We start from the raw sequence: 288,358 nt of genomic DNA, 5'->3' as shown, positions 1-288,358 counted from the left end.
GGAGCTACAAATTGGGTGCCACAATCATTAGCAGGATTAATCCTGCTTAATCCAGTTTAATCCTAAACTCTGACAATATTTTTCCACTTTAAAGCAAAAGTAGCTGTTTTCATATGGAAGTCAAAAAGCACCTACTTTAAAGCAACTGCAAAACTTGCAGAACCCACTGCTTTTAATCAATTTTCTGTCCCTCACTTAAAATCCTTAGAAATTTCTGGCTCTTTCAGAAAACTTTTTCCAGCCTTGAAAAAGATATTCTCCTTCCTTTCCATGACATATTTTGAAAGACCTCCTTGCCTGTTTCTGGCATATCCTACAGCAGTAACATCACAGAATTCCTCCTCCTGTCCTGTGTGGGTATTAAGATGCTACTGCACTCTACAATTCACTTATCCTAGAAAATATAACAAATGAGAATATTTATTGCTTTACTCTCTCACTCTTTGTCACATCCATACTATTTTATTATATGGAGATAGAAGGAGTAGCATAATAAATAAATTTATATTTTATATAAATTGCAATAAAGAGAATTGTAAGTTTCAGTGACAAGTAATATGAAAATATATCACTTAGGCCTCCTTGATTTTTGGACTTTATTAGTAGATGATCAATGATCAAAAGCCAGTTGTGTTGCTTTATATTAAGAGAGTGGTGAGATTAGGATGGCCTAAATACATTACTTTTTATGCATTCATTGCCCAAGAGCTCAATCAGCTCCACCCACAAATTAAGCCTACCTACCAGAACTTGTAAGCAACAATAAACCTGAACTTGGGATGGAGATCAAAGTCTTGTACTGCTTTCACTGCTAAAAATCTATCCTCATGTAGTATAAAACCACACAGACCTCAATTAAAAAGAAAGCAGATATCAGTTCTGCAGTAGTACCATTTGACTGGGTATATTTGTAGCTGGAAATTTAATCAGCCAGAGTCTCTGTCATCTCCATATTAAGAAGTGATGTCCTGTTAGTCATTCTGGTTAAGAAGAAACTGACAATAAAAGTACTTTACAAACAGAGAAGTATAAACATCTTATTAGACATTGTAGCAATGATACTCTTTTAGAAGAGCTGCATGAATCTCTCGTTAGTAAATAAGAGGAGTAAGAAAAACTGAGTAGGGAAAAGGATGCAAGTAACAAGACTTGTGATTATGAAGAAACTTGGGAATGAAGAAAGGAAGCCTTAAACAGCCAAATGCTGAGAAGAGTGTATGAAACCCAGTGGGGCACAGCATAGCAATTCTACCATATTTAAGAGTGTCAGCTTAATACCTGAAAATTAAGTATAAACTGAGCATGACTCAGTTCAGTACATCTGCTTCATCCAAGTACTGCACCTCAGTCCTCCGAGAAAGACTAAGTGGGAAATTGCTCATTTAAAGAGCCATTAAACAAACATGTAGGGAGGAAAGCAGGGTTCAAAAAGTCCAGGTTTGTATGTTAGCTCTTATCTTGAATTCTAGGGTGGAAACTCACTCCAGCTTTGCACAGTTTAGTCCTGCCATCATACCAAGCAGTATGTGTAAACAAAAGTGCCATGTGTGCAGCTGCTGGCAGCCACATCACAGACACACACAGCGCATGCTGGGTGTGTGATGCCAACTGACAGCCTATTCTGTTCTATAAAGGAATTGAGCCTCATCAGGCATTTTAATTTGCTTTATCTTCATAACTGCACTACACACTTTATCAAACATTTGCATGGTGAATATTTATTGGCTGATACAGTATTAAAGTTCATTGGCTGATACACTATTAACGTTATAACTGGAATTTAGAAGACCGTTCTATGAAAGGCTGTGGATTTGCAAGAATTCAGTGGTCACTTAAAAAGCATGCATAGTATACCTTTTAATTATTCTTTCCATTTCTCATAGGCAATGGCATTTTATCACCACTAGTTTCATCCCTTACAGTGCCTCTAGTTCTTAAGAGTTCTTTTTTAGTAATTTTATTGGGTGCTGGTGCCAATTTTTTTAACTGTGGAGCTGCAGTGGTTGCAACAGTAAAAAGAGTCCAGAACCTTTCCCATGTCAGATCAGAGCCAGTTCTAACTGGCTCCAAAAGGGATCTGCCCTCGGCCAGAGCTGAGACGGAGTCATGATGGTTGCACCTCTGCGAGAGGAGATTTAAGAAAGAATAAAAAAGCTGTGACAGAGAAAAGCAAGAAAATGTGAGAGAAGCAGCCCTGCAGCCACCAAGGTGAGTGCAGCAGGAGGGCAGGGTCGCTCCAGGCAGGCAGCAGCAGTTCCCCTGCGGGCTGTGCAGGGAGAGGCCCCTGGTGGAGCAGGCTGTCCCCCTGCAGACCATGGGTCCCCCATGGAGCAGATCTCCATGATGCAACCCCCCTGTGGGTGGAGGAGCCCCTGGTGGAGCAGGTGGATGTGGCCTGGAGGAGGCTGCGGTCCATGGAGAGGCCCCGCAGGAGCAGGCCCCGGGCCAGAGCTGCAGCCCGTGGAGAGGAACCCCCGCAGGAGCAGGGGGTCTGGGGGGAGCTGCCGCCCAGCCGTGGGGGACCCATGCTGGAGCAGTTTGCTCCTGGGGGATGGATGGATTTTCCCCGTGGGACGGAGCCGTGTGGGAGCAGTTCATGAAGAGCTGCTGCCTGTGGGCAGTCCCCGCAGACTCAGTTTGGGAAGGATGGCATCACAGAATCACAGAATGTGAAGGATTGGAAGGGGCCTTGAAAGACAATCTAGTCCAATCTCCCTACCAGAGCAGGAACACCTAAAATCATGTCACACAGGAACACATCCAGGTAGGTTTTGAATGTCTCCAGAGAAGGAGACTCCACAGCTGCCCTGGGCAGCCTGTTCCAGTGCTCTGTCACCCTCACCATAAAAAAGTTTTGTGTCATGGTTAAGCAGAACCTCCTATGTTCCAGCTTGCACTCATTGCCCCTTGTCCTGTCACTGGATGTCACCAAGAAGAGCCTGGCTTCATCCTCCTGACACTCAGCCTTTACATATTTATAAACATTAATAAGGTCACCCCTCAGTCTCCTCTTCTCCAAGCTAGAGACCCAGATCCCTCAGCCTTTCCTCGTAAGGGAGATGCTCCACTCCCTTAATCAGCCTCGTGGCTCTGCACTGGACTCTCTCAAGCAGTTCCCTGTCTTCTTGAACTGAGGGGCCCAGAACTGGACGCAATATTCTAGATGTGGTCTCACCAGGGCAGAGCAGAGGGGGAGGAGAACCTCTCTCAGCCTACTAAGCACACCCCTTCTGATACACCCCAGGATGCCATTGGCCTTCTTGGCCACAAAGGCACCCTGCTGGCTCACAGATAGCCGACTGTCCACCAGGACCCCCAGGTCCCTCTCTCCTTCCCTGCTCTTCAGCAGGACAGTCCCCAACTTTTACTGGTGTCTGGGGTTGTTCTTGCCTAGATGCAGTACTCTACTCTTGCCCTTGTTATATTTCATTAAGTTTCTCCCTGCCCAATTCTCCAACCTGTCGAGGTCCCGCTGGATGGCAGCACAGCCTTCGGGCATGTCAGCCACTCCTCCCAGCTGAGTGTCATCAGCAAACTTGCTGATGGTGCACTCCATTCCCTCATCCAAGTTATCTATGAATATAGTGAACAACACTGGTCCCAGTACCGACCCTTGAGGGACTCCACTAGATAAAGGACTCCAACTCCACTCCGTCCCATTGACCACAACCCTCTGGCTTCTTCCCTTCAGACAGCTAACAGTCCATCTCACTACCCGATTGTCCAGACCACACTGCCCCAGTTTAGCTGTGAGGATGCTGTGGGCGATGGTGTCAAAGGCTTTACTGAAATCAAGATACACCACGTCCACTGCCTTTGCATCATCTCTCCACCTGGTTACATGCTCATAAAAGGCTATCAGGTTGGTGTCAAGCACGACTTTCCCTTGGTGAAGCCATGCTGACTGCCCCTAATGACCCTCTCATCCTTGATATGACTAGAGACAACACCAAGGAGAAGTTGTTCCATCACCTTACCAGGGATGGAGGTGAGGCTAACCAGTATATAGTTAACCGGGTCCTCCTTCTTGCCCTCTTTGAAGACCAGAATGACATTTGCTTTCCTCCAGTCCTCAGGCACCTCTCCCATTCCCCACGACTTACCAAAGATGATGGAGAGTGGCCTAGCAATGACTTCTGCCAGCTCCCTCAGCACCCGTGGATGCATCCCATCAGGACCCATGGACTTACGGATGTCCAGCTTGCTTTATCAGTCCTTAACCCAGCCCTCATCAACCAAGGCAAACTCCTTTATTCTGACTTCCTCTGGGGCCACAGGGGCACAAGTCTCTTCAGGACAGCCTCTGGCATTACAGACAGGGACAAAGAAGGCATTCAGTAACTCTGCCTTCTCTTTATCTTCTGTCACCAGGGCACCCACCTTATTCATTAGTGGGCCTACATTGCCTCTACTGTTAGTTTTATCTGCAGTGTATTTGAAGAAGCCCTTCCTGTTGTCCTTGACCCTTCTAAGGAGGCCTTAGTTTTCCTAGTTGCCTCCCTACATCCTCTGACAACAGCCTTATATGATGTGTAGCCTCTCCTCTTCCACTTGAGTTTGCCCAGTAGTTCCCTGTTTAACCACCCAGGTCTCCTGGCTCTCTTTCCTGACTTCCTACCTGTTGGGATGCTCTGTTCTTAGGCTCAGAAGAAGCAGTCCTTGAACGCTAACCAGCTATCTTGGGCCCCTTTTCCTTCCTTTGTCCCATTGGATTTCCCATAGCAAATAGCTTGAAAAGGCCAAAGTCAGCCCTACTGAAGTCCAGGGTTGCAGATCTGCTTGGTACTCTGTTCCTGCCACATGAGAGCCTAAAGTCCACCATCCTGTGGGCGCTGCAACCAAGGCTGCCCTCAACCTTCACCGCTTCAGCCAGCCCCTCCTTGTTAGTGAGGACAAGATCCAGCAGCACTCCTCTCCTAGTTGGCACATCCACCAGTTGCATCAGGAAGTTATCATGAATACACTGAAGGAACCTCCTGGACTGCGAATGGCTGGCTGAGTAGGCCTTCCAGAAAATGTCAGGGTAGTTGAAATCCCCACAACAACCAGGGCCTGTGATCGCGAGGCTGCTGTCAGCTGCCTGTAGAAGGCCTCGTCAACTTCCTCATCCTGTTCTGGCGGCCTGTAATAGACACCCACAACAGTATTCCCCATGCCAGCCTGCTCCTTAATCCTCACCCACAGACTCTCAACTCGCTCCTCATCCACCCCAGACAGTACTCAATACAAAGTAGTCGCTCTTTCATGTAAAGAGCAACTCTGCCACCTCGCCCTGCTGGCCTCTCTTTCCTGAGAAGGACATACCCATCCACGACCACATTCCAGTCGTGAGGTGTCCCACCATGTCTCTGTAATTGCCACTGGATCGTAGTCTCCCGACTGAACATGGATTTCTAACTCCTCCTGCTTATTCCCCATGCTCCCTGCATTGGTGTACAGGCACTTCAGGGAGCAAGCTGATGTCACCCTAGGGGGTGGGAGGTCTCCCAGTCTTCATCACTGCTAGGGCAGTGATGCAGTGATGTAGTGGTGCAAGCCCAGCTACAATCATGTCCCCCTTTGGATCTAGTTGAAAGCTTTCTTAATGAGCCCTGCTAGTTCCTGTCCCAGAATCTTTTTGCTCCTGTGAGATAAACCTCTCCTGTATCTTACTGTCAGGCCTGGTGTCTTATAAAATCAGCCATTTCCCAAGAACCCAAAGCCCTGCCTGTAGCACCAGTCACAGAGCCATTTATGGACTGGATCCTTCTATTCCGTCTCACGTCATCACCCCATAATGGAAAGAGCGAAGAGAAAATGATTTGTGCCCCAGACTCTTTCTCCAACTGTCCCAAGGCCTTGAAATCTTTCTTCATTCCCCTCAGACTACAGGATGCAGCGTCCTCCCCATCTATCTGGAAGATCAGTAGAGAGCATCCTGTGGGAGGGACCTCACGTGGAGCAGGGGCAGGTTTCTGAGCACTAGAAAGAGGCAAGCATTGGGACCATCTTCTGGAAAGGCAAATCAGAGGGTCCAAGAAGCAACAAGCTGACCAGCCTCCTCTCCTTATCTGGGAAGCCTAGGGACTACATCTGCCTGAAGATCCCTGAGTGGCACACCAAGGGCAAGATGACCTCTGGGAACATCCAACCTTGTTCATTCAAGTTCAGGTGTCCTCCAGGACAGAGACTGTGCTGCCTATCTGGACACCTCTTCTACCTGAGCACCCTTGTGGGGACAATCTTTTCCTTTTGTCCATGGGGATGTCTCCATCGGCAAGCGTGGCCATGGGGGTGTTTGCCTTTCCACTGAGAAGTCTCAGGCTTCATCTTCTCTACACTCTCCCAGTAGGCAGCTGTAGGCAGCAGTCGGGTCCACCCCTGAGCCTTCTCTCCTTAATGCTGACCCAAGGAGCTCCCTCAGCCTGCCCTTGTACGCTGTGTGCCCCGGGCCCACGCTGTCTTGAATGCCCTGGGCTGGGCACACTACACTACACACACTGCACGCACATCAGTATCTTTCCTCTACTGGGAACACCAGAAGGGGATGTGGGAGTCCAGACACAGTCACTAAATTGTCCCCAAAGAAGAGAGGAAACTGGTTTTCTGTTATTTTTATTACTATATATTTATCTTTTATTGCTATTTATTGCCCGGTCTTGGAAGAGCTCCTAATGAAGCTCTTATTCATTCTTCTCTGAATGAACAATGACGCTGCGCTCCAGCACTTCTTCCCGGCAGACGTGAAGTCTTCTGCTTCTTCAGAGGAGCAGCTGTCTCCCTAACAGCTTTGATCTGCAGCTCTTCTTTGTGTTCTGCCATGGAAGGTGTGGCTTTGTCTTCAAGCAGCCATGGGGCAGCCTTCTTGTCCTCAGACAGAGACATCGCCGGGCTCCTGGTCCCAAGGTCCACCGTGGCTCTCTGAGGGGTTCCTTCTGCCGCCCTGGTGCAGCATCCCAGAGGAAGCCAAGTCCCCTCTCGTCCACTCCTTGAGACTCCGTGCAGAAGAGATGACACCTCTGGACGAGGTGGGGGTGGGGGATGGAGGATGGGGGACAGGAAAGGGAAGGGAAGGGAAGGATGGCCGTGCTATGAGGCACGGCGGCCGGGCCGTGCATATGGAGCTGGTTGGCTGCTCCTGCGGTGCCGCCGATGGATCTTGGCGGCAGGGAGCCCAGGCACGTCGATCTCCATTGCTTCATCTGGAGGTGGATCTACCTCCATCAGGTCTTCATCCGGAGGCAGATCCACCTCCATGGGCTCCACAGCGCAGGGCACCGCTCCTATGCCACGGGCGCCGGACCTCTTCCACTTCCTCAGAACAGGCAGTGGCCTTCTTCTCTTTGACTTGAGGACTGAGTCCTCTTCGGACCCACGCAAGCGTGGGCAGCTTTCGCTCCAGGTCCTCTTCCTTCCATCCATGATGGCTGTCGTCAGAGGGCCTGGAAGCTCAGCGAGTGGCGGGCCCTGCGCAGGGGCCTTTTATAGGGCCCGGAACAATCCGGGGGGCAGATGCCACTGTGACATCAGGAAGCCTCTGTGACGGTGGCCAACGCATGGCCAGACATGGCTGTGTTGGGAGAGGTGTCGGTGGCCTGAAAGACGCCCTCACGAGGCAGGAGGAGGAGGGTCGGGGGGCAGAGGGCCCCTCTCCTGGGGATGGCTCTCCCTGGCCATTTTGCCTGCCAGAGAGACAGGCTGCCCCTCGGGCACAGGGCCTGCCCTCCAGCCCCCTCCTCATCCTGTGCCTGGGCTCTCTGTGCCACAAGATGGTGGCAGCAGTGTTTCTGGAGGGGCAGGGCCTGCACTACCCCCCTGCCACCGACTGGGCTCCCTGCAAGTGGTGCAGCCCCCCATGCTGACAGCATCTGAGAGGGGGCAAAGCACCCAGACATCCTGCAGATGGGCAAGGGAAACATGGCCAGGTGGTGCCAGGTCAATAAAAGCTCTGCTGATGCTCAAGTCCTGCGGGAGCCCTTCTCAGGGGCCATCTCCCACACCTACCCCTGCCCCCAGAGCATGAAGAGGTGCCATCGCTTGTGCCCCGAGGCATGGAGGAGGAGAGCGCCTGGTCTCTGCGCTGCTGTGCCGCCACAACACGGGCAGTCTGTGGGAGGGCTGCCGAGGTCCTCGGGGCCTGGAGGTGGAGGGGTGGGGGGGTCAGTCTGAGGTTCACCCTTGCTCTCTTCTCTAGTGTTCAGGAGAAACCTTCTCAAAGTTTTTGTGGCTTCTCTGCTTTCTTGTTCAGAGGAAGAGCTCTCCTGTCTGGTTGGAAGAATCACAAGTAGCTCCTGACTGGGAGCCTTCAGGGGCATTTCCAGGGGGAAGCTCCTGCCTGCCTAAGACACCCAGTGCACCCCTTCCTGCTCAAGCAGGGTCACCTACTGCACCTAGCCCAGGACCATGTCCAGGTAGGTTTTGAGTATCTCCAGGGAAGGAGGCTCCACAGCCTTTCTGGTCAACTTATTCCAGGGCTCTGTCCCCCTCACAGTAAAGCTTTTCCTCATGTTCAGATGGAACTTCCCTTGTTTCACTTTGTGCCTGCTGCTTCTCATCCTGTATCTGGGCTCTACTGAAAAGAGTGTGGACCCCATGCTCTGGACACCTTCTCCTAACATATCTATATACACTGATAAAATCCCCTCTCAGCCTTCTCCAGGTTCTACAGACCTAGCCTGTTATGCCTAGGCACCTTTGCAAAACTCTACTGAGAAATTAATTAAATTATTTGTAAATCCCTGAAGGATGTTTGCTAAGGGTATCATTCGCTATAGTTTTTGTTATTGTGTTTGTTATAAATGGCTCAGGATTCAAATTAGGATTAAATAAAAAAATAGGATTTATTGAAAGAATATAAAGGAATAGAGGTAAGCAAACAGCGCTGGGTGCACCGGGAGTCTCCGCTCCACCAGGACGCACACCAGTTACATCAAGCAGCTGATTTTTATGCTCCTAGACTAATACATATTCATTACTACTTCTAAAAAAATAGATTATTAAAATTAGCTTCCGGGGTGCAGTCCCTCCTACTGGAGCATGCGCGGTCTCCTCTGGGGTCTCTTCTGGGGGTCTCTAGGGGTCTTCCATGCTGAAGGCTCGCAGTCTTCCTCTTCCCCTTTGTACTTACTGGGCACCATCCCAAGTTTACAGAACACCTTCTTCAAAACACCTTCTTCAAATCTTGTCTCCCAGCCGCTTTTCAGCTTCTTTCTCGGCCCCCCCCTAACCAGATACCAAAGATCCACATAGTATCCCATAACAGTCACTAGTTGTTATCAGTTGTTCTGAAACTCCCAGACACACGAGTAATTAAAACATTCTTCCCCAGCCATTCACAGACACATCTATAGCAGTGTTAGAAATAGAAGTCCGGAATAACAAAAGCAAACAGGTTCATAAATTTAAGAAGTGATAAATTGGCTAGAATGAGGAATGAGGGGGAGACTGGGACACACTGCAGCTGTGGTTCAAGCATTGAATTGCCAGTGCAGGGCCCAGAGGCAGACAGGATTCAAACATTTCAAACAGAATTGTTCTTTATGGACACGAATTGTTAAAACATTCCTCACAATCCCTTATCTTCTTTTCAATATCCCCAATTCGTGTCTCTTCTGTTATTAATAATTGGATTTCATCAGTTTGTTCTTGGAGGGTCCAATTCTTAAACATCATAATTGACATATCCCCTTCCCTTTTTAATGAAGTTATTACAAATGTACTATTTATCACCCGGTGTATTAATAATGTAAGACAAGGTATCATACAAGGTATATACAATAACATAATTACACCACATGACAATAAAAATAACACTCTTTTAACCCGTGGTCCACCAGGCAGCCATGAAAATAAATCCCATTCCATATCCTTCCAGGTTTGTGTTTGCTCGCTCACCTCCCCCCCTTCCTTCTCTGGGATGGGAGAGAGAAATGGGAAAGTGAAGCCTGTGAGTTGAGATAAAAACAAGAAAATAATAACAATAATAATAATAACAATAATGATGATAATAGTACTACTAGTAATAATGTGTACAAAACAAGTGATGCACAATGCAATTGCTCACACCTGCTGTCCGATGCCCAACCTAACCCCGAGCAGTACGGCCCTCCTCCCAGCCTGCCTGCTGACAGGACAGTGAGAAGCTGAATTTGGCTTGGTCCTTGGCTTGGTGTAAGCACTGCTCTGTAACAATTAAAAACAATTAAAACACCAGCATATTATTAACATTCTTCTCATCCTAAACCAGAACATAACATTCTATCAGTTACTAGGAAGAAACACCCTTTTTATCAATCTTTAAACAGCAATTACTAAAGCTAAATTTTCCACAGACTTCTCCTTCTTGTGCTAGTAAATAATCCAAAGCTAGGCAATTTTGATACAAAGCAGTTCTCATCTTTATAACTCATTTAAATCAGTTCTCATCATTTATAACTATTTCTATTACAGCTAATAATTCTATTAAGTATATATACTGGGGTCCTATAGTCCCAGGATCTGTCTTCTGCCCACGTAGCTGGATCATAATAGGCAAACGCCTTCAGTCAAGGAGTTAGGCCCGCTTTCAGGGTCACTTCAGGCTTGTGTTACCGTTCGGCCTGTCAGGGTGATCCAGCTCCTGTAAAATGAATCACAATTTTATATAGGTTTTAAAAAAAGTTTTTTTTTATGTTATTTTCTCGGGACAACCTGATCTTAGTGTGGGAGAAGTCCGGTCGAGGCCCTCTCACTCGGCAGTCAATACCCATAGGGGTTGCCTCCCTCGGTAGACCATACACACCGCAGTGGAGGGTCCTGCCCCGGTCTTGCCTTCTCCGTTTTCTCCCTTTAGGCTTGTCCCCTTTATTTAGCATCCTTCATTCATGCAGAGCCTCATTGCCAGAATATTAGTTCTCCCTTAGCTTGAGTTTCAGTTTCCCAGGAGCGGACTCAACCCTCCAAGTTTCAGTAGTTACTGGTCCTTTTATTCTGGATGCGTGGGTCCCTTTCTGCAGTTCTCACAGCTGTTTCAGTAGTCAGTAAAACAAGGTACAGTCCCTCACATCGGGGGTTCAGTGATTCTTCCCTCCCATGGCTGCTTGTTGAAACACTTTCTTTTTTATCTTCTGACAAGTTAAATAACAGTTATCTAATTTGCTTTGCCGTATGGCCCTTTCCAGGTTCCTGTAGCAGGATTCATCTGATAGCCACGGCTACATTCACATTTGTAGCCACATTTCAGGTTGATACAGATTTGACTACAGATACCAGGGTTTTGGCATTCATCAATACCTCCACAGTTTCTCTTGTTTACAAACTCAAACTCAGCTGGACAGTCACATTCATTTATGTTGCATTCCTTCAGGGGCTCATCACCCCAGTCCTTGCAGTCTCTCTGCTGGTTACACACTTTATTGATATCTATGCATTCTCCACTTCTGCACTTGAATTTGCCAGGTCCAGAGCACTGAATAACATTGTTTCATCAGTGCCATCCAGACAGTCTCTCAGACCACTGCACTGCCTACTCCTATGGACACAGTTCCCATCTTCACATCTGAACTGGTCTGGCCTGCAGGTCCAGGAAGGGCAGTTAATTTCATCACTTCCATCCTTACAATAAGGATCTCTGTCACATCGCCACTTCTTGTAGATACATTCTTGTAGATACAAGTCACATTGTCGGGCGAAGGTGAGCAGCAGGCAGAGCGCTCCGCACCGTCACCTGTGTCACTTATACTACTCCTATTACCCATGCTGTTAGTGTCAGTGGCATCCTCCTTTTCTTTTTGCCACTGACCATTCACCACAAATGGATGAGACACATGATTACTAGTTAGGAAAGAGAGTGTAACGTCTGCTATACGGCTGCAGGCAGTGCCAGCTGCAACCTTAGGTTTGTGAAAGAGCCTGCCGGTGGTCATTTGGCAGTGTAATCTGCGTCTCTGCACTCCTGCCCTGCAATAGAGCTAAGTCGTCATTAGTAATGGTTATAACATCAATCTGGGGACTAATAGTCCTTTTTGCATTGCAAGATAAACCTTTTATAAAAAGAATGCTAGAGTGAAGCAGCACAGCCGCTGCTGCCGCTGCCTCCATGGTTACGTCAGACAGGCTGCGGGGTCCTGATGTCCGCCCCTCTGCTCTGCGCCGACTCGCCTCACGGTGAGAGTCGACTGCCGGTGTCCACTGACGCCTCTGATCTCCCGTAGCAACTCGATCTCGGATGTTCCGCAATTACTTCAATTTCCCCGCGTTTTGCAGCTTCTGTCAGGTCTATCCTTTGTCTCTCAGAGCCGTCCGTGGCTCTGCAGCGTCCCAGGGCTCTCTCCGTCCAGCGGTAGTCCCTCCGTAGTTTCTCTGGTCTCCCAGCGCCGCTCCAGTCTCTCGGCGCCGCTCCGGTCTCTCGGCCTGTTCAGGTCTCAGCGAGTCCAGGTCTCGGCCTGTGCGGGCCTCATATGTTGCAGGAAGCACAGCCGAAAGCACCAGTAGAGTCAGATCATGCTCCTGCCTTTTTCTTGTCACAGTCAAAACATTTAAGAGCAAAAATAGGATACACGAGATACACAAGATACACCAGGCCCATATATTAGGCACCACCACTCAAACTTGGATAAAACAGCACTTCTTTTCAGTCTGTCAAGCACTTCGTTCATCTCTGCCCACTCCCCTTGCAGAGAGTACAGAACCACGGATCGGAACTCTGCACTCACTTTGCAGCAACGCTGCGTCTCACTCACACAGCACAATCGCACACGGAGGCCTCCAGCACATCTCATTCATACCACAGGAATATAACTTAGAATGATAACCAACCAAATAAGTATTGTCTCTGACTGTGTTCTTCGTGAAGTGACTTGTAACACTTTGTTTCAAACCCTTACACTTACACAAATACTTTCAACACAAAATACGTACAATATGCAAATATTACAATATACAAAATTTCAACACAAAATACAACACAAAATACATACATAAAAACACATACAATTATTAACACTCCAGTTAGTATCCCTCCAGCAGCCGAAAACATACCGTTTGTCTGCAGTTTCAGGAGATCTTTGCTCCTGCGGTGAGCAGCTGAGTGGAGTCCCCTCCGAGCAAAATGCTCAGGGTGCACCTAGGGGTGTCCACGCTGCAGCCGATCCCACAGCCGAGCAGAGTGTCTCCTGCCTGGCTCACCAAAATGACTCACAGAAAGCTGACTCCACAATCCGTAAGATTGTAAAGTAGGTATGTTTACTCAGTTCCATGCAGCACGGGGCGGGTAGTCCCACCAAAGTCGTACACGCCTAACATGGCAAATTGCTTTAGTAAAGAGTTACATATACATAAATATTCCTATACATATACATATTCCAAACCTGTCCCTTTGTGAACAGTCCTCCTTATCTCAGACCCCTTGATTAAAATCTGAACCATGAGGTTGTTTTTGATCTGGTTCTCGGGGTCCGAGAAGCTCCTGTTATCTGGTGGTATAAGTGCAGCACAGGCACAAATGCAGCACATATTCATTCTTAATCAATTGCTCTCTAATTTCTAATTCCATTGTTTCAGCTTGCTCTTTTCCGGATCCACAGCTATTCTACTATTAATGTTTAAAGCCTGACAGACCCCGTCCTCCGTGGATCAAAATACATGGGGTCTTAAGGGTTCTTTTGGTCATTCTATCATATAATACTGGATCATTTTCAATTTACTCTTTAATTTTCTGGGGCCCCTATTGTTCCAATTTCTAATCATTATTCATAATGGACTTTTTGGTCATATATCTGGTAATTTGCTCCCTTTCTGGTCCTTGGTCTTCGATTTTATCTGACCCATACGGGAATTTTACTAGTGGCAATTCCCACAGCCCTTGGTTGCCCCCAGTGAGAGTGTCTTGCAGGGGGTTTAGGACCTATCACCCACCCACGTATCACTCCATTCACCAGCCCAGCCCCCCCCGACAGGAGATTAGAACTGGTGAGAAAACAAAAAGACCTCCACGCTGACTTTAGAAGTCTGTTACACTCTCACACACAAACACGGGCAACCGTACCTTTACCCAACCGGACGGTATCTTACGAATCAGTCGTCTTCGTCCAGAGTCCAACCGGACGGTATCCACAAGCGTCTTCGTCTGGGATCGAACCAGATGGTATCCAAACGACTGTCGTCTTCATCCGGTTCGATTCCGGACACCGGAATCCAACCGAACGGTATCCAAACGACCCTGTCGTCTTCGTCCGGATCTTCGCGCGCAGAATTACGGGCACAAAAACACAGCCGGCAAGGGAGCTCAAAAAAAAATCAAATTCTTTGCTTACCTTTATTCAGGTTCAGGATGGCATTAGTCCCGATCTGAGTCAAACAGGAGCCACCAAATGGTGGGACGCCCCTCCTAGATTAAATCAGAATTCAGGAACTATAGCCATCCCGGACGAGCCCCCAAATTGTTATAAATGGCTCAGGATTCAAATTAGGATTAAATAAAAAAATAGGATTTATTGAAAGAATATAAAGGAATAGAGGTAAGCAAACAGCGCTGGGTGCACCGGGAGTCTCCGCTCCACCAGGACGCACACCAGTTACATCAAGCAGCTGATTTTTATGCTCCTAGACTAATACATATTCATTACTACTTCTAAAAAAATAGATTATTAAAATTAGCTTCCGGGGTGCAGTCCCTCCTACTGGAGCATGCGCGGTCTCCTCTGGGGTCTCTTCTGGGGGTCTCTAGGGGTCTTCCATGCTGAAGGCTCGCAGTCTTCCTCTTCCCCTTTGTACTTACTGGGCACCATCCCAAGTTTACAGAACACCTTCTTCAAAACACCTTCTTCAAATCTTGTCTCCCAGCCGCTTTTCAGCTTCTTTCTCGGCCCCCCCCTAACCAGATACCAAAGATCCACATAGTATCCCATAACAGTCACTAGTTGTTATCAGTTGTTCTGAAACTCCCAGACACACGAGTAATTAAAACATTCTTCCCCAGCCATTCACAGACACATCTATAGCAGTGTTAGAAATAGAAGTCCGGAATAACAAAAGCAAACAGGTTCATAAATTTAAGAAGTGATAAATTGGCTAGAATGAGGAATGAGGGGGAGACTGGGACACACTGCAGCTGTGGTTCAAGCATTGAATTGCCAGTGCAGGGCCCAGAGGCAGACAGGATTCAAACATTTCAAACAGAATTGTTCTTTATGGACACGAATTGTTAAAACATTCCTCACATGTTGAAGCGTCACCCATTAAAAGGACAGCTATGTTGTGACCCAAAATGTTGTTTTCATGTAATTGCAAGGATCTGCAGGGTGTTCAGAGGCAAGGTCCTTGGCATGTACCTGAATTAGGTTTATGTGGCAAAGGCTTGGTAGCGGGGGGCTGCAGGGGTGGCCTCTGGGAGCAGAGCCCAGCAGCTGCCCCATGTCAGATCAGAGCCAGCTCCCGCCGGCTCCAAAAGGGACCTGATGTTGGCTGGAGCTGAGACAGGGAGGGGGCTGGAGGCCAGGGCACAGGAGGGGAGCTGTTGGGCCTCTGGAAGAGCAGATTTAAGAGATGGGGAAAAAAACTGTTGTGTGACAACAGCTGGGAGAGAGAAGAGTGAGAAGCAGCCCTGCAGCCCCCAAGGTCACTGCAGCAGGAGGGCAGGAGGCAGCAGCAATTCCCCCACGGCCTGTGCAGGGAGAGGTCCCCGGTGGAGCAGGCTATCCCCCTGCAGCCCATGGGTCCCATACGGAGCAGATCTCCACGCTGCAGCCCCCCCGTGGGTGGAGGAGCCCCCAGTGGAGCAGGTGGATGTGGCATGGAGGAGGCTGCAGCCCCTGGAGAGGAGCCCCCGCAGGAGCAGGGGGTCTGGGGGGAGCTGCCGCCCAGCCGTGGGGGACCCATGCTGGAGCAGTTTGCTCCTGGGGGATGGATGGATGGACCCCGTGGGATGGAGCCATGTGGGAGCAGTGCTTGAGGAGCTGCTGCCTGTGGGCAGCCCGTGTGGGATCAGCTGGGGAAGGACGGCATCCCGTGGGAGGGACCCCATGGGGAGCAGGGGCAGGGAGGGACCGAGAAGGAGCGGCGGGGACAAAGCATCAGGGACTGACCGCAGCCCTCAGTCCCCTGTTTCCCTGCGCTGCTCAGGAGGAGGAGGTGGAAGAGGGCAGATGGGGAGAAGACGTTTTTGGTTTCTTTCCTTTGTTTCTCACGTGTCTAGCTTGTTGGTAGTAGGCAATAACTCTTACTATCTCCCTATGCTGAGTCTGCTTTGTCCGTCACGATAATTGTTGAGCGATCTCCTCGTCCTTATCTCAGCCCTCGAGCCCTTTGCATCGTATTTTCTCCCCCTTTCCCTTTGAGGAGGGGGAGTGAGAGAGCGGCCGTGGTGGAACTCGGCTGCCCACCCGATTCAGACCACCGCAGTTGCAAAGGACTGGAAAAGTTTTCCGAAGAAACAAGATGGATAGTTTTCCAAAGAAACAAGAAATGCATCGTTTCCTTATTAAAGCTTCCTGGATAATTGGGGTTATTTCATATTCCGAGCTCAGAGGAAGAGAATTGTTGATTTCACCTTCTTTTTTCTTACATGGAAATAAAAGGTGAACTGCTCTACAAGTATGAGCAACGTATCAGAATCAAGCTCTTTTTGTCTGTAATCCTTTCGCAAGAAAAGATTTATCACACACCTTCTACAGATGTAGGGGAGCAGGGAATAATTTTTGAACTACTCTAATTAAAGTCAGTTTGGGCATAGTGGTACTTCTCTAGCTGTTTCTGAGACATACGCATTAGCAACAGAGAGTGTTGCGCTGTCATTGCGAGGCGCCTGTGGTGACGACTTCAGAAACAGAACTGAATTATGTCACCATAGCACTTTGGGAACAGCTGCCTCTGTGCACGTTTAGCTGGGAGGGACAGAGAAGGGTGCTGGATGTGATGAAACCACATGAGGATTTGTGGATCTCACCTTGAGGGGCACAGAGAGGGCCCATGCCCTTCTGTAAGTGTTTTGATGCTTGGCTGGGGAAAGCAATGTGGTTTTGTTGTGAATGCTTCATTTTAGTATTCTGTAGTTTGTGTCAAGTCCTTACAGAAGCATCAAGTTTGGTACTTTGCTCAATGATGTAGCTGCACAGAGTGAGAACAGACCCAATGTACGGGTGAGGGCCTCTGCACGTTCTCTTCTCCCTACAGACAATCAACAAATAAGGGTAGACAGAGAAGAGTGTGCTGTGGTCCTCCCATAGACCGCAAGTACTAAAGCATAAACAAGAGGCTTAAGAGTCCCCCTGTCACGTTAAAATTCAGGACAGCAATGGACTTCATCACAGGGGCTGGCCTGTCGACTAGTGTCTCAGGCTGTGGTGTATGAAGATGCACTCCATCTGCTTTCAGGGTAGCAATTGCAGTGGGCAAGCTGCCTGACCTTAACATTTTTCATTCCACTTTTCACCTGAGTTTTGCTGGTTTCCCACGATTCACTCTTGGTCTAGAAAAAAAGAAGAAAAAAAAAGAAATTAAAAAAAAAAAAGGGGAATTGGGATCAAAATAAAAGGATTTCCTTTCCATTAATTACATGTTTTTAACTTGACAGATTTGATTATCGACTTAGAAGGCAAATATCTGGCCAGACTGCAGGACTTATGCTCGCAGCGTGGGACAGCTCTCGTAAGGGTGATTCAGGGTAGCTTCTGGAAAACAAGACGTCAGATCTCCAAAACAGCTTTCTTTGTGCTAATGTAGGAAGGGCGAGTAAGAGTAAAGGTAAGAGTCCAGATACCCTAAGAAGCGGAAAGTGTGAAGGAAACTTCCTTCTGGCTGATACGGCTCCATATCTAGTTGTCAACTCTGAAGAGAGCAGTTCTAAGTTTCTTGGGGAGAGGAAAACAAAGAGACTGGGAGATTGTACAAAGAAAAAAAATGGGATTAGCTATTTCAGGAAATCATAGTAACTGGAAATAGAGATTGGAAGAGTGCTTTAAGCCAAGACAGAAACTTTTTAAAACTAAAACCTAGGAGTTGGATGAACCAAGAAATGAATACATTTTGATTATGCAGTTGTGTCCAGTGTTATCTTGGGAAATATGGTTTCCACATAAAATGTATCTGGGGCTTGAAGTTTTCCTAACGCCCTTCTCTGTGTATTCCCTACTGTTTGGTAAGCGCTGAGGTCACACTGCAGACAGCAGCACGTCCTCTCCCCGCTACTTAGCTGTCTGGTTTCACAACATGTCTAGCAACAGAATGGCTTGGACACAACTGCGCCTATGACCGAGTTCATTCAAGCTGGTGGACAAGGTAAAAGCTCTGGACAAGCGAAGGGGAGGGAGGGATGGACATACAATATGATCACTTTAATCTCATTTCTCTAAGAACCCTTGCTGAGAAAACAAAACAAAACAGAACGGAACAGAACAAATGAAGCAAGCAGCCAGCTTGCTGGAGACATTGTCTGGGAAACAGTGAAAACACTTGCAGACAAAAACATACCAAAAGACTAACTAACTCTTTGAGCTTAATTCTACTCCAACAGCATAACCTCAAACTCCTGTTTCTGTTCATAACAGGCTGGTACAGTAACATGGTGCATTTGATGACTTTGCAGCATAGATGTCAGGAATGCAGCTTGGGATCACCTCCTTCGACTTAGAGTTCAGTTTGAAGGGATGAGCAAGTAATTTTCCCTGGGTTGATGGAAATCTAAAGTCTGTTTTCTAACACTCTTACAGACACTTCTCTGTCCATCGGCCTGTCCTGCCAGCTCTGGTGTGAGTGTGAAGTTGTGGCAAGAGGGGTTTCCCATTCCTATTTCACCTGGTGGACACCAGCTTTCCTAGGAAATTGCTGATGTTGCTGAGCAGGCAGCAGTATCAAAGCCCTAGATTCTGAAAGAAGCAAAGCAAGCTAGAGGAAAGCTGCATGTCCTGGTAATTTTCTTTCTTTTTATTTTTTCATTCTTCACTTGTAAGAAAATCTAAGTCTTTAAACCACTTGTTTGAAAACACAGCTTTATGGAAATGCTTATGGGTGTGCTCCTTCACCTTGTTTGGAACCTGCTTAACCTCGCTTCAGCTATAGGACGCCTATGCTTAAATTTATGCTTCCCATGATAAAGCGGCGTTCTTTCGGTATTCTTTTCTGTGATGGTTGCAGGTGAGGTTGAAAAGAGTTGTCAGTACGATTCTTCGTTTCCTTTGCAGTATCCAAAACTCCGTATTACAGTGGATCTTCTCCTCTGATCTGAAAAGCTTCACAGGCCAAAAGAGAATTGAGATGAAGAAGGAAATAGAGAATGCTGACCAGTATTTCCAATTACTACCCGTAAGTTTTGTGAAAGAATCCGGTGCATTTCTGTAGTGGTAGAAAGTTAATAAAGTCATGATCGTGCACTTGAAGGCAAGCAATGCCATAAAAACGAAGAATGCAAGGCCCTGGTTAAGGACAATCTTCAGGCTGCTTCTCGATCAACAGCTCATTTGGTTCTTCCACAACCTCCTCTCTGCTTGCTTAGAAGTTGTGAAGGTCGGAAGCACACTCCGTGTTTTTCATCCCCTCTGTGTATCTTTTCCCTGACAGCAACTTCTGTCTTGGCTCTTCACATCAAGCCAGAGCAGTTTCTTTGCCTCCGCAACCTGCAGGCTGTCCTCTCGTGTGTACCTGTGGTGGACTGAGGGTAATGCTTGTAACGCACACAGATGCTGTATTCACTAGGACTTTTAGAAAAGAGAGCAAGAAGCTAACCTGCGCAGCAGTTTCTTAGGTTTCTGTATATCTATCTATCTATCTCTCTGCATATAGATTTCATTACTTACTTACTTATTTAAAGATCCTTTAAATATAGTAGATACTTTAAGAAAGCTTACTTGTCCTTCTCCTGTACTTGTTTTCAACGTTTACTTTCCTAACCAATCCTTAATGTTACAACATTGGATTTATTTAGTTCTCAGTTCTTAGAAGTTCTCAAAGCACATCAGTGATTTCTATATTTCTCAATCTTCCCATCTGCATTGAGACCTCTTATCTGAATTTAGGTATTAGGTGAAGAAGAACACTGAAACCAGCTGAAGCCGTATCAGCATAGATGCTTCTATGCTAGGAAGTAATTCAGAGTGCTTCCATGGTGTACTTTAGACAGATTTACTCTGGTCCTCTGGACTCAGCATCCCCAAGGGATATTTCAAAGCTCTCTGAAGGACCCGTCATTATCTCTGACACTGCAGTCTCCATTAGGAAGGGGTAAATATTCCTTGCCCTTGTGGAAAGGAACTACTCAGTTAGCTGTTTCTAACCAAAATCTCTTTGTTGTCTTCTATTGACAGACACCACCCGGCTAGCCAAGCTAAACCATTCAAAATGGAAGCAGTGGGACTACTTCAAAACCCTGCTGCTGCTTCTAAGCAGAACTGCGATGTAGGTGGGGACACAGCAAGAAGACACGTCCAGGCCACGGTGGAACTGAAAGGCACCTGTCTGAGCCACAGAACGAAGTCAGCGATTCCCAGTTGGAGACTGTTGCTCAACCAGTGACACAGCAGCTGGAGCGCTTCTGGTTGCTGCTGATGGGTTCCCGTGAATCAGCCAGGGATAGGAGCTATGAGAACGACTGAAGCGATTTGAAGTTACCTCAAAGAAAGAATAGAGGAGAGAAGAAGACAAGAGGGGAGGGAAGGGGAGGGAATAAAGGAAGGGAGGGGACTGGAGGGGAGGGGATTGGAGGGGATTGGAGGGGAGGGCATTGGAGGGGTTTGGAGGGGAGGGGAGGGCAGGGGAGGGGAGGGGAGGGGAGGGGAAGATAGTGTAGGGGAGGTTAGGGGAGGCTAGGATAGGGTAGTGTAGCATAGCATAGCATAGCATAGTGTAGGGTAGCATAGCGTAGTGTTGCGTAGTGTAGCGTGGTAGAGGGGAGGGGAGCGTTGGAGAGTATAGGGTAGTGTAGGGGAGCGGAGTTTAGGGGAGTGTAGGGTAGGATAGCGGAGGGGAGTGTAGGGGAGCGTAGGGGAGGGGAGCATACGGTAATGTAGGGTAGTGGAGCGAAGGGGAGTGTAGGGTAGTATAGGGGAGGGGAGTGTAGCAGAGTGTAGGGACAGGGAGCATAGGGGAGGGGAGGGGAGGGGAGGGGAGGGGAGGGGAGGGGAGGGGAGGGGAGGGGAGGGAAAAGAGGGGATGGGAGGGGTGGGGAGTGCTACCATAAATAAAATTGCCAAATACATGACATTTTGGATCTGGAGCTAAATATTTGTGTTGCTGAAGGGATGCAAGACACAGACTCCTGATGGCTCTTGAACAGGAGGCGTTTATTGCCCTTTTTCACTACTACATGTCCTCTCCCCGTAGCCCCACGTGCTGTCCACGCACCCAAATCTATCATACAGTTGGTCAGAGACCCTCAGACACGTGCCTGGAGCCAGCCAGCAATTGCCCACTGCCCAAAGGTCCTCTTTAACACTGTGGCCAATTCTTGATCTCAGCCTTGCTCAAGGTTTTGTTTCTACCGCTTCTTTGCTCATTACCTCTAATTCAGGGACCTGTGAAACAGCGCGAAGCCACCTGCAAATGCCTTCCCCACACGTTGCCATTCATTCCACAACCTGATTTATCGCTGCCATCCGCGCATTGCACAGTGCCATGAAAGGTTTGGCATGCACAGAGGTGGCTGAGGATTTTCAGAAATAACTTTAAGAACTGCATCAAGACTTTTGCTGGAAGGCAAAAGATCGGGTGATTGATTAACGTAGGGATGGCAGCTGAGCAAGGGAAGCATCTTCAAAACTTCCACATATTTCCTGTATACAGAACTACAACTCCTCTGCTCTCCGGTTAGGAGTTTCTGTCACCTGCTTAGGAAGCAGAAGCAGTAAAATGGGATTTAGAGGATCCAGCTGAAGCGTCAGTGCCTGTTAGAGGAAACCATCAATTTACGGGCTCTGAAGAGAGTTTGACCGGTTTTCCAAGGAACATGTACTAGTGCTGCATATATATGTATATAAATATCGATACACCTGGCTTGTATCAGACATAGAGTGGCCATCAGGACTAGGGAAGCGGTTGTCCCTCTGTGCTCGGCTCTGGTGAGGCCGCACCTCGAGCACTGTGTTCAGCGAAGACCTCGAGGTGCTGGAGCGTGTCCGGAGAAGGGCTCTGAAGCTTGTTAAGGGTTTAGAGAACAAGTCTTGTGAGGAGCGGCTGAGGAAGCTGGGGTTGTTCAGCCTGGAGAAAAGGAGGCTCAGGGGAGACCTTCCTGTGCTCTACAGTAAGCTTAAAGGAGGCTCCAGAGAGGTGGGGATCATTCTCTTCTCCCAAGCCCCAAGTGACAAGACAAGAACAAAAAACCTTAAGTTGTACCAGGGGAGGTTTCGGTTGGTTATTGCGAAAAATTTCTTCACCGAAAGAGTTGCTCTGGTGGGTTTACGTGGCAAGGTTTTGGTAGCAGGAGGCCATAGGGATGGCTTCTGTGAGAAGAATCTAGAAGCTGCCCCATGTTAGATAAGGGCTCCACTGCTGGCCAGAGCCAAGCCAAGAAACTATGTCGTTTGTTCCTCTGTGAGAGCATATTTAAGAAAGGAGAAAAAAAAAATAACAAAAAAAAAAAAAAGCTGCTTCACAGGGAGAAAGAGAGGAGAAGCAGCCCTGCAGCCCCCCCAGGTGAGTCCAGCAGGAGGGCAGGAGGCAGCAGCAGTTCCCCTGCAGGCTGTGCAGGGAGAGGCCTCCGGTGGAGCAGGCTGTCCCCCTGCAGACCATGGGTCCCACACGGAGCAGATCTCCATGCTGCAGCCCCCCCGTGGGTGGAGGAGCCCCCGGTGGAGCAGGTGGATGTGGCCTGGAGGAGGCTGCGGCCCATGGAGAGCCCCCGCAGGAGCAGGCCCCGGGCCGGAGCTGCAGTTCGTGGAGAGCCCCCACAGTAGCAGGGGGTCTGCGGGGAGCTGCCGCCCACCCACGGGGGACCCGTGCTGGAGCAGTTTGCTCCTGGGGGATGGATGGATGGACCCCGTGGGACGGAGCCGTGTGGGAGCAGTGCTTGAGGAGCTGCTGCCTGTGGGCAGCCCGTGTGGGATCAGCTGGGGAAGGACGGCATCCCGTGGGAGGGACCCCATGGGGAGCAGGGGCAGGGAGGGACCGAGAAGGAGCAGTGGAGACGAAGTGTCAGGGACTGACTCCAGCCCCCATTCCTGTTCCCCTGCGCCACTTGGGGGGAGGAGAAAGTAAAAGAGTTGGGAATGAAGTAGAGAAGTGAGCCTGGGTAGAAGTTAGGATAGGAGGGTGGTGTTAAAGATTTCTTTTTGTTTCTCACCATCCTACTCCATTTTTAATTGGCAATAAACAAAATTAATTTTCCACAAGTCAAGTTTGTTTTGTCCATGACAGCAACTGGTAAGAGTTCTCCCACTCTTTATCTCAAAGCATGAGCTTTTCCATCTTATTTTCTCCCCTTATCCTCTTGAAGAGGAGGAAAGAGAGTGGCTGGGTGGGGGCCTGGCAGCCAGCCAAGGACAACCCACCACAGTAATAATAAATTAAATCCATGTTTAGTGTCGATGCTTGTATCACAGCTATCTCAGTTGAGTATAACTCAGATTTTTTTTCAAGAGAAGTCTGAGAAGCTTATTCTTCACTGAACTCAGTTATTGCTGCTCTGTCATCTGTGAGATCTATAACAGCAACTTTTACCTATGGCAAGTTAAGCAAAAGAAATCCTGCACCATATTTCTTTTCCAGCACTTAAAAAAAAAAATACAGCAAGTGCTCAGTATAACAACATTTAGGAGCCTGTGTGCTAAAAAGTTCACTTCAATAGCAAAAGCTGCTTTGATCATAGTAGACAGAATTGTTTAACCTCAGTATAGCATATAACATAGGAAGTTACTGAATGGATATTTTACAGATGTTGCACTACCTGTCAGAAGTTTCTAGGCAGAAGCATTACAATACTTAGAGTTCTTCAGCCACACTTCTAGTTTCTTTGTGTTTAAGGTTGTTTATGGCAATATAAAGTTAGCTCACCCTTACCTGCAATCAGAACAGGAAACAGTTTCCTGAGTAAACATATATTTAAATAAACTGTTCATGTTTTCCTTTGCTGGCACAGTCTGGTTGCTCACTCACCAGCTGAATGAGTCATGAAAACCAGTTAAAATCAAGAGTTAATGTTAAAAAGCTTTGCCATTTCCACTTGCACCTCTCATACATTTGCAAAGGAAATGACATTGCCCATTGCTGGTCAAGTTACTTACAAATCTACTTTAACTTTACTGTACGGGGTCAGGTTGCTTATGGGTACTGATCTAGCATACAAGAAAGCAGGCTGCTGGTTGATATAGAGGAGATAAATTTCAGGGAGTAGCTTGCCTGGATTATTTATTTATTTATTGGGTTTAATTTGCCAGAGATGACTGAGAAATTATTACTGCTCAGGAAATGATCAGATAATGAGGAAAGGCCGGATGCTTTTAAACACAGCACCTCTACTTCCCTCAGTAGGGTTGGTGGTAATGGCCAGAAACTTTCTGGCAAGTTGCCTGTTGTGGGAATGCCATTTATTTGCTTTAGAAGGGAATATTTCTGAGTCTGGAGGTGATTTTTTTTTTTTTTTAAGTCAGTTCTAACCTATGAATATAGAACCAACACTTGTATGGGCAGCAAGTTCTGCTTCAAGCACTAATTGCTGCTAAAGACAAAGAATATACATTTTCAAAACTACAATATCAGCAACATCTTACCTACTGGCAAGACAAGGAGGGCTTTTGGTGAAAGTATTAGAGTGTTTTTGCAAGACAGGCTGCAAGCAATTCTGTTTGCTCTGCATGTTATTGAAAAGCACTCTATGTTGATACAGATCTAGGCTGGAGCAGTGAAAGAAGTCATGTCCTAAATCAAGCACAGTCATTGCATAGTATTAGTACATTATAGCATCCAGACCTAGGCTGTTGCACATCTGGCCTGCTTAAAGAAAAGATGTAGGTATATTAGGACTTGCTCATAAAGACTATCTTCAAGTGTCTTTCTAAGGTACCAGGAAAAATGTACCTAAAAGCTTTCCTGAAATTCAGGAAAAAGAAAAAAAAAAAAAAGTCATGCTGGAAAATGAAATCTGCACTTGAAAGAGGCATTGTGAAGGGAACCTATGTCATTGAACGAAAGACATTAGTTTTACTGTGTGGAGAGAAATGCACGCTAAGCCATAAACCTGTCATTTCAGCACCTCTAGGAAGTACCTTGTTTTTCAAAAGTTAAGGAGAAGACAATGCATGCTGTAAACAACTGAGAATTTTGATAGTTTTCCAGAAGCATGTAAATTGGATTTGAACTATCTATATATCCAATGGTTAGATTTGGGATTTAACAACAATGCATTTCTTAATGTTTATGACAATCTACAAATATGTCCTTGAGTAAACCTGTACAATCTGTCACATAACTGTTTCTAAATTTGCATGCTCAGAGTTAAGTGTCTTTAGAAGGGACCAGATTTTTAGAACTGCTAAACATCTGCAGGTCCCAGCTGTCTCAGTGTAAATGATTCTGATTGCCCTTTAGATGTTTACAAATATTTTCAAATATTTGTACATTGTCATCTACAATTGTTGTTGTAGATGTTTACAGATATTTACTATCTGTTTTAAATACAGTTATAGTCAAGTGAAGAGCAACTTCAAGAATTAATGATGCAGGACAAGCTTGTTGGAAAAACTGAAGTATTTAACTCTTTGCTGTATTTGATTGTCCTCTATTTGCAGATCCCTGCACCATATCACCAAAGCTATCTTCCTTTAATATATTTCTTTTTGACAAGTTTATTCACTATCATGTAGCATTATTTCTCTGAATATCATCTACACAAAGTCAATTAGGAAACATGAAGAAGAGTATTTCTGCATTATGTCTGTTTCAAACATGAAATGTCTGTTATTTATGCATACCAAAAAAATATTTTTCCACTGGACTTCTGCATCAGGCCAATTTGTCAAGACAATAAAAGCCAAATTATACATGTTGACATTAAACCAAGCATAAAGGTCCACGTTAAATTTCTATAGGGTAATTATTTAAGACTTTTTCATCAAATATTCAAAAATGTAGAAATGCTCTACAAGAGCTCTAAAAATGAAAGAAAAAGACACAGGTTTGTTTCCTTTGGGAAGCAGGATTATTTTGTTGTAAAGCTTAAATGTAATGTGTGTCAGATATGGAAACAGACCTGATACACTAAAAACTTCATATAATTTAAACTGTTCCACATTGCTGTCATATTAGGGAGCAAGAACACAAATTATGGCAAATACATTTGTTTGTTTTGTTTAAAAAGTAATGTTGAGATATGTTACCTGCTAAAACACATTTTGCCAAGTTTCTCTTTGCAGTGAAGGAACTTCCGTCCACTAATACAATGTCTGGTATACTCCTAAATAATGTGCCAACTTGCAATTTCAGTCTGTTTTGGCTTCCAGTACTTGCTGTCATGGAAAGAAGAGCTGTTTCAAATAAAAGACATGAGATGAAAAGAGAGTCTGGAGTAAGCTTCCTTAGACAAATGACCTTTCAACTTAGGACAAACATGATTATTACTTAATTGGTAAAAAAAGGATGGATTATGAATATTTAATTAATAAGATTCCAGCACAAACCAGAGGCTAAAACAGATACAGACAAATCTTAGTTTGTGATTGTACTGCTCCTTCTCCTATTAATTAGAACTCTACTCCATGCTCTTTTGATGTGTTTGTACTGTCTTGTATGCTAATAGCATAGTTTTAGGCTTCCTTATGGAATTGTAATTTACATTTTATAACATTGTATGCTTTAGCCATTCATCTTCTTGTAGCTCCCAGCCCATATGCTTTGAGTTAGATTCTGTTGCAGCTGGATATATTAAGTCTGTTGGAGTGTTGGAGTATTATATGCCTGTATGCTTGATTATGTCTTTAAATCTCTCTCCAAAAAATTAGTAATTATGTGCAAGTTTAAATAATGTGTGTGAAAAAGGAGAATGATTTGGAAGACAGAGAACCCTTACAAGGGAAACAGACTTTCTTATCTATTCCTATTTTAGTAAGCTGGTTTCTGACCCAGCATTCAGCTCTGAACAGCATTTCATGGTATTCCACTGTCAACAACAGCAACATTTTTTCTGGAGTTATCTCACAAACCAATGGCAAAACAACTGGTATTTTGTAGATAGGCCATCTTTAAAGGTAGTGGGCTATTTCTGCTCTTTTCTGCAATGTGAAAATACAAATTTGTCTTGTTTCAACAGGTAATGAAGCCTTCCAGTTTTTCCTAGGATGCTTGTAAGAAGGTCAGTACTTAGCACTGTACTGCTACAGAAGTCTCACATGAAGGATAGAATAACAGTACAGCAACACAGGCTTGGGCATCAACTGGCTAGAAAGCAGCTTTGCAAAACAAGAGCAGGGAATACTGGCATACAACAGGGACTTAAAGTAAACATGGGTAAGTTGAGAACCCTGACATGGTGGCCAACAAGTCACCTAGCTGTGGTAATGAGAGTGTTGTCGGGAAGTCAAGGGAGGTGGTTTCTCCTCTCCACTGAGCACTGGGAAGTTGTTGGAGTGTTGTGCCCTACTGTGGGCTTCCCAGTATAAGAAATACATGGCTGTCCTGCTGTGAGTCCACTGGAGGGTCATCAAAACGCTTAGGGGACTGCATATGACGAGAGATTTCTTGCTCTTCCTGAAAATGTGTGTGACACCTGTCTTTTATCAGGAAGCATCTTATCTTCCCCTCCTCTCTGATTTCCATGAACTTTTAATGATGATGGAGCTTCTCTTCTTGCAGTAATACCAAGTTCCCTCAGTGATCACAAAATCACAGAATCACAGAATTTCTAGGTTGTAAGAGACCTCAAGATCATCGAGTCCAACCTCTGACCTAACGCTAGCAGTCCCCACTAAACCATTTCCCTAAGCTCTACATCTAAATGTTTTTTGAAGACTTCCAGGGATGGTGACTCCACCACTTCCCTGGGCAGCCTGTTCCAATGCCTCACAACCCTTTCAGTGAAGAAGTTCTTCCTAACATCTAACCTAAAACTCCCCTGGCTCAACTTAAGCCCATTCCCCCTCGTCCTGTCACCAGGCACGTGGGAGAACAGACCAACCCCCACCTCGCTACAGCCTCCCTTGAGGTACCTATAAAGAGCGATAAGGTCACCCCTGAGCCTCCTCTTCTCCAGGCTGAACAAGCCCAGCTCCCTCAGCCGCTCCTCGTAGGACTTGTTCTCCAGGCCCCTCACCAGCTTCACCGCCCTTCTCTCCCGACTATCAACCATCACTCCCAGGTCCTTCTCTGCTAGGCAGCTTTCCAACCACTCATCTCCCAGGCTGTAGCTCTGCTTGGGGTTATTGCACCCCAGGTGCAGGACCCGGCACTTGGCCTTGTTGAACTTCATGCAGTTGACCTCAGCCCATCAGTGCAGCCTATCCAGATCCTCCTGCAGAGCCTTCCTACCCTCGAGCAGATTGACACACGCACCTAACTTGGTATCATCTGTGAACTTACTGAGGGTGCACTCAATGCCCTCATCGAGATCATCGATGAATATATTAAAGAGGACCGGCCCCAGCACCAAGCCCTGGGGAACGCCATTAGTGACTGGCCTCCAACTGGACTTGACTCCATTCATCACGACTCTTTGGGCCCGGCTATCCAGGCAGTTTCTAACCCAACGTGATCCTGAACAGATGTGTCTTTATAACATTTTTCTTTCTTCCCAAAGAAAAAAAATCTTCATTTGTTGTGAAAAATCAAGAAAACTTCCAATATGAGGTATGGAAACTGTTTTGGTTCTATTTGCTCAGCAAAATCAAATGGATAGTTGCTTGAGTTTTGATTGATTCACAGGTAGTAATTTAATGCCTCCCCAGATGGAACAATGTAGTAATTCAATGTAACAGAGTGGGCAGGGTAGTGTATCAAACCCAAATAGCAGTCTGTGATGAAAAGCAGCATGTTCAAAGGAGATGAAGTCTCACTGCTTCTTAAGAGGTGTTGAATGCTCTTGAAATGTTACCTTTCATCTTCAGCATGGTAAGAGCTTTATTTTGCAGCACCTAAGAACAATTATCCAAACTGAAGCTGCCAATGATCTTTCATTGCTATTTTCTGTAAATTTAAAATATAAGCAAGGTATTTCAACAAAGTTGGCTGTGGTTATAGGTTATGAATAAGCCCTGCCCGTGAAAATATATAGAACCTAGAGCTTCCTGGGTCTTTAGTTATGTAAAGGTAGAGGTCTACTTTGAGAAAACACAGGGTGAGGAATATGAGAACACTACTGTATGGACAGCCTGGTAAAATGTTGAGATAGACTGCTGTGGAGTTGATAGAATTACAGATTAGTTTATTATAATTTTTAAACACTTTAATAGTTACATAATCATAGAATCATAGAATCATTTATATTGGGAAAGACCTGTAAGATCCACAAAGTCCAACCAACACCTAACACTACCAAGCTCACACTAAACCATGTTCCTATGTGCCACATACACACATCTCTTAAATACCTCCAAGGATGGCAACCACTCCCTGGCAGCCTGTTACTTCGGAGGGACTTGAACCATGGAGTTTCCCTGCATTTCTGAGGAGCCTTCTGAGCTTGAATGGTGCCTGATTTCATAAGTGTACATAGTCCTAGGCGATAAATTAGTCTTTAACAGAGAGGCATAGCTTGTAAACTGGAAAAAAAAAAAAAGTTGAAAATGTCATATTAACCATCTCATTCAGGAGCATTTCTACACCCTCATGAAGGCAATTCTGGAATTACACATCAGTCACCTAGGGTGGAAGGTAAAATTCGTATAATGCTATCACACTGGTTATAGGCAGTTATTGTCAGTCATAGCATTTGAAAAAAAAGATTGGCCTATCACTGAGGCAAAGAAGGATGACATCTGCAGGAGGGAGGAGTCAAAATACTTTTTCTTCATGGCTGCAGCAGCTTTAATAGAACATACTAAGCTCTGAAGTCTGGAATCAAGTAATACCTAGTAAAGAATTATTACCACAGCAAAGCCAGGAAATATTAGAATTCATACTGCTATCATAAGCATTAATTCATTCTACTTATATCATTAATTGGTTGCTTATACAATTGATATTACCTCTACTATTACCATTAACACTATTTTATTAGTTATAAGTTTATTTTAAAGGCCATTTATAATTATAACTTAACAGCTCTAATTTTCTTATAGTTCAAAGTAATAATATTATTATCATAAGATTATTTCTATCAATGTCAAGAACATTTCCTATGCAGTTATTCTTTCAAATATTTTTATTAAAGAACTGAAATGTCACACTGTGACAACTGTGAGAGCTGGGATGAAGAATGAATGGCCAATGGCAGAAGATGACTTGGAGCAGCCTGAGCCAGAGTGGCATGGCAAACACTTGGAGCACATTTAAAAGAAACTGAAGTCAAATTACAAGGTACAAAATGTAGCTCACTACAGTTATTTTATATCTTCCCTGCAAAGTGGATACTGAGGCAAAATTAGTGAATGATTTGACAATGAAGCATTTTTGAAGTTCTCTGGAAAAGTAAAAGAGGTAGACAATGGCAACTTACTGCAAACTTTTTTGTTCATTTCCACAGAAGTTTGACAATTTCAGACTGAGAGCCAAACTGAAAAGATGAATGTGAAGCACGGGCTGCTTTTGCATGAACGAAGGGGCACCAGAGCTCAGAAGACAGTAAAACATAAGGAAAGGCAGTTTAAAATGTGGGAAGATTTGATTGTATCTCAGAACAAGAGGAACAAAAGCTAGATATGTTTCTCTCAGAGCAGTTGTTCGAGCAGCTGAAACATATAATAGAAAAATCAAGTCAGTAATGATCTTGTATGCACTTTATCAGCTGCTGTTCCATGTTTCAAGAAGAAAATGTGTCTCCAACGGGAGAGGTAAGTCTTAGGTTGTGACGACAGTATTTTTTTATTTGCTAGCACTTGGTCAGTTCATCATTTATCTTTAAAAAGAGACTTCAAAGCCTTTAAAATCTTTAAAAACAGGATGAAGAGAGCCTGTCAAAGGTTGTCCTGAACCAAGATCAACTCCATCTGTTCCAAAGGCATCCTCAGGTGGCAGGGCTGTGTCATAGGCAGTAAGGAGTTGCAAGTAAGTGTGCAAATCACACAGGCTACATATTGCCACAGGTCTATAGCTGTGGAAGATCTATTCAGGGCTTGTATGCTTTTTTCATAAGCCTGTACTACTTTCCATTCCTTTTCCTGTTTCATCCTTACTTCACAGCTTTCCTTTAAGACAATCAGCTGAAACAAACATCAGTTTTGCAGCTGCCCATATATCACATAAACTGCCTGTTGGAGTTGGTGTCAGCAGCCACAGTTTCCCATGGTTTCAGCATTTTTCTGCAAAATGTTAGTAATATTTGGGAAATGGACAGCATATGTTCCCAGAGTTCTTTGTGAAAACAATGGGAGTCTGCTCTGCTTAGGAGTATGAGATTATCCAAGCCCATTTGGCTATTGAGTTTCTTCAGTCTTGAATACATCTGTTGAAAGTTTAGGAAAGAGTGTGAGTCTGTCCAAACCATCAGAAGAAAATGTATGAAAATGGTCAAGGGAGTTAAATGCCAGACTAGCACCACTTCAGTCACGTCCTTTCTCATGGATTCCAGACAATGTGCTTGTATTGTTCTGGTTCATCCAATATGTGGCATTTCACTTCTGTTATTTTGCAGTCCAGTGGTAGGAAAGGGAGCATGTTCACTTCTTCATATGATATTTGAGTTGTGTTCATTGCGAGTTAGTACTAAAGGAGGCAGAAAGCAGTGCAAGAACCAAACCTTTCAGAAAGAGGGAATGGCAAGACTATATCATTTCCTCTTTGGATTTGTACAAATGGTTTGCTAACTACGTAATGAGGTCTGTTAAGAATTAGGCCGTGTTATTGATATACAGAAGTCTTTAGACTATGTGAAGCTCACATGATACATGTGATACATGTGAAGTTAAATGTTTTTATTTAGAAATAGCAGAAGTTAAAAAACAAAAACATTTAAATAACAGTCTGATAACTCATCTATCATCCGTAAATGGCAGCTACATCCCTGAAATGTGAGTAAGGAAAATCAGAATAATTAATCAGTATGCCTTACTCACAGACTGCAGGCTTCTCCAGATTTGACTTATGACTGCTTGCTTAACTTGCATTAAGGTCTTTCAGCAACATGCATTCATAACTGCAGCACACATATTCACACTCCAAGTAAGCTGTTTTTCTTTTTCATGCTATGAAGTTAATTTACAAAGAAAAGGGAAAGGGTACAAAATACTTTTTTGGAATCCTTAATATTCTGATCAAAATATTACATTGTGTTCTGCAGATTATCAGAAGCAGTGGTGCTCAATTAAATTTGACAGCTATTATAGTGTATGTGATGAAGAAACAAGTTTTTCTTCCTGATTAGGGGAGAAAAACGCAGAAGAGAAATTTGCAAATTTTTCAGTCATCTGAATAGTCCTTGAGAAATTTCAGGATAACATTCTTAAATCTTTTACAAAATAAATTCCTTTTAAATATTATCACTTATGAAACATGAAACTCGCAGACTGTATATAAAAATCAATATTCTACCTTCATGTTGTTTCCCGGTGGAGTGAAATTCATTGGAAGAACACCTTAACTTCTGTTTGATGGTGTTCTAATCTTAGTTCAGCCTTTAAGTAAGGAAGAAAATAATGTATCATAGAAATAAACTTCTGAAAAATTTACAGAAAGTGAAATATGACTTTTTCCCCATACCTAGGCACACTCCCAGGAGAAACCAGGGGGATGGGATTGAAAATAATATTGCACAGTGAGCATTGCTGTTTTTGCATGTGTGACTTGTTTAGATACTTGGAGAGGGAAAAAAATGGGAGGGGAGAAAGGCAATAGGAAAATTTGTTTTTCTGAAGTTAAAATTCTGCTATAATGAGAGAAGAAACAACCTGTATTTTTGTCTCCTTTCTCTTCCAAGCCCTTCTGAAATCATGACCTCTAGCTTCTACCTTTTTGTCTTTGTATGCACACTCCTCTATAATTTTGTTTACCATACCTAAAAATACAGAACTTCACAGCTGATGAGTGGCAAACCATCTGTCCTTTTAGAAACTCTTAAGGGAAATGAAAGACGGTTTTGGTTTGAGTCTTATTCAGAACACCTATACAACCTTTCACTACTCTAAAGGAATTTATCGGTGGCCGAAACAGAAGCTGATGGTTTGTAGTACGTATAAATATTTCTCTTTTATGGCAATACTTAAAGAGAAACAAGTGAAAAAAATGATGTTGTGCCATGATGCTATAATGCTTGGAATATCTCTGTGCAGGGTGAGGTTATTTTAATAAGAGTACATGATACACCACTCCACAGAAGTTACCAGACTATGCCCAGGAAGAACAAAGGCCTTTGGCTTTTTATGCTGAATAAGAAGAACATCTCTTTTAAATATTTTTCCGCTGTATTTTCCTTATGTATTTTCTTTGACATTTGAGAGAAGATACAGAACAGCTCTATGGAGTATTTTGGTATTTAATATTTGTAGCATTTCTGCAACTTTTAATTGACTTCAGTTAATGCATTTGTTGCGACTTTGTACATTTTTAAGAGGTATGTATTTTCCCAATTCTTTATTTTTTGCTTAATAGAAAAAACAAACAAACAAACAAACAAAAAAAACCAACACAATAGCTTATGAGAAAAATATATGCTCTGTGTTATACAGTCTCTTCACTGTAGGGTGGTTACAGCTCATCTGTACTTTTTTCGTCCCCAGCTACATGGACATAGCAGTAAATGCATCTTCACAGCTCAAATACATCTTCATCACTCACTGCTCTAAACAAAACCTCTTCCAAAATCCATTAAAATAACTCCTTCATGCTGCTGCATACAATTAATTTATTAGGCATCCTCTGTTTATTCAGAATTATCTCATCTGTTTGTCCTGTGGGGTCTCATATTATTTAACTATAGCCAAACCAGTACATTTATTTTAGCTCTTGAATTTAAAGGCTTAAGAAAATTTCTTTCAACAGTGGAAGAAAACTTTGCTGCTTCCAGTATTTGATGCCTGTTTCATCTAAGGCAGATGCTTGTAGGCCTGTGAGTAATACTTCCTTTTACTTGAATTCATTTAATTTAGCAGTCTTTCACAGTTACTTAATTCTCCCCAGCTAGTTAATGAACATTCATACTACCAGTAAAAATCTCATATCCATAGTTCCTGAACAATGATATTTGCAGTATTTTTCCCAGCAATACATCACAGTTCAATTAAAGTTTGAATTGACTGAAGTATGGGTTACTCAAACAGCTGTTTGGAAAATATGGGTTTTGAGTAGGGATGGGGATCCTTGGGATCTCAGGGATTGATATTCTCCTTCAGGGTCACCTGTGACATCACCTTCCCACCTGGAAAGCACATTTTCTGTTGGAAAACACTTGCTGAATTTCAGGAAAAAAAAAAAGCTTTCTGCAGTGTCCAGATTTGTGGAATCACTATACCCTTCTGTCAGGATTGCCCTACTATGACACAGCTAAAATCATTCTTTAGCCTAAGTACAGTAAGATAAAAAGTAGTTATTCATATCCTCCAGAGTACTGTGATCACTGTGATCCACATTCATCAAAGTAAACATTGTTAACTGTAAACATCTTAAGTTTTTGGAGAAGAAAAGAGAGAAAAACAAAAGGAAGCTTCTTGTAGTGAGGTTAGATCATAGAATCAGAGTGGCTTGGCTTGGAAGGACCTTAAAGATCACTCATTCCACCTCCCTGCCATGGGCAGGGACACCTCCCACCAGACCAGGTTGCTCAAAGCCCCATCCAGCCTGATCTTGAACATCTCCAGGGATGGGGAGGGCTTCCACAGCTTCTCTGGGCAACCTGCTCCTGTGTCTCACCACCCTCTGAGTAAAGAATTTACTCCCTGTATCTAATCTAAACCTACTCTCTTTTAGCTTAAATCCATTAACCCTTGTAATATCACTCCGCTCCCTGACACAGAGTCCCTCTCCACCTTTCCTGTAGGCCTCCTTTAGGTAATGGAAGGTCTCCCTGGAGCCTTCTCTTCTCCAGGCTGAACATCCCAACTTTCTCAGCTTGTCTTCTCAGGAGAGATACTCCAGCCCTCTGATCATCTTTGTGGCCCTCCTGTGGTCCCGCTCTAACAGGTCCATCCTGTGCAGTTAGCTATCTGCTGGCTTTTCAACTTTCCACATGTTGTTCCACATTTCCAATCTGCCTTGTGCTATGCTATGAAAAGATTTGCTCTAATGGGCAAAATGTATCAGCTTTTAATAGCCAGTGCTTGTTCTGCTATGGCAACCAGACACATTTAGTCTTTCATTATGAAAATGGTTGTTCTCGTCTATGAGATGGCTTAACTATCCTAAGTCATTTTTTTTCTATGACTTCTGTATTTTCTACAAGTGCTCTGAGGCAGGAACAGGCAATGGAAAGAAGAAGGATGACTTTGCAGCAAGATGTGGTTACACGCAAACCTATTCAGTATCTATTTCCAGGTTAAAAACCAGTCTTTGTAGAAGCATCTAACCAAGCTAATTCTGTGTAGTTCACTACCTGCAGCTAGCTGCAATTAAGGTCATCAGAAATTGTCTGTCTTGCAGTGACGATGTGATTTCTGGTGGCTGGCTCAGTATGCCTTTTGTAGGCATCCTTCTTTAGAATCACGGGTCTGGTGAGCCTGGGCTTATGCTCAAGAATTCAATGCCAGCGATTTTTCAATTTGGCAGCAAGAACAAGTTGATGAGTTATTCAGGTTCTTTCACCTTTAAGTTCTTAAGAGCAAACTGTGTTTCCTAATATGTGTTTTACCTATTACATTATTTCTTATATCTGTCTTACTGCATTTCTTGTACCTCCCAACCCTCTTTCACTCAGCAGGCACTCTTCTTCAAAGTAGTTTTGTTCACTTAGGTCTCCTTGATCATGTGTAATATGTCATTTATTGTACACCATTGGTCTTTTGACAGATCTCCTTATGGTAGCTTTTATCTTCTTGTTTTTAAGTTAACCTCTCACATGCAAGAGAGCAGCTGAGCTGAGACACTATGAGGCTGTCTTGAGCCTGCAGCTCTTTCATAAGCAGAATATTGCTGGGGCAGCAGGATGGGAAGAGGAGCAGTATATACTGTTGTTGTTGATACCACATATAGCCATTTGTTCAGTCCAGCTTGCCAGTGACTTCCAACAAGACTTCCAAGACTTTCCACAGCATATTGTGTGTGTGGCGGCACTTCCTCCTTTAGATCAGGAAGAGGAGCTTGTAGAGCACAATTTACAAATCCTAGCTGCAACTGGAAAAAAAAACAGCATTTGTACTTGTTTAGAATTTAGCTTCAGAAGTAAAACAACCATTCTTGGTTTGTATATTAAACTGCTCATATAAATGGACATTAGTTGTCATGTAAATTATATAATAACATTACACTCCTCTTAGGAAAATGGCCTGAGGATTTAAATACAGCTTGGGCAGTTGCACTATCTCCAATAACCTGAAGAGAACCTAATTTCAAAACTTAGATTTATTGTAGAGTCTTGCTTTCCTCTGCGTGTTAATCTATTTCCAGTGTAGTTCTACAGTATGCAGTTTGGCTCTTCTGCAACAAAATTGCATGCAATTCTTCTGGCTGATCTTAATCATATGTTTGGGAATCAATTATTTTAAAGTAAAAGAAAACAATCTTTTGATAGAATTTGTAAGATGAATAAGTTCCCATTTTGTACCTATTATTTTGGAGTTCAGTATTGTACTTCACTTACATTAGTAGCTATTAAAAGCTGTAGTTTTAACAAAGCATGTTTCCTCAGAACTTTATGAATTTGCATCCAAGATTCCTTTGGCCTTTGGTATGTCTTCCTTGCTCCACAGTTTACGGGGAAGAATCTCTGCATGTGAAATCCCAGGAAAAAGGACCAAAGAATGCAGTTATTTATTTATTTTATTTTTTTCCCTGCATAGATATTTACAATAATTTCACTATTATTTTAGCTGTTATTATATCATGTCCAAATTGGCTAAAACGTTGTTAACATTTTGTTACATACTGCCAGGCTTATGCTGTTTCTTGCTTGCATTTGCACATTTCACACTGTTGCAAGAACTAACCATATAAAAAGATCCCTTTTGCTAGAGTGAAATGAGGACTGCAGAGGAGAAATGAGTGGTTGCAAAATGGACATTGAATTCTGGACCCCTTGGGTAACTTTGCTTAAATTAGGTTTGCAGGTTCTGAAGTATTGTTTTCAAAAGCTCAAAGCTATTTTCCGGAAATCAGAGAATAATAATGAAGTGCAGAACTTGAAGAGTTACCAATTGTAGATGACAAACAGCTGTCACTTTCTACATACCCTGCTGAATTTGACCCACATCTTAGTTTCTGCATGGTAGTTACCATATGAAGTGTTAAGTTTATTTTACTCTTACTCCCTAGGGAATATCACAATGAAAACTGGTGACTTGAAGCTTTCTGCCACTTTTGAAGTGCAGCTAAGACTCTAAGACAAAGTTTGAGAGGGGATACACACAGAGAGGTATATATTGCATTTCTCCAGAAGTGGGAGGAAACTTCTGAACCTCATTTAAGTGGTTTTAACTATGTATATATATAACTTAATAGCATCTCATGTGAAAAAAGAAAAATCACCCTTTATGGAAGATCATTTCTGATGCTTGCCTTTTTATAGAAGTCATGGTTCAAAGTGATTCAGTGAATAGCTTCTGTCTATGTATATGTACATTTCCAAACACTTGATGCCTCAGATTCCTGAGGAGTCCCTAGGAGCTAGTTTTGACGGACCCATACAGACAAATATGATGAAAATGTAGCTTTTGTTCTTTAATTGAGACTTCTTTCACATGCTCCGTGGGAGAATTGTTCTGCAGCCTCATGTGGTTAGAGAGAATTGTAGTTTTCCTCTGTGCAGAGAATCATTGTAAGGAACCTCAGCTATTCCATTACTGGAATAAAGTACTTTTGTACTTGTACTTATGTCATTCCTGACAGACGCCTGTCGATCCTGATCTGAAAGACCTTTAGCGATTAAAATTTCACACCCACACTATCCCACTCTTCTGCTGTTCTTAGCAGTTGAGATATTTTCTGAATATCTAATTAGAATCTCCTTTGCAGAAGTCCACTACTTATTTCTCTATTTGGACAGAGGAAATGATACAGAATTTGCATACTTTGACTTCAGTTAAGATTTTGAAAGGAAAAAAAATAAAAAATGACTTTGAGAAAGGTATGAAAAAATGAAATTCAGCAGAAACAAGTGAGAAGAAATCCCATGCAGGAATAATCAACAACATAAGGACGGTATCAGTGGAAGTGGGTCTCTAGCATTTATGCAGAAAAACATATAGGAGGTTATAGAGGATGATGAAACACTGTGAAACAGCAGTGTCAGGATACTGTGAAGAGAGATAAACATCAAGCTGGGAAGTATAAACAGACATTAACTAACTGCTATGTAGTACATAGTAAGGGAAAACTGGTGCACTGTGTTCTGTTAGAAAAGGTATGTTTTCAAAAAAACATGTAAAGTAATTAATGGAAGCTCAGATGATAAAAATGGAAAGAAGCTAATGTGTGGTATATGTAATCTGAAAAGGTTAAGCAAATTGGGAAATCCTAGCTTAAAGAAGAAGATGCTCAAGAGGAAGATGACGGCCTTCATGAAATAGGTTAAGCAGCATTGCAAAGGGAGAATCTATAAAATCATTTGAAGAGCTTGTAGTTATCTTCTTATCATTTTCTAGCAGATTTTGCATCAGGAATCAGTCATATATCAAGAGTGTCAGGACACAGTCTGAGGTCTACTCGCCATTCTTAACATATGCATGGATGTGCTTTAAGGGTGCCCTCAGAGTAGGCAATACTTAGGCAAGTCCATCTTCATTTGGGCATCTATAAACTTAGTCCCCATGTGTCCTCAGACATTTCCTATGATCTTCCCTAAGTTCTGAAACTTAAGTTCTCCCCTAAGTTCTTAAGTAGATTGCTATCAAGGGCATTAGGTTGTTGATTGGATCATACTGACACGAATTTGATTATTGATTACTGATTGTTGATTATTGATTATTTTTCTGTGTGAATAGTTTCTTGCTCCCAGAAAATGTGACCATGGCCTTACTATAATGAACAGCTTTTAATAGCACTTGACCAGATAGAGCCACTGAGGCAAAAGCTCATCACCTTTAATACAAACTAGCAAGTGCACATGCATTATTATCCCACTATAATGATAAACAAAGTGTCCGTAATACACACGTTCACATGCTCAAAGTCAAACTGTGATGAGGTTTGTATCTTCTGTATCCTATGCTGTCAGCACAATAGGGTATATGTGGGACATGGGACATGATATTCTTTGATCCTTTGTCTGTGGATGGCATGCCATAGGAGAAAAAAGGCCCTTCATCTTAGATAAAAACATAATTTTTCAGTTAGGACCTCAGTATACTTGTTCTCTATACTATTTCACTGTTTCTAGAACAGCTGCAAATGAAATAAGGAAAAAAAAAAACACTGTCATTTTGTAGAAGAAAGACTGAAGAATGTATTAGGGATTAATTTCAGCAATTAATTTTTATACTTAAGAGTTAATGATAGCTAACTGAACATTTTGTTGATTGAAGATAAACATTGTAATAACTAAATGTCTGTTGACCCTTTTTCATTTTAAAGCAATGACATAACTCTACTTCCAGATGCAGCTCCTCAACAAGTAAAATTTGTTTCCTTTAGATATTTCCCAGATGGTCAAGCTACTGAGGAGATACTAAAGATATTAAAGATATTAAAAATCAGATATTTGAATTAAACCTTAGAAATCAGAACTGGAAGGAGTCTAGAAAGACTATACTATTCATTCCCATGCGCATGCTTCATGTCAATGCTGTGAATAATTCTGATAAATTGAGTGAAATTTCTCATATGAGTAAATAAAAGGATACATGTCTGCAGGTCTGTGACCTCATTTAAAAAAATTTAAATTGTAATTTTTGATTTTGCTTAACTTCTGTAAGGGGTTGATTTGGGGACCTCTGAATTGGTCAATGGTTTAAAAGCCCAAAATTGCACATATTTACCAGACAAAAAGGGTTCTCACCCAGAAAAAAACAAACAAACAAACAAACAAACAAAAAATTCAAATAGTAGTGTTATGGATTTTAATAATAAGTATTAGTATTAGTACAACTACATATGCAAGGCAGGAGTATGGGATGATGACACCGGTTGTTGTTGTTATTGCATAGACTTACAGTGGTATTTGTTTGATACTAATTTGTTATTATCTTTTTTTTTTTTTTTCTTAAAGTAACAAATAATATTACTTCTGAAACAGTAGCTGAAGTTATTTTAAAAGCATTATTTTTAGTCATTGACAAAGCAATACTTGAGCAAATATACTTGAGCAATACAAAGCAAAACGGATGATTTGTAAGCTAAGCAGATACTGCATAATTACAAACCTCAGAAGAAATGCTGTCTCAAGCATGGAAATTCTCTCTTCCTCTTTTAAAAATAATTGCACTTGGGAGAGGTATTGTAGCCAACAGAATTAATTTTTATTGCAGTCTCCCCTCCCCAGGAAAGTGCCAGATTCACACTGAACCAACCTGAAAGTGGAAATGAGCAGTGTGATGACTTGAACCTGGAAGCTGCAGTCATAGCTTGGAAAAAGAGAAGTCAAGGAAGGGCAAGGCAGAGGTCAGAATTTGAAACTACTGTCTTTCGTGGGCAGTGTCATAACAAAAGTGCTACAACACATTAAGAGCAGTGTGTTTTTTAGGGCAAGATTTATCTGCTTGGAAGCTTGCAAATATTTCCCAATTATTCAGGTGGATAATTATTTCCATATGTTTATTGCTTTTATGGCAAAGTCAGCTCTAAACCAAGTGGGAATTGCCATCATGAACTCCTTTGATGTTATGCTTTCATCTAACAGCTCTAGATTTAAGCTACTATAAACACCAGTCTCTGTGTAAAGAGCTATATATTTTTAGAATGCATTCACCTTCCTCAAATCTTTGAAGCAGAGTTAATAGTTAGTATCTACTGTTTCTGTTCTATGACATGCTTAATCTCAGGTGTAGATTGCAAGTCTATCAAAAGCAGTAACATGTTTTGTGAAACTTTCTTAGAGGTCTTATAAACCATATGTCAATCTGTCAACTCTCTAGGTTGTCTTAATATTTGTCAAAAGATCAGACAAATAATGTCAAAATAAACAAATACCCTCAAAACAAAAAACATGAATACAAAGAAAACAAAAACAAACAAATAAAAAACAACTCCCCCCCAAAACAAAACAAAACAAAACAAAACAAAACACAGATCTAGGCTATTCTGGTGACATTGACCATCATAGGAAATTAATTCCTATTTTGCATAATGTGAGACTGTCCAGAAACAGCAGGTGCATTTCAGTGAGGTTTTCCAGGATTTGAATGATGTACAAATTTCTTCTGCCTTCTAATTTGCATAAAACCATTGTTAGGCTGTCTCCATTCCAACCTCAGCAGAGTGCTTCATGTTGCCTCTGAAATGCAGGATCTTTTTTGCCTGTAAGGACATATTCTCCCTCTTCTCTCCATCATCTGGTCCTTAACACATTCAACCTATTGAATTCTTGAAACCTCTTTGACAGCTTGCACTACCTCAATGGCTGTTCTTCCAGCCTGAATTGTTGCGTATCCTCAAATATTTATTTATATATGCATATTTAGAGATAAAAATACAAGAGTTCAAATAAGAGACCGATCATAACATAAAATGATATTATGATATTATCAAAACAGTGCAACAATTCACAGAACTAAACAATTATAAAAAACCTCCAAATGTGGGAAAAGAGTTCCACTCCTTTCTAGTGTTACCAAAATGCCTGGAGACAGTTCAGAAGTCCTTAGTCATACAGCTCACATAAATTAACAAATCTGTGGAATTGGGCTAAAATATGGGACAAAAATCTGTGTTATTAATATACAACTAAAGCAATATTAAGAACAAATATTTTTAAACCACTTTGATTCATTGCAATCGTAAACTAAAATCATGGACATTTGAGTATGATGTATATTATTCTGCTTTCTCTGTATCCAATGGAATAAGATAACATTTTGATAAGGTGATAAAATACAATATCAGAAAGTTATAATGCCACCATGTATATTAGTTCAGCTGTATTTAGATAACTTAAGGAAAAAAAAAAGGGGGGGGAGGAGACAAATGAAAAATCACATATGCATGTACAAAACCATATTAAATTTATCCCATGGCCAAATTGTAAAGTGTTGGAATTGCTAAAGCTATTCAGAAATTAACAAATATGTAAGGTAATAGTGGGACATGGTTACTTCTGAGTAGGTGTTTTCTTTATGTTGAGGTAATAACTCTAATAGCATTAATGTCTTTAATGGTCTACCTTGTATCATCAAGAAATTAAGAAGTCCATCTACACAGTTTAAATTGGTAGCAGAAACTGGCTTATTTTTCTCTATATCTTCCTATTAGACAGTTGAAAACAAGAAAATCTCTCCCTTGCTATCTCTTCTCTTAAGAGAATCCAGTTCTCTCAGTCTCTTAGTCTCTCACAGTTCTCTCTGTCTCTTCTCACATGCCACATGGCATGCCCCTCCATTATACTTATACAGGATTGTTAAGTGCCCAAAGCACCCAAACAAGTTGCCCAGAGAGGTTGTTAAATCTCCACCTGGTAATGGCCCCGAACAACCTGATCTTGAACCTGCTTGGAGCATGAACCTGCTTGCATTAGATGAACTTCTGAAGTCCCTTCTAGCCTAGAACATTATTCTGCGATTTATTTTTTCATAGTTTTAATGAAAATTTGTATACTTGTTATATTTTTAATTTCATCTAAAAAGATTGGCTGTATTGATATATTTTAATTTTTCTCATTTTAGCAATAGAGAAAGTTTAGAAGAAAATATAAACACTTTACAAATATAGCATGTAAAATTATACAGTCTCCAAAAGTTTGTTTGGTTTAACGTAAATCTAAAACTTAACTTTACTATCCATGAACTACAGAAGGCCTGTTTTATTATGGTGTATGGAAAAATAGTCCCTAAATGAATTCATACTAATTGTGTTTTTCATAATAAATATGTTAACAGAGAGCACGTGTTTATGTATTACAGCTGAATATATACCTGTCATAGACAATGGAGTTCTGCTCTGAGGCTGAGTTGCCCATCTGCTGAGCCACATCCAGAACACTGAAAGAAGGAGAAATCAGTAAAGCAGGTATATTTATGAAATACATACAAACACATACACATGAACATATACATACATGTCATCTATTCAACCTGGAATTGAGTCTACCAACCAGCCTTCTACCCAATTTCTCTTTCCAGAATCCTTACTGCTATACCAAAGGCTGATTGTTAAAACCAATTCTGCCTCTACAGACATCTTTGCATAACCCACAGATGTTTTCCTAAGACTACCACATGCTCAGGTAGTGGGGCAAGACTTGGAAGGTTATGTGTAACAGCACCACCTGGTGAAATGTGTTTAAAATCTACATAAGACAGTACTAGCAGACAGGCAGTATCTATATTTCTGATTATAAAATCCATCTGGGCACATAGCTTCTTGAGAGAAAGTATTATGATTCCTGTTCTGTGACAACGACTTTTAGAACTTGTCTTTACCAAAGCAGCTATTTTTGTTTTCTGTGTGAAGTTGATTACTCCCACCTATACATAGCACCATGTAATTCTCCGTTCCTATCAGAATCCTACTTTTTCATATCATGTCTCTAATTTCTTAAGTTTTATTTTCCATTCAAATATACCTGAGTCCTCTTCCAACTTGATCTCACTTGCAGATCTGATAAACCTATTCTCTTACCTCATCCCCAGGCTATGCATGAAAATATACAGAAACAGATTTAGGACAGACTTGTACAACATCTTCCTAGATCACTCCACTCATTTAAACATTGGTCTCGTGGTACAGAATTTATAATCTGTACCAATTCTGCACTCATTCAATAATAATTTAATCTCTCTTCCCCCACCCCCCTTCCCCCACCTCCCCCCGGTTTGCATATGAGAATATCATGTGAGATGGCGTTAACAATCTTACTCAACCTTCTTCTTTCTTGAAAGTCTGTTACCCTGACATGGACAGAAAATCGGTATCATCAATATCCAGTGCCAAGGATGAAACTAAATCAGGCCTAGCTGATCTGAAAACATCTGTTCTGTCCAGATATTCCCTCTGTATTAGAGGGGTGGACTCATTTTTTTTTAAATTATTTTTGTAGCCATCTGATTGCAACTGATCTTGAAAAAAATAATACATAACCATTAAGCCTCTCCACAGGACATGCCATAGCATCCCTTCATATTCAGTAGATCTTTAGTTTTGATTTTACAACTCAAGTAATCAAAAACTCATTTCTTATTACAGATCCTACTGTGTGTTTCTTATACTTCATTCGCTCTTCTTCTGCTTTTTCTTTAGAGACAGGTGTGGAAAGAGAGCACAATGGATGTTCTGCAATACAAATCTAGTGTTAAAGCAAAATTGAAGAATGAACAGAAATTTTCTAACTCAAGAATGAGAAACCAGGTCCATCCTTCCAAGAATAGTTGACTGGGACTGACACTTGGCAACTTGATGCCACTGCTGAATGTCTGTTCTTGTGCTTACTCTGATCTCTACACATATCATTAGGTCTTGCTTGTTATGTATTTCTTCTAGACCAAGAAGCGGCATATAACTTTTCTTAGGGCCATTTAAACATTATAAAAGTATTGCTTTCTACACTGTTCTTAGCAATAGAGCCATCAGTACATGAAATGTACTCCAATATTAAATTAATCTATAAATTTTCATGACAATTTTTGGAAGCTAAGCAGTTACTTCCCGGAAATGATACAATTTTACAAATCTATAGCAAATCTAGAATTGCACCACTTCATTTTGGGCTCCAACTAAAGCTGTAAGCCACAAACATGGGAATGTTCTTCTGAAAATGATGTGTTTTTTTTTGTTGTTGTTGTTTTGTTTTTTTTTTTTTTTTTCCCCTGAGATGAGCTGTACTGGTCCAAAGAATGTTCAAGCTTACTGCCTTTTCCTAGAAGTGGCAGCCATATCAAAACACCGGGAAGACAGAACCTTTACATCATCTATCCACCTATGATCTATGTAATATACAACTCTCAACACTTGTCTATCTGACTTCATGGCAAAATTCTGTTTCTGTCAACATGTTAATGACATGTTGACATGCATTAAGTTGCATGTGTTACTCTTTTACAGTCCAGCTGACTGGATGACTCTTGGTCTATAATTCACACTGCTGTGCATTTTGACTTTTTTTTTCTTTTCCCTGATACTTTGCACATTTTTTCTGCATGCCTTCTTATGTGGTTATTTGGCACTAGTCTACAACTTAATTTTTCTCTGTTCCAAGTTAGCAAACCATTCACACAATACATCTGTCTCACTTTTTTGGATAGAATAAATGCTCCAAGCATAATAAGGCTTTCTTCTGAAATTCTGGCTTAACTGTTCCTTTGCTATTATGCTAATCTCCAACTTTTCTTAAACATGACATGCTTTGTAGATCACAAGTCTGTAAAGCCAACACACTGATGGAGAACATATGCCCCATATATTGGTTTGTTATGTTATGTAAGATACTCCAAATTGCTTTATATGTTACTGTTTCTTGTGAATACAGATAAATACCTGAGGCACAGCTAAAGCTTTCAGCCTTTGCTCTGGCATTTTCATCACTTGATTTTTCATCTTTGTGATTGTATTAATGCTATTGTCTTGCTTATAATAACAGTAACAATGTTATGATAATCATATCCCCTGTATAAGCAAAGTGAAGCAATATTTTCAGTAATAAAACAAAGTAAAGCAATTATTTATAGATGAGGGAAGAGGAAAAGGCTACCTCTGGCAAAAATGGCAGTGAATATTTTAAATTAGGAATGACTGTCTTATAAGGAGAATATATTTACCCAGATGGGATTTCAGTCAGGATAAATATTAAGACTGAGCTAAACTCTCTGGTTTCAATCCTCATGTATCCTGGAAAACTGAAATAACAAGTTTTATTCTCAGGCTGAAGACATCACATACTTTATTTTTAATTTTCTTTCATGCAAAGCCAGGAATCAGTGACAACATTCAAAGCGTCTGAAGACCTTCAAACTTGGTCATACTTATTGTGGTTCCTTCCTTCCCATGCATAATTTCCTCTGGCAGTAAAGAGGTCCTCTGTGTTATAGGAAGCCTTGTCTTTTTTATCCACTGGCACCATATTATATATTACTTATACTTTTACTCACCCTTACAATTTATCTGCTACTAATCCTTCACCTTGGTTTTCAATGTCGGACAGCATACAGTGATAATCAGAATAAATTCTTTGGCATTTTCATAAATTCCAGGCTCACTTAGCAGCTCCTTAAACTATTAGGTATTTAGCAAATCTTCTATTACAACATTAGCTAAATGATAATGTAATAAATACTTTCAGTGTGTTAGAGAGGGAAGGATCATGAGTTAATGCAAATCCTCTATGATCTGCATTGTTAATGTGCTTTAAGTCAGAGATGAGAGGAAGGGAGAGCGAAGAGTGTGAGAGTGTTATCAAGGAACTAACACAGATGATTCCTTTAACAGAGATTATATTGCTTACACTGTGTTTCTGCTTTTATATCTATAAAATGGTGATGTCTTTTTCCCCATTTTTTTCTGCATTTTTAACTAATCTATTTAAAGAATTTGACATAAGCAGAAGAATGGATTCAGTTACTTCTTCCAATTTAATTTCCGTGTTCCTCTAATTTGCATGGCATTTGCATCTCACAAATGTTCTTTTTCTACAATTCTCTTTTGCACTATCATCCCACCTGTTGGAAAGTTCTCAGAGTGTGCCTTTACCATTGGAAATTCCACATTTTCAATCTGTAATGAATGGCAGTGATCACCAAGAGCATATTCTCAGACAGTAACCAGAATAGCCTTATGCATCATCCATGCATGTAAAATGCTCCAGTATTTCATAGGAATCCAAATGAATGAAGCTGTTTGCCAAGGAATGTTCTGATGGTTTATAAATTGAGTGATACTTAATATAGAAGTTACTTAAGTCCATTTGTAGCATTCATACAGATGGCTTTTTACTTTTTTTTCTGAAATCCATATGGCTGAAAGAAAGCACAAAGACAAAGTAGAGTCACTTTTCTTTTGATCTGATTAGTCCTATAGACCACATCCCTAGGAATGCTGAGCATCCCTGCGGGAACAGCCTGCATAAAGGTGATGTTCTTCAGCAGCTTTGACAACTGTGGGACTTATTTCAGTTGGAGCTATCAGTATTTAGACAGCCTCAGGAGCTGACCCAACAATAATAAAAGAATGACCTTATTTCTAAATCATAGTTTCTAGTAGTAATTACGTAATTTAAGTTGTTTTGCCTTTAACTGTTTTTTCACACTTACAAGTTGCTGGCATAATGGTAAGGCTAATATTTTTTGTGCTTTTTTTTTTTTCATCATTATCAATGTCTTCCTTTTTTATAGAAGAAAGACTGTTCTTATTGTGTTGTAACTGTGCTTATGTCATTTCCATATAGAAATCTGATGAAAGGAATATCTGATACAATATTTTCTTGGATGACACAGTCTCTTCTTAACTGTCAGGAAGTCATCTGGTCAGCTTCAAAGTCAGATCATTTTCAGCTTCTAGATGGGTTTGCAGTTGTTAAATAAGAACTGTTCTTTTGTTCTGATTCACCAGTTAATTAATTGATAATTCTCTAGCAAAAGTGCAAGAAAGAAAGAGACTGGTTTTGTAGCTCAATTTCAAATGATGCATATGTACTACTACTGTATTTAGCTACCGCTTTTACACAGCGGAAGCAATCAAACTGGGCCTTTGAATCAGAGTACTGGGTGGCTGAGAACTTAAATTGAATCCCTTGATCTGTTTGTTTAAAAGATATCTGTTTTCTATTACCAGTCCTAATGACTATTTCCTCCAGGATTTCTGAAACACTTTAGAAACTAAATTATAATAGCAGGAGTGTTGCAATGTATGCAGATTCCTGCTGTCCAAGATGAGAAAGCTCTGAAATGGGTTTAGGGAAAGAGCTAGGGCATGATGTTGTGATAATTCCCTCCAAGCCTCTTAATAAAAATCCTGCTGAGTAGGATAAGAGGTCCATCTGATCCTGGTTACCTGTCTCCAACAGTGTCCAATAGTGAATGCTTAGCATTATCCACAGAAGTTCATGATGGAGAACCAAGACCACATACACATGAGGATCCAAGGCAAGAACTTACTGGTAGTCTAATGATGTGACAGTCTAATGAAATATAACAACCAGTTATTGTTATTGTTATTGTTATTGTTATTGTTATTGTTATTGTTATTGTTATTGTTATTGTTTGTTGTTGTTGTTGTTGTTATTGTTATTGTTATTTAGACCAGTTACAACAATGCTACCATTTAATCCGATTCTCTTAATTCTCTTAAAGGTCATTAGTAATACAATAAAGTCTACAAACCAGTATCTGCCCTTTAATCTCTCACCCTTCCAATGAATTGTTACATTACATTTTCAGCAGCCTGCATTTTTGGAAAGAGGACTACGATGCTGAAGGTTCATTAGCAGACTTGGGTTTGCCCAGAGTTATTTTTTCAGTGCCATGTTTCCTGATTCACCAGGCTTAGTTATGCTATAGTTACTTAGGTTTGCTTTGCCATGATTTCTTGCCATGATTTCTTCATAAACAGAAGAACTACACAGTTGCATAAAACTACACAAAACTTAAGCTAAAACAAGTTAGTTAACATCATAGATAAAACAAGCTTAAAACTACAGGACAGGCAACACACACCTGGCAGCAGAGAAATTTTGTTGTTACAGCTGAGACAACCTAGATAGTAGTGACCTGACCTCAGAACAAAAACTTTTCACATAATTTTTTGCACCTATACTTAAAAACAACTTAAAATACCAGAGGCAGGGCCATAAGTTTACAGTAGCAAGGTGGATAGAAATTTGACAAATGTGTTGATGCCTCCTCTCACTCCCCAGTCAGCCTTCAGTAGATTCCACCAGCAGATTTCCTCCATCATCCCACAACCTTGTGAAGTTACTGTCTGAACCCTTGGAAAGATCTAGCATTCATGGCCTCCTTCAATAAAGAGTTCCACACCTTGCTTATGCACAATATAAAGAAATAACTCATTTAAACTCAGGACAATTTCTGCAGGCTGCATGTAACATTCAGGTACCTTAAAGGAGGCTGTAGTGAGGTGGGGGTTGGTCTGTTCTCCCACGTGCCTGATGACAGGACGAGGGGGAATGGGCTTAAGTTGCGCCAGGGGAGTTTTAGGTTAGATGTTAGGAAGAACTTCTTCACTGAAAGGGTTGTGAGGCACTGGAACAGGCTGCCCAGGGAAGTGGTGGAGTCACCATCCCTGAAAGTCTTTAAAAGGCGTTTAGATGTAGAGCTTAGGGATATGGTTTAGTGGGGACTGTTAGTGTTAGGTCAGAGGTTGGACCCAATGATCTTGAGGTCTCTTCCAACCTAGAAATTCTGTGATTCTGTGATTCTGTGATAAATTCTGCAGCTTTTGATTCAGACTGGAGAACTGCTGTAAATGAAGCATGTGTGCCTAAAAAGGTTTTCTAGTTCTCCCTACTGAATCCTATTAGTCTAATAAAGTCAACAGGGTTAAGATCAAATAGGGTCTGTGAAAGTATAATACGTTTAAGCCCTGGTTTTCTTTAAACATCAGGTTGTACCATACCCTCTGTGTTTCTACAGCACCAAAAATCATTAGTCTTTGGAAAAAAATGATGCAAATCATTATTTCCTACCAACCCTGTGAATTTCATAATTAAAGGGACACTTGCATAGCTACTTCAGGGGCAGTGGCAGAAAAACAGTTTCCTAGCTTAATTAGGTATTGATAGCAGGCAAAACAAGTACTGATCTCCCTACAACCTCATAATGTATTGCCATGACCTTTCATAATCAAAATACTTGTGCAGCTTTTATGGATTTTATTTTTTTTTTTTTTCCCCAAGCAGTCAGTGAGTGGAACATGTTTAATTTAAAATGGATCAACTTTTCACAGATTCAGACAACTACTGTTTATCTCTTCTGTTTAAGATTTACAACTATAGTCCAACAATAGAAACAGGATTTCATAGCCTGTGTCAGGAATCATTGCAATAGTTCTTTTTTTTTTTTCTTTTTCCCACCCCTCCACCCCCTACTTTTCCTTCCCCCCTCCCCCCCCCCTTTTTTTTTCTTTTCTTTTCTTTTCTTTTCTTTTCTTTTCTTTTCTTTTCTTTTCTTTTCTTTTCTTTTCTTTTCTTTTCTTTTCTTTTCTTTTCTTTTCTTTTCTTTTCTTTTCTTTTCTTTTCTTTTCTTTTCTTTTCTTTTCTTTTCTTTTCTTTTCTTTTAAATTAGGCATGTTATCATTCTCCATTCCTTTGGATGTTTTCCGATTTACAAGCCAACATAATCATTTTATGAAGTATTTGCATTACATTTGTTCCTCTTGCTTTTAGTACTTCAGACTGACAATTATGAACACTTCATGCTTTGCTCCTGGGAATTATGATTACATTTTGAAATTTGTACTTGTACTTAAACTTAGACATAAAAATGTTATCCTTCCTGAAATATCTCAGCTGCCTAGAAAATGGCCAGTTTTTGTTTTGTTTTGTTTTATCTGCTTCACTGTGAAGGAGCTCTCTAAAGTACTTGCTTAATTGTTTTATAATTGAATATCATTTGTAACACAAAGATTTCTAATTTCGTTCTTTATTAGATTACCTTATAATTCTTACATTTTCCTCCATAAATTGATAATTTTCCAAAATAGTCCTACACCACTGCCTCAGTTGTCTCTGGGTATTCTCTGCTGAGTCATGAAAGAATTTTCTTGTATTTCTTTATCAGTGTATTGCCTTTTTTTTGAGTTTGCTGCTTAACACAAGACTGATGCTGGGTCTTCATATTTCTACATTCTGTGGCTCTTTTTACCCTATTTTTAAAAGTAAATGTAGTGACTTCCTCTGTAATTTCTATTTCCTTTCCAAAGATGCAAATTTGTTTTCAGCTAGTACTTGATATAGGCCTATCTGTATTTTGTATCCTTAAAATATTTCCATATTACATTGGTTTAGTTACTTTTGTTGCCTTTAGCTGCATATGAAGTTTAGATGATGTATTGTCTTGAAACCATAAGTACATGACCAGCCTGACTATATTCAACTCTTGAATAATCACACACTTGTGATAATAAATGTGCCATAATAATAAAATGTATTGCTAGTTGAAATCATGTGAATGGTTAGATTGATATCACTGTTTCATGATCAAGCTTTGTTTTTGTTGTCGTTGTCGTTGTTGTTGTTGTTTTGTTTTGTTTTGTTTTGTTTTTCCTTTTTTCTTTTTCTTCAGACCAAGAAAACCTTAATGGAAATTCATTTAACTCTGCATAACCGGTAGGAGCTTATAAAAAGTTGGGAGTTTATAATGAAACAAGTTGTTATAGTAAAACACAGGAAGAACACAATAGTGATGAAACGTGCTGATAAGATAAATTCTTATCTCTTTTCCCATAAGTATAAAAATCATAAGACAGTCTGTACTGTCTTGCACATGGTCCTGCTTATGATGGGTCAGTAGGGAAGACTAGAGAAGGCATGTAAGCACAGAGCATGTATAGAATTATACTCCTTCTGGTGTAACTACTTAGTTTCCACAGATCAATTTGTTTAGAGTGCCTTCCTGAGCAGTCTCTTATATCCTGTTTAATATCTTATGATTAATAATTCCTTGATTTATTTGTTTTATTTATTTATTTTTTGTAGTCCATTTGTAATGAATTTATACTTAGTTTCCATAACAGTGACTGGCAGTGAATACCACAATTTAATTATGTTGTGGATTTTTTTGTTCTAAAAAAGAAGTACTTATTTTCTTTAAGCTTGCTATATAGTTTATCAGGTGTCTGCTGGTTTTGCAATGCAGAAAATAGTGAACGGCCATTTTCTATCCACTGTCTGTATAACTTTCATACTACATCAGTCTCAACCAGAATTGAAGGATGTGTCCTCTTGTGAACAGAATCCTATTCCATTACCATCAGCAGCCTTTTCCATACCATTTTATCTGTACTTATTATTATTATTTTTTGAGGTGGAAAATACACAAAGTAATCAAGATGTGGGGCATGGATACATGAACATACACAATAACACGCTATGTGGTGCTTAGTGAGAATGAGATAGTGCAGACTAATGTTATGATAGCTACTACTATATATAATATATATATAATTTAATATAGTAGACAACAATGTGATCACAACCTTCACCACCTAAACAGCATAACTCCTAGAGTAGTTCATTAAGTGGTTGTTTCAAGCAAGCATGAGTGGTTTCACAGTAATGATGTAAATAACTTATATGACCAAAAAACATGCATCTGAGAAACATGAGACTGACAGTATTGGCATAAAGTTTATGTTCAAGGTTACTCTGTATTTAAACTAGAAGATTTATTTACTGAATGCTTTCTTATGGCTGAGAGAACTAACACTGCATTTTAACATGCCATAAAAATGTTTAATATGGCCATGTAAGTTATAAATGTCTATTAAACCAAAAATCATTGATATTTATAATTGAAGGCTATATTGAAGCAAAATGTGCACAACAAATTAAATTACCAGTTGTTCAGTACTATTTAAAGATGTGTTTAAATACTTTTTAAAACAAACAAGCAAACAAACAACAATTTAATGCAGATCCGAGGTACCTTGTGCCATTTATGTACTAGACACTGACAAGGAACAGAAAAGTGCTGTTTTGATAAGTGCTTGTTGAAAAAACAAACAAACAAACAAACAAAAAAAACCAACATGGAAAATGTTTCAATTTCATGCATATCGCAAAGATTTTATTAGTGTGCTATGTTTCTTTCCTAGGGATCCCAAAGTACTTTAGAAACTTGGGATTTTTTTTCATACCTAGATGAATGTAAGTGATATTCAGTAAACATACCTATGTAAAGCTCAGAAACAAAAAGAAAACAAATTAAAACCACATAGGAAATGTTTGGATTAGCAAACCAATTCTTTCTAGCACAATCATAATGCTAATAATAAGTTAGGATGCGTATCCATATGCCCAGCTGGATTTAACAACATGGGAGTCATTACCTGATACCTGCTGCTAAGAAATTCTACTCTTAGTTTAAGTATGATGTACAACTAGATGTGATAGACCGTAGGAAGGATGTTTGATCAAATTTACAGTGCTGTCAAAAATATCAAGTCAAATAGGCAAAGAAACACTGATATTGATTTCGCTTCTACCTTTAACTCCTTACTGATATCTGATCATCAGATGTTCTTTTATTTTGTACTCAATGATATCCAGTTGAGGCCACATTTTATAATCTTTGAAAGATCATGGGGATTGAAAAAGGTTCCTGAGGACTGGTGGAAAGCAAACATCATTCCTACCTTCAAGAATAGCAAGAAGAATGATCTGGGGAACAACAGGTCAGTCCATCTCACCTCTATCCATGGGAAGGAGACGAAGCAAATCTACTTGGAATCCATTTCCAAACATATGGAGGACAAGAATGTGACTGGAATTATTCAGCATGGATTTATGAAGGTGAAGTCATGCTTGACCAACCTGACAGCCTTCTACTATGAAACATGAGGCTTGGTGGATGAACAGAAAGCAGTGGATGCTGTTTACCTTGACATTAGTGAGGCTTTTGATGCTGTTTCACAAAGCATCCTCCTAGGAAAGTTGATGAAGTACAGGCTACATAAAGCAGACAGTAAGGTCTTTTGAAAGCTTACTGACTTGCCAGGCTCAAAAGGTTGTGATCAATAGCACAAAACCAAGCTGGCAGTCAAACACTAATGATGAACCCCAGTGGCATACACTGGGTACAGTACCATTTAGTATCTTCATTAATGACAAAGATGATGGGACAGAGTGTGCTTTTGGAGGATGTGTGGGTGATACAAAGCTGGGAAGAGTGGCTGATATGCCAAAAGGTTGTGGTGCAATTCAGACAGACTTCACTTGGCCCATGAATCTCGTTAAGTTTAATAAAAGGAAACACTGGGTGCTGGCTCTGGGAAGAATTAATCCCATGCACCAGTATATGCTGGTGGCTGATTGTTTGGAAAGCAAATGGGAAGAAAAGGACCAAGCAGGTCCTAGTGGACACGTTGAACATGACATCAATGTGCCTTGTGGCAAAGGCAGCAAGCAGGCTCTTGGGCTGCATTAGGAAGAGCGTTGCCAGCAGGCTGGGGGAGATGATTCCTGCCCTCTACTTGACACTGGTGAGGCCCCATCTGAGTGATGACTCCAGTTCTGGGCTTCTCAGCACAATAGAGACATGGACATACTGGCACAAGTCCAACATAAGGCCATGAAGTTGATTGCAGGACTGCAGGACCTGTTTGAAGAAAGGCTGAGAAAGCTGGGATAGTTTAGCCTAAAGAAAATACGATTCAAGGGAGGTCTTAACAATGTGTATAAATACCTGGGAGTGGCGAAGATGGAGACAGACTCTTACCAGTGCTGCAAAACGTAAGACTACAGATTATTGTTAGAAAGATCTTTTTCCCTGTAAAGGTGATTTGACCACTGGTACAGGCTGCCTGGAATAGTTATGGAATCTTCTTCCTTGGAGAATTAAACTGGACGTTGTCTTCAGCAATCTGCTCTAGATGACCCTGATCTCAAAAAATTGAAATATTCACATGAAGACTCGATGATGAGATGGCTCTCAAATATCTATCTGAAAGCTTGATTTAGAAGCCGTTTGTAAGCTTCTGTTCTAAATACACATCAGCAGTGCTCCAATCTATATCAGTTGGCTGGTTTGAAGAAAATTTCTGCAGTTGGAATATTTTGTCGATTAATGTCATTGCCTTTTCTCTAAAAAAAATAATAAATAAATAAATTTTAAAAATGCTCAATCCTCACATTCTCTAGAGGAGCATTTCCCAATGTGAAGTAGGCCTCACTAACAAGGCAAAGGGCTGGGCTGGGTTTGACAGCTACATTTATTCTTTCCGTAGCTGTAGCTGCAGTAGGCTTAAGCAATGCTTTCAACCCACAATCACTATGTTTAAAGTGTGACGCAGTGCCAGGACCTGACTCAGTCCACACACCCAAAGCCTCCCTTCACAAAACCAATCCAGCCTCCTGAGCTCCAGTACCCGTGTCTATCACTCATTTAACACCACTGGATTTCATAGTGAAGAGAGGCCTCTTGTCCTCAAGTAGCAGCTCAGTCCCTCCTGCTTTGCTCCAGAAGCAATGCTTGCTCCAAAATCTTGGGAACATCTCTCTGCTCTTGGCAGAATTCCCCAAACTTGGATCCTGGATCATTACCAAATCTTACAACTTTCTGCTGTCAGCTGTGCACTCTTATCAAGTACGTAACGGAAACCATTACTTCTTACTGCTTAACATGATTCAGGAAACCATCTGTGGTTAACACATTTTTACTAAGGTCACTGAGTAGTAGTTCAGCAGAGGTCTGAGAGGAAGCAATGCCAACTCCATCTCTAAAGAGAACACACAGAGTTTGTCTGTCAAAATGTGCTGAATATTTACCTTGGGAGAATGAGAGGAAAAAATGCAGGACCACTGCAGGAGCAGCAGAGACAGTATAGATCTGGCAAATAGGTATTTTCAGAACTGGGATCATATCTTGAATTTTGAAGAGTTGTACCATTAATCTGCACAGTCATTTGCAGTCCCTGTCAGGAGGGAGTTTCCTTTAAAATAACTGTGATAGCTACTGAGTGCAAAAACAAAACCATGTAAAAAAAAATCTAAAACCATCTTTTTAGATAAATACGAATATGGTTTTCTTAGATATGAATGTAGTTACACATATTTATTTACTTTAACCAATCATTTTATCTTTAGATTTATATGTTTCTGTCCTGTAGTAAGGTTAACCTGATTAAACTATATAGGTTAGTTAATTCTATGTATCAGACAGATTGGATTATTGTACTAAATTTTGAAGGATTACATTGCTAGTTTTCTTTCAATGTGCTTTACTTTCCTTTCAGTGGTTTCTGCAGATGGAGTACCGATCATAATAAAATGCCCACTAACACAATAATTTTACCAGATAGGTACCTTCCTTTTTGCAGGGTGAGTATGTAGATTGTACTGTATGAGTCAGTAGTCTTTGATCCAACGGTCTTGCACTGTATTCAAATAGGAAATCGGTATGTGTGTATATATATATATATTTCAGAATTAAAATGTTAGGGACACCATTTGCCACAGCTGAATGAGATTAAAGAATCATCTAGTCCAATATTGTACCTCTTAAAAATGGACCCTCCCCCAAAAGCACCCCATTATGTTTCCATGGAAGATGCAAAAAAACATTATGATATAATACGACGTTCATATTTTTGTCTCATCTCTGTATTTACTGCCTTGCGTTGACATTAGTCATGAAACAATAGGATCAATATTTCTCACAACGTATGTTGTTATTGGTGATTATCAGACACATTTTGACAACCATATAAAAACAAATCCATTTCATCACCCTGTTAAAATCTTGTTCTTAAAAGCCTCCTGTGACAGTGTTCACAGATTAGCTAGAGGCTGTGTGAAATAACATACTCCACTTACTAATTTTGAATTTCATTCCTTTAATTGCAATTAAAAGATAAACAGAAGATTCTAAGCAGTCTTTCTAAAACATCAATGTTTTGTGCATTTACTGTGTTCTCTCTTATCTGCTTAATTTCTGTAGACAACAGCCCTACATATTTTCTAAATTGGGGAAACTCTTCTTTGTCTTGGATTACTTGTGGTCTGAATAATCTGTCTCTAGTTCTGCAATATTCTTTATGAGATAGGGTACGCAGGGTAACATAATTCAATGTGAAGATGTATGATTGATCAATAAAAAGGCATTATTGTGTTTTCTGAATTATTCATCACCCTATTCTTTATGCATTCTAATGCTGTAAAAGTGTTGTGACTGCCATCATTTAGATATATTGAACAGGTCTTTCTTGAGATGCTTACAGTACTGGTCATGAATTTATTCAACTGGAAATTTATAAGCTGCCGGAGAAGTTTTAAATTTCTGAAGAGTTTTATTCCTTTCCTCCCTCCTTCCTTGGATCTCGTACCTGAAAGCAGAAGATTATCTGTGAGAAAAGATGTTTCCTAAGGAATACTACTAAATTTGCACTAGTGTAGAAGTACAAACTGTCCCAATATGAAAGAAAGATTAGGAAGTATACAGTGGGACGTAAATGTCTTGAAAATGGAAAAAGATGATATGCCACAGAATTTAGAAACTAAGTCACATTATAACAGTGAGTATAAAGAACAGCATGATCAAAATTAGAAAGAAAGGCACAAGAAGAAATAAAACTATAATGCACTTATGTACTTCTCAATAATTTTATTTTCACCCCCTGCTTCTTGAAAGAGACTGTGGGAATAGTTGACCCACTATTCAGCTAATAAGAGCTAATAACAAAACACCTAAAATACTGATCTATGCTTTGCTCCAATCTTTTATAAAACGTTTATTTCGGGTCAGATGACCAATGTATTTACCACCCGTGATGAAATCCTCTGTGATGATGGGAGACTACTGAGGTATTTTCAGATCACCTGGATATCAAGCAGTTCCTTCAGTAACCTCAGACCTTATTAGTCATTACCCTTAAGAGTTTATGGAGGATGAGAGAGGACCAAAGTCAGATACTGGATTTAAGGAGGAGAAGGAGAAAAAATAAAAGAACACAAGGAACTACAGATCAGTCAGACTGTAATTCAGCACATTAGAGAACAATGTTGAACACCTCAAACCAGTCTGTATCTATATCAAAAGTGAATTTCACACCAGCTTCCAGATGTGTGAAATCAAATATATTTTTGTAGCAAATTCTGTCATCATTTTTTTGAAGAGTAGCAGTAACACACAGCTGTTGTTATAAGGCTAATGCGAGCAAATCCTGATAACCAAACTCATAAAAATTAATCCAGGGAAAAATCCAGTAAAAAATATCAGTCTTCAGTGTTAAACAGCAGGAAAAATGTGTGCACCCTTGATGGAGAAGCTCATATTTTTAAGCAATTTCCCACGCAGATTTACTATTCCTCAGCCTGTGGATTTCAATGTCATAGGGAGAGACAAACTCCCTGCACAAAAATTAAACTCTTTTCCCTCAGCTGTAGACAAGTCAGATGCATTGAGGCTCAATTTACTTTGCTGTTATGGCAGGGATGGCTCAAGGGTTGGTGTCCCCCAGTAGTACCACTGAGCAAGACTTATTGACCTGTCTTTGGCTGTGCCACCACAGATGAGCTCTGGAAGCACAGTTTGGCCAGGAGCTGTGTGTCATCTTCCTGGCAGGGCAACTTGCCCTGCATTTGCAGTTCATCATAAGGTAACTGGTGGGCTTGTGCAGTGGTAGTACTGTTCAAGGCTCTAGCAATGGGTTTGCTTTTCTGGGCAACTTTGGTGGCAAACTGCTGAGGAGGGGAATCTGGTGATCAGTGGGCAGCGTATTTTGCTCAGGACAGTTGCGATGGCTCTTCTGAGCGCTTGCTGTGTTGCAGGACTGTGGGATTCAGGGTGCCTTCCTTGCAGCTTGCTTCCGGTGGCTAGAAATGTCATAGAGCTGCACAGAGCAATGAAGAGCAAAAGATCTGTTCTCCCTCTGTTGAGAGTCTGTATCCCTGACCACAACACCCATGTAGCAGAAGGAAGGAAGGAATGAAGGAAGGGGGCAATGGAGGCTTATGAAAGTTTGATCAAGCTTGAGTGGCAAAGGGAGATATGCAGGGAACAGGAGCTTCTGCTGCATCTCATATTCCTGTTTAGCTCTCTCCCTAAGACCTATCACAGATCCCTTGACAACAGTAATAATCTGCAATATTGCAGTCACAGTGGAAGAGACCCCTGGAGGTGGTCTGGATAGAAGTTCTCTAAACTAATCTGCTGCTGCAAAGTGTAATGCCTCTGGCACATTGTTGCTTAAACAAGCAGCTGTGGACCTCAACCTTTTGTCCTGTGTTGTTTTGCTTCTCCAGAGGGGTACAGCAGATGTTTAGACACAGGATGCTCAAAGAGCAAATTCTTCAATGCTGTTGAAGTCACAAGAGTACACAGGGGATAGTTTTTGACAATGCTAAGTACTAGTTTTGCTTTAATATCCTTTTGGAGAACTAAGGGGGAATACATAGGGAGCTGTTTTCTGAAAAATGTTTGCTTTTCAACACTGGACTGTAAAATTCACTGTACCTTCCTTTTCCCTGAGGCACATCAACTTTCAGGTTCAGCTGAGTAAGAAAGAAGATTTTAGGCTACCTAGGGAAATTGGTCTCTAAAAACATATGGCATTTCAATTTCAGCAATGTCATAATTATCATTTGACTGTAATAATGTTCATTTAATTAAATGCAACCTGGGAAAAAAAAGGGGGGGGGGGGAGTGGGGGAGTGTTTAATATATAGTTTAAGAAGCAGAGCATTCAAATGAATAGGTCAAATTTTGTGTGGGTTTAGGTACTTTGCCATTTTAATTACCATTTAATTACAGAATGGTGCAGTCACTAATTACATGACACTACGATATTTGTTCACTAGACCCCCTTTTCTATTTATAAATGTGCTCTAAGGATTAATGGGGGTTCTAGACATTAAGGTGTGTGATGCTCCTAGCTGGAGTTTGAAGAATGAACTGAAAGATGCAGTTTTCTAGCTTGGAGAGGGAAAGTAGGTGGGTGAGTCCATCAGGTGGAACAGAAGGCAGAGTCAAACGGAAATGTAACTTGGTACTTCTTCTTATTCAGCTGTTGAAACACCTCATGTCTAGTATTTCGAAAGAGATTTATGCTGAACTTACTGTTCTGGAAAGGCACAAGATACCACTGGGCAACCTTTGGGTTAATTAAGTTTTTGCTGTGGAATTATAATTTTATTTCCTGAGAAATTGCATGAGACTAATATAATGAGGAATTAGTTGTTACAGGCATGAGATCTTGATGAAAACAAAAACAACAACAACAAAAAGCACCAAACACAAAAACAACAAAACACACACACACAAAATCAACAGCCCACCCACAAATTACAGAATCATGGTAGTAAACTCTTTGGAAGGGCCTTTTCTGTTCAAACCCAGAGAGGTAGAAAGTAGCGGAAAGCTATTAAAGCAGAATCAGCTTGAGGAAGAAAGACAACCAGTACTGTCATCTGTATGAACATATTGTGTAAGCTTCAAATACTTTTGAGGGGATGGTTCTTGTACACATGGAAGAGAAAATGTGTTTTATTTTGCCTATTCTGATTTTCTACACTTTTGTGAGTCTGTACAAAATCATGTAATTATTCCTGCATTTTAAAAAAGTACATGTGTGGTATTGGACTTCCCACCCTTGAGAGATCAACACTTGGATGCCTTCAAATCCCAAATATTGTGATCTGCTTTTAAGAGAAGTTTTATGTTGTGATTTTGGTTTCTCTCTTGATTTTTTTAAACTCCCCTTGCTTATCCCACTGTATGTGTGTATGTGACAGTGAGGGTGGCCAACTCCACAATTTCTGAAGTGACTGCAAGTAAAGCCTTTTCATTTTGCAAAAATTCTCACACCCACCTCTACTAACTCCTTCCCGGCAATTAATTCTGCCAGAATGTTCTCCCCACATAAATTTGTGTTCATCCTTCAATCTTATCACTGCTGCTTTTTGAGAGTTGTTCACCCTCTCTCTCCCAGAGCGGTGGGCGCACTTGTAACTTTCCACTTCTTCCTCATCTGTTCCTTCTGCCCAGCCATGCATCTCAGGGGAAGGGAGAGTGCAAGCCAAGGAGCTCTTCTTCTTTACGGCCAGCTGAGAGGGATGGGGGACTGGGAAGGGCAGACTGCATCCCTGTTTCACACCTGAGGAATGTAAGAAGTGTCCGGACGGAGTTTCAGAGCTATGTGTAGTATAGGTTTCTCTGTTTGGTTATGATGGTGCTGGATGTACCACTTCTTCCACGTAAAAACACCAACAGTGGCAGATAAAGAAGGCAGCAGCAGGTCTTGATGGGTCAGTTTCAGTTTGTATCATCCTAGCTACCCACCTTCTCTTCTACCTGGCTCATGGTTAGTGCTCTGCTCTGAATCCCTTGCTTATGTCCATGCATAGGAGACCCAACTTTTCTCCTTTAGTTGTACCGTAGTACTCCAAGTCCCTCTTGCTGTTGGCATCACTCCAGCCACCAGGACCCACCCTTGTGACATGTAGGCCTGGCGGCACCCACATTGCCTTGGTCTCTTCCTCTCCCTAGAGAGTTTAGGGGATCCGGCAGCCTGTGGGAGGTGAAGGCTGTGGCAAAGCGACAGCGGGGACTGGAGGGAGAGGGCAGAGAGGGACTCGTCCAGCGGGGAGGGACGGTCGGTGAGGCAGCAGCCGGGCTTAGAAGGGGAGCCCTGTGCATGTGCATACAGAACTTAAATTGGCAAATGCTGCGTGTGGTGGGTATGAAACTGCGGGTTACTTCGAGTGCCTGTTTTGTGGGGAATAACCAAGCCCTTCGGAGCAAGGAGAAGGGATACACGGACAAGCCGCGAGAAAACGCGTGCCTGCTAACTCGAGCGCCAGTTTGGGGCAGCAATCGAGGCACGGCTCTAGAAGCGGCGCCTCAGCCGTCGGGAAAGGGACGCAGTGCGAGTGCCACGGCGAGAGCAGCCGTGCGGGGGACACCTCCGAGGCGTCCCCTCGGGGGGGCGGCCGGCGGGCTCCCCGCACCTCGGCGACCCGGGGGGGGCCGCCACCGCCTCAGCCCCGCGGGTGCTGCGGGCGAAGGGGGCCCGGCGGCGGCGGCGGGGGCCGTGCCATGGGGATGGGGATGGGGGGGGCCCCTCCGTGCCGCCCGCTGCTCCTCCTCGGAGCGCTCCTCCCGCCCCCAGCGCCGAGGAGCGGGGCCAGAGGCGTGTGCGTGCGGCGGGGCGGCGCTGCCCGGAGGCGCAGCGAGCCCCGGGGCTGGCACGGCGGCGGCCGCGGCCGCACCATGCGGCCACCGCCGCCACCGCCGCGGCTCCTCCTCTCGGCCGCCCGCGCGGGAGCGCGCCCCGCTCCACTCCCCGGCTGCCTGCGGCAGCGGCGGCGCTGAGGGAGGGAGAGAGGGAGGCAAGGACGGAGAGAGGGAGGGAGGGAGGGAGCCGCGGCGGCTCTGCCCGGCGCCCCCGATGTGGCGAGAGGCGATGATGAGGAGGAGGAGACGCCGCTACCTGCTGGAGCGGGCAGAGCAGGCGGGCGGCGGCGGCGGCTGCGGGGCGAGCGGCGAGCAGTCCCGCTGCCGGGACTGGCTGTACGAGTCGTACTACTGCATGAGCCAGCAGCACCCGCTCCTCGTCTTCCTGCTCCTCATCGTCATGGGCGCCTGCCTGGCCCTGCTCGCCGTCTTCTTCGCCACCGGGCTGGTAAGGGGCGCCCCGGGACGGGACGGGACGGGGCGGGACGGGGGCACCGCGGCCGGGGGCACCGCGGCGGAGTTGCCGGGGGAGGCGGCGGCCGCGGGGCTCCCCCACGGGCAAACTTTGCCGCCCGCGGCTGCCGGAGGGACGCACCGAGTTTAATTCCCTAAATTCGCTGCCTCTGCTTCTGCCGTGACCGCTCCGCGCCGGGATGGGTGTCCTGGGTGGCGGGGCTTGGCCGCTGCCCCCCAAACCCAGCCCGCGTCCCGGCTCGCAGCCCCGGCCCCTCGGTGCGCTCTGCCCCGGCCGCCCCGTTTCGGGGCGCCTGACCCATTTTCCTCCGGAGAGCCTCGGTCTTGCAGGCTCGGGGGAGCTGAAGCACGGCACGGCAGGGCGGAGGATGACAGCCGGCATCAGGCTGGCTCGCCCAGAAATCCCCGTCTGCTTTTGCCCTTGCGTTGAAGGCGAGGGAGAAGCTGCAGAGGGCAGTAAAATTCTTGCTCCTCGCAGAGGTGTCCTGCTGGTAGTGGTTAGAGGCGGGCTGCTGGCGCTGCCGGGGGCTGGTGAAGTGGAGAAGGGGGTTTGAAGGGCTTCAGGCTTTCTTTTCTTCATCTTTTTTCCCCCCCAATATTTCCGTCTTCTGGAAAGCTGTGTGTTTACTGAATGTAGCTGAGGTCTGTAAGAGCGAGGAGGAGGGGTGGGTTGGTGTCACCTCATGTGTCACCTCTCTTCCAGAGGCACTGCACATAGCGCTGTTGGCTTCAGGAGGCAGAAAAACCTGCCTTCTTGTGTGTTACGACCAAACTTTTATCTTAAAAACTGGTGCAAACGGCTGCAGGACGAGCTAAACTTAGAGTTAACTGGTGCCTTATTTCCTTTTGATATCTATAGTAATATTTTTAGTGCTTTTTGTTAAACGTGCTAGTCCTACTAAATGCAGGACAGGTGTAAAAGAGCTAATGTGAAGCCAGTAATAACGGTGGTGGCTCGTAATTCAGTTGCTTAATGCCCAGATGTTCCTGCTTTGGAGCACTGTGCACCAAAATGCAAAATCAACAGCTTCTCTGATTCTGGTGTGTTGACTTGGGTGCTTATCCATCGGGGCTGAAGGGGCCAGTGGTGGAAATGGAAGTACCTATCTAGGCTGAGGCATGGCTAGGGGTGGAGATGTGCATGACACTAGCCTGCAGTCAAGGCAGCAGAACTTGGGCTTGACAGTTCATTGCACTCAATTTCATACCTTTCAGTCATGGTACGATCTGCATCTTGCTGGTACAAGCCGAGCTTGCTTGTTTTCGTAATTCCTTTTCTCGAGGTAAATCATTCGCGGTAACAACGCTGGCACAACGCAGGGTCCCAGTCAAAGGGCTACTGAAAGTTATGGAAAGAAAACAATGAGCTGGCGGAGTCTTGCCATGAGCAACACTTCAGAAAGAGTGAATTTTATAGTTCAGTCTGCATTTGGAATTCCAGACATACCGGAAAAGGAAAAAAAAAAATGCTTTTAGAACCTTTTTCCTGAGCCTTTATCTTCCTGTGGCTAACAACTGGACGGGTGAGTGGAGAGAGAGGTGGGGTTCACCCTTAAAGTTTCCAGTCAACGGATGAAAGTAACTTCAGGCGGAGAGAAAGCTTGCCTATGCAGACTTTCAGCCACAGGATGTTGGGCAAAATCCCTTGGAGCCCAGCCCAGATGCTCACCTAAAAGCATTTTATTATAGCCCAGCTCTGGTTGCATCTGGGATTAAAATATTCCTAAAGGTTTAGATCTGTTTCTCCCACGTCTGACTAACGAACCCTCTTTTTATACAGCTGTGGAACCTCAGTCAAATTTGTGTGACTGATAATGTAAAAGTGGCAAGCAGCTACGAGCGTCTGAGCTGCAAGAGCTGATATTAATATCCTTGTCTTTATTTTGCACATCTAGTATATATGTGATTGTTTTGACAGAATATTTACTTTTGTGAGGGAGGTACAATAGAAGCGAGGTGGAATAGTTCTGTGTAGGTCTGCACTGTGCATTTGAAGTTAAAGGAAATCTTTCTTAGCAGTTGTTTCCTTTAGATTTCATACAAAGCAGTTGAGATTTTACTGAGAATTATTTAAGCCTGTTTTGGAAACAAAATTCCAAAATGACTCACCGTAACACTTGATTCATATTTCTCACTTTTATTTCAAAGCACAGCTTAGAACGTGAGATGTGGGATCGGACACTGCTAGGAAGAAATGGATGTACATCGAATATGAACCATTTTTATGTTCTAGACTTTCTTAAAAAAAGCTGAAAGCAACGGAAGTGAGAGATTTTCCTTCCATTTACATTTTTTACTCAGTTGTTAAAATAGATGGCTGTGATGTCTGAGCTGATGTTTTGGGGGGCAGTGTCTGTTTACCTGCTCCCAAACACAGTGCCAGCCACGCAAGGGTGTATCCCACATCCTCAGCCATTTCAACCTGTCAGAATACCAGCTGTAGCCTTCCCAATTTCAGATGAAAAATTTGTAAAAGCTGTTGCAAAATTAGAGTAAACAAGATTACTTACAAAGTGTGTCTGGAAATCTGATTACTCTCCGTTCAGCCAGTGTACTGCTGTCGTTACTGAGATAGGTTTCTTGGGAGATTTTGTTTCTGTTTGTTTCAGGAAAATATTGTGATTTCGACCTCTGGGATTAAGCACTTTATCTCCTCAAACACTCGATACAAGTCTCCCAGAGTATCCTTGAAAGATGACCATTCAAAGCTTGGAGCTTTAAATAATATAATGATAGTATCAGCCTTTGAATTTCCTGTGTCAAAGTATCCTCTGTATTCTCTGTACCTGGCGTGAATGGAAAACTGGCAAAATGAGATCAAGCTTCCATGTTTAGCTGCTTTAATCGATAGAGAGTAAATTATTTTCCCAAATCTGTGAAAGCCTTCCAGTGCTTAGAAATGCCAGATGTCAGGTTGATTTTCTGTCTGGTTATTGTCTTGTTCTTTTAATAATATAATGTGTAAGATAAACTCATTATCTTCTTCCCTCTCCTGTTTTTAGTACTAAAAACTTCTGACCATTTTTCGTGGTGTCTAGAACAGGTTTTTCTCTAGCCTGGACATGATAACTGCAATTTATAGGAAAAAAGATTAAATTGACTTTTTAAAATTTCCTAATGCAAACTGTGAGTGTATCTGAAATATCTGCTGTTGTGATGTTTTGTTTCTGATGCAGTTAAACAAAAAACTCTGACTTAAAAACAGGGATGATGCCCAAATGGTACAATTTATTGGAAGGCTGTAAGTTTCCAATAACCCAATCCATGCATTTTCTAGACATAAAGAGAGCCCTGTCCATAGATGCAGGGTTCAGTAAAAACAGTTTGCAGTACCAGAATCTCTTAGCACAGGTGAGGACCTTGTGGTGTAAATGGAACAAGACGCATATCTGTCAAGGTCTTTCCCTTTTCCCCAAATTCAAGGTCCACCAATCTGCTGCGAGATATAGATAGATAGACAGACAGATATAGATATATAGATATAGATATAGAGAGACAGACAGACAGATAGATAGATAGATATAGATGATTTCTTTTAGGCTGGCCAGTGACCTTTGCTCAAAGACTGCAAGCCTGCTTTGCAGGGTTATATTTAACAGTAGTTTGTGGCCCTCATCTGCCTCCAGAATCCGTGCTGCTGCATGTGACCGTGTAAGATGTGTTTGTCGATGTGTTGGTGTTTGTTGAAGCGGAGCTGCATGCTTCTGAATGACATCAGTGGCCAAGTGGCACACGTGTTGAGTGAAGAGCTCTTATACAATGTGGCGTTCTGTTGCATTTCCTCATCTAAAACACCATGAAGTAGTTTTGTGTGTGCGTTTGCAGCCTGATGACAGTCTCTGAAGCAGAGTCATTACCTATCTTCAAATCCACTGCTTTCAAGTTCCCAAAAAGTTTGTGATCATGCAGGTAGGCTCAGTTGTGATTCCTCAACCTTTTTACTGAATCATAAACCCAAGAAACTGAAGGTTGTCTGCGCATCTATGTCACTGACTTGCCCAAATACCTTCTGCAATAAAGATGGAAGTAGGCAATCAGTCTTAATGGGAGAGTACAATAATCTACGGAGGTATTCTTGCAACAAGGAGGATGTGTGGTCTGCTAGGATCTGGTCTTCTGGCATCAGACCAGACCATAACCAAATTTACTTTTGGCTGATGCTGCAGTGTAGACAGAAGTAGCTGCCTCATTCTGAAGCAGTACATTAACATTTTTATCAGCCAACCAGGGAACTGTCTGTGCACAAAAAGAAGTGCATCAAGAAGAGTCCTGCAAGCATCTTGTGCAAGTGCCATTTCTTTGGGCCTGTGGTCAGAATGACAACAAATCTTCTCTCCCTTTAATGGGTCTTACTCTGTCTGAAATAAATCCTTCCTACTTTTGGTAAAAACTGAACATCTGCCAAACCTAGAACTCTTCAAGATTTCCACCACCAGAATCTCATGCTGAAAGGGAGAGGAAAAAGTCTTGAGGTCCATGTGGAAAATGCAGCTTAAAATTTCAGATGGGGAAGACATGTTCCATCATTCTCATTGCAGCTTTTCAGATGATGAGGTGTCTGCAGATGGGCATTTGCTGCGTGCTTCTGGTAATGTTCACATCAGTACTGTCAATCTGCAAAATTCACCCAGCCGCACCAAAAGGTCACCAGACTGATGCTGTGGTGATGTTAGATCCCTATTCATGAGACGCTCTGTTGTAACGAAATTGTATAAAATAATACAGCTGTACTGTAAGTTCACTTGTACTCTTAATTTCAGGAAATCTCTTGAGATCAGTCTTGCATAATTTAAAGCACTTTCGGTTCAAGAGCAACAACTGTCTTCCCAAAATCCAAGAATACCCAAGCCTTTGAAAGTGTTCCTTGGAATCCTTGCAGACTGAAAGTAAGCCAAAGCATCTGCTATACTGTTTTCAAACTCCAGAATATTCATTCTTCCAGAAAGAAAACTAAGGCAGAGCAAAGGTAGTGAATGAAGTAGGAAAATCCTCACTGGTTGAAGAACAAGCTGAGAAGGGGCTGTTTGCATGCTTGATGCTGTGGTTGTTGTGCTCACGAGGTGTGCTACTTTTTATTAAGCTCATTCTGCCAGATTATTGCCAAGATGAGGAAGAATTCAAAGCAAAAACTACTTTATTTATAACTCCTTTTCTTTACATAATTCTGGCTATAATTGAGCAGGCAGTTCTGCTTTAAAGTCTGTTGTATATTAAACCATTCCGTGAGGGAATCCTATGCTTCTTTTTTTTTTTTTTTTTTTCTTGTCTCTAGGCACCGTAATATCACAATATGTTTTCTCAGCTATAGCTGTCAGCTGTTTGGTACAGTCATAGGATATTGCCATTCCTGCCAGTTGTTTTTTCCAGTAGTACCTTTAGTTGTCTGAGCATGACTTTTGTAGCCAGTACTACCTCTTGAATCAGACCCATAAAGATCGCTGTTTCTTCCTGTCTGAGTCAGGATTTGCCTAGCTTTGCGTCTGGTTTCATTCCTTCCTGCTACATCAGTCTCGGCTTTTTCTTGTTTCATTTGCTAATGACACTTCCAGTACGTCTGTGGTTGCTTTTAATGCTGCTAAGAGCTTGTCTCATTTGCCAGTCCCTAACCAGCCTGCTAACAGAGAGCCATCAAGATAATGAGGTGCCTGTGGCAACCTCTCTTCACATACCTGTTCCATCCTTCGTATTGAACAGCCTGAATGCTGAATAAGAACTGGGTAAAACTATGGGTATGGCTGTGTTGGCACAATACTGAGACTTGAACTGTAATCTTAGTAGATGCAGGCTTTGTGGATACTCTGGCAGTAGAAGGCTGGCTTAATGTCACAAATTGTGACTCAAGCCATGGATCCACAACTCCTAATCACTACTGCAACTGACACAAGTGACGAATGATCTACCAGCTACAGCTGTTTACTGAGGTGCACTGGGAATAAGACGGGTGATGGACTGGGCTGCGATTGTCTGCTCTCTTTATCAGCATCAAGCCAGGTATGTGGATTCACAAATCATGTATGGCAATTTTGTAGTAGATTTGCCATAAACCACTGACTACCTCTCTGGTTATCTTGCTTAAAATTATAGAAATCGACTGCAAGTTCCTTGTCACAGATGAAGATATCTGACTCATTTTTGTGTGTCTTAAAACTCTCATCAAAATAGTGAATAGTTTTCTTCAGTTGAGCCTTCAAGAGGTCTGCTAGATTAAAAAAAAATATAATTTATTATAATGATAGCAATGACTGGAATCTTTCATATTGCACAGGACATCACTCCAAGCTGATGGCAGCAAAGACTTTTAATACAGATAGAAGTGGTCTGCAAATTTCTTGAGTGGCTGGGCATGCCAGCATCGTGGGAACAAACTGCAGCTGAATACCTTCAGCCTTTCATCCTGTGCCTAAATTCCCAGCAATAGCCAAGCTGTGATCCCAAACAAGCCAAGTGCTGCCACAGTGGCATCGGCATGTTTTAGAAAGAACTGAGTCAGCTCAAGCCTTATTGATATGCTAATATGATAATCAGCCAAGGGATTAAACTTCTGCTTTTAGGGTTCTGGACCCTGAAATAAGTGAATTAGCAGACTTCTGCTCTCTTTTTCCCACTGTATTTTTCTTCGAGTATTCCTTCCTGATCCTGCTGAAAAGAACAGCTGTACACATTTTCTGCTCCAGATCTTTATATCTTAAATAAGCAATGTCCAGACACTAAACCTTGTTCAGACTTTGCTGAAGATTCAAAGGACTATTGAACCATCTGTGCAGAGTTTAAGGCAGTCTCTACACTTATTTTCCCGGTTGTCTTTCTCCAACCTGTATGAAAACATTTTCATCTCCTATCTTTAAACAAAACTCTCTTGTTCTTAGTGGTATGTACATGATATAAAAGTCCCTTGCTGTTCCTGGTTGAGAGCATGTTCCAGGCTTGCATTTGGGAGAATCAGTGTAAGCAGCAGCCATCACCACTAGCCTTTTAGCCTTTCAGGTCTTCTGTCTGAATGTCTGCTCCTTCCACCATCCGTGGGTCTACTTTCAAAGTTTATCTAACCTGGAAGATGTGCTCCAGCATGCAGGAGCAACGGTTCCTGGTTGCATGCTCAGTGTGCTCCAGAAGGCAGCAGGGCAATGTGTATTTTGGCACAGGCACGTTTCCCATATGACTTCAGATGCAGCCAAAATGGTGTTTGATCAGTGGATAGTGCCGTGAGATCTGGTGTAGCTAATGGCTATTCAGAGAGCCCCTTTTACTCACTTGGGTTTGAAAAACTAGCTGGAGCTTGGTTTTTCCACCTGCCTCCTCAGGCACCTGAATTGTGTGCTGTGGGACCTCTTAAAGACCCCAGATGCTATGGCACGCACAGTGACTGGGTAAGTACTGTCCTCCCATTCTAGGTAAGCTTTGCCCATCCATGTCTCCTGTTTGGTAGTAGCTGGATCAGCCCTGCGGGCAAATCCCAGGAAGAATGGATTCTCCTACCTAGCTCCTTTCTCAGCAGGACTGAACTGAGGCTGAAAGCTGACACCTTATTTCTCCTGGGACCAATGTTAGGAAAACAGATTTTCCTGGAATTTGGCTCAGCACACGCTTGGTAGTGCTTCTGCTCTTACCTTGTGTACCCCAGCAGACAGATGGATTCCCAGTCTGAAGCAGCCTGTGGTGGTGGTCGTTTCTAGTGGTACAGCCTACTCTGGCCAGGACCCGGCAGGTGGTAGGTTGTCCAGACCAGCAGCTGGTCCTCTAAATGTTGCTGGCACCCCACCTACCTTTTACCAGAAGGTAGCCATCAACTTGAGCTGGTTTTCTGTCCCAATGAGCCCAAGCAATTTCCAAACCTAATTGGTAGGTAGTGGTGTTTTAGACACTTCTTTAAATGATACAATGTCCTCTTTAGACTAAAACAATTTACCACAATGTTTTTGGTCTCTGATTTTTAGTATTTTTTAGCCTGCCCTTTAATGAGATGGGGTAACAATACTGGATAAATAAACCCTAAACTAATACCAAGTAGAAATGTCGGATTTTCCAGTATGGCTGGTGCCCCGTTTCCTATGTTTGTGTCTGAATTTTTGCTCCTTTACAGAGGAGTGATTTGGCTGGGCTACATTTCAAATGTCAGTTAACATTTTGGTCTTTATTTGAAGCTTTATCATCCTAGAAGCAATACCCATCAAGGAATTTGAGCCTGATCCTGAAGTTTGAAATGAAGTAAGTCTCTTTGCACTGAAGTTGATGAACTGACAGGCATATGAGAGAGTGGAGCGTGTCCTTAGGGGCGTAAACTTTAAGAACTTTTTCTGTCATAAAAATAGCTGTGTTTAGTAAGTAATTGCCAAACCTTTGGAAAAACCTGAAAAGTAATTACACAATGACAGTTGTGACTTTTCAATATTAAAACTATTTTTCATGTTACCTTATTATGCTGATATGTAAGATCTGTGGAATATTCTTGCAAAATGTATTTTTAAAAGACCCAGCAGAGAAATAAGCCTAAGCTTGCCCTCATCTTTATTAAACAGACCTTTAAAATGCACACTGTTTTCTCCTGTGCTGAAGCTCACACGCTCCCTGGTTCAAATTTTGTGATCTTATTTTAAGCAAGTCCCATCTTGACTGTAGTTCTTGATTATGGCCAGATTCTCAAGTTACCGTGTTGGAAGTGAAGTGGTTTTGGAAGGCTACCATCTAGGTTCAGTTTAACAATGACAGTCAAAATACATAACTGGCATCACTGAATGGCTCAAAGGACTGAACCGGTACGTCAGTTTTTATGACTTCCATGGGTCTACGTGGGTATGAGGAAGGGCATAATTTCACTTTTAGTACAGAATCACAGAATTGTTCAGGTTGGAAGAGACCTCAAGATCATCGAGTCCAACCTCTGACCTAACACTAACAAGTCCTCAATACATGCTATAGTGCAGTTAAACTTGAAAATATGTTCCTGAGTCCTGTGAAGTAGTGTACTACCCAAAAAGTTCAGCTGTTTTGAAGTTTTAGGAATTCAGAATCAATACATCTGAAAGAAAGCAAGCAAGGAGGATATGTTGATCACTACACTTACTTTAAAAATAATCTAAATGATGTGAGTGGGCACTAATTAGCCTTGTAGCCTGGAATAATTGGTTTAATCAAAATACAAACTTCCACCCACTTTGCTGCTTATTGTCTCAACCTTCTTCTGAGGGGTACACTTGAGGGAGTAAAGCATAATTAGCTGTCATTGCTCTCTGGGACATGGTTACACACTTTATCTTCTGTGACTGCCAGAGTCATAGGGTAGGATAATTTTACAAGTGCTGTAGCCACTAGTAATTGGATTGGACCATCTTGTTTTTCATAGGCTGTTAAATGTCTTAAGGTGGAAAACAACTTTTGGTAATTGCCAGCGTGAGAGAAGATTCAGATGGGGCTAGATGGCTGAAAGGCATGACGGTCCCATTCGTGCTCCCTGACAACCTGTGGGCCCTCTGAACCCCAGCTCATTAAATAAATGATTGTAAATACTGACAGATTGTATATGGTGTGGTTAACAAGGTGAGAGGTTACAGCTCAATGGAATGTGAATCAAGAGAGAGAAGTGCCAATGTGGTAAAATGGGAAAAGCCATTTTAAAAAAGCCACCATCATGCAGATTGGGTGCATAGTACTTACACAGGACATATTTATATATATGAAATATATGGGCACACAGCCCCTGATTCTGATAATTATGTTTCTGGTAGTGATCAGTGTCTGTCCTGTACCCCAAACCAGATGATACTGTAGATGTATCACATTTGCTCTTGATTATACATTTGCATGCAAGGTGCTCAAGTGGCAGTCATTCGCTGTTGTTCTGGGATGGTCACTACCCTTAAAAATCAAAAGAGGTGTTTCAATGGACAGTTGCGTTTGTTCCTTGCAGAGAAAAGATAACTTAAAAACAAACATTAATTAGATATTGATCTAGCTGCTCTGCTGCAGCTTTGACCCTTGCAAACCTCTCTTTTCTAGTTCTTTTGTACTAGTTTTGAAGTGGTGGTGGTGGGAGGACCAAAATTGTTGATGGCATTCATAGTGCACCGAGGTGGCATTATGTTCTCTCTTGTTTACTCTTCTACTAATGTTCTGGAGTTTGGGTTGCTTTTTAACTGCTGGTGAGCACCACCGTGATGTTTCCTCAGGCCTGCCTATTACAAATGCCAAATATCTCTATTTCTAAGTGTTAATAGTCAACCAAGAGCCTGTTATACTGTGTACAGAAGTATACTTGGCACTTTTGGGTGGAGGAAACATGTTTTTACAGTTTCAGCTCTTTCTTCCCTAAGTCTAGTTGACCCTTTCTTTTGAACCATGCCTGGTTGTGCTGTTTTTATTTATTTTTTTTTTACATTCTATGTTCTTGCTTTTTTCTGTTAGGACTTCACACTGATACTTTAATTTGAGATGGATCCTCTGATGTGTTCCCCTTGTACAGAATAGTCTGGAATGAGAGCTACCCCATGCTGAACACAGATACAAATAAAACAGAATCTGCTACAGCCTGATCTCTCTGTTCTTTTTAATACCTGGATCACCTGTTTGCTTATAATAGTCTTTTCAGCAGGCTTCCAACTTTTAATTAAGTTTCAAAAAAAATTTACTACTTATTTTATACTCTTAAAAATAACTTCTCAAACTCTTTTCTTGGAGTACAATGTTAAATCTTTATATTAATCCTGCTAAATTTTACGATCCCTCTTTTTTAAAAAAAAACACAAAACAACAAAAAAACATAATTTTTAGAAGCTTCTCTGCTTGGCTGTTGAGGCATTCTGGTTTTGTTTTGGTCTTTGTAAGTTACTTGGGGGAAGTGATTAGGTTTTGGTCTGATCCTCTGATTTTTTATAGCCATCTATGAAGATTTTAATATAAAATTCTAGCTCCTGCTTTTAGTTTCAGTGTCTGGGCTCTGTTTTTTTTTTTGTTTGTTTCCTTAACAAGCCTCTTCATTGTTACAAAGCAGCCCCTCAACAGTAATATTTTATGACCCAGGTTCTTTCCGCCTCTTGAGATCAGACTGAGTGTTTTCTCTTTCTTTATGTGGGTGGTGTTCTTGGTGATTTTTTTTTTGTTTTGTTTGCTTGTTTGATTGCTTTTTCCAGCTCTTCCATGGGAGACCTAGACAATAGTCTCAGCTTCTGTCTGCTGATGTGATCCTTAGCCAGTCTAGCTGGGAGTCACTGACGTCTCCCTTTGCCTGTTGCGTTTTTTTCCTTGGCAGCCTTTTTTTATCTCTGCATTTCATAGGACCTCATATAGTTTCCATCCTGATTTGGTTATCAGTCCCCTAGGTCATTTATTTTGATAAGCCTTTGCTGTTCAGCTTAGTATTTTGGTTCGTAGGGACTTTATGCTGTTGGTTGATTCTCCTAGATTATTGTGTTTTAGCTCCTTCAGTCCCTACTGAATTATGGCTTTCTGTCTTTCCTGTATAGTGTCTACCTGGAACAGCAATATTCTGCTGATGGTCTTTTTTCTACCAAGTTTTCAGTAAGTCTATTGTGTAAATAATGTCATTTTAACAACAGACATTTTATTTCTTCCATCTTCTTTCTCAGGGTTTTAGTGTTTGTAAAGAAATGCGTGGACCTTCATGTGGCTGTTTGATTTCTCTGCAAACTTTTTAAAAAGCGAGTCTGCATGTTACAGCTCTTTTGCCATTTCCCTCCAGCGTAAGTTTAATCAACTTTTGTCCTTTCCTGTAGTTGAGAATTACGGGTCTTTGTGACATTACTGCTTCTCTTAAACCATGTACTATGTTCCTGTAACCTCTTCAGTTTGAATGTTTTCCTATGACCTTTGAAGTGCAAGCAAAATCACTTTTTTTCTGGTTTAGATTAAGTTCAGCTACCTTCTAGAGGCTCCTTCCCTATGCCTAAAGTTCCCCTGGTTTCATCAAATTGCCTCTTTAATACAATTTCAGCTGCTTATTGTACCCATGCTTGTGAGCCTATCTTGTTCTGGGAACATTAATGAGTGCCACCACAGTTCTCTGCTTCTCCGCTAGCAACCAGTATTTTGCCTTCAGGACTTTTCTCCAAACCTTGCTTATGTTACTGTTATTTGCACAGCACATGGACTGTGACTGTTCCTCAGCACCTCCAAGGATCACACTCAAACCCTCTGTGAGGTCTGATGTTTGCATTAAGCAGTGAAGTCTGTATGTCCGCGATTCTGTATTTCCTGACAATCATTGCTACAACATTGAAGCAGGCGAGCTTCCTTTGTAACTATTGGGCAAACCTGGCAAAATTTGGATGCAATTGCTTTGTACTGAGTAAGAGAGGAGATGATCAACAACTGTATGTGGTTGAACTCATGAGGAATCCACTGGCAAAAAGTTGGTGGTGGTGCAGTCAAGCACGTACATGTAGGTGGCCCCGAGGATGTTCACGATACCTATGTGGTTGGTCACTGTGTTATCACCATTAGTGCCTCTCTGCTAACTAGGACAGGCAGTGTAAAGTCAAAGAGTCGTTCCCGTTGATTTCAGCAGCATTACTGCACTGGTGCAAAATGCCAAGCTTCTCTTATGGGGGGATTTTGTAGTACCCATTGTTCATGATTTTGAAGTTGGAAGAAATGTTCAAGGTGATCAAAGTGTCACCTGGATTATCTGAATGAAGTCTTGCTGCACCAGTAACGTCCCAGTGTATTAACAAACAGAAATGGATCCAGAAACTGGCCACAAATCCAGAACTACTTGTTGCTGGCTCTATATGCAATCATGCAGCAGCTTGCTGCATGCGTGAGGCCAGTCAGCATTACATGATCCATCTGTGGATTGCTGGTGCGATTGCTGAAAAGCGAGCAGTCAAATATCCCCGTGTGCTAAAAGCAAGTGCAGGCTGCACATCAGACTCATTAATAGAGAAGTGAGTTTCTCAAGACAACAGACTCCATGCAACAACTGGATGTTCGGTCTGATGCTGTTACCATTGATCTAGCAAGCCGAACAGGGAATGCTGAATCAGAGGGAAAAGTCTCAGGCATGCAGTTACATAGGGCTATAGTGAAAATCAAGAGCTTTGCCAACATGAGCTTCAGGACGGTTTGATTAAAAAGTGCAGTTCAATTAATTTGCTGCTAGTGTTCATGAACATGCTGCACAGAGCTCAATAAGAGATTAATAAAATAATAATAATAAAAAAAAAGCACATGAGAAAGCTTCTAACCAGGCAGCTAAGCAAGAAGCACAAGCAAAGCTCTGTGTTATGAAAGATAAAACAGTAGGCACGAAAGGCAGAGGAGTTTTAATGAGCTGTGGATCCAGAAAATACCGTGTGGTTGTGGAAACAGCATCTGGCCTTGAAGACACTGCCATTTCTGAAGTGAAGATGGTGACGAAATTGATGGCAAAAAAAAGTCTGAGGTGGCCAGCCAAGCCTTTTCAGTTGCCCTAAATGATGAAGTTATAAATGAGGTAGTACAGCTCTTTGGCCAGGAGCAACACCTAGAAAAAAAGGAGATTTTTCCAGCTCTCTAGCAGACGCCATCCAGTGCAGTCAGCCATAAGCAAGTTCACTAACATATAAAAACATGGGATAAGAGTCACAAGCAGCCAGAAGACTTCTGCAGCTTTTTGGCTTTGTAGGGAATTATTTCTTGAGACCTAATATGCTGTCTACTTCTGTGAAGAGAAGGGTGATGACATGTCCTCTGAAAATTGTGGTAGCTCTCCTTCTCTCAAGTCCTGGAAAAGGCTTTACAGGAAAAATGGCCAATTTTTGCTACAGAGGTAACTAAACAGATTCTATCAGTCACTCTGCTTAAAGGGAGATGTTCTATTTTGGTAAAGAGGTCAGTGAGATAATCTTTGAGGCCTACTTTTTTTTTTTTTTTAAATCAGCACTTTTGACAATATGTATGAAATCTTAGATAGTTTTAGTGTTTGAAGAACAGTGCTCTTTTTTTTTTTTTTTGCATTTTGAAAATGTTTCACTGATCTCAGCAAAAAAGTGATTTTAGTAATGATTTAATACAGTAAATGGTTTGAGTTAATTCCAACCAAGTGTGTGGTATTTCAGATCCCAGCAGGTGCCTGCTGTATGTAGACTGCTGTCAAATTTCATTAGATGAAAAGAATAAAGGAGAAAGTATCAAAAGAATGAAAGAGACCATGGGAGAAGATTTTATGCTGAAACTGGTGTTTTAAATGCTTGTTTGTTCATTTTTACGGAGTACTTTATCAAGTAGTGTGGCTTATGTAAAACAGTGAATTGCTCTACAGCAGCTCTGCTGTCTGAAATTGAACAGAAGGCATACCATTATCTGGAAACAGAAGGAAAAGGATGGAGGATGAGAGAAGGTGGCGTTTTTTGGAAAGATGAATGAAAAGGATTCTTCAGATTTTAGTGGGGATAACAAGATTTTTATGTGCTTCTCATGAATTTATGGGGGTTGGAAAAATTTCTGAGGGTAGACTTTTTAATTTCTTCAGTAATTAAAAGACAGCAAGATAGCAAACACCGAGGAAGATAGAGCTGTCAGGCAAGATCCATGTATCGTAGGCTTAGCCATTATGTTCATAAGTGTCATGCTGATACTTTAATTCCATTACCTCTGGTGTATTTTAATTTCTGAGACTAGAAATAAAAAGAAAAAAAAAAAGGAAAGTGGTTTTTTTTTTTTTCTTTTTTTTCTTTTCTTTTTCCTGTCCTTGGGAAATGGTTAGGCAAATGAAACATTTAACCTTCAGGATTTGTCTTTGCACCTGACTTCATCTTGTAACATGCTAAACACAGTGACGATTGCAAATATTGATCTGGAAGTTACAAGCTTTAAATGTCCTGCTCTTGAAGTTACAATTTCATGAATAGTTAGCTTCTCTGGAGTAATAAAAAAATATTATTATAAGTTATTTCCAAAATAAAATCCTGCATTGCACAGTCTGCTTCTGTTGACCTAAACCTAATTTATACCAAAGCTTTCTGGAAAGGATTAAGGTTGTAATAACAATTGTTTTTTCATACATGTTTTCTTTACCTAAAATATACTCTATCCTGTCTATAAATTTATCTTTTACTTTATATACACAGTGTATGGTAAGATGTAAGCACCTTGGGCCACCAGAATCTGGTGGTTCTGTAGTCAGCTTAGCTAGGTGAAGTCCCATTGAAGTCATGGTGATCTCTTTCATTTACATGTGATGAGGAACTTAAACAGTATGATCTATTATTTTTTTGTCAGCATATTTTTAAACCAAAAAAAAAAAAAGCAAAATTTTGCAGTAGGCAACATGAGATGGGGAGAAACTAGAAATAAGGTTTTCATTTAGTGATCAAGATGTCTGGCTCAGCTAAATGTTGAGGTCACTGTACACAAAAAAAAATCTTTTTTTTTTGACTGATTGGCTGTTAATTTGGAGCAAACATTTTGATAGAATGATCTAATGTTAGCATATATATATATATAAATATTTAACTACATGTGTGTACATATGCTCTAAACTGAAATCTAAATATTGTTTGCCTGTTACAAAGCAACAGCATCGTAGAAAGCAATGTATATACACATATTACTGAAATAGAAAAGAATATTAAGTGCATATGGCTAGTCATGCCATATATATTTGTAGCATGATTTTTATCAATGAAATATCAAATTGTCTTCATAAAAATGATTTTTTTTTCTGAATCTTGGCTTCCTTCAGGAGCTTGTGGATTGGATTTCTCTTCAGGGCTGCAACCCTGACTGTCTGACAGACAACACAAGGAATGCAGTGCTGAACAGGTGAAGGGTCAGATTTCTCTGACTGTGTCACAGGAGTTTTGCAATCCCACCTGGAAGTTCAGAAGTCGAAGGTTTAAGTTAAATGCTTTTGACGTAATCTGGGCTGACACTGGTTGTGACATTGCCATGACAATTACCGAAACAAACTTCAGAGATGGGGATGAACAAAACCCACAGACTTTAGCAACATAAATCAGCAGCTCTTGTTATTACTAGTTAGGTTGGATATTTTGTTTGTTACTGTGCAGGATGACATCCACCTTACTTCATACAGCCCTGTGCTCATGCAGACACTTAGCTCTGTGCCTAGCATGAAGCTCATAAGTTTGTTTTCAGTGAGGCTGAGTGCTTAATATGTACATGTAATATCTGGAAGATTTTAGTGCTTGAATTTCAGAGTTAGCATCATGACTTACAGTTTCTTGATTCTTTTGCTTATACCCTGATCATCAGTTGCAGCGATACTTGGTTAAATGTGTGACTTTGTAAATTTAAAAGGGAAGAAAGAATAAAGACAGCTGAAGGATGAGCTGCCTTCTGTCAGCTCTCTGAAATGACTGCAAGGGCTGGTTTCAGAGCATGGAAAGCAGAAGGAAAATGTGGTTTATGGAAAACTGCTGCTGCAGCTTAGTTCTTGCAGTCAAAAACAGAAAAAGGAAAGGTAGCTTACACACGTTGTTTGAAAGGTGAGAAAGCATTAGCTCTAAGAAGTGCTGCTGGGCTTTCTCTTCGACTTTTTGGCGATACGTGAGGCATGGTACAGGAGAGATAACCCGCAGCCTGCCCGATCAGGCGTAGGCTTCGATAGCAGCATTTCCCTGGGTTTCCAGCAGCCAGGGTGCTGGTTGCCCTGGTCTCGGAGCCATATGGCCGATGGCTAATGGTGCAAGCTGCATGGCGTAGCAGCTAATGAGCTTGGCAGAAAGTCAATCAGCGCCTCTGCTGGCCTACCAAAGTCCAGAGTCTGGGGGTTGAGGTTCAGTTATGTGCTTGCCTGGGTCCGTGGCTTCTGAAGCTCTGCTAGCCGAAGGTGTGGGCACACTCATTTGGACAGCGCACGTGCACTCACGGGCACAAACCCTGGAGTTTAAGGAGAGGGAGGTGAAAGATTCCTGCAGCACGTGTGCTTTCCTATAGACAGCAGGCTGTGTAACTTGTCTTTTATTGAGGTATGAAAGAAAAAATAAATAAATGCTGAAACACTATTTTGTTTGTTTGTTTGTTTTGCTCTATCTGCAGCAAGTTGTACACAAATAGGAAAGAAAAAAAATCAAAAAGATTTAAAGTAAAACTTTAAGCAAGCCACCAGTAAGTAAAATTTATCAGGCACTAAAAAAGCAACTACAAAACTAGGGGAAAGGAAATGCCACTTCTTTGTGTTTTTGTCTTAAAAAACATCAAACGGGTATTTCAGATCATCCCGAAGATCTCACCAGCATGAGAAGTGGGTACGAAGCCTTTCTGCATCTGGTGTGAATTCATGGAGGGTTTTTATGCTGTTGCTATAGTGTCATTTGGGGTCTGCTTTTGCAATCTTTTTTTTTTTTTTTTTTTCCTACAAGTTGCTGTTAGAATTCCTACCAGCTGCCTCAACCAGTGAAGATTGTACAACCAAACTTTGATGCAGTGCTGTACTACTTCAGCCAGGGATACCTTTGAACAAATATAGTAATATAAAAATAAATTTGTATTCTTTGTTAATGCATCTATCGCTAGATGATTTAAAAATATTAGTGTAGTAACTATGTGGGTTCTGTAAATAAATTCAGTTCTTGTTTATTCTGAATCTCATTTCCAGTTAGGTTCCAGTCCTTGCTTCGTGTGTTGCTTACACATTTCAAAGTAAGCAGTTGCTAGGAAAAATGTGCATATGTAGTCTAGAGCACAGCCTTACAGACGAATGCTTCAAACAGAAGCAAGATGTATAGTGCCTGGTAGATATCACTGTCAGAAAAATAAGGCTGTTATGGATTTAGGGACACAGTGTTGATTTGGGAAGTATTTTGACAGCTGCATTCTTCAATGGTGATGCTTGAATTTCACCTGCAAACCACAGTGACCACAGAAATCTTTTGAAATCTGGAGCAGAGAACCTGTGCTGCTTCTGCAGATGGGGTTTGCCTTTTAATTCTCTTAGTCCTTCAGGCCTAGCACATTACTGTTGTGTGAGTTAGTTTTCTTAATCTGCTTCAACTACTGTATTTCTTAATTCAGCAGAAGTAGTTGGGTGGTTAATAGTTGTTTATGAAGTTAGTACTTCAAATTAGAGCTTCTTACAGTGAAATAAATCCTATTTTGATTCATATCACTTGATACTTGATTCATATTATCATGTCTTTCTGAGATCTCAGTGTGCAGTCAGTTAAGAGTATCTTGTCCTTGGCTGACCTTTAAGTACATCAGTTTTTAACTTCCTTTTATTTTCCTTTGTTTCCAGGAAATTGAAGACCATGTGGCATTTTTAATAACTGTTCCAACAGCCCTAGCAATTTTTTTTGCTATATTTATCCTTGTCTGCGTAGAACCTGTCTTCAAGAAGCTGCTCCGTATATTTTCGCTGGTGGTCTGGGTATGTCTGGTTGCCATGGGATATCTCTTTATGTGTTTTGGAGGAATCATCTGTCCCTGGGACCAGGTAAGACTGTTGTTATTATTACTTTTACTTCCGCTGGCCAGATTTCCAAGAGCCATTCTATGCAAAAGTATCAACGTTAATTTTTTGTGGGATGTCTAATAAAATGTTTGTGTGATCGAGTGTTTGCATGCTAAGACTTCCAGCATCTGTTTTATAAATGATAAAAAGATGTGTATACTGAAGGTATGGAGGATTTTACATTTATAATTTAAGCTTCTTGGGATAACGAACATTTGATTTCAGACACCACCTTCCTTGTATAATGAACGTTTGATGCTAGTGACCAATTAACATGTCGAAGTGCTAGTTTTATTCAAGACTATCTTCAGCTTAAGGTGTTACTGCTCTCAATTTAATAGTCTTTAAAATGTTCTCTTACAACGCATGAGGAAAAAGGATTGGGAGTTTCCTATCTAGAGAAATACACGAGTACAGAAACAATGTATTACCTTTAACGTTTAAAAAATAATTAAAGAAGAAAAAGCAAAGGTATAGTTGCCTCTTAATAGCACCAGTTTTGAAATATTAATAAGTGGTGTGTATTATCCAAAGCTGTTCCTGATAGATTCGTCTGTGTTCTGCTATATCCTTTTCCTTTCCCCTCTACATGGAAATGCTCCTGAAATACTCATTGTAAAACTCTTTACAGGGTGGAAGAAAACTTTTAAGTATATAAATGTGTCCTCTGAAAATTCTGTGTTGAGCATCATTTTGGTATAACCTTTAAATTGCAGTATACTATCTGTGATGCTTTCTATGTCTTTAAGATAAACCTGAAACAATTTCTCTTACTTGTTATTTGGATCTTGCAGAGACTTATGCAAATACTGAACTTTAAGTATGCAACTAGTTCCTATGAAGTCCTTGATTCAAATGATTTAAATTGCTGATGTATGTTGTTAATATTAGTTCAGGAGCCCTTACCTCTGTGAGTGATTCTATATTTTCTTTTTCTTGGAAGTTTCAGGGATTAATTATCTGTTTTTCTGTTTTTCTGTTTTTTGTTGTTGTTGTTGTTGTTGTTGTTGTTGTTGTTGTTGTTGTTTTGTTTTGTTTTGTTTTGTTTTTTGTTTTTTTAAGTATTTGGAACTACCAAACCAGGCCACACTTGAATGTGATAAAAAGAAAATTAGAACATGCAATATTTTTACCTAGATAGAGATTTCAGCATGGGTGTGCCCGTATCTTTGTGATATCAAGTCTAGGTACTTCACATGGTCTTACTTTGTTGTTTTATTTATTTTCATCTCCAGATGTGGGATGTCATGGTAGGATTCTGCTATTGCAGTCTTGGTGTTGTGTTTAGGCAGTCAAGGTGGTTTGTCCTGCTCTATTTCTTTCCTAGGGAAATAGAGGCATTCCCATAGCACCAGAGAGACCTGGCTGGCCATCTGCAGCAGGAAGGGCTGCAGAGCTCTTGGGAGAGGCATCGTCTTTGAGCAGGTTGCCAGGACACAAGTAGTCGGATGTTTCAGTCTGTTCCTTGGTTGGCATGCAAGAGCTGCTTGGAAAGAGGACATCTGGGAGCGAGCAGCGTTGGTTGATCTGCCTGCAGCAGCCCCTGTCTTTGCCTAGTGCTGCTCTGGGAGCGGGCAGGGCTCTTCCAGACAGCACTGTCTGTACTTCCAGACCCCGCTGTCTGTACGTGGCTTAGCTGGGCTGTGCTGTGTGCTCATCCTCTGCCAGGAGAGGTGCTGGGGCAGGGTGGCCCTTTACCACTTCTGGAAGTCGAGTATCTCAGGGCTCCCTGCACTGGGACAGTTTGCTGCCCCAGAATAATTTTTCACCCTTTGAATAGCAGCGCTGCCTTGGTGTTTGCTTCTGTAGGCATACTTTTACCTACTGTCAGTTAAGAGTTACCTACAGAAATATGGAAATCTTTCTGGGAGTTTGACATCTTACACAACAGGCTAATACCCAGTTTGATCAAAAAAAACAAACAGCCAGTAGTACAGTACTGCTGTGTATTCCTGTAATGTTGGTGTTTTGATTGCTCTGAATCAGGACTATGTAGGTCAGTAATCAATGTTCTCCCCTATAATTATATATTAAAGCAAATATGAAAAATCCTTCCTTAGGGGTTACTGACAGATTCTTTCCTAGTTTTACATTTTGTGAATTTAAAACACATTTTGCTTGGTTTATTAGGGTCTTTTTTCTTGTTCCTTTATGCTTTTATGAAAGAAAAGAAATATGAACTAAAATTTAAATTAGTTCTGTTTCAAACATATCCTTGTCAAAATAACTAATTGGAAAATGATCAAAATAATAATAAAAAAGAACCAGTTCAAGTACAATTATTTACTAAACAGGTGCTTTACTTTCATTTTCTTCAAACTAAAACCTAACTTTTGTTCTGGCCAAGCAGAGTTTAAAAATGCTCTTTTCATCGTATCTTTCATGTCTTCTGAATCCTGCGCTTGTTAAAAATATGGAATTTCTTAATAGCACTAGTAACTGCTGAAAGATAAATTTCCTGCATACCATAGTTTATAGAAAGAATGTGTTGTTTTCTCATTTGTGCACTAACCTCCTCCCCTAACTCAAAAGGCAACCCTGCATCCTTTGTTTTTTGGCTTGATTGTCTTAATGTTCTTTTGGGCTGTTTTTAAGTGGTAAATGCCAATTTTCTCTGTTGTTGAAGGTACCTCAGGTGTGAACTTTTGCTGCTTTTGTTTATAATGAAAATACAACTTTGGAGAGACTATTTTAGTTATGAACTCAATATATATTTAATGCAGAGCAGTTCCCCCTGTGCCTGCAGGCACATAGCTCAAATAACTTTCACGAACAATGGAGGACTGAAAATGAAGCGGCCAGTCAGCGCCATTGTTTTGCGTTAAGAGTCCTGTGGGCTGGTATGAAGTAAGTGCAAATCATAATTGGTTTCAGCTTGCTTTTGTTGTCCCTGCAGACCGCTTTTATCTGTCTGCATTTCCTTGTCTCTTGTTCAGCTGCAGCTACAGCTTTGGAGAGAAAGCCATTATCAGGTGTGGATCTGGCCACGTTTTGAAGGGGGTAGCGGGCGGCTGCAGACTCTTGCTGCGTCCCTGGGGCCTGTCTGCAAGCCCTGTACTGGCTCCTTAATTGCCTGCTGAGCCTGATCCAAAGGCTGTAGCTGGCACTCAGCTGCATGGGAGTAATCATGAACCCATCCACGAGTGGAGACAATTTGCAGGATGTTTGCATTATCAACCTTACCAACTAACTTAACTCCTCACTTAGCCCAAGCTCTCTCACTCCTCTTTATGGATGGTGAAGAGAAGCAAGTGCAGTGAGAGAAAGATGGAGAGAGTAGCACCTAGGCAGTGGGTGACTTTACATGGAAAAATTAGGGCGATGGTGGCAAATACTCTTGGTATCTGACAAACTATCATTATCATGTGGCAGCCCTCTCTCACTGCTGTCAGTCTGTGAGTACTAGACTTGGCAGTGAAGCCTCCTGTTTTTCCTGGTCGCCCAGGAAACTTCGGTGTTTTGATAGAACCTACAAACACAAGACTGAATTACAGCCCAACGGAGGGAGGCCGGGCTGTCTCCAGGAGGTCTGGCAGGAGTCACAGGGCACCTAGCTGGGGTTGGTAGGAAAGAAGCAGAGCAAAGGAGGTCACGTAACAGCTGAGAGAGAGTTACTGCCTGCTAGCAGGTCTTTCCAAATCTAAGATGTGAGTGATAATATGTGGAGATGGTTTCAGTGAGGAAAGACCCCAGGAAGATGTTTAGAAAAGTCTATGCCATGATCAGTAGATGGTGTGTTTGGTGGAAAGCCACTATTGCACAGCGGGCAAGCTGAGGAAGCAGTGCTGGTGGAGAAGGGTGATCTTGTTGTATTAGGACTTAAAAGAAAGGTTCTGCTTTCTAACAAAATGTAAATCCAGTACCTATCTGTAAAGTTACATGCCAGAGGATGAATTTAAATTACTTTCCTCTTGTCTCACTGACAGTATAGTTATTGTACAACAGTTGCCTTTCTGTGTCATCCTTTGACATGTCTAATACTTCCTCAGCCTTTTATACAGGGTGTGTGTAAATATGTCATAGCTCATTGATATCAAGGGGTAAGAAGAGCTCTTAAGGCATACAGTGGATGGTAAAAAAAAAAGCGGGTAATTATACAGCATTATGCTAGTCTAATGAATTCTATCATTGCTGGATTTTGGTATTCAACTCTATTTAGTTATAAATGCACAGCCCAGGCACCAGATGTGTTCTTCCATGTCTATATTCAGTTACAGCAAAGAAATTACTTCAAGCAGGATTTGACACTTCTGATTTCCAAAAATAAATTATCTATGGAGTGATGTGTTTAGAATATATGTTTGGCTATTTTATTCTAAATGCTACTTTTTGAGCTGAATCTAGAGGGCTTCTTTGTTTTGTTTTAATGTGTGAATAGTATAGAATAGAACAGAACAGAACAGAACAGAACAGAATAGGTTTACTTCAGATGGATGAGACCTTCAAAGAACATGTAGTCCAACTTCCAGACCACTTCAGGGCTAACCAAAAGTTAAAACATATTATTGAGGTCATTGTCCAAATGCCTCTTGTACATTGACAAGCACAGGGCATCAACAGTGATAGGCATGAGGGTTGGAACTAGATGATCTTTAAGGTCCCTTCCAACCCGAGCCATTCTGTGATCAACTACCTCGCTAGGAAGCCTTTTCCAGTGTTTGTCTGCCCTCACGGTAAATAAAATTTTCCTCATGTCTAGTCTGACCGTCCCCTGGTGCAGCTTTGTGGTGTTCCTGCTCCTCCTGCCATTGGTGACCAGGGAGAAGAGACCGATGCCTCCTTCTCCACTTCACCTCCTCAGGAAGCTGTAGAGAGCGGAGAGGTCACCTATTGGCTTTCTTTTCTCCAATCTAGACAAGCCAAGTGTCCTCAGACTGTCCTCTAAGCAGTTTTTACAGAGTGTTGTTATGGAGGAGGTGTTCTTGTGGAGTGGTTGATTTCAGGCCTCAGAGCTCTGATGATGTGTAGTGTAGGCCAAATTTTCAGTGTTGGTACTGTGTTCAGCTTTGGACCCCTCACTACAAGAAGGACATTGAGGCCCTGGAGCATGTCCAGATAGGGCTATGAAGCTGGTGAAGGGCCTGGAGCACATGTCCTATGAGGATCAGCTGAGGGAACTGGGAGTATTTACTCTGGAGAAGAGGAGGCTCAGGGGAGACCTTATTGCTCTCTACAGCTACCTGAAAGGAAGGTGTGGAGAGCTGAGGGTCAGACTCTTCTCACAGATAACTAGGGATAGGACTAGAAGGAGTGGCCTCAAGTTGTGCCTGGGAAGGTTTAAGTTGGAAATGAGGAGACATTTCTTCTCAGAAGGATCAGTCAGGCATTGGAATGGGTTGCCCAGGGAAGTGGTGGAGTCACCATCCCTGAGGGTGTGCAAGGAAAGGTTGGGCGTGGTACTTGGGGCATGGTTTAGTGGGTGACATTGGTGGTAGGGGGACGGTTGGACCAGATGATCTTGGAGGTCTTTTCCAACCTTAACAATTCTATGATTCTATAATTGTATGATTATTATTCTCATTTTCTTTGATATTCTCTTGGCACCTGAAGATACCAGTGGGGCCACTGCCTGTGTGAGGGCTCTTGAGGCAATGTGGGGCCTGTGCCTCTGAAGGAAGATGTACAGTTGTGTTTAGAGGTGAACAAAGCGAAAGGTGCAGAACCGGAGAGGTGTGTGTGCCTTTGGCAGGTCTGAGCTCCCAGTTGCACAAGACAGCTGTGTCTGTGGCAAGCTGGATGTGTTCATGGAAAAGAAAGAACATTTTTTGCACCGAATTACTTAGGGCCTCATTTTCACACCTTGCTTGGGACCTTCATTATCTGAAGTTGGCCCTGATGTAAATTACTAATAAAATGTACAGTTAAGCAGTGGCAAAACAGTTAGATGTTTGAGTAGGAGAGCAGGATGGGTGCTAGTGATGTTCCTGCAGCACAGGAAAAGCATGGATGAGTTACAGTGAACTCTGCAGAGGGCTCAGAATCTGGAGTAGGAGGAGGCTTGCCATTTTTTCAAGCTCAAGGGTAATCAGATCATCAGGAATTAGTATCCTGATGATCTGATTACCTGATGATCTGAACTATATCTTGCAGGAGCATGGTTCAAAAGTCACCTGAAAAAGGACTTAAGGAAAACCAGGTAGTCTGAAAAGGTGAAAATATTGTGCTTTAGGAATAGGTGTGATAGAAAAGGAAGAAACCCAGAATCCACAAGTTACAAGTCCTATTTGCAGTGATATTTGAGAAAGGAGAAGGACAGATTATTTTTATCTTAATATTCCTTTTTTTTTTTTTTTTTAGACATATGAAGGCACAGGCTTAATAGCAAGACATTTTAATGTGTTTGTCAAGTCTGGTATGGCTATATCTGTATATAAGAGAGGAAAAAGCTGAGCTACTAAAGACCTGCCAGCTTGTCATTAAAATCAGTAATATGGTAGATTAATACAGTAAAATTGTGTGTGGAGCCTTTGAACACCCTGTTAGCATAAGTAATATGCCATTGTTAACCTTTGGTATGTGATGGCAGCATGTTTGAGGAAAAAGAACTGATTTCTTTTTTAAGTAGTTTAAGCAATTTTGTAAAAAAAAAAATAAATAAATAAAATCTGTTTTAGTGCCAAATGGTAAACCAGAAGGAAAGCTAGAGGAGATGGGAGTTATCAAAGTAACTGTAAATATAGGCGAAGGGAGATGGCAGCTGGGGCGACTTCAGAGAGCATCAGACACGAGGAAGATTGCTGGTTCAATTTCTTGGGGAGCTCTCTGGGGAATGATTGCCTTTATTAGTGCTTTTTGCCAGTGGTGGGGCAACAGAATGTCACTGCTGTAATGAAGGTTGTTGATGGCACAGCTAAGAGTCCTAAGACTGCAGAGGATCAGGGTGTTACAGGGGAAGAACAGCATGACCTTGAGGACTGTAGTAATAGCAACTAGATGAAATTTAATAATACAAAGTACTAGGTGCTTGCATTTGGGAACTAACAGCAGAAATTTCAGCTATAGGCCAAGAGATCATCAGGAGAAAATGAGCAGGGACAAGCAGCATCAAGAGGAGGCGCATTAGTTGGTCATTTAGTCATTATGGTATGAACCCATAAAAGAATCCGTTACGATGGCAAAATGTCCAGATAAGGCACTGATGAACCTCTCCTGGATCACTATGTATGTTTCTGGTCACCTGCGTTTGAAAGGATAAACTGAAACTGCAACAAATGAAGCAAGTGAGATCACCAGGACAAAGAAGAGAGCTTGTTCTGTGAGAGAAGAGTTTGACTTGGGTATAGAGGAGCAGAACAGAAGAACGCTGAGAGTGGTGTGACTGCCATCTACAGATAATCTCTGGTTGTAAACACTAGGCTGGAGGAGAAGGTACTGAAGGTCTGTTTACACACAAGCACACATCACACACACACACACACACACACACACACATCACACACATCAAGCAGCCAGAAATGAAATTTAAACTCGAAATTGGAATAAATCCCTTAGCCACTAGAGCACTGAGTTTGTGAAGTGGCTTTCCAGACAGGATAATAAGCATTAAACTAATTAATTGGTTTTACGGTGGAATGCTGTCCTTTTTTTGAGTCATTCTGTGTATTCAGTAGCAGGGAAATAGACCAGTGATCAGGAGCATCGTTTTAGTCCCCTAGTCCTATACATTACTTATATCCTGGGGATTAGTGAACTAGTCTAAATGAAGATTTACTTTGTACCTGAAGTGCATACCAAAACTAAAGAGATGGATCTTCTGAATTATAAAAGTCAATTTTTTTTTTTTTTAAATTTATTATTTAAATGTCTTTTATCCTTCCGGAGTTCTTCTGGAGCAGTAGTCTTAAAAAATATAATATCAGGGTATAATAATTTAGCTATATTTCTGATCTCTACAGGCAATTATTGTAAGTCTTATGAGAGAGGTTTGATGTAATATGAACCAGAAGAGACTGAATGTTTCCTACACCTTTATCAGAAGAACCTTATGAAAGCTCAGATTTCTGCTAGTTTATTTTTCTTTACTCCATTTCCTTTAGTGATTTTTCCATCTCAAATCATAAAATTAAGTACAAAGGCTGAACTGATTGCAGATTTCATCAAGATTATTACATATCTTATGTGCATTGTGATGTTTACTGTGCAAGTCATGTGATTCAATTTTGCTATGGAAAGCATTAACGTAGCTCCGTAGAAGTACAATAAAAACATATGTCTCAGATAAATATGCAAAATTGAATGTGGAAAGCTTTTTCCTCTGTGATGGGAAAGAATACTTATCAATAAATCTGTTAATGTTTCCTAGAGTACTGAAAACAAGCGATACAAATTTGAATATCATCACATTGTTCTGATGTTGCTGAAGTCGAGACCAAATGACAAATAGAAATTAATAATTCAAGCCATTCATAAGGCTTCTTATGTGCTTAATAATTGATTTGACATTAGGAAATAAACATTTTAATAATTTTATACTACACAGTAGTTAACAATTACTTGCATGATGGAGCTACAGGAGAACCATTAAAGAAGCTATACAGAATTTCTTGTTAGCTAAGTATAATTTAGAGCAGCTATACAAGCCCTTTCCTTTCATTGAAATTGTTTTCCACTTAGAAATGTGGCAATTTGCCTGACTTCCAGGAGGAGAGGTTTTGGCATGACACTGCATGAGTCTTTTGGTCAGCAATTTTACTTTGATTACCTGCCTGCCATGGCAGTTCTCATCCCTGTACCTGGCCATGGATATGCTGCTGTACACTTGTACTTCTGTGTATTAGGTAGTGAAGGGGTGCATCACCAGAGATAATGACCCTTAGTCATTTTTCACCATTTGTCTCAAATCTGTTTGCAATTTTCTAATGCTGTAATAATTAAGGTAGCAAGATATTACAGAGCAAAAATAAAATGGATGGTGTGAAAATGTTTCTTAAAAGCTGCGTAAGATCTCAGTTTACTCATTTGATGGTGTTCCCTGTTTCTGTTCAATGTATCTTTTGAAGGTTTTGGTACAACTATTGTGGTAAATAAACAAATCTAGATTGTCAGAGGATTACTTCTCCATTAGGTCAGGAGGCAGGTAGCAGAATTTCTCCTTTTGTGCTTGCAGTTTGTAATATGCTGTTTGTGAGATACATTTCAGTCAGTTTCAGTTTCACTTGCAAATCTACAAATCTGAAAAAAATACAAATCTATAGTGCAGGCCAAGTAGTAGAAAACATTGCTTACAATAAATTAACAAATACTTGAAGATGGTTTGGCTTGCTGTTACAAATTTGTTGACTAGTAAGATGCTAAGCATACTTTTCAGACATTATCCCTCTATAACTCTGTGAATAAGGATGGGTAGGTTCTGGAATGAAATAGAAATAAAATATGTGTGAGAAATAGATGTCATACATTAATTAGTAACAAATATTCCTAGTATAGCGATATATTTCCCATTAATAACCCTAAAATTAAAAAAAAAACCAACTTGATCTTAGAACTGAACTTAAGTTAATTTTGTGTCTTTAGTACTTAATTCTGATAGATATCAAAAAGGTTTTGTAGCACAGAAGACATCTTAAGTTTTCTGGTAGCATTTACAACTGATTGTTAAACCCTTTAAACACTCTGTATAATATTATGAAAACAGGAGATGAGGTAGAAATATTTTTGATACAGTAAGGTCACTCAGTATGAGTTGTAGGAGATACATGTTTACATCTCATGTTTCTATATGTTTCTATATGTTTTATGTATCCATATGAATAACTTAATTTATAAAATCTGTATGAATAAAATTTTATGTGTCTTATAAACAAGTAAATATATTCATAAAAATCTGCTATTGTATTATTCCAGTTGAATTTAATTTCATTTTTAAAGAATTATGTATAATCTAACTAAAATTTAAATTAGGTTAATGATAGATAAATTATAAATTGTAAATGTATTGAGAACTAGAAGACAGGTGTTCTTTCAAAAAGTTATTAATGTTCATTTAGAGTTTTTTGTTTTGTTTTGTTTTGCTATGTGATGAAGAAATTTCTTTTGTGTACTAATCACTGTATGTTGCTTGGTTATTGGGACCTAGCTTTTATATTTATATTGGCTTAATTCAGCAGTAAGCTGTCCAGAAAAACAGGAAGGAGAAAAATAATGGACCAAGATAATAGTCAGTTCTCAGAAAACAGTGTTGCTGAGGGACAATCCCAGAAGTATTTATCTTTTATGATTTTGCTATCTCTTTAGGTAATGTATGGGACCAATTTACCCGTTGATATGGCTGAGAACAGGGGAGGCAAAAGGACTTTGTCAGGTTTCAAATGGAGTGGTCTTTCTAAAGAGAACCAGTAACCACTTGAGAGATCCAAACTTGGGAGGACACAACATCTCCCAGCTTCCTTATTGTAGAAAACCTTAGCATTTTACATCACAGCCACAGGACTTTAAAAGCTATGTTCATCAAAAATGAACAGAACTTGAGTTCTACGAAGCAGGGTGAGGACAGTGATCAGTAAGTATTGTAAGCCAAAGCTCAGGCTAGGCGTTATTGGTGTGCGAAAATTAAAACAAAACAAAACTAACAACAACAACAAAAAAACAAACACCACCATGAAATGAAAGAAGTTTCATGCTGAGCAACCAAGAAACCAAAACAATTGCACACAGCCCTGTATCTGTGATAATGGGAGAAAAACCTTTTCAGTCTATCAGGGAAAAAACAACCTCTGCTCTTCACATACACAAGGCATAAAACCCATTGCATTTTCTTGCAGCGGAGCATACACTGTTGTGCCAGTTAAGAAAAACACAAATTTATGGTGTTACTACACGTTTCTATTTATTTTACAGTTTAAAATAATCTGCTGTAAAATTACACATTTGTCAGAGGTATAACTTTTGTTCAATATCTTATGCTCTTGCATTATGTTCCTAGAGTCATGGAATCATGGAATGGTTTGGGTCAGAAGGGAGCTTAAAGATCACCAAGTTCCAATCCTCTGCCATGGGCAGGGACACCTCCCACCACACCCGGTTGCCCAATGCTGCATCCAGCCTGGCCTTGACCACTTCCAGGGATAGGGCATATTGTTCTTGAAGAGTTAATTTGGGCAGTTTAATACTTGACTGCGTATTAATCATGTTGCAGTACAAATTGCATTTTTCTTATTTGCTTCTTGTACATACTGTTTTGACCTAAGATACATACATATATATATATATACACACACACATAAATTCAGTATTCGTAATTAGTTTTATATGCCTTATTTTCAAGGTATTTTCTGCATGCTTTGTTTTCAAGGCACTATTCTTGCTTAAATAGGCAAACCTGAATTTCTTCTTAAATGTTCTGCTTTCTGTAACCTTTGAATGATTTGCAAATATCTTTGTTTTACAAGGATCATATTCAAGATTGCAGGTGGAGTGATGGCTTAGACAGTAACTACAATCTCCCTGACTCATGTCTCCATGTGGTATTACAAAGTAATTTGCATTTTGTAATCTGCATAGTCTCTTTCCACAGTAGTGCTTTCTAGATTTCTTCCTGCTTGTAATAACTCTGTTTGAGGTTGTTTCTGTAATCTATCAGTTTGTACATTTTCAGTATGAATGTCCATTGACTGTTTTCTGCTTGTTTTGCCTATCACGCAGTTCCCTTTGTATTCCTGTTTCTGCAGTTTCTTTTATACATTTCCTCCTAATTTTGCATCCTCTTCTCATATTTAACATGACAGTTGTCTTCTCTCCCACTTATTAATGAAGACAGCCTTTCTTCAATGTAACACTTCATAATTTTTCATCACTCTGTATTTTGTCTTGCAGCCAGCTGTAGTTTTTATAACAATACAGTTTGTCTTCTTCAATATGGATGAGTTTATGTAGATACTAGCTACCAATATTTTTAGGTGTCATTAGTGATGTTAGTGATACAAGTTCAAATATCTGAGGGCTCTGTTAAAAGTTCTGTCAAATTTCCCTTGACCACACTTCCAGTTCTACCAAAAGTAAAAAAAAAAAAAAAAAAAAAAAAAAAAAAAAAAAAAAAAAAAGAGAAAAGAGAGAAGAAAAAAAAAACACCTATATGGGTTTATGGATTTTTTTTTTTTTCATTTTGATAGTTATATGAGTAATTAAAATATTATGCTTTATTTCTTCCAGATTCTTAGTATTTTTCATTGTTTTGTTAATTTGGGATATAACTGATCCTAAAGTAATGGATTTTACTTATATGACAGTCTTGTATTAACTTATCTTTATTATCATAGAATCATAGAATGGTTTGGGTTGGAAAGGACCTGAAAGATCATCTAGTTCCACCTCCCCTGCAATGGGACCAATATTATGTTGTCTTGATCATTTAATTGTTTACAGTGATGAAGGAAATTGATTAAACAGTCTCTCATATTTTGAAGGTGAATGTTTAAACAAATCGTATGAAACATATATGTGCCTGCAAACCTCTGTTTTCCATAAAGATCTAAAAGAAACACGAATGCTTTATCACAATTAAATGAAACAGAGATTTGAGTAAGTCTTTTTCTTTTTTCCTCATGCTCTGATTACCCATTATGACTGCATATGTTATCTAATGACAGTTCCTGTCGGTGTGTACACATTACGTACACACATGTATAAACAAGTATAATACAGCATTTTAAATCTCTTTCAGACAGACAGATGAGATTACAGTTTTAGTTAGATACATATGGATGCTTTTTCTTTTTCGTCTTCTTGAAATATCCTGAATTTGCTTAGCATCTAGAAAATTATTTATGAATATCAAATATGATTTGGGGGTTTTGTCAGGTCCAATGGGGACAAACTGCCAGGTCTAACAGATCACCCAGATTTTTGACAAGGGAAGAAAATACATTGTCCACATAACGTTAATTTGTATATTTCATTAAAAAAGCTTGTATTTATTTCCATACTACCACCTAATTTGCTCTAGATGAGCACAACAGTAATGTTTCATACTCATTTCTGATGTAGGCAAATGATTATAGGATATCTTTCACCAGAGGGGCTAGCAAAAGAATCTCTACTTTAATACCTCTTAATTCCCTTTCTTTTCACTTCTCCTTATTTACTTTTAATTGAGTTTCAGAAAGCACCACTTTTCTGAAGCCATGTGAGCATTCTGCAAACTGCATTTTACAGTATTGCAGGGACGTGTAGTGGCCACTGAAGTCTGCTACAGATGGAAAGTCTTTGCAGATCCAATTGCACATTGCTTCTGTGATTCATTATTTGACTAGCAGTAGCAAGCACAGATTGCAGAACAAAACAATGTTGCCTCAGTATTGTTGTAGGGCTTGTATTCTTCATTATTTACCATGCTGACCATCCACATGTAGTATGGATTTATAAATAAAATAGGATTTTTAAATAAAAAGTCAGGTTTCAGTTTTCAGTACTTCTGCAATTGTGTTACAACCTGTCTTAACAAAGCAGAAGGAGATTGCCAATGCAGATATATCCCTTTATGGATGCTGTCACTGTTACAGTGCAAGAGGGCTGAAGGCAGAAGACAAACCCACCACTGCTGCCTCTGGGCTTCTGCCTCCTGTTGTTTCCATCAGGTGAAGCCTGTGCCCATTGACAAATGGCTGACATTCAGCATCAGTGGGCTGAGCACCAGGATGCTGGAGAAATGTTGCTGGGCACAAGCACGGCAAAAGATGCACTGAAGAAAAAGGTGAAGAAATCAGAAATCAGAAGAAATCAGAAATCAGTTAAAACTGTAAAAGAAATATAATCCTCATTTAAGCATAAGTTAGTGTAACCTGATGGTAAATAAAATCCCCAGTTGATTAGGCAAAGAGCAGCGTGCATTTTGCGTGTGCAGGAAGTAGACTTTAAACTCTTGTTATTTTTGTACTCAGTGGCAATGAATAGATGGGGTGGTAAACAAGTCTGAAAAAATACTACAGGAGCTGTAAAAAGCTCACCGTTTTTCTTTTTTGGAGTATTTTTGAGGTATAGAAGGTCAACAGTATTGTATATTTCATCTGTCATATTTGTAATAAAAATAACATACAAAATGTTTACAAACCCAATGGAATGGTTTTTAGTTTTTTAGTGGTTACCTTTTCATCAACTTTTTCTCCATTGACTGGCAAAATATCATCAGCATTAGTGACCCGTAGAGTAGCTAAGTGCTTTCCCTACACTTGTATGAAACTGATGTTCCAACCCCTCATTCCTCCTAATCAGCCTTAACTTTGAGATCCTCCAAAAGAATTTGTCATCTAAACCGCAGTTTCACAGTAAAAGACTCATAGCAGTATCTATGCAATTTAAATATTACTCTAGCTAGGTTTCTTCTTATTATTAAGTAAATTACTACTTGAAAATCCCATTTTTCAGTTCTCAAACTGTTTTTTCCTTTTGTCATTGTTTTTCTGACTAAAGATACTGGATTATTTTTAGTGTTGAATTAATTGGATGGAACGTTATTATTTAGGGCCATACATTTTGCACAACTAAAGCGAAGAGCTAAGGAAGAGGAAGTGCTAGGAAAGCCTTTGTGGAGGTGACAGTCCTGGGCAATCTCCCAAACTTTCAAATCAAAGTCATGCATGGGGCTGACTTGTTGCAGTGTATGGATTACCATGCCATGGGGGGGGAGGGGGGGGGGAAATCACAGTAGCACTGGTGCAGAGCTACCGAGCTGCTCTGTGGAACCCCAAGTCCTTGTGATGCAGAACTATCCTCTGCCCCTGGATTCTCATCCCTGTTCCTTGAAATGTACGGTCTCTCACTCCTCCAACATACTGCAGCTCCTATACCCAGCCCCTTTTGTTCCAAGGAATCTCCTAAATTACCCCAAACTTCTCTAGGTAATTCTTCCTTTTCCCTCCATTCCTCCTTTTTAATGTCTCCTAGCCAGAAACACCATGGTCAAGGTTCCCTGATTCTCCTGGACCCTCTCTCTGTCTCTGATGTCTTAGGAGTCCCATTCTCAGTTTTTGCTGCAGTTTTGTCAGCTCAGTGCTACTCTAGTTTCTTGTAGTTTCTCACCCCACTTTGACATGGTATTCTACTGCTTGCTGGCAGATTAGCAGCCTTTTTTAAAAAAAAAAATTAAAATACCCATGCCTGCCTTAACAGGTGGATCTTCAAAGAAGTATAACCATAAGCTCTGATCTGGTGTGATTTAAATGTCTCAAATGTGTATAATTTATAAAATCATTTTGGACAGGGCTCTTGAGGGCAGGAAAAGTAGTGGGGCATGGCAGGTCTATTCATGATACAATTAAACCTGTTTATCAATTCTGAAGGTGTCAAGTGATTCATTCTGATTTTCAAATTACCATCTCACTAATTTTCATTTAAACTTATGGGATAGTGAATACCTGAAATATTTAGGCAATTTTCAGCATATGCTAATTTATATCTGTCAGGTTTTTGTTAAAATGAGAATGTTTCTACTAGTAGATAGAAAGCAATAGTTAAAAAACTGTGGGGAGTAAAGACAAATAAATAAATAAATAAAAAGCCTTAATGGCTGAAGTATTTAATTTCTTTTGATGCATAAAAACATTTAGAGCAGATCAGAAGTCATTATGCAGTATCTTTCCCATTCTGGGGAGACTGGAAGGGGATGCAGGAGTCCAGATGCAGTTGCTAAAGTGCCACCAAATAAGAGAGGACAGTTTTTTTTGTTGTTGTTGTTGTTATTTTTATTATTGTTATTTATTGCCCAGTCTTATGAAAAATTCCTCCTAATGAAGCATCCTGAATGGACCTTAACGCTGCACTTCAGCACTTCGTCCTGGCAGACCTTCTCAGCAGAAGTATTTTGCTTCTTCAGAGGAGCAGCTGTCTCCCTAACAGCTTTGGCTGATCTGCTGCTCTTCTTTGTGCATTGCCATGGAAGGTGCGGCTTCCTCTTCAAGCAGCCATGGGGCAGCCTTCTTGTCCTCAGACGGAGACATTGATGGGCTCCTGGTCCCAAGGTCCACTGTGGCTCTCTGAGGGGTTCCTTCTGCCGCCCTGGTGCAGCATCCCAGAGGAAGCCAAGTCCCCTCTCGTCCACTCCTTGGGACTCCGTGCAGAAGAGATGACACCTCTGGACGAGGTGGGGGTGGGGGATGGAGGATGGGGGAAAGGAAAGAAGGCCACTCTGCTGGCGAGCCAACAGGATGGCCATGCTATTTTGAGGCACGGAGACCGGGCCGTGGATAAGGAGCAGGTCGGGTGCTCCTGCAACGCCGCTGATGGATTTTGGCGGCAGGGAGCCCGGGCACGTCGACCTCCATAGGCTCATCTGGAGGTGGATCTACCTCCATCAGGTCTTCATCCGGAGGCAGATCCACCTCCATGGGCTCCACAGCATTAGCTGCAGCGCAGGGCACCGCTCCTTTGCCACGAGCGCCGGTTCTCCACTTCCTCATTGTAGGCAGTGGCCTCCTTCTCTTTGCTTTGAGGACCAAATCCTCTCCTGACCCACGCAAGCATGGGCAGCTTTTGCTCCAGGTCCTCTTTCTTCCATCCATGATGGCTGTCAGAGGGCCTGGAAGCTCAGCGAGTGGCGGGCCCTGCGCAGGGGCCTTTTATAGGGCCCGGAACAATCCGGGGGGCAGATGCCACTGTGACATCAGGAAGCCTCTGTGACGGTGGCCAAGGCATGGCCAGACGTGGCTGTGTTGGGAGAGGTGTCGGTGGCCTGAAAGACGCCCTCACGAGGCAGGAGGAGGAGGGTCGGGGGGCAGAGGGCCCTTCTCCTGGGGATGGCTCTCCCTGGCCATTTTGCCTGCCAGAGAGACAGGCTGCCCCTCGGGCACAGGGCCTGCCCTCCAGTCCCCTCCCGTGCCCTGGCCTCCAGCCCCCTCCTCATCCTGTGCCTGGGCTCCCTGTGCCACAAGATGGTGGCAGCAGTGTTTCTGGAGGGGCAGGGCCTCCACTACTCCGCTGCCACCGACCGGGCTCCCTGCAAGTGGTGCAGCCCCCCATGCTGACAGCATCTGAGAGGGGGCAAAGCACCCAGACATCCTGCAGATGGGCAAGGGAGGCACGGCCAGGTGGTGCCAGGTCTCCCAGCAGTCAATAAAAGCTCTGCTGATGATCAAGTGCTGTGGGAGCCCTTCTTAGGGGCCATCTCCCACACCTACCCCTGCCCCCAGAGCATGAAGAGGTGCCATCGCTTGTGCCCCGAGGCATGGGGGAGGAGAGCGCCTGGTCTCTGCGCTGCTGTGCCGCCACAACACGGGCAGTCTGTGGGAGGGCTGCTGAGGTCCTCGGGGCCTGGAGGTAGAGGAGTGTGTGGGGGGGTCAGTCTGAGGTTCACCCTTGCTCTCTTCTCTAGTGTTCAGGAGAAACCTTCTCAACGTTTTTGTGGCTTCTCTGCTTTCTCGTTCAGAGGAAGAGCTCTCCTGTCTGGCTGGAAGAATCACAAGTAGCTCCTGACTGGGAGCCTTCAGGGGCATTTCCAGGGGGAAGCTCCTGCCTGCCTAAGACACCCAGTGCACACCCCTTCCTGCTCAAGCAGGGTCACCTACTGCACATTGCCCAAGACCACATCCAGGGGGTTTTGAGCATCTCCAGAGAAGAAGATGCTCATGTCTCTCTTTTCCTGGGAAGCCCAAAACTGGACTTGGTACTCCAGATGTGGCCTCACCAGGGCTGAGTAGAGGGGGAGAATAACCTTCGATCTGCTGGCAACACTCTTCCCAATGCACTCCAAGATATCATTGGCCTTCTTGGCAATGAGTGGGGGCACATCGCTGGCTCATGGTTGACTTACTGTCCACTGGGACTGCTCATCCTTCTCAGAGTTGATCTCCATCCAGCTTGTCAGCCCCCAACCTGTATTGGTGCATGGGGTTATTCCTCCCTAGTTGCAGGATTCTGCACTTGCCCTTGTTGAATTTACGAGGTTCCTCTCCAGCCAGTTCTCCCGTCTGCCTAGGTTTCTCTGAATAGCAGCAGCCTTCTGGGGTATCAGCCACTCCTCTCAGCTTTGTGTCATCGGCATACCTGCTGAGGGTGCACTGTCTCTTCAGAGAGGTTGTCGAGTACGCTAAACAAGACTGGACCCAGTACTGACCCCTGGGGGCCACCGCCAGCTACAGGCCTCCACCTGGACAGCACTGCTGATCACAACCTTCCGAGCTCTTCCATCCATCCAGTTCTCAATTCACCTTACTGGCCATGCATCTACCCCACACCTCCTGAGCTTACCATATGAGGATGCTGTGGGAGACAGTGTCAAAAGCCCTGCTGAAGTTGAGGTAGAAAACCAGCACTGATTTTTGAGAGCTTCTTCCCCACCTTGCTGCCTAGTAATTTTACAGTTGGCAGCCCTGTCTGGTTCAGAAGGTTTAGTAATCACTGACAGTGGACCTTGTCAGCACAGTAAATTAACCCCATTATAGCATTGTACTTAGCACACTGATGCAGCCTCTGGTACTTGAGTTAGTGAAGATATTTTTGCACAGCATTGCATTTTGTAGTGTAGATGTAATGTTAGGCATCATTACAGATGAACTGACTGTCTGTTTCTACATGCCTCGGTGTGCAGGACCCTAGAAATGGGGCAAGTGTGAAGTGGGACAGGGATTCTTTCCACCTACGTAACCAGAGTGGAATCTGTCCCAGAATAGCATCTCCCATCCAGTCTGTCTATCACTTCTAGTTGTGTAAGCCTTTGTTCCTCCCCCAGTCCAGGAAACTGGCTTAACAGCTACAGTGAAGCCTCTTGTAGGATTGTTCTTCAGTTATTCTTCACAACAATTTAAGCCTCATGCAGTGATGAAACAATACTATAAAGATTGTAATTTGATTACTACGGTTAGAACTTCCCAGATGATGCATTGCTGTTGCCCGCTTTGACATTTACCTAGTTTTAATGGTGACAAACTACCAGAGAAGAGCTCAGTAGGGAGTGAATGTGTTGCAATCATTAATCTGTTGTGCCTGAGCAAGCATTTTATCATGATTATCAGATGATATTTACATGAAGACAGGCAAAGGTGACATATGATCTCTTTGCACTGAAGGGGTACTGGCTGCTCAGCTTCCTTTCAGGGAAGGGAGAGCAGCTGAGAAACCAACTGGAATAGGTCCAGTATTGGCAGAGTCTGAAGCTGAGGAGATTTTGCCTGGGGCAGAATCTCTTCCAAACATTCAGGAATGGCAGTCATGTGAAGCCCTTCTGTGCTGCATCTCACACCTGTATTTTGTCTTCTTATTTCTATTTTTGAAATTTCCTCAATCCTAGTATGATATTTTTAGATGTAATGCAATACCTGGTCTTGTGCTACACATATTTATTTTTGTTTTAAACTTCTGACTTACCTTAAACTGTGGAAGATGCATCGAGTCCCCATTTGTTTAATAGGTCATCATGAAAGCAATACTAAGCAGGGATCATTAAAGGGGATATTGTGTGTGACAAGTGGGAAGTTATTTTTAACCACAAGACTGAAGAGCAGTCTCTTCTATCCAAGTCCCCCAAAAGACAAAAATGACTCATTTGCATTTCAAATGAGATACAGATACCAACTGTTACCAACTTCATTCGGAATTGTGATGAGCCTTCAATAGATTGCTTTTGGGTGAACAGAAAAATGACAGGTTATCACATCTATAAGTAGTGATAGTTCTTAGGCTTAGATTACTCTGAATTTCCAAGAAATAACATATTTGGCCAAATAGTGTGCTGTATTGCAATGTTAATTTTTATTTCTGTCCTTTTTTAAAAAAAGTAAGGTGCACGTACAAGCCTTGGTCTCAGATGCCAAGAACTCTTGAGTTCTGTGCTTAGCGTCTCAGCTTCCCACCTCAGAGTTTTGATGTGGGAAAGAATCAACTTGCTACATGAAGAAAATAAAGTTTAATAAAATATCTCCCTCTGTCCCTGGGATAGCGTACTTTTTGAGGCAATGTGGAATTTGGCTTCTTTTGTATGAAATGGAGCATTGCTGGCTAAAAGCTACCATTTTGTCTATGTTGATAATCTTTTACTGGTGGGAGAATCATTTCAGCTACTTGTAACAGCTGCTGTGATTTTGGTGGAAGTACTGAAAATAGCTCATTGGATCATATCTGTGCAGTAACAGCCATTACGAATGTGTACCTCTCAGGCTTTTCAGGGAGCTCTTGTGAAATAAATTCCATCACTTGTCACAGTGGTGTCTCAGTAACTTCCTACTCCATTGCAGCCAGAAGAGGCAAAAAACCTACCAGGACTACTTTGGAGTGGATCAAGGCGGTGTTGTGGAGAGAGCATTACTGCCAAGCACTGGTTTGGGAGAGCACATAGTGTGCTGAGCCTAGACAAATGCAAAGGTAGCGAAGGGTGTACAGAACCAAGAGGAAGGAGCAACTGTGGGGTGCTGCTGGAACTGAGGAAGGACTGAGGGACCTGAAAGCGTTGTCGTATGACCTGTGCTGTTGCTGTTTGTCTGCTGGCCTGAAGGAGTCTTTGGCAGCTCTTCCTGCTGGATGAGCCTATGTGGCTGTGTCAGAGTTGCCTGCTTGCACAGCTGGTTATTCGGAGGGCAGCTGTAATCCATACCTATGTTTTAGGTTGCAGGATATTCTTAATGAGCTTCTGTGCCATCAATATAACGAGAAAAGGAAGAGTATATTTTATCCTTAGTGATACTTGAATTGTTATCTGGACCAAGGAATTGGGTACCTTTTGCTGAATCAGAGGAAATCTTAAATAGCAGATGCTCAGGCTAAATATATTACGCAGGGAGAACAGCACATGTTTCTGGAGCTGTGCTCTCTGCCTCTCTTTAAGTGTTACCAGAACTGATCAGTTCTCACTGCTGGTGGAGAGAGTTGGGCTACAGAGAGCTGGTGAAGTTCTCTGAAGTGCTCACATTAATATATGTAGCAATCCATAATTCCGTAAATCCATAAGAATTTATAAATCCATAAATTCTACTCTGATTTTGTTGAAGTGAAGGTTTCCCTTGCTGGATTTAAGCTAGGACATTAGCACCATAAAAAATGACACGAACAGATACTTCCAGTATGGTCTTGGTGAGCGCAAGGATTCCAGTCACTTAAGCAGTATGAGGACACTGAACGTGTTTGTTTGATTGCCTTCACGTGATGCTGGACAGTAGTGGTAACAAACACAAATTACCACATGTGTGGAATAACATATAAAGATGTGATTCTGTGATATTCAAAGCCGGAAGGGTCCCGTAGGGATTATCGAGTTCATCAGAGATAGATGATTTGTATCTATATATCTATCTATCTGTCCATCTGTACTTGATTGGAGCTTCAGGACTGTAAATGGTAGTTACAGATTTTGTTTCCAATCAAGGATAAGGAAGAGATTCAGTTGGAAGCAAAATAATGAGTTGCCAGTCAATATACAGTCTTCCCATCAGTGCTGTAAAAATAATGCTTTCTTTGTGGAAGTAACCCTTTTTCCTTTTTTCCTTTTTTTTTTTTTTTTTTTTTTTTTTTAAGCAGAGAGGATGGAGGAAATTAACATTTACTTTACATTTATTGTCACAGGTATATGATTACAAGGAACAAATTAAAGCACCACAAAGAGAAATGTCTTCTTCAAATGTGGAAAAACTGATTATGTAAATGGTATTTGGGTAATGCAGTTTCTTCCCCCATACCAGCACTTCAAAGAGATACACCAGCACTGCAGGATAAATGGGATGAAGCAAGCACATATTCAGATCTTCCTCCACCCACTATTCCCCGTTATAGCAATTCTAAATGTTCTTTTGAGTACTTCTGAATTCTCATTCTCATCACTGAACAAAATCTAAATCCAATCCCGGAATGATCAGCAAAATAACACGTCAAGAATCAATCCGAAAACATCCTAATAGTTACGCTACTGTTAAATCAGTGTAATGGAGACTACAATAATATTTTGCATGTCTTTCAGTTGTGTTTGGTTCGTTTAATTTACTTGTGAAAGAACTGATACTTAATAGAAAGCCTTGCTATAATGATGAAGTGCTTTGTGCTGCCTTGCATAAGGCTGGCTGAATTGCGGCAGAACTGATGGTATCCAACGCAGGAGGAAAGCAGCAGATGTTCCAGAGGCCAATTTTGGGTGTATGTTTGTAGCTTACAGAACAACATATCAAAAGCTCTCAATCAGGGTTTTTAAAGCACTCCTGCCTGAATGCTTCATCTGGCAAAAGCAGCAGCAGCTCCAGGAACCTGCACCTATTTGAGAGTATTTATGTGTTGTCTGCTGTTTGGGAGCCCTTGTTCTCAATTTGCTGAGAGTTTAAAGGATGAAAAATTAAGGGCAAACACTCATATTTTTGTTTCCTAGCCACATTTTCTTTAGGAGAATGCTCCTGGCCTTTCTTCTGTGCTTCTGAAAAAACAAATAAATTATATGCCACCTATGTTTTAAAAAATTGTTTTAAAATAGGAAAAGGAAAAATAGCCAATCAGAGCTTTCAGTAATTCTAAAATAACAAGCTGCCTGAAACACCAGGTAGCTGAACTCTGTATAACACAGAATTTACCCCTGTGTGCCCATAAGCCCTGCATCTATCATTTAAAGCACGTAGAATGTTGCTTTTCCCATATTCCCCAGGTGTGATTGCGGCTTCCTCTACCACCGCAAGCATTATGCATTATTGCAAAATCCTCCTATCTTCTTGTCCAAGTTCCTTACATACCCTCTCAGGAGCAACTGTGTGTTTTCAGATTCAAAATATCTAAACATCTAGATAGACATATCTATCTAGATAAACTATATAGTTTCTAGATACCTTGAATCTTAAGAGTTGTCAAAAAGAGTCGAAGATATCATCTGACTACTGCTAGGTGTCTTTAAACTTTCCAGGCTTCTGTCTTTGCTTTGGTGGGAAAATCTATTCTGCCTTTTCCTCTTCAGAGGTGGGAATAAATGCCTGGCTGTCCTTATCATAACCACTGTTGCTTGAAGCACAGTCAGAAGCTGAAGCCTTACAATTGCCCTTTATCTGTTGGAAGCCTCTCACAGCAGAGAAACATTTTTGTTTGATGGTTTTTAAGTAAAAGCTGAACGCTAACATCATAGAATTGAAGTCCTAGGTCATACATAGATCAGCACAAATGAGCCGTGAGATGCTAGCAGATGAATGCAAATATGTCTTCTTTTTAGGGAAAAGCAGGCAGAAAAAGACATTGAATGAGGACCGGGTGTGCTTGGTTTCTTCTTTTAGTGATTCTAAGTTTGTCCTCTATGGTTATCCCCTAGGATAGCCCAGATACGTTTGTGTGAGCAGCACATACACTTCGTTATAAATAATACATTTGAGACCCCAATTTTAGCAAGACAGGTGGCATTTTACTGCAGATACTGGTCAGTAATGGAAAACAGGACTGCCAAGGAATGCTTTCTTTGAGAGCCATATTTCATCTTAAAAAGTGCACAGAGAAACCAAGCAAAAACTGCAAAGACTGTGCCAAGAAGTCTGAAGGCTAAACAATTATTCTGTCTGAAATTTCTGACTGATTTTAAACATCAGCTTTTAGAGGAGAACAGGCTTGCATGTATCATTTGAAGCCACTTTCAGAATGCCAGCCTTAAAATAGAGCTGTTCCCAGGCACTTCCAAAAGGATTTTGTGCATTCAGAAACTTGAATTGTTTAGAGAAGTAGCATGCGTTGTTGCTTTGCATGAATTTATGTATGCTTTTTTTGTAAAACTGAGCAACTAAATCTCTCCCAAGATGGGAGCCTCCCCCTCCTCCAAACCCCAAACCACTATGGAGTGAATTCCTCTGTAACAAAATGCCAGTGTAAAATACGACTGATTTTGAAGTAGATATTTTACCTTGTATTTAAATTCCTGTTTCACGAGTGTTGAAGGCCAAACACCAAATGTGCTTGGACTGGCACAGTGCTGTAGCTTTATTGAGTGAATACCTTACTGAAAGATGCTATAGTAGAAATGAAAGCCATTAGTCATGAAAACAGGGTCAATGAAAGAAGTTACACTAACAGCAACCATTTATGAGAGACAGGCATCTTTTCATTCACCCTGGGCAGCTGCACTCCAGACAGCAAAATAAACAAAGAAAACTGTGTTAGTGCTCAGTATGTTCCTGGATTAGACTGACTCTATTGCTAGTATATATTGATTTAAATCTAGAGGACTCTGAGGGAGAAGAAAAACAACCAGGAGTGATGAGAAAACTATTAGAGAACCCATTACAAATAAAACAATCACAAAACTTTATTTCTACCTGAGTGACTGTTAATTGCTGATTTTTCTCCAAAACTCTCATACTCTCAGTTTGCAGAAGTATTATGCACATGCTTTTCTTCTGGACAAATACTACCGTTTTCTCTGCTTGTTCAAGCTTATGAGTAAGCAGCAGAGCTTTTTAATGCCCATATAATGTGTAAAAAAAGACTTGTGCATAGCTCTTCTCAGAAACAAAAATTGGTCAGACCAGTGCTTTTTTTTTAAAAAAAAAAAAAGATCTCAGTGTTGTTTTCACATATGTAAACTGCTCCTGAAGTTGCCAGGGGATGTTTCACAGTTGTGAATGCACTTGGTCTGTGCTATTGCCTGTAGGTGAATAACGACCTTGTGAGACAAACCAGCCCTATAAAGAAATTGACCATACTGTAAAGATGCCTGGGAAACTTCTAAAAGGCACTGAATCTTCATGTTCTCCTAGGAAAACCTGTAAATGAGGCTTCTCATCTCAAAACAATTACTATCTTGCAAAATATGGCTTCTATAAAGACCATCCTCTTGAAATTATATATATAAATTAACAGTTTATTGAATCCTTTTTAGGCTAGTATAAGTGATAAGAGAAAACCTGCTCTTCCCTTGATCCTTCTATTGATGAAAGCTTCTCAAGATGATATGGGTTACTTAACAGAAAACAATCCTTTTTTTTGCCCAATTGTATAAATGTGCATCAGGCAAAGAATTAGGCTTTTATTTTTTTTAAAGAACTTAAACGAACACTTATCTGAGAGATTTTTGTTGCCTATTTTTGTCAGTGTTGAAAAGTAAGTGCTGCATGGCATCTGTCCTATGAGGAATGTAATCAAAACTGATGTTGCCAATGGAAGGGAAGCAGAAGTGCAGCATGTGTCAGCACTGTATCGATTTTACAGTTCTCATTGCTTGAATTATTTTGAAAGTAGAGTTTTTACTTTTTTTTTTTTTTTTTGTGGATGTGGATTTTTTTTTTTTTCTTCCAGATTTGGGTGGAATAAATTGGTACTTTCAATGGACAGTTGTCTTGCATATGTGAGGGGAGGATTGGTTCCTAACTGATGCTCCTACTGCTGATGAGAATTTAAGTAGGAGGTTTCATATGATTAAGCCTAGGCAAGCTGATGTGATATTTTCTGTATAGTCTGCAGGGAACTCAAAAATAATGTGCCTCGTAATACTCCTTGTTCTTTACAACTCTAATTACTAGGTGAAGAATCACCGTTGCTTAAGTGTTCAGTACATCTTATGTGTCTGCATAGTATCACCACATCAATGTTTTTTGAAATATGGCTGTCTTTTTTTCTCCCGAGTAATCTTTCCTGTGTCCTGAACGGGTAGAGATATCTGTTCATAAAGCTTACTCCATTGTGGTTTTTGGTGGTTGAAAAGCTTTTTTCCCTGTTCTGTGCATCTCTGTAGTCCACTGCTCCGAAGTTGTTCCCGGGCAGCTGATGCAGCCCAGCTGGCAGCAGGTGGATGTGTGTTTGATCATCTTCCTCAGAGGCTGGCCATCAGATCTCTCCCTCTATGTTTGCCCAAGCTCTTCTCCTGGGTGGCCTCCTGGGCCCTCCGGTGTTCGGATCGTTTTGTAAACTCTTTAGTCTCATCTCCGAGAAGTCGGAGATTCATTCTGACAGCAGGTTGAGCGTACAGCCGAGAAGTGTTACCTAGGTCAGATTGTTCAAAGCTCATCTGAGGTTACTCTATTTTTTGCAAATGACTGGCCTTTGCAACATTGCCTAACAGTTTCTGAAATGGTTTCTGTTGTTGCTGCTGTTTTTAATCAAGAAGGATTCGGATAAAGAGAGAAAGGCAGAGACAGCAAGCCAGATTTTAACAGAGATCTTGTTTCAGCTGTGGTATGCCTTGTGGACCTGATACCCAAATGTGAATCTTGCCTGAAGGGCATTTGGACAAGACCTGGGTGCATACCATTCTTCCCATATTCGGCAGGAAACCCAGACTGACATGGAAGGAGGGAGCTGCAGGGCGCCCTCCTGGGGGCTGGGGGCTTCTCTTCACACCTGGTGCACCCTGCACAGGCACTGTCACACCTGCCTGCTTTGTGTGTGCCCAGTGGCTGGCTTTCCAGATGGGCTGTCTAAGCCCCTTGTCGTCAGGGTTTGTATCGTAAACTCAGAAGTCACTTCCTGAGGTAGGAGCTATTGATTTCCATCAGTAGAAGAACGTGCTGGTTTTCAGCAGAGCGTGAGATTAGGGAGAAAAAATTGCATGGTTTGGAACATTCAGACTGATGGCAAGGAAGGTGAAAGATGAGCTGAAAAAAAGTTGTTGCTTTTTTAAGTTAAAAAAATAAAAAGGAAATAAACAGCAAATTTAGGAAGAGTAGAGAAAGGAACTATTTTTAATTCTTGTGTCTTAGGATTCTCTGTAGAACAGCCGCAGACTCCAGCATCAGAGAATCCGAGCTTTTACTTAAAAGAATGTATTTCTGGCCCTGGCATTTGCAGACAAAAGAGCTAGCACAACATACGGTATAATCTGCATGTGAGTAAACCAGAAATCAGGGGAAAAGTAGTCTTTTTTTGTCTGAAGCAAAGCCAATCTGATGATTTTGTTTGATTTTTTTTTCTTTCTTTGGTTTTTCTTTTTTCTTTTTCTTTCTCTTTTTCTTTTTTCTTTCTTTCTTTCTTTCTTTCTTGACTGTTTGGAAAGCAGTACAGCAGTACAGTGATAGAGATCATCTTTGGCACCAGGAAGATCTGTGTGAACAAATATGACTGATTTTGAAGTAGATATTTTACTTTTTATTTAAATTCAATAATTGCTGGGCTCGAAGATGCAAGAACAGTTCAGTAACATGCTCAGGAAAGGACCGTATGGGAAGTTATCAGGATGCCCCAAAACAGCTTGGTCTGTTGATGAGAAAAAAACAAACGAAACCTAAACAACCCACCCAAGTCCCCCACAACTGGTACCATTTTTAATTCTAAATCAAATTTATTTCTCTATTCAAAGGTCAGACTTACTACATCCTAGTACAACTGTAGTGCCACACAAGGTATTTAGTTGGATGAACTAGCAGCCACAATATGCCACTGAATTTTTCTTCCTTTTCCAACCTTCCTTAAAAAAACTACAGAACGTAAAGCAATGGAGGAAAAAAAAAAAAAGAAGAAGAAGAAGCTGTTGGCAAGCAACACATTTAGCTGGACTCTGCAATAGTTAGTTTTATGTTGTTACTTCAGAAATAAATGAACACAATTTTTTGTGATTGCTCTAAGTTGTAGGTAAGATGTCTCAGGAGTGGAAGCAAGAGGAATGTTTGCATCAGAACGGATTTGTTCTTGGCAGAGATGAACGGGGAACTTGCTGGCAGAATGAATAGCTCTGAAGGCTGCATCTTCACTCCTTATTCTCAGACGGCATGCATGAAAGACAGCAGTCTGAAAATGAAGCATCAATAGAATTTTGCATCACATTAGCACTATTTTTTGATGCAAATTACAGTAACATTTCATTAACACGTGCCTCATGAGTTAAAATTGCTGTTACAGAAGAGTATTTGTAGTGGAATAGTACCTGGAAGCATATTTCATGTAAGGGCTACTGCAATACTTCAATATTTTTTCTGAGAGATCACGTCACCAGCCTTACACAACCAGATTCTTCTCGCACATCGGTGGCAGCAGGCAGCTGTTCCCGTTTCAATAATGCAAGCATTCACTGAGCTAGGGTAAATAAGGAAAGGAACCAGGTCTTCCAGAGGATCCTTTTCTCTCCAGTGATCGATGTGTTTTCACAGCACAGAGGCACTGTAAAATTTGTACTGCTCTCACAGGAGGATTTCCCCGAAAAGGCCATCTCTGGGGGGTTGTCCACGAGCTTTCCTTACATACATTAGCATGGGGCCATGCTGGGGAGCAGAACTGAGGGCTCAGAGAGGAGAGTTCTGCACTGCTGCTGAAATGTAAATACACTGCTGAGCTTGTTGCATTTGGGGAGCTGCTGCCCTGATTTCTCCTGAGGAATGATGATGATCACATTCAAAAAGGCACGATGGTAACCCTCAGGACCCTTCTGTTCCCCTCCTCCTGTCTGCTCCTCAGTTCTCTCTCCAAGGCTCTTTTTCTCTCTGGACATCAAGTCTTCCATCAATATGAAAAGACTTTTTTTTTTTCTTTTTCTTTTTTTTTTTTTTTTTTTTTTTTTTTTTCTGAACGATTCTAACACTAGCTTTCAACAAGGCTTCTGTACTATTTAGGCTTGGCAGGTTTTTTGAACAGGAAAGTATGTCAGAGATAAGACAAAATAGGCTGGAAGTGCTGCTGCGGTGTCTTGTTGCCACAGTTCTGCTTTTTGTCTGGGAACAACTGGCAAATGTGCTGTTAGAGAAAGAAAAGGAGATGAAAAAGATGGTAGGATTTGGTTAAGCATTAAAAACAGCAAATTCGAGGCCAAGGGCGTTGTAACACCTGTCTTAAATCAGCTTTTGAAGGAACAAATTGCTGTGAAACATTTTTAATAAAAATAGGAAATAACCCATATTTTATGCAGCTGGTCACTAATCATGCTGGGATGTGGCATTTCTCTGGAAGTACTTTTAATCGTGCCAAATAACATGGCTTTCTGAAAGAAGTGTCTTCGTTTACCCTTGTTATGCATATCTGAAAATAAATAAATAAAGAAAAAGATGGGAAAAGGACTGACGAAGGTCTAAGGGAAAACATTCTGAAGGGCAGCGTCACTGTTCTTGGAGAATTGCAGCTGCCTACCCAACATTACTGCTGTGCATTCATTCTTCAGAGAGAAAAGTGAATTTCTGTTCAAGATTTCAAGGGTTAGGGCATGAAGTGAAAATTCACTGATGAAAGTGCAAATCCTTGGTAGTTGGAAAGGTCTTGTAAAAAAAATAGATTTCACAGAGGAAAATGAAATAATTATTTTACTAAAAGCAGAATTGATATTTGGGGGCTTTTGTTTGCCACATTATGCTAACATTTCAAGAAAATAACATGAACCATTAGTAAGTAGAGGTATGTGTCCAGTTTTAAAGTTGTCAGTTTATATCAAAAAGCTGTTTACTGTCCTCATTAAAAAATAGTGACCGCTGATTTACCATTTAATAAAAGGTGAAAAACTAACTCATCAGCTAAGGAAACGGCCTTAAATCTGAGACCATTTTCTGGCAGGGCATTAATTATTATTTTTCCCTAAGCTCCCCAGAGAATGGAATTAATGACGCATCAGGAGGTGTGAAGTGTTTTATTTCTAAGGTCAGTGGATCTACTTTGTTGTCTAAGAGAAGTGCTTAAAACAGCAGATTTTTATTTCTCCAAGGGAAGCCTTTAAAGAAACAATGCCATTTAAAAGCAAACAAACAGTGTTAAAGTATTTCCGTAGGTTATTATTAATATATTTAAACTTTCTGTAATCGAACTATTATTAATATCATCAAACATAGTTTTGTAAACAGTATAATTTTTATTTGGGTTTTCGTTTCCGTGTTTATTAGAATCAAAAAGAAAACATGAGAATCGGTCTGGCTTTTGTTTGTTTTAGTGGTTAATTTCAGTTTCTGGACAAACAAGGTCACCTTGATGGAGTATTTCACCATAAAAAGTCAACCTTTATTTTTTAAAGTTTGTTTCTACAGCATTAGTGGGCACTTGACATAATTGTTGAGCTAAACGAGCAAGAACCGCGGCATTGCCACTGCGGAATATATACTTAGCTACGGTTTGCTTGGCTTAGCAAGCATCTTTTCGTATCATTGATGCACTAGTTGCATTTATTTTTTTTTTGTAAAAACTATATTACGGGGTTTCAGAATTGGAATTACTCATCTGGGAGAGAGAGTGGCTCACACATTCCAGCAGGAGGAGCTTTTTATTGTGAATGAGAACCAAACAGGCGAGGAGCCCAGCACCCTCGGTGGAGCTCAGGTTGGATGCAGACTTCTGCTTGCACAGAGCTTGTTCTTTTGTGTGCTTTTATGCAATACAACTCACTGAAAAGCGCAAAGATAGAGTGCTCCAAAATGCTGTTTTTTTGTTTGTTTGTTTGTTTTATTTTTATTTTTATTTATTTTATTTTTAATGAAGTAGCACTGTCAATATGTAGTGTTATTTGGTATCTTTTTCTTACCTCATAATTAAGATATTCTCACTCTTTGTTTTAATTTTCTGGCCTTAGCAGAAGGGTTTTTGTCGTGTTTAGATTCCTTTTCCACTACGTTGCAGCATATTTTTAAGTACAGGCATGTTTTGTGTGGTAAATCTGCCTAGTACTGTCAGATGCATGATTCTGGTAGGTTTGTGTGGGAAAGCACTCGAGAACTTTTACCTTTCTTAGTTCAAGCTGTAGACTTTTGTAAATATGCATTTGCACATGTAGTTGTTTATAAGTGAGAATAATTCTGTCTAAATGACATCAGAAGACTCATCTTTCCCAGAGAGGGAGAGGCTGCGATGAGGCACCAGGCTGGAGGCGTCCTCCTGGAAGGAGGTGCTCGCTCTGTCCCAAATGGGCATCTTTTCGAAAGGACTACATCTGTGGGTGACCCGCCTGGGCCAGGGACACCCCAAGACACTTTTGCCTGCAACAGAGGGTTTAAAAGAAGGGCTTATAAATGTAGATAGCTCAGATCCTGCATGCTGCTATTAAAAGCAAGCACATTTCTCTTTACATTTGCTGTGAGATAGTCTAGTAACATTACAGCTATTTGCTGGTTATCAGCTTCCTTCTGCCCTTTTCTACAAATTATTTCACCTTCCTGCCTTGAGTCTGTGTGTTTTGCCTTTGCTTTTAAGGCAAAGTTAACTGTTTCTAGTATCCACTTCTGTGCTGCCAGTAAATTGAAATCAAAAGATGCCTCCCAAACCCAAATCAAACAGTGAGTGGAAAAAGCAAAGACACGATGCTATCATGAAGGAAGGACAGCACCCAGAAAGAGGGATATCTGGCTGCTTTGGAGGCTTAGAATCTGGTTTGTCTCCGTTATATCTAGGTGTTTTCCTCCTAACGTAAGCAGCAGTAGCATGGCTGTTGGTAGAGACCAGTTTCTACTGGCATTTCCAAAGTCAACATTATGTTTAGTCTAGATATTTTTTTGAAGGAAAGGGATTTGGGTTTAGTTGTTTTTCTAAAAGGTTGGGTTTTTTTTTTTTTTTGGTGACATTAGTAGGCACTTGGGAATAGAGAGCAATGTTTTTACAGTGAAGATCATATTCCTTCTTATTCCTACAATTAAAAATGCAAAAACATTTTCTTCCTGTATGGAATAACATACCCAGGCTAAAAACAGTTTTTTAGTACCATTTGAAAAGGGAGACTCCTGGTTTTTGATTACTACTCAAAACCTGCTTTTAGTCCTAGCAAGATCAAATATATTGGATCTTGCAACTGACATTAGGTGCGGATAACCCAATTTGGGTAGCTGCATAAGAACTATAAAGCCTATCAGATCTTCTCTGTTTAAAACCTGCATTTCTGATCACATATGCAGACCTCCGTCAGATGCCTTTAAGATATTTTTCTGCAAAGCATGTGGGGTACTGCAAGATGGATGAAATCATTTAATGTCATTATTTTCCTGAGTAACGCAGGGTTTGCCAAGGTCAAGCCGGAGCACTGAAAGCCTCCGCAGCTCTGTGGGCTGCTTTTCAGGCTTCACATTAGAAAGGGTATTGATGCTTCTCAGTCTCACTGATGATTCTTTTGGTTAGGTGAAATCTGAATGTTCGGATCAATAAGTGTTTCCAAACTGAAACAGTGTGACAAGGGAAGGGAGAAGATAAAGTGTACTTAAAGCGATTGGGTCTGCAGAAACTGCTGTGCTGGTTCATTTACACCGGTGTCTAATCCCAAGTACGTGAATGAGTCTGTGACCCTACAGAAAAAAAATATGCAACAAAGATAAGTGGATTTAAGGAAAAAATAACACTTGAGGTTACAAAAGAAAATCGCTGTTGATAAAATCATGCTCGAGCTAATGCATACTGTGAATTCTTATTCATTTTAAACATACAAATTGCTTCACTTCTACTTTTTATTCTCTCCCATCTGACAACATTTTAACTTAAATGTTTTGACCTCTGCTTATTTGCATTTGGTAGTTTGGAGAGGTTGTGCCTTCCCAAGCATCAATGTCACCTTATTTATCATTTGTCCAAGAGGTTTTTTAACCACTGCTCAGCTACTGAAATTAGTTAAACGAGCAGACTGAAGTATGTAAAGTCAATAAAATATAAAAATGAAAAAACATGGAAATTTTATTTCGACTGTCTGTATCCAAATCCATGCCTAATTTATCAAGCTTAATACTAGCCTCATACCACTGTATATCAAAAATGACTCCCCTGATACGAATTTGTGTAATCAGGTAAGTGAAAACAGAGTTAAGCTTGGGCTTTTTCATTCCCCATCAAGCTTTTTTGTTCTGCTGCTTGTGTGAATTAAAGTTATGGAATAACAATCATTATTATTTCACTAACAGTGGCATCTAGGGTGCCTAAAATGGCCGACCATCATTATGAGGTAAGTCAAGCTTGTAAAACAGCTTCACTAAAATGTTTCAAGGGGCATGAGAGATTCTGCTTTTCATGTGTGAGGATGGAAGAGGACTTTGAACTCTTGCCTTTGCAATACTTCCTAGTTAGTCCTATTTAATCCCACCTGGATTAAACTGAAGTTTTCTTTCCCATCATGTAGTACGAAAACATCTGTCAGAGTGTGGCAGCAGCAGAGGAACAGTGCCTTTTTTTTCCCCTTTCCGTGGGATGTGTGCTGTGATAAGAGTCAAGTTACTTTATTTTTTTCTATATTTGATAGAGATACACTGGCTCAGGAAGGCATAGTTTTTGTATGTTTACAGAAGCAAGCCCTCTCTAATATTGATAACACTTCACAAGAGGAAGGAAGTGACTCTGAAACAAGTCCATCATTTCTATAATTTTACATGACAACAAGGGAAAGCTGGCATGTTCCAGTAATGTTAATAGAACTGAAAGGAATCACCAAATTTAATCCGTTAGGATTCATTTAGATGTCCAAGAAGAAATCTGGGGAAAAATCCTTGCAGACGTCCTAGGAATATTAACAGACATTGTACGGTGAGACTTTGGTGCCAGGAGGCTTTTCCTTACTGTAAGAATTTGTGTGTTGAGGTATAATAGAGAACATTTTCTCAGGTACAGAGACGTAAATGAAAATGCCCTGATCCAGAAAAGAAGCATTTACAGGACTTTTATATAAACCAAAAATGTCTGAGAATAAGTATTGCAATCTCTGTAGTAAAAAGAAAATTACAATTGGAATAATGTTAATTTCACCTAGAAATAGATGGGAGGACACATAAATTATCTTTTTATTCAGTTTCAGTACAGCGATGACAAATATCGTCAGCCTTGCAAACGTAGTTAACTGTCTCTTGTGAGAGCTGTTTTTAAGAAAAGCAATGCCTGCAAGAGGTACCACTGGAAGCACTACTTTTATAGTATTCTGGTTTTATGTTTTAATCCTGTCTTCTGTAATATATACTTCTTTCCATTTGTAGCTAAAGCTTTCACTAAACTATTCCTTTAGGAAAAAGGGAATGTAGAAGTGGACTGGAGGCAGAATAATAATGAGATTTGTCCATTATTACCTTAAAAGTGTATAAAATTGCAACTCAGAGCTGTGGAGATCTGTTTCAGATTTCTCATGTCATATTGGGGAGATAATTACAGTGTCTGTAAGATGTTTATAATTAGATGTGGTAATAGGAGTCTAGAAGTGCTTTTATGAATGTTGAAAAGTATGGCTATGGGAATGATGATGTCTTATGATACCTGATTTTCTCTCTGTTTTCCCTTGTTGGTAAGCACTCACATAGCACTCTTTCAGGTGCTATGATGGTGTACTGGTATACACGGGTTCATTTCAAGCTAGGATAATGATATTTATCTAATTTATGACAGGTCAGTGCTTAGCAGTTGCTAAATGTTTCTGGCATAGGTATGTCGCACTTTAAAGCAGAAGCATCTATAAAATTTGGAGATAACCTATCTACTGGTTGGGATATCAAGCGCAGTAGAACTAGCTGTTCTGTGTCAGCTGTTCGGCATTTTCATGCAGCTTATATTGCTTTCAATGACATCCTTTGAATGAGTGGGAAAAACAAATGTGAATTGCAAATAAATTAAAAACTGAAGCAACTGTAGTTGCTTCAGAATTGTTGGAAGACTCTTGGAGGTAAAGCCACTGCTCATTTCAACAGTCATTGGTTTGTGCTAATTGTGAGAAATCTCTTTCTTACAAAACCATGCCCTCCCTCCCAGTTTCCAGGCAGCTGGTCTAGCTTGGTACATGCATCCCCTGGAGTTTCTGTTGAGCAATGTGATGGTGTGATTTATATCTCATTTTTAAGGATTACTACTTTGGAAGAGATGTTGTTTGCCATTTATCTACCAATCACCTGCTTAATTGTAATAATCCATTTTAATTGTAAAACATCCAGAATAATTGTAAAATATGTGATTTATTTACAAAATAGGAAGATAAATGCAAGAGTTTTGAGATGTGATAGAACAAATAAAGGAAAATTAAACTTACATTTAAGTACCCTTATATCAACTCCAAAGCTTCTCTTACTCTGTCTGGTTGTTTGTGGGATTTATCTAATCCTGTGGCTGGGCGTCATGTTCTTATGCATAGGAAAAGTCTTCTTACGCAAACAAAACACTTGAATTCGTGGATCAGAAATCTGATCTGGACACATATGTTTCCTTTACACCTAGCCTGTCCTACAGTTGTGTTCAGATTCACATCATCATCCTCGTCTCCATCCTTGCATGGATAAAGCAGTTACTACCTACTGGTAGGGATAGTGTCTTTCCTCTCCCTGGCCTGCTGAAAGGCCCTGTGGTGCATAAAATTATTAACCTGCAAATTGCCAGCCTACTGTGAGGTGAAACACTCCTCTTCATCAGTCAGGACAGTGTTTGTGCTGCATTTACAGTCTGCTCATACATTTCCATTTTTTCCATCCAAGAAAACTCAAAGGAAAATATAGGAAACATTTCCTCCAAGCTGAAGCTTCCCTTGCACTAGGTGTTGTGAGATTCTTTAGTGACACCTGCCAAGAAAGCTGAATCCATTCTGAAAGAAGGGGTGAGGTGGCTTAGTTTGTATAACAGCATGTATTGGCATAGCTTTGTGGGGTCGGTAGTGCATTAGTCCTCTGGGTGGGTGGGCCACATGCGAAATAAATGCAGGATGCAGGACCTTTGCTTAGCTTAAACCTTACTTGATTTCTCTGGATTATTTAAATGCTTGGGCCTTGAACTGACTGGAAGAATAGCTTTATTTTCATTTAGACTTATCATGGAGGTGCTATGAAGCCCAATTTCACCTCAGCAGGGGCCTATTTCTGAAGTGCGCACCATTTTTTTTTTTCGTTTATTAACACTAAATTAAGTCAGCAGTGTCTTTGGATTTAGCATATGAGCTCATTTATAGTTGACTGGTCTCCTCAGAAATACATTGAGAATATCATCTTATGACTGTATTATTTTTCTACAAGCCATGCATGGTTGCCAGTGGTGTCTAAGTAAGATCCACAAATATTTATTAGGAAGCATCATTTAGTCAGAACTGTTAATCTGTATGTCTGTTTCCATTTTATTTATTTATTTATTTATTTATTACTGTGCATACAAATCATTCAACATCAAAAGAAAAAGAAAGGAGCACTACTGCAACCTGTACTGTTGTCATTACTGAAAGGGGCTCATTTATATTTCACGCATCTGCTGGATTGTCTTTTTCATCATTTCACCCCAACAATATGTGGAAATTTTTGCACGTGTTTTCTAGCTATTTTTTTCATGGAAAAAAAAAATACAGTTCCATTAGTTTTTGAGACTGTTACATAATTTTGGTGAAATGTGGCCATTTCTTTTTTAACGCTTTTTGACACTTCTAATTTTGACAGTTATTTTCTTACAGTCACGTACCTACTAAGATCAGGTACTTGAATGGATTTTGGGGACTGGGTTTAATAATGCTTTGGGACTGAGTATGTCAAAAAAGAGATGGAAAGTATTCCTCTCCTTCTGGAGGAATTACCTTGTTTTGTTCACCTGCAAAATTGACCATCATGATTGATGATATAAATGCTATTTCTTACTGTAAGGAAAGAAGGAAAGGAACACTTCAACTTTTCACTGCTATATTTCCCCGTTTAAAGGTTTTCTTTTAATTATCTTTTTCACTGTGTAAGAATACATGCAGGTTTGGTAAACAATACATTAATTCAAGATCTGTGCACATTATACGAAGTTTATCTATTTTTGAAACCAACCAGGAGGCTAGATTGGATGACCTCCAACCAATGGATGTTCCTTCCAACCTAAAGTACTCTGTGATTCTATTAAGTGGAGAAACAAACTGTGGCGCCAAGCATTTTATTGTTTAATTCAGATAATTTTTCCTGTGATGTACACGGTATACTGCATAGACACATTTCAGTGGGAAAAGGTACTGTTCAGATTCTGGGAAACTTTGCAGAAAAATTCTGACCAGATTTCTGGAATGTCAAGAGTGTTACTGTTCCCTCTGGCAAATCCAAACTTCCATACAAATTGTTCAGCTGAAAACTTTTGAGGACAAAACTTTGTGGTGTGAAAGGAGTGAAAAGAAAGGTGTGAAAAAAAACACCACCACAATCCTTTCAAGAAGTGATGGCCAGAACCTTATGCAAAATAATATGTAAATTAGTTGTTGACTAATTTTAACATTTGCAACACTGCGATACATGAAACTCCATACTTGTTAAAAGGGATCAGAATATTTTTTTCTCTATATTCATCCTGCAGGGATTAATTTAGTCTACCATATTTAAATAATCCTAAAGCCATGTAATTAATCTCTTTGCAAATAAAAGATAGCCACAGTCAAGAGCTCCACATGTGTCCTGGTTTCAGTTAGCACAGAATTAATTTTCTTCCTAGTAGCTGGTGGAATGCTGTGTTTTGGCTTAGAATGAGAAGAGTGCTGATAACACCCCGATGCTTTAATTGTTGCAGAGCAGTGCTTATACTAAGCCAAGGACATCTCAGCCTTTGCTCTGTCCTGCCAACGGGCAGGCTGGGGGGTGCAGTAAGAGCTGGGAGGGGACAGACCCAGGACAGGTGACCCAAACTAGCCAAAGGGGTATTCCATACCATCTGACGTCATGCTAAACAATATATAGGGGTGGCTAGCCGGGGGGAGGGGGCCGGACTGCTCGGGGTTAGGCTGGGCATCGGTCAGCGGGTGGTGAGCAATTGCATTGTGCATCACTTGTTTGTACATACTATTATTACTTTCGTATTATCACCATTGTATCATCATTATTATTATTGTTATTATTATTTTTGTTATTTTTTTTTCCTGTCTTATTAAACTGTCTTTATCTCAACTCACGGGCTTCACTTTCCATTTCTCTCCCCCGTCCCAGAGAGGGAGGGGGGAGGGTGAGCGAACGGCTGCGTGGTGTTTAGCTGCCGGTCGGGTTAAACCACGACAGTCTTTTTGGCGCCCAACGTGGGGCCCGAAATGTTGAGATAACGGCAGATCTGATCAGAGTGTGTTAAACTAAAATTGGTGGAAGGATTAGACCTGCTTAATAGTCACTTGTCATGATGCTGATTGCTTTAATCACAACTCTGCTGCGCCTGTTTTCCAAATTGAGTATTATAGTACATTATTTTCCGTATTTGCTCTCTGTAGTGTTGTTTCTCCTCTCCGGGCCCTGGTTTCAGACCATTATGGTACTAAGTGTTATAGCAATGGCTTATGAGACGATAAGATATCTGGTCATGACTCTAACTTGGTATTTATACTCAGTAACATCGTGGACTCTGTACTTTGGAAACAGCATCTTGGGAACTATTAGCAATTATACCTATTGTTTTTCTCCATTAGAGAGTCAATCTGTGGAGGGGAAAGGGGAGGATATTTTTCCTTACTTGCTTACTCTCCCTTTCTCCTTCACCACCCCTGTATCCTCCTGGGTCACTCTGCCTTCCTCCTTCACCACCCTCTTATCCCCTGAGCTTGTCACAATAGCTCTCCAAGATATTGAATATTTCTGGAATACTCAGAATACCATAGTCTTGTTGTTCTGCCTCATGAATGCACTTCAGATTCTGCTTAAAGTTAAACAACTACTTATGAAGCTCATCCGGAGATCTGCCCGGAGGCAGTATAGTTGTGGGTGGCAGGGAGTATGGGTGGATATGGGCAGGCATCTAGAGCAGTTGGCACCCCCAGTGTGTTGGAAATTCACCCCTGAACAATGGCAAAATCCTCAAAAACTGGCAGAATGCTTGAAAAAAAGGTGTAATGATTCTGGCAGTTCCAAAGTAACACAAATCATTGTAACGTGCTGGGGCCTGGCTCATGCCTATCGAGCTGCCATTGATACTGCTGTCAACTTAGTGACAGACCCTGCGGCCACTCCAAACCCTGTGACAGATCCAACGGCCACTGTGACCCCTACGGTGGATTCTGCAGCCGCTCCAGTCCCAGCTCCTGCAGCCGCTCCAGTCCCAGCTCCTGCAGCCGCTCCAGTCCCAGCTCCTGCAGCCGCTCCAGTCCCAGCTCCTGCAGTCGCTCCAGTTCCAGCTCCGGCCGCTACTCCAGTCCCAGTTCCTGCAACTGCTCCAGTCCCAGCTCCTGAAGCTGCTCCAGCTCCAGCTCCTGAAGCCGCTCCAGCTCCAGCTCCTGCAGCTGCTCCAGTCCCAGTTCCTGCAGTCGCTCCAGTTCCAGCTCCGGCCGCTACTCCAGTCCCAGTTCCTGCAACTGCTCCAGTCCCAGCTCCTGAAGCCGCTCCAGCTCCAGCTCCTGAAGCCGCTCCAGCTCCAGCTCCTACTGCTGCTCCAGTCCCAGCTCCTGCAACTGCTCCAGCTCCAGCTCCTGCAGCTGCTCCAGTCCCAGTTCCTGCAGTCGCTCCAGTTCCAGCTCCGGCCGCTACTCCAGTCCCAGTTCCTGCAACTGCTCCAGTCCCAGCTCCTGAAGCCGCTCCAGCTCCAGCTCCTGAAGCCGCTCCAGCTCCAGCTCCTACTGCTGCTCCAGTCCCAGCTCCTGCAACTGCTCCAGCTCCAGCTCCTGTAGCCGCTACAGCTCCGGTTCCTGCAACTGCTCCAGCTCCTGTAGCCGCTCCAGCTCCTGTGGCCGTGTCAGAGAAACGAGCTGTAGCAGTGCAAGTTGACCCTGCAGAGGGCATTCCAACCCCTGTGGCAGACCCTGTAACAAAGTCAGAGAAACGAGCAGTAGCAGTGCAAGCTGCCCCTGTAGAGAAGGTGAAAATATGGTATAGAAATTCAAGTCGTTTAGAACGCAGAGAGTCTTCTGCCAATCCAGGTAAGGCTTCTGCCAAAACTAAGTATAGAGATGACGAAGATGATGACGACGCTGGGCCGTCAAGGATTCAGGAGGAGGAAGATGAGGATGCCGAAAGAGCAACAGTAACTACCCGAAGCCTAAACGAGCGCGAGCTACGAGATGTGCGAAAAGATTTTGGTCGCTGTATAGGTGAGCAGCTTGTCACCTGGCTGCTCCGGTGCTGGGACTCTGGAGCCAATTGTGTGGAATTAGACGGCAGGGAAGCCAAGCGGCTGGGATCCCTTGCTCGAGACGCCGGCATTGACAAAGCAATTGCAGATGGAGCACGACCCACCAGCCTCTGGAGGCGTCTCCTCTCAGCTGTGAGGGAAAGGTATCCCTTCAAGGAAGATATTTTATGTCTACCAGGCAAGTGGACCACTATGGAGAAGGGAATCCAGTACCTGAGGGAATTAGCCGTACGGGAAGTGATTTATGAGGATCCAGACCTCAAACAAACATCCACAGATCCAGATGAAGTCAAGTGTACACGACCCATGTGGCGGAAGTTTGTACGGAGTGCACCATCATCATATGCCAGCTCATTGGCAATAATGGCCTGGAAAGAGGATGAGGAACCCACAGTGGGTGAAGCGGCTAAACAACTCCGGCAGTACGAAGAAAGTCTCTCCTCTTCCTTACAGGCCTGCGTCTCAGCTGTGGAGAAACTTTCTGAAAAGGTTCACCAACTTGAAGAGAATCTATTGTCCTCCCCACCTGAACCAACCAGTGCCCACCGACCAAAGGAGAACACTGTGGAGAAACTTTCTGAAAAGGTTCACCAACTTGAAGAGAGATTATTCTCCTTCGCACCTGTACAAAGCAGTGTCTCAGCTGTCAGGAGTAGGCGTTCACCCACACAAGGAAGACGATATGGTGGGTACTCACCCCGTGCCACCCTGTGGTTTTACTTACGAGACCATGGAGAGGACATGAGAAAGTGGGATGGAAAATCTACCGCGACCCTAGAGGCACGGGTACGTGAGTTGCAAAAGAAAACAATCAGGAAAAAGGGATTCTCCGAAAAGTTTGCTGCTCCAACTTCCAGCAGACAGTCCTTCAAACACAGAAACGAGGAAGATTCTGACCAGGATTAGGGGGGCCCTGCCTCCAGCCAGGGGGAGGAAAGGGACAATCGAGTTTATTGGACTGTGTGGATTCGATGGCCTGGCACATCACGCGCACAGAAGTATAAGGCTTTAGTAGACACCGGTGCACAATGTACTATAATGCCATCGAGCTATAAAGGACCAGAGCCCATCTATATTTGTGGAGTGACAGGGGGATCTCAGCAGTTGACTGTATTGGAGGCTGAAGTGAGTCTGACTGGGAATGAGTGGGAAAAGCACCGCATTGTGACTGGTCCGGATGCTCCATGTATCCTTGGCATAGACTATCTTAGAAGAGGATACTGCAAGGACCCAAAAGGGTTCCGGTGGGCTTTTGGTATTGCTGCCTTAGAGAAAGAGGGCATTAAACAATTATCTACCTTGCCTGGTCTCTCAGAGGACCCCTCTGTTGTGGGGTTGCTGAGGGTCGAAGAACAGCAAGTGCCAATTGCTACCACAACTGTGCACCGGCGGCAATATCGCACCAACCGAGACTCCCTGATTCCCATCCATAAGCTAATTCGTCAGTTGGAGAGCCAAGGAGTGATCAGCAAGACTCATTCACCTTTCAATAGTCCCATATGGCCAGTGCGAAAGTCTAATGGCGAGTGGAGACTAACAGTGGACTATCGCGGCCTGAACGAAGTCACGCCACCACTGAGTGCTGCAGTGCCGGACATGCTGGAACTTCAGTATGAACTTGAATCGAAGGCAGCCAAGTGGTACGCCACAATTGATATCGCTAATGCATTTTTCTCCATCCCTCTAGCAGCAGAGTGCAGGCCACAATTTGCCTTCACTTGGAGGGGAGTCCAATATACTTGGAATAGGCTGCCCCAGGGGTGGAAACACAGCCCTACCATTTGCCATGGGCTGATCCAGTCTGCACTAGAGCAGGGGGAAGCTCCTGAACACCTGCAGTACATCGATGACATTATTGTGTGGGGTGACACAGCAGAGGAAGTTTTCGAGAAAGGGAAGAAAATAGTCCAAATCCTTCTGAAAGCCGGTTTTGCCATAAAACAAAATAAAGTCAAAGGACCTGCACGGGAGATCCAGTTTTTAGGAATAAAATGGCAAGATGGACGTCGTCAAATCCCAATGGATGTGATCAACAAAATAACAGCTATGTCTCCACCAACTAACAAAAAAGAAACACAGACTTTCCTAGGTGTTGTGGGGTTTTGGAGAATGCACATCCCAAATTACAGTCTGATTGTAAACCCACTCTACCAAGTAACTCGTAAGAAGAATGAGTTTGAATGGGGCCCTGAACAACGACAAGCCTTTGAACAAATCGAGCAGGAAATAGTCCATGCAGTAGCCCTTGGGCCAGTTCGAACAGGACCAGATGTAAAGAATGTGCTCTACACTGCAGCCGGGGAGAACGGCCCCACCTGGAGCCTCTGGCAGAAAGAACCTGGGGAAACTCGAGGTCGGCCTCTGGGGTTTTGGAGTCGGGGATACAGAGGATCTGAGGCCCGCTATACTCCAACTGAAAAGGAGATATTGGCAGCATATGAAGGAGTTCGATCTGCTTCGGAGGTGGTCGGTACTGAAGCGCAGCTCCTCCTAGCACCCCGATTACCGGTACTAGGCTGGATGTTCAAGGGAAGGGTCCCCTCTACGCATCATGCAACTGATGCTACATGGAGCAAGTGGGTTGCACTGATTACTCAGCGGGCTCGAATAGGAAACCCCAGTCGCCCAGGAATATTGGAAGTGATCATGGACTGGCCAGAAGGCAAATACTTTGGGATATCATCAGAGGAGGAGGTGGGTCGTGCTGAAGAAGCCCCACTGTACAACCAGTTGCCAGAGAATGAAAAGAAATATGCCCTGTTCACTGATGGGTCCTGTCGTATTGTGGGGAAGCATCGGAGATGGAAGGCTGCTGTATGGAGTCCTACGCGACGAGTTGCAGAAGCTGCTGAGGGAGAAGGTGAATCGAGTCAGTTTGCAGAAGTGAAAGCCATTCAGCTGGCTTTAGACATTGCTGAACGAGAAAAATGGCCAGTTCTCTATCTCTACACCGATTCATGGATGGTAGCAAATGCCCTGTGGGGATGGTTACAGCAATGGAAGCAAAACAACTGGCAGCGTAGGGGCAAACCTATCTGGGCTGCTGCATTGTGGCAAGATATTGCTGCTCGGGTAGAGAACCTGGCTGTGAAAGTACGCCACGTAGATGCTCATGTGCCCAAGAATCGGGCTACTGAAGAACATCAAAACAACCAGCAGGTGGATCAGGCTGCTAAGATTGAAGTAGCTCAGGTGGACCTGGATTGGCAGCATAAAGGTGAATTATTTATAGCCCGATGGGCCCATGACACCTCAGGCCATCAAGGTAGAGATGCAACATACAGATGGGCTCGTGATCGAGGGGTGGACTTGACCATGGACGCTATAGCACAGGTTATTCATGACTGTGAAACATGTGCTGCAATCAAGCAAGCCAAACGGTCAAAGCCTCTTTGGTATGGAGGACGATGGCTGAAATATAAATATGGAGAGGCCTGGCAGATTGATTACATCACACTCCCTCAAACTCGCAATGGCAAGCGCCACGTACTTACAATGGTGGAAGCAACCACCGGATGGCTGGAAACATATCCTGTGCCTCATGCTACCGCCCGGAACACCATCCTGGGCCTTGAAAAGCAAGTCCTATGGCGACATGGCACCCCAGAAAGAATAGAATCAGACAATGGGACTCACTTCCGAAACAACCTTATAGACACTTGGGCCAAAGAACATGGTATTGAATGGGTGTATCACATCCCCTATCATGCACCAGCCTCCGGGAAAGTTGAACGATACAATGGCCTGTTAAAGACTACCTTGAAAGCAATGGGCGCTGGGACGTTCAAAAACTGGGATACGCATTTGGCAAAGGCCACCTGGTTAGTCAATACTAGGGGATCTACCAACCGAGCTGGACCTGCCCAATCAAACCTGTTACGTACTGTAGATGGGGATAAAGTTCCTGTAGTGCATGTAAAAAATATGCTGGGTAAAACAGTCTGGGCTACTCCTGCCTCAGGAAAAGGCAAACCTATTCGTGGAATTGTTTTCGCTCAGGGACCTGGATATACTTGGTGGGTGATGCAAAAGAACGGAGAGGTCCGGTGTGTACCTCAAGGAGATTTAATACTGGGTGAGAATAGCCCATGAACTGAATTGCACCATGTTAAATAGTATATTATACTGTATGTTATCACTACCATGATTACTATAGGTGACTAATTAGAATGTATGGAAAAGAGTGTAACCTGAGCATGACATAAATGGTATGGAATAAGGGGTGGATAGATGTCCTGGTTTCAGTTAGCACAGAATTAATTTTCTTCCTAGTAGCTGGTGGAATGCTGTGTTTTGGCTTAGAATGAGAAGAGTGCTGATAACACCCCGATGCTTTAATTGTTGCAGAGCAGTGCTTATACTAAGCCAAGGACATCTCAGCCTTTGCTCTGTCCTGCCAACGGGCAGGCTGGGGGGTGCAGTAAGAGCTGGGAGGGGGCAGACCCAGGACAGGTGACCCAAACTAGCCAAAGGGGTATTCCATACCATCTGACGTCATGCTAAACAATATATAGGGGTGGCTAGCCGGGGGGAGGGGGCCGGACTGCTCGGGGTTAGGCTGGGCATCGGTCAGCGGGTGGTGAGCAATTGCATTGTGCATCACTTGTTTGTACATACTATTATTACTTTCGTATTATCACCATTGTATCATCATTATTATTATTGTTATTATTATTTTTGTTATTTTTTTTTCCTGTCTTATTAAACTGTCTTTATCTCAACTCACGGGCTTCACTTTCCATTTCTCTCCCCCGTCCCAGAGAGGGAGGGGGGAGGGTGAGCGAACGGCTGCGTGGTGTTTAGCTGCCGGTCGGGTTAAACCACGACAACATGAAATCAGATCACTAGTCAGTTGGTGTCAGGGCCTACATTATTCATTAAATCAATTAATAATTTATAAAAATAATTACAATATTTAGAATTTGAAGGGATCTGTATTTAAATTCAGAATTATTACAATGGTTTAGATCACCCAGCCCAAAGATATTCTCCAACGGTGCTGTCTGTTGCAAAATTGCTTTAAATTTTGTGTAAATCCATTTTAAATATGGCTGGTATATTAAAGTAATATTAGTTAATACTTTGAATGAGTGTGCGAATGGTGAGTCTGCTTGACTGTCAGGTTAAATATGAGCCTTAATGTAATTTCCATGTAACTTTTCGCCAGTTTAATCTTCTTTCATCTTTCAGTCTATTTGTAATAAAGGGTCAAAGACCCAACAAACGTTCTTCTCAAGTGAAGGCCTGTATATGTTAACAAAACAGGTCCCGTTTCTATGAATTACCATGAATTTTTTTATCTGTATTTTTGTCTTGATTTTAATTGCAATTGCAATTAAATTCCTATCAAAGAACAAACTGCTCTGATCTGTATCTGTGAGCCTAGTAGAGATCGATGTTCTTAAAAGAGGCGGTTTCAAAAAAGGAGCAGAAGTAAGAGTGGGAAACAAATGTCTGTGTACCTTTTCCTTTTCTGTTGTGTATATGGCAGTGTTTGGAATAAAATGCACGTGATTTTACATGTCAAAACCAGAAAAGAGATTGTTTTGTTTTGTTTTCTTTTGTTTTCTTTTGTTGTGCTGTTTGTTTTTACTAGGTTTGGTATGTGTCCATTCATACATTAATGTTGAATCATTTATTTCTCGGCTCTGCCTTTTGCCCTGCCCTGCTTGTCTGGGCTAAAGGGGGAAAGGAAGCCCAGATTGCCGCTTTCACAAAGGCAGTAGTTTTCTTCATCAGGAAAGAGCATCCAGGTTGCTAGCAACCATTGCTTCCCAGGGTTCATGTAAAAATTGTAGTCTTATGGCTTTGGAAACCTGACCAATCTCTCCAGATGGAAATCACTTGGTGGTTTTCAGAAGTTGTGGGGAAAGACAGCGTTGCATACAGGATGTTGCAGCAAGTTCATATGCATGAAGACATGGGCAGGGTCTGATGATGTGCGTTGGCTGTAGCAGTGAAAGTTACTTTCAGGGAGAAACAGAAATAAAATAGGAGAGGGAGAAAAAAAGGATAAACTCTCCCCAGCGTCCAGCTGGGAGGAGAAGCATCAGGAGAAGCATCCTTCCCTATGTGGCCTCTCTAGTGCAGCCGGTGGTTCTCCCTTTAATAATTCTCCCATAGTGACCATATGGTTTTCTTTGGGACCTGCTCAACCTCCTGGCTGGTATTCCTCCATAGGATGCTGTTAGTAGTGACTGGACCATGCTTATATCAAGGGTAGGTGCTGCATGGTGCTTGGCTGTTAAGCTCTCTGCATATGTATTATTGGGTTCCTAATGTCGACCAAAAACCATAGTCAAAGAGAAGGAAAAGAGGGGAAAAAAGAGGTGGTATGCTAGTGGCAATCTTTTCCTGTGAGAACCCGCCAGAGCAACCCTGGATTTGCATGTGCAGGGCTGGCGGCGTAACAACATGAGAGCAACTGAATAAGAGCAAAGGAAAAATAGTGCTGTGGAGGCTCTGGAAGTGTTTGCCTTGGTAGTTTTTCTGACATCACACATTTCTAGGTCTTTTGTTTCTACGATTAACAAATTTTTCCGAGGAGGTGTTATGTCCTATTTTGGCAGCTCTCCTAAAGAAGAAATCTGTTTCCTTCCTTTCTTTTAACATTATGCTATTGCGATTCTGTACACAGTCACAGTATTTCATGGCAGTCATTGAGCAGTTCTTTTGCTTGGCACTTCCTTGTGTTTCTTCAGTGGTTTGCCCAAAAATATATGCTTAGTGAAAAAGCATAGTCTGCAAAAAAAAAACAGCTAGTTATCAGGTTTATGTAAGTGGGGTCATACTGCTCAGACATTTCCATTTGCCATGTCTTTCCTTTGCAGCAGTTTCTGTCTTGAGCTGTTAACGAATGCTATTGATCTGTGCACTGCTGATTTGCACAAAGGAAATCCAAACTTCATTTGTTCAGGTTCCTTACTATTATTATTATTTTTTTTCCTAACAGATGTACCCCAGGCGTGCCCCTTTTCCACTCTTCTGGTTCTTTCCCCCCATTAAGACAGCCACTGCAGACAATGTCAGCCCAGTGGGGATGCTGCCCTTTGCTGACCACCCAGTGGTTCCTTGTGAGGCTCAAGGAAAGAACTCCTGCTCTCTAGAGGGAGCGAGTGCTCTTTGTTCTCATCTGCATGCTCCTGCCTGATAGTAGATAAGGTCAGGAGGAGACGTGCCCTTTTTCCCTGGGAGGTTAGGGGGCATGTTTCACTCTCTGAAACATCTTGTGCACCTCAGCATGCGGTGCTGCAGTTGCTCGCTGAGCTGCTGCACATTTTGCTGCTCACCGTGACCCTGGTTTTACTTCTTCATGTTCAAGTATTGGTCTTGGTGGGTTTGCTGCTAAGCACAAGCACAGAGGACTTCCAGGGCTGCTCAGTATGCTGTCAAGGCTGCTTTGATGGCGGTGAAATTCCTGGGGGGCAGTATGGTAATGGCACGTATTTGTCAGGGCGCAGACCTCCTTAGCAGGTTGAATTATACATACTGACCTGACCATGGTCATGTCCTGGGCTAAAAGGAAAAACATTGCCAGCAGTTTGAGGGAGGTGATCATTCCCCACTACTCAGCACTGGTTAGGCCAAATCTCTAGGGTTGTGTCCTGTCCTGGTACAAGACAAATATGAACTTACTTGGAGTGAGTCCTGTGAAGAGCCACAAAAACTGTTCAGCATCTGGAGTATCTTTTGTATTAGCAGAGGGTGAGAGAGCTGGGACTGCTCAGCTTTGGGAAGAGAAAATGCAGGGGAGATGTTATCAGTGTGTCTAAATACCTGATGGTGATGAAAAGGGAGCCATGTAGTAGTGCCTGGTGCCAGGGCAAGATGTAACGGCCACAAATTAAAACACACAATTCCATCTGAATGCTGGAAAACACTTTTTTTACTGGAGGAGTGATGACAATCACTGGCACAGGTTGTCCAGAGAGGTTGTGGAGTCTTCCTCCTTGGAGATACTGGATGCAGTCCTGGACAACTTGCTCTAGGTGGCCCTGCTTGAGAAGGGGAATTGGACTTGATGACCTCCAGAGGTCCCCTCCAACCTCTGATTCTGTGATTCTGTGGTATCTCAAATGTGTTATTAGGTAGTTCTTGTACAAGAAGAATGCTATCTAACCATCTGGAGTCTTAGATCTTTGATATAAAGGCACATTTTGTATAGAGGGTTCTGGCATGAGGTCTCAAGAGTGTTGCAGGCCTGCTGTTGTTACGTTGATGGAGAGCTGGGAGAAGTAGGGCAGTCCCTCCAGAACCTGCAGCATCGCCCACATCAGTGAGTGCATCCACGGAGATCCCTAGCTCTTTCTGCAGAAGGGATCAAAATCCTAATATATATTCATTTGGGAAAACATGACTGTAAGGAAGGCTGGGGAATGATCTCAAGCGAGCAAGTTCATCCTGTTGTTCTGGCTGTGGCAAGTATAAATTTTAACAGGCGCCTGGGATGACAGCTCTGCCCAGCTCTTACTCAGCTGTAGGATGAAGGCTCCCTCTTAAAGCCACCTCCTGATGTGGTGCTGTGCTCACAGATGAAGTGATAGCTCAAGTGCTCTTGTAAGCGCTGTTCTGCTAGAGTACCTGTACTGAGAAACACTCCCAGATTCTATCTCTCTCTCTTCTCCCCACTTCCACAGAATATATGCTAATTTTTACTTCAGAAAAGCTATTTAATAGAAATGCTTATAGTTTCTTTTTTATTATTCATTTTATTTGCTTTTCTCAACCTTCCTGGTTTCTTTGATACTGTATTTTGAATGCATACATTTATTTCTAGTTTTTATTCAGGCACTATACCTGGTAATTTTGTTTGACCCTTAGAGCAATTTAGACTTGCTTCCGGTAATTTCTAGTGCAAATCTAATAGCTGCAATAGAAGCTTTGGAGCATTTTAGAAAGATTTTTGAATTCCCAATGATGGGAATTCTACTGTGGCACTGTTTATGCTGCTCCAATGGCTATTTTCCTTTGTTTTTAATGTGTACCTATAGTTTCGCACTTTGATTTTGTCTGACAGTATCCAGCCTTCAGAACTTACTCTATTTTTTGCTAAATGGTTTTCTACCAGTTTTTGGTAGCTACCAGTTTTTGGGCACCACATAGGTTGTGTTAGAGTTAACCAAATCTAGAATCAGAACTAGCAATTTCATTAGTGGGAACAAGAATTAAATGTTTATGTCAGAAGAACAGGACTGGAATGGGAACAGAGGGAAAAATGATAATTGAGTAACAATGTTATGGACACTGCAGTGAAAATTTGCTTTGTAAATTTAAGCGTTGCAATTAACTGATGGGCAGAGGCACAATAATTTAAAACTCTAGTTTCAGTATGAACTTGTATAGAGCAAGGAACTACACGGTTATGCAGAGAATAAAATACTATTGCGACTTAATTTATTATGGAACTAATAACACTAGCAGGTATTTTTAGTGCTGGTATTGTAAGCAGGCAACCTCTGTACACATTCTTTAGGAAAACAGAAAGACCAAAAGGCAGTCTAATCCAGGAGATTGTCTCCAAAACGGACAATTGAGAATGCTTAAGAAAATAGGTTTCAGTTTTGGAGACATATAAATGTTTCTTATCCTGATGGACCTCTGTAGTTTATTGCAGTAATGGAATCCTGATTGAGAAGATTTATTTCATAGGACCTTTCACTTCCCTACCTCATTTATGTTCTCATTAGACTCCTTTTAAATTTGAGGTACAGGTGCCTAAGCGTTATAAAATTAGCACCCAAATAGTCCGAGTGAAATTATTTTTATTGCTTTGGACTTCAGTCTGTTTGCATATACTATACAATCATTTGGATCTCTTCTGATTTTCCACTTTAAAAATGCATTAATTATAGATTACTTTAGCATTCTGTGCTGTTCTGTAGCATTTCATGGCAGGGGTTGGAACTGGGTGATCTTTAAGGTCCCTTCCAACACAAACCCACCTATTGTTCTGTGATTCTTCTGATGGGGATGCTGCACGGGTTTAGCCAGAGTTAAAGAAGCCTGTTTTTAATTTTCCTGTGGTATGGGAAGACAGGATTTTGGTTTTAACTACATCTTTAAATCTCTTTCCTAATGGTTGTAAGAAAAAAAAAAAAAAGACATTTTATGAAAAATTATTTAGGTAACATTGAAGACTTTATCAACTGTCCTTTACAGAAAATGTTAGTTGTGATAATCACAAATCAGTGCTGCTGTAGGTTTCTGTTCTTAATATGTATGGGCAAAACAAAAAAGGGAAGCAAAGCAAAGAGGAAGGATGTATTCTCTCTCTCTGGTGCTTTTCACTAGTCTCATCACTGAAAAAACAAAGGCATAGTTTATTGCTTTTGGTCCAGGTAGAGACTCAAATCACTGTAAACACATGCTGTTGTTGGACTACATAGTGTTTTGTGAAGTTGCCTTTCTCCTTGCAGGAACCTGTCAGTGTTGTAACAGGGTAAATCTGTCTTCTTGACTAATTAGACTCTGCTATGCTTGAAACAAAGCCAGTGAGATGCAGCAGAAAGAGGAGAAATAAAATGAGGAAGAGAATGATAAAAGTGAGTTACAGAGTGAACCAAAGTCTTCCTTTCCTGGTTGTGTGCTCAGGGATAATCTCAAGGCTGGTGGAGATAATGGTAGCTCAGTCCCTTCTTTCTGTACCAAGAAGGACCAAAAATTGGTATGGATCATTGGGTCACTGCTAATTGTCCTTGGGTCACTCCTTCCAGATCCTGTGTCCCTTTTCCTGATCCCATTCAATGAAAGAAAAGATTCTGAGGCATGGAAAGCAACCAAACAGCAGACCGTAGGCAATCAGATTATCTTTTGATTATTTCAAATGTGAAGTTTCTTACCTTTTCGGGAATCTTTCATCTTGTCATATTAATCTGTGACTTTAGCAGCACATTTATAGGACCCTTATTGCACAGTCATTTTAATTTAAAGTATCTGCTTTCCTGCAGTAAACTTGTTTTTATTCTACCCTATTTTGCTAATGGTTGTGGTTAATTTTTTGGCAGAGGCTGTAATGAATATTTGTTTCCTGATGCCGTTTAAGCCCAGACTTCCACACAAAAGAAAGGGATTATTAGTTCGAAAGCTCCCTGTGATCAAGAACAAGGGATGATTTACAGGGTTGTTTACTACCTACTACGATAATCATTAGGAAATAAAATTTCATGTTTAGTAAAAGTGACTGTAGTAAGAGTTTATTGTGGACATAATTTTGTTAAGTAAATCACAGAAAAATCTTTTCTTCTTGTTTTTTTTTTTTTTTTTTTTATTCTTGAGATTTATGATGTACCCGATACTCAAAAAACATTATTTTTATATAGACTAAAACTTAGCTTCTTTTGTATTATATCCTGGCGTTACTGAAAATTGAACTTTCCTCTCACAACTCCCTTCTAACTAGTAAATCATTCTACAATGCTTTCCGTTCATAGTCTAGTTGGACTTTCAGTTCTCATTCTGAATTACCCTGCTTTATTTTAAAGCCAGGGAAGGTACTGTGTCATACGTGCTTCTTTTTATTCACTCTCTCTCTCTTAAATAAAGTGCATTAAAGTCTAAGCATAAGGACATAGGAAACTTCCTGCAGGGTCAGAGTCATGGTCCATCTACTACCATATTCTGTCTGTGAGAATGGCAAGAGGAGCTGCTATTAAAAGACAGCACAAAGCTGGATCACTTCCTGTGGTCTGTTCCCTTTGTACTTCCCCAGCATCCCAAGTGGTTCTAGAAATGTCAGAGGGTACATCCCTGCCTGCTCTTTTTATTACTGGTTCATGGACAAGTCGTCCAGGAATTTGTTTAATCTCTTTTTTTAACCTACTGGTGCACGATGACCTCCTGCGGTGGTGAGTTCAAAAAGTTCACAATCTGCTACATAAAGATGTACTTTCTTTTCATCTGTTTTAAATCAATCTTCTACTAGTTTTGTTGAATGCCCTTTTGTCCCAGTATTGCAGGATTTGGTGAACAACAGGACCACCTTTTCCTCATCCTATACTTTCATAATTTAAGACTTTTCAAAGGTGTTTCAGAACGGAAGGTGATTTTAGCACTCAATGAAATTTTTGTTTTATATGGGGAGCTAATTTAGTTCTTTGCACATTGCCTGGCTTCTAAAAGTCTGAGTCAGCAGATTGACTTCTGGAATTCAGAACACGTAGAGTGGCAAAGACCTTTATGTATTTGCATCAGTTACTCTGGCTACAGTTTTAACATACAGTTTATAGCTTTTATAAATACCTTTCTGACACTTTAATACATGCATTGTATTAAATCATGAATATAGCGTTTGTAAAAATTTTGTAAGATTAGTAGGTCCTGCCAATTATACCATGAAACTCAGTTATGTTTTCAGAAAAAAACTAGTGTAGCTTATTTTGTGCTATGATGTATATAGACAACCTTTGAAATCAGTAGCCATAATTCAAGTGTCTTTCTTTCCAAGGGAAAAAAAATCTTTAATTACCTATTAATACTCCCTTTAAACAATTAAGGAGGAGGATGATATTGAAAAACCTCTGAAAGCAATCGTATAATGGGTTGGCCCACTTAATGTGAATGTTTGTAGTCTGTTTAATTATGGGAACAGGATCTTGGATTTACATTCAAAAGTGACCTCTATTTTCCTCAGAGTTTTGCTGTCATTACACTTGTGTGTCATAAGCTGTCCTGAAGAACTACAGATATTTCATGAACTATTGTGTCACTACTGCTGTGTGTCTAGAGCAGTGCTTTCCTCTAGGTTCATACTGAAACAAAACATTTGGATTTACGTGTCTGCTTCAGTGTCAAGATGTCATACTCCCCAAGGGGAAATTCTGGTCAGAATAACATTGAGTGATTTTTGCATACGCCAAGCCAGTTATGATTAACTCTTTAACACAGTCTTATAAGGGATGACTAGCTGGGGAAATTGTGAGTCATTGTTGGAACATAATTTGTATAAAATGAATGATTAATATCTTTGTTATACAGTTCTCAGTAGAAAGGCGACATCCCCTGAGGCATCATATTTGCAAGGAAGGACAGTTTAAAGTGTCAAAAATGTTAAACTTTCTGCTCCAGATACCCCTCAGAGCTAAGGCTACGCCACTCAGAAAAGAAACTGACAACAGCAGGGAGAAAAGGTTTCTGAGAATGGTCTGGTTCCACAGGCTCCAAATCCTCTGCAGTATGTGCTACCCCAGTCCAAACCAGTGACTTTTCCAACAGTCATGTCTGTGAACCACCAAGTATTATCTACTTCATACCCGTTCTCCCAGGTCACAGTCACCAGTATGATTCAGATAAAATCTGGATAAAATCCGACACTCAAGAACAATAGGCAAAAGCCCTGTATATCCCTCAGTCAAAGCAGGATACCCACCTGCTTCTCTGTAAGATGTTACACCAGTGTTAACCAAAAGGGAATACTATGTGCCTTGATGCATAGCATCAGTGCCCGAGGTTCACTCAAGGATACTCATCTCCAAGGTGTAGAAAATGACAAGCTTTTCAGAAAAGTCTGAGAATCCAATTCCTAAAGCAGTCCAAGTTCAGATCAGGACAAAAGGCATGTTTCGACTAGGCAGTGGTAGTGATGACTCACATCAACGATTGCTTCCAACACAGTTTCAGAACAGCGACAGGCTTTGTGGTTATGGCACGCTTTGTTGGAACAGCCTACCTTTAACAGCGTCAAAAACAGTGCACTGTAAATTAATACTGTTTTTACTGATGGATACGCACACCAAATGCACACATGCAGTGACACACTTTGGCAACTGTGCTTTAGCTTTTGGTTGGCTGTGAAGTAGTCAGGCAGTTGGACTTGATCTTTGAAGGTCCCTTCCAACTGAATCCTATTCTGTTCTGTTCTGTTCTGTTCTGTTCTGTTCTGTTCTATTCTATTCTACTCTACTCTACTCTACTCTAACTCTTGCAGCGGAATAGTCAGGTCCTTCAGAGCTTGGCATTGCTGTGTTTTAATGTCTATAACAGCAATTTTTCTGAAAATTCTTGCAAAAAGATCATGAAAAACGTCAAAGGCTTCTATGCATTTTGCAGATGATGACTCAGTCCAGAAAGCCTGCCTATTTCCACCTGAAGAACCACCTTACATAGAAGCCTTTGAGTATCACCTCCTATAGTAATAAGCTTAAATACAGTGACTTGAGAAATACATGGTGTGTTCCCAAGCTTTATGTACTACTTATGTCTGCTCTGCAGATGAAGGGTAGAAGCATTATATTTCCGGGTACCCAGGGAGAATATTCTTGAGCCATGGTGAAATCAAAAGGGAGCCTTTGTGATAAATGGAGCTCTTAAGTCCTTGGGTCATTAGACCATTACTGGAAATAGAGAAAAGGGGTCACCAAGAGTCAAGAACTATCAACGAGAACAATTCCCATGTGCATTTCAGTGTCTTAGCAAGCCAAAGATGGCAGGTACCTCTTCTGCTCTGCCACAGCATTTTCATACCCTAATTTCAAGATTGTGCACTGGCTGCTTTCCAATGCACATTAAGCATCTGGTGTTTATCTATATGAAAATATAAGAATTAACAGATCAATTTGTCGTCAAGAGTTCTCTAGCCTGGTTCCAGTCCAGCTAAGCCTTTTTAATGTTGAGTAACTGAGAATTTGAGGTCTGAATGTGTAGTGTCAAGTGGGGTTGAAACTTCTGAAAAGTCTCCGTATTCGTATTTGTGGAAGGTTAAAATTCTCCATTTATTTTAACCATAGAAAGTAATGGAGTGCCTTACAGAAAGGGTAGTTGTTGATAGCAGTATTACAAATGTGTGGCTGACACAGTGTTATTCTAGGTACCAAGATGAATACCACTATAAATATTGCAATATACCAAAATATTTTCCTGTGCTTAGCAGTCTGTTTTATGTTGAAATTGAAAAACAACGGCATCATATTATACCTTAAATCCACTAATGAGTTTTAGTTTATACCTAGCGTATACCTCACAAGTCAGATGGATTGTTTAGTCTGGCAATACAGCCAAGCCATATTCAAGTACATAAAATATGCAAGCCCTGCTTTTTGGAAACAATCCAGTTAGAGAAGGATAATTTTTTATTTTCTAATCACGAAGTTCTCACAAATATGTAAATGACTTCTGCCCCCAAGTCGATTAGAAAGCTAAACATGGAAACAATGCAACCTTGTTTCCATGAAAAGTCCCTGGGACTTGGAGGCATTTGAAATACAAATCCATCTCCCAGGACTAGGATTCTTCTTCAAACCATTTTTTTTTTTAACAGGAAACATGTCTGAGGCAGCGGGTCTTATATGCCTGTAAGGTTTTTTTCCCTCTGGTATCCAGCCATGTTATGTCCATATTACAGGATCTTTCACTTCCATTCTTACCACCTAACTCATTCAGCCTGTTCCCCTACGCTGCTGCCTGTTTTTGTGACATAGAAGAAAATGAGATTGCTTTTAACATGATTTGTTTTCAGCAAAATCACATTTGCTGTTACTTATGTTTGTCGTAACTTTCAGTACATGTGCTTATGAATTGTTTTATTATTTGGTCTGTTACTGCTCCAGGAATTGAAGCTAAACAGGAATTGAAGCTAAGGAGTTGTTAACTCCTTAGCTTTTCTTTTTCCCAGCCTTTCAAAGGCATATTCTGTGCTTCCTTCTTCCAGCCTGCCAGAACTTTCTGCATCTTTCCCAAATTTTCAGATTATCAGTTAGCTCTCTCAGTATCCCAGATGATTTTTACCAGGCCAGGATACTTCGAAAACACCATGCTTACATAATCCTCTTCTTACCCAGACCAAGTTTTTAGGCTCTTTTTCTTTGCTGTTAGTTTCATTAGTATCTGATCACGGTTAAAGCTTTAAGGAAGACTGAAACTGAAGAGATGTCAAATGCTTCTGTTTCCTTGTGCTGTCAGCTGATAGTCTGGCTGACACATTTCCAAAACGGTCTACTACGGTATGCAAAATCTGTCTCCCAAATCCACTTATTCTTTCTCCATATGTGGTGGACCTTGGAATGTATACATATCATCAAATACGTAATCTTTTCTATGTGTAATGAAGGAATACCTTTTCCTGATACAGTTTGGGTTGTGTATTTGGAGAGTTTGTTCCCTACAGTGTGGATACCAGTATCTTTTTCTAGGAAGCTAACTGTAAATTCTGCTTATGGGCTGTGATTGTGTGAAGTTACTTTTCATGTTGTGTAAAAAACGTTGTGTTTTTATTGAATTTGACATACATCATCTATATGCACATGAAGTATAATCTTGTTAAACCAGAATGCTTGTCTCAATTTTGGCTTTTTGTATAATCTAACATTTTATTAAATTGTAAATTTTTAGTGCATCAAGATGAATGAAATTTCTCTGTATTGCAATTCCTTAGACCCTGGAGTGGAGTGATTTGGCAAATGAATTGTTTTGTAAGGCAGCTTACCATCAGAAACCACTAGTCGCAGGGGAGCTACACTCTAAGTGTACACAGGGTGGTTAATAAAATTAAACTTTGAAAACATAAATTTAGAGTTAAATTTGAAATGCTAAATAAATTGGAGCACTGTGAAGTTCTTGAACCAGTAAGTGGTATCTTGAAACTGCACTTCTTAAATTAAATATAATGCCATTTTTCCAATACTTTCTTAAATTAATTCTTCCTAAATCAATTTTCTGCAGTGGCTAACAGTAACTTTCCTATAAGAAAAAAAGATAAGTAACTTTATGCCGATGATGTTCAAAATGAAATGCTACTTTTTAAATATTATTCAAGAGTGAATTTGACATGCTTTTTTTTTTGTCTTTCTGTCTTGCACAGGTGTCATTTTTCTTGTTCATTATTTTCGTGGTGTATACCATGCTGCCCTTCAACATGAGGGACGCTATAGTTGCCAGCATCTTGACCTCTGCATCTCATACGATTGTGCTGAGCGTCTGTCTGTCGGGTACAGCTGTTGTAAAGGAACACTTGGTTTGGCAGGTAGGTGCTTTTTGGAATTAATGATTAATTGCACGCTGAATATCCTGGTAAATGAGACCACAAGTTTCTCAACTGGGGCTTGGCTGTATAAATTTATGTCTCTCTTCATTTCTGAATTGCCACAGACTTAATTCATCGTTAGTCATTTTCTAATCACGGGGGTGTCAGTAATGTAATGTCTTGCTGAAACCGACCTGAAGTGATAGAATCTATAGCCACACAATGCTTACCAGTGTTAAAACTGACATTGATCAAAAAAGTATGTGATGCAACCATTTTCTAGTAGGTGCATTACCACTCAGCTCTGTATATATGCTCTGTGTGTGTATGCTCTCCTTGCTTGCTTGCTGCTCTCCTCACCTCATCAAAGACTAACTTCTAAGACAAAGGAATTTTCCAGGTAGCAGTGTTATCTTTTACTCAAAAATGCACTGAGCAGCGAAAATGCTTGACCCATGAATGCTTGACCCTGTGGTCAGCTGGGTTACCTTTCTTGTTGGAAAGAGATTGTCCTCTTGAAGTCTGATGTAGGACTTGTCCTAATTTTGTAATTCTCAGCCTTTTATAGGAATTTTACAGCCTTGTCCTGGCTGGGCCCACTGATTGAAGAGGACAGGCTGGCTGCAGACACCATGGCATTTAGAGAATGCACCGGTGTTTGCAGTTGGGTTTTGGCTTGTAACTAAACTCTGATACTTGTACTACAGGACATGCCACAGACAAATATTTTTAAAAAAAAAATCCTAATAGTAGGTTTTTTTTTTTTTTTTCCCTCCCTGTTCTGCAGAAGAACTTTCAAATGGTGAAGTACAACAGTTTTTATTGTGGTACTGTGGTGACCCTAGCTGTCATTACTGGAAATCTCTATTTTAAGGAAAAAAACAGATTTCATTTTGAAAAGCATGTACGTGCTCTTTTCTATCTTTGTGTCATTTTAGGGAAATGGAATTCTTTTAACTTTTGCATCAAAATGGCACCGAAGCTTAGAAGTAAATGCATTTTTATAAACATATCAGTAGAACAAGAAAACCATTCAAGTTACTTCAGCCTTATTCAAAAAAACACTGTGTCTCAGAGCATAACTTCAAAACTGCAGTGATTTTACAAAAGTTGTGCTTTGTAAGTTATTCAGGGAAATGCATTTTATTTCCAGACATAGCTGCAGACCCGTGTTATCTGAAGTATTGAAACTGAAGTCTGAAAACCAATAGATGTTCTAAGATGTAGTTTTTGATAGAAATTTTCAAATGGTGAGATATGTGGTTTTACTTTTCTTCTCCTGATTTGGGTTAGTTGTGTGCTTGTTGCTGAGGCTGCTGAATTGTGCTGTATGTTAAACAAGAACCATGGTGACCATGATTGATAATTGTAGTGGAATAAATCAAGGAGGATGTTATTTCATGTTGACCTATGGGCTTTGTTTAGGGCATAGAAATGTATTAATAAGTTGGCAGCTTCTTCCCTAAAATGTTTTGGTATGGTGTTGCTCTTGGGAACATTTCTTTATTTTCCTGTCTATCGTTCTAGCCCATTAAAATTCGGTACAACTGAAACTGGACTTTCAGAGATGTTACTTTTTAGACACAGTATGTCTCCAGAATCAAAAGAAGTAAATTATGGGCTCTGTTGTACAATTAATGTCTTTTATCTCTTCTGCAACTTCCAGTTTCATTTGGAAAGAGTGGAAGTCTTTGAGCAGTTTGTAAATTTGTTAAGAATATTTAATTTCCAGAATGTTATTAATTTTCTATTCCCTCTTTGCAAAACGTATGAAATGTTCTGAATATTTTGGCAGTTAACTGAAGGTACTGAGCACACCACGTTCTCACGGATGTGTGGCAGGGACGGAGTGCTGCACCACAGCTCATTGTGCCCTCTGGACTCTTTTAGATTACTGTTGTTTATACTTTGGAGTGTAAGCAGAAAAATGTTTGTTTTGTGTTCTTTGTGTTTGAAATCTGGACCACAAACAAAGGATTGCGTTAGCGATACTGATTATATTAAAAATGGAAATAACATGTTTGTCAATGATGCACCTCAGGTTGGTATAGGATAAGTGTGTGTAATTTCTAAAAAACAGAAATGGGGTATGGTTATTTAAAAGGGTCATGCTGTTGAATCTTTTTCTTTTGGGGGTGGGAGGGGAGAAGAATTTTGTGAGGCCTGAAATGAAGTTCTTTCACAGAGCTCAGTCACTAAAGCACAGAGATGAGAAAATAGCAGTAGACTGAGTTTTGAAAGCTTAAAAAAATCATTCAAAGTTGAGTAAATCCATGGTTTGGGAGATACATTCAGATTTTACAAAAATATATATATTATGATTTCAGGGCTACTGGTTCATCTCAGGAAAGCAGAAGAAAAATCATAATGCTGTTAGCCATGAATTGTGCATTTTCTTTCTGGCAGGATTTTTTGTTTTTTCCACAGGTAGAAAACTAGTAGCACACATTTAAGAAGCAGAAAGTAGTATAAAAAATCTGCTGGTGGGTAAACAACAGATATTATAGCATATGTGTCATGTATATATGGCATATATCCTTCTGTAGAGACTGCATGCATTTCCTTTATAACTACTTTCTTTGTATTGGAAGACTGATTAATTTCCTTGGAGCTTTCTGTTCTCTTGGCTGAACAAACTCAGTTCTTTCAGTCTTTGTATAGCAACTTCTGCCTTCTAATCCATTTGGTAGCCCTCTGCCTGACCCCCTCCAATTTTTTAGCGTCTTGCAGTGACTCTGGTTGGTATCCCATAGCATTTTGAAAGTTAAGCATACCTTCAGTCCGTCAGCGGAGAAAAATTGATGTTCAGAAGTACATGTATGTTCTTATGTTGAGCTTAGGCAGACCCTATTTTGCTGGGTTTGCTGCTCTAAAGTTTTACACCCAAAATTGCTTCATTATAACTGAAGTACTTAGCATGCTTTTGATTATCCAGTGCTGGTAGCAGTCAGAGGTATTGAGGTAAAAGGCTCCTGCTGAGGTAAATAATTCTTCAATACTCTCTGCTGGTTGCATGAGCTAGTTTCTGCTTGGCCCATGCATGTCTTTTGGGGAGGAAGGATCATCCTTAGTGTAAAAATTGTCCATGATGGAGATCTTCCACAAGCCTTGACTTCTTTGTCCACGGTTGTTGACTGCTGGTGTTAAAATCATGTTCCTCTTTACTGGTAGGAATTTGTCTAGCCTTTTCATCTAGCTTTCATCTGTTAGAACGGGCAGACCCAGTAGTACCCAATTTCTTTTTCTCCCATGAGAGTATTTCTAGACTACCCTGAATTCAGTTCATAACCTTTTATGTTAGTAAAATAAATGGGTTGCCTGCTTTTATACTAGCTCAGCCTTGCATCACTTTCTCATCTCTTCTCTGAGTCCTTTCTTGTGCTTTGCCAGCATCTTCCTTGCCACGTGGATGTTAGCCCTAGAGAAACATGCCAGGAGAAGCTGCAGTGGTGCCAAATGCTAATCGGGGACTCAGTCCACAAAGAGATTAGTGTGCTGTGGTGCTCAGCACAGAGACACGGGTTCTGCCATAAAACACCCAGCTAGCCTCCCCAGAGCTGAATGCACAGCAGTGGGATCTGTGGCAGGGAGGAGGAAAAAAAGAGTCCTGTGTTCCAGCCTCAACTTACAAAAAAAAACCAACTGTGTATGTATGTTTTTTTCTATTGACAATTTTAATCCTAGCCCTATCTAGTCCAGGACTCTGCTCCCTCTTTCCACATGAACATCCTACTACTATGCAGGGAAGCTGTAACATGGGGTTCCTGCTGGCACCCTCATGATTAGGACCGCTGCAGGAGAACACACCTCTAGTTGTGCCATTAAGGCATTTGGCTCAGAAGACTTAAGCAACTTAACATCCCTTACAGTTACTGCTGGAATGAGAAGTATTTCACTGCCATCCCTTGTTACAAACACATAACCTGTTTCTCCCCAAACCAGAGCAGATTCTAATCACATACTTGTGGGTTTCCTTCTTTATTAACTGCCCAGCTGTTCTGATCTTGGAATGGGCTGATACTATCAATAGAGGTCATTTCAATAAGTTAAAAATAAGCAAAACAATATCCTTAAATGTACTAGAAGGTTCCACTTTTCTTTTTCCCTATGTTATATATGAGGGGTGTGATTTTTTTTTTTATTTTAGTCTTTAAAAAAAAATGTTTTTACTCTCTCAGCAAACAAAGTTGTCGCTTTTGTAATCTTTTTTCACTAGCTAGCCTAAATATTTTCCAAACCTTGTCTAAATTGCTACAAACTGTCACTCAAGTCTTTTTCTTTAAACAAGTGTTCCTTACTTTTTTTTTTTTTTGGCATCTCCTGGCAGCATTGTAGAAGTGGTCCCTACTAAAGGCGCAAATTTGTATCAGCATGCATATGTACATGTGTATATATACAAATTATTTTGGACGCTGTTCAAGAATGCATACAGCAAAAAGAAACAAATTGTAATAATTTTTATATGATTATTGTTTGATTTTTGCTTCTGCTGTCAGCTCCTTTCTCTTAGCGTGGATAAACTCTAAGATAATGCCGAATGAAAATTTTGTTAATTTCAAGAACATTTGAATTGGGAAATTCCAAGGCCACATACACAATGTCATGTGCATTTACCATCATCTGGGCTGAGGTGACCTATTATGACATGGATTGTATCTTCTGTGCTAAGGACAACTAAAGATGAACCTACTACCCTAGTCTTATGTGGTTTGCTGGTGTGTGTGTGCTAACTAGAATTCCAAAGGATGTTTTCTGTTTGATTCCTGATACACAAACTTTCAGGATATTTTTTTTCAAGCTTTGTAGTGACTAAGAAATTGGTATTATTATTTTTTAAATAAAGTTAAATTCCTTTTTTCTACCTTTTTTTCCCTCCTGAATAGGACACAGGAATTGATTTTTGTGGCAGGTTTGGCTAGTCAGCAGTCTGCTGTTAGGGTCCTAGTGCTTGGCTTATGAAGTGTTAAAGCCTCAGAGAGCTTTTAGGAGGAGTCCTCCCTTGAACTAACCCCCACCCGTGTAGCTGCCTCTGCCAGTCTGAGAGACTACAGTGGCTTATGCAATCCTGGCCCAGAAACCCACCAGCAGTGTGATTCTTCTGGCTTGTGTTTTGTGTCTTCTGTCTCTTTCCTATTTTCTGGCACTGCCAGTGGTTTTCCACTGTGTCAGTTTTCTTCTGAATTTTAAAAAATAAGACCTGCTGGGTGTCATCTGTCTGGACAAGTCACGTGCCTTTTCAAGGGAAACTGGTTAGTCTGATATGAACTGTATTGTGCAAAACTCTGCTGCAGTTTATCCTGTTTAAAGTATAAACTTTCATGTTTTTCATGATTTTTTCCTTCAAAGATTGTTCAGAAGTCTCACATACCACTGAAGTGGGGCTGACAGGCCTGTAATTGTTAAGACCCCTGTGTTCTTAATGCAGCATCAGATTTGGTGTCCTTTCATCATGTATTTAAGTCATGCACTGATGGACCTTTCGCAACAACTCACTACCTCTGACAGAGTGCCCCTTCTTACCCTGTCCTGCAAACCATGATTGCTGTGGGGAGGCTGACTGCAGTAGGCAGACACAAACCCAGACAGCACCAGCAGCTTCATCCTGCTCCCCTCTCTGGCTGGACAGGGTGGAGGTCTCACTAGTGACAATACACAGGCACGCACATACATGTACGAGGTGGGTCCCCCCTTAGCGAGTGGGGCCTGGGCAGGATGTCCCTTCTGCTGATTCCTTCATTTGGGCTCCCACCTGCCTCTGTGCTCCTCTGGGCCTCTGGAGGTGGGCTGCTGGCTGCTGGGATGGTCCTAGCAGCGAGGGGGTGTTATTCAAGCCATCTGTCTGTGCTCCTCTGTCTGTGTGCAGCTTTCTGTTGCTTAACCTGTCAATAATTGCATGATTATTTCTAGCTAGATTCATGAGCTGATGCTTAACAGGTGTTTTGCAATTCATACTTCTGTGAAATCTCTAAAGGAACCATTCTTTATCTAAATTATAAATATTTACATTAATCTATTCAGAGTTAATAGCACTTCTAATTCTTTTCTGTCTTATCAGCTCCTAGAAAAAAAAAAATAGACAGTATCAGACGGTAGACTAAATTTTCAAATATAGGAAACTAATATGGCATCTGTAATATACATCTAGATGTTCTGATCAACGTGCATCACATAGGCCTATCTGTTGTGTTTAGAGCACCAATTTAGACTCATTTGTTAACCAAGCATATTTAATAGATGATGATATTTAGAACAAATGATTTATGTAACATTATGAGCGGAATGCCAGCAAAATGCAATTACAAAGCATCAGTATTGACTGGCTAAAAAAGAAGAAAATGTTACATAACCAAAAGACTTAGAAACAGAATTGAAGTTGGTTTATGCTGTTGTTATGTAGATAGAAGAAAAAAAAAATGTTCAGAAGAAAAGGATGGAAAGAAAGGCAGTGTCTTTAAGTACGTGCATTATTATATAACCTCTGTGGCTGTAAAGCTACACAGTGAAAGCTTAAAGCACATAGGAATGTTAGTAATCTGAATGGCTAAAAGCTGTGGGTTGAATTTATCCTACAGTACAATTCAGCCTGGAATGCCATTTGTTGAAAGAGCTGGGGAATAGCAGTTCATGAAGGTAATGCAGGTTAACTCTTGCTTTCACCTGCAGATACACAAATGGAGTTGCTGTTATCACTGCAGAAGAGGCAGAGTGCAGTGACTGCTACTGAAGGGGGAGGCTGTACTTCTTGGAGCAGCAGCTACTGCTGTTGTGTCCCCCACACCCCCCCACCTTTCTCCCTTCACTTTCCCCACCCCAGCAGCGGTCTGGCTCACCAAGTTGTGCAGCAGCTGCAAAACAGTTCCAGAGATGGATGCTGTGCCTTGTATAGCATGATACAGTAGGCATATTTTTATGATTGCACATGTGTTTCTTTGCCCTTGATTCTATGCTTAAATCTAGGCAGGTATTGAAATACCAGCTGCTATAGTTTTTAATTTATTTTTACAATCTGCAGATGTACTTTGGATTTCACTTCTTCAAGGCAGTTTAGATATGCTTATGAAGAGCTCACTTGCCTAGGAGAGTATATAGATATGTAGGAGAATGTGCAATTTCCTTTCATAGTATTCAAGCATTAACAAGGAGAATGTGAACATCTTCCGAAAGGATGTAAAGAGGAGACCTGCAATACTTAACATGAAAGAAAAATAAAAAAGGCTGAGATATGCAATGCCATAGTGAAGTGAGACCATATGCAAAGAAGTATAGTTTAGTTTTTCAAAAGCAGTTTATACCTGCAGCCCCAAATCAGCATGTTAGAAGTGCATAGAAAATAGTTCTGGTGAGATGTGTAGGAAACCATCAAAGCACCAAAGATAAATAATACATGCCTACCTTTTCTAAAATCATGAAAATATCCCCAGTTAGCACTGATTCTCAAGCTTTCCTGGAAGGGTCAGATTGCCTTTTCGTGTCCACTTCATTTAAGTTGGTATTTGTATCAGCAATAAATTTCATCTGTACTTTTGTTTACCACTCATATACTACTATAGCTCACATTTCTTGTCCTAAAAGTTACAATTTTACAAGTTACAATAAAAAGCAGTTTTAATTTTCCAGTATATAAATTTATTCGATCGAGAAGACTGCAATCTTTTAGTATCTTAACTAAGTTATAAAATGTCCATGTTAGAAGACTCACTTCTGAGGCTGTTACAGCTCCATAAATGTAAGCCAGTGTAACAGATAATTGGAAATTCCAGTACGTTTAATCTGGAACAGAAAGCAGTGTGCTTTACCAGTTGTACTTGCCTCTCTTGCGTTATAGCGCTATTGCAGCACCTATATTCTCACCATACTGAATGACTTTTGCAAGGGAGTTGTATGCTGTATCCTTTTGAGGATGACGTTAAAGTAAATAGCTTTAATCAGTGAAAAGGTAATACTACACATTCATAATCTCGTCATAGAGTCCTTCCAGATAGCTTTTCTAAAGATTCTTTAATTCCTTTAATTAAGTTAGGTTTGCTGTTTTCTTTCCATTTTCACAGACATTGTGTATCTTTTTTGGTTATGTAGTACCTTTATGGCTTGGTATTCTGTGTCCAATTCAATGTGAATTACTTCTTACTGCAGCTGAAGCATAAAATTCTGAGATACTCACTCTAGACATGATGCCTCCTCACTTTATGTACTCATAGGGTTGTTATCTATCCCTACACATTAGTTTCAAGAATTCAGTAGTGGAAAAATGCCTTTCACTGTCAAGATGTGGATACATTTCTCTTCGATGTCAGCCAGTTTTAGTGCAAAATAAAGTAAGAAGGATCAGGGGCACAAACACCTTTTGTTGTGAGTGTGGTGAATCAGAATTCAGCTGACATGCTGCTCTCCCCAGAAGACTGACTTCCTGAAGTTGTATAGTTTAGTCCTCCATCTATTTGGAGATGCCTGGAACAGGATGTGGTCTTCTTATTTTTCCTCTGATCCCCTGCAGCCCCCTGCTCCTCTGCTGCTGGTTAGGCAGGAGGATCCCTCCTTCCAGTCACCTTCCAAGAACTCGCCCTCCTATGCATTCCTGCAAATCCCTACTTATGCAAATCCTTGGATAGAACCCACTTCCCCCACCCTACTTTTATATTTTGGTCCTCAGTCTGTTGCAGTAAAGCTCTGGCTATGGAGCTACCTGGCTTTTAATTAACTACAGCATCCAAGTGCCAGTGTTGTAGGTAGGCAGTATGGAAACAAGAAGTGGAACCTGTTCATGCTCCAATAAAACAAGGCTGGCTCACATTTATATGCCAGAACTCCCACCCCTTCTTCCTTCCCAAAACGGTGGCCAGATCTCAACTTTCTCCAAATAATTCCTGATCTTTTCCCTAAGATGTCATGGCTCAAGGAAAATGTTGGTTGGCCCAGATGAAAACTGTGCTAGTGAACAAGGTGACAGCCATACAGCAGTGATGGTCACAGTGCTCAAAACCATGTTCTAGCCTTGTTTTGTCTACCGGTAGATATACAGCTGGAGGGCATAATCTGCAACCCAAAAGTACTTCTTGCTGCTTCCCAGGAGTTTTCCACTGTTTCTTACAGAGCATGTTCTTTCCCTCCTCAGGTTACTCCTATTACTGCACACCGAATGAATGACATCAGTGTTTGTTCTGTATGGATCTGAGTTCAGTGAACCACGTCTGTCCCAGTAATAGCTTCTCACTAGTTATATATGTTAAATCATACATCTCTGCTGTCAGTTTAGACAGGTTCTCAGTATACTAAGGATTTTATCCTGCACATTTGCTGCAAGTATCAGCAGCATGAACTCTGTTAGCTCTATTGGTTTCTGGGTGGGACAGCATTAGTTATAGCTGATGTTTGACTTCTTTGCAGTTACTGCTTTTGTTCTATGTTTGTACCTTAATACCAGTTGTACAGAAACATCATACTCTGTTGTTTATCAGACATAGCTATGTTCATGAATGTATTTTCAGTTTTAATCTTGTATTTTGGTTTCTCTATCACTTTGAGGAAGTATTTTCTCACAGGTGAGTAGCAGTCTATCAGCTCTGAAACCCCAAGAACACAGGCTCAAAGTAAATATGTGGGCTCTGCACCAAGTCCATAAGCTTTATGGATTCAGACTGCATGGAAAAAATTATGCTGCTTTTGAGTCCAGCTTGTCCCTAGAAACACAGAACTGAATTTGCAGAGCTATGTCTGAACCTTAGGTGAACTCCAGTATCTTTGGATATTGGATATATAATAGCACATCTAATCCACAACCCTCTATGCTATTTTAAGAGAAAACTAGAATTATTGACATCAAAACAGCGTGGGTCTTCAGAAGATTAAAGCACTTATAGATGCACATAGCTTAGAGAGACTGAAAGGTGGCCAGTAATTACTGACTTGTAATTACAGCCTCACCAAGGCAAGAAAAACCTGGACTAAATCACCCTAAGTGATCCCAACTGATGCTTATTGTCAGTGCTGCAGAAGGAGGCAAGCACCCTCGCACATCCTAACCAATCTGACCTGGAGAAGATTTTCTCCTTGATCGTTAAGCAAGAATAATTGGTTCTGCTGATCCTGTAAGTAGGAAGGTCTTCGTGCATGTAAAAGATAAGTTGGGCATCATTCTTGCTCCTGTCTTTTCTTTAGTTGTTGCTACTTTAAAAAACAAAAAGAAGAATTTAAAAGTTCATCTGACCATTTTTAAGCTGTAAGAAATAATCCCATGTAAGTGAGTAGGTAAAACTGGGAAACGTGACATTTAGGGTTCCTTAACATAGAAGTGCTGTTGTCTTTTGGAAGTCCAAAATGAGTTTTGCTTAGAAGAAATAAAAAGGAGGCTGGGTTTACTTAATTTTTTTCAAAGATCTACCTCTGGTTAATCTTTGTTTTGAATACTATTTTGCTCCTTATGGCTTTAGTTCAGCAAGGGCTCTATTACAGCAACATTTATTCATCCATACCACTGCAGGCTTTGGTAGCCATATTTACCAGAATTATTTGCTATGCTTTGTTGCATGAGAGAGCCTCAGACCTCAAATGTACGTATGAGGTGTGCAGAAATTCTGTTTAGTCTGTAGGTGGTGAGACCTCAGATTCTGCCAGAGGTCTTCTGGGGTTCTACTGATGGCTTCTGGATGCTGGCAGTGTCTGGTCTTTGCATACAAATACAGGTACTCCTTCAGAGAGAGATGCTTTGGATGTTCATACACTGCTTGGCCTGTGGAAAGAATCATCATTAAAATCTGGTATGTGGAAGGAATAGCCCATAGTGACAGCAAGAAACACGGCCAGGTTGCCCGCCTGCTCCAGACAATTTCTGTGTGGGACAGAAACAGGAAGAAGATGGTGTATTTCCAGTGTGATGCCAGAAGAGGCTGTTGCTGTAGTGATAGCGTCCTCTGGGCTTAACTGGGTCTTGAAGTGGTGGCATTTCATTGGAGCTCCTCTGCGCTAGCATGCTCTTTAGGTCTGCTCACTTGTCATGTTAATTGACTTTATAGCATCAAATCCACTCAGGTTGGTCGAAACCTTTAGGACTTCTGTTTGACTTTTTTCTTCTTTTTAGTAAAATAAACATAGGAAACATTTTTGGAAGTCTTAAAAGAGTAGTAATTGTCATAATGCAAAAAAAAAAAAAAAAGACAAGCGATAAAAAAGGACAAGAGGGTTGAGAAGAAAACAGATGAAAGTTGTCTGTGCGAAAATGATGACATAACCATAAAGGCTAATAAGGAAGAAAGGTGAAATTCTGAAAAATTAGTGGGTAGATAATGCTATTCTGCCTGCACTATCAAGTGTGCCTTAGAGTTTGCTCTAAAATTTTGCTGCTTTTGTAGCTTAGTCTTCAGTGCAGACACCTTGTATTCTGTTAGCCAGCAGTTTAGACATTGAATATTTTCCTTGGGTTTTTGGTTAACTCACTCACCTTGGTTTAGTTTATTGCTGCTGCACTGGTGACCTCTGAGGGCAGAGATAATTTCTTCTCTGCTGTTATTGGTATTGACTGTGTCACTTCGTAGTCTCTTGTTCATGCTATGCACATCCTCTTCGTACTATTCAGTTATTTTCTCCCTGCTACATCATTTCAGCTTCCATTGAACTGCATCAGCTAAAAATATTCCTGAATCAAATCCTCAGGTTCCTCATGAGCAGGACTGGCCTTGCTGGGACAGTGAGAGAACAGACAGCAATCTCTGCTCATTTCTTTGTAATGTTCTGAATTCTCACTGGATTTACCTGTGTTGACAGTCCTGGGCCTTGTCAACAAACTTTAATTTTCTGTGGAGTTAGACTGAAAGTAAAAATCCCACTTAGCAGCACCCCTTTCCTCAGCAGAATGATGGAGTTCCAGGCAACTATGATAGTATTAAAGTTGAAAAGAATTGGGATAAGCATAAAAATGCAGCTCTGTAATTACTAGACTGACATGTTTCTTGTTAGCTAAGAAATGCCACAGGTAGTCATTGTGGGAGTGCACAGAGGCAGGGGCTGTGTATCAGAGGGAAAGGCTTGCTTTATGTAAACTGCCAGAGCAGAAAACTTTGTTCCTCAAGAGATAATGAGTATCCGTGCAGGTGGTTGTGTACCTTTTTCCTCTTCCTGAGTGTTGAAATAAATATAAGGATAAAGTGAATGCAGAGTGTTGAGTCAATGCAGAGAGGTCGCTATAATTTTCTTTATATGAAGGCACAGATTAAACTAATAAAGCTTCTGAAAAGGGATCTACAATAATGGATGCTGTTTCCATCCTTAATATGACTGACAGAGTTCCTTCCATTCTCATTTTATAATTGGTGTCGCCTATTACTTAGTCTGTGGCAACAGTACTAGGATGATAGCAGTGTCCAGACTGTCATTAATGTTAGGAACAATTTGAATGATTTGATATGCGGCATAATGGGGTGTCTTAAGGAGTTGAGGAGCTAAGAAATAAAGCAAGAATTGGAAAATTGGAAAATCCATGATTGCTTATCTAGACACTTAAATACTTCAGGGTGATGCTTCTGTGTATCTGCAATGTTCTTTCACAGTTTGAGTGGACATGCAGTGCTTGCAGTTAAGTTGGCTTCTTTTATGCTATGGAAAGTCAATCTTCCCTTCTTAAGAACTGTGCTGGCCTTCATGTTGATAGTTCTGAAAGTGGAACCCTTTGAACCGAAGTTCCTCTTTGCTATGAACTAGCAAGTCAGAAGTCTCCGGCTTTATTTTAGCTTTCTGAATTTGTTTTTCTTGTAAACAGATGAAAGTTTTCTCCCATTTTTTCCTTCTGTTTTTCTCCCACAATGGTTTGTAATCCATTTTCAATTATTTTTGATGACTTTCTATTTCTTACAAGCCTGTTTCTCACCATTATTTCAGGTCTGGCAGGACTTTTAAAAAAAAAAAAAATCAAATTTAGGGGATTTTTTGTTGTTGTTGTCCTTCAGTATGCTACATCTTGTCTAAAGCTTCTTTTGGCAAGAGTTCAGCAGCTTAACTGCATTATAAGAAACATCTTTTGCTGTGCTTCCAACCTTTCATCTGTATGCTTCATTCGAGTATCCCAAACATTTATACCTCAACAGCCTTAACAGTTGGACTCAGTTCACCCTCTACAGGCCATCTGTAACTTCATATTCTGTTGTCACGCTTCCGTGCCATCTCTTTCCCTGGCTGAAGGACTTACTTAGTGATCATTTGGAAGTCTCATTTAGAAGTCATTCTATACTTTTGATCTTCTTTGTTGCCTTTCTCTGCTCTGAAAGGAATTTCCTTTACATGATATGAAAGCAGAGTCTGTAAGATAGAAAATCCATTAATGCTTCACGGCATGCTTATTTAGTAAGGAAGTAGGTCACTGTAAATTCTGATGACCCTGAGTGAAGGTGGGGGCGGTGTTGAGCCTGATTCTCAAAACAAGTGGAAATTATCTGAATTGTCACTAGCAAGGAAATGAAAAGTCTGCCCTGAGAAGGACCAATGCAATTTTAAGGTGAAGAGTTATTGTTTCAATTAAAAAAAATACACATTTTTATGTAGTACATGAAAGAGGCTTGAGATAACCATTTTGTATCAATTTAAGTGGAGATAAATATATTTGATTTTCATGCCAGAACTTAAAATGTTGAGGCCTGTTTCCATCAACAATAGTGGAGAAAAGAGTGACTGATTATACCATATTATGCTGAAACCTGAATGGTTGGGGTTGTGTCCACAGGGCTGTTGCTTATTTTTTGTGTGTGGTGTCTTGGTGGTTTTTTTTTTTTTTTTGATTTGATTTTAATTTGAACAATGCCAGTTTAAGAGTTTAATTTTCTGTTTTGTTTTGGGCCCCTCACTACAAGCATGTTGAGTTGCTTGAGCACATGCAGAAAAGAGCAACAAACCTGGTGAAGGGACTAGAAAACAAGATTTATGAGGAGTGGCTGAGGGAATTGGGTTTCTTAGCTTCAGAGAAGAGGAGATTGAGGGGAGACAACATTGCTCTCTACAACTACCTGAAGGGAGGTTTTGGAGAGGTGTGTGTGTTGGTCTTTTTTCTCAGGTAGCAAGTGATAGGACACAAGGAAACAGTCTCAGGTTGTGCTAGGGGAGGTTTAGATTGGACACTGGGAAAAGTGTCTTCACAGAGAGGGTGGTCAAGCATTTGAACAGGCTGCCTGGGAAAATGGTAGAGATGTTTTAGAGGCATGTGGACATGACACTAAAGGACATGGTTTAGTGATAGGATTTGGTAGGTCAGGTTGATTGTTGGACTTCGTGATCCTGAATGTCTTTTCTAACCTGGATGGTTCTATGATTTTTACATAATTATCTTTCTGTACCTCTGAGATGTGAGAAATCAAAATCCATACTGGCAGGTAAAGTCTCCTTTCTAGACTAGGAGAAATAATTTAATATTCCTGATTATCCTAAGACAAATGTACTTCTCAGTAAAAAAAAAAAAAATCTGCTCAAAAGAAATATAAATGGGCATGAAGTAAAAAAAAAAAAAAAAAAAAAGACACCACATCTGACTGATAGTGCAATTACTGGCTTGTTAAGTGGATGGCAAAAGAAGGCATAGTAATTGTGTAGCTACTGATGAGAAAATTTTCAGAATGCATTATGTATATTTTGCCTCATCCCAACAAATTCAGTTCACAAAAGACTAGGAACAATGGTCAGCATCTCAAAGGGCTGCTACACTTCAAATTAGAGCCTTCTTTTAAGCATTAAAAACATGGATCAAAGTAAAACCGTAGCATGTATGGCTTGAACGTCATGCTTTCATAGAATCACAGAATTGTCTAGGTTGGAAGAGACCTCAAGATCATCGAGTCCAACCTCTGACCTAACACTAACAAGTCCTCCACTAAACCATATCGCTAAGTTCAACATCTAATCATCTTTTAAAGACCTCCAGGGACGGTGACTCCACCACTTCCCTGGGCAGCCCATTCCAATGCCTAACAACCCTCTCAGTAAAGAAGTTCTTCCTAATATCCAACCTAAAACACCCCTGGCACAACTTCAGCCTGTTCCCCCTTGTCCTGGCACATGGGAGAATAGACCAACCCCCACCTCGCTACAGCCTCCTTTAATGTAATTTATAAAGAGCAATAAGTTTGCCCCTGAGCCTCCTTTTCTCCAGGCTGAACAAGCCCAGCTCCCTCAGCCAGTCCTCATAGGACTTGTTCTCCAGACCCCTCACCAGCTTTGTCGTCCTTCTCTGGACTCGCTCGAGCACCTTGATGTCCTTCTTGTAGTGAGGGGCCCAAAACTGAACACTTTCTTGAACTCAGAGTTGCAGATATGTTCATATTATGGGCACCACCAGATAGTTCACAGTGTTTTTCAAGTAAAGATCATGATATAGTCTGAGGAATATATCAACATTTTGGCTGTGATGATTTTTTTTGTTAGGTAAGGTACTTGTATGTATACATGTAATAGTGTATATATTGTGTAGATAAATACTTGTATTTTTCCCTGTTCCTAAACATGTAATTTAAGTAGCAAATCAAAAGCTCTGGACTTTATTTTGAGAAAAATACTTCCATACTATACTGTTGTGTTTCTGCTGGGGCTAGCAAGGTCTCCTTGTTAGGTTTCTGTCTAAGTTAAGTTTATGTTCAAGTATAATCCATTTTAGATTAGTGAGTCCAAATAGAATCAAGGACATCTCTATCACGGGACTTTTGTCCAAGTATGGAAGTTTTCACAACAGATTTCTTCATTAAAGGCTGCACTTCTCTATGAGTTAGGCAATAGAGTATCAGACTGAAGTTAAAACATAGATCACATAGGGAATGCAGAGTCCCTTCTGAAAGCCTGATTATCTGGAAGGGCAAGATAGTCTTAGACATGCAAATAGTGTATATACCTCCTGTATAGATTGATGGTATTGATACTCAGTTTTCTTGTATTGCCTTTTTTTTGGAGGGGGGGGAGAAGAGGGTTGCTGAGGTGAGGGACAGTGCTAAACCCTGATATACTTGAAAAAAACAATTTATTTTAAAAAAAAACAAAAACAAAAACAAAAACAGATATTTTTAATTAATCCTTCAGAAGTTAGTAATTCTCCTGCACTCCAACATTTACATAACTATGCTCTAGTAAGCTTTTGAAAAGAGAACAGCAAATATGATTAATATTCTATTGTGGCAGCCAGCTTTGCCTGTTTCATTGTTTTGGTTTGCCTTGTTTTTCCCTTTTCTTGTAGTGCTATACAGAATGAAATTAAAAGACATTCAGCAGAAGCTCTTCAGTTTTTTAAGGAGCTTGTTGAGCTGGATTAAAAAAAAAAAAAAAGCCAAAGCTGTATTTGGTTGCATAACTGTTTTCAACTTTGTGTTTTCTAACAAAAGAGAAGTGATAAGAGTTCATTAGTGTCAAGGTACAGTGTTTTGGGATTCAGAGGAGCTGACCTGTATCTCCGGCTTTCTCTGTTGAAGTCATATTGATTTATGTGAAGTGTCATTTTTGAAGTGTCATCTTTCTCTCAGTACCTCCGTTTCTTACATCTCTTTATTGATGGAATGCTGATTTTAATATTCATCTTCATACAGTTTGACCTTAAACCTGATATATAATGTTTGTAACATGATAATTTTGTATGAACTCATACCTGGAAGAGGTAAAGAAAGCTTTATATTTTGTCATATTCATTACATCTGTTAAGAGTATAGAAGAATATTGTGTATTTTTTTTTTTATTTTTTATATGGTTCATAAAAGTCATCCTGCTTTCTTAAGGATTTCTAAAAATCAATGTAACTTAACAGGTTTCCTTACTGCAATTTTTGTTTGTCTCCTGCGCTGTGGGAGACTTAATTACTTTTCACCTGGAACAGGAGGTGCACTGTACCATCAGTATGAGCCTGGAAATCATTATAACTTGTCTAGTGCCAGAAAGTGCCTTAGCGTCCTAAGTGTGCTATCAGGCAGAAATAGAGTTTAATGTACAGATTAAAAAGCTAGAAGGAACTGTGACAATCACCCGGTCAAGCAGATCCCACAGATGCCCGTGAAAGCCTATCTTGCTCTCAGTTTTAGTGACGCAAACTGACTCGCAGTCACAGGGTTTGGTGGATAAGCCGACCAACCAGTGGTGGGTCTTACAAAACCTTTGGAGGATGGGGCTTTTCTGTCATGCTAGCTGCACCTCAGTAGACTTAATTTTGAGAGAAGTTTTACTGACTTTTTCAAAAGCAAGGCTTAGGCTCCGGGTGGTTGAAACTGCTTCATGCAGAAAAACCTCAAGGAGAGAGAATGATTTGGCAGAAGGAAAAAGGGTGAGAGGAGTCAGAACAAAAGTCTTCTGAGTTGGTTGTTGCCAGATGTGACTGAGGTGTAAATAGGCTGTTTCAATTGAAATTAACTAGGACCAAATTTTCAAAGGTATCTGTGGGCCTAAAAGCTATTTTGGAAGATTATATTGGGTGCTTTGATCTCCATGTGAGCTAGGCACCTAGGCATCTTGAAAATCAATTTTCCATTTATCTTGCAATGAGTTGTGAGGTTTCAGGAGCTAGTGTGTTTAGAGTGGGACAAGGCTACTGTAGGCTGTGGTGTTCAGTAGGCCTTTTGGTCTGAAGACCGTTACACGAAGAGGCTGTTGGAGCTTTGAATACAAAGCTATGTAAAAATGATTGATAACCAGGTGAAGAAGATTAAGAAATAATCTTGGGCAGCAGCTTGCAAGTGTTGTTCAGATCAATATTATGTTCCTAACGGGACAATTCTTATATAGGTTGCTGGTTTCCCCTCCCTCCATGAAGTAAGTGATGTTGATTGCTTTTGACAAACTTTGAAGCAGCACAAAACGGGGGGGAAAATTGCGTCTACTCCTGTGTCATGGAGCTTCTAAAGAGCCTTTCTGTATCTGCTTTGACACAGTTACAGCCTTACTTTAAAATCCAGATTGATTTGTTTCTCTTAACATGGACGAAACTTGATTCTATCTTGTGAGCTGATTTTTCCTGTCAGAATTAAAGCTTGGAGATGTTTGCTGTGATCTAGGTCATGCTGACCTTAATTAAAGATGGGTTCACCATGTGTCAGGTAATGTTACAGACTATTTCAATAGTCCCCTACTGCAGTAGTTCTTTAAGAAATAAAAATAAAAAAAAAATAAAACCCACAAAACTAGCAAATGCGCACAGCATAGGCAAGCTAAAAGACATGCAGTTAATTTGTTTCCAAAACATCTTTATTCAAATGCGATTTAAATTTCCTCAGTTATGGAAACATTTCCCATGATATGATTGAAGTTCCTGTAACTACCATAAACAGGCTAGATGAGAGATAATCTGGAGTATTTAATTTGTTTGTTTGTTGTTAACAATAATAGCAGGCATGTCTAGTCTAAAATTCAGTATGTGAAACTTAGTCATTTGCCACCTACTCTCCCTTTTGTGTATTTTTTTTCTGCAGTTCATGTATTACTGTTATGTGCAGCCTGTAATTTCTTCTTTGCCTGGTGACCTGCTCTGTTATAGGATCTGGGCAGGCTGCCTGGGGATCACATGAGGAAAGAGGGATAGTCTCTTCTGTAGGACGAGAGGAGAGTGTACAGTCCTTGTTGGATACCACATTGCTTAGCTACCCCGTCATACATCTGTACCCCCAAAACATGATGAAGAGTGAGATGGTTGGCAGCTCTGCATCTGGTTAATTACATTCAACTTTTCCTGTCATGGCTGCAAGGTCATTGATTTTCCTTGGGGGTTTGGAAAAAAAAAAAAGACCTATGGAGAAAATGCCTTATTTGAGAGGCAGCATATGATACTCTTGCTATTTCATATCAAACTATTGAAACATGCTATCAAATGTTGACAGCATAAAAATGATTTGATTATGTTCAACAAAGTATTACTTCTGGGAGACGTTTAGACTCCCAGATTCATCTTACAGATACGTCTATAACTGTAATGCATTTCCTTAAAAACGTCTGTGACAGTTGGGTGGTTTTTATTACCACCTTGATCGGCATCGTGTTCCAGCCTGAGCACTGTCTGGTCCTACCACAAACTCTTTGAGGCAGTTGATTTACTCGTAATATTTCTCCAGTGTATGAGTAATACAGAAGCTAATGCAGTGAATGAAATCATTTCCTCACTTTAAAACTTCTTTCATTTTCTTCTGCCGTGAGATGATTTCTCTATAATTCTAATTTCTTTTTTCACTTAATACTATATACTTACTTGCACTAATTCTTCTATTCCTTTTATACTTCAGTTCTTAATTATCTATCTGATACTAGTCTGTAGTTGTGGTGAGAGACTAATTATTTCTTACATACATAGAGAAAATTTTAATGGACTTCCAGCTTCTCTGCTGCAGTTTATTTTTAGATGTTCTTAGCCATATAAAACAATAATGGGTTGGGTTGTGAGGTAGATTTTTTTTAAATTTGGATTTGAGTTTCCTACTGGTAGTTGTTCAGATATATACATTAAGTATTTTCAAGCTGACTATAAGCATGTTACTTAGGGGCTTTGGATTGAACATTAAATGAATGCTGTAAGATGAGTGGTGGTGGAGCGCCTCCCATTGGAAAACTCTCTGGATTTTGAGTACTTAGAAGATGGAAGCAAGCATGCAATTCTAGGAGGGTTTAACCCTCATCTTTAAAGAGGAAAGATACCTGGTTCTCTCCTAGGTTAATTTTGTTGGTCATTCCAAATGCTGAAACACCTACAAACTATGTGGTGTAAAAAGCAGCATTAAAACTTAAAAAAGGAATCCTTGCTAATTTTTCTACTTTATTTTTAACCTAATTTGTTACATAAATGAGGCTTGATGATTTTCAGTTCACTACCTGTTATTTCATCCTTCTTCTGGTAGCTTTTGAACCTATTGAGTCATTTCAGCAAAACTTGCCAAACTACGAAAAATGACATTGAAATATGTTCAGAGATGACTTATGTTTCATGAATAAATTTTATGAAGCCTGGTAGGTAATGTGGAAGAAATTTCATGCAGGCTTGTAGAAAGTACAGGAGAAATATCCTAGCGATACTCATGCTGAGGAAATGGGAGGAGAAATCTACTGTTACAGAATTAACTTGGCAGCATACTAGTCCCGTAAGTAAATATATATTACGCATTCTAGTCTTTTTTTTTAGATTTTTTTTTTAGTGTGAGGAAGGTTAATTACTTGGATAAGGTTGAGGGTATCTTGAAAATCAGAAGTGTGACTCACAATTTCTGGGATAACACTTGAGATTTTAATTTGGATGAAAGTATCAGTTGTTTACAGGTTGTTTACAAGCCAAACTTGAAGCTACCTTTTAGTTTTACTTAAATGTACATCTGAATAAGTCTGTTGATTTGTTCCATTCTTTTCCAATTAATTGCATATTCAAATGTGTTCAAACAGTTTTAGTAGTAGAGAAATAAAATGATTCCTGATGCACATGGAAATATAAAATAACTCTAACTCTTTTCCCTGCAAGCAGAAAGGGGAGTGCAGTGCAGTGGTTGGCTTCTTCCTCCTGAGTGAAGAGAATGAGCTCTCTTCTGGAAAAAAAAAAAAAAAAAAGAAAAAAAAAAGTTATATATATATTTATATATATTATATATATTAAAAACATGAAGGCATTAATCAGTACATGATATTGATTGTGCATTACACAGAAGTGTTCTAAAGGGACCATAACTCTGATTCTTGTTTCTAGTCTATTTTTTTTTTTTTGATTCAGGAATTTGCAGTTTATGATCTATTTTCATCCACACTGGCATATAGATAGGCTCAGATACAAGTTCAGAGCTGAATAAAATAAATTCATCCCACAAAACAGCCTGCAGCGGTAAGTAATACTAATACGAAAAGGAGTATCTTGCTGATGCCCACAATGCTCTGATAGCAAAACCTAAAAGAATTATACATACAAATTAGAAGAAGGTACCATATAACAACAAGTTCGTAACTTAATGTTTTGTACAATGTCATTCCCGTCCACAAAGGGACTTTTTACTAAATTTACTGTAGCACTGAAGAATATGGAACACTTGCTGATACCTGGAATAAAAAATTCAAACAATTTTTTTGTGTTAATTCTCCATTGTTTCAATGAAATCCTAGCTTTTTTGTAATTGGGATATTTCTCATAGAATTGCAGGTTTTTTTATTTACAGATTTTTATGAAAATTATTTGAGGTTCTATTTAGTGTAAAGTACCCGAGGGTACTTGATTTTGTTTATTTTGTTCATCTGTAGTATGTTCTTACTGTGTTTCATGAGGATTTAAATACCTTTTACCTTTCAGAGTACTAAATAAGTCAGTCATCTAAGAATTTTTACTCTTGCTTCCTAAGGGAATGTATGCAATTGTCCATATTCTGTCTGTTCTTCAATCTGTCTAGTTCTGCACCCGAATAACTTTAATTCATAAACTTCCACCATCAGCTCTGAAGGAGAAACAGAAATCTGAAGGAACACTACATTCCTTTATGAAAAATGTGAACTTTGTCATGCCAGAGACCTTGCTTGAATTAGAGTTCTTGCTAAGACCAATGTAGGAAGATGGCAGTTTTTACCAAGCGTGACCAGGCAGCACCTGATCAGTAGTTCTAGGTCAGTTATAGCAGCCACTGGCCTGCGTGAGGAGTTGGAATTATTTCATAAATAAGGCAATAAAGGGGTAAAAGGATTCCTGTAGGGATCCAGACTTCATTTATTTTTCTACTCTCAAAACTGCTTGTTTTTGAAAGGGCAGTTGCTGTATGGGCAAATAATCTCTTTGCATTTCCATCATCTGTCGCTTTAGCTATCATGCAGCTATACTATTGCTGGAAATTAAATGTATTAAAATGTTGGAACTCCAACTTCACACATTTATAGGTGTGGAAACATGAAATATGACTACGCAGAGTTCCCTGGGCAAGAGTGTTGTATGCAAAAGCTGGAGAACCTTCTAGTACAATTACTAAAATAATAGTATTATGCATAGTATATGGTGGCCATGCAAATTAGTAATTTACACTATGGCTGAGCATATCCTTTTTAAAATGCTGTTTTTCAATTTCTTTTAACTGTATTAACTGTACAGTGTTGTTCTTTCTAACTGAATTTTCCCTGAACCTAAAACCTTAAAGATTCCAAAGAAATATAGAATTGTTTCCTAGCTTGGCTAGTCACACCACAGACCATCAAAAGAGAGGTCCAATGGGAAGAGAGATTATTCATCTTTGCAGAGCCAGAGAAATTGCACCTTGTCAGTGATACAAGATTTTTTTTACTCCCATTAATGTCTATGCAGACATAAATTATAGCCTTTCTTGTCCACTCCTCACCTTTCATTTCCCGAGCTTTCTTATTTAGAAGAAAACTGGGCTTAGACTTTAAAAGTTTTCTTTTTTTTTTTTTTTGGTGAAAATTCTGTTCATCCAAGAACTGCAGTAAGTATCCAAAGAGTATCTCAGAAAAAAGAAATGCAATAACATAAACTGGTGGCTTTCCAGTTAGGTGAACTCTGTAGAGAGAATTGATTTTTATTTTTATTTGAATACAGTTACTAAGTTACTGAACTGAGTTGTCTTTCAGTTCAGAATCAGCCTATATTTTAACTTGTTTACTTATATGTAGCATAGTACTTCCTTGCATACACATACATTTGTAGGTAGTTTTCATCAACTGAACTAGGAAATTGCATTAAAGTGCAATCTATGCAATAGACTGCTTTTTCTGAGCAACTCAGTTAACTTTACAGCTCTCTTGAGAAATTAGTCATAGCTACTTAACTTTGTCTTCATTTGCTTTTAAATATAATCTATTTTGTTAGTTAAGCACTAGACATCAGACCATTTTATCTTCACTGGTACTAAAAAACACATCTGCCTGAATGCAAAAATACAATTCATAAAATGCTGTATTGCCTGGAAGTGCACACAGTGTTCTGTAGATCAAAAGAAGGGAGAGATCAGGCATGGTCGATCAGGCGTCCTTGAGTGACTAGAAGTGTGGGCTAGTACTTGGAATATTTAGAGATGCTTCTCAGTGGTCCCTTGGTGTTCCTTGCATTAATTTTTTTATTCATATTTAGATCACATTTTGTAGACATTGAATTTAGGTATTGATTAAGCAGAAAACCTTGCTACAGTGTACAGTTAATGTATGTATGTAAAGGGATCCAGGTGGCCAAGGAGATGTACTTGCATCTCCACTGCCTGTATAGAGAACTGCTGTATGACTCAGTATTTCTATCTGGAAAATTGAGTGGGAGGTTTCTAGAGTTTATCAATATTACTGTTTGTTTTTTCCCTCCATACATTGTTTGTAAGGGAGTTCAACTGTGTTCATGCAGTACTGTCTTTAAGGTCATCCTATGCTTTTTATGGTGAGTTACCATTGCAGGTTATACCTTTTTTGGTCTAGTCTCAGTCTTGTCCAACTTGACAGGAGCCACAGCCCAAACCATGTTACTTAGGCTATTAAGGTACCCCTTAATTCTGTTATACAGGCTTTTGATTACAGCTTTTTCTGCACAGTTGATAAGAGCTTTCATCGCAAAATGAAGAGCGTTTCCCACCAGAAAAGCCACATCATCTTCTTTTATTCTCTGAAACAGATCTGCTGGGTGGGGAGGGAAATAGAGGAAAAGAAATGGGCTTTTAGAGTTATAGCCTAGAGACAAGGCAGAAATCTACTCTGACTCAGGATTTCGTTCCAATGAATGAAGTGATGCAGAGCATGGAGTCTTCTGGGAGCAGGTGCCTGACAGAAGGACAGGAGGAATTTGTATACAATTACATGCTGATTAGAACACTAGATTAGGAAGTGGCAAGCTTGGTTAAGTTTCCCTTGGTCTGAAAAAATTTGAATTTGTTCTTTCCAGGATGATGCATACGAGAATTTACAGCAAACCTTGGATGGTGTTTATCTTCACCCCATGTGTTGAAACTGGACTGCTGTTCAGGAAAAAATAAATCAAGATTTAGGAGAAGAGAATCTCAGAAGTATTTGTATTTTCCATTAAAAGTTTTATAGCCAATTGTGTTTCATTCAATAACTCTTATTGACAAAAACAGAAATACTTGTTCAAGCAGCACAGATAAAACAGCTGTTGGTCTGAGTTAGAAACCATTTAATCCTTTTCCTGGAAATTCTTTTCTAAGTCAATAGCTTAGTGACACATTTCTGAATGAACTCCATGCTAGCCACAGGAATTAACGATATTTTGAACACAGTTTCAATCTACATATTCACTTACATTCTTACGTGTTACGTCTACACTAAGTATGGCAATAGGCTTTGAGCAGCCTAATTCAGGTGCTGGAAGCCAGCACAGAGCTTCATGTGGGCTGAATTATCCCATTGAGAATCTGAAAAGCCTCGTTAATTAGCTTCCTTGCCTGTCAGTCACTTCTTTCCATCTATTTTCTCACTTCAGCTGGTTCAGTCATAAAACTGTAATCTGTTTTTTCTATGGCTGTGAAGATGATACTCATAATTTACTCCTCCATCTAGCTATCTCAGTATATTTTTTAATTTTGGTTGGTTGTATTCCCGAAGTTTTGCAGTAGTCAATTACTTTATGAATCTGGACAGTACATTTAGCAAGTTCATGTGCAGCTTTTGAAGAGCTATCTGTACATAGAGATTTGTAAGGCTACACCTGGAGTACTCTGTCCAGTGATGCCCCCCAGGGAGAACTAGATATACTGGGAAGAGTCCAATGGAGGGCTACCAAGATGTTAAGGGACTGGAGCAACTAGCTCTCCTATAAGGAGAGGCTGAGAGAGCTGGGATGGTTCAGCCTGGAGAAGAGAAGGCTTGAGGCAAAATATCAGTGTAGGTAAATACCTGAAGAGAGGATATATAAAGGAGATGGAGCCAGGCTCTTTTCAGTGGTACCTACTGCCCAGACAAGAGCCAGTGGGCCCAAGCTGAAATATAAGAGGCTCCCTCTGAACATCTGGAAATGTTTTTTTTCTTTGCAGATGGCTGAGCACTGGCACAGGTTGCCCAGAGAGGTCATGGAGATCTCCAAAAATCAGCTGGGCATGGTCCTGGGAAACCTACCCTAGCTGGGCCTGCTTGAGCGGGGAGGGGGGGAATTGGACCAGATTGACCTCCAGAGGTCCATGTCAACCTAAACCATTCTCTGATTCTGTGACACTTCATGGCAGCATTGATAATTGATTTTGATTAACATCAGTTTACACTTAGTGGCAAAAACCTTTCCACTGCATATCTGAGAATTTTCTATGCCTGGTGATCTTTATTTTCAGGCATTTGTTCTCATTTAACAATTTCATTTCAAAAACCAGCTGTGACTGTCAGTTTGTACACACTACCCTTCTGCTGTAATCTCTCGCAAGTTCTTTGTTCACTAATCCATGTCTGCTGAGAGCACCATGACGTTACTGGCATCAAAGCAGAATCAAGCAGTGATGATTTAAAATGAAATATAAAACTGTTTTGAGTTCAAAAGCTGTTCTGCAGTCATCTCTTTTGCACCCAATTCAGAAGAAATGTTACATTTAAACTATTTTTATCCTGATTTTAAGCAAACTTATTTCTCACGTTCACGTACTGTTATATACATCAAGCATCTATCTGATGCTGTAAGCTTGAAAGTAAATTTTATAGATTTAGCTTTGTGTTTTAGGCAAATGTGGTGTTTTGACAGTAGCTAAAAGCGTATTCTAGAGGAGAGATGTTACCTCTTGCAACATAAATGTTGCTCAGCCTCAGCAATGTTGATGTTTATAGCTGACTGACAGGTGGTTGTGGGTCAGGGTGAGATAAAATGCAAGTCTGGATGTTGACATTAGTGTCTTTTTACCCTTTAATCATATGTCACTGTAAAAGAAAATGTATTTCCAGAAGAAGTTGACAATCATGTGGCTTCTGGTGTTGTTTCTAGGAGCTGTAGCTATCATTTTACAGCAGTAGATCATGCTCCCACCTAAATAATACTCAACAGTGGATGTAGAACATGAGCTGAATTTATTTTTTGGTAAGTGTATACCTCATAGAATAGGCAAATGTTGTTCATTATTGTTCTTATTTCATCCTAAATGAAAACAGAATAATTGCTTTTCCACTGATTGTGAATGCTTTTTGAAAGGTGAGCCTTGGCTAGGAGTCAAACAAAAGCAAAATATGTAATTGCTTCAGCAATCTTTCATTGCAGGTTAGGACTGTAATCTGTTAATTTAAATAAGTTCCTTGACACATTTTTTTTAACCCCCTAGATATTGGCAAATGTAATCATTTTCATCTGTGGAAACTTGGCAGGAGCATACCACAAACACCTCATGGAACTGGCACTGCAGCAGACGTATCAGGACACATGCAACTGCATCAAATCCCGTATCAAGTTGGAATTTGAGAAGCGGCAACAGGTAAAGTCACACTCATGTTTGGGTCTGTTTTGATATTTTCACACTATCACCTCCCTGTTTGTCACTGTATGATCATGTTTGTCAGTGCAGGAACACTTATTGAATTTACTAAAAGTGATTTGATGAAATATACAAATCTTTTCTATGGGGTTTTGCACAATTTCCATCTGAATATAAGATGGCATTATGATTATTTGTGTCATCATATACATATTTTCTTCTTATTCTTCTTTCTTTCTTCTTCTGTTTATTTTATGAAAACATTTTTTTAAAAGGGAAGCGGAAATGCTGTATGGATTGTTTTTGTTTTTTGTTGTTGTCCTCATTGGATGAGCTGTGTGATGTATGCTTTGGGAATCATCAGTTCTTCATGCCCAAGGTTGGTACTGTAAAATCATTGCCAGAAGATATTACTGCACTGTTTTTGAAAAGTATTTGAAACTACAATACTGATGAATCATGTGATATAGTTCTAGGGGTCAGGTATGTTAAGAAGAGCTAGGGGAATTGCATAATGAGACTATCTGTCATTTACTGTAGCAGCTGAATAAAAGGCTTCTCTGATTGCTTTATATAGTTCTTTGTCTCTTTGCAACTTCTTTACTGTGCCTATCATCCTGACAGATAAGTGTTTCATTTAAGAGAATTTGAAATACAAATTAGTTCATCAAGTAGTAAAGAAGATAGGTGTATTTTGCTCTCAAGGTCACCAGACTGAAACTTCTATGAACTGTCAAGGGTCAGAGAATACAGCCCACTGATAAATATATCAAATTAATTAAGGGATGTACACACTTCAGTGCATTGTAGGTCTGCATTTAGACATTTTTGTTGCTAATAACAGATGGATCAATGACTCATTAAACTGAAGTAAGCAAAGTATTCAATGAATGTTAATGATTTTTCTGACCTCTGATAAACAACTGGATCATCTGATCTTACGTAGATTTCTTCAGCCTTTATCCTCTCAACCCTGTATCATGCATCTTCACCCATGCCACAGTTTTTGCAGCTAAAAAGACAAGGGGATGCATATCCTTGTGATAACACTTACAAATGCCAGATATTTAAATGTGAAAAGGTAAATGAGGATTAATTTGAGAAGAACTCTTCTCCAGGGTGATGTACTTCTGTGTCTGCAAGCTTTAGCCCAGAAGTGGATGTTCTTCAGTCTGTCTTTTAATACTGTTTGTTTGCTAAGATGATCATCCCCATTGTTAGTATTCAGGTAGCAAGTTGATAATATTGATGACTATTTATAGAGGATAGAGGTACATTGAAACACAAGGAGCAGGTGCATATTAAAAAACATTGGGTTTGATCAAAACCTTTATTAGCCTGTGAAAGGTTGTAGTCTAACCCTTGAAACCATATCTTTTTCACACACACACAAAATAATTCATTGAGAAGCACCACTTTTACACAAGTGCAGAGCTACTTTTACACAAGTGCAGAGCGTAGGATGTGCTTCTAAATGCTTAGAGCTCTAGATCAAGTTTGCACTCATGGGTACAATTCATATTCCAAATTACTCCATTAATTTCCTTCTAATTTGTTTGAGAATAGAGCCATCCAGACATAGTTGGCTGTTGCTTTTCAATTGTTTTCTTTGTCTTTGAATAACTGAATAACCTTTCTGTGAACACCATTTTTATTATATTAGTAGATATGTATATTGAATTACCACTCAACAATTATTCTAAAGAACTCAATAGAAACACTGAATTCAGTGTTTTCAAGGGAGACTAACACCTTAACATGTGATGAAACAGGGGTGTGTGTATATATGCCCAGATACAAGTTAGAAGTGTTGTATCTACACTTCTGTGTATTTCTGTAAAGGCACAGCAAAGGCTGGCTGCTCCCAAAGGTGATGACATCTCCCAGCAGGATTGGGGTCTCCCTAGCTCTGTCACATAGTACAAGGTGAGCTGGGAAAAACTGGCTGCAAGGGTCAAGTGAGAGTCCAGAACATCAAGAAAGTTTGTGGTGATGGCCAAGAAGGAAGGTCAGGGTCAGATCCAGCAATTGCTAGGCAGGTCTGGGGTGAAGCTGGCACGTCAGCCAAGGACCAGGATATGCCGGGGTCCACAGCCAGATGCTACAGCATAACTCAGGCAGGGCTGAAGACCCAGGGCTGAGCTGAAACGGGGCTTCTAGGCCCATGGGCAGAGGTGGTGTCTGGAGGCCCAGGTGAGGCTGTTAAGGCCTATGAATGTGCTCAAGCCCTTCACAATTTCATATGATTTATTGCATAGATGTAATAATTAGGCTTGGTTTCAGTTTGCCTGGTATAATATGTGCTTGCTTACAAGTGTATATGTTTAGATGTTTGTGTATTATGAGCCATGACTTTTATGAACTGTTTTTTTGTATTTTTTTTTAAATCCCATTAGTGTTATAAGAATCTGTTTCAAACTCCTGTGGCAAAAGGAGTTATTTTGGATGCCTGCTTTGGTGTTTCTCACACAGCTTTTCTAACTTTAAAGTGTACATAAAAGGAATTGTGAAACTATTCTGACCTCTGTAGACTTGCAACCTTATGTCAAGATACATATTTAAAATAGCCTCTCATAACATTATTTGTCTCACTGATACAGCCTGGCTGACAGTTTGTAGGGGTAATGACTCACTAACACTGAGTACAAGATCTTGATGCTGACAAGTAGTTAACATAATTGCTCTTCTCTCTTTCTTCTGGTGCTTTGTATTTTAAGGCATAGGAATAGTCTAAGAAGTTCTTACAACAGAGCAGAGAGATGTTTGTAAGGTGTTGGTGTTCAGTGGGTTCTCTAAAATGTTATCTTTAAAAAGGAGGCAGTATAATGATGGTTTTGGAAACAACACTCAGGTAGCAGATGAAAATGAATGAGATTTTAAATCATTGAATGGCATTTTAATTTTTTCACTGAAACATGGTGAACCATTCATTACCAGCACTGCAATACTTCCGAAATTGTTTTAAAATGAATCCAAAACAGAAAGACCTGATGCATTTTTGAGATTTGAGGCCATTAGTGAAAAACAGAAACACTTGAAATACATTATTTGGAGTGAATATTATAAAATGTGGATTCTTGTAAGTTCAATTAATGCATTTTTAAAATGTAACCTATTAATATTCTCAGGAACATAGCACAGCTTTTCTGAGGGCTTCCTGGCTTTCTTTCTTTAGAGAATGGCTTGGGTTGAAAGGGACCTTAAAGACCACCCAGTTCAAACCCCCTGCCATGGTCAGGACACCTCCCACCAGACCAGGTTACACAAAGCACCATCCAACCTGGCCTTGAACACCTCCAGGGATGGGGCATCCACAGCTTCCCTGGGCATGCTAGGAGATCTCCAAGACTCAACTGCACCAATTGTTAGGCCTCAACTATTGTGAGCAAAAGGGAGCATGCTGAGAATACAGAGCACAGAATATATTCTGAGTCTAATTAAAGTCTTAACAATCTAGTGAAAATATAATTATTATCAGTATTTCAGTTACAATAATTGTAACAGTTACAGTCCAAATTATCTAATTAACTCGGGAAAGAGTAAACAACTAAAACTGTTATGAAGAAAACCTTCCAATGTCTTCCTTTTTTCTCTGCTGTTGTCCTCAGCCTTGAGTAAACATGCTGCCCAGCAATGCCGTGTTATTTGTACTGCGCCCGCAAGGCCTCAGGATGGATTGATAGATAAATAGTTACACACACAAACTGTTTCCCAGTTGCCCATAAACAAGATTTTGAGTGTGACACTTCGTGTGCCCCTCAGGGTCCTGAGGTGAATGATACCGATGTTACTTGAGCAGAAAGCTGTGCAGGGGTGCCAGACCCTGCCCCGTGCCCTCCTGGAGCAAAGCTGGCACAGGGGAGGCAGCAGGCCCCTGCCCACTGAGCCATGACTGTCTCTGCTAAAATCAGGCCAAGAAGAGCTCAGAGAAGTCTAAAGATGGTGTATGAAATACAGGGCTTGTAACGTTGTGGTAAAAAGTGTGGTTTTTGGGCTACAGAGGCCTTCATCTATTATTGAACTTAGATCTGTTTGGATTAAGGTATGATCCAAAGGATCTATAGTTCTGAGGTCCCTTCCAACCTGCTCTGTCCATGAGCCTCTAGTTTTCTTAACGTTTTTCTGAATGCTGAAAAATGCATGAATGTTGTGATTTCAAATAGAGACAAATGATGTGTCTCCTTGCATCATATCGTATAATGGCAAATGAATGGTGTCTGTATAAAAAATCCTATTGGGTATTGACAAAATTCTTCCAGGTTTCTGACTCTTGCTTACTGAAGAGTAACACAAGAAATATGTATCCATTTTTATTCCAACTTGTTGAGGAGAATAGTAGTAATTTTGCAAGAAGTGTATGTTTGTTGTCAAAAGTGAAGTGATGTGAAAATTGCGTAGGGCATATCTGTACCCATTGCTACTTCATTAAGTTTATATTTCCCAGTCTCTGAAGAAGTATTATTCAGAATTGAAATGGATTAAATAAGCATGATGTTATTATGATTAGAAGAATGTTTTCTAATTATTTTTGAGTCTGCAATTAATTTTCCTCAAAGGTAAGGTTCAATATTTCAACAGAAAATCCAAAACTTGATTTTAAAAAAGTATTTGAATAGATTCCTGGTCTTCAACTGGAGACTTAAAAGTACTTCTGACTCTACATTTCAGAATTGCTTCTTTACTGTTTTCATGCTAAGTCATTTCATGTGATCCATATTTTTAAATAGGAAATCAGTACACATTGATAAATTTAAATTAATGTACACACTGGTAGGTTTAAACTTAATGATGTTGTGCATAAAATCTTTAGATACAGAAATTTTTAATGCAGACTGGCAAAAAGTGGGTCACTTGTTCAGGGTCCAAAATACAAATTTATGAACCTGCTTCGGGCACTGAATTTTGATGTGTCCATCTGTCTTAGTTTGTTTTGAGCTATGTCATGTTTTAGAAAGCACATTTCACTGATAAATTTCACATGGCTAATAACATACTTTTATAGGGCACATCAGTAGCTTATTGTTGAAAATAATAACTATACAATGACTAAATAAAATGACTATATAATATTTGTGATACCTTCCTGCGTTTTCCATCGCAGTTACCCTTCTCGTCCTACAGTAGCTGTTTAGTACTGTTATTTCTGTTTATGACCCCTATAATGTGTTTCATTGACATTATAATGGTGATTATGGTTTACTGTATTGTGTGAAAGAGGTAAAATATCATGTGAAAGTTAGCATTAGCATCGTACAACAAAGCAGGAAGCTTGATTTAGCAAAAGTGGTAATAGGGAGAATAACTTCAGTTATTGTAAGTATTAATACTTTCCCTTGTATGCTTCTATATTCTGTAACTGTAATCTGATGTGGAAGAGCATTTTTAAACTATTTCATTCAAAAAGCACTATCACATGCACCTTTGCTTTAATAGGTCTGTCAGAAAAATGGATGTGTACATAACAGCCTCACAGTTTAATCATTTTGGAATAACATTCTTTTAATTCTGTTTTATCATTGTCGGTGGTTCAATATTATTTTTGGCTTTAGACATCAACAAAGGTCTTTGAAATAGTGTAATAGGGTGGTTTTGTTTGTTTGTTTGTTTGTTTGTTTTAAAGGAGTTGTTACTGGTCTGAGCTGGACAAGTTCTGATAATAAGGTGTATCCAGAATGATATTTTGAGCTTGTCCCTATTGACCACCGTTTTCTTATGGTTTATTTACAAAGATTTATTTACAAAGCCCGGTTCATCAGAGCTAGACAACCTGCTTTTCAACTCTTTGCAGCAAAGTCTTGAGTTCTCTAAATATTGTTAGGGATTGCTTTGTCAGGAAAGTAGTGACTACAATGGAACAATGTTTGTTTCAATCTCTGGAACATACATTTAATTTCTGAATATTTCGGGGTGTGGGGGGGAAGTGTATTTAAATACATGGAAAGGATAGAGAATAATTAGGGTTTTCCTGGTAATGGTAGTAGAACAAGTGAAACTTTAACCATCATTCGTAGTGACTGTGCAGTAGCTGCTGGATTACCCCAAAGATTTTTCCACTTCTTTAAATAGCCTAATTCTGTTAATAGCATCATTACGTGCACTGTAAATGTATCCCTGACATTTACTCTGCTTTAATAGTGACTATACTGTTCATTCACTTCAATTGTACTTGGAGACATCTCAGTATAGCCTGGTTCATTCTGCCTTCTGTCATTCAACAAGGAAAATGGAAATAAGAACGCAATTTTATATCTTCTTTTAGGGTGAAGTGCTTAAGTTTAGTACATTCTGTATCTGGTAATAACAAGCATTCCCAAACAAGTATCTGTCATTTATGGCAAAGAAGATGGTAGTGCTGTGAGAGGCACCTAGAAGGCATTAAAATTAATGCATTTATTTTGCATAGCTTTGCGTATAGCACAGAATTATAATATTTCCTGGCTGCACTTCCCATCCCCCTCCATCCACTGGATTCATCCTCCCTCTTTACTGCTGCAAACATTTCAATACGTTTATTAGAAAGCTTTCAGTTTGTGGGGCAGCAATTGCCTTTTTTTTTCCCCCTTATTTGATTCCTGCTCATGGTACTTGTTGGTTAAATTCATGCTTTCTTAGTGCTAAACACACTGCTGTGATTTTGGAAAAAAAGGGTCTCAGACAGTAGGCTTGTCAATAAACGTAACAGTTACTGGAAAAAAGATTTCCTGCTCCCCATGACTTCTGAGTCTCAAAAAGTGACTGTGGAACATCCTTTGTACAGCACAGTCTGACAAATAAGGCGATCCAGGCTATTATTATCCAAGTCAGTTACAGTGCTTTACTTTTGTGTCATGACCATGACTTGTAGATCAAAAGACAATAGCAAAGGTAGTGATAGAAAGTATACAGGCTTCATATATATGCCTTGCTGACCAGGGCTTTTTTGAGGCAGAAAAGATACTTGATTCTTTGCCTGCAAATCGATGATGTACTACATTAGCAACCTGCATCTTGTTTTAAGGCCTGGAGCTATTCTTTCATAATCTTCAGTGTTTCAAAAATTGCTTAGAGGCTTCTGTCCTGTTGAGCGGAATCCTGGCCCTCCACCTGCACTTTTTCAGTTTACCCCTTCAGAAAACTCCAAAGATCCATTGGGTGTTGGGTACTGTCTATTCAGCATGTTTTCCAGGGTCTGAGAGATGACCTAGAAATTAGTAGAGAAATACTATTGACTGAAGACTACTTCTCTTATGCAGCTTTCAGATTTTTGCTTTGCTAAATTGTTTGTAGGTCCTATGAGAGATCCCTTTTGTAGACAGATATGCTTGCCATGGTTTGAAATGTGCCTTTCACTGGAGGGAATGTATGTGTCATTGTTAAGGGGAGAGAGATCATCACTGGAAGCCATAGGAAGACCCTCATAATGTCCACCATTTTGAAATGAAAGGCTTAGCAAATGTTTTGGAGAAGTATCTACTGCACATGTCAATAGAGAGACTGCAGTCCCTGCATGTAATGTTTTTTTCCTTCCTCGGGACTTCATAGAGAGAAAAGGTCCCTTACTATTTTGCAGTGAAGTAGATGAGATCTCAGCAGCTTCTCTCAGTGGGTAGATCTGCAGTAATTTATAACATCTAACATGCTCAGATAAACCAATGAGTCATGCTGCTTTGTTTTATTTTAAAGCAAAATCTGTAGTTTAAGCAGATACTAATTGCCACATTTTCATAGATATCCCGATAATTCTGATGAAATATACAGCTGGCAGGCATATGTTAATTTTTGTCATGCCACCTGCAATTTTGTCAGCCACATCATGAAAACTAAAATTAATAGCTAAAATGTAGTTCTTTTTCAAAAACAGAATATCTTTTGACAGTGAGTCCAAAGTTTTCAATTGTTAATTATTCCCATAATTAACTGCCTCATTTTTTAAACTGACATTTTATTTTCAGCTACAAGTTGTTTAAGTTCGGCTGGATCCCTTTGTCCTTACCTTCCTTGTCATGTCATTCTTCATCTCTCTTCATTGAATAAAATCTGCCCTACAAATAGGGATTACATGATATTGTACCTATAGTAACCATACACAGATTCTGTTAACCAAAAGGCCTCTTCCAACCTTTTTTTTCACCTACTGAACATCTCGGTCATGTCACAGACATTCTCATAATATTACAAATAGAGAACACTAAGCTCTAATAGGAAGTTCCAGGCATCTGATTATTCTTTTGCCTTTTTATTGAACTCATTCGTATTTCCTTATATCATTTTTATAGCAAGCATATCTGAACACACTGTTACTAATAATGTTCTCGGTGAATATCCGATGAAGAAGTAAAGGTCCGTGAAATAAGTCTTTTTTACAAGTGGGTCACATTGGCCTTGTTAGCAGCAGCAGTATGCTGGCAGATTCTGCTTATTGGGTTAGATATCATGAACCCAATATTCTTCACAGAATTATTGCTTTCTGATGTACAGGCCTCCATATAGTAAATAGGTGCTTTGATTCTGAATTAGTATCCTTTGGGTATTTTAAATACACTGTTTATTGGTGCTCACAGATATTTATGTATTTTCCTAGCATTGCTAATAGTCATATTATTCTTTAGGTCACTTCTGAATAATTTTTGTTCTTCATTTGACTGTCTATACAAATGTTCACATTGGCAGTGCACGTATGCTAAACAAGTTAAGCTGGGAACATTTTAGAGCCACGTACCACTGTACTCCTCCTCCTTGCTGTTTTGTTAACACATCATACAAGGTAAGAGTGTTCACTGTCCTAAGGTCTTCTTCCCAATCTGGCTACATTGGAACATTTTTCAGAAGTTCATTTTCTTGTCAGCAGCCTAGTTAGATGTTAGTTCTTACCATTTCCACATTGTCAGTCGGTCAACTTTCCCATTCTATGGTATTCTCCTCCTCTTCTCTCCCGACTCCTTTTTTTTTTTTTTTTTTAGCTTCTCCCTGAATGCAAAGGGCTTCAGACTGTAGGAAACACCTCTCTAAAAATACATGATTTCCAGGTACGTGAAACAAAAAGCCCATTCCAAGTTGTAGATGTCAAGTTTAGAAGCCCACTCCACAATGCTCTAGGAGTTGAGCTGGTTGCTTGCAAGGCAAGATTGCTAATAATGCTTAGGAAGAAAGATGTAAGAAGCTGTAGCAGAGTCTCCTTCCTTCACTTAGGAGCAGCTTTTCTGCTGATGCTCATCTTTGGTGGAGCCTCAGCCAGGTGGGGCTACCTACAATGCGACTGCAGTGCAGTGACACCTGTGCCACCTGCCTTGTTGATTCAGTCCCTGACCCACAGACTTGACATCAGGGCTCATGCTCAGGGGTGCATGCCACAATATACTTGGCTGGAGATCATTGGACTGTGGCTTACCCTGCTTACCATCTCCAGAGACAATCTTCACCCCGACTTACTGACAAGACTTCTAGTTCTTTGTTGGTGAGGTCTTGAGGCTTGCTTGCCTTGCTCTCTGGGTCTTGCACACCCCAACCTACATTCCTGTACAAAACAGCCTGCCCTTGTAATTAGGGAAACTAACGTTTCTTGTATGGTGCTCCATCAGCTCATCTTCAAATGAATTGTGCTTTGACTTAGGTCTTGTATCTAATCCCCTCTTCTAAACAGAAGAAACAAACATTCTCAAAATCGTTTTGTAGATCTCAGGCAACAGCTCTGTTTCCTGTGAAAGTCATTGGGAGGATGTTTATGTGTGACTGCTCACTCCTGATTGACAACTTCTAGCTGCAAAGGACTCTTTTCTAGCTTTGCAACCTCTACCTTAACTTTGTGAGGGTACGAGTCATTCAACGAAAGCCAAAGACATATACAGAGACATGAAAATACCATAATACCTGTCAAACAGTAGCCACCATGTAGGTGGCCAGACTCCTCTTCTTTTTGAGGTGTTGTTTTGAATCCTGTGTGTGATGTCCACAGGGATGCTTACTCAATTGACATACTACGAGTATTTGTTTTTTCTAGGAATTGTGTTCATGGTCTGTGTGCCCTCCTGATTCTCAGAGCCACACTTTACATTTTTGTCATTTTTTTTCCTTTATTTTAAATCAAGAATCTTTCAGGTTGAGAGAAATGTACTTAATTTATATGGTAGGGAAGGGTGGGTAACATGGGCAGGTCAAAACTGTTATTGTTAGGACTAAATGGTGCCTGTCCAACCTCAGGTGCTTGAGCCTATACATACCTGAAACACCACTCAAAGAGTAAGGACACTGAGCCATGTAGTTTCCTGCTAGTAACAGTAAGTTTGTTTATTCTTCCAGACTACAAAATGTCTTTATGGAAACCAGTTATATTTCAGACATGCTACTCAAAATATTCACATAAATGTGCTCTGTAAACTGCACTTTGAAATCTGTCAGTTTGTTGGATTGTAACCCATTCAATCTGTGCTACTGTACTATTTTTTTTAAACCAGAATGTTGAGTAGCAACACTACGTTGTGTGTTTGTATAAATCTAAATTATCATGTGAACAGTTGTCCTTATCATCAACAAATGTACTTTTATTAGAAAAAAATAATCTGGTTGGGAGCAGATGCAGTAATAAAGGAAGCAGACTCAAAAATTGCAGCTGCTTTAGCTCTTGATGTAGCTCTGTTTGAAAAGAAGCTTTGTATATGATCATAGCTGAAAGAAAATTTTACATTGTGATAAAAATTGGCTTAACTTTTTAAAAATGCTGTAGTGGCGAAAGTAAACACCCTCCCTGAACTTCCACTCCATGTACTCCCTTATTTCACTGAAATCTGACACTTATTCTAAAGCCATACCAAAGCCACTGCTAAATTCTTTCCAGCCTCCTCCAGTTCCAATGTGTTTTCCGATGATAGAGGTTCAAAAACATAAAGCAAGAGTGGAAAAATGAGAGAGAAAACTAGGATGCGTAGTTTTAAGGATTTACCACTTTACATTCAGTTTTTACATATTTACTGAAACCAATTTGTGAACTTAATTTGTTCCCTTTAAAAAGAGGGATTTGTTTATAATGAAATGCTCAACCAATTCTCATGAACAGAAGCAGAACAGTGCAATACAATCTATTAGGTCTGTTCTTAAAATATGACTTAGTTGAAGGTTTCATTCCAACTTCAGAATGTTTTTGTGAAGTGCAGAAAAAGAAATCTCGAATGTGAAGAGGTGTTTAATCTTTCTCCTTTCTAGGTGGCAGGATCAAGTATACTTGAATCATTCCCAACAGATATCTGCCTAAGCAGTTCTTCAAAATCTGGAGATTCTGCACCCTCTCTAGGTGATGTGTTGCTGTCAGTTCTCATCTTTGATAATATCTTTAATTAAAATCTTCCCATAATGCAACCTGGGACTGAATGTAACTGACAGGGGATGTGAATGAGGTCCATTCCCTTACTCTTCACAGCCTTCCGTGCACCTGAAGATTATCGCTCCCTCTCACCTCGGGTACCTCTTTGATAGAGAAAATAAGCACAGTTTCTTCCATCGTGACTTGTAGGACATGTTTTTTAGATCTCTGATATTTTGTTTTCATGCTTTCACCAGTTGGTTCAGATGGTTTTCTGTAATGTTAAAGCGCTTTGGCAGCATTGTTTCTTGTGAAGTTCAGCTTGGCATTTCAGAGGACCTTGAAATGCGGTGTAGTACTGCTCTTTCACCTTTGCAATTCTGAATGTTTGTTTAAAAATCAGACTCCTGGAGGTCAGATAGAATCAGTGATTAAATCCGTTCTGATCTCTACCAGTGCTAGACTGGAGCTGACTTCCCTGTTTAATCAGTCACCACCCCATTTTTCAAACTTGAAGGTAGCTACATAAACCAGCTAGCACATAATTGAGATGCAGAAGATCCTCAAAGACAAGATCTTTCTACTCACTCCGTGCAACCAAAATCTAGTAGAAATCTGCAGTATTGTAACTTTCTACTCCAAAAGTGAGAAAATCACATGTGGCACTTCAGAGTATTACAATTTAAAATGCTTTCCTGTTTTAAATGATTTTAGTACAAGTTAGGTGTCTGTGTAGGGTCCAAGAAAAAAATGGCTGCAAGGCTGACACCCCTTAGTTGATTACTGGGAGGTTGGCAAAGATCCCTGAAGTCTTGTATCCTGGAGTTGCAGGGAAGTACCTTGTCTTGGCCCTTTTGTAACTTGTCATGCCTCCCTCTGACTCTAGATCCAGCCTTAGTTGCAACTGTTTCCGTCTGAAGATTCTTCAGTAGTCTTACTGTTTTGACTGTATAGGAATTGTCTACTACCAGCTAACATGTATTCCTGGGTGCTGTGTATTTTAATGAACTAATCATTGCCTTTCTTGCACACTGGTACTTATATCCATTGCTTTGGATTTCCTTTTCCTCTTATTAAGTAATGAAATCTGACAGAGCCAAGAGTTGCAGCTGACTTTTCACAGATTCATCACTTTGAATACTCAAGGCCATTCTGTAAATAATTTTGCAAAGCATTCCTTTTCCTCCGTCATTGACATTTGAGGCATCTGTAGTCTTTGTTGGATATTCCTGGTAAAAGGCCCTCAATGCATTTTATATTCTTAAATATCATTCCATTTCCTTCTTCCGTGTCTCTGTGTGCCAACAAATTGGTATCATTTTCCATACCTCTCTCAGTCCCTGAAAAGCAGGGCATCTGCTTTCTTCAAGTATTTCTTCTTCTAAAATACTTTTTTTTTTTTTTAATGTGCAATGTTTCAATGAGACATTCTACCCTATCAGAACCAAGACTGGTTTACTCTTTGAGAATGTATCAGTTCATTCCTCCTGCTATATTCCTTTTGTATTATTACTCAGATTATTGCTTGTAAATTGTTGTATCTGATATGCTAGTCCTATCCAAACTTTATTCACCTCCCGTTTTGTATATAGACATTAATAGCTATGTAGTAAAAACCTCAAAAATGAAAAACAGTTTGCATGCTACTACACTCTAGATAGTCAGTACAAAGTAGGATAAACTTTTTTGAAAACACTAAAATATGAATGCTAAAGTCAAATCCCAGTTATCCTCATTGAGGATGAAGAACTGCTCAGGGCAGTGAGAGTATTTTTCCCTAGGCAAACACAATGCTAGCAAGAGGCTTCTGCTGCATTCCTGTGGGCTGGGGAAACGCCATTGTGAGGCACAGTCTCTTATGTGTTCTGATACAACATTAATAGGAGTGCAGATATAAGACTTTACGAGGGTCAGGTTCTCAAACCAAGTTCCTTCTTAGTTATTTAGTCAGAGAAAGCCCATCAGAGGCAGTAAATCTTCATTTAGCCTTGAGCATTGTATGTGAGCATCCCTGCAGGGTTAAAAGAGAAGGAAAACAAACAAACAAACAACAACAACAACAACAAAAAAAACAACCAAACAAAAAACCAGCAATATTAACTTTAAAAAAGGGAACTATGCTGAAGTCAGGAAACTGAATGAAAACAGCATTTAGGAGACAAACCGAAAACCGAAGAGATAGGAAGGAGACATGGAGACAATTTAAGCTACCAGGTGACAGTCTTAGAGGACAGTTATAATATTTATTTAAAAGATTATAAATAGCCTCTGAAAGAAAAGTTGTTAAAAAAAATAACAGAGATTGTTAGGAATAAAGAGTATAAGTACAGGTACTCTGACACAAAGGAAATGACCATCTAGCCCAACATCTTATTGGTAGGCAGCAGCTTACGCCTATGAAATGGAAAATGCACTCTTATACATATGGTGGTACTTCTCCAATAATCTGAGAACAAGGAAATTGGTGGTTCAGTTACTTTATGAACCAAATGTTGTTGCATTTAAGTGCTTGAATTTTCCATGTATGAATTTGCCTCGTCTATTTTTTGAGACAGTGCAAGTTTCTGATGTTCACAAGTTCTGTGGCGAGCTTTTTCAGCTAAACTGCATATGGTGTGAAAAATCATTTCCTTTTGTTTGTTTTAGTTATTGCCTATGTACTTTTATTTGATGCCCAAATGAAGTCAGTCTCAAAGAGGTATACAGCCACTTCAGACTTCTAGGCTTTAGACTATTTTAGATCTTTTTTAGACTATTTTAGAATTTCTTCTTCCTTGCTGCTGCTGCCATTGACTTTTTCAAATTCAGCCATTATAAATCATTAAGTGACTGCTCAAGCAGTAAGGCACAAGTAAGTCTGTGTAGCAAGTAAGGCACAAGTAAGTCTGTCAAGATGAAGACAAGGAGATAGCTTACAGGTTACTGTCTTGGGCAAAACAGGCTCATAGAATCTTAGAATACCCCAAGTTGGAAGGTACCCATAAGGATCATCAAGTCCGACTCCTGGCACCACACAGGTCTACCCAAAAATTCAGACCATGTGACTAAGTGCACAGTCCAAGCACTTCTTAAACTCTGACAGACATGGTACAGTGACTACATCCCTGGGGAGTCTGTTTCAGCGTGTGACAACCCTCTTGGTGAAGAACCTCTTCCTGATATCCAGCCTGAACCTCCCCTGTTGCAGCTTGACTCCACTCCTGTGACCTGTGTTGACTCCACTCACTTTAGTGACCTATCATTGGTCACTAAAGAGAATAGGTCGGTGCCTTCTCCTCCACTCCCCCTCACGAGGAAGCTGTGGGCCGCGATGAGGTCCCCCCTCAGCCTCCTCTTTTCCAGGCTGAACAGGCCAAGCGACCTCAGATGCTCTTCATACATCTTCCCCTCTAGGCCCTTCACCATCTTAGTAGCTGTTCTCTGGACACTCTTCAACAGTTTCACATCCTTTCCCCACAACTCAATGTGGGGAAAATTAATCTGTTACCAACTAACATAGCTTGGGGTAGTGAGAAGCAGAAAAGCCAGACATTAAAACAATGCCTTTGCTCCCCTCTTTCCCAAGGTCAACTTCTCTCCTTAAGTTCTGCAGCATGGGGGTACAGCAGGGTGGCCAGGAGCTCCTGCTCCTTCCTCCTCAAAGACTTCCTCTGCTCCAGCATGGGCTCTCCATGGACCTTCAGGCATATCCATCTGCTCCAGTGTGGGTGCTCCTCGGGCAGCCATGAACACTTGCACTACCATGGAGCTGCTCCTTCTCTGACCTTGGTGTTCCCCCTGCAGTTTCCTTCCTGCTCTCCCTGGATGGCATCTTTCGCTGGCATTTTCTTTTGTGTGTTTTCCTAGAGATGCTACTAGCTTTGATGGTCTCAGCTGTGTCCTGCAGTGGGTCTGTTGCAGAACTGCTGACCTCTTCCCACAGGGGCCAACCCTGCAGTTCCCCAGCTACCAAAACCCTGCCACCTATGCCCAATACAAGCATAGTTCTCACTGAAGCGATGTGGGGAACGTAGTGGCTGAGAACAGTAGAGAAAGGTGGGCAGGAGCTCTTGGAGAGAGGTGTTGGGCAGGCTGTGTTGTGCTGGCCTCCATCTTCTGAGACCTCTCTGCAGCTGTTCACAGTCCACTGATCTTCTGATTGCAATGAATAACTTTGTGTCATCAGAAAAATTGGTCCCGAGAGTTGTTCCTTTTTTTAAAGCCTCTTATTCTGTGATATTAATTATCATGACCTTCTCCAATTCATACCTCAGAATCAATCATTTTGCATCTCTCTGATCTCCTCTTGTTGGCGTTGGTAGGAATGACACAAATTCATCTAGCTTGCTTTCTGCTCTGGATGTTAAAATCTTTTGTTTCCACTCCTCAGAGCAAGTTGCTTTTCCAGAACTTTTCTGCATGACTTTTAATGACTTTAAAGCTCTTGTCTATTTTCTGTGTTTGGGAAGAACGCCAGTTTTGGAAGACTGCCTTTATCCAATAGCAAATGTGATCCTTGAGAAATGCAGAAATTATAAATGAGATCCTTTAGAATGTCACAGTGGATCGTGATACCTGCCTTCCATCCCAACTCCATGATATATGGGGTACTGCAATATTTTGAGCATGAGAGCACTGGAGGAAAATAGGAGTATAATTTGGCCTTGTTAAATCCCCTTTGCTTTATGGCTTTTGGGTATGAGTCAGTCTGTCACAGGTACCTTTAACAGTGCCCTTTACAGCATCGAAAGGAACCCTTGGGCTGCCCAGGGCTGAAGTGCTGCAACAAATGGGGCTACGTTTCTTTTTTTAATTAAAAAAAAAAAAAAAAAAAAAAAAGTCTAGTGCTCACAGGGATTGTGTGCAGCTGTAATGCAATCCACGCTGACAACACTCTAAAAACACAATTACAGTAAATAGGTTTAGTCCAGATGACTAACTCCTCATCTGTGATTTTGCAATTTAGAGGCTGCTGGACTAAGTCTGTCTGTGAAAAATGGAATATTTAATAATAGCTCAATTTCTCTGTGTGTTTACAAATAAAAAATTGGACTGCTAGTCTTCCTTCCTTTTAAGATAACTCTTCCAGGTTGTTTTAAAACTCCTCCTTACATAGTCACCGTATGTTAAGACTGAACATTTGTTTTCTGGTATCATAGGGAAAACAAGTATGTTCAGCTTGTGATTGTAGTTATAAAATAGAAGATGGAAATGTTAGTGTGACTGTTACTGTGACATACAAATACTCTGCAAATATGTCCAAGGATGTCTATTTTTTATTGTTGTAACAAGATAATATCAGCAAAACCACAAGCTTTTGTTTTACTTTTTATTATTTTATTTTATTTTTTTTTATGTAAAAGACTGTAATCTTGTGTTGTTCTATTAATACCTGCCTTTCTAATGAGAGTTGATTGCTTATCTTTTGGGTGTTCTATGACGGATTTTCTCTCCATTTTGTTCATTTTATGTAAAACTGATTTTTGTGTATAGCTAATTTTTCTTCCCCATATGTATTTTCCAGACTTGTAATTTAATGCATGCATCTTCAATGAGTTTGAGGAACAAATGATATGTCATAACCCAATTTAGAATCAGTAGCATATGAATAGCATATTGCCATTAGCTGAAGTCCTGTCCCATTAATTTTTGCATATAAAATGCAATTAAATATTATTGTTGTTAACGTTTTTGTCCAAGCTCTGTGCAAAGATTGTCAGTGATGCTAACAGACTATCATTACCAAGCTGTGCAATGCTATAAATAGAACTTAAAATCAGTACATGTTACTGTTAGCTGAATTCCCATTAATTTTTGCATGTAAAATGCAATTAAATATTATTGTTGTTGTCAATGTTCTTGTCCAAGCTCCATACAAGGATTCTCAGTGATGCCAACAGACTATCATTACAAGGCTGTGTAATGCTATAAATAGATATGCTATAACTTACATAAATCACTGTACCACAGTTTCTCCCTAATTTTCTTCATTCAGTTAAAGTTATTATCCAGCCCATCAAAGATATTAGTATGCTGTTGCATAGCATACATTAGCATTTTAAAGATATGACTGGCTGAAGGTGGATTGGTTGACAAGTGTGAATAGTGTGAATGAAGATGCACCTAAGAGAAAAGGAAGTGGCAGCAGCATAGTTTAATGAATGTGTTTAATGCATCTGGAATGAGAACACATGTATGCAGTGGACGAAGACAGAAGAACTCGGACATCTAAGTAGAACTGCAGGTTTTGGGGGTGCCTTAAAATGCAGTTAAATACAGGACCTGAAAAATTCATGATTTATTGTCAGAGGCAGACTTGAAAAGAATCAAGTCAGCTTGATGTTTGTTGAAACTCAGGTAAAAAAATAAAAACAACAACAACAACAACATGGTTTTGAATATGTGTGGAAAAATTGAGCAGCCATCCATTTTGAGGAAGAGAATGACTTTTCCAGCTATGGCACAAATGGAGAAGCCATGTGATACGCCTCAGCTAGTCATGGTGGTGATTTATAGCAATTTTTAGAAAAAAAAAAATAAAAAGAAAAAGCATTGCTTTTTATACTTGTAGGAATAAACTAAGTGATCAGAGTCTCATAGACAAAGTGAAAAATCCAACACTCTGGAAATGTCTAAGGGCTTCAGTCCTTCTGGGACTTTACCAATGAGGTAGGATAACTAGACAACTAAACTGTGGACTGTAGGGAGCCTTGAAAGACAGGGTGGACTTGTAATAGCTGGAGGGAGCTGAAGGAGCAGCCCCAACATGTGCCACTACTTAAAGCATACTCAAAGTTTTTTCTGAAAGAGATTCAATGTCCTTTCAATCCCCCAAACTGCATTGAAATGGGGTCATTTTCACTGACAACGCTGTTAAAATCAAAGTCTTAATAGCACCGAAGGGTTTCGATCCTCTCCAGGTGTCACCAGATGCCTAAGTTGACTCTGATCCTGGCAGTGTTATATGGTGTCTCTCAAACCCTGTTTCAGAAAGCTTCAAGTTGATGGTGAATTGATCTGCTAGTTTAGTCAGTGGTATTTTGCAGTTGTATAAACATGTTAACGTACCTTTGTGTATAGAAAGGGCCAACCATTTGGTCTTCAAAATTACTTGACCAGAGTTCTCTCAAAGAGCTAATGGTACTCTTTTCTACATCCTCTTAGCTGTTGTGGCTTCTTCGTCTTCATATCTCCTCTTAAAATAATTTGATAGTAGAAATACTCTTCAACTTGTGGGAGCTCTTCTGTCATCACTAGTCACTGTCATTGTCTAGCATCTTGCATTTCTTGTAGTTAGAGAGGAGCCCCATAGTTTCTGGATTCAAAGAGAAAACTCTTGTACTTGTCTTGAGCATAAACACAGGGTCTACTTACCTCTGTCTTCTTTAAGTGACTAGCTGCTTGTCTCCCTTTCCGGCCATAGCACCTGAAACTTTCTTTCATATATTAAACGCTTTCTCCTAAAATATCACAACTGTTCATTTACCTGCAATGAGACACTTACATCTTGCTTGAGAGGAAGAATCAGTGAGTAGTGTAACTGCAAAATCTAGCTGTCATTGACAAATTGACTTCATTATTTCTGGAATGCTCATCACTTCAAGTTCTTCAGTACAGTGGTTTATCTTAAAGGATGTTGGCATTTCAGCCTGTTAGTATGGGTAGGTAATAAAATACATTTTTAAAAACAAGGAAAATAAAATTACTGGTAGAATATGATGCAAGGTTTTCATTCTGTGGAAGTATGTGTTTGAGTTGGTCAGGTGCTTAGCCTAACCTTGATGAACGACTCAGTCTCTTAGTCTGAAAAGCCTACGTATTTAAACAAATCTCTCGGCTGCCCTCTGAAAAGGCTTTTATTTTGTGAGGTTAATGTGGCATTGGAAACAGTCTGGCATCAGCTGCAGAGTGAGTGCAGTGACAGCTGCTTCTGAGTTAACATGGATGCAGGGCTGTTTACCCCTCAATGAGAGATTTAGTTTGCCTTTTGATTTAATTTTTATTTCATGATAGTTTTGGCTTTAAGAAGTTTGAAAAATACTGATTTAAGGCATATTCTCAAATCTATGCCATTTGAACTTGCAAGTTGGTATGCAGCACTCAGTATTTGTGGTCTATAAAATGCCAAAGCTAGGCACTAGTTCAGAAAAGTATCTCTGGTCATGCCTTAAAGAGCCTTATATTAGGCGCTCTTAGAAGTCATGTTGAGTGAATTTCTGTGGCTATAGATATAGAATGTAAAAATGAATAGTAAAAGCCCTAGGGGACTAAGCTGTGTTGTGTAGCTTGCCCACCTCATCTTCATGGAATTAAAATGTGAATAATCAAACATAAGAAAGCTACTTTCACTCCACCTTTGAAAGTAAAGTATTAATTTAGTTGATTCTAGGCTAACTGGCTATTATCAATAACAGGGGAAAAAGAAAAAAAGGGAAAGAAAGGCATTCAGTGGAATCCATTCTTAATGTTTAATACCTTGTTTTTATGAATGCAAATTGGTAATAGTCATTTAAAATAACTGCAAGAACATTTTAAATTTTTCCTTAAATGAAATGGGACATTGAGTAATTTGAAAATTTAAAAAGATATATATTTTTGATCTCTTTGGAAAAGTAAATTAGCATTGAAAGGAGAAATGTTACTGTAAGTTTAGAAGCAATGACTAGAAAGAAGCAGAAAGTGTGTTTTTAACTGTGCAGGAATGAACGGATTCATCTTTTTCAGAGTAAGCTTGTGTTCTGGAACTATGCCATATGATTCCCTATAGTAAACATAATAAATACCTTTTTTATGCTTCTGCATTCATTGTGAAAGAAAAGTGTTCCATGTTTATGGAAGACTCGTTACAGGATTTATCTCAAGGTGAAGTGTGAGAAGAAGAGGTCAAGGAATAAATAGAATAAATAAAATAAGCAGTATTAAATCCTCATATCCATGTATTCATCTGAGAGATATAAAAATGTAGGGATGAAACAGCTGAAATGCTGCTGCTACCTGTTGCATGCAGTATCACACTCACCAAGAGTTGTGGGCAGAGCTCCATGGGGGACAAGGGAACTACAGACTTAGAAACCCCATCTCTGTTTTGAGTTTGTGGCTGGAAGTAGAATATAAAATTAATGCTCATGCGGACAAGGGTGGAGAAGTGTCAAGACAGCTTTTGTAGAGGAAAAAAAAAGATTCTCTGAAGGTTTCAGTGGTCCTGTGGGTGAGCATGATGGACTTGATATTGGCTGTCTAGATTTCTGGAAGTTAAGATCCCTTACAAAAGGATCCTGAGGAAAGTAAGCAGGGGACAGGGCAAATGTTTTTGTATGAACACGTGTTTTGACTTGCTTAGTTCTCCTCTCTGAGAAATTTATATATACAAAAATATCTGTCCCTTTCATTTTCTTTTATACTCAGATTATTTTTTAAGAAGCAGCTTTCTGCTTTTGTCAAAAAAGTAAATATTTTAGTGAAAGTTGCTTATCAAATACAAAATATGCACAGGTCCTAGTCACAAGAAATTGTTGTCAGAATATGTGCCCCCTGCATGTAGAGGGTTAGTCACAGAAGTACTTTAGTATTGCACAGTATGCCACAGTATGGAGATCTGTCAGCTTTTACAGTGAGCTTAATGCTACTAAAGATAAATCGACAAATACATTTGATTTGTTTTGATTTCAATTTGTGTATAAAATAAATCCCGAGTATGCACCTTTGCAGATGGTAGTTTATGCACATTTCTAGAAGATGAAGAGAATACTTAAGGAAAAATATTTTTTCTTGAATTCATGAAGTGCGGGAATGCTGCTTTGTTTCTTGCTTTATAGTATCCAGATAAATTTGTTTGTGACATATCATGGATATTGAGGGCTGGGACAATTGTTACTGTAAATTCAACAGCAGGCATTTTCCTTACTTCCTCATAAGAAATGTTTTTGGCTATTGTTTGAAAATAACTGTGTTTACTACTACATCTTGCAATATAGTGTGGGCCCCAAATGCAATGTAGTTTGGTCCCTAGCTTTTGGGGGCATTTAATACTTCCTCGTTGACCATTAGAAAAAAAAAAAACAAAACACAACATATCAGATTTACATAACTTAGGTATTTTAAATCTGGCCTGCAGGGACTGCCATTTTTCCTTTCTGTCTAGCGTAAGTAAACCTCCTACATAATGCTGAAACATGATTTGTTGCTGGTCTTCCAGTTCCTCGTGGCTATATTTTATTCCTGTTTACTTCCTTCTTCTGCATTGAAAGTAGAAACATTAAAATAGTGTATTCCATGTGCTATCGGATTGCTGTTCCACTTGAAGGGAAGGTAACTGCTGTTAGGTAGAAGAAACAAATATGTGAATGCAAACGTGAAGTTACAGATGAGGGCAGTTAGTTGAAACTAGTGTTGGAAGACGTTATCAAAATGTCACCTTTCTTCAAAGCCTGTTTTTATCTCAAACTAAAAGAAGCCATCCTGTAGGATATGAGGTGATGGGTCTGGATGGCTGTTACTGTGCTGAACGCAAGCAGTGTTGCCCTGCTGGAAGAGCTGTGGGTTCACCAAAGAAGGATGAACCAGCTGCAGTCAAACACTTTTCTGTTTCACCACACAATTTCAGACCGGAGCCTGTTTCAGCACACAATCCAGAGCTCCAGGCTTCCTTGGAGGCTTCACAAGGAAAAAAAATAGAGGGGAATATCAGAGGAACTGATCTTGCACCAGCCAGATAAGATGCAGACCTCTATCTGTAAAGTGTTGAATAAGAAATGCCTTATGCAGCTGCAGTGTCATTTCCTAAATAGCAGTTGTTATGGACTAAGGGATGAGCTTTTGCAATGAAAGCTTCTTTTTTTTCCAAACATGAAACAATCTTTTGCCCCCGAGTAATTTATAGAACTTGCTTATTGTGTGGGCTGCAGTCCTTGCAGGACTTTTGTAGCTGTAAAAGCTTAACCTTGCTTGGATGGCTGTGAGTTTATTCAAACTTTAAAACACCCTTGATATGATGGAGCATGAGTCATAAAGGCCCTAGAGCAGGATAGTTGCTGGTCTCAATAGATGAGTAAATAAAATCAAGTTTTAATTACCACACAGTTAACTTGTTTAAGGTACGTTAATTCTTCATCCAATAAAAATTCTAAATTGCTGGTGAAACAGAGGAAACACCAAGGCTTGAAAATAAATTTCTCATTGCCCTAGGAGAGCAGTTTCCTACAGCCTTCTTCTAGAAAGCCCTTCTAGTTCAACAGCTTCCAGCAGTTTCCAGCATTGAAACAACCTCAGCAAGTCCCTTCTGAGTCTCTAGGAAATCCTCCAGTCACCTTCATGCCTGGTTGATAAATCTACTCTTCAGAAGTCAGTGGCACTGCATGTGCACTAAAGCACAACTGAAGAGCAAATTGAGTCCCTTAGGCTTACTAATAACAACAGTGTATAAATAAAATAAAAATAGCACGTTATTAAAATTGAGAGTACGTTTTATAGCAATTCTCTCTATAAGTGGCTGAAAACATACAGAAGTATTGGTTTAAAAAAAAAATTACTCAGATGACTGGAACAGGAGCCAAATATGACAATAAGCATCTTGTTATGCTAAAGACTTACATTTTCAGTTCTGCTTCCCGTTCCAGGAATTATGGTTCTTCTCTGCTAAATAGTCAGCATGTGCCTGTATTGCTGAAGTTTCAGTGGTAAATAATAAATTACAATCTTGTGAATTACATGGTAAAATTTTGACAAGTATTACGTGTAATTGGAAAAGGATGTCTTCAAAATTATCGTCTGTTTTCCTTTCATTTCATCTGTTTAAGCAGTACAAAATCTTCCTTGTCAACATGTTTTTTCTGGTGGATATATGTACTAAACTATGGTTTAAACTTTTCAAAACTGATCACTTTAAGTAAAGGGATGGAGTATATTAATGGTGTATGCTGGAAATTATCAGAAAGGGATTCTGTGTAAAGAATTCACAAACCATTTCCAGATTTCTAAAAAGATTGGAAGTTATTTAAGTGCATTGATTATAGAATATGTTTAATTCATCAATGGCATATTTGTCACTAGAAATAATGCTGCTCAAATCAGCCAACTGCAGCTTTGGTATTTGTTTTTACAGTGTGTGTATGTGTGTGTGTGTATGTATTGCAGTTGTACTAGAGCTCTGAAGGTCTCTTCCAACTGAACTATTCAATATTTAGTTCCTATTCTCAAACACACAAAATCTGGCACCCATGTGTAAGCCAGCATTCTGAAGGAACAGTAATAACCTACCATTGGGAAGAATTAGACCCATTTGAAAGCCCTCAGTACGTGAGGCTTTTAGCTTTCCATGATCCTGGCCCTGGTCCCACAGAATAATAGGATGGGGCCCAACGTTCCCTGTGTTGAAGGACACACTTGGGCCATCTCAGCTGGGTTGTGCCTTCCATGACAGAGAAGCAGGGAACACAGTGGCCCTTGTGCTGGAGCCTGGGATCTAGGGAATTCACCTCAGCACTGCAGAGGGAGGAAATCTGCTCACAGATGAGTGTTTTCCCTTTGGGTTAGAAGAGAGGTCTCTTGACAGAGGACTGTTTGAACACAGGGTCACTCACAGAGCATATTGTCTAAACCCTGGATCTTCAGATAAAATCTGAAAATTTCTACATCTGATGACCTGTTTTCTGCAGCAGTGGTAGCTGTGGGTCTGTAATGAGCTCCTGCTGGCAGCAGCAAGTAGTGGGGATGCAGTGGTGAATGGGGGGGTAGAGGGGGTCACGAATCACTGTGTGACAGTCAAAGCTGAATCCAGCTGCCACGGGGAAGCAGGTGTGGAAAAAAAAAAAAAAAAAGGCTTTGTGTGGAAAAACTTAGCCATTGCACGCTGAAACTTTATCCAGCTAGAGACACGCAGTCCCCCTGCCCAAACACAGAAAGAAACAAGCAGCTGCTGGAGGCCGGGGATGAGCTCTTAGGGGAGCTCTTAGGGGCACCAAAAGGAGTGCCTACACCCTGCCTGTCCCAATGGACAGCACACACCAGAGGGGGGACACTGAGGGCAAGGGCAGCAGAAACCATTAAGCAAAGAACAGCAGAAGTGATTAAGCACAGAATGTCAGAAGAAAAAACATACCAGATACAACCTTGATTTCCTATATCATCTGTCACCTTTTCACAGGAATAATAAAAATTGTGACTGGGAAGCAGGGAGGATAGATATTCATGTGTTTGTCTTGGTGTTTATTTTGTATTTTTTTGTTTGTTTTGTTTTTTTCCCAAAACCTGAATAAGTGATGGAAGGTTTGTTTTTGTTTGCAATAAATTAATTCAATTAAAATTCCCTGTCTGTTTTACCTACAACAAGTTCCCAAGCAAATAAAGGTGCCTCCTCATGTCGCAGAGCTAAGCCTTTAGTGGTTTTCAGTACAGAACTGTAGTCAATGCTCCTTTCTGCTCATTTCCTGCCTGTGTGGCCTCCTCTCTCAGATCTAATTTTTCTATCTGTTTTTTAGGATTCAGATTTTCTCTGTGCATTGCACACAGTCCTAGTGTCTGACTTCTTGGGATCTACTTTTCCTTGGTGACAAAGCACTTGAAAGCTAGGCATTTACCACCTCAGTCTTTGTGTGGATTAAGCCCAAAGCTTCTCTCTGCATCTTTAAATGCCTAAAACACCTCTGAAAACTACTGTATAAAACCCTTTGGGAGCTGTGCATGCAGTAACATTGTAAATGTTACTTGGGAGTTTTAGAAAATAAAATGAAGATAATTCTGAATGCTGTAACCCTCGCTGTGATTTACAGAATTTAAATTCTGATTTGAGAAGTTAGGCCTTGTAGTATATGTTCATTAATAGCTTTTCATATATCTGCTGTACTGTAAGTTGCTGTTTTTTTTTTTCCTTGTAAGATTCATCAAAATTAAGAGATTTGTTTTTTTTTTTTTTTTACGTGTGTATTTATTTTCCAGTGAGAACATAGTTTTTCATTTAAAACTTTATTTAGTAAGTAGTAAATACAGGTGTGTTTTTTTTTAAGAGCTGCTGAGAGATTTCTACAGGATATAAATGATGCAAATAAACAAAACAGAAACTTTTATTTCCAATTTAAAGATACAATGCAAATCAATACTGTTACCTTTTATTTAGATCGTTGTAAGGAAACAGAAGGTTGGCTTTATAAATGCAGTAGCAGAGTATACCCTCTGGAGATCTGCCTCTTCTATGGTTTTATCTTAGGGTGAGTCAGCTTTTTGTTCCTCAAGGCTAGGAAGTGAGCCTTGAATGAACAGTGATGCTTACTGTGCTGCTCAGTAAAAAGGTGTTAAAAGATACAGCTTACATCAGTAAAATTTATCATCGCTGCTTCACAAGAAGTAGGACAGACATTTTACTGTAGGCTTCCTTTTCATTTGTATTTGAATGAAATAACTTTTTTTTTTTTGAATTAATTTTTGCTTGAGTTAACTTTTCTTTCAATTTAAAGCAAGCCATTGTATGGGCCAAACTGATTGTTATCTACCTCTACTCCTGATTAATCCAATGAAAAGACTTAAGATTTTTTGATTCATTTTCATTGCTATCTGGCCCTACTTCTGACTGCTCATCTGACCCATTTTGAAGTGTTTATGAACCCACAGCAGGCATGGTTGGGTGACTGATGCTTGTTTTTGATCCTTCTGTGTGGTAACTTATGTTTGATCACACAAATGTCTGGGACCCGTATGGCATCTGGTAAAATATTGGATAATTACCAGTGAAATACAGAAGGAAATTTATTCTTCCATGCTTAATTGGCATTCTGCAAGCAGGCTGCTAAAATGTTAGCATCAGAAGTCCCAGCTTTGGGATTACGAAGTCTGAGGTGAAAACAACCTATTTCATGCTAGCTAATAGAGAGTGGAGGAGCTATGTTGTTAGTGTACTTCAAACATGATCCTGCTACTTAAAGGGAAGGTTGTTCTGTAGAAATGCTTTTGCTTTGGATTTGACGCTTTCGACAAGTTTTGTCTCTAAACTGGGCAGCCAATCAGGAGATCTCTGTCCATGGGGAAATGGCTGCATAGACACCTTCATATGTGTTTTTTTTTTTAATTTTTAACTAAAAATAAAATCAAGCTTTTCTCGTCAAAATGTTAATGGAGTTTTATTTGGAGTTAAAAGACTTAATTGTCTAAAGGAGGAGGCGGGGGGGAACTGAAGTATAGCTTGAATACTTCAACTGTTGCTACTATATTTGAAAAGGCAAAGAAACAGAGTGTGGGTGTCTAATGATATTTGGTATTAATATGTTGTTGACAACCATTTATAAAGATATTTTCACCACAGCATTCGAACTCGCTAGCTGAAAACTTATAGACCTGCCAGGGCTAATAAACTTCACAGAGTAACAAATTCATCTTAAGCTGCTACTTCAGCTTTTCCCACTGTTAGTTTGTGAGCTTGTAACTTTCCCATACGAACATGCCAGCCTCAGGTACTGTGGAAGGTTCTTGTAGTTATGTACCAGAGCAATAATCTGATGCACGCTGTTCCTTGACTAACACCCTTGACTACTAGCTTAAGAAAGCAAAACTATATATATTTAGTATATGTGCTTCCTAAATTAAGAAAGAGACTTGATGAGGAAAGAACTGAATAGAAGGAAAAATAAGGAATAAAATTCCTTGCTCATCAAGGGGTTGGCCTAGTGCCCGTAGGAGACGTTTTGCTTCTCTTTTTGGTATTGATTCAGGCTCTAAATGCAGTTGCAGTTGACAGCTAAGCATACTTTAGTATAAACACTTATTTATTAATTTAGTGTTAGTTAGTAGTTTTGGGGTGTTTTTTAACAGTGAGATATATATATATACATATATATACATGTATACACACAAAGAAATGAAGGTAACTATTGCTCTGAGTTTACAATGGCTTTTCACCTTTTGGATTGCACAGAAATTGTGTATAAGATACCACATTTCTTTCTGAAACATGACTGTGAATTCAAGTAAGACAGTGTGTGCGCTGCACTATGCTTATGCCAGATTCCTAATACTTTACCATTATTAAAGACTGACATAGTAATGACTATGTTAATCTCATCAAACACGTTATATGAAGAATGCTCCCTCTGGACATTCAGCAGTGGCCTTGAGATATAAAAACCTTAAAGCAAGACTTAACAGGATCAGGCTGAAACAAACCTTGAAATCGTGTCGATTTATTAAGCAGCTGTGGCTATGTACATCCTTATGTTCTGTTTTCACTCTATTGTTTTGCTGTTTGCTGACTTGGAACAAGCAGCACATATGCTTGTATTCTGAAGGTACAGTGAGCCTCATCTGAAAAATTAGTCATAGAAAGTGTTCATATGCAAATGGTAATTTATGCATAAACATTAAGCATCCCATAAGTTCCTTGAAGGAATTTGTCTTTGCCAAATATGTGGTGAGCCTGTGCATTTAAATGAGGCTTCAGACTCATCCACTGAAACTATTGTGGCAAAGCAGTGCTTTCAGATAGCTTCAGGGGTATTTGAAGATGAAGGTGACCAGCTGGATGTTAACTATGCAGACATAGAGCTATTCAGCAGCAAATGACCTGGGCACATTGAGCGTGCAGAATTGTGCATATTTAGCATGAAAATCAATACGCCCGTTCCTAACAAAAGCCAGGGCTGGTGCAGGGTCAGTGCAGGGAGGGTGACCCCTTCCTGGTAGCCCTGGGGAGAAGCTCCCAGGCTGCACCATCACCGTGCCTGTGCACGGCCATGGGCCCCTTCTTTCAGACCCTGGCCTTTGGCCAACTTCCCAGGGTGGCCTTATCCCTGCTGCTGTGGTCTTGTCAGGAGATGGCTGGCTGCCCTTCCTGGGCCTCCCTGGCCCTGACCCATTCCTGGCTCCCTCATGGCCATGGCTGGTCACCATGGGCTGTCCTGGTGATCTGGGCCCTCAGCTACCACCTTGGCTTTACACGTTCGCCTGGACATGGGGATGGTCCCCAGGCCAGGGCCCTGTCCTGATCACACCCCCTGATTCTGGCTCCTTTCTTGCTGGAGTGGCCAAGGCCTTCTGCTCCTGGGCATCAGCTGTGTGTCCTCTGCAAAAAAAAAACAGCCGTGTGGGACCTTGCTTTTCTTGGCTGGTGAAGTAGAGAGGAGCAAGGGGGCGGTGCTCTCATTCAGCTTATGTGTTTTAATTTTCTGGTTTTGATTTTGTAGTTCTTGGTGTTACTAGCCTTGAAATTTCACCTAGAGGATCATGGAGAAAGTCTTACAATGCAATGCTCAGGGATCTGAATAAAAACTTTTCCACACAAATTAAAAAAATACATAGATGAATGTTGTTAGCAATAGGGAGTCCTTTAGGAGTGTGTTAATTAATAGATTAGAGTTCATAATTCTGTAATCAGAAAAGATGTCAGCTTTGGCTTAAAGTCTGTACTAGCCATGAGTGACAGGAAAAGCAGCAATTAGATATGTAAAAAATGGTTCAATATTATGAATGCTGTGATATGCAGGGAAAAATCCTTGCCTGTTTTTGTCAAGGCCAGGACCAGTTTTAAAAGTATTCCAAAAAAAAAAAAAAAAAGAACACTACCAAACTGTCCTAGCCAAAGGAACGGACTGCAGCTAGATAGGAAGATTAAAAACAATCAATTTATCAATTTGAAATTAAAGATTCTGCTATGATGATTCTGTATTTGTAAATAAATAGAAGGATGTACTCAAGTTTGCAGAAAGTTATATAACTGTGTTTTTCAGTTTTTAATGGGGAACAGATTTGGTTTAAATAACTTCCCAGAAGTAGTAGATTTCAGCAAGATTTTTGATGTAATGACACTGGATATCTTGGTTAAAAACTCTGAAACTGCTCCCCATTAAAAGAACCCTGTCTAATGGATTTTGAGTGGTGTAATTGTAAATTGTCAGTGGAAATGTTCAATGGGTGGGCATGTGCATAGTGTTCTGCAAGAACTAGTTCTTGTCCTTTAATCTAATATGTATTTTTTATTAATGAGCTAGGAGATATTTAAAAGCAATCACAGTCACTTTGTGGAAAAGTCAAATATTGGTTTGATAGAAAATACAGTAATATAGAATATTTCAGAAACTGTATTTATCAAGTCAAGATACAACTTTGTCCTGTGTCTGGAAAGTCATCTGTCTGAAAACGATGAGTATGTGTCTTAGCTAGAAATTTGGAAAGCTGCAATTTTGAAAAGTATTTTGCAGCCATAGCAGGCAGGGAATTCTACCAGTGTTACAGTGGAGAGCTCTGCCATGTAAGTCGTGGACATATTGAGGGGAATAGGGCAAGACAGTATGTGCATGAATGTCTGTGTACTGGAATGTAACGTCAAGACTTGTGTCAAATCAGCTTTCACAAATGTTTGAAGGTTGTATAAGGTATAGAAAAAAGACTGTAGAAAGTATGTAGTGGCAGGAGATTTATGGAGCTAAGTTTGTATACCTGATGAAAAAGGAAATGGAGTTATCTGATTAGTGTTTAAATTCTTTACAAGAAATAGTGTGCACTTTAATCTTGAGCTAAGAAAGGTGTAACAGGACCAAGATTGGGAAATAAGAAATATAGAACGCATTTTCAAGCAGTAGAACAGACAGCTAAGGAATTGATAAATTCTACATCTCGTAATGCTTCTGTAATCAAGATTAAATACTCTTCCTTGTTTTGTATGAATAAAACACAATTTATTAGTCTCGGTGCAAGGGTAATAATGGTGGTGGAGGTTACTAACTGAGCAAATTTAAGGGAATAATATCACCTGGTTGTTAAAAATGATCTCTTCTCCCAGTTAGGAGTCAAGTCAGCTTTAATCAAAACCAAGTTACAGCTGTTTATCCTAGTAGGTCTATTTAAGAGAACATACATGGGAATTGGAAAACAGTACCATAATTTGCCAAACAAGTACCCCATTGATCTCTGTCTGTGTGAGCCATGTGGCTGATTCATCACTGTGTGATCAGGAATCATGTGATTCTTTTTTTTTTTTTTTTTTTTTTTGTAGATTGTTTCTTGATACCTTTCAAAGGCAGATAAAAAAAAAAGAAAATAATTTATCCTTGTTTACTTGTAAACTTCATTGGGAAGCTGAGGTATCATATAGGCTGATTGCTTCTAGAGCTTTCACTGCTGACTTATTGACCTGGTTTGTCAAGTTTGTTAAATACGTGGTTAGATGTATGCCACAGCAATCTGAAAACAAAACCTGAAAAGTAAAATTCTGTATTGAGTGTCCTAAATGACACTCTGGTACAAAAAAATACCCTTGTATGGGGCTACAGGGACAAAAAATGTCCCTATTTCACATCATTGTTCTACATATATATAGTCTTTTCTGCAGCCTTCATCAACATCAAAGGCTCAACTGCAAAGATGAGCGTTTCTTCCAGTAAGACCAAAATTTGGACATTTGGTTTCCTCCATAGATAACAAAGAAAGAGAGAGAGAATTGCCCCCTGTAGGAATGTAGTATTAAATTCTGTGAACTGCTTAAAAATTGGTTCCTCTCCACTGGAGTTAGGTGCTAAACTGATTTTAATGTAGCAAACCCTATCAGAATACCTCTTTTTCTCCATGATGACATTTTTGTTGTCTGTATTATTCAAGAGATTTGAGTAGATGGAGGACTGTTTTCTTTTTGGCCTTTAAATCTGCAAATTCTTAGAAGTTACACATCTATAGGTGAAAAGGAGGGCTGACATTAGCCATGTAGTCTTGTACAAACGAGTGAATCAGAATTAGTAGTTTACATAACAAACAGGAACGAACAAACAATACACTATTGCCCTGGGTCAAGAAGAGTTTACTTTGATAAAAAGCACTTAAGAAAATGTACCATTCCAAGTATTTGAGGGTATTTTGCTTGTTTATAGCATAACAGCAGCACAACCTTCATTGTGCAAAATGCTGCAAATGCTACCTTATAAAAATTGATGCAGCTCTATGAGCTTTAACAGATGTGCCAATTTATTCAAGCTAAACAAGCACCTAGAGTTTACCAAGCTTTAGGCAAGTGATACATAACTAGGGACGACTGGGAAAATCACCTTTGCAAGTCAGGTAATATTCTGATGAGGAAGTCAACTTGCACATGAGAATTTGGGACTCATAGCTTGACAGATATCATTTCTGTTGTTCCTCTCTTTGATCTTTTTCTTGCCTCTCTGAGGTTTTCAAGACATCAGGAGTAACCTGGTCATTGAGTGTCTGCCTCACCATGTTTGTGGAATCATAAGAGTCATAGGAAGGTAGTGATCTAGTTTGTGTTTACTGGCCAGGTCACAACGGTGCACAGAGCACAGTGAAGTAAAATTGGAGCGAAGACAGTTCACCTCTTTGTTACGTGTTTAATGATAACAAGTGCTGACCTGTACCATAAGTCACAAAATGCACAACTGCTTTCTGTTTGATAAACATCAACTTGCAAGAGTAGGCTTTCATTATGGGGAAAAAATGATTAGTTTTGGAGGCATTCTTTATAAGCTAGCAAAATATCTCCACCAGGCTATTTTAAAAATGAAAATACATTGACCTCTTGGATGTCTACCTGCCTAACCATAATAAATAAATCTTTCAGTTCGAGAAATAAGTGAACATTAACATTTAGATGAAAAGTCAATTGTAGATATTCATCCTAGTTACAACGTGTCAATCTGAGATCTTAGCAGAAGGAAAACAGTATGCCTTTTATTTCATTCTTCTTTCATTTAGTCAGACTTCATGACTTGTCTTACTGTTTTTGTGACATGATTTAGTATGCAAAATAAAGAGCAGCCCATACACACGTGAGTCAGGATTACTTCTAGATTTCAACAAAGTTTAAAAAAAAAAAAAAAAAAAAAAAAAGGAGGGGGGATTGGTTCAATACTACTTAACAACAAAGCAAGATTCTGTCTTGATTCATTGAAATAGGAGTTTTTTTTTTACACAGTGTATACAGGACCAGATCCAGAGGTTTTGTGCATGCTAATGCTGTGCTCAGAGGACTCAAATGCTTTGGGGAACAGGGAGTCTTCATTACTTGTTAATGAGATAGATAACCAAGCAAGCTGTACGTATCAGAGAGTTTACAGCACTGTTAATGCCATGATCTGCTCAAGACCATTAGATCTGAATAGGAATAATTATCCCAGGCAGAGTGTTGCATTAATGGTTATACTGCTGGTACCCTCATGAATAGGACTGCAAACAACGCAAAACTACATATCATGAACCAAAGAGAATGCATCACTGTGAATAACACTTGCAGAAATCATGAATTTTAGAGGTGGTCATCTTTCTTGGTACAGCTGTTTCTCTCTCTGAATCTGTCATGGGCTTTCATAGCTGACTTCTCCTACCACATTGGTTCAGGGTCTGTTTTTCATGCTTAACCAGACTTAGATTCTCCTCACAGCTCTACCAGAAAATAGGAAATTTCCATGGAAAGTTCAGTTTTGAGGTGAGGTATGATCAATGTAGATTTTTTTTTTTCTTTTTTTCTTCAGAGTTCTAGCTAGTCTCGTTAGTTCTATTTACCAGTTAAGTAGGTAATCAATGAAAAGCTGTCACAGGTATTATGGGCAAAATTAAAATGTACTGAGGTAATGGAGTTTCTCAAGGAGAAGACCGTAAGTATAATACCAAGAAAAGATAAGGAAAAATGGGTTTTGTTTTGTTTTTGCATGTAGCCAATTTCCTTGTTGCTTTAGAATATTTTCTGAAAACTTTGGTTTGGCAAATGCCAAATTAAAGGCAGAATATGTATTAAAATAATGAATTCTGCAAAAGTCCAACATTTTGTGTGTTCTGAGTTTACCTTTTCCTTTTCAGTCTTCAACCTGCTCAGACTATGTATAAGCATTTAAAATACATTTGAAAAAATATTACTTAGATATTACTTGGAAATGTGCGAATATCAGTCGAGTTCTTCAAGGAACTGATTAATTTTGGAGGCTGTACCAGGCAAATGCATGATTGCAAGCCTCATCAAACTGTTGTAGCATCTTAACAAAGTATACCTTGCACAATATTGATTCCATACTGATTTTATTCTCCTTGAATAAATTATGGACATACCATTTTAAATTTTAGGAGCGTCTTCTACTTTCTTTACTGCCTGCTCACATTGCCATGGAAATGAAAGCAGAGATCATTCAGAGGTTGCAAGGTCCCAAAGCAGGCCAGCTGGAAAACACAAACAACTTCCACAACTTGTATGTCAAAAGGCACACCAATGTAAGGTATTGTACTGTGTACTGTATTGTACTTATGAATGATATTTAAAACAAAACAAAAACAAACAAACTAACAAAAAAACAACAATAATGAGAGGAATTAAGAACACAAATGTTTTAGTATGTTTTTCAACAACGTAATGCTCGATATCCAGCATATATTAATTTGATCAAATGCTGACAACTCCATGTTCCAGAAGAGCAACAAAGGTGATAATACAAAGGGGTTTGTTTAGAAGAATGTTGTTTAGATTGTTTTTGCTTTTATTTATAATAGTAGAAATTGTAATTTCTTAGCTATATTATTATGAATTTGTAATTTTCTTAACAAGAGCAATTTGTCAGATTTTAAATAATGTCAATAGAAGCCACTATGTATTTAAGTATTGCAGGACATTAGAGGAAGTTCATTGTCAGTTGTAAGCACAAACACTTTTACCTTAGTCTAATTTTATGAACTGGTTAATTTTTCTTGGTGGATAGAAACATGGTATATGGTTTGAATTATCGTAACAGTTGAGCTTTAATTTAATTGTCTGAGTAACAGCTGAACAAAGACATCCATGATACAAATTACTGATAGATAAATCTTGATCAAAAAAAATAAAATCTACAGTGACAAGAAGTTGTAAAACTATTTCTGATAACAAATAAGTCTATTGAAATAATTTCCATTATTATACCATCAATTTGTGAGTAGGAAAAGGGCTTCTGTTTTTTGAATACAACATAACACATGTATAGAGCACCTATAAATACCTACAAATGTAGGTGTGCCTATGAAGGTAGTAGCTATAAAGAAAAAAATATATATATATATATAAAAACTACAATGCCTATAAAGGTAAATGTAGGTTTTCCTATAAATGCAGGTATATTTATTGCATGTAGAAGTGGCCATTTTGACCATGTGCATGGCAATGCCAAGCCCTGAATGCCTACTTTCAGGTTTTGCTGTTGATTCACAAATCTAAGTTCTGGGGAAGGACACTAAGATGAAGTTTCTGTTCGTTTCTGTTGTAGCATCTTGTATGCTGATATCGTAGGATTCACTCGCCTGGCCAGTGACTGCTCACCTGGGGAACTGGTGCACATGCTCAATGAGCTGTTTGGCAAGTTTGATCAGATTGCAAAGGTGGGTTTCTACAGGTCTGCTACAGTTAAATATCTACATCACTTTTAAATATTTGTTCATCTTGGGAGCTCTTCCTTCAGGAAGAAGCATTTCTTAGGCTTTGGCAGGAAGATTAGTCTTGAGCCACATGAAGAAAAAATCTGGCTCTGGTCTTACAGTAATGGTGTGTTTCTGCCAGTGAAGTAATCTCTGAAAGCCAAGATAGCTCTCTCTGATAGGACCAATATAAACAGCTCTTATGGATAAGCTCTTATAAAGCTTAATGGATAGTGAACAGTGCTTTAAATAGCTTTTTGGCAATATCAAGGATTAAGAAACTCAGAAACATTCCAGAACTGTTTCTCTGGAAAAACATTTAAGAGACAGGACAACAAGGGAGGCAGTGTTGATCAAATTAATTTTAATTACTGACCACAGCCTCTTGATTACTCAATAAAAGATTCAAATATAAACTTCACATCAAGCTTTATCCTGTGTTTGTTTGCTGTGCAAAGGCAGACAAAAATTTTCTGTGATTTTTATTAAAAAAAAAATGTTGTCCAGAATTGCTTTAATTTTTTTTTTTAATATTGTCTTTAAGAGAGTATAAAAGATAAAAATAAGATTTTAATTGCTAGTTTCAGGAAGTACTTCATAATATGTCTTCAAAGATGTGAATGTGGAATGCTAGATCTTTTGATTATGTATTTCAAATAAAAAGACTGTTTATTTAGATTGAATACATGGTACTTCACCTTAGTTCTTTAATCCAAGGTATGATAAATATTTTGGAGTGAACGTACTTTCTGGTTTTGTCCATTAAGAACCATAACAGATGGAGGAATCATCCCTACAGAACTCTCTGGCAGTGCTTCTTTTTTGGCAATGCCAAGTCCTTCTCTGCCAAAACAGGCTTAAGCAGAACAATTTTGAAAATATCACTTCAAGTCAGTCCTTTTAACAGTAACCCTCACTTTATGTAATTCAAGCTGAAAGTGATCATCTGACTTTGCTTTTTCCTCTAGGAAAATGAATGTATGAGAATTAAAATCCTAGGTGACTGCTACTACTGTGTTTCTGGACTACCTATATCTCTTCAAAATCATGCCAAGAATTGTGTGAAAATGGGATTGGACATGTGTGAAGCTATTAAGTAAGTGTTGAAGTTTTACCAAATGAACAATATTCAACAAGATAAATTCTGTCTCTTTTCTACTTGTAGCTGTGGTGCTGTTTGAAACATTCAGACCAGTTGGTGTGTTTCATTACAAGGTCTGGCTCAGCCTCAAAAAAGAAATGATTTAAGGAGCTGGGTTATGCCACGGTATCCTGTCACTACACCACAAAGATGATTAAGGGACTGGAGCATGACTCATATGAGAACAGGCTTAGAGAGCTGGGACTGTTCAGCCTGGAGAAGAAAGAGAAGGCTCAGGGGGGACGTATCAATGTAGGTAAATACCTGAAGAGAGGTTATATAAAGGAGATGGAGCCAGGCTCTTTTAAGTGGCACCCAGTGCCAGGACGAGTGCCGGTGGGCAATGAAACATAGGAGGCTCCCTCTGAGCATCTGGGAACTCTTCTTCACTGTGCAGGTGGCTGAGCACTGGCACAGGTTGTCTGGAGACATTGTTGAATCTTCTTCCTTGGAAAAATAAGTGAAACCCAGTTGGTACAACCCTGAGCAACATGCTCTAACTAGCCCTGTTTTAAGTGGGAGTTGGACTGGAGGTCTCTGGGGCCTTGGGCAACCTGATCTAGTGGGTGGTATCCCTGCTATGGCAGAGGGGTTGGAGCTAAATGATCTCTAAAGTCCCTTCCAATCCAAGCCATTCTGTGATTCTATGATATTTCTGTGATTCTGTGATAACGAGGTGATAAATATACCAATAGACATCACTCACTAGGAAAGCTCTGCTTTTTGTTAAGTTATGATGCTGCCACCCACCTGTTAGCCAAGTGGCTCTGTGAGAGGCCAGAGCTCCTGGTTTCTATTGAGTTTCGAATTGTGATGGTCAGGAGTGTTTGCTCTTCCACAGAGGAAATGTTGCTAAAATGCCTCAAGCCTTCAGACTGCAGAGTGATACTGAACACACATACTGAGGATGTCTAACAGCTTGCGGAATCTTGGGTTGAGAGGCCTATCTTCCATTTTGTTACATAATCATTAAGATGTGCTTCTTAGACCTAGGTTTAGATTTAGTTTCAACTTTTCTTTAATTAATTCTTTTAGAAAAGAATTTCTGTAAAAGTTCTTTCAGTTGGGCATTAAGGCACCATTTAGAATTCTGTGCTTTTCAATAGCATTTTGGATTTGTGAATTCCTATATTTGTCCCTTATTTCTTTCCCATAATCATTGTGCTTGTTCTGTCTTTGATGCATAAAACAGAACAAGGTATGTGAGAATCATAATGTGATTGCTTCTGAAATAGAAGTTGCAACTTATTTCAAGTAACTCAGGTAATTACAGGAGGCTTGATGTGATTGTGAAAGTAGAAAAAGAAAAATGGTTATAGCTGATGGGTCAGCTCTGTAAGTCATCTGAGGATACAGCTTAAGACATACTTGAGGAATCCTCTAGCTTTTTACTGAGTAGTAGATTGGGAACGGATTTTAGGGAACTGTAGCGGTTTTGAAGATGATGGGACTTCAAAGAAGTCATGCAAAAGGACAGCTTTACTTCCCTTCATCTCTCCTCACCTGACTGCTATCTGAACTCTCAGTGCAGCATAGAAATAATTCTCATCTAAGCTACTTGCCTTTGATGAGTTCTGCTACTGAAGCAGGACACATTTCAGCATGAAGGTACTTAAACCTTATTTGGATGACTGCACATCAAACTGAAGGGTCCTAAACCTACCAATTCAGAGACTTCAGATACATATATTATAGATTATTTGTTAAGCAAGGGTTTGATTCTGTTTTCTTATTTAGAAAAAAAAAAAAAAAAAAACGCACAAAAAAAAAAAACACACAAAAAAACAGGAAAGGATCATAAAAATCTTATTCCTCTGTGTTTTTGTTTTGTTTTCTGAAGTCAGATAATTCACTATCTATAATTCATACCTGAATCTCTTATCTTTTGGGAGTTAAAATATTGTAAATGGTTGCTTTCAACAGGTATCATTAATGACAAAATATCTTATCTGTAGAAAAGTGGTTGCCTTTGATTAAAATTACAGTACATCTAGGTGGCCTTCACTTTGCAAAAATATATATCATGTGGAGGTCTAGGTATTTGGTAGTCACCTGTATGATTTGCTTTTTGACACAAAGTTTAGCAAAGTTTAGACTTTGTTTTTAAAACTTGTGAGGTATATGTGTGGTTTGTACTTCATGATGAAATGGAAAAGTTGCATTGATCAAGGTCATCCCAGTGATTAACTAAATAGACATACAAAAATGATTCCTTGGATCCATAAGTACTACCCTCATATGTGGGTATTTATAGTCACAAGAGGACTTGGCTCATTTTGGTTGTCTGGCCTTGTGATTTGATCCAGAGGAATTACTGTACTGGCTGTGTTATTAACGGAAATTTGGTTCTTTTCCCTTCAGGTATTCACTGCAAAGGTGTGTTATTTTGTTTAAACTATGATTTTGATCTCCTTTCTTTTGGAATGTTTTGTAAAAATGAACACAGTACAGAAAAAAAATACCAGGTTGCTGCATTTTCTAAAATTATTTTTCTTCATTTAGATATTTAGACACACCTTACACTGTGTCCAAAGGAATCTATTTTTTATGGTACTTTGAGTACTTCTACTTGGCTAGCATTAAATCTACAGATTGAGGTGTTCTCTCAGTTGTTTTCACTGGATGCTTTCTCTCTCTTTCTCTCTCTCTCTTTTTTTTTTTTTTTTTTTTTTTTTTAGCTATAAAGAACAGCATTATTATAATTAAATTAATTGCTTCTCTAACAAATTAGAAATTGAAGTTGACATCACTTCAGTGTTGGAGCAGTAGGTAAAAGAGAGCCTGTCCATACGTTCTGATGCCCCAGTTTGTGTGTTTTTTGTTTGTTTTAGTTTTTAACCACATCTTTTATTATCCCAGGCTTTCAGTGAAAATTAGAGCTTTCTGGTTTACATTTCAAAAGATCTAGGTGCTGTGTGTTAGATGTGAGCTAAAAGCATTCACACACAGTTTCTGGTCAACCTGCTGTTGTTTTGTTTGTTTGTTTGTTTGTTTGTTTACTTTGGAGAAAAAAATGGAAGGTTACAGGCAAAAAGAAAAACAATGCGCAAAGCTCAAGCCCTGAATTGCCCTTCCAAAAGATCTAGAAGTATAATTTTGCACATCACAAAGCAAAGCTTTGCTTGAGATCAAAAGAGCAATATTTCAATTTGTCACAATTCATGACTTCATAACTTATTTATTTTTGAAATGAAGGTCTGCCCAAGTTGTTAACATCCATGTTCATTGCTAATACTGGATGTTGAGGTCCACCTTGGTAAGAACAAGTTTATAGTCTAGAAAATTATCTTTTAGTTGTATAGCACATTCTGATCTAACTTTATTACTGTAATAAGAATTCACAATGGGTGTGGGCCTGGTGCCTGGGAATATCAAATCCTATTTACATATCTGTAAGAAGTGAGGAATGAGTACCCCATGTTTTGAAATATTTTCAAAGTATTATGTCAAGTGTTGCAGCCTGCAGGTGAATAAAAAATACTGATTATTATTCAACTCCATATTTTATTTTGTGATTGCTGCATGTTTGTGTGGAATCATCTCCTGAAATACTTCTGTGGCCTCTAAAACTAGAAGTAGCAGTACTCTTGCTGTTGAAAGTGTATCGCTCAATATATTTTGGAGTTACTCATCTAAAATAGCTTTTTTGTCAAATACAACTTTCTATTACATTCCATCATTCTGTGCAAACTGAACCATTATTGCATGCTACTGAAATACAGCAGTTTGCTGTTTAGGTAACAGTTCAGTATAGATTTTACCACCTGAATATAGTTCCAGTTCCAGTTCTGAGGAACTTTCTTATCTCTGGCTGAGGTAAAAAAATTAATTATATCAAGTCAAATGATCTGAAGTAAAACACTTTATTCATTCATGTTTCCTAATGATGTAGCTCCATTTTGAGGAACTCAGCCTTGCTAGGCTACTGATTGTTTCCATTTAAACTTGTAAATGGTACCGTTGATTAATTGCTTTACTTCTCTGTCCTATCTTGGAACAAACCCAGTCAATGTTTCTTATAGTCAGCAGCCTGCTTGCCCAGGAGTGCAGTGCTCACCTTACCAAGCAATAGGTGCCGATGATGCATTTGAGAGCTGGCCACCTAAATTGGGTGCTTTAAAGCTAAAGCTTATCTCTCAAGGCAAAATATGTTTGTGCTGTGTTCCTTCAGCCCTTATTCCATCCCCTTCTCTGTCTGGAGGCTTTCTAATTGACATTTCTCTGTTTCAGATTCTCAAAGTCTGTCTTCAATTTCTTAGTGTGAAATTAGTTCAATTTTAGAGAGTTGAAAGTGAAATAAACTATTGGATGAGGTTGTTTTACCAGTTTGAAAGCTCTCCTCCTTAACTCCTGAGAGCTTATGGGAAACAGACTTTATGACTTGCTCTGCTGAATATGGAAGGGCAGCCTTTGGAAAAGCACTCCTAGAGGATAAATGTTCCCCTTCCTCTTTAACCAGTTTTGTAAAACACTTTTTATGAAGAGTGTTAAGCTTGTATTTCATCACATTCCATTCAAAGTTATGTTTGTCATTTGTGGACTGATTACAAATGTCATTTACAAGCACTTCACTTCCAAGCGTGTCAGCTCCAGGAGAGCAGTGTATAATGGCAAAGTGAGCAGAAATACCTATAAAACTTGATAGAGACTGAGGGAATTAAAAAAAAAAAAAAAGTGCTCTCTTTTCTTTTTAATACCTTCAAAACACAGTTTAGCAGAACACTTCATGCTCCTGTTATTTTCATTTTCCAGAAAAAGAGCTTGAGAAGTAGTGCTTCAAAGTAGCATTTACCATATCGAATTAAGCCTGTTAAGTTCCATGTCCCTTTCAAAGTAGAAGAGAAATAGTTCTCTTTTAGTTTAGTTCTGTATTTGGAAGGCACAGAGTTGATGAGTGTCATCCTTGAAACTGAAGATGTTGCTAAAACTATGAAGTAGACCCATATTCAAAAGCCAGTTGGGTTTCTTATTCTATTGTTGCTTCCATCAACACGCTGAATTCTCCTAAGATGCATGTTCCTTGTTATTGGCTGTAATTTGGTCTGCATGAGTTGAGTCTTAAATACATAAATCTAGTTAAGTTACAGAGAAATGTGATCTTCCTGTTTCTTTAGAACTTAGAACTAGACAGATGAATTAATTAGAAAACTCTCTACATATATAGCTAGTTACCCATATGACATATGTCTGAAAATGTTTTTTTATTTTATTTTATTTTTATTTTATTTTATTTTATTTTATTTTTTTACTTTAGTCACTCACCTTTGACTCAGAAGTACCTCTCTTCTGGAAAGGTTAAAACCTTTCGTATCTGTAGGGCTCTTCTGTGATTTGGTTTGGGCTGAACAGATAACTTATCTCTGTCTCAAGTCACTGGAAATGTCAAAGCAAGAGTGGCCTCTCACCTTTTGCTTAACTGTTTATGGGGTGGGGCACTCACCAAGCACGTGGAAGGTTATTGAGCCCATGTTTTCGACAGGCTGAATGGCACTGTCAAGATGGGGCTCATATTCCCCGAAACAGAATGAGTCACTGCAAGTATATCTTGAAGTACTGCATTTCTCATCTATCCTCTCAAAGCAGAACCATTTGCAAGCAGGCATACAAAACTGATGGTACCTGAGAGAAGAAAGATGGGAGAAAGCCTGTCCCTACCCTAGATATGAGACTCTTCAGATAGTAGTTATTGTAACAGTAGTTCCAGCTCTCCAATTGCCTTTAGAAAAATATTCCCTAGATTCTACTGTAAGACTGAACTTGTCCACTACATAATTCAGTCCCACCAAATAATTTCAGATGCCTGTAAAAGGGACTTCAGACTTGGGAATTAGTGTTTTCTACAAATATATGTAAGTACAGATAATATTAAAGGTAATATATAAAAAATTATCACAAAACTAATGGAGCCAATGCTAAAAAGAAATAAATGGTACCAACATTCGTACTGTAAATTTGACTGGTAAAATAAAAGAATATGAAGGCCATGTTATTCACTCAGGTTTTCTCCTCAACTACAGGAAAGTGAGAGATGCAACTGGGGTTGATATTAATATGCGTGTGGGAGTGCACTCTGGGAACGTCCTCTGCGGAGTTATTGGGCTGCAGAAGTGGCAGTACGATGTGTGGTCGCATGATGTCACTCTGGCAAATCACATGGAAGCTGGAGGAGTCCCAGGGTAAGAGGCTTTTCTGTTAGCCTTTGTACACGTGGGCTTTTGTTCTGTGGAGAAGTGTGTAAGTACCATGTCTTTGGTCATCAAACCTCATGAAGAAGCCTCAAATAATTCTTAGTGCTTGCTGTCTTTAAAAAAAAAAAAAAAAAAAAAAAAAAAAAAAAAAAGTGAAAAAAGTGCACATAGCATTTCCTGTGATTTAAGAAGTATTTTTGTGGACAGAATAGATTTATGCCCATTAGAACTTCTGAAAATGAGATTAGAGATTGTAAATGAAGTAAGGCATGCATCAAAAGTATACCTAAAAGCTAGTTAAAAAAAAAAAAAAAAGTTGATCAGGTTCCAATCATACTTTTGATCAGTATTTGTGATTCTGTCATTCTTTTAAAATATAATTTCAGCCGCGTTCACATCACTTCAGTCACCTTGGCACATTTGAATGGAGCATACAAAGTGGAAGATGGGGATGGTGATGTGAGGGACCCATATCTGAAAGAGCACAATGTTAAGACTTACTTTGTAATCAATCCTAAGGTTAGTAGTATTTCTACTTTGTGGTCAGTCGTAGTTATTTTTGAGCAGGACCACTAATCTCTTTAGTTGAATAATTCAGTACCATAATATATTGATCAGAGCTATTACTAATTCTTCCAAATACATAATGTTTGCATTGCAAATCTTTCCCACTCTTCAGAAATGTCTCCGATGTTTCCCAGAAATGTAATTAAGAGTTGCGGGTTTTTAGCATGTCTCCATTTTTAAGTTCTTATGTGTGCAGGTAAGTGGTAGCAGATGATGCATTAGTGCCTCAAAAGGTAATGAACACCAAGTGTGATATCACCTTTTATTCTCTGTCAACCAGGGAGAGAAGCGAAGTCCTCAGCACCACATTAGACCTCGACATACTCTTGATGGGGCTAAAATGAGAGCTTCTGTCCGCATGACCCGGTACCTGGAATCTTGGGGAGCAGCCAAGCCATTTGCACACTTGCACCACAGGGACAGCATGACCACTGAAAACGGCAAGATTAGCACAACAGTAGGGGCCTACTTATGTCATTTCATACAATTTAGCAATATTTGAAAGGAAAAAGGTGCTCACTGCTAAATACCTTGTTATTTCTGATAGAGCAAGATTCATGCGTTTGTAGTGGGCAAAAGCCCTATAATGCTGCTGGGAGTTTTTCCATTGGCTTGTGAGTTTTGGATTGGGCTCTAAGGAATCATATCTTGCTATTAGTACATCTCTGAATCACAAGGAATCAAGCATATATACTAAGTGCACAGTTTTGCCCTGTAAGCTTATGCCAATCACAGTATATAGAGTGGTTGCTGTTCACCTTGTGAAAATCCATTTTGAACATAAAGCTAGAGTACAACACCTTTGGGAAGAGATGCCATTGATACAGAGACATTCCCTGAGATTTAATGGCTATTAAGCCACATACTACCTTTGGAACATGGCCAAACCTGGAGCAAAAACTATGAAGTTAGAATATACCTGTGGTATCTGGAGTAAACTTTATAAGACTTCTCTAGAAACTAAATCCGTACTCACTGTAACATTGACCTTCTGAAGGTGCACTAACGATTCATAAGCTATAGCTAATGGCCTGAGTTTCACAGTGCTATAGCATGATGTTGCATGTGATCTCTTACATTGAATGGAAAAGTTTCTTTTTAATTTTGCTAACACTATCTTACTGCTGTCAGTATGACACAGTCAGTCTGTAGCTTGAATGTTGCACTATATTCTACTTCTAAAAAGTGCAAATGTAAAGATAATTCTAAGTATTTTCAACATTGGCTTTAACTTCTGTTTCCATTTTATATGGGAACATAGGACTGAGCCACCTAACCGATCTTGTTCAATAAATGCAGTGCATAACAATGTGGATTGTGAAATGTTCATTACTGAAAGTACTCAGCCATTGCTATTATTCACAAAATAAATGTGGTTGTGATGGCTGTTGTTGTTCATCAATAATAATAATGGCCATTGCCTGTATTTGGCTACTCGGGTCTGTTTGTTCAAAAACACGTAACTTTTTTTTTTTTTTTTTTCTGAAGCTGGCAGGAGTTTGGGCTATATTGCAACAGTGCTGACTTTGAAGCAGTAACTTTCTAGTAAAGAAAAACATTTTGGGATTCAGGTGGTTGTATTAGTAATGTATTGTTTATTACGATAGGTCAGCTTGTCTCCAGATCACCCCATCTTCACCTTTGGCTAGATTTTTCTTTTAGAAAGTTTTAATCTAATGGCAGAACTGTTTGTATTGGAAACTTTTGTCCTTACTTGACCCTGTTTTCAACAGTATTTTTAAAGTGAATTCACATTACTTATGTTGTCAAAGTGTTTTATAGTATGGTTAATGGGTATTTTGTACTTTTTTTTTTTTTTTTTTCAGGATGTTCCCATGGGGCAGTATCATTTTCAGCGTTGCAGAGAGAGGTAAATTCATTTTTAAAAATCACTTAAATAAATTACGTATAAATATACATATACATCCATATGCGTTCACAGAGATATAAGGCATACTTTCAAACATAGAGGGTCGTTTCTCATCCAGATGATTTTTTTCTGCTCATGTCTCTTAGATATAGAAGGGCTATGAAAACAGGTTTTGCAGATATTTTACTTAAGAATCATGAATACACTTCCTACTAACAAATAGAATTATTCTGAATTAGTGTGTCAGTGGCCTACTGTTCATTTCTCCTAACAACACAATTACTCTTCCAGTGTGGAGAAAATTATGTACAGGAAAATTCAGAGAGGAGACGTAGATTGGGGAAGAAAACAGAAGCTGGAAAGGGCTTCTAATAATTTGTGTTACAACATGTAAGATATGTACTAAAAGGCACATTTTGTGCATTTTGTTAATTGCTTTGTATTTGCATTGTACTTGATTGTTTCAAAGTCTGTAGTGTGTTTGCAGTACACACAGGGCTGAACTGATCTCTTTTGCTAAAAATACTCACAGTCTCTAAATGAAGAATGACTGCTGTTTAAAAAACAAGCCTAGCACTGTCAGGAATGTGAAATGGTTAAATTTTATTTTAATGACCCGATAATGTCTTTCCCTCAGAATTATAAGAAACATCACAAATACCATACAGTAGTTTGAGAAAACCATTAAAAGTTGGTATTTTTATTGTCTTTGGTTATGCAGACAAGTCATTCTGTCTATTCCTTCCCCATCTCTCTGCTTGGTAAATGTCTCCTAGACAAAACACAGGTTACTGGGGAGATATGCAATTACATGAAATATTTCTAAATTCCAGAAGTTGAACAAATTTTGACTGAATATGCATGATATTAATAAATGCAGTCTCTGGCTTTAACACCCAGCATTTATGTTTGGACAATATCTCAAAAGAACTTGAGTTAGCCTTGTCATAAAAAGTGTATTTCACTCCAAAATAGATCCAAAAGGTACAAATATGGCTGAACATGAGCCAGCAGTGCGCTCAGGTGGCCAAGAAGGCCAACGGCATCCTGGCTTGTATCAGGAACAGTGTGACCAGCAGGGCTAGGGAAGTGATCGTCCCCCTGTACTCCGCTCTGGTGAGGCTGCATCTCGAGTACTGTGTTCAGTTTTGGGCCCCTCGCTACGAGAAGGACATTGAGGTGCTTGAGCAGGTGCAGAGAAGGGCGACGAAGCTGGTGAGGGGCCTGGAGAACAAGTCCTACGAGGAGCGGCTGAGGGAGCTGGGCTTGTTCAGCCTGGAGAAGAGGAGGCTCAGGGGCGACCTTATCGCTCTCTATAGGTACCTCAAGGGAGGCTGTAACGAGGTGGGGGTTGGTCTGTTCTCCCACGTGCCTGGTGACAGGACGAGGGGGAATGGGCTTAAGTTGAGCCAGGGGAGTTTTAGGTTGGATCTTAGGAAGAACTTCTTTACTGAAAGGGTTGTTAGGCATTGGAACAGGCTGCCCAGGGAAGTGGTGGAGTCACCATCCCTGGAAGTCTTCAAAAGACGTTTAGATGTAGAGCTGAGGGATATGGTTTAGTGGGGACTGCTAGCGTTAGGTCAGAGGTTGGACTCGATGATCTTGAGGTCTCTTCCAACCTAGAAATTCTGTGATTCTGTGAAATGTTACCATGTGTCTTGATAGCATGTTGTTGGAGGGAGTTTCTAGAAACAATTACTAGAGTCTTCTTTCCATACTGGGGTGTATAAATAAGATTTTAGATAATGCTAGTTAGTCATTCCCAGAGGATGAAGCTGAAATGATAATAAGCACTTTGAAAATCAGTGTTTTATTAGAATATCAAAAGGTGGGTTTTGAAGCCTGACTGTAGTCTTCCATTTGTGGCAAATCTTACCTTGTTACATTATATTCTTATGTTGTTAGAGATCTGCCAAGAAAATTAAGTGTGATTAAATTACGTAACCTCATCTGTCTGGTTATTCCTTTCAGGCAGATTGTTCCATACGTGAAGAATGAGTTGTGAGCAATTATTTACCTAAATTCTGTAGCACTGAATAGACATTAATTTTTTTTTTAAGTTACTGAAAGTACACTACTATGGTTTCTATATGAATGTGAATCCTACAACAGGTTATCAGTTATTGGGAAATAACCCAAAAGCTTGATGTAGAAGAAGGTCTGTGCTACCTTTAACAGGTTTCAGTTTGTAGGGTAAGAAAATTTTGGTAAGCGAAGAGTCAAATTTCAGAACTGAAAGTTTACTTCTTATAAAACACTGTTATTAAGTAAACATTGGATTTAAGTTTTCAACACACAGAAATATAATCTGGCAATATTTGATATATTATGGTTTTAAGCAGAGCACAGCTGCTGGAAGAACTGATGATGTTTGCAGTAACATGTTAGTGAAGGCAAACCCTCTGCTGGGTTCATGCTGAGTCCAGTGAAAAGAAAAGACCTTTTTTTTCATTGCAGTTGTGTTATAAGTTATAAAAAGAGGAATGTGGCATATGGCTGAAACTAATTTCAGATTTGGGGGTCATTTTTCTTATTAAAAACATTTCCAAGAAAAGAAGAGTTCACAGGCTTTCTGTAGAGAATGCTTATGCAACAATGCACTAGCACATTATTGCTCATCATACAACCCTGACAAAGATATTTTAAAATAACTGCAAGAAATGTTGTATGAATTTCAGCACATTCCTATTGTTTTCCATGAATTCATAACATTATGAAGGACTTCCCCTCAACCAGAATATTCTGAACTGCTTACTTTTTTTTGAAGAAGAAAGAAGTTTTGTTACAGTAGTTTTTTTTGAGTGCTCCCTAACAGCTGTTCTCTAGATTTTTATTTTATTTTAGTTTGGTTGGGAGGAGGTGGGGGGGGAGGAAGGGGAGAGAAATGGAGGTGAATGGGGACAGGAATGAGGACAGACACGGAGTATTAGCTTATGCTGTTTCTGTCAAGAGCTTGTTATGAGGTTCAGTGCGTCTGAAGCCTATGGAAACTAACATCAATTATCAGAAATGTTGCACATTTATCACTCCATTCCTTAAATTTAATGTTCATTAACAACGTAATGGTTTTCCAAAGTAAATTCCCACATTTTTCATTTCAGAACAAAATCACAGAAAAGAAGGTTTGAGGAGGAGCTGAATGAGAGGATGATTCAGGCCATTGATGGAATCAATGCTCAAAAGTATGTTTGTATCCTCTGTTGTCTCCTTCACATACATCTGTAATAGAGGGTAGTATTTACTATTTTGCCCTCCCACATGCACACAGTGGTCTGAAACTGTAAAGGTAGCACTGCTACTGGGATAGGAAGCTCTGCAGACTGTGAAGATAGGCTGTACAGTAACACTTTATGCTAAATGGGTTCACGTTAACCATGGTGCGACCAGAGTTTTGTCTTGCCTTGATTTTCATGGCAAAGGGATTTTTGGCTCCATAACTGTAGATATCTGTACATTCATAGCTGTAACTCTACTGAGTTCTCTCATCTGAGAGAAGTGATATTAAGACACAAAAAGTAGCTGGCTCAAGAATCAGAGTGATGTGAAAATTGATGCTTCACAATTGTCACAGAAACATCTGCACAGAATTAGAAACTTTCCCTAAACTTTTAGTACTCTTTGCTTCAGCTGATTGGTTGATTTCTTAGACAAGGCTGTGCTTGATGGCATATTGAAATTGTTGGGGGAGGCAACATGGCATGTATTGCTTCTGTGTCCTAGGAAGTGCTGGAGGCGGTATTGATGTTCTCTGTTTGCTAGCAAATAGACAAGACTGAGAGAAAAATCAATAACAGTCCAAAATAAATGGTCAGATTTCTTTTCTTTGTCTGATGAAATAAGGGAATTGTTCTTCAAAAATGTGAATTCATAATTGTGATGAATGCATGTTTCCTCCCTATTTCTGTTTCTCAGAATCCTAATTAGCTGAATATATACCTAATTATTAAATGTTCGTATGTCTTTTTTTTTTTTTTTCAATCTGATAGTCCTGTTAAAAGATGCTTGGTGTTAGGAAAATATAATATGTTTCAGTTATTATTTATAGAAAATGTTATTGATAGTTATAGGTCATACAAAGAATACAGTGAAAGAGATCATCTGGTAGGCAAAGCCTTTTTGATTATGCTATACTTGCCTAAAACAGTTGTACAACTTTTGACAGCTTTTCTGTGTCTTTAGGTACACTTCCTCTGATAATTGGGCTTTAAAATGAAAGTCTGATGTCAAAAGTATAATATCTTGTATGTATGCATTAAGATAAACTATAGTTATTCCCTGGGTAACCTGCTCTAGGGTGGCACTGCTTGAGCAGGGGGTTGGACCAGATGATCTCCAGAGGTCCCTTCCAACCTCAACACTTCTGTGATTCTATCATAATCACACCGTCTTTTATCTCAAAGAATCTGTATCTTACCTAATTAGTACATAAAATTCAGAGAAACTTAAGGATAAAAAAGGTTTGTGTGATAAAATGAATTGCTGCAAAAGTTTCAGTTCTTTTGTGAATTACACAGGGAACTGCAGATGGGTTAGGAATGATCTCACAGATCAAAGAGGCTGAATGCCACCTTCCAAAATTGAATTATCTACCTCCCTCTCTATTAATTTGATGAATGAATCCCTTAAGCTAGATTATTTGATTGGGTATATGAAAAAAAAATATATCAAAAGTGTTTATTCCCCAAACAGCAAGTTAATTAAATAATATTTTAACTTTGTGAATGCTAAGTACTCAGAAAAGAAAAAAAAAAAAAAAAAGATTAAAAAAAAAAGTCACATATCTGGGACATTAAACTAGTCACTTTTTTGTTGTTTTGTAATTTTGCTTCTTTTTTACTTGTTTCTCAGCTGTAAAAGGAAAATACTATTATCAGCTAAACTAAAGGAGTGGTTTTAAAGCTAAACTTTTTGCATTCTGTAAATCAAAAAAGCAAATATTCAAGAAAATCTGTGAGGCAACTCGTATTTTTATGTGTTTTTAAGTGTAAAGCTTGGATTGTATAACAAATGGGTCTATGGCTGAAAGAAGAAAAAACATTATAGCACATAAAATACGATATGAAAGTTACTATTCTTTTAATCTTGCTTTTATTTTTAATTAGGAAAATGCATAAAATAATTAAAAAAAAACAAAACAAAACAAAACAAAAAAAAACAAAACAAACAAAAAAACAACAACAAAAAACAAACAAACAAACAAAACAACAACAACAAAAAAGAACATTTATAGTACAGAGCCATTGTTTCTTTGATCCTGGGCTATCAGCAAGGTCTGACTCTTTTATCCCCATCATGGTTCTTTACCCGGTGTCATTCTCTGGAAAAAGTAACTGGTCACAAGCGAATGGTCATTATATGTGGGTCTTTGGACATTGCTTGCCCAGTTGTTAACAGTTAGTACTGAAGATACATATGCTCAGCTTCTCTCTGTCAGCTGAGTGCCTTAGCTGTAAGGGTGTAACATCACTTTTCTCCAGTGTTTCTTTTCCCAGCACCTTGAACATGGTGTTCCTGGCTGTGAAGTGCATGAAGTGCACAGGAGGGGTTGAGAAGCCTTTGTTATGCTCGGTGGTTAGGGGATTTTTGCAGAACGTGTGGTGGAGAGACAGTAATCTAAATATATTCCTAGAGGTAGATAAAGTAAAGTTATTTTGCTATTTGATAAATAGGTTACTTTGTTAAAGAGACACATTCTCTATTTTTTGTCGAAGTCACAATGGCTGCTGTGATCTGCACACACATTGTCTACCAGACAAGGGCCTAACCAGGTGCCCCTGTGGATACGGGTAGAAGTCAAGTGTCTGTCTGTGTTGATCCTTGAACTGCAAAAGAATCTGAAAACAAATTTGATGTTTAGCTTCCCAGGTGGCATATTCCCATATCCTTGCAGATACTTTGGTACGGTTTATGCTCATCAGGGAGTCAGGCAGAATTTTGCAGCCTTGTCTCTATGCCAAAAAGCCCTTACCTTTGCTTATTCTCTATGCTTATTCTCTACTTCTATTTGTCTCTGCTGCACTCTGTCCCTCATCTCAGACCTCTTAGTTCCTACTGAATCCTTCTGCTGGCTCTCCTGCTTTCTCTCAGTTCTGGCTGTTCCTTTGCCTACTTATTTGCTTTTAATCCCACAGAGCCTTTTGTCTGAGTCTTGCTCACCCTTCTGCGGTAGATGTCATGTTTCTTTTTCTTTCTTCCTGGTTCCTGGAGATTCTGACTGACTTTTTTTCTGTAGAAGACTACAGCTGGACCTCAACAAAATGTTGCTATATGTACAACAGCCTGTCCTACCTGTTTCTACTCACAATCCTAGCTACAATCAGACATAAATGTGAGGCATTTTGGATCAAACTGGAAAATATGTTTGAATTAAACATATTTTGTACTGAAGATGTTTTCACCTTTTTATATTGAAACTGATTGGATAGGAACAGAAGGAGTCTCCCAGGCAAGGAGACAAATATTTTAGAATTCACAAGTCAAAACTAATAGCTTACAACCCACTTTCTCCTCTCCTGTTCTCCTGAGATTCTAATTTAGGATGTTTTCCATTGTGGTTCATTGCTGCTATCCGTCTGCATTGCAGTCTCTCAACTGAGACATTCCCTTTTATTTAGAAGGCATTAGATACAGTAGTAGCTTAGAGTCTAATTTAAAGTTATTGCTGGAAAGGTTGCAAAAAAAATCTCAAGCCCAGTTATTAGTGTTCAAGCTCAAATATTATAAGTTCACAGAAGTAGAGTGTTTAAATAGTTTTCTCAAGTTTGTCTAGTCCCCTTGAGACTGAAGCAATGTAACCTCTTGAAATTTTAATATTCTGTTTCTTTTCAAGTGTCCATTAAAATAAATGTGGACTTTCATATTAGAACATTTGATTTTCTAAAAGTTATATCAAGCTTTTGTCAAGATTCACTCCTTTTAAAATAGGTTTGTCATTTCACTGCAAGTACTTGTTCTATTCTGTATTTCTCATCATTGAGCAGGGAAGAAGTCCTTATAATCAGTAAAAAGGTCAAAATCTACCTCTAGAGTACATGGTCATAGTCCATATACTAATACATCTCAAAGACAAAATCACTCCACCTTTCTTTAATAATAATTTTTAATTTCTCTTTTCAAATAGGAGTATAATTTGCCTGCCATTCTTGCATATTGTAACAATATCCTTTTTATAAGTAACTTGCAAAGGATTTCATTTTATCTCAGGTTCTATTCTGCACATTGTAGTACTATGGTATTTTGGATACCAGTGGTATGTCAGTGTGAGAATTGTATCATGTAAATGTTTCCCTTGATTGTCTTTGGGAATGATACACAGAAAAATGGCTCATATGAACTTTTGTTTGATATGTACGTTAACAATAGAAATCTACATGTAAATGGAGTGGAGATTTGTAGTATCCTTTTCTACTCTCAGTGCAATTCACCATATAAGTTTCAAGACAAAAGAACTTGCTTTCTTCACAGTTATTTTCTTGTTTTACTGCATTTCAGTGATATAAAAAGACAGGACTACTTGATTCTTGTATCAGTTATGATGTTTTATATTTCCTTTTCTAGGCAGTGGCTTAAATCTGAAGACATTCAAAGAATATCACTTCTTTTCTACAATAAGACTCTGGAAAAAGAAGTAAGTTATTTTCACTGCAAGTTCACAATGGATTCCTTCTTTGCCTGATCCTAAGTGAGGCCTGTGTACCTTGCTTTTGTAAGCAACCATAGCCACAGCACCCCTCCTGCAATGAGAACTGCTTAAAACTTATGATTAATATTCTACCTCATTTGCAGTAGAAATGTTTTGAGTATGGTATTACGTACTGCTTTCATGTCGCAGGGCAATTTTTGTGGTGCTCTGCAGTTCACTAGAATTTCTTGAATTTTTCAGAGTGGTACACATAGAGGTGAGAGGAGGTTTGATGATCCAGATTTGGTGTAACTGGAGCAAAAAATTCTTATGTTCCATTACCTACATACTTGAAAGGCATTTATCAAACTCAACCATTTCTCTTTTTTTCCTTTTGCCATGTCCCAAAGACTCCACCTCTAGTAGCAATAGTCTTGCAATAATTTCAGTTTATCATTAGTTTTCTTCATATGCACTTGATGCTCACAGTCATTTCAGAGAAACAATACTGTAAATATTATTTAAGAAAAACGCCTAGGGTGTCTTGGATGCAATACAGTAAATGTTCTTATGACTAATATATTTTATAAAACATGTTTGAGACGCATTTGCAGGTGAGGTAAATGGTACTGTTTGCAGTCCTTGAAGTAATGGTCAAAATGAAGGTTTCCTCCATTTTAGGTGACTCTTGTGACCACTAGCCTAGGAAGTCAGGCCTTTATTCTTGTTGTTTAATGGCCTTGTGGAGCTTAAGTGTGTTTCAACATGCTGACACATCTTCAGCAGGAAGACTAGAGAGCTCCATTTTTCCCCTTCCCAATAAGCATAAGACAGCAAATAGCTAAGCAGTTATGGTGTCCCTCAGGGAAGAGGTAAGTTTGACCACATATGGCTGTATAAATGAGTGAACCTGGTAAGAAAGTGGTAGGGGAAGCACTACCATACTGCATATCAAAGGCGCAAACATCCTCTGGGTCCTACATATGTTCCAAAGACAAAATAAATCATTTTTGCAGGTGTCTTTCAGTTCAAAGCATCTGAAAGAATTTTAATGTTCTCTCACAGCTCAGCAGAATAGAGTTCTTATGGCAGGCTGCCAAAGGCCTGTGTTGTATGACCTTGGCAATGCCTTATGGTGATAAAGCTTTCAAGACTTGTTGAGGCTGTATAGAGAGAAGAGGCAAGACCTGCTATGGTTTCACCCAGTGTTTAGAGAGTGCGCTGAATGGATGAAAGATAGGAGCACATTCAGATTTCAATGTGGACTGTACTAACTGATTAATTCTAAAGAAGAACTTGAGAGCAAACCACTTCAGACAATGAGGGAATCGGGACTTGGGAGAAAATCAGGGAGCTGAGTTATTTGGCTGTATAGATGCTCCCTGTAGGAGTCTAATCTCTTTTTGACTGTAGAATGCTATGGTGTGACACAAAACTAATTGTTCTTTTCAGAGATGGCTTTTTAAGATCTTTCTTCACTGCCTTTTAATGACTCACTAGTCCAGTCTTGACTTTAAAGAACTCAGTAGGAAGCTTGATTTTGATTTAAACAGCAACTTTTCAGGTCCTGCAGGTAATAAAGAAATAATTATTTAACCTAAGGAGTGAGTTGCCTGACTTTGTTGAGAAATGTCTGGAGAAGTGTGAAATGAGTTTACAAGTGTGTTGGATTTTTTTGAGATTTTAGCAGCAACTCCAAGTCCAAAACTGTTGGAAGAGACCAAGATATAATAAACTTACTCAATAGGAGGAACAATGACATTTGCTGCAAGAATACCCATCAAGCATAGTCATATTGGTGCCTTGGAATTCAGTTAGGTATATAGCAAGAATTACTATTAATATCTCACAGAATTCAAAACTGAAAAAGAGCTCTTGGGTTACTAACCTGGACTTCATGTTCATATAAAGTTCAGTGCGCCAGCATGAAGGGCAGAACTTGGCACTAAGCACAAAGACACAGCTGCATGTTTGCAGTTAGAAAGCACAGCTCACACACTTTCTATTTCATGAGGTTTGTGTGCTGAACACTTTGTGAAAATAATCTTTGATATGTATTATTTTATTTTTTTTAAATAATCAAATCTTAAGCTCTTAGACTTTGAAACAACTTCTGTAGGGTAAGTAACTTCACTAGAACCAGTGCTTTGGTCATTTTGAGTACTTTGTTGGTTTCGATCCTAGATTTATCTGTCTCAAATAACAGAACAACTCAACTCTTCTAATAAATATTTCATTGGTTAATTCTTATGTTTCCAGACAGGCTAATTAGAGATTCATAAATAGTTTTTTGTGTCATGACAAAACAGATTAAACTGACTCTGTCCCATTGATATCAAGTGTTTACTAGTATCAGTGGACACATAAGGCCTTTTAATGCAGAGATAAAATATTTTCATTGAAGTAATAACATAACCTCAGTAAATATCAGTATGATTGCTAGCTCTGCTGTTGGAAAAATAAATGTTATACAAAGCTGTAGCAGTTTACACTGTGTTGCTTCATGTTCTCAGAAGTTTCCATGTCAGTTGCAGTTCCTTATAACTGCTTCAGCCCATTTATATTTACTAATAGATGAAAAACAATTTGGGGAATTAATGACTGAGAAATTGTGTAAGCGTGGTCAGCCATTCTTAAAAATAAAAGTGCTCTCACTTTTCTTTTTTAATTAAATTTTTTATGATGAATTTGAGATAGTCCTGATGTGAGGAGGGGAAAAAGCAAGCCATTTCACATGGCTATTTAAGCTGTCCTTCAAGAGATGAGAGGATTCACTACTATGCATGATAATCCTTTCCCCTGTGTAAGTGGATATGATAGTCATTGAACAACATGAAATTTACTGTTGCTTACATCAGTATACGCGTATGTGCATCTTTAACTGGAATTTCAGTTGGGTGATGTTTTATCTGCTTTGGAAATTGTGTTCTTAACATTTACTCATTCTTTTTCCAGTATAGAGCAACTACTCTGCCTGCATTTAAGTATTATGTGACTTGTGCCTGTCTCATATTCTTCTGCATTTTTGTTGTACAGATTCTGGTATTGCCAAAGTAAGTGGTATTTAACATGTATTCATTCCTATGTTTATTTGGTTATTAAAGTAAAAAAAAAATATAATATATATTATATACATACATGTATAAGTAAAACATTTTTGAATTGTCAGATGACAGAGGTCAATTTATGGAAATGAAGTTGTACAGAGAAAGCTGAGGATTTTAGGCCATGTTCAATGTTATGCTTGTTTCTAATTTTAAACACTGTCATAGCTTGGTGCCCAAATGTTGGTGTCAAATATTTAGTTTTTATTAAACATTTTTAATAAAATTTTTATTTAAATTTTTAGTTTTTCTATTTGAATTTAAAGATGTGTAATCATGAGAGTAATGAAATTCATATGTGCAAAAAATGTAAAACAACCTGTAAGTTTGTAAGACTACAACTATATGTAAAATAAGTGTGAGTATTGGGCTTAAAAGGGGGATGAAATGGATTGCAGAATTGGGGCTGTGATTAATTAGTTCTGTTTAACATATTACTGTGGTGATAGTGCTCTATTCTGCATAAAAATTGCATTACTATTTGTAAAGTGTCTCTTTTTAAAACTAAATATAATCAATTGATGGAATAATTATTGCCATCAGAATTTATTTGTATGAGATGATGGGAAAAATTGTGAGCTACTTTATACTTGCACATATAAATCAGCTGTTTTTTCTATTTGTGCATATTCTAAAAAGTCTGAGAAAAATTGAAGACAGTTCCAATAAATAAGATATTATTAGATTTCTTAAAATGGAATTTTGCTGTTGATTGTTTATATAATGGGCAGTTGATATTAGTTTTATAGCAATTGCTTCCAAAGCCAACACTGTATATTCTCTGTGATACAGTATTTCTTCAGACCTAGTATTTTCTCCTGTGTAGTGCTTTTGGGAGTAGTTTTTATAACATCAGTTGATGGATTAGTCTTGTGTTGTAGTACTTACATGTGAATTCAAAGCCAGAAGGAACTGTTAGGTCATTATAAATCGACTTTTCATACTGCAGACTTATTTTATAACATGTATAAAGTTTTACAGATTTCTCTTCAGACGTTATAGTGTTTTCTTTGCAAAGGTTTTCCCAACTAGTTTCTAATGTCTCGAAGACACTAGAGTTCAGCAGTATCCTGAAGCAGCATATGCTTCAGTCTGACTTAAGGCATCGTTACCACAAAATTAAAGTTGATGACTAATTTAATTTGTCCTTTTGCACAGTGAATGTATTTTACAAACTCTTATTTTGATTAGTACAGGAATTTACTCAGGGAACTTCTTTGTTAGTGTTACAACAAAAATTAAACTTGGATCTAACTAGTGCCTTCTAACATTATGGCTTATGACTGTTTTTAGTGTTTTGATTTCAGTCATGAAAATGAATTTAGCTTTATAACCTTTCATATATGTAGTTAGATGCTCATTTTACTGTATCCTTATTAAGTCTCTTGAACCAATTGTGTAGCTCATTAAAATGTATCAGATACATGAAATTAGTGAACACTTGGGAACTATATTCAACTAAGGAAAGTGTCCTCCAACTTGTAAAAGCATATTACATGATCTCTTTTTAACATCAGGGCAAAAGATACATATGATTTATTATTTTCATTACTGAAATGTAAATTAATTTTGGTCCTTTCATAAATCTGCTTATTAAATTGTAAAAGCGAGAGTGTAAAATTAGATATTACTAACACAAATGGCGTTCAGCTTTAAGGGCTCTGTGAGTTAATTTAAAAGACACAAAAATGGAACTCAGAAAAGCAAGGTATTATACAAACGTCTGCAACTCCGCAGAAAAACTCTGGGGGTGTTGCAAATTAAAAAAAAATGAAGAGCAGAAAATTCACTGGTGTGCGTAATTGTATTTTTGGATAGTAAAATTATCTTCAGTATATTATAATTTTACTTGAGTTGCTTATTGGAGTGTATTTATTTATTGTCTTATGAAAGCATTCTGTAGTGTAATGAAAGTAACACTTTTGCTTTTTTTTCCTACTTTCAACCTTTATTTTAAAAATCCTATAAAAATTAGATATAAGCTTTTTTTTTTTTTCTGCACAGCTGTAAACCAGGAACTCATGGCTATTCTACTCATTTGCAATTAAGAAGCAATATTAACACCAGGAGCAAATGCTAGGCAGTTAGTAACTCTTGTGGCAATTTGGGGTTCTTCAATTGAAAAAAAATGTTGTACAAAATCATCACAAATGTAACTTAAATCAAATGGACTCGAGTGCTACAAACATAATTTCCTTCCAGAAAGGAGAAGAAAAGCAAACAACCAAGCAAACAAACAAAAAACCCAACCACCATACATTATAGTTTAGTTTAAAGTTCTGTTCAGCCTTTTTCTTCTAAAAATTCTTGGAATTTTTAAATGGTGATTTAATGCAGACAGAGGGAAAAACTGCATCTGTCATTGGGTTTTATCGATCCACTATTCCATTAATCTGGTTTTGCAGCAGTGTAATATTATTGATTTCTGTGCAGGTACACCACCTGCTGCTTTAAAGTTGATTTGGAGATACTTTATAGTGAGTTACATCCAGCAGGTTGCAAATACATAAGTAATATCTCCAAGATCATGAGACATTTATTGCAAGGCTGAAATTATTAATGTTTTATTTTTCCTGGGGCCTAGAAACTGATGTGGTGTTTTCATTAAAAAACAAAAACAAAACAAAACAAAAAAACCCTTCACAAAAAGTAGTTAATGTAAATTTAAGCAAGTAAACAGTGTGTTGTAACAAGTGTTTTAAGTATTGTAAGGAATCTTTATTGTGATGTTACAGTGACCACAGATGTTGATCATGACATTTCCTCAGAACAGGCCTTTGGTAGCTTTTTAGCCTTCTTTGTTTACCAGGTGACAGAAATTATCTCTGGTAATTCACAGTAATCCCACCTTCTTTATTTGGAGAAAAAGTCAACTGACATGAAATTGATAGTGTTATTTTTTGAAATTCAGACTGCTGAACTGATGAAAATACCTATCTATTGACCAGCAAATACTTATTGTGCTATATGAGTAGGGATTTTGTTTGAGGCAACATTTAAGTTCTTTCCAAGTCTTCTCTCTGAAGCTGCTATTTTGAATAAATTATGTCCTTTTGTTCTGAATCATGCCAAGCTAACAGACATCTTGTTCTAGCCCTTGAAGATGGTTAGGCCTTAACATGGTATTCCAATCAGACACAAATGTATTTCTCAAGAGAAAAGGATGTAATTAAAAACTTAATCTGAAGTCAGATGTGTAAAATTTGAGACGTTATAAAAGAAAAAAAAGACACCATCACTGGCTATTTCTGCTGTATCTGATTAAAAAACAAAACCCAAAACAACCAATCAAACAATGACGACAACAAAATGAAATTCACTTACATGATTTTTTACTAATAAAGAAACCACTGTGCAGTTAGTCTGCATAGTCATTGAATGCATCAATGGCATCAGCCAAATCAAAAAAGAAATGGCTACTGTTAGACACCAAAAAAAGGTACAAAATTATTACTGTCTTCTATAATTGTCATTTGTAATTGCTTCATTATGATTCTATCACCTCAAGAGAATTTATGGTCAAAAAGTTGAAAACATGAATGTTAATTTCAGGGCAAGCTAAGGAAATTTATGTCCTATTAAGGTACATGTACAATTGGTCACATATTTTCCTGAAAGTTACAGAAGTGTAGAAAGAATACATTTTCTTCTCAATTTTTCAGTATCTATATCTTCATAATGAATCTTTATTTTTCAATTAAAGTGTTACCAATGAGAGAGACAAGTATGTGCAAATAGATTTTTTTTTTCCAATCTCATACTGCCTCATAAAAATTAATTATTCAGAACAGATTTGTACTGATAAAACCAGAAAAATATGGAAAGACACTTAGACTTGTAACTATCTCAAGCCTTGGAAGTTCTTTTGTTATTTCCTCAGTTTTAGACTCTGTCCCTGTGTAGGTTATTGTAAAGGCTTGTCCCATCAGAGTTCCAGCAAGGTGCTGTAGTAGAGAACATACCTTTCAGAAATGAGGGCATTCCTTGGAGCACAGGAAGAGGCAGGTGAAAAATTAACTGCCTAGGGGACCCCAAGTATGCTTCTGACAAAGTAGTTCACCTACATCAGTCAATGGCATGCATTTGGTGACTTCATTTGATGACTCGGCACAATAAAGGCAAATTAGTTTACTGTAAAGACCTGTATTGTTTTTGTAATGTGACAGTGACAAAAAGTAAGTACATGTTCGTGCACTTCATCAAATGAGGTTTATTTATGTGGGCTCTTAATTTTTAGTGTTTTGCTTCCCATTATAACATCTTCATCCCATGTCACTCCTTCTAGGAGCAACATGAACTCTTTCAGTTCAGCCCAACTGCAACGCAAGTCGTTCCCAGAAAAGAAGGGGGAGTGGGGAGCAAAAAAGCTTACAACTATTTTTTCCTTGTACTCACCCCTCTGGATTCTAAGCCACCATTTTTCTTTTTTTCCTATCCCCAGTCCTTTTCTTTGTCCCAATAATTAAGAGTCTGGTTCACTTTCCCAAGTGATTTCTTGTGCCACCTTGCTAGCATCAACCAGTGACAATACATTCAAAACAGCTACAAAGACTTCTGTTCTTGTCTGTTGCCCCAGGATTAAGTACTCTGCATAAGCTTATATGTTCATTTTATTTCCTTTGCTCTCAAGTTTCTCTCAGTAATACCTTCATGTCTTCTACAAGGATGCACTCCAAACATATCTCACAAGCCTATTCTTGGGCTGAATCATTTCCTAAGATGTGCAACTTCCTTTTCCGTATGCTTTGCATCAGAGAAAGTATAGCAATAGTTTGAAATGCAGGAACGTGCATCTTACTGAAGGACAGATATGAGGAGGAGTGCTAATGTATATAATGTATATAATAAAAAAGACTGCCTGTTAGTTAATTCATTTTCTTTCACCTCTTCCGTTGCTTGCTGGATTTAAAATTCTATAGGGTAGAAAGAAGCTAGTTTTATGTATGTTGATGTAAAACGTAATGTCTTAATGAGAAATTCTCCGAGAACATGTACTCAAAAGCAATAATGATTTTCAAATAATTTCTAAAGGAAACATAATTTCAAGGTGAATATATGTCGTGAACTGCCAGTTGTTTGTTATTCACCAGCTGTTCACATTAACACAAAAATTGGTGAATACTTAGCATATAGGAGGTTCTCTGTAGGATTGGCAGGGAAGCTCATAAATTGCTTTCAATGACAGCAATAAAGCATCAAATTCATTTTTGAAGTTTCTATTTTTTTCTAAAACAGTTTCTATAAGTGTTATTAAAATGGATCAATTTTTTTTTCCAATATTTGTACACAATCCAAGGAAACTGATACATGGAGTTCTACTCCTAAATTTTTAGTATTAGAGTTTCAAAAATATATATATTTGAATTCACATCATTTCTAAAGAACACAGATGTATCCTTTTATTAAGAATATATTTTAACTCTGAATCATAGGTTTATGGGGGAACTAGCTTAAAATGTATTTATTATATTTGTGGAAAAAGCAAGGGATATAAAGTTTATTTCAAAATCATCATGCCGATATTTCTAGCAAAAAAATGTTTGCTAAAATAAGATATTTGCTGGGGCTAAAAGTAGCTGAGAGATATTTTCAAATTTTACAAAAAATGCCAAATCTGTGGTTAAAGCTGAAAGTAGACACTCAGGTGAGGGTCTTCATGACAATGTCTGGTTCTTTTCCTTGAACAACTTAGTTGGTCTAGAGCTTCTCATCTCCTCTTGGCATGCATTAAATGTAATTACGTCCAACTACTTCTTTCCCTAGGCAGCCATGCTAAGTAGCTCTCATATAGTTCCTGGCAGAGCACTTATGCTCTGCTGTGGTATTCATATAAAGAGATTTCCACATCTGCAGCATGCATACATGCACAGATTCTTTCTGTATCCCTTTTTCTGTTTACTGAGTCCTAGCATTTTGGCTAGACTAGCTATATATTTACATATAGACTACTATATATTTATAGTATACATGAAAAGAATTATTAGGAATGTTGAGTAAGGATGATTTCAGGAAGCATGTAGATTATTCAGTTGTTTTATATGATTTTTTAAAAAATTTTTTTAATTATTATTTTAAATCTGTTCTTTTTTCTTTTCTTCATGGTGTTTAGTCTTCCTTCCTATCATGCTGCCTGTCCTCTGATGCTTCAGAATCGACTGGCCAGCCAGTCAAATTTGATAAAAAAAAATTGAGGTTTCAGAGGTGTTAAATTCATGAAACCCATTCATGAAATTAGGGACCTTGTTGACAGAGACACAGTAGTATCTCAGATAAGACAGATGCCACAGGCTGTAGCTACAAGACACTGAAAACTGGACATCATTGCTCCCTGCTGTTTCTTTTCCTACCTTTAAGGGAAAGGTACATTACCACGACAAAATTATTTTGTAAATCTAGCAGACTCTTCTTATATCAACTACAAAAAATACAGCAGTAAGGTTCTTGAACAGAGCCTTTTAAAAGCAAATAAAACACAACCTTGGTGCTGTTAATTCACTCTGCCATTTAAATTATTTATATGAAAATTAGTATCTACCCATGATAATAATTTTGCAAAGTTAGAGATAAAACCAAAGCCAGTATTCCTTGAGGAAAAAAATAAAAATAAAAACAAAACAAAACTCAGTGGTGTTATTTTTGACAGCTCATTTTTTATATGTGTGGGATCAAAAATGGCAGGAAAAAGGCTTGTCATTCTGGTAAGAATTGAAACTGTTTTTCCTTGGTTTTCATATTTGAAAATTGCAACTTGGTATTTTTTTGTATCATTATCTGCATTATAAACAAATAAAGATCATGCTACAAATGTGTAACAAATAAATTAATACATGTTTTCTTATTTCTTGTAGAACATCTATTCTTGGAATTTCATTTGGGGCTGCATTTCTCTTGCTTTCCTTCATTTTGTTTATCTGCTTTGCTGGACAGCTTTTGGTAGGTATTGAAGGAAAACTAATCCAGTAGTTTATAGCTTCTTTTAAATGACATCTCCAGATTTTACCAAGTCACTCTGCCTTTATAGAATACCAATTTATTGAGAAAGATGTGCACCCTCATGCCTCTGAGGACAGTGTTCTGTCCATGCTAGCTGTCCATGCTTACTGTAAAATGTACTCATTTATTTGAAAAACAAAAAACGCCAGTGGAGTAATTATCTTTTCCCCCCATGATGCTGAATCTTTTGGAAGGTCTGCATTATCATTTGATTGGTTTCATTTTCTAATTTTTTTTTTTTTTTGCTATTGTGCTTGCAGGATCTGAACTGTCTTATAAATGCGTTAATTTTGGGGACCGCATTATTTGTTTATTTTTAAGTATTGCAGTATTGTATATTCTGAGTTTAGAGAGTATTTCACAGTAGTGATTTAATCTGATTTATAAGATTTTTGTAGTAAAATACTGATTTTGTTCTTGAGTGGTACAGGTGTTATTGTAATGCCTATTAGTGAACCATATAGTAAGCATATTAAAATGCTCAGTTTGAGAATTCAAGATTTGGCGTATAATCTAGAATAAACCTATTTGTAGACTTGTTTATAAAGTGTTCCATAATTACACACTGTTTGCTTATTTTTTTAAGGTCAGTTTATCTCTTACTTGCAACTATTCTTACTGTGCCATGTAAGAATTGACTTACTACATCACAACAGAAAACCTTTTGAAACAGAGCACTGAATTATTTCCACAAACCTCAGATAAATGAGTCAAAATGAAATACAGTTTCTATTTTGTATCCAAACATTGACTGCAGTTAACAGCAGTATACTGATATACCTCGGTATACAGCAGTATAACAGATGTACCAAGTCTTAAATTAGAAATGTTACACGGTTGTTGAGCCCGGAGAAGAGCAGTGCTGGAGGTGATCTGTCTAAATGCCTGATGACGGCAGTGTTCACTGGCAGGGCAAGAGGCAATGTGCACAAATTAAAACACATCTGAACACAAGAGGAAGCTTTCTTATGGTGAGGGTTGTCAAACACTGGAATGAGGAAAGCAAAAGTCTTGTGCCATTGGTTCTGTCATTGTGATCCATGTTACCAGAGGCAGTAAAATGAAAGATTCAACTTTCCACGCTCCAGGTAACTAAAGGGATATGCATTGCTGCTATCTGTGAAGGCTCTGGTGAAGTTAATCCCCAGTTCTTCACCATCTTTGCATTTTTCACAAGTTCCCGTGAATAAAGCTGAGAGAAAGAACTTTTATATAGAAGCAAAACATGCTCATGGGAAAGACAATTATGTCACCGTGCAGTAAAACAGTAAGGGAAGGTGGCCTGGCAGTTGAAGCAAGAAACAGAGGATTCAGGATTTTATAATTGCTTCCTCTTCCCCTTGTGAGGCTTCTAATTAACCAGGATATGTTTTTTAAAAAATGTAATTAATCTGCATTTCAGTTGTCTTTCCTATAAGGTAGGGATAGCTCCACTGCTCAGGAATTATTCTGAGGTATACATGCATCAGTATTTTTTAACGTTTTTATATCCTTGGAGTGAGGTCCTAGAGGTTTTGTTGTTATTTAATAGCAAAAGTTAGCAATCAAGCATGACATTACATGAAAACTATTTGTTATTGACATAACAGGAAAATGATGGAGTCAAGAGTAATGCTGTTGAATGACGAAATGAGGAAAAAAAATCCTTCACGGGAAAGCTAGACTTTTTTGTATAGGATGAAAAGTTGCCTGTGAATGGGTATCAAGGAGTATTGGGATGTAAACTCTCCTGGAGATTTGATCAACTAATATAGTATAGGAGGAATGCAACATATTTTTTCTGCTATTAAGTAGATGGCTAAGCAAATTTACCAATTCAGAGTTGAGGATTCCTGCCACTTGAATAATATCTAGCACATACTTTCAATGCTTTTTTTCCCTATGTTTCATATCCTTAGAAATGGAGAGCTATTGCATTCGTGTTAACTTGTAAGATGCCATGTTGTAACCCAGGTAGCTTGAAGAGATGTCTTTATGAGTTCAGCTACTCTAATGCAGAAGCTATGCTAAGAAGTCTTTCAGCAAGTAAGCTACGACCATATTTGCTGCAGCACTGATATTGCTTCACTAGCGTGGACAGAGCTTTGTAAGGTGGTGGATGAGAGGCAGAAACTAGTAACAGAAGAGGTGGTAGGCTTATCTTTCCTGTCCTCTTTGTGCGATCTTTTCCTTTGTGGAAAAATACAAGTATTGTTCTGCAGCTTTAACCTCAGTTTCATCCTGTGTTATGTTTCAGTGCCATGTCCATTGCAGTATCTGACCCACAATTGTAAATGCTTTCTTTCTAGAAGGAAAAGCATGAAATTGTCAAGCCAACAAGTATCAGTATCTTCAGCATTCCCCTGCCAGTGTTTAGAGAAATCAAGCTTTATCATCCTAATCCTGACTTTTTTTTTTTTCGGTGTGAATTTTTCACATATCTTTTTCTTAAGGGGTACATTTCATATTCCCTTCCAGAAAGCATAACCTAAATGTATATGTGTTTTTGTGTATACACACCTGCACATAATTACAGTTTAGAATTGCCAAATATATCTCTATTTAAAATGCACAAAAAAAGAACAGAATTTTCTGGTCCTGACTGTCTGTAACAAGTGAACTGTGATGGGATAACCCAGTTAGGGGTCAGACAGCCACCCAGCTGCTTGCTCATTCTACCTTCTCACTGGGATGGGGGAGAAAATACAATAAAACAGCTTGTGTATCAAGGTAGGGAGATATTTTACCAATTACTGTTGTCAATAAAACAGTATTGACTTGCGGAAAATGAGTTTAATTTATCGCCAAATAATAATGATAATAATAAAGTAGTAAGAAACAAAGACAGATGATAAAGCCACATCTTTTCTCCCCCCTCCCAAAACTGCACCTTCGCTCTGTACTCTTCTACTCTAGAATCACGAAATGGTTTGGGTTGGTAGGGGCCTTAAAGATCACCCAGTTCCAACCCCACTGCCATGGGCAGGGACACCTCTTGCCAGACCAGGTTGCTCAGTGCCTCATCTAGCCTGGTCTTGAACACCTCCAGGGATAGGGCATCCACAGCTTCTCTTGAACTTGCAGTAGTAGTCAAATATTTTTATGGCTGTTAAAAGATTAATAGAGTGGGACCTGTAGTGCTGGCAAGACCAGCAAAATCTGAGTTCATGTTGGGACACCTGGCTGTCACTACATTATACACTTGTCTCAATACTTTGACACTTCACCCTCTCAGTCTCTATGGATCATGAATGACTGTCATCGCTGCAGAGTAAGGCATGCAAAAATCAACTTTGAACAAGCTCGTCTGTTTGATTTTAATTTCCTAGGTAAATGAAAAAAAAATCCACCCTGTAATGCTAAAATTACTATTTAAATTAAATTCTTCCAGAATTTAATTACAATATTATAAGAAGAGATTTTTGCTTAGTCTTTCACTTTGAATTTATTATTAGTTGATTTTACTGTTCAGCAGCACTGCAGCACAGTCCAGCTCAATCTTTTATGGAGTGATAATATTGGTGATTAAATAAGAATAGAAATGCTCCCATCAAACAGTGTGGTACAATGGTAGCACAAATAACAAGGTTACAGAATTGCAGATCATGTCTTTTATACATACAATCTTGGGCAAACGGACTGAGTGCTGCAAGGTCTAAGAATTCTCACAGAAACTGTTTGTCTATAGACATTAAAACTTCATAAATGCTAGCTAAAATTGGCATGAGTCCTGAAATATGAAACGGATTTGTACCTTTTACATTGTAATTACTTCTTTGTCCCTATGCTTTTTTTTTTTTTTTTTTTTTTTTTGGGGGGGGGGAGGGAGGGGTGAATAATCACCGTATTCAGAGTCTTAAAGAGCCTTTTTGGCATATATTTTAACAGCTAAAATGTAGGATTTTTTTTAAATATTTTTGAATCTTTGCTTTCCATTTTTCTTGAGACGTTGCCTTTCCAAATTCTATAAATAGAGGACAGTGACTTTAGCTCATAAGTGTACTGTGTCTCTTCTTCTTGAAGTATAGAAAAGTTGAGTTCATAGAGTGAGTGCAAAATGCATGAGACCTAGTAACTGTTTAATGTGTTTTACCTCCTGATATGAATGCAGGGAAGTAGAGACCTCATTACCTAAATGATGTATTGGAAAATGTAATTCAATCCATTGGAGAAATGCAGTAAGCTAGTAAGGCAAAGATCTCTGTGGTAGCTGATATAGCCCTGACAAATAACTAGTTAGTTTCAGGCAGATGCTCTTTGTGTAGTGGTTCAAGTACTTTCTCAAAAAATTGTTTGTATTACTTGCATGCACTTAATTGGTACCACATAATCTTTCTGTTAGTTATTTTCTGTTATTGTGGAATGGCCTTTTTGTTATATTTATATCCTGCAAAACTACCTACTTCAGCTGACAAGGGAGAACATCTGAACATGTTTATAGTCTCTTAAATATGCCATTGGACCATAGAATTAGCATAACACAATGCCAATAAAACATCAGAAAATAATTGGCTCCACAATTAAGAAAAATGATCTGATTTGAGGTCACAAGAGCATTTAACAAAGTGCAACCAGTATGTGAGCAGCACTGTCCCTGCTAGAAGAGAGAATGTAGTTTATTAGCTGCATTACACCGCATCCCTGTATAAAGACTGATACACAAGCTTCAGCTTCTGAATTTTACTGTAAAGCAATTGGCCCTGGTACTTAACAGTCAGAGAGACTGTGTACACTCAAGATATTCAGAAGATTATTTATTCCTGTCTGCAAGGACAGGAATATCAGCACAAGCACTACTTGGAAATTATTTTCTCAACCTGGAACCTTACCTCTGAAGTGAATGTTTCTCTTGCGCAGATAGAAATGAAAGATCAAGGCCCTTCAGTTCCACTATTCAATAGTTAAGTCTTAGCTTGTAAATTAAGATTAAACACTATGACGAAGGAAGGCAGGGAAAACCCAGAAAGGCACTTTGGCAGCTACAGCAGAATCCATGAAAGAGAGTCACCAAACCTAGAAGTCATTTTGATGAATCTCTAGCACAGGCATGGCAATGGCAAATCCATCATCATTAAGTAAGGTACTGTGTTCAGACTTCTCAGGGAAATATCCTAGCCAGCAAACTGGAGAGATTGAACTGAGTTACATCCCATCCTTTTGATGATAGATGGTCCCCTGGTGTGATGCTAAGAGGGAAGGATGGGACTTGATTTGCTACAATCCTTCATGGTTCCAGGATTATGTGATTCAAGGACCATACATTCCCACTGCCTCTTTATTAGCATTGAAGTTTGTACCAGTTACCTGCACTTGGTATGAGCAGTACATGCACAGAGAGCTAATTGCTGGAGAGCCTGGTTCCACACGGAAAGTAGGATGCTCTCATTGACAGCCTGGTGCTTGCCTCCAGTGCTCCATGACCCCAAAGGTCCACGAGGAGGGAACCTGCTTTGGGCATACCCATGGTGTCCATCAGTGCTCACTGGAAGACTCCCACACGTGGGTGGAAGACACCACACCAAAGAAGAACCAGTTGTGCACCCTAAATCGCTAATGTAGATGTAGCCTGTATCTCCAGGAATCCTAGTGCTGTGGAGCTGTGGAGAGCATTTCTGAGCCTTGTTGTAAGAGCTTCAGGGTTCCCAGTCACTGTCCTAAAGGATATTTCTACTTTTCAACTGTGTAGGGATGGGTTAATAAGCAAATACTCCAGGTAGTAGGATGTACCATTCAGAACTTCTTTCTCTACCTCAGCACCCTGGGCACTGTATTTAAAAAGTTGTTCAGGCTTGTTCTTTCTCCAAAGCCAGTGGCTCTTTAAATTTTTCATATGAAGTAGAAAAGCTTTGACAGGAGAGATTGAAAATGTCTTACCTTGAAATAGCATATAGTACAGTGACGCTATACATTTCTGAATGAGAAAAATATCACAGGAGGTACCAGCACTGAGTGCCTAAAGGCATATTTATATGGCTCAAGTGTTCTTTCCTTTGAATGTGATAGTTGAATTGAAGCTCACAGCCATTTTCATGTGACCCTTTGTGAAGGATAATAAACACTCCAAAGTATGGTGAAATTAAAAATACAAAACTGACTTTATTGTTTGCTGTTAGCTCTTTGTGCAGGATTCTAGCTTTAGTTAAACCAGTTGTATATAATATTTTGTAGGATTCTAAATGCCTGGCTTATATGTAAAGGTTCAACCACAGAGTTCAAAAGTTTGGTGTTACAATACTCATTTTAAACATCTTTTAGTTCTTTTAATTAGCAGCAGGACCATTAAAAAGTACGTAAAGTATAAGCTTGTGTCTCTGTCAAAAATCACCCCTCTCCACTCTTAGATTAGTGTATTCACTCTCAACCAGTCAGTCAGTTCCTTGGATTTGAACTTTAGTCTCTTCTTCCAAGCCTGAGTGAAAACAAAACAATTCTGTGAAAAAAAAAAAAAAATCTGAATTCTGAGGCTTTTTGTTTCTCTTGATTTCAGTCTTTGTAACATCAGTGTTAGTAAAATAATAAGGTGTATTTGAATGCAGAATGAAAAGAACAATAATAGAACTACAGAAAATCTGATTCACTGGCTTTCTGTAAATGAAGGTCTTCAGTCAAATGTTCTAACCTCTGCTAGCATGCTAAGGAGAAGTGTGACAGCTCTTGCGACACTGTCTTTCATGTACGACACAGCTGTCACAATTAATTCTCGCACCAATTCCTTGCTCTCACTCAGAAAGATGGCATTCGTTTTATTAAATGCTGAAGTAGGTTTTTGTATGTGGAAAGACAACACAGGATACATTTTAATTAGTTGAATATTCAAAATAAGTTATTAGTCACTATCATGCTGAGCTGTCATATCAGATTTAACATGTTCAGATGAAAAGGTAATACATTAGTCACCTTTAATACTACAAATACCTATTATTTCTAGTTCATAAATGATAAACACTGAACCATATTCTGCCAGCTCCACTTAGAATAAACAGAGCAGCTAATGCTACTGGGATATGATGTTTTACCCTTCTCGCATGCTTTCTAGAAATAATTACTTTCTTCCTTTCATGTTATTCTCCATTTTCTTATGAAATATGAAAATGAGACATAATATTTACAAAAAGTGTTTTGATGTGAGGTCAGAATCAGTAAAACAAACCTGCATAGATCTGACAGTGCTATTAGGAACCTAAATTTAATGATCACCCCCTCCCATTCCAGTTCTGGGCCAGAAGTTGTTCCCTAAATTTTCTGCAGTACTGAATTGTAGCAGTTGTTTGCTGTATAGGCTGGATTTAGATGGCTCAAATTACAAGTGAAATAAAGTTCAGCAAATCTGTTAGTTCATACACAAAATCAATAGTATTGTATAGTATCTTTTTTTCCAAGAAATTTCTTCTCAAAATTTTTAAATTGTCATTGTGAACCATGCTTTTGTCATAGATTTTCCTTTCACTAGCTTCATTGGTTTAAACTACGTAGGCTGCTCTCTCTGCTGTGCCAGAGACCTGTCACCTATGTAACAAACCAGGTGGGCGCACAGATGTACCAAACACACAGTGGTCCTTCCCCTACAGAACTCAGGGCTCTGCATTGAACAGCCTGTCAGGAAATGCTTCACCGAGTTCTGTTGGTGTGTTTCTGTTTTACAGGTGGAAGTAACAATCTACGACTTCATTTTTGAGTTGCAGTCTAACAGTTTTTCTTCAGGTCAGATGCAGCAGTATCTGTAATTTTAGCAATAGCAGCTAGAAGAATGGAATCTCTTGATTGACTAATCATACTGGCTGAATGATACATTGTTACCGGAAATATTTTATTTTTCTCCAGAACTTTTCTTAGTAATAAACTTGCCCAGTTAACATAAAAACTTTTTTTTTTTTTTAATAGAAGCAGAAAAATAGCTTTTTAAAGAAATGTACAAAATCAGTCCAATTCATTCCTCATTGCTTAAAATACATTAGTAAATTTGAGCAATATTGATCAAAAGTCTTGTAAACCAAAGAAATTTAGAATTATTACATGAAATTTTGGTACAGAAGTTACAGAAGTCTGTTCAAAACTGTACAGGTATATGGCAAGCAGTTAAGCAGTTCTTGGCAATTCTCAGCATAGCTAAGTAATCTCTACAATTCAATGCTGTAAATTTTTCAAAGATTACTTTTAGCAATTAGAAGCATTGATGTTAAAGTAGGAAAGAATGAGAAGACTCCATCATTTGACATCTGCCTGGGGAGTGCGAGGGAATTCTTTTGAAAATACTGTCTGTTTATAGCACAAACTTTTGTATTCAGTGAAAGAATTACTGGGTGAAGTCCGTACTATGTGACCTATGAACATGAGTGTGTGTTTATGGGTGATAGTCAGGGTTTGCTATCTTCCACTACAAAGATAATGCTGCCTACATTCTTGAACCTTTGTAATTCTGTCCTTGTTTATAGTAATTAAATATACTAAAGCTATATTTGTTTTCTCTTTTTAAACCTGTTGCACTTAGCAATGTAGCAAGAAAGCATCAGCTTCACTGTTGTGGATCCTGAAATCATCTGGAATAATTGCAAACCGTCCTTGGCCACGGATCACTCTTACATTGACAACCACTGCAATAATATTAACTATGGCTGTGTTCAACATGGTAAGTGAAAAAAGAGATTTTTTTAAGATCTTTTAAGATCTTTTTAAGATCTTTTTTGTTGGTTTAGATAATATTTTGGATTTATGTCCCATATTGTGGGTGATAATATTACCAGAGACAGAAATGTAAAACAGAGCAACAGAAAACATGCTATATGAGGACCTCTTTCTGCGTAAGAACTAAGCTTATTAAAGAAAAATGTAATTTAGAAGGAATAAAAGGTAGTTAAATCCTAGGTTTGAATTGTTTCAGTTCCCTTGCTCATCTGTCCATTGCTTAGAAAAACGGAGTAATGCTCAAAAGATGTAGTATGTCCTCACAGGATGCATGGAAGACTTTGTGCAAAAGAAACCAAGTTTTATTCTGGTTTGTGATGCTCCTCATGCTGTTCACAAAATCATCATAATGTGTACATTATTGAATTTCATGTGTTTGTCTTTTATTTGAAAAAAGAAAAAAATCAAAGCTACGTCAAAGCTTCAAAAGTACTGGACTGGAATTTTGTTAGAAATTACCTCTACTGTAGTTTTTTCTACTTGTGCTTTACTTTTCTCTCATAATAGGGAAAACCCATGTAATTCTATTATCCTTTTGTAACTATAACAAATCTGAAGTAAATCTGCCATTAGTCTGCATAGAGCTAGAATCTTAATGAACTTGTTTGTTCTGGAGTATGTGTTGTTAAATGGCATGAGCAGTATATGGGATCAAAAAACCTTGTTTGTTTTGCCCTGCAGGCTGAACCTAATGCTATTCATACAGAATGAGGAAATTGTTCCAGCTTAGTTTTACATCTGCAAAATGGGAACTGTAATATTTAGTTCGGTAATGTTTTCAAACATTACAAACATCAGTGCATAGGTATTAGCCGCATTTCAAGTCTATGAGATTTGCACTTGGGTGCTTTTGAAATTGCAACTCTAGCACTTCCTTGAGTTCCCGATACTTTTTGTTACTTGAAGTTCATAAAGAACGTGAAGATTGGTAATACGTACAGTTTCATTATTTTTTTTCCTGTAATATTTCAGGGGACCCTTTGTCAATCATTTGTAACAGTAAGTACTAAACCTGTCAGAATGATGTAATGATGTAATGTGGGCTTTTAAATGTGGACACTTGACATTTGTGGTAGAGCCTTATCTCAGTTCTTTTCTATTAAGTGATCCTAATCTTGGTTTTGTTGGTTTTCTTTTCAGAAGATATTTTTCTTTCTCCTCCATTTCTAAGGAGAGGAGATAGAGTCAAAAACAATTCTGTGTTTAGGAATTTAAAATTCAGCTAATTTAATTTGATACATAAGGTTTGTAGAGAAAGACACGAAGTGGTGATTGGAAAATGAGAAATTAGGTTCACTTTCAGCAGTGAAGACAGTTAGCAATGGGAGAAAATTGTTCTGAAAAATTATTGATTCTCCATCACTTCTTGTCCTCAGCTCAAGACTATATGACTTTATGAAAGATAATGTATAAACAAGGAAATGTTAACTGGGAATACTACAGGACAAACCACAGAGATGGAGTGGCTTATAAAATAGAGATCAGATTAGACGGTTTCTCCTATTTTGAACTAAATTAAATAAATGGATACAAAGAAATTAAAGTACTTGGTAGTAAACTATACTTTGAGTTAGAGGTCATGCAAGCATATGGTATTTTAAAATTTAAAAAGTTCAAAATTGTAAAAGAAGATATAGTCAGCACCTGTCTTTTCTTAGACTAAAGTTCTACTATTGTGTACAGTTCACAGAAAATTTGGCCTTCAACTAGTAAAAGATATGTTAGCAAAAAAGCAGTTGTTCACTACATCATTTTTAGGAAAATGTTTTTAATTTTATTGGTTCAAGTCCATTTTTATGTGGACTGAATGTTACAGTGAAACTTAATATGCTGTATTTTAAAGTCTTTGTGCCTTATCAGTAATGACTGCACTATTACAAATAATCATGTTCCATGATATTCATGAGATGATAATTTTAAGTACAATTCCCACCTTGAAACTAAACCTTAATAGTTTGACTAGCAAAAATGACTTTAAATGTGATTGTGAAATTTGCATTTCCTTAATATTAATAGCAAATTGTGGGAGAGACTCTGAAGTATCATTATTATATCTCCAAGCAACATGTACTTAATAGCAGAGTCCATTAACTGCATTTATTTCCATGAACTCTTTCAGTAGGAAAAGGCAAAATGTAGCCATTAAGATTTAATGGAGATAAAAAGTGTCTAACCATCCCACACCTAATAAATCATAATTAAGACCAAAATGTCAAATAAAACTCAATCTTTATGGTCAAGGGACATTAGAATAGAGTGGGGGTGCAATTTGATTTCAAATGAGCTGTTTTAGCAGACATCTGAATGTAGTCTTAAGGGGGTATATAGTCATGATCAGTGGAGTGAAGTTAAAAAACAGCTAATGTGACATGAAGTATCGAGTACCTCTTAGCTACAGGCAGAGGATGACTAATGCCGCTTCCATTGAGCATTAGATTTGGTGCCATATATAAAATAGAGCAGTAATCAATGGCTGAGGAAGACTCTTTTTGCAATGTTGACCTGCATTACAGAGAACATGAGGAAATATATTGCAGGGAACAATCCAGACATCGCAGAGCAACAACAGGACTGTGCGACTGCAGTGGGTCAATTTGTGGAAGCCAAATGCATGGCTGTAGATGATACATCAAATGATTGTGCCTCATCACACCCTGGCGTTTTTGTGATCTGGGGGAACGTGGCTTGCTGAAAGAGCCATGGAAGAGTACATTGTTTCAGTGACTTCTGTATCAAATGCATGAGTGATTCATAGTACAGCAACAGGATCTCAGAGCTGTAGTGTCCCAGGACAGTGCCCTAACTATCAGCATGCAGAGTCAGGATGTTACTTGCTTTTCTGTCTTTCATCCAGTGAATTTTGAACTACTGGAGTATTTTCTCTTAAAAAAAAAAACATGTCTTTTGAAATATGAAGATTGACAGGTTTGAGTATTTGCTCCATTGTTTAACGCATATCTGTAAGCACAGGTGCAACCATTGGCCAGATATTGTTTTCCCTTTACTCATGGCCGTGTTTTAACAATGACAAATAATTGAGCAAACTTGCTTCTATTCTCATAGTAGAAAATAGGTTTCTTTAATCTACCTTTTAGTGTAGCTAACTCTGTTAATACAGTAGCTGACCTTGCTCAGTGCTGTATTTTAAGTAAACAAGGTCTTCTGGCAGATGCATTCTGATTATATGTCCCTCCAGTGCCTAACACATTGGAGACCTTGTTTTGAAGGGTGCCTAATGTATTTCTTTAAAGAAGCATAAATGGACACAGCCTAGAGCTTGGCCTGGCCTAAGAGCTGTGGGGAGAAAAGGTAATGCCCAGCTGGAGTTATGGCATTTAAGTGGTATGTGCAGGGCTCCACTACAAATCCATTCCACCTTACAGGCAGAATTTAAGAAATGATAAAAAATCAGTATCAGTCTAGTGAAGTGGACTAGTGATGCTAGACAGTGGGCTAGCAGAGATACAGCAGTTCTGGTGTCTTGCAACTGTGCAGGGAGAGACAGAGGCATGCTGTTACACAGTCATTTGCTCCACAGTCCAGCAAAGATGAACTGACATAAAGTGAACACACCACACCTCATTGTATCTGAGCCTGTAAAGGCCCAGCAGGCTCCTTGCCTCTCTTATGGAATGCTCCTGGGACCTCTGAAGATGACAGTTGCTTGCCAGTGCCTCTACAGGGAGGCTGGGGCCTGATACACAGAGATACTTAAATAGGTATGCTTTTTTTTTTCTTGACACACGAGCTTCTGTGAGAAATTAAATGAAATTATGGAACAACCTCAGTAAGTATTTAGCATTCCAGGCTCTCCTAAAGCTCCTGCTTGTAAGTTCATGAAGATGAGAACTGCTACCAGAATTTGGGATTCTCCACATTATTCTTTTGCCATTCCTGTGGGGACCTGAGGACTTAGCTGTCGGACCAACTGGCATTTTCAAATGAAGTGGTGATACGTATTTTGAGCAGAAATTCCTCTCAAGCCACATGGGTATTTATAGAGTTGGCAGAAAAAGAAGAAATGAGCTAGAAAAGTCCTGCAGGCTTGCCTCAGAGCTTAAAACAAAAGACTGATGCCATGTCATTGCTTCTTTTTGTTTGTTTTAAGGCAAACACAAATCCTCTAGTTCAACCAGTAATCCCAGGCATGCATGCTTCTGCCATACTTTAAAAGTATGCTCTTCTCACTCTATCTTTTGCTGAACAAGAGAATAGGCATGGACTTTGTTTACAACAGTATTATAAAATCTGTAGACCATGTCTTGAGAAAATTGCATAGCTTTTCTGCAATAGCAGAAAATTAATTTAAAACAGAGCTGCATATTCATATGATGCAAGGACATAGTGGGGAGAGACAGGGGGAATGACAAAGATCTTTTTATACTTATAGTTCTCACATGTCCATTTCCAGTGTAATTCTGTTTAATAAAGAAGAGAAAATAATGACGGGGTCAAATTAAACTTAAGCTGCAAATTTAGATGTGCTGTCAGACCTTTGTTTTTGCTGCTTAAGTATTTCAATTCATTAAGCATATCTTTGCCCTGGAACTGCTGGTCCTGGAGCAGCTCCTTCATGCACAGCTTACCTTTGTTCTGTGTGGTTTCTTGCTGGTGTGCAAAACCACATTTCTTAGAAAACAGAAACTGATTGTAGCATTTGTCCTTACAGATGGATGTTGCACGACATCCTGTGACTGCAGGTTTTTGACCACAGTTGGACTAACTGTGGTAGATGCTCAGATCAATTAATTTTACATCTTCTTCACCATATGATTCAGTAGGTCAATGGAGGACTATTTCCCACCTCTCTCCCTCCTGCCTACCTGTCTCAGGGCCAACCCATTCACATAGTAACTCTTAAAAGTTTGCAGATCTTACTTTTTATTCCATAATTTTTTAATTCAGAGTGCATTTTGATTAGTGCACTCTAATACTAAATTCTGCCACCTTTCCTTCTTCTTAATAGGATGTTATTTTATGTGCATTAAGCTGGAAATCAGCAAGCCTGCTTGCTTAGTAAGGTGAGATACAAGCCATTCAACTTGGCTGTGTTTAGAGGCCATCAGACCATATTCATTGTGAAGTTCTGGTGCCTTGTGGATTATGCAGAAGTGTTTAAAGTACCTTCGTGAAAAAGTAGACTTTGTTTTTAGTAAGAAAATGAATGTGTTAGACTTGTGGAGATTCCTGGTCAGATAACAAGAGAGATGCACTAACATGCTTATCCTGTGATCAGGGGAGGATCTTTTACCACATGGTTCCTATTGAAAGACGTAGCAGCACAGCAGGTATTTTCATCATGTGAGACAAAAAATTCACAACTGAAGATTGAAGATTTTACAAACACAAGAGAAGAAAAAGCTGCTAGAATATATGAAGTTAAAATGAGAATTTAATGGTAGTGTGCTCAGATGTTCCCTGGCAAACATTGGTATTCATAAAAAATATTGCTTTCATTTGAGTCATTTGAGTAGGTGTGACTGCTTAGTAGGACTGAGCTGTCTCTTACAAAAAAATACTATGTTGAAGAACAATATATATCTCCAAAGCGTGATAGCAGATGTAGATAACTGATGAGAGACGAGAAAGACAAGTACAAACACATCATTCAGAAATAAGTGTTGTTTGGCTCATGGGAGAAGACAACGCTTTCATATCCTTTTTATTCCTCTCTATGCTTATTTATGTATTCATATATACACCACCTTTCATATCGCATTCTGTGTATACATTTATAGGTCAGAAATGCCCTGTACCAAAGCTCAAAACAAGATTAAAATGCCTTAATATAAATTAATATATATATATATGCACACACATTTATGTATATATAATATGATTATGTTGCAGATCCTCATGACATGTAATCTTTTGCTCAGTGGGCATGCCTGGGACAGGATTCTGAAACTAAATGCAATTATTTCATGTTTGCAAAAAAAAGTTAAATGCATTATTAACAGGATTCATTGTCCACCCTTTGCAAATTACCTGGGTAAGGCACCTATTAAGGTGAGGATGTCTACGTAAATAGTAGGAGGTGAGGAAAGGGATTAAATACTTAGAGCAGTCTGTAGGACCTTTGCCCAAAAGGTCTGTTCATGTTAAAGAGGATGACCAGCATCAGCTGGGTTAAACATTAACCACAGGGCTTCAGAAGGAATTTTGAACTAGAGAAGGAATTAGGCTGAAACTAAGTAGAGAATTGCGAGAATTCATGGAGTGGAAACAGCAGCAATCAAAACCTGGTTTGACACTGCTAGAAGTCACCCCTTTTACCTACACCTTGGGTATGTCTTTATGCTTGAACTTGTGGATTGACTTTCTCACCCTCACGTGCATGAAGAGATTGTGGAGAGCAGCTACACGTAAAGCTGTAGCACCCACATCTCCGTACCTGAGGGGTTTGCATGTAGAGTGCCCCATGCAACTCTAAGAGAAAGCGTGCATTTAACTCACTCATCTTGTGAGAAGGGGTAGATGTGCATACAACTCCATGTGTTAGAGCTCCTTGGGATTACTTAGAGAAGAACATTTCACAATTTGTAGGTGTTTATTAACATTTTTTGTGTTTTATCTGCTATATTACTGACACAGCACCTGAATGAATAGTTCTCTACTGGTTAATTATGTGTAGTTACACATAAACAGACAGAGAAGCATGCTAGTGAAGGAAGATGACCTGAAAGTGTCACTGTACAGATGAAGGTGAGCCCATTCTGCAAGGTACTCCGGAGGGAGTGCCAGTTTCTTGTAAAGCAGACTTCATAACAGCTGGCATATTGATTACCTCCTCTGGTGCACAGCTGGTCCTGCATCTGTGGAAGGGGTGTTTCAGAGATAAAGGTTTCCAACTCTTCTCAATAAGCACCACAAAACATATCAAGGAATGCTGACTGCAGGTGGTTTGGGAGGTTGGATGCTCTTTGAAAACAAAACAAAAAAAAAAGTCACTGCATGTAGTACAGGGCTGGCATGTTGCCAAGGGAGATTGTGTGGAGTCTGTATCCTTGAAGTTTTCAAGACTTGGCTATGCAGAGCTGTAGCTGACTCAATCTGGTGTTAGTTAGTAAATCAATAACCATTTTGATGCAGAATGGATTAATCTGAGTGAATTGAGCAGTTTTTCTCTGGTACAGGAGATAAACTGCAGAAGATGTGGATGGGGAAAGAATTCAGAGGTAGATTACAAAACGGCTATATGCAGAGAATAACAAGTGAGAGGGAGGCAACCCATGAAGCTCTGCAATGGTCACCGGGTGTGGATTTTCATATACAGTGTATGAGAGTCACAGTGACATTTGCTGATAGGATTAAGGTGGCAGGCAATGTCTGTGAAGGAAGGTCTGAGATTTTAGAAAGGAAGAAGTCAGCTGAAGAGTTGAGATAGAAGAACTAGGATGAAATTCAGTAATACAGAGTGCAAGATTATGGTTGGTCCAACAAACTAGGAACATGAAATTCTGATGTAAGTTGGAGGCTCATCAAATGGAGATGCATTGAGTATTTTGATTAGTTATGTGAATTTAATGACAACTCGACTGAATCACAGTAACCATCCATTGACTGCTCTTAAGTCATGGCAAGTATAAATGAAATTTGCCAAGTGAGCCTCAGTGGAGGAATACTACCTCGTGTTTGCTGACCATAATGTTAGTACCTGTGATTATGTCAATTTAGATGTTTTTATCTACAGTGTTTTATAATGGTAGGCAAGGGAATTGTTTCTCTAGGGTGTATGAAAACATATTTTCTGCAGAATTAGTATTAATGTTATTGCAATACTCAAAATCTGGGAAGTGTGTTTGCAGTTTTGGTCACCCAGACGGTTAAATTGAAAGAGGTGTGTACAGATGGAGACTACTAGATTGATCAGGGGAGTGAAGAACTTGTTTTCTTGGAAAAAAAAAAATTGGAAAAGCATAGATTACTGAGCATAATGAAGGCTGAAATGAAGGAGCTATTTGGAAGCTAAAGGGTGAGATTAGTACAAGAACAGGGATGTAGGAACTGGTCATAAATAAAACGAAGATGTTGAACTTTGAAATGGTTTATGTGTTGAGGTTCAAAGCAGTGGAATTAGTGTTGTCAGAGAAATATAACTCATTGAGAGCTCACTTCAAGAGTACATCAAGGGGTACTGCATAATGGTGGTTATTTGTGAGATCAGCTGGCAGAATCTGATGCTCTAGGAGATACTGGTTCAGTTTGTCTGTTTCAGTAAGACTTGTACCAATTTTGCTGTCATAATTATTAGGTGGACTACACCTGTGTAAATCAACTTTAGTAAAGACTTCATATTCTTTCTTTATTTCTTCCTATATTTAAATAGGAGGTTCAGCTGAGGTGAAACCGAAGTTTATTCATATTGAATTTATGTCATCATTGTCTCTCTCATGTGTGAGCTTCTGATGTATGAAGATAACGTAACAAAGAGCTTTTAGTCTTTTATTCAAATGTGTCTTGTGGAGGTTTACAAAGTTGTTTTTGTCTGAAGCATGCAGGAATACATAATCAAAGTGATGTCATTTTCCCTTTACTATTTCAATTTGCAGCAAAATACCAAAGTTAAATAATTACTGGCAAGGCTTTTTCCACTTCTCCATTCCTCTTCTCTATTTTGACCTTAACCAGCTGACAAGCTAATGGATTATATGTTGTTTTTCTCTAGTTTTTCCTGGATAATGCTGTGAAAGCTTTTCCCCCAGTTCTTAATTCATCAAATACAAGTTTTCCTAATTTGGGTAATCAGACACGGTGGTGTATACAAAACAACTGTTTTTTCCTACCGGTAAGTTCATTTTACATTTCTTTGTTTGTTTACAACCATTATTCTAAATTGAATGTCACTTGATCTGTTGGAAGTTAAACACCAACCACTTCTAAAGACTGCTTCAAAAGCTTGTTTTATATTCAGTCACCCACAACTGCCTTGAAAGGAAGTGGGAATGGAAAGGCGGTTAGTACTTATGAAAACAGGTGTTTCAGTGAATGTCAGGTTAAAATTCAGGAAACAGCCTGATAAGAACCATAGCTCACTCATCCTAAACAAAAGGTGTTGTGAGGTGTCAGGAGGACACGCAGTGACTGTAAAGCAGACTGCACTGAGCAAGGTCCAAATGCCTGTCACTGAGAGAACAAGGTTGGCCTGGAGACAAGTTTCACAAGCAATAGTGGTAGGCCTGAAAATATTCACCATTTTCATTGTTCACCTGATGGTAAAATTGAGATCTCTGATCAGCAGACTTCTGTCATTATTGCGTATTTGGTTAAGAGGCAAGGTGGTAGGGAGGAAATACAGCACTCGTATACCACCAGGTAAACTGTGTAAAAAAGATCTGAATTGACTTGAATAAGATGTTTTATTGTGATCAAAAGCACACTGGCACATGCAAGAGGAGGGAGGACATTCCTACAAAAATGGGATCTGTATCCTACAAAGCAATGACTCTTAGAGGGCTTACAAGAGACCTGCAACTGAACATAACAAGCTTCATACTTTGCCAGCAGTAGGTCAGCAGTCTTTGGATGAAAAAGCAGGAGGCAGCAATAGGAGATGGGAAATTATTTTGTCTATATGTAGAATTGGTGGCACCAGTACTACGATGGTGTGTGCTGGTTTCCATATAGTTACAGAATCCCAGAATCACAGAATGGTTTGGGTTGGAAGGGACCCTAAAGATCACCCAGTTCCAAGCCCACTGCTATGGGCAGGGACACCTCCCACCTGACCAAGTTACATAAAAATAACTATTGACTGTGTCAAGATAAATACTCCTAGACACACCCCAAAGCGTGATGTTAATCAGGTATAGAACTTTTCTGGAAAACAAAAAAATAATAATTGAGCTAACCGTAGCACTTGCAAACTTCCAGCATCTCTTTGATAACATGACAATAGAGCACAAGTTTCTATTTCTCATTTTCGAGTTAAGTAAACTAAACTTGGTACAGATATGCCTATGTTCCGTCTTGGCCCTAACATGAAGTTTTCCTTGTTGGTCAAAGAGATGATGCAGTCCTTCTCCCAGCCTCTATATATGGACATACTCACAAGCACTTAGAAATAAATTGTTCCTATGCATATTTGTATTTGTTTATTTTTTTATTTGTTTTTTAATTAGCCAGTTCTTGGGTCCCCTTTTTATCTTACTTGAAAGATAGTGTTTTCTTTGTTAGTATTAAGTTATCCAACAAGCATCTGGATAATACATTTTTCATGAATTATATTTATGTTTAGATTCAACCTTAAAAAAATCTTAGTGTGACTTTTTCCTGTGTTTTCATCTTTAACTAAGATGCTTGTCAGCTCTTCCTATTACTAGCACATTTATAAGTTTGAAACTATTAAAATGCATTCTTTCATCAAAGAAACTTTATCTTTGATAAACTGGCATAACAATTATTTTAAACTGTCATTTCTGATAATAATTAAAAGTTTAGATTGGCAGAAGTATTTTAAATTCTTTTTCCCTTGTTTTGTTTATTAAATAGCTCTCAAATACACATTTTCATCATAAGGCACTGCTGAGCTACTCAGTTCTAGCTTGAAAAAGCTGAAAACTCCTTCTGAGTTACTACTTTTTATCCTTAGAAAGTTTTCTAAAAACCTGAGAATAAAATTCTTCTCACTTTACTGAATGAGATATTGAACATTTAGGCTGATGAATGCTTGTTTTCTTAAACTGGATATCAGCCCCTTTTATCTGTCTTACCTTTAAGCATTACTCATGTAGATAAACTTCCTGTGATTTATAATGGAGGAGCTGACAGATCAATTAATGACATAATCTAAAATTAGAGAATAACAGATTTTTGAATTATTTCAGCCCCACTAGCATATAGTTCATTTAGAAGCATATTGATTTATTCTCTTCATCTTCTACATCCTAAATAACTTTTCTCAGAAAACCTGAACCTCCCCTTGGGCAACTTAAGGCCATTCCCTCTAGTCCTATCACTAGTTACCTGTGAGAAGAGGCCGACCCCCAGCTCCCCACACCTTCCTTTCATGTAGTTATAGAGAGCAATGAGGTCTCCCCCGAGCCTCCTCTTCTCCAGACTAAACAACCCTGGTTCCCTCAGCCACTCCTCATACAACTTAAGTCCAGGCCCTTCACCATCTCCATAGCCCTTCTCTGGGCACCCTCTAGGGCCTGGATGTCCTGTGTTCAGCTTTGGGCCTAGTGAGAGGCCCAAAGCTGAACACAGCACCCGAGGTGTGGCCTCACCAGAGCTGAGTACAGGGTGAAGATCACTCCCCTGCTCCTGCTGGCTACACTATTCCTGGTACAAGCCAGGATGCTGTTGGCTTTCTTGGCCACTTGAGCACAATGCTGGCTCATGTTCAGGTGAGTGTCAGCCAGCATCCCCAGGTCCTTTTCTTCTGCACAGCTTTCCAGCCACTCTGCCCCAAGCCTGTGGCTTTGCATGGGGTTTGGTGCTTACTCGAGTCTTGCATTGCAATATACAGTATCAGAGTTGGCGTATGTCTATGCCACTGTTCTATCATCCAATCTACCCACATCTGAAATGTTGACTGAAATTTTCAGTGTGGTCTATGTATTCCTATGGAACACTAAGAGGGATTTTATTCCACTTGGAATACTAAATTTCTTGGTCCTTGTTAAACTGTAGATATGAGACTGCCTTTAGTTTGCTTTTTTTCAATGGCAAAGTAGTTTCACAAGTTGGTTGCCCTATAGAATATAAAATGGATGCTGTTATTTTTATAAATGCTAAAATCTGAGAAATTTTATTTTTCATGTTTCTGAAGAACAGTTCTTTCTATTTCTTACTTCAGGCATATCTGCAAGGAAATTATAATAACAACAAAGTTTTATATGGCAGATCAATTCTGTCTGATGGGCACTGAGAAAATTACTCTTAGTGATCCTCCAAAATTAGTATACAGTGATTCAGGTTATGTCAAAAGTACTGCCATCAACAAATCAACAGTAGTCTGAAAATAGCGTATCTAGAAATAGAATGCTTTGTAGTTTAAGAAAAGATAATTTCCTTACAAGATGCAGGACTGTAATTTTCAGGAACAATCTTTGGCAAAGGTGTGCTCTATGTTAAGGACCAAGATAATGATTCTAGTGGGACTGTATTATTTCTGCTTTAGCATTGATTTTGATGCTGTAATCCATTTCTAGAGAGTATCAAGATAAAATCTTTTTCCAGGAACACAACTTCAACCATAATTTTTTTTTATAAATATGACATAGGAAAGAAAAGGCTTTTTTTAACAATTGAATGTATCCTTAAATAGTCATAAGTCAAGTGGATTTGACATAAAGATTTTTAATAGACATATTATTCATAGGCCATGTTAATCACTCTATATTCTTCATTTCTTAATCATATTTCAAGAGTCTGTGAAGTTCATAACATCTGTGTGTATTGCAACAGTTTACATATACTGCAAAAATGGGCAATTAAATTGTTTACAGATTTTCAAGCATTTTGACTTTGATCTTCCCATATGCTCAGCAATACATAGAGGGTAGTTATTGTATTCAAGCACGAGTGAAAACCATGCAGAGGCACAGGAGTAAATCTGTCATTATGCTGGCAGTAGCCTCTTGCAGGAGACCCACACCAGCAGTGGTGTCCCACACACAAGCACTTACTGATACACAGACGAATAAATCAAAAGTCACAAAGAGTGAAAATTAGTAAGCAGAAATGGGGAGGATAGTCTGGATTCTCCTAAGTTTAGGGTGAATTTGAGCCTAATGAGAAAAGGGGTCTATTTGATGAAATACCAGTATCTGATTGTTATTGACCATCTGTAAACCATAATGTCCCATGTACTATGATTTACACATTGTGATAGATACCATGCTTAAGTGGTCAGTTAATATATTTTTTCAACTAGTCTAGGCGCTTCGTTATGTGTGATTGCCTACTTTGCAGCCAATTCTAAATATTTACCACTTGATTTTCCTTTGCCAGTATTTTATATACAGCTGCATATTAGGGCTCATTTCCTGTTCCGTTTTCCTGAGGATAAATTATGAGTTGAAAATGGTGATAATGTTGATTGCATTGGTGGGCTACAACGTTATCCTTCTGCACACTCATGGGCCCATGCTGGATGACTACAGCAAATTTATGTACGCAATGGCACCTCTAAAAAGGTAGGCTGAAGATTCCAGTCCTTCGGAAATGAATGTAAATGAAATACCAGCAATGGAAGTTCTTATGTTATAGAACAATGTTTCTTCTATGTATTTGACTATATATTGTACAAGTCACAATCTAAAATCATTATTGTGTTGCTGTTAATACAGGATTTAATGTTTTGCCTGAAAGCATTAGAATAAAATAAACAAGTCTGGGCAACGTGCGTATATCACATACTATAGGAAGTACAGTATGGATTAATTTGCTTCTTTGTAGGAAAGGGTACTAGGGAGATGAGGGTTTGAATGTTGTTAAGGCTCTTAAAGAATATTTGCTGCAAGCCAAAGGAAATCAACTTTTTCAGAACTAATATATTGTCTTATTACTTCAGAAATGCAGTCTTTGCTATTGAAAAAAAATAGTAAACCTATTCTTTGTATGCTTTTTTGCAGCACATGTAAATTCATATGGTAAATTTTCAGTGAGGCTTCTGAAGTCTTTGTTATAGGTGATACAATGGAAGAACAAAATTATGAATTATAACTTCTGAGCAGCTTGCTTTACTTATGTTTTTATTTTATAGGCCTGGAGTACTAAAAGACCTGAAGACAATGGGCTCAGTTTCTTTGTTTATATTCTTCGTCACATTACTGGTTTTGGGTAGACAGGTAAGATGCTCAGTTCTTTCCATCTGGATCAGTAGACACAATATAACCTCCACATGCAGCTTCCCACCTTCTCGGGGATTTTTTAGGTTTTCTGACAAGCACCTTTATTCCTTTTTGCCCCACACCCTTGCAAAGGAGTGTCAGAAGCATCTAAAATGCTATCATTTCCTTTAATGCCTTCCAATATACCCCTACAACTCACCAGTAACACCACAATATCTGTCATGAAGACTGTAGGCATTATACTGATAGTGCACTGTGACTATTGCTTGTCATGCTGACCAATATTGTCTCATAGCTTCCTAGTGTGCTCCCATCTGTCTGCATCCATCTGCTATCTCCCTAGTTGCTTAATTACAAGCTATTTTCTTCACAGTTATTACCGTTTGAGGCAGACACAGAAACAGTGTAGCATGCACACAGAAGAGTACCACATACTGAGGCCACAGTTATACTGAAACTACTAACTGACAGGAAAGTCCTCTTTTCATTACCCAGTTGTGCTTTTTCCCGTACCAGCGTGGTGTGGGTGGTCTTATACCCTTATACTGAAGAGTAGGGGTCAGGGTAGTTCTCTTTCCAGGTCCTCGGGCCTGTCTGTGATCCATGGCTAGAAGCTCATCATGCCAGAAGTGAGATAGTGCACAAGACATGGCTCTGAGATAAAAGAGGCAATCTGTGTGAGGTCTCAAGAGCAGCCTGTATAGCCATAGCCTGCGGTAGGATACTTGGGAAGGATCTTGTGTCATACTGTCCTTAAGTCGCTCATTTACATTACAATTCCATGGAACACAATGACTGTCATTTAAATTGCCAAGCTGGCCCTTCAGGTTACTAGATAAAAAATTCCTCTCTGGCAGCTTCTCCAGTTTTTGCTGTAGGGGAACATTCTTGAGTTTCAATAAAAATTGTCATCAACCTTACTACCAGCATCGTACTGGAATTGGCTCATTTGATAATAATAGCAGAGAGCAGGGCTGCAACGCAGCTACTTCCAGTCGGAAACAGAGATAAATGCCTCATCACACCAGGGAGCCCTGACATCCAAGGTGTCACATAAAGGGGTTGGGCACAATGTCAAGAAAAAATAGAAAAGAAGCATCATCTTCAGGATTTCTTTGTGTGCTCAGTCACATCAATAAGAAGGTTTCTGTTTTGCATACTGCAGCAGTGTGGGCATGGCATGTTGTTCTCTGCCTGTCACACCTATTGAGAAATGAGCCTCTAATGTCAAAAATCTTTGTTTTCAGAGCTATAGGTTCAGGACCTTCATCATGATACTGCTTGTTCATGGCTCTTCAGTCTGTTGCCTTTGATTTTTCTATTAATTTATTCTCCCTTATAGAAAAAGGAGTAAAAAAACCTATGTTTTCAAACATTCTCAAGCAAAGTCTAATTGATAACTAGAAAATATTATGAGCTAGTTTTCACATACCTGAGCTAAGACCTGCCATTTCAGGTTACTGCTAGCGACACTGACTGGTAGTAAGTGCTTGGGATAAGGACAAAGAGAAAAAGCCTCTCCTTCCAGCAAATAGCCTGATTTTCCTTCCTGTTCCTCCTGCTTTGCCAGGATCTTTGCCAAGTCCGTGTCCTAATCCTACTGTGAAAAGAAGTGGGATTAGAGGAGGGAATTCCTAACAAGCAGTTTCTCTGCTGCTTCTGGTATGGGCCATAACCTTTGGCATTCAGCTGCCCACTGTTTGGTTCTTCTCAACCCTACTCAATCTACTGTGTTTTTGTTTGTTTGCTTGCTTTTTTTTTTTTTATTATTATTATTAAAAAAGGGGCAAGAAGTGCATTCACTGGACACACTGTTGATTTGGACAGTGATGGAAAGTTGCTGTCTATCTCTTCTGAAGCTCTAGCTTTCTATCTGTTCTGAAGTCCTAATAATATCTACAGCTGTGTTGTCCCTGTAATAGTATAAAGGTTTCACAGGGCCAGTGCTTATAAGGAAAGGCAACATCTTTTAGAAATCTTCTAGATCGGTTGGTTAAATTCGAAAAATAGGGAGCTTTTGGATAGATTTTTTCTGCATTATTCCTGTTGCCTCTTAGATTTTAGACAACCTTTCAACCTTCACAAATTCATCATAAGGAATAAGTAAAATTCCCTTACCCAAAAAAGCGCACAGCAGTTGGCAAAATCTTACACTACATTTCCACATTAATAATTACCCATTCTTGCACCTTCCCTTCAGGAGAAATGATGAATGGCATTTATTCTGCATGCTTTTCCCCTAGATATTGGACATCTCATCTCAAATGTATTTATGGAAATTGGAGGAACCCAGTACGTTACTCACCAGCATCTACTTAGGCAAACAGAAATGTTGAGTCAAAGAACATTTTTCACAAAGTGACAGCAGTCTCTGACGTTGCAGCTTGTGTTCTCAAGGACAAAGAAACCTGGGAAATAATGTTCCCAGCTCTCATGAACAGCAAAAATCATGGATTTAGTAGAGATGTTTTTACAGCCAAGTGCAGTCTTCCTCTTATTATAGTTCTGATTGAGCCTTTTCCTACCCCAGCACCTTTCTTCCACAGAGGGTAACATATGAGTCATTTCTCTGTTTGCTATCACATGTTTTTGACCTTGCAGTTAATAACTTTGCCTTTCTCATTTCAAAATATCTGCTTAGTTTAACAATGCTGAAGACAATAGCCACTTATGAAAACAGTGTTCTTTCCACTTCCCTTATCCTTGCACTGGTGCTTCTCTGCCTCCAGAGTGAGTTACCAGAAATTTCATCTAAACAAAAAATGAATGCTTCCCTGCAAGCCCAGCCCTGTGAGCCTGCTCACTGCTGGCCAGACAGATGCCTGTACTGATCCAAAAACAGGAAAGGGAGCATGCCTCTGGCTGAATGGGAATGGAGGGAGGCAGAGCTGGTGTATCCTTACGTGTTATATGAGTAAAGTTAACTCTTAGGTTCAACTAATACTCTTAGCTGCATAACCGACGTTCCTACTGAAAGACGCAGTCCTTCCCTCAACTACTCATTCTTATCTTTGTATCTCCTTATTTGTGCTGGCACAGCTGTCTGCAGAACTGTACAGTGGCCCAAAATAGGGAAATGATCTGGCTTAAAAATTAACCCTGGAAAATGTTTGGTTTTCAGCCAGATCCATTTCCTTATCTGGTTTTATGATGTGGCTGCATCCATGCTTGTTCGAAAAGAATCAGCACAGGATGGGCATGAGCAGCATGAAGTGAAGCTGGAGAAAGCAGAACTGCTTTTTTCCATGGTTGTAGCAGTGTAGATTAGAACCATTCCGTGGCACAGAGATTGAATGACACATTCCAGTCTGCAGCCATGCCATCAGAGTTCCTGAAACAGTCTGGCAACACGCAGGCTATATATCGAGAATGCAAACTCTCTACCCCTGCTCAGGCACTGCATGGAAAATGCAGAGTGGCATAGGCTGGGCTCCATAAGAAGTGTGCTCACATTTAAGCCCTGATGAGCATTAAGCCTCTCTTATGACCCATATTGAATTACCAATATTGATGTAGCATGTGATTTTTTTTTCTCATCTGTACCTAATATTATATATACCTTTATATACTGTGTGTTGAGTGAATATTTTGTATTTCCAATGATTTATTATACTGAGTTTATAAACACTGAAATTCACTGGCTGTTCTATTGCCCAGATGTTTATGGTAACTTCCCTATTCTGTGAAAAATGTTTATTTGTAGTCTCTGTTCTGTTTTTTAGCTAGCTTTTATTCTATGAAAGGTTTATTTTTTTTCTTACATAATGTAGTCTTTTAAAAAGTCTTTTCTGAAAGAACTTAATGAACACTTATTTAAAAGTTCACTCCTATTCACTGGAGCTGGGGATGTTCACCCTGAAGAACAGAAGGCTCTGGGGAGACCTCATTGCATCCTTTCAGTACTTTTTAAAACTTATAAAGAAGATGGAGAGCAACTTTTTATTCAGGCAGATAATGATAGGACAAGACGGAATGGTTTTAAACTAAAAGAGGGGAGATTTAGATTAGAGATTAGGAAGAAATTCTTCACTCAGAAGGTGGTGAGGCACTGGCACAGGCTGCCCAGAGAAACTGTGGATGCCGCATTCCTGGAAGTGTTCAAGGCCAAGTTGGATGTGGCCCTGGGCAACCTGGTCTAGTGGGTGGCATCCCTGACCATGGCAATGGGGTTGGAATTGGGTGATCCTTAAAGTCCATTCCAACCCAAACCATTCAGTGATTCTGCAGTTCACATGCCATTGGCTTCTGTTAACAGAAGAGTTGGAGGCATGTCTAAAGAGACAGTATCAACTCTTCCCCATTATATCAGCTATAGTGAATATCTCTAAATAGTTCTTTTCTTTAGCATAGCTTTTACCAAAGTATCTTGCTGTTTTCTTCCCACTGGCACCTCATTTTTTTTTCCAAAGATTTGCATTGCTTCCTTGCCATTTGTCAGTTCTCCAATACTGTGGCTGTTTTGAATAAGGCTACCCACCTCAAGTTTCAGTCCAGCAGCTTTTCATTGCAGTTACTTTAGAGCTGATGACTTCTTGTTGATCAATTTATTCATGTGCTCTGAGAACATCCGAACATTTATTCATATGCTCTGAGGAGCGTATTCTGCTGCTGCTCCATGCTGAGGCAGTTTCTCAGACTCACTGTCTGTAAGTAATGGCTGTGAGATGGAGCGAGTCTCCTTAACTACCTCACTTGAATGAAAACCCCCACTTAATTTCTCTGCAGTGATCTTATCTGCTTTAGTGCTACCATCACTCTGCCCCTGTGCTGAATGCAATAGCATGCAAGACTCATGAGCTGCTTGTCTTGACTTTCTGTGTGACTTTGCTGCAATGATAAGAGAAAGTTCATTCAGTTTTTTTCCTTTTTCTGAGGCAAATATTGAAAATAGACCCAGTTGAGTGTTGCACTAGAATTTAAAAATACAGATAACATATTGTGCAGTCAAGCAATGAGACATGGATTGGTTCTTGTTACACCCAACTGGTTCAAAGTCAGTGGTGTTATGTGGTAGATGCATGGCAGTGTCTTGTCCTAAATGAAGCCAATTGCTCTCTGCTGCCTGGAGGAATGCAGTGTCCTTCATCCCTCCCTGGGTGTTCCACTATGCACACCAGCTGGGAACTGCTGTCAAGTAAAATAGAGTAAGGTGAAGAAGGCAAGTTTTTGTATCTCCATGATAATTGTGCCTGCTGTGGTACAAGAGCCATTCTGAGCTGTTTTCATGGTGATATGTTAAAAAGGTTTTGTAGATAACATGTAAAGTAGGAAGCAATCTTGGTTTTCAGATGACTTTAAGGCTATAAAGTTTTAATAGGTTCTTTAATGACATATGTCTACTAAATTGGGTACATCATACAAACAGAAACCCAGAATTTTAAAAAACTAAGGTAGTGTTTACATGTTTTTAAGTCTGAATACACATTTTGAAATATACCTTGACATTTTTAATTTCAAAACAAATTGTAGAGTACATTCTGCTTTTTTGCTGATTTCTGAGATCTCTTTACCATTTTTTTCACAGCCTATATTTCAATAAGTAATAAAACTAAATAAATTATTTGTTTAATATTAGATCTTTAAAAATAAACATTATTTTGAAGACTTCAGCTTATCTGGTTCCTTTTGTTTTCAATACAAAGTTGGTACAATATATGGATACCTAATTTTGATTTTATGCCAGACTTGCAGTTTACTTTTTAAAATTTATGCAAATAATTTTGGCATCCCAGTATTTTATTGGATTTTTGCTGCATCAAGACAGTTTATTGGATTTTAGCTGCATGAATACAGTTGGTGGCATTTAAGTTTATCATATGTGTGTGGAACTTGTGCATATAAATAATAATATAAAAATAAAACAGACATTCTGAAAAAATGACTGCATGTATTTTGCATCATATGGTCAGTTTTTAATTAAGTATCTAAACAATACCCAACAATACCCAGGACTTTTCAACCAATTTAAAGAAACCTGACTGCATTGCTCTCTATGCATTTAGTAGAGGCATGGTTTCTCTCTTAATATTTTTTCATCTTACAGTTTCTCAGCAGATGGATTTTTTGCTTCACCAATTTTTACCTTCATAGCTTTTTGAAGGCTTGCAAAATCATTTTAATACCATCTCATTTCAACTTTCTACTTGTCTTTGGCTGTGATCTCAAGAAAGTATCTATGAATCATTTTGAGCTGAGGCAGCAAACATCCAATCAGAAGGACTACTCTCATGTTTTTATGTGAACAGTTACTGACTACTAATAATAATGGCTAGAATTTTTATTTTTTTTAATATAAGATTGTGATCATAATTATGTTCTCCTTGCTAATAACTTAGTCTTCATTGAGGCTGAAGAGTAGTGTTAAACCATTGGACAACGCTGAAATAGCTCTTGATTTATATCAACTCAAATGAGATAGTCCAGTGGAGTCTTTAATGTAGAAATAATGCCACAGAATTTACCACAAAGCATTTACATTATTGAAAAGAAATACAGAGGGCCCTGGAAAAATGTGACTTAATTCATTTTTCAATATCTTTTTAATGAAATTGGATCTTCAAAAATACTAATATTCCAGGAATTTTATACATTTCTATATAATGAAAACTCTGGTACAAAAATAAGAGAAGGATAAAAGTATTACTATCAGTTTTGAAACACAAAAAGAAAACAAACAACCACCTGACTGGGCCGTTTCTTATAATCTTCAAAAAATTCCAATTTAAAAATCTCTTGTTATTTTAAAACCAGTAAAGCTTTTGCTGTATGCATACTAGAAGGAGAAAATGTGTTTCATGAAGAACTGAAAGTATAGCAATAGGTTTCTCTTTCCTCTACTACCCCATTTTTACCAGACTGATTGCATTACATAACTTAAAGTTGGTAAAAGTTAGGGTCTTCCTGAAGTGCCCATTAGAGTAAGTGGAATTCCACACTTCAGATATTTAAGTTGCAAAACTGTAAACTGTTTCCATAACAATATTTCATCTGTGGGATGAATTTCTACCAAAGCCTGAAAGTATATACATAAATTTTCCATTGGTTAAGGCGCCTTGCAACTTTTTGTTTATTCCTGGGCTTTTTTGTGGGCCTTTTTTTAGAGGACAGTGGAGAACAGTTATAAATTCAATGAAATGTATGCCACATACTGTGTGTCTGGTTGTTGATCTCTGTGGGATCTGGAATTGTACTTCAGTGACCAAATAATATCCTTGTAGGAGTGATGTACTGTGCTTATTTTGTCTCTTAAACCTGTACTCCAGCAGGACAAGATGCCTATTGTTTCTTTACCTCTGTGTCCTCTTGTAACAGAATGAATATTACTGTAGGTTAGACTTCCTGTGGAAGAACAAGTTCAAAAAAGAGCGGGAGGAGATTGAAACCATGGAGAACCTAAATCGTGTGCTTCTGGAGAATGTGCTTCCAGCCCATGTAGCTGAACACTTCTTGGCAAGAAATCTGAAGAATGAGGTGAGACATCTCTACATATCCTCTGCTCTGTATGAAGGCAGCATGTTGTGGAAATACCACTTAATGCTGAGTTGAACAGTAGGTCCATACACTCAGATTATAATTTAGTTATTTTTATTCTCCCTTACCTTCCTGAAAAGCTTACATTATAGCACTGAATGCACCATAGTATGTTGAAATAAAAAATGTGAAATTATTTCAACATGCATTAATATGCATTCAGATACTTTTTCCTTTGTGATTAGAGTGGAGCTGCATCTTCATTTTGAATTTGCTTCTGGTGACTGGAGACCTTGCTTAGTGAAGTGAAAATAAACATGTTCCCTGAAAAAGTGGCTATTTTAATTCTAGAAGAAGGTTCTAAACACTGAAATACCTGTTTACTCACTGCTTATTGACCTAATTCAAGCATCACAAAAGTCATCCAAAAGATCCTTGTTGACTTCAGCGCAATTCAGATCTGCTTCTAATACTGCTTTATAGTTTTAATAAAGAAAAGAAGGACGAAAAAATGAAAAATATTTAGAGAGAGTAGCAGTTTCTAGAGATCTTAAATGCAGTCGTTTGAACTGCATACAAAACAATAGTTCCAAAACTGACAAAAGAGGGGAGAGGGCAGCTTTAGGAATTCATTTTGATCTCCTGAGTCAAAAAGGACAATGTTTTCCCTTTGGTTTCACTGTGGTTTGCATTAAGCAGTACTATAACGTACTTTATTATCAGTACTTTAGTATTACCTGCAAATATTTGTTTGGTAGCTAATGTCAAATGAAAACTACTGTGGGGTTCCTTTGAATCCAGTGAAGACCTTGGCTGAAAACCAAGCTGGCTCAGCTCCAGTTTAGCTCAGGCATTAAACACAGCAAACCGTCAGGAGATTGCTTTCTCATTTATGTGCTATTCCATCTCAGCTCCCCAGCAGAGCAGCACCATCTGCTCACCCTTGTATTGGCAGCTGGATTTATATTGTCACCCCTCAAGATTCTTGGGTTGGAATGAGCTTTAGTAAATTTAGTGAAGATGAGAAATTGTACTGTGCTGATCTCTCCAGTCTATCACGTCGGCTGAAGAAAGAATGGTTTGATACCATTTTAGTGGCATCCCTTTAAAAAAAAAAAAAAACAACAAAAAAAAACGTAAAAATCCAACAATCTTGAAGTTTTGTTGTTGTTGTTGTTGTTGTTTGTTTGTTTTTGTTTTTTTTTTTTTGCATTGTTTGTCTTTAAGCACAGTTTTCAGAGAGGCAAGAACCTTTCAAATTCTTGGAAATGTTCACAAACACAAGCATCTGGCATGTCTTCAGATTTGTTTCAGCATCTGCAAGGATGTATCAAGCCTTAAAGAATATTGTGTATATGTGTATGTTTATACACCCCAAAATATGTTGGAACAGATCAAACCTTTACTTTCTTTCTGTGGATATTTAGGTAATTAGATAGTGAATTAAAATTTCTTTGTCTTCCCTAGTGGCAGTCATTTTAGTATGTTTATGTATATTCTTTTCTACTGAAGATTTTGAGATGAAGATTAACCTAATGGATGAATAGTCTGTTTCTGAATACTACTTGCCATCCTAGAGTTTTGTGCATGCAGCTGTGTGAAGGAAAGGGAAGACTAAGTATGCTGCTGAATGAATGCAGCAGGAATGAAACGGAAAAAATGTGTGGATAAATGCTAACTGGGAGCAGTGGGACCGTGCTTTTAAAAGACCAACAAAGGTCTTTTCATAACAGGACACATGTTGACTAATGCTGATATGGTAGAAGCAAAATTATTTCAAAGCAGGCAAATGTAATAAAAGTCTGTTTGCTCTATCAGAGACTCCAGAACTGTGTTTCTGCTGTATGTATTTGCTGTGTTTCTGTCTGTATGCTGGGTACCAGATAGGGTACTTTCTAGGTGAGAGACAGAAGAACAAATATAAAATGAAAAGCAGGAAACGGGGACAGGATTAGATGTATCTTCTGTGACTGACCTCTGCACCCTACTCCTTTGTGCTGTTAGCATCCAGCTTCCCTATGACTAAGAAGTACCCAGGAGCCTTTGTGCTGCAAGCTAACTTGCAGGCACATTATTGAGCTGAATACCTAGCAAGAGGAACCCTGTTTCATTAGCTGCCGGACAGAGCCAGCAGAAATTGTGCCCCAGACAAGCCAACCTCTAGCCTTTCATGAGCCAAGGAAAGGGGACCAGTTAGCCTCCTTCATCCTGAGAAGGTCTCTAGGCACTGGTGAAGAGGGGACAGTAAGGAAGGCCCACCAGCAGAAATTCAGATGTTATAAAAGGAAGGATAAAAAAAGGATTGACTGTGGAAGAGAATGATTTTATTTTTGTTGAAATAAAGTCATTCCTTCCTGGAATGGTGCTCTATTTAATTTTCTGATTAAACATTTTGGAGAGTACTCTTTCAAGAAAAGTACTCATAGGAAAATTAAGACACCTGATTGCCACAGCCTTTATTATTATGAATGATTGCAATAAACTATCTGGGAATGCCTATTTAAAATTGCTTGACATTTATTGTGACCGTCACAATTACTACTCATGGCTATAAACAGTGCTATTTGTTGTTTCTGTGCTGGTACTGTGTTATATAGCATTAGTAGGGATGGATATTGCCCCTTGTTGAGAGAGGAAGGAGGACAAATGGGACACTGCTGCTGAGCTTCAGCATGACAGGTGTTCACATACAACATTCTGTATTTGTTTTTGAGGTGGAGAAGAGGAAAGAGTAATAACTCTGGTTATAGATTTGAGTTTATAAATGTAACACTCAGGCATGCAACCCTTTTTTACAGGCTGTTTGTCCCCACTGCATGGACAGCCAACAGCATGAAGCACACTGACACTTTCTGTGTCACAACAGCAGTTTATTTGAATTACTGCTCCTGTGTTTTTTTTTGCTTAGTCATACCCTCTTCCTTATGACTGTTCATTGTACACGTTACCACGATTTTTTCTGGGTGATACTTCTGCTTTCAGTGACAACAGTTTTTTCAGTGGAAATAATAAGACATGAGTTGCCATGCAGTCACCTGCATGGCCCTGTGCAGGCTACTTCAGCAGTTGTAGGAGCAGCTGCATATTAACGTGGTATTCACCTGTTTTGCTTTTGCCTGTAAATTTGATGGCAATTTTTTTTTCAAATGTTTTTATATACTTCCTAGTTATGCATTTTTCTAGTATTTCCATAAGAGTTAAGGTTTCTAACTCCCTAAGCTCTTGTCTTTCATGTAGTTGAATAGCATTGTACTATACATTTATATCTCACACATGTAAAATATTTTTTCCATGTTCTATTTCCAAATGTCCTATTTGTCTTCTGGTTCCTGTATTATGAGGTGGTAAAAAGAATCCCATCTTCTACCATCTGGACTTCATATTACTCAGTAATATGTATTCCTCTGTCATGTCCCTGTGCAGCTAGTTTTCTTTTTCTCTAAGGGTTCAGTTGTAGCACCTAGCAGACATGAATCCTTATGACTTGAATTTATATTCTCAAATAAACCTGTACATGGTATTTCCGTGTACTATTTCAGATATGGCAGTGCCTCACTGTCAGCTCTGTGACGAGATTTTGTCTTTTTCACAAACTTTACAACTAATATCTCATAAGCAATTCTGTTGGTTTTTACTTTCTCAGGATGCAGGGTTCAATAAAGTAAATAAAACAGAAAGCTGCTATCTAATGTTAATCTTGGAAATTGAAACAGCCTTTTGTTACTAATTAACTACTAATGTCACAGAATCCCTAGGATAATAGAATTGTGTGTTAGTATTATTTACAACAGTATTATTAATTTGGCTGGGTTTAACTTACTGGGTTTGTTTAGCTGGTAGGAATATGAACATTTTCTTTTTTGGTGAAAAAATATTTCATCACAGATGTATACAGATTGTTTATTTTGTCAGGTCAAGTTTCAAAAGAACGTGTAATAATCCACGATTTGAAAGCTAGTTATCTACATTCTGAAATAAATACTCCTCTCTCGCTCCAGTCTTCTATATAACACTGTGAATTTCTCCTTCCATTACCAAGCCCTATATATATAACTTTTTTTTTGCAGCCCCTTCCCTATTTTAAAAGCCTGCAGCATGTGTGTGGCCTGAATTCCTTCACCCACCAATGAAGTCAAGTTACTGAGAGGGTGACTTGAGGAAATAGACGCAGAACCAATATAAACCACAGAATGTAATCTCTGTGCCTTTTCTGCTAACTGGTCTATGGAGAGCACTCAGCATGTCAGATCTTATGTTTTAAGAATATTTATAAGCAAATGTTACTGTAACTTCAGCCTAGACATGCCTGAGATAAATTTGAAATAGATAGATGTGAAGCAAAATGCAGGCCGCAAAGACTGAATATTTGGGGAGTATGGGCATGGTTTACTTTGAGATTCTTTAAAAAGAGAAAAATATACTGCAAGTGGAATTGAAAACGGAAAACAAACAAACAAACAAACAAACAAAACGGATAAATAACAAGGGAAATAATATCTGATCCTTTTTGAAATCACAGAATCAAAAATTCACAGAATCACCTTATTCACTAGAGTATTGAAATCCATGCTCCACTCAAATACCTTGAGCAGGATTTGGCTTTATACTAACTTACATCTTTTATTGCTGTGGTTAACTTTGTGTATGTATTTCTATACTTTTTTAAAAAACATTAATTTGATAAATATTCTTTATTTATTTATTTATTTATTTTTCTTTTTTCAGGACATAAATATGTCCTGAAAGGAGAGAGATTCTAATGATTAAGGGCATTGGAGATGAAACTGAAGAGACGTGGGGGGGTGGTCATTTTTTAGCACCAGGGGCTTCCTGTGGAGCAGATGTACTCTCATTTCAGTGGTCACAGAAGGCAATAGAGAATCTGACATAAGTAATTTTAAGTTCAGGTGACTTATTTATCTTTGCCTCAGCTCCTTGTTATGGAAAAGAAATGACATTTATTTTGTCCTATTAGGCGTCTTGTCATTTTAGATTAGGAACTATCAGGATTGTGTCGCATTATGCATTTGTAGCATTGGGGTTGTGATTTTGCTTCAGTTTTCTAGTCGTTTCTAGTCATTATAATAATACAGCTAATAATAAATTAAAGATTGTTTTGCAAAATGTGCTCTCAGTCGTGCAAGCAAAAAGAAATTCTCTGCATGCGAAGCCTCAGAAGTGGGCCCTATCTACTAAATTAGTGAACATTTTATGTTTACTAAGTTAATGTTCAGGAGAATAAAGGGGTAACATTAAATCACTAGAACATTTTCAGCTGACTATGTTGAGTCTGTTTAATAAACAGGTTTATACACTGTTTAAAAAACAATAAATACAACTAAATGCAAAAATATCTGAACACTGCCTTAAGGCTCCACCACCTCCCTTTTCAGAACCAGGACACCACATAAGTTTATTTTGGAAACTTTTGTTTAGTGCTGGGTATGACAGAGTGTGTTTTTTTTCTCTCTTCTGTTTTCTTTTGGACAGGATCTGTATCATCAGTCATATGACTGTGTCTGTGTCATGTTTGCCTCTATTCCGGATTTCAAGGAATTTTACACAGAATCTGATGTAAATAAGGAAGGCTTGGAATGTCTCAGGCTGCTAAATGAGATCATTGCTGACTTCGATGATGTATGTACTTCTAACAACAATCAAAATATGGTTTCAATTTAATAATCCAGGGTATGCAACAGTAAGCAAACGTATTTGAAAAGGAGAGCAGAAGAGCTGTCAGAAAAGAACTTTTGTGTGCCCAGTCATGTAGAAATTACTTACAGGAAGTATTAAAGGAAAAAGTGATTTATGTGGGATAAATCATACCAACACCACACTAGTTGCTTTTCATTCTCTTCAAGGAGAATCCTATGCATATATCTGATGGAAAAATTCTGCCCTTTAGTTGCAGTTCATGAGTCAACCACTAACTCTAGTTTCCAAATACGAATGCCTAAAGTAAAGTACCTAAGTCTGTGCCCTAAATTTTTACAGCTCTGTGTTATACTTGCTCATAAGGACATAAAACTATTAAAGAGTCTTTAATTTAAAGGAGGGCAACAGATGATGAAGGGTCTAGAGGAGATGAGGAGCGGCTGAGGTTCCATGGTTTGCTCAGCCCAGAGCAGAGCAGGCTGAGGGGAGGCCTCATGGCGGCCTGCAGCTCCCTCACAAGGGGAGCAGAGGGGCAGGCGCTGAGCTCTGCTCTCTGGGGACAGCAACAGAACCCGAGGGAACGGCATGGAGCTGGGACAGGGGAGGGTCAGGCTGAGGGTTAGGGAAAAATTCTCCACCCACAGGGTGGTCGGGCACTGGGACAGGCTCCCCAGAGCAGTGGTCACAGCACCGAGCCTGACGGAGCTCAGGAAGCGTTTGGACAGCACTCTCAGACACATGGTTTGATTTTCGGGTGGTCCTGTGTGGAGCCTGGAGTTGCACTCAGTGGTTCTTGAATTCTCTTCCAACTTGAGGTATTCTGTGATTCTATGACCTGCATTGTTTTGGTTATACAGCACATTGACCAGTTGATGTATGAGCAATGGGAATGTTTTAACATTCTGTTCTCTTAATTTACAAGCAAGTGCAGAGTGTATGACTATAGATAGATTGTGAAAAAGCATCTGTAAAGGTCTCACTGAGAACTGTATTTGTCTTAAAAAAAAAAAAAGTTGGTGATGAAGATACCCAAAGAATGTGTTAAGACTGTGTCATGACTCAGACAGCACAGTCTGGATTTGCATTTGTGCAACTGTAGAGGGAATTTTAGTAGCATACCCGCTTGGATAACTTTGGAGTGTTCAAAACAATCTGTGTTAAAAACTAGAATTCCTACCATCCCATCCTGAAGAGATGCTGTCTTTCAGAAAGCTGCATAAAGCTTAAGCATTAGCTCACATGGTGACTCAGTTCAAATATCAAATGAATGCAAAGTCCAATGACTAAAAGTGGACTAAGTTAACTAAGTTAAAAAGATCCTAATGCACAGTAAGGTGGAAATTGATCTCAGTACTAATAATTTTAGTTTCTTTATAATAAAATATATTTTAGCAGACATAAATTCCCTTTCCTTAGGAACAATTATTGTATCCATTGTTTTATCCACCCTTAAGTCCTTCATCCTGTATATATTTGTGAAACCATTTGGGGTCTATTAAGAGACAGTTCTAAGAACTGATGCTCTGAATGCTGTGAGAGGAACAAGCTATTAGAGTATCAAGGCTGCTGATCTCAATAATAAATAACTATTCTTGTTTTACAGCTATTGTCTAAGCCAAAGTTCAGTGGAGTTGAAAAGATAAAGACCATTGGGAGCACTTACATGGCAGCAACGGGACTGAGTGCTACACCCAACCAAGAACAGTGTCAGGTATAAAAAAAGGGTTCTTGCTCAATGAAAATAATTTTCAAATGAAGCCTAAAATTCTGTTCATTAAACTGCATGCTACATATAACATTGTGGCCTATTTTTTTCTTCTTAATGTAGATTGTATTGTACTGGGCAAGTGTATACTTTTATTTAGCATCTCTGTGAATTATTGTTCTTCACATTGCAGTTTGAAAATGCCACTTCTAAGTCTAAATTCAGCCTTCTACTCTAAACAGAATACCTCATTTTATTGCTACATGCTGCAGCAGAAGTAATTGAATTTATGGAGTCCTAAGAAGACTGTAGGAATCACTATTTTCTGTTGTAAATTGTGAGTGCAGTGTGGCTGTATTAACCATACAATTAAAGAACCTTCAGGCTCATCATTGAAAATGGGTTTCTTTGTTTCTGATTGGTTTAATAGGGTAGCATTGGGAACTGCAGTCAGTAGAAATGAAGTTCAGAGAAGCAATTCATAACTTTGAAGCAAAGTCCTTGGTTTTACCATGATCTTTAGAGTACTCCAGGTTAGCAACAGAGGCACAGCAATTATGAATCAGTGCATTTTCTGCTAAGGATTAATTGTACTTCTGACAAATTCATGTTGTTTCTAGAGAGAAGCAATTAACACCTGAACTATAGACCTTAAGAATCCTAAGGACAAAATAGAATAATTTTAAATTAGCTGTGACATGCAATTCAGGGAGGTGAAGGGGATGAAGGAAATGCAAGACTAGAGATGAGAAGACTTAGAGGAGTTCTCAACCACTGCTTACACCGGAAGAAATGTATTATTTGAGTTATTTCCACAAAGTTAACCAGGAGATCTGAGTCTTACTGTTCCTTCAGTGATTTAATACACATTCTGAAATCCACCAAAACTTAGAGGTCTTCAGTTCAGATGCTGCAAGATCCACAGATACTGCAGTACCTAGTGCAGCAATGACTGACTGCTAGGCGTGCTCCTGGGCGCAGCACCCAAGGAAAGCTAAATGACTAAAGATGGAGTCTGAATACATAAGCTGAGTTGAAAAACAATCTGTCTTAGCTAGATTTGAACTCCAAAGGAAACAGAAAGGCTTCATTGATCTAAACAACTGCTCTGGCAAGTGCCACTACTGTCCCACCTAGGCTGATATATCTACTTTATGAATCATCTCACAAAGTTGTCATCTGTCCATTTGTTCTGTCACTTTATCTCAAAAGATGAGGAAGATTCAGTCATTTCTCATAGAGACCCATAAGCCTACCTCTTAAGAAATCATTCTCTGTCAAGGTCCTACCCTGGGCTGTGGAAGCCTGAAAATCAATTCTCTCCTTAGCCTGGGGGGGCTCAAACCAATACTTAGGAATCAGTCTATGCTGTCGATGTACAAGAAGACATTAAGTCTATAGCCTTAGTAACTCATGTAAACGGTGAGATAGTAAATTAGTGGACAGGGAGTGGGTCGTCTGCTCACTTCATTTGTCCTGCATTTTGTTCATTTTCAGGTCTATTAGGTGTTCTCAGAGATGCTTGGTTATCTGCCAGATGAAATCAGTAGAGAAAGTCTTAAAGCTAAATCTCACTGGAGTTTAAGTTAGCTGCTTAAACACCTAGCACTAGGGTTCTGGGATGTGCAACACTGAGAGAGAGGCGTCTCTGTGAGGCTGCCCACAAGCATTAATTACTATTAAGGGGCATAAAACAAAAGCAGACACTCAGAGAAGATTAATAAGCAAATCCTAGGCACACATAGGCAGTGAGTGCCAGTGGGACTAGACAGCAGCTCATCAGTTGTTTGACAGTCAGATGGTTAGATTATGCATTTTTTGGATCTCTCGTCTCCAGACTGATTGATCATGTAAGTGAAATGCATCATGGTCCATTGGCCATTGTTTGATCTAAGTGATGCTGGACAGGACATAATCTTCTTACATTACTTTTCTGCTGCAGCCTGCTGGCATTAGGATATCCCTGAGGGTTTAAGTGCTTTCAGATTCAGCATATTTTGGCTATGTTCTCATAGTAACTAAGGCTAAGGAAAATGATTTTATTCTGTTTGGCAATTCAGGAACCTGAACGACAGTATATGCACATAGGAACCATGGTGGAGTTTGCATTTGCCCTAGTGGCAAAACTGGATGTCATAAACAAGCATTCATTCAATGACTTCAAGTTACGAGTAGGTATGTATTACAGGATTTTTATGATCATGTCCTGGAGGAAGGGGAGAACTCAGCATAATGTTCAAGCCGATTAAAGTATTAGTAGAACTGTCCAACAGGGCAGTATTACTTAATAAAGAAAATACAGTCTCAGGGGTCTGAATGGTTTTATGGTAGCTGTATAGTATTTGTTAGAGAGGTTGTTAACCGTGTAATTTTTTTAAGCTTCTCAGTACCAAAGGAGACTTTAGACAGGGCTTTACAAAACCATATGAATAGCTTTGAAAGACAGTACCTACAAGGGGCCAGTGAGGCTGGAGTTTGAAATATTTCAGATGTACTAAATCAAGCAAGCATACAAAACTGCTTCCCTTCCTAGTGTTAACCAAATGAGGATATTTCTCTGCTTTGTTATTCTGTGATTATTGACAAATAAGAGCAAAAATGACTAGTTATTTATATTTGTTAGGGGTATCAGTTATATTTCACCTCCTAATTGCTTCTCTTTGTTCATCATGGTATTTTTGAAAAAATACACAGTTGTGGTGTGCCATGATGATGAGATAAATGAATTCAGAGCTGGTCAAGAACTTTGTGTTCCAAAATGTTTAATTCCTGATAGCAGTACACAGCAGCTTAACAATGCAATCTTTGACTTGGAAAATGTGAAATGAAAGCATTAAATAAATACTGGAAACCTATAAATCTTGGAAACATGTCTGCAGTATTTGATTTCCATTGGTTGTTCTCCCTTCATGTCTTTTTCTTGCTGGGCAGCTTGCTTTTCCTTTCAATTGCTCCTCTCATGTTTATTTCACAGTGTCACCCACTGGCAAAGCTTGCTATTTTCTGACTTTAAATATTCATGTGTTCCTTAAGGCGCTTCTTTGTTTTGTGTTCCTTGCCATAGTTAAAAAAAAAATGACAAAGCAAATCTGAAGTATGCCTCCTTCTCGATGTGTTACAGAACTTGATGAGTTTATAAAAAAAAACGTGTAGAGATACCATATTTCTGTGCAAAATAAAAGTTCTCTTCTTGCTGTAGATGACACATGTCACATACTTGCAAACATACTTTTATCAGCAATGTCAGTAGAGATAAAGAGCTGCTGAGTATTGGCGCTAAATCCACAAACTGGTTATAGCAATAACTCTTTTTAACTAGGAATTATGAGGCAAGATGTTTTGGCAGAAAAAACAAAGGAATGATACATGTTTAGAATGGGCAGAAGGAGAAAAAAAAAAAAAAAGATTAAATCTACAGAGGGACACAGGCCCCAAACTGTCACTTTGACACCTTAATCCAGTATAGGCACCACTGAGATCTTCAGATCCACTTCCCACCACCAGCTGACTATGAAAGCATCTGAATACATAGGAATTAGAGCCACAGAAACATTTGAGCATCTTCCCCTCACTACGTAATTGGCACTTTAGGGATTTAAACCCAATATGCCATTTGTAAAAGCCTTCCTCAGCTAGCATCTAACCCTAGAATTGTTGCAGCTCACCAGAGGTCTCAGCTTTCAACCTTCATTTTGCTGTAAGTGCCTGAAATGCTAGCTGTGCCTTAGGAGGCACACAGCTTACCCCGATGTTGTCAGGCAAGAGAGCACCTAGACTATATTTCAGGCATTTCTCCTGTTCTGTTAGCTAAGGTGCTTGATTTATTAGACAAGCTCAGATATGTTTTTGCAGAAAGTTTTGCAGAGGTGCTACTTTTATTTTTCAGACCAGAATAGAGTCTGACATGTTGTTTTCCGTATAGCTTCATGGTTAGAACATTTGTCTATGTTGTGGGTGAACTTGATTTTGTTCCTGCTGAGGCTGTTCAAGCATAGGGATCTCTGTTCCCTGGAGGATGCCATGAGTCCAAGGTGTAGGATGCTTTCAAGTTGGATACTTTTTGTCAGTGTTTGCTGAATAATATTTCCATTTTCATAGAATAATTAAACATCCCATTGGGCATGAGAAAATGAGACAGCATCATCCTCTGCTAAAGAATTCACCTGGATGAGATGGATGCTGTTCCTGCCTTGTCCCAATACACATTTATGTGTCATGCAAAAGAGAACTGGAGCAAAAGAGCAGGAGTCACTTAGAGCAGCACATCTCAGACTGTCTTGATGGCCAAAATACATTCCTAAGAGATATGAGTAGAAGTCTTCTTGAAGAAGGAGGGATCTGAACCTTGTTCTCCAGTCCCTGAGGACATTACTTAGTGTTGGTTCAGGAAATTAAAAATAAACAAAAACCCTCATCTCCTTCCCATTATATTCTGTGGGAAAGTTCTACTGCATGCTCCTCATTTCTGGACCACGGCAGAGTGTATACTACACACATCTCTTCAGTATTCCCTGCAAACTATTTGAGCTACTCAGCAGATAGCTTTTGTGGATTGCAGTCGTAAGTCCATAATGCCTTCTGTGCTTTGGTTATTAAGAAACAGAAAGACCCACCTATGACTTGGGAGTTAATGCAGGGTGTTGCAAGGCCTAAGACTCTTCATGAGTTAATCCCAGTTCCTTAGACAAATATTTATCAGGTTTTTATCTGATATCCTTTAGGGTTTGCATGTCTTCCTAATTTTCTAGATTTAACTGCTATTTGAGGGTTTTCTGGTGGGTGTATGGCCTGGTTGCTAGCCCATGCTGCCCTGCTATATGTGATCCATAACAGATGAGCTAGCTCTAAGATGCCTTCCCATGCTACAATCACAATTCTATTTTGCTGCCTAGATATATCCCTAGTGATGGTTTCTGTCAGAGAATAAATATAAGTCAGTTATGGTCTTTTGATTTGGGGTTAGTTGTAGAAATCCAAGCTGTTTGCTATCGCAGGGTACATTTCTCACTGGGTATAAGTTGTCTTTCCTGCTCGTCAGTAAGTGTAGTTTCAATTATAGCAGATTTGATGCTGGTTAATGGTAGTGCTTTTGATTTTGCCTCCTTGTTTCCTTCCCTACTAGCAGAGTACAACTCACTCCCTTTACAAACGTAACATAGAATGGAAACTCACTGCAAAATAAAACATGCTCAGAGTCTAAGGGGGTCTATACTATGTTGTTCTTCACTCTTACGGTCTGCATTTCAGAACTAGCAATTTGTTACTCTTGTTCCATACTTAAGCAAAAGATAGGAATATATACACTTATAGTATAACTCTTTAGGACCATATTATAGGCAATCCAACCTTCAGAACAAGGATTCAAATCCTTGCAATTCATTCATATTAATTTATTCTACATTTAAGAATGAAAATGAAAAATTAAAATAATTCATTTGATTTGGCCATCAATTATTACAGAGAGGAGAAGTCTTTCACTGAAAGTAGAAATAAGAAGAATAATAAGAATTGTGGTATATCTTTTTTCCCAAAGGAAGCTGTTCTTCCTACACTCTGTTTCTCGTGCTATGTATCAATGGCAGTAGCAGGTTATTAGGATAATAATAGTTAAAAATATCAAAATTATTCAGGATGAGAGGGAGTTGTAAAACTAAAATTAGACTAACTATCTTTTGGCATTTTTATAATTACCATCCTCTTATTGTAAGGAAATGTGAACAGGCTGTACCCACTAGTCAACATGGACCAAATACCATGCTTAGTGACTTGGTATGTTACCGGGTGCAATACTTGTCCTCATTGGGTGTATTTTCTTAATATTATGTTCTGATGTTTTTCAGGTATTAACCATGGACCTGTAATAGCTGGAGTAATTGGAGCTCAAAAACCACAATATGATATCTGGGGCAATACAGTAAATGTGGCCAGCAGGATGGACAGCACTGGTGTCTTAGATAAAATACAGGTACTCTTGTTTCATGCTGGTATTTATCTTAATTCTTTGGGTATGGTGCTTAAAAAATACATTTGTACATTAAAGAGGTCTGTGGTTTTGGAGCTGAGGTTGCCTACAGAAAAAAGACCTACCAGTTGTCCGTACATTTAAAAAGAATTAAACCATGGGCAGGAACATAAAGTATTAAAAGAAATAGTATGGGGAAATATGTGCGAAGAATCAAAACTTTGTGTTTGTGCTACAGAAGAATACAATGTTTTGCCTGGAAATGCAGCACCAGATTAAGAAAGGATTTGGGGGAAATCACATTTGTATTCTATACATTTCTAAACTCATAAAATATTAGCTACATTATGCTTGAAGGGCTTTCCTGATGTTAATTATTTCTAAATAAAGGAAATGTCCATAACTGCAGTCTGTCAAATTAAATCCATAAAGCAATGATGAAGCATTTATTTCGTTGAAACATATAGAATAATAATCTTCATAAATTATTATTGCAAGGTTAATGGTTGACTTGATGTCTTTCATTGGTCTTGATGACCTTGGATGACTTTCCAACCTAAGTGATTCTATGATTATCTATATAGACTGGAGACAGAGTTGTGTAGGAAAGACCTTCAATTAGCTAATTTTCCAGTGATTTCATATTTAGGGATCACATTTTAAATTTCTGCCTGGTATGCTGCATAGCACTTGGGGTTCCCATTGTGTATGTGACTGAGACCACTCAGAATCTATGGTTGAGACTATTCAGAAGTAAATAATGCAAAAGTAGAGCTGCTGGCCAAAACTGAAAATAGGAGGCATTTCAAAGCATGATATCTACACTTGTTTGCTTCACAAAGAAATGTGGCTAGTCTGAGAAAGCTGATGCTGTTGAACAACCTCTGCCCTAGCAGGCTTACACCTAAAATGGCAGAACTGCTTCAAGTTTGGTTCACAGCCAGTTATGTGGGAAACTGCCAACAGCAGCTCTGACAGATGATGATAATGTCTTACGATCACTTCATTCATGCTGCTTTAGTTTGCACAAAAAGATGGGGAAGGTGGGTATTCTGAAATAAAAAACAGCTCTCGAAGCTGAGGAAAATGCTGTGTGAGGTTGAGCAATGTTCTTTGTGTATCCACAAGCCTTCTGTCTGTGGTCCTAGGTACAAAAATGATTACACTGAATTTAATACTTCATTTATGTGATTAGGTTGGGCAGCCAGCAACAGACTATTTAAAAGCTCAGGTGCTCAAATCTAGTCTGAGTCCTTTGAAGGGCTTATAAGTATTATAGCAAAACCCTTGCAATCACTCAGCACAGATGTTCTCTGGAAGAAGATTCTGCCTTGCTCTTTTGTCAGTGTTGGTTTTGTTATTGTCTTGTTGCAGGTTACAGAAGAGACGAACAATGTCCTGCAAACATTGGGATACATGAGCACTTGCAGAGGAATAATAAATGTAAAAGGAAAAGGAGAATTGAAGACATACTTTGTACATACTGAAATGACAAGGTCCCTTTCACAAGGGAATGTGGCATCTTGAAGAATGCTTGTACATGTCATCAATACCATATTTTCAGGAAAGTATCACGCACTTTTTAACTACATTTTGGCCCTTAACATGCGTGCTATTTTCTGATATGTGGCACTTATTTTAATATGGCTGCAGAATAGTCTCATGAGCCATCATTTTGCACCTTGATATTCCTATGTTCAAGGACAGTTGTGATGTACGCTGTAGGACTGGAAGATTGTACTGCAACTTGCACTGTTATTCCGAGACAAGAAAAGAAGGAATGGGAATTAAAAAGAGGTAACTCATCCTGAAAGGACTAAAAAGAGATGTTGGTGACAAATGTGGGGAAAAAAGGCAATAAAGCTAGGGGTGCATACTATTTCCCGATGCATGGTGTTTTCTGGAAAATACAGTCGCTCCCCAATAGCATCCACTAATCTGGTATTAGAGCATACAGTATTTGTAAATAAGTTTACTCAGTTCACACATGATTTGGATGTGATCACCAGTTGCATCTCATAGCCAGGGACACGTTGGGTGGCTTGCTGGCATTCTTTCTGAAGAGAACTAACGATGCTGGATTAGTTTTGTACAAACGTGTCAAATGTTTTGAAGCTATTGTCTTTTGTAAGGTTAATTCATTAAAAGTTTATATGTACTTTGTCTTACTGTTGCTGTCTCTTAGTTTTGCTTCCTTCTCTGGCTTCTGTCCCTCTAAACCTGCGCGTCTGCTGCTGTGGCTGCTGCTTTTTATTCAGCAGTTAGATGCTGAGGCAGGCTGTGGCCAGCTATTGCAATAGCCTAGATCATTAATACCTGCTAGATTTGCTGTTGCCTTTCAGAAATTCAATCAACTCCATTGTCTTCAGTCTTGGTTGGTATCCTAGGCACTCTGCAGTCATTTGGTCCTTACATGATACAGACTTACCTCAGATCCATAAACACAGCAAAGTGGGGGATACTGGAGACAGTAGCAGTGTTGCTACTCTACAACTGGCCTGCAGTGCTTAAACAGTAACTAGGAGAAGCTGTACAAGAGAGGAAACATTTTGTTTGTTTTGCACTTCCACCACCTCTACTGCCCTCGCATGCTTTTCACTTACCTTTCCAATACCAGATTTCATGGGATAATTAAAAATAGTCTAATTTATCAGGACATCATAATGAGTGGAAGATACAAAAAAATGTTATTTTGTGGATATTCAAGATTAGTTTACATCCTGTTGAATTAAAAATAGCATACTTGAAAAATTTCATAGATGAGCAAGGTGAGAGACTGAAAAATCCAGTAACTACTATCTATGTTCCTTTGAAAACACTATAAAGATTATTTTTGCTTTGCTCTTATCAATACTTGATACTAACATTTTTTAGTCATCGTAACAGCCTAACAAGACCAAAATTATTAAAATTCTCCTATTTAAAATATCATATAATTACATTTTTTTTTCTGACTGATATCTTATGAATATAGATGTCAACTTGTGCACTGTTAGCTCTGTCATACTATTGAATTGTAAAAAGGATTCATGGAACAATCTTTCAGATTTCTAATTCATGAAACATGTATTTACATTTGTGTTGAGTTGGTGTCCTTTCAGAAGGAGTTCCCAAAACTGTGGGTCACAAGTAAATGGCATCAGGCCATGCACAGTCTCACTGAGTGTGGCATGGTTACTGACAGCAGCCATCCGCCCTCTAGCAAATTGGAATAGCAGTCAATTTCAAAATGTCTACGCTTGAAGTAAAATAGACGACCTGAATTTTCATCCCTTAAATTAAAAAAATAAAATAAAATAAAATAAATAAATAAAAAGTTAGATTTTGAATGTACTCTGAGCCTTTAAAACTTTTCTGGTATTATCACAGGTCAAAGCAATCGTTTCTCATTATGGATGAAAACCCTGTATGTAAATGCATATGTAATGATATTGTATTGTCGTATCTATGTGCAGCTTTCAGGTATAACCTGTATATTCAGGGTTTTGTTTTTCATTTGTATTCTTGCACATTCTGTGCATCAGTACTAAACCTTGTACCTAATTTGATAGGCTTGTTTCTATGATTTTTATAAAAGTTAAACAATACTATATTTCTGTAACCCATAAAATGTTAAAATATTTGAATAGCAGTGAGCTGACTGGTTCAATGAAATATAAAGATATATATGTCCCCTCCAAGAACATGTTGAAAATGCCCTTGTTCAGGGCACTCATGTTACTCTGGTATTCTCTCATTTTGTACTTGCATTCTGACTCTTGCTACTATGTAGCCAAATCCTGCTAAGAAGAAAGTGGGCAAAAGATGAATATACATATGTACAGTTATGATGCCCAAAGAATGGTGCATACCATCCTCTCTCCAGCCTTCAGTTGCTGACTAGTATTATTATCTTTCTAGTGCCAAGAAGCTATTTGTATCCAATAAATATTTTTGTCTTCCAATGCATCTTTCATCTACTGTTTATACCATTTTATTCTTCCCCTGTCTAGATTGATCCAGAGATCCTGTATCCTCTTTCTTCCTCTCCTGCAGCAGTTTCATCTGCCTCAATATCTGAATATAACACTATTTAAGTATAACTGTATAACTTGAAAAGCTTTCTGATAATGATACCCGTCAGTATTCAATATGCTGTATTTTCTACATCACTATAAGGCTCAAGTTCTGTGACTCCCATGTTGGTGCTATACTTCATAGGTTGCTAGTGAATCTTAAAGAGTGTGAGTTTCAAAAGTAAAATGCAAGTGTGCTTGACAACGTGAGGCAGCAGCCAAGAGATCAATGTAAGAGTGATTCACTGTAGGCTGGGAAAATGAAACCCAAACTTTCAGAGTCTGATGGATTTCTTTATCAAAGCCAGTGCTTTGCTACTTGGAGGGCTACCAAGGGACAGGAAGAAAGATTAGGCTTGCAGATATATATATTTTTTTAACTACAAAAATAGTTGGGATTACCTGTATGTCAATGCTATTTAACTGCTGCGTCTAAAGACAGACATTAACATCCTATTTAACGTGTGAAAAGCATTATTCATTCTGTTCATATTCCTTTATGGTTTATCTATTTTGTAAACTATCTATAGACCTTATTTACCTTTTCCTTTTTCCACTGAGACACAGGTAGGATTTCAGCCTGCTCATTTCTAAAGAGACAGCTGTGCACATCCAAAGGCAGACCTGTTTCAAGTCTGTCCCATTTTGTTTTCAGAAACTCATTTCAGGACAAATAATTAGCTATGTCATTGGATGCTTTATATACCAACAGATTTACTATCAAAAGCAACGATTACCTTGTCCTTCGATAATTAATTTTCCCTTTGGTTGTATTTCTGTATGAAGATTTTTTTTTTTTCCTCTGATAGCAGATTCTCCTTCACCTGACCTAGATACTACCCATCAGCACTTTTTACAAGTGGACTTCAAGCTAGAGATTTTTACTTCTGTTTTTCCTTCCTTGTCTAAGATAGTGCTGTGACTCTGGGGAGGAAACAAATGTAGAATGAGATATATGTGCCTTAAATAAAACATGTAATTAACAGTATTTTTGTTCTGTGAAGTACTTCAAATTTTTTGTGGATTTTCAAAAGTGATGCATTAATCAATTGTAGATGGTTTACCCTACAGCTTGCAATTTATTCCTTTTAAAAGCTTTCAAATTTAGTGGCTGGAATCATCCAGGTAAATATTGTTTTTAATATACCAGAATGGAATAAAAGGAAATTTTAATCTGGTTTGCAACTATCAAGCTATGAAACCCTTTATACTATAGGATGCCACTGTTAAAACAAGGATTCTGCCAACAATTGTTTGAAAATTTCTGATGGAGTATTTTTCAAATGTATTTGCAGCAATTGAGATGTTTTGTGTGAAAAACCTCAGTTTTGACAGGAAGAAATGCCTGTGAAGTATTTTGAAAGACTGATGTTCCTGGGCTTTATGTTTGCATTTCAAACCAGTGTTACAAAATGTTACATATAATAATGTCCATTTCATGTATAAAATTGTGCATTATTCTCTTTACCAGCAGGGTTATTAAACAGAATATTCATCTGATATGGTGAGTTGGAATATCCATTCAGCAGATATCAGTCAGCATACAAATAATAATTGCAAATCATGTCAGTCAACCAGTTACCATTTTATAATTGTTTTTAAATTATTAAAATAAAAATTTGAAAATCCTAATTCTCAGTCAAGCGGTTGAAATTATAGTCACAATCCAACCAGGAAATGTTTGCAATCTACAAAGTGGTCACTTAGTCTCAGTAATTATATAGAGAATTATTTGAGACAATAGATACAGTCGAGGGAAATTTTAAAATGATTAAAAAAAAAATCCCAAGTAGCACATGAACAACCCCCCACCTCCCTCTAAAGATTGCAAAAGGTGCACTGAGTTCTGCAGGTGATGTACAGTTGCCTCCCTCTCCTCTGGCAAACCTCTGAAGAGCCTTCCCTTTAGAGGCAGACGGTCTGTCACTATTCAGGGCCTGAAAGAAACAAGCACTTTTGTGAAATTAATGGCTTGACTTGAAATGAGGACCAAAGCTATGACAGTGGAAAGGGGACAGTTTTAGAGTCATCTATGCTTCAGCTTCTTCTTCAAGCATGATGGGTCTCAGCATTTGTTGGAAAGGCTGTCTCCCCCTCATGGCCCAGGAACATGCAGCAGTCTGATGCATGTTGAGGCCAAGTGGCAGGGACAGGAGCTGAATTACTAAGCCTTGATTTGACAGCAGTGTAGCCATCTCAGCTCTAAGTGCCACTAGCTTGAAACAGGTATGTCAGCTTGTGGCAAGGAGGCGGCTACTACAGCTTTTCTGCATGTCAATGGCCTGTCTAGTTGTATGTCATCTGTCTTCTGGTGTCCATCCCATCCCCATCCCTGGCCCCACCATCTTCCCCATGACCATTTGCCTCACTGATTCCTTTAAGGAATTTACTTGCCAAGTTATTCCCTAAGTCAGTTTTTGGCATTTCAGAACAATCACCCTGCCTTTGAGACACTGTTATCACTGTACAAGCACATATCGACGTCTTGAAAATACAGAAATCATAGCAGTGGAATCTAAGGAGGATAATGCTACCTCCTAAAAAGGTAGGCAACTAAATTTCTTATCCCTAAGACATTGACTGAATGCAAAGCAACTTTTAACATTTTAGTCTCTGATGTCAGCTGTATTTGAATGCATACTCTTGATGGTATAGATTAAAATTACTCCATTACCTTCTCACAACTGTTTACATGCTTCTTTTTAAGTTGCTTTTTAAGTTACTGAGGAAATTGACTTACCTCCAGTGCCAAGCTATAAGCGACATACCTGTTACAATAGTATATGAGTAGTGTATGTGACTGGAACAAAAGCCCCTGGGAATTCATGCCCTGCATGTGGGGAGTCTGCAAAAGGGGAAGAAAGGAAGAAAAAGCCTTTGTAAGATTCAAATCACTCTAGAGAGATTTCTGCCTTGACTGGGAAGGGAGAATGAACTGAAAAGCATCATTTCAAATTGTTTCAAATGTGGGATTTATAAATCTGTAACAGGTATCCAATGATATTTTTGAGAATCTGTATAGCGTCCTTCTAGTACAATTCAGTTGATGCCGTAAACCCTCCAAAGCAGGTTCCCAGGGGACACTGCTGACTAGCTTCTGGAGTAGCTTAGTGTCCACTACATTAAAACCCAGGCTGGCAACTCAGCTGACTTTTTTTCTCCTTACACCAAAAACTTTGAACTCAACTATTTCGTGATCACTGTGGCCAAGACAGCCACCTTACTGTCACTTCTCCCACGAGTCTTTATTCTCAAGCAACAGGTCTAGGAGGACACCTTTCCTAGCTGGCTCACTACAGGAAGTTGTCTTTATCACACTTTAGGAATTTCCTACAGTTGCTTGTTGCAGCAGTATGGTAATTCCCAGTTTATATCTGAGAAGTTGAAATCCCCCATAAGGACAAGGGCAAATGATCCAGAGATTTCCCCTAATAGCTCATCTGTGCCATCATCCTGGATGAACAGTCAATATTAGACACCCACAACAACACCAGCATTACTATCCATCCCCATAATCCCCACCCAGAGGCTCTCTACTGCGATATCCCCAGTGACAAGGCCATACAGTGCAAACTCTCCCTCACGTACAGCACAACACTTCCACCTTGCCTGCCCAGTGTGTCCCTCCTGAAGAGCTGACAGCCCTCCATCCCAGCACTCCAGTCGTGGGGCTCATCCCACTAAGTCTCACTAATACCAGTGATTTTATAGCTCTGGGAAAGCTTTCAGTTTATTCTGTCTGTTCCTCATACTGCATGTGGTGGTATACAGGCATTTCAGATGTGTTCCTGAACCCACAGCGCTCCCTGGAGCAGTACAGACGCTCCCAATCGCCTTGTCACTCTCAAATGGTGCTACACCATTCCTTGGCTTAACAGTTTTTAACAGTATCTCCTGCCCCCACTGATCCTAGTTTAAAGCCCTCCCAATCAGTCTCACCAGGTTACGGGCCAAGAAACATTTCCCCCATCAAGACAGGTGTATCCCACAAAGCTCCAGCAGACCTCATGTCTCAAGGGTGCTTCCACAACTATAAACCCCAAAATTCTGGTGGAGGCACCAGTCTTGGAGGTAGGCATTGATATCCTGGGTTTGCCTGTTTCTTTCCATGTGGGAGGCTTGAGGAAAACACTTCCCGGGCTTCTGAATCCTTTAGCCATCTTCCCAGGACCCTAAAATCTCTTTTGATTGACTTCAGACTTGCTGTGACACTGATGGTACCCATTTAAAAGAGCAGGAGTCGCCAGTAATCTGAAAGCTGTACTAAGCTCATAAACTTGCTGGTGATGTCTCTGATCTGAACCCCAGGAAAGCAGCAGACTTCTCTGAAACGAGGGTTTGGTCTGCAGGTGGGAGCCTCTGTTTCTTTCACAAGGGAGCCACCTATGACTGTAACTTACCGCTGCTTCTTCACAGCACTAGTCTTGATGCTGCACTTGCTATGAGGGGTTATCAGGTCCTGGTGAGAGAACTTGTACAAATACTCTTCTTTCATCTTTTCACTCACCTCATCTGCCATACCCAGAGAAGTATTGAAGAGAAATGTTTCAAATCTGACTTCAGAGATCCTGCCTAGCTTAGTTTAAATTTCTGGTGAGCAGTTCCTTATGGCTCTATTTATAGCTACAGCTTCAGCTGAGCTGCTTTTTATGAAATGTTTTGCAATCTCTTGGTGCTTGGACTAAACTACAAAACAGCACTTGCACAGTGGCATGTGTGGTTCTGTGTAGGAAGCTGATGTCAGATGGCTATTGGATTTTAAATTCTACTGCTCACATGCTCGTGGTAATTTGACCAATGCTACAGGAAGAAGAGAACCCTAATTGGGAGAGGGATATTATTAGATAAACAGATGGAAATTGTCATGAATGATTAAAAAAAAAACAACACCAGGTCTGTAGAGCACAAATACTTCCCCATTGCAGTTGAAAAGGAGCGAGATGCTACGTTAGTCAGTCAATTAGTTAAAGGAGAATAGCAACTATATAGCAGAAATGGGACTTTTACATCATTGTTACGTGGACCCAATATGACTGAAGGAATTGGTTGTAAAGATTTATGTCTGGTACCCTGACTGAATGCTTCTTACTTTTTTCTTTTTTTTTGATGTTCGGTAAAAATCAAAATGCCTGGAAGATTGCTGTTGTGTAAGTGCTTGCCAAAAAAATGCTGAAAACTATAATAAGAACAATGTTGTACCTATGGCACTAATACTACAGTGGCAGAAAAGAGCAGTAACGCAAATTAAGTTAGTCACAGATCCCCAAGAAGCACAATAGGAAAAATCATGGTCATAGTTACGCAGGATAACTGAGAAATGAATGTAGAAAATAGGAGCCAGGTGTTACTGGAGTGGAGCAATTTTAGAGCTGATCTGTTAATATAGCTTGCACCTGGAAGTTGCTCTCTTTCAGTGCCCCAGACTCAAGTACGTGTGTATCTCAGACCAAACTGACTGAAGTGGCTAAACACCTCATCAGAAAAATGTGCTCAGCTGGGTGACAGGGCAGAAGATTCCCCTAGTTCTCCAGGGTGCTGTTGAAAATGCCATGTTTTGGTGTGCTTTTTTTGGTGTGCTTTTTTTTTCAGCCTCTGTGTGCAGAAAGTGCAGAAAGATCCATGGGAGGGAATTTTTGGCATAGGGCAAACCCCAAATGAAAAAAATCAGTCCTCTATGGTGCGGTTTTGTTCTCCCCCTGTTCCCTAGAGTTCAGGAAGCATTTGGACAACACTCTCAGGCACAAGGTCTGAATTTTGGGTGGTCCTGTACAGACCCAGGAGCTGGACTCAATGATCCCTGTGGGTCCCTTCTAATTTGGGATATTTTGTGGTTTTGTGATTCCCCAGACTCCAGAGACGGTAATACATCAGAGGCTGAATGGAGAAAGGAACCAGAGGCTGGGAAGAGGGTAGAGCAGTTGCTTGGTAAGGCAGCCCTGAGACTGCTGCTTAAATCCGTGGCCTCACATTTAAATGTTTCCAGGTTTAACACACACCCCGAGCTTGCTGGGGCACAGCCCTGCCCTCTCAGGACACCTGATCCTTCCACAGCGCCTCACCCCAGGAGTGCTCGTCCCAGCCCTTCCCTCCTCCATGACCCGTTTTGCTGGGCTGCCCGTGCCCGCCCCGCCATGGCAGAGCGTTACCAGGTAACACAAGCAGGCAACATGGCAGCCTCTGCCCCAGCAGGGGCAGAAGAGCACGGAGGGGATGAGGAGGAAGGCAGCAGTGAGGTGGGAAGGAGGTGCCAGCCTCCCGTCTCCTCCCTGTCTGCCTTCAGCTACATCCCACCTAGGCGAGACGGCCCCGCAAAGCTCAGCTACTTCTACCGAGAGGCCCAGGTGAGGGCTGGTGCCGGGGGGAGAAGCAAAGCCTCCGTGTTTTTGGCAGCAGTGCTCATTGGCCTGCATAGCTGGAAGGGTGCCTGGCGCCTGGGAAGCGTCTCCAGGGTGTGAGTTACAGGCTGGGGAGGGGGGAGGCCTATGAAAACGCCGCGCTCTACTCTTGAGCTAGGCAGTCTGACGTTGTAACTTGGCACTCAGATAGCAATTTTCATCTTCAAAGGCCTTCGTGAAGCGTGACAGGTATGTACTACGTGTGGATAGAAAATGGGGGAAGTATCTTTCACTGGGCGGTGACAGAAGGCAGATAAATTTGCTAGCAGCTGTGCAAGGATTAAGGATCCACCAGCCGCATAGTGCTGTCAAAATGCAAGAAAGGGCAAGATTTAGGGCAATGCTAGAGGTGGGGTCATGAAGAGCAACACCTGCCTCAAGGCATGGGTGCACTGCCTGCTTTTTTCTGACAAAGGAGGATTGAGACCCTTTTGTAAGAAACTGACCTTTTTGCAGTCAAGGGAAACAGGTTCCAGTGTGCATCACACAGATTTCTGTGTATGCTTAACTTTAATGTGAAAAATCAACAGAACATCTCAAACAATAAAACAGACATCTACATTGATAATTGAATGTTTCCAAAAGGTATTACACTGACACTTAACCTGTCAGTCAGCTGGCCAGACCCTATGAACCCGCTGTTCCTTAAGTGAACAACAGCACAGATTTCAGCAGCGCTGGCCCTGCTGGAGGCCCTGCCACTTTCAATGCTGTTGTGTGGATCTCAGTGTCACCTCGGGAAGGTGCTCAGAGCCAAATGTGACCCAGCACAGTCGGTGTCGTGATCACCAGGACACGGCAGGGAGGGCACAACAGGAGTGAGGCTAGGGAAGATCAGAGAGCTTGACTGGTGTGCTCGGGGTGGCGGAGCTGGCAGGAAGGATGTCTGTCCGGTCTGCAGAGAATTCGCAACCATATGGTAGAGCTTTTGTTTACAATACAAAGTCCACTTTCACACTCCCGATGACCTGGTTTGTGGAAAAAGCTGCTCCAGTGGCATGGAAACAGAAAGTGATAACAGCTGTTAAATAGGTTTCTTCACAGCACAGGGCCAGGCCACAGGGGAGGAACCAGACTTGACCCATTCTTCTGCACAATTAAGGAATTAGAGCATTGGAAAATTTCAATTTATATGGAAAAGGGAAATTCATTCATTTTTTTGATCTTAAAGACCCATATAAACTGTGTGGCAGAGACTGAAGCAGAGATAAATAGAGGAAGATGCTTAGCATGTGGCCCGAAGCCAGAAATACCCACCTCTTAATCCCTTGGCTGACAATTACTCCCAGTATTACTTTGCATAAGTTACTGTAGCCAGTTCATGTCCTGTTTCCTCTTCTGTGACATGGAGAAAGCTATTACCTATTTTATCTGTGCCTGGAATATTAATGAATGTTTGCAAAGTGCTTAGCTTCTGTAGCATTACACAGAGGATGCCTCACCACCTCAGCCTAGTAAGTCAGCATTTAACAACAAAAAGAAACAACAGGAAAGAGTTACCAGGATTTTGAACACGGAAGTGTTGTCTCTGTACCTCTGGCAGAAGATCTTAAGCAGATCATCTAGGACAGGGCTAGTAAACCATGCATAAAAACAGTGATCGATTGGCATGTTCACTGGAATATGGACCTTTTAATGAAGGTCATAAACAACTGACAACATATTAAAATGGGGGATTTGGCTCTTTTTGTTTTTGAAATTCCTCCATTGATAACTTTTTTTTTTTTTTTTTTAATTGGATTTCACTAGTGCATTTCTTAGCAGGTCACGTCTTTCATGTTGTTTTTAGGATGTAACTATGTCAACAGATACCATAAATGTAATAATATTTTGGCTTGGGGTTTGCTTTATTTTCATATGTTACAGTTGACAGGATTACCACTGTGGCAGGTGTCTGAGCTCTTCTCAGTTCTGCTTTAACCAGAAATTAAATGGTGATTCCACTGCAGAGCACTTATATTATCTTCATTCCAAATGAATTTTGAAACTGCCTGCTTTCTTTTTATATAACAGTACCAGATTATTTAAAAATTTATGAATTTAAGAAGAAGAATATAAAGTTCAGAAAAATAGAAGTAAAGCAAACAAGTAAAGCAGATACATTTCCAAATTTTTCAAGAGATTACAGGGAAAATTTGAGGTAATTTTCCACAAGGGAAATTTGAAAGATGAACAGATCAAAAATAATAATAATAAAAAAATAAATAACCACACCTCATTTGGTATTTTTATTGCAAATTATTTCAAAGGAATGACCCAAACATGCTAATGGTACCTCAGGTACATACATTTGCCATCATCTAATGCTGTATGTGCACTGTTTTATTATTGAATGACTATATGTATTATATAACCTATAAAGGTAAACAATAGTGCTAATTAGCCATTTTTCTCATTTTCTCAAGGCAGGAGGGGTTTCCACTTATGATTCCATTTTTAAAAGACCAGAGGGTTACAACAAAAAACTTCACCGATGTGACAGAGAACACTCAAAGAGTCTTGGTCTTCACATTAATGATGAGGTAACCCTTTAATAATTTCTTTTTGTTAAAAGTATTTTTTACATTTTGAGGTGGCTGGAGTTTATTAGCAAGTCAAGACACCTGAGATAGCTCCTGCTCTTTGCATCCTGTAGATATCCAGGTGACAGACCTTATTTAAGGTAAAGGGTGGGGGAAAGAAGTACATACAGGGAGGCAAACCACCTATTACAGAGTAACTTCTGATCAGTAACTCCTGATCAGTCTGTGCCCCTTGGGAGTTTGCAGTTCTAGTGGTCCTACAGCTACTTCTGTGATGCTTGAAAACTATTCTCACTAAGAGAACTGGAACCAGGGGCTCCGACTCAACCACCGTCCTGTGATATTCTCCCGCCCTGCACTCCACTATATCAATCAACGTTTGCTGAGACAGCCCAGATCTCTGAAGCTGGTGTGTTTGTTACTCCAACTTACACCCAGATTGCCCCACAGGAAGGAAAATCAAAGAGAGCTCATGCAAAGGAGAGGTCAGAAGACCATGGACATGCCTGGAAAAGGCTCACTGAAACCAAATCATTAAAGGACAGCAGAATCTGGATTTAGTGTGGAGCCTGATGGCTAAGGAAGTATGCAGACACATTTTTAAACAGATGCCTTGAAAATAGAAATACTGTAATAGATACATATATATAAATATATTTTTCCATGCAGCATCTGAATAATACACATTACATATATACATATATAAACACACACAGACGATCATAGAGGCAGAGGATGTCCAAAACCAGACAAAAATGCAACCTCCATGTGTTAATGGCCTCAAAATTGCAGAGGGTTCATGGAATGGAAAGATGGGAGTAAGGTAAGAGTGGTTGCTTGTATTAGATATGATAGAAATGGAAGAAGGAAGAGAGAGAGAAAGTTAAAATTACTGTAATTGCTAGGTAATAAAACTGTTGAAAATTTGGGACAAAGGCCACTGCTTGTAATTCGTCTTACTAACAGCTATATATGCCAGACATTTCAGTGCACAATCATAGTCCCCTTCAACTCCATCAGACATTGCAGGGAGCGTTAGGTGCACTCAAGGGAATCATAGAAGTGCCCATTACCATCCTTGCTCATGCCCAGCAACAAAACTGTAAATCTGCATGAGACCAAAAGCCATGTAAACGACTAATGAAAAATGAGCTTTTTTGTTTAAATTAAACCAAGCTGATCCCACCACCACCCACAATCCCAAACCCAACATCCACCTGTGAAGTTTGTTTAGAAAGAGTTTTTCTGTTAGTGCAAATCTAAGTTTTTTAACTGAGATCTTGCATCCCTTCAGTATCAGCAAAACTCACTTTCCTGAAAGTTTGCTTGCTAAAGCACACGCTTTTGGGTCAGCATGCACACTAGCCCTGCTGGGCAATGCACGCAAGTGGCTCGGCCTGGGAACTGTTCTGAACAGGTGTCCCTTAATCCAGCCCCTTAATTAGCGTGGAGGCACATCAAAATCACAGCTGTTAAACGTTGCAACACGATCCTCACACATGTGATGATGCCCAACACTGGACTTACCCGTAACTAAATGCAGGTCATGTACTCAACTCCTGCTCCTCAATTACCTCAATGGCCCCCACTGACTTTATATAATACTAACAATTTTATAAAACATAATAAATAAAAATGCCCAAATCAACATCTCTCTAGTACAGCACTGAGACGGGCTGAATTCACCACAGCGCACTTCTTTCTTTGAAGAGGAAAAAGCCTGAACCACTGCAAGTTAGCCCTTCGTTCCCTGCAGAGAGCGTGGGTGCACCCAGGGAACCCAGCAGCACAATCACAGACACACAGCTTAGCTGCACATAATGCAATGACTGCAGAGAGAGTGTTTGCACATGGTTGCTATTGCTGATTTCAAGTGTTAACAGTGGTAGAATTACACATTGTGAGGGCATGTAATGGGATGCTTCCCAGCCAGCTGTTGGAAAAAATTATATCTGCTGAATACAGAACCCACAAAAATCATGAAATGCAGCTCTGAGGAGAAAGGCCTGGGGATGTTGGTTGATGAGAAGCTTGATGTGAGCCAGCAATGTGCTCTTGCAGCCCAGAAAGCCACCCATATCCTGGGCTGCATCAAAAGAAGCGTGGCCAGCAGGGCAAGGGAGGTGATTTTCCCTCTCTGCTTTGCTATTGTGAGACCCTACCTGGAGCACTGCATTCAGCTCTGGGGCCCCCAGTACAAGAAGGACATGGACCTGTTGGAGTGAGTCCAGAGGAGGCCCATGAAGATGATCAGAAGCCTGGAGCACCTCTCCTGTGAAGACAGGCTGAGGGAGTTGGGGTCCTTCAGCCTGGAGAAGAGAAGTTGCGGGGAGACCTCATAACAGCCTTCCAGTACCTAACGAGGGCCTACAGGAAAGCTGGGGAGGGACTCTGTGTTAGGGCATGTAGCAATAGGACCAGGGGGAATGGCTTCAAACTAAAAGAAGGGAGATTTAGATTAGATATAAAGAACAAATTTTTTACTCAGAGGGTGGTGAGGCACTGGCACAGGTTGCCCAGAGAAGCTGTGGATGCCCCATCCCTGGAGGTGTTCAAGGCCAGGCTGGATGGGGCTTTGGACAACCTGGTCTGGTGGGAGGTGTCCATGGCAGGGGTGTGGAACTGGGTGATCTTTAAGGTCCCTTCCAAGTCAAACCACTCAGTGATTCTACGAAAAATTCTGTCAGTTCTTTCTCAGCATTTATCCACAGGTGGGGATGGGGAGAAAATGGTCTGATCTTTTTGCCTTCTGTTCTTGACTGTTGCTTTTTGTTTTGGTGGGGTTAGAATTTGGTGTACTGAATAGCTTTCGGTGGGGTGGAGCAAGATGGGCAGGAAGGCTGTAGGAGAGCTTGAGAAAGAATAGGTGCTTTTTCATTCTGTTTTGTTTGAAAAAAAAAAAAAAAAAAAAAAAAAAAAGGGCTTGCACCATCTTCCTAAGAGTCTCAGGTCTAGATTTGTCTATCTGGATATGTTACACACCTGACTGCCCTGCTACGAGTCCCCTTGGGTCTGTGTTTCATCCTGCATTCTCACAGGAAATGTGGTAATTCATGTGCTTCACAGGCCCAATCGTAAATTTTGGTATGGCTCAGACCCATTTATGTTGTAGAAAAGAGCTCATTTGTTTGTATCTGAACTGTGGTGTGGTCTGCATTTTGATTCTTCTTGTAGATATTATTTATATCGCAGCACTAGGTAAACACTTTGGGGACCAAGGCTTATTGTGTTAGCCAGTGCACAAACACACAAGCAGCCTGATAAATCTGAGACCTTTGGCTAGGGAAAGAAAAACAAATAAACCCTGCCTTTCCCTTCTGACTCCAGAGCTCCCTGTTGCTGCAGCACAGGAAGGAACTGCAGATTGCAGCTAGTGATTGCACAGTCACTTAAAATGCAGTTTATTAAGGACAGGCTTAAAATAATCTTGTCTTGGTTGGATTATTTTTCAGCAACTTTGCTTCCCATCATTACAGACCAGTTACTTCTACAATCTTACAGCTACAAGCGGTATTAGTAAAACCTTTCATCATGCAGAAATCCAGTAGCATGCTTTATGTCCTTCAGGGAAAGGTTGCACACACCAAGGGTTGTGCAGGGTTTTTCTTTAGGCTTTGATTTATTTTTTATTTTTTTTTTCTTGTAATGGTTTCACTGAATTGTGCAAGCAGGGTAATAAGTAAGGTTCCCGTAATAAGGGACACAAACTAATCTCTGCTTTTTCAGTTGCGCAAGTCTGGGCACAAGAAAAATAAGAATGAAAATAAAATCTGTGCCACTTTCCACTAACACGTTATTTACTTTGCCAGTAATCACATGGTGATCGCATGTGTGTGTGCGCGTGTGGCACAATTTGATACCTTATCATCTCATCATCTAGTGATACATTCGTGGTTTATTAATATACATAAAAAACTAGGTCAGGGATGGAGCAGTAAGAGTGCAGATCACTGCTAAATAAATATACCTTTGTATAGCAGATGCTGTACAGTTCCATCTGTTATTGTGCCCCCAGCCACAGCACATTTAGCAGTAGATAACTGCCAAGTATTTGCTCTGTGATTTTATGATAAGGAGAATGTTACATTTTCACAGGAAATGGCAAGACCTGTCGCTGTTTTGTCATCTTCAGAGTATGGGAGGCGCATAAATAAGCCCATACAGCAGCCGATGAAAGGTCACGCAAGGATTAATCACGTGCAGGCAGAATTCTACAGGAAAAACGGCATCACCTGTCTATTGGAAAAACCTTCTCCAAGCCTGGATCCGTGCTAAATCACTTGTATCTGGCATTGCCAGAATCATTTATGTGGAAGAACAAACAACAGCAACAACAACAAAAAAAGTCATGTCAAAAAGCAAAATAGTGCTTTTGTCTGTTCCTTCGTTTTAATTAATGAAAATGATTTGGATGAAGTAGCAGCTGTACTTTTTCTCTTGCTAATTCAAATGTATGTTTTCTCCTTATAGCCTCATAAAAATCTCTTGAAGAGCATCAACAAGAGATGAACATTTTAGGAAGTAACACTGGAAATTAGACCTGTTGAGTCAACAGCTGCCTGTGCTATTTCAGGCAGTGATTCCACATATTTGACTTAACATGTAAGCAAGTTTGGTCCTCAAGGTATCGGTGATCACTGATTTCTTAAAACTTACAGCGTTGCTACAAGATGATGCTAGACATCATTTTATCTTCACAACAGCTGAAACAGTGATTCAACCCAGGTTTTCCAAAAGGGATGGGTATAACCTATAAATGGGCAAGTAAAAAAGTGGTCTGATTTCCAGAAGTGCTTCACAATTTCAGTAGACTTCAAGTGGAAGTCAAGTTTAAGAGAACTTCTGAGTACTTAGCATTTAAATAGACACTGAAGTTTGGGTTTAGCTAATTTCTTGCATCTATATTGCTGACTTTAATTACACAAATGCTGTCTGAGGGACTGATGTGTTGAATACTGTCACAAGAAAAATCATATTTGTTTCCATACCCACTGCTGGAAAATAAAAAAAAAGAAAAAAAGAAAGAAAACAAAAAGCAGGAAAGGTACTAGCAAGAGAAAAATAACTAATTCATTTGGTAGAAAGGATCAAAAAGCCACAAGGAGTGATTTAAAAATCATAACTAGAGGTAAATGTCTAAACCCTCTTAAATATGTACCTCTTCGTATTCTCACTGAATCCAACAGTTGAGTTTTAAGGTACTTTCGGGAGAAAAAACATCTTCCGCAGGGTGTGCACTGGTTTGGCTCTCAGGCATCATTGACCCTGCTATTGTTTAAAGCTGCAGCGATATTGATGCTGTTCAATACGGAACGTGTAGCCAGACTTATCATACTTGAACAAGAAGGACTGGAAGTCCACAGTGTTGACTGACACTGCAGTTCTGTCAGATAGTAAAGAATAGGAAATGTAAATCATTTGCATTCAGTGAGTCTGCTAGTAAATATAAATATATATATATTATATATATATACACATACAAACAAGTAACTTCTTCATCTGGGGCCTGGATAAGCAGTAAACTAGGCAAACAATAGAGTATTTAGTATGATGCGAGAAGTCAAGTATATAAAGCAGTCCATTCTGAGCAGTGTTTACCACTTTCATTTATATGACCAGCATGGTCCCCTCTTTCAATGAGTAATGGCTGTGGACAAGAGGGCAGCGACTACTACATTCCTTTTCAACAATAAAGGCTTCGTTAAACAAATCCAGCAGCATTAAATGAAAAGGAATCACACAGAGTAAAAATAAAGTGAGAAGGAAATGTTTTCTAACAATGCCAGAATGCTTTTTTAAGAGTATGAAAAGTATGCCAGTGAAGAATGAGACAGAACATCACCATATTCTGTAAAGGTTATTTTTAGTTTAGTACAGTCAGTACGAATTACTTCTTTTAAGTATTTTTTTCTATATTTACAAACCATCTGTGTTCGAAAAAGCTACGGGAAAATAAATGTTTGAGAACACCACCACCGTCTGGCCACTGTCAGAAATGACTCACTTCCACCATAGAGTGAGTCATCAGGATACGGTGTCAGTTTACTGATTTCTTTGCTTATGTCACCCCCTTCTCTTT

General features: G+C 39.5%; 2 protein-coding genes across 2 annotated transcripts; both read left to right on the top strand.

The window, feature by feature from the left end:
* Positions 1 to 62,128: 62,128 nt before the first annotated feature.
* Positions 62,129 to 274,932, top strand: ADCY2 (adenylate cyclase 2). The gene is made up of 25 exons (XM_082753106.1): positions 62,129 to 62,529; positions 80,746 to 80,943; positions 137,483 to 137,644; positions 163,819 to 163,968; positions 197,258 to 197,406; positions 198,424 to 198,535; positions 199,540 to 199,667; positions 205,730 to 205,888; positions 206,287 to 206,419; positions 206,748 to 206,924; positions 208,294 to 208,337; positions 211,439 to 211,519; positions 215,895 to 215,964; positions 218,914 to 219,011; positions 225,911 to 225,995; positions 234,523 to 234,660; positions 243,385 to 243,504; positions 247,674 to 247,858; positions 248,428 to 248,512; positions 255,827 to 255,985; positions 261,476 to 261,622; positions 263,244 to 263,351; positions 265,406 to 265,520; positions 269,186 to 269,310; positions 270,682 to 274,932. The coding sequence occupies exons 1-25, from the start codon at positions 62,296 to 62,298 to the stop codon at positions 270,832 to 270,834; spliced, it is 3,315 nt and encodes a 1,104-aa protein (XP_082609232.1). The 5' UTR covers positions 62,129 to 62,295; the 3' UTR covers positions 270,835 to 274,932.
* A 4,597-nt stretch (positions 274,933 to 279,529) lies between these two features.
* CFAP90 (cilia and flagella associated protein 90) lies at positions 279,530 to 287,441 on the top strand (the record flags this gene model as incomplete). Its single annotated transcript, XM_082755108.1, has 3 exons — positions 279,530 to 279,703; positions 282,163 to 282,279; positions 286,375 to 287,441. The coding sequence occupies 3 exons, from the start codon at positions 279,530 to 279,532 to the stop codon at positions 286,552 to 286,554; spliced, it is 471 nt and encodes a 156-aa protein (XP_082611234.1). The 3' UTR covers positions 286,555 to 287,441.
* Positions 287,442 to 288,358: the final 917 nt, after the last annotated feature.

This window comes from Aythya marila, assembly GCF_965140915.1.
Source record: "Aythya marila genome assembly, chromosome: 2".
In the NCBI taxonomy this organism is placed as follows: domain Eukaryota; kingdom Metazoa; phylum Chordata; class Aves; order Anseriformes; family Anatidae; genus Aythya; species Aythya marila.
This window is presented reverse-complemented; position numbering and strand designations above follow the sequence as displayed.

Excerpts from the sequence above, each read along its gene's own strand:
- ADCY2 (XM_082753106.1), top strand. The coding sequence starts at position 62,296 with ATGTGGCGAGAGGCGATGATGAGGAGGAGGAGACGCCGCTACCTGCTG. Across the intron at positions 197,407-198,423 it reads AAAAGGCACACCAATGTAAG|CATCTTGTATGCTGATATCG; the intron begins GTATTGTACTGT and ends TTTCTGTTGTAG. Across the intron at positions 248,513-255,826 it reads TACTGGTTTTGGGTAGACAG|AATGAATATTACTGTAGGTT; the intron begins GTAAGATGCTCA and ends CTCTTGTAACAG.